Consider the following 288,358-nt stretch of genomic DNA (forward strand, 5'->3'; position numbering starts at 1 on the left):
ATATAGAAGCTACTCATTTCCATAGCACTTAAAAGTTTATAAAGCACTAAGTCTGTACAGGGTGTCCCTAAGGTCTTTAGTGCAGTTTTAAGCTACTCAAACTTCAAACTACACTAGGACTTCTGGGACATCTAGTCTTGGTATCTCCATTTTGTAGAGGGAAAACAACAAAGCAACAATTGAGGCTCAGATAGTTGAAGAGACTTGGCCAACACTACAAAGTTAATAATTGTCAGAGCATGGATTTGAACCTAAGTCTCTCTAACAAGTCCGTAACTTTTCCCACTAGAGCATCCTTCCTTTCATGGGGACATTTGTAAGTCTAGTGGAAAAATCTGAAACGGGTTCTCTGAAAAGTCAATGGAAGTCCATAAGCCATGGACTCAATGGGATGGCAAGTTTTAAAGAGTGGTATGACCGCAAAGGTGAGCAAGATAGAACAGTGTGTGTTGGAGCAGTGTGTGTATATCAGAATGCAGTAGGGAGGTGGGCGAAGGGCATCTTTCAATGCTTAATTGGAGGTTTGCAGACCAATTCAAAGAAGAAAGTTGCAAGCTTTATGGGAAAATTGTGGGTAAGCATTATTTGGAAAACTATCAGAAGGGAATTACCAACGGGAATCAAGAGATTATTAGAAAACAAATAATTACTTTCAGAGCACGTTTATCCCTCAGGGATCCTCCTCACCCTCCCCACCCTTGGCCCATATAAAAATCAGAAACAAAAGGATAGACCCAGCAATAATCTGTAACGAGAAAGCAATTTTCTCAGGCTGATGTACAGTATATCAGCCAAAGCTCTGCATTCCATGACTCGCCTGACCTTTCCTCTGATGTTACTAGGTAATTTCATTGGTCAAGATTTTACAGACTGTGAAATAGCAAGTGGCCACTGAGAAGCCAGAATACTAATAACTTATCTCCTGAGCCTGGTATACCACTGTGGTTTTTATAATGCTTACAATTTGCCATTTGCAGAAAGAAATGAAGTTGTACTTTTTATGGTAGCAAAAAACTGGAAGGAGAATAAACACCCATTGATTGGGGCATGGCTGAACAAATTCTAGCACATGAATACTATGGGAAGAATGTGAAAAAATGAAGAATATGCAGGATTCTGAGAAGCAGAGGAAGACTTGTAGGAACTGATGCAAAGTGAAGAAAACAGAACCAAAACAATAGGAGTGAAAATAATACTGAAAGTGCTAGAGTTCTGACTGATGACCAGTCTTGCAGATGTTAAAGCTAATTTCCTCACTATCTTTAGAAAGGTGGAGGGTGAGAATGGCAGGATATTGCATATGCTACCAGAGACAGTCACTATTTTGGCTAGTTTTACTTGCTCATTTTAGGTATTGTTACATAATGAACAGAGCACTTGACTTAGAGCCAAGAAGACCTGAATTTTTATCCCACTGTGTTATCCTGGGCAAGTGTCTCAAACTTCTCCTAGTCTCAGATTCCTCATTTGTAAAATGGGGGTGATAATAATAGGGTTGTGAGGCACTAGCTGTTTGGCCTCAGGCAAGTCATTTGCCTTTCTTGGTCTTTGTTGCTCATCTGTAAAGTGGAGAAACTAAAAACATCTATCTTACAAAGTTGTTTTAAGGATCCAATTAGACAATAAATACAAATATGTATAAAATATAGTATACAAATATACACTATATAAAGTATATATAATAGAAATATATAATATAAATTTTCATCATCATCATCATCAACATTATGGGAAAATATAAATGAATGTAAAGATTTATCATTGTTAAAGTTGATTTTTTTCTGGTAACCAAATATACAAACAATAAAATATTGTACAACTGTCATCTAGTTCTCATAATTAATATAGAACAATAGTTCTAAAATCAAGGGAGACCTCAGAATGGAGAAAGTAAATCAGGAAATGACTGTGATATAAGAACAGAAGTCATCAATAAAATCTAAAAAAAAAAAGGAAGGCAGTTGGACCTAATAACAGATGTACTCCCCACTTCACCCCCACCACCTCCTCCTCCCAATTCTAATAAAGCTCCCTTCTAGAGTGATCCTCCTGATAATTTTAGCATTATTTGCACTGCTTTTGTTGTTACCAAAGTCTGAGATATATAGGACAGAGAAGATCCTATTTCTCTAAACCCTACTGTGATTTGGCTCAGACCTGTATTACCTTATTTCAAGACAACAGCATGAAATAGATGGCTGCCTCTCCCTGTGAATCCACAATGAGCCCAAACTTTGTTGGGAGCTGCACAGAGGACAACAAAGCCTGCTCTAGTATTTTCCAAGTTTGCTGAGTGACCAATCAGTGGCAGAGACCACAGCAATTGTCCAGATGCACTCATTACATGCTGGGTGCACAGAGATGGGGAGCTATGATATGCCAAGGCGGGCTGAGACTCTTGTCAATTCACCAAACAGGATGTTGTCCATGCAGTAAACAGGCTTGCACACTGTTGGCAACTGAAGTCCTGGCTGCCAGGGTCCAGGCCAGCCACATCATGGGCACTGCCCCAAAGGTTCAGGCAGTGTTTTATATTCCAAACCACACTGCAGATACTTCAGCAAGGCTCTCTGAGGAAGCCCTCATCTCCTGGATTGGTATACACTGTTGTTTGGGAACACACAACCCTTTTTGTTCAGAAATGTTGCAAGCGATCCAGAGAAAGAAGCCTTCTTCACCCTTCTGTCTCAGACATTGGGAAGAAAGGCCTGGCAGAAAAGCTGTGGGTCAGAGGGCTCGCCTTGCTAAAAGCCAGTCAGAAGAGGCAGAAATGACTAAACCCATGAAGAGCCTCAAGCTGAATTGTTCTGTCCTTCCAATTAGTTATTTTCCCCCAAACTCTCTCAGACAGACCATGGAGAGGAGGAAGAGAGGAGGGGGTGGAAAAGAAGGCTTTAAAATAGGGCCACTCTCAGCAGGACCTGGTCATTAAACAGGGGGAAAGTAGGTGTGCTGGGGAAAGCTCTGTAAACACTGACACTTGGGTCTGTACTTTTCAAATGACAAGGAGGTCCTCCCTTTGTGAAAAAGGCTGAAAAGTCAAGATGGATTCCTTCTGAAGTACAGGGCACAGAGTAATTACCCTGCTGGCTCTTTGTGGCTGTTCAGTAAGCTCTGAAATCAGCTCTTCTCCAGCCCAGGCACACTCAGAACTCCAAGGCAAGGCAGGGATGTCTCTTATGACCTCCAGCTGTCTGAGTGACTTCCTTCCCAGGAAGATAATAGGCAGCCTGTGGATCAAATCTAGCCTTAACCTTTTCCTTTTTGACCAATGATCACCTCCTTCACCATCAAATAAAACCAATGACCTCCATTTTGACTGAGGGAAGGATTCATTGCAGGTCCTCTATGCCAATGGAGTTGTCCTAAAAAATAAACCTTTATCTTCTTAGAGTAATCATTCAAATAGTGTTGTTGCTCAGTCGTGGTTGACTCTTTGTGACTCTATTTGGAGTTTTCCTGACAAAGATACTGGAGTGGTTTGCCATTTCCCCTCCAGATCTTACAGAGGAGGAAATTGAGGCAAACAGGGTTAAGTGACTTGCCCAGAGTCACACAGCTAGCAAGTGTCTGAGGCCAGATTTGAACTTAGAAAGATGAATCTTCCTTACTCTAAGCCCAGCATTCTATCCATTGCACCATCTAGCTGGCATTTCATTTACTACTGTCTGATTTTGACTTAAGTCTCCCTCCCCCATTTCCTCATCTGGAACATAAAGCGGTTGGGCTATATAATATCTAGAGTTCCTTCCAGCCCTAAAGGGCTAGGTATATGATTTCAACATATCTGCCTTCAGAAATAGGTAACCAAAGGAGTAGTATTGGATTTTTTTCCAAATGGTGAGTAGGACAAACCCTTTTTCCCCAAAAAGGATAGAGTATATAATATTTATTCACTGAACAAATATATACTAGGTGCTTATCATGGGCATAGCTCTGCTTGGACTTCTAGGGGTTACCAAAAATATGACCCCCGCCCCATGAAGCTTAAGTCCTGATGCCGTGGGAAATCATCTGACAGCTTTGAGGTGACATTCCTCTTGCTGGTAACCAGCCCACTGTTAGGCTGGTAATCAGTCTGTAGTTAGTTTTGTGTGAATGGGATTAGAGACGATCCTTTCCTATGACTTCGTTTTCCCCAAACTGGGACAAATTATGTGGGACACAGGCATATGTTTCTTAGAAATCACATAACTGCAGACATTTTTGGTTTTACCCCTAATATCAGCCACCTATGTTGTATTCCTACCATACATGTGTATAGAGTGTAGACAGGTGTGCTGAAGCATTTGGCCCATGCTCTATGAACACCTGTAAGTCCTTCAGTGAAGCTTCCAACAAGCAGGGAAGTTCAATTCAACATGCATTTGTTAACATATCCAATGCACTGATTCCTCTAAGACTGTCTCTGTCCCAGTATGGCAACTATACTTAAGGCTGGTGCCAAACTGAGGTGGAATCAAGCCTATGGTTGTCCAGTTCCTTTTTTCTACTCTCCTCTTCTCTCTTCCCTTCCCTTCCCTTCCCTTCCTTTCCCTTCCCTTCCCTTCCCTTCCCTTCCCTTCCCTTCCCTTCCCTTCCCTTCCCTTCCCTTCCCTTCCCTTCCCTTCCCTTCCCTTCCCTTCCTTCCCTTCCCTTCCCTTCCCTTCCCTTCCCTTCCCTTCCCTTCCCTTCCCTTCCCTTCCCTTCCCTTCCCTTTCTTTCCCTTCCCTTCCCTTCCTTTCCCTTCCCTTCCCTCACCTCCTCTCTCCTCTTTTCTTCCTTCCTTCCTTCCTCCCTCCCTCCCTCCCCCCCCCCTCTCTCTCTTTCTTTGTTTTTTGGTAGCCCCTCTCTAGAATAGGTAAAAATGTCTTTGAAGTATACTCTCTAACATTTTCCTTCCTATATCTTCCCCTTTTTTTCCTTGTCTTCCATTTCCTTTCCCTCTGTTAACTAGCTCTCCCAATCACCAATCATAAGAAGCGGAACATAGGAATGTGTAGCACATTTCATTAGGAAGTTTGTACAGGAATTTATTTTTTAAAAACATGAACACTTATTGATATGGGACATTATTTATATTCATCAAATAAAATAAAGTAAATAAAACTTATGCATGTTGTAGTGGGGATCCCTTTAATTTGTGAGTTGTATTAGATGACGATGATGACGATGATGATGACAATGATGATGATGGTGATGACTAGCATTTATATAGCACTTTTAGGTTTTCAGGGCAATTTGCATGTTATCATTTGACCCTTACAATAACTCTGTAGGATAAATGTTATTATTTTCCCCATTTTACAGGTGAGGAAACTGAGACTGACAGAGATTAAATAAATTGTCCAGGTCCCTGAGATCCCTTTCAACTATCAAATCCTGTGATTCTATAAGTTTAACTGTACAAAATGAGCAGCTAAGTTTCACTCTAAAAATACAAACTGAAAAAATGAGACACAAAATACCAAATTTTTGCTGTAACAGTAACCACAGTTTTCATGATGTTTATCTTTAACCTGATAATGAGCTAACCCAAATTAACCAAAATAGGTTAAAGTTTCTTTAATTTCCTGTCCTAGAAGATGAGACAAGGTACGACAGAATTAAATTCTTCAATTATATCCTTGTAATTAAAGCCAATTTTTTATACATGACTGTGTATCTTCAGGACATTGTACTTAGTTGTTTTTTTTCATGTTCTAGTTCCAAAAGGGTTATTTCTCATGAGCAACTTGTAAGAGCTAAGCCTACAAAGCACTGAGTTGATTTGTGAAAGGCCTGGTATGTGGAAGATTGAACTGATCCCTTTAGCCAATCAAGCTACTCTCTGGTGGTATTTGTAGCATTCATCAAGTATCCTGATGAACAGATCTCTCACGACCCCAAAGCAATCTGATTTCAGCCTACAACTCATCCAAGGATACTCTAAATTTATTTGCAATGATTTTTCTATCATCCTTGCCAATACCTAAGCTTATCAGTTTTTCTATTACAGTCACAACTTTACAAGTATCTTGTTCAAATTTCTGGTTAATGTCAGTAATCACTAGGTCTAGGAGTGGATAAGATGGAACTTTTCTCTTCTGTTCCTCTCTCATATCAAAATCCAATGAGGTTATCACACATGTCATCAATACAAGTGGACATTTTCCCTTTTTAACTGGGAGAATTGATAGATCATTCTCTCTGTACATTTTCACCCTGCCATTGAGAATAGAATGAAAATATTCTTGGCCACTTCTTATCACTGAGAGTCACAGAAGCTTTTCTACCCTTATAGTTGTGGTAAATAAATTGAGATCAGAAACTTGACTGGTCTTACTTTTACCATCATCTGAAGAAGAAGAAGCATTATATGAAGGGCAAAGATGACTTTGAAAAAAATCTAGTTCATGGATAAGGCTCTTGGGTTTTATTTTAGCAAAAGCCAACTGAGTTATTCTGGTAACTTCTTGTGAAGCTTCTAAAATAGTAAAGTAGTTATGTTTTCCAGTAGCTATTGCTTACACTCCATATTCTCAACTTGTATTTGACAGTGACTAAGTTTTCAATCTACTCTTGAAATCTTTTCCATTACTGTATGCTGAACAGGGCTTCTCTCCAATTAACCAATCAACAAACATTTATGAGACTACAATGTGCCTAACTCTGTACTGGGTGTAATATACTCTCTTTTTATGGTTTGTTGCTGACCTAAGCCTACATAGTTCTGAGAGAGATGGTTAATGAAGCAGTTACTCTCTGACTCAGAGTTCTGAGAAAAGCATCAGATGCTGCTGAGTTTTGAATGGGACAAGATGCAATAAACTTGAGGAATTAGAGACAATCAGAATTTTTGTGTGGATTTAGGGGGCAAAATGTAATTTATCTGATTTTAGACAAAAGTTTAGAATTTGATGACTAATCAAACACTAACATGGGATCATTTACAGAAAAATAGTAGAGTCTTCACCCAGAAAGATAAAAGAAGAGGACAGATTTCAAAACCGCATCAAATAAACTTGTAGCCAGAACTGATAGATACTACAAAAGGAACTGGGGAGTAAACAACTGAATAGAGGAGAGGTTTGGAAGCAGAGAGCATCAGAAAAGTCATCCAGGAGGTCAACAAGTTTGGCTGAGATATTGTGCACAGTGAAATGTTAGTCAGGGACCCCATGGATCAACTCAACTTAGTAGTTATTCAAAACAAAAGCTTTATTTATAGAGGAAGGACTGTTCCTGAGAAAGAAAGAAGACATTGAATTTTAGAGGTTTTTTTAGAGCTGTGAGTTTTGAGCACATGTCTTTTCATCACCCCTGTTCCTCCTTGTCAATTTCTGTAAGAAAAGTGTGATCATTATCCGCTGCCAATACTGAGTGTATTGGCAAGAGAATGTGACCCAGGTTTATAAATGGATTGTAATGTATTTTTATTATCCATACATTTTATATGACATGTGAATAGTGGCGATATTATTATTTCTTTTGTTTTATTGCTAGGTAAATGGTATATTACAGTATAGAGTACAGTCAGTACAAAAGCACTAAGGTAGAATATGGAATGCCATGTGTGAAGAACAGAGAGAAGAAGAGTTTGGTTAAGCTATACAGAAGAGAGTAATATATAATGAGAATTGAGAAATAGGCTATAGTCAAGATGCGAGGTCTCTAAAAGCCAAATGAAAGAGTTTACATTTTTCCTAGGAACAATAGGGAGCCACTGGAGTTTATTGAATGTAGAAGTGACAGGGTCAGATCTGTGCTTAAAATCCCTTGGGCAGTAGGGAGAAAGAGGGGTCAAGGAAACTAATTAGGACTTTATTACAATAATCCAGGGGAGAGGAGATGAAAGACAGAACTAAAATAATAGCTGTGTGAATAGAAATGCAAGAAAGAAGTAGAAATGCAAGAATAGGATGTAAAAAATGTGGAGGTAGAAAAGTCCAGATTTGGCAGATTATTCAATAAATATACATAGAGAGAAAGTGAGTGGCTGAGGATGACTCTAAGATTGCAAACCTGAGAAAATGGAAGAATGATGGTGTCTGATGAAAACAGAAGTTTGGTAGATAGGTAAGTTGAGAGGGGAGGGAATATAATGAGTTCTATTTTGGATGTATTGAGTTTAAGATGTGTCCAGGTCATACAGTTTGAAACATCCAATGCAATTGGTGAGCTCAGGAGGGTGGCTTGGGATGGATGTATACATATGTGAATCTTTTGTACAGAGATGAATATTGAACTCATGGAAGCTGATGATGTCATCAAGAGAAAAAGTATAGAGAGAGAAGAGAAGGGGACAAGGGCAGAGCATTGAAAAATACTTAGGGGGCATGATATGAATGATGGGCCAGCAAAGAAGTCTGAGAAGGAATGGCCAGATAGGTAGGAGAAAAACCAATAGAGAGAAGTATTATGAAAACCTGGAGCAGAAAGACTATCTAGGAGGAGAGGTGGTCAACAGAGAGATCAATAAGGCTGACGACTGAGAAAAGATCTTCAGATTTGACAAATCTGAGGTCAATGGTCATTTTAGGGAAAGAAGTTTCAAGTGAGTGATGAGGATAGAACATAGAGTGCAAAGAGTTGAGGAGTAAGTGAAAGGAAAGGAAATACAGGCAATGAGTAAAGACAATTTTTTTTCTAGCAATCTGAGTGAGAATAAAAGAGGAGCTATTGAACAATATCTTGAGGAGATGGCATAAAAATCTGAACAATACGAGCAAGAAAAGGTCAATGATAATTTATTTTGTTGATCTGACATGCATCTTCTAGGATGAAGTTCTAACAATGTGCATAGCCATTCGGTTTTGAACTCGAGCCCTAGGACTCTGTTTCTTCACCTTAGACATCTTTTGCCATGCTACTATACACACATGCCTCCTCTTGCCCCCATTCCACCTTTTGCCACAGGAACTATAATCAAATCAATACTGTCATTACAACTGGAAGAATCATGTCAATCAACTGCACATCATTTGACTCACAACTGGAAACTTGGAGTGCCCCTTTGGAATGCTGGGCTCTGAAAGCTGAAATTTCACCTTTCCTTGCCTGGATATAGGCTTCCACACCACTTTCCACCATGCTACCTCCACTCAGGTCAATATCCCTATTTTTCTCCCATCAGAGTGGGAAAAAAGTCCCTGGGTTGCCAGGCTCTTATATGAGGACATTTGCATTGGTCCTGGAGAAGGAGTCAGAACATTCCTTGCTCCCCACTGTCACCTTCAGACTCTTTCTCTACCTCCTTTACTTGAAAATCTTTCCTCCTTTGAAGTCAACTCAATCAAAATTTTCTACCCACTACAAATTACTAGCCTGAAGAATACCAAACCATGCCATTATCCCTCCTTTCTCAAGGAAATCAATACCTGATTCACCATTTTCTTCTTCCCTCCAATTCCTGTCCTTAATACTAGGGTTCCCTAATTACCATATAGATGCTCCCTTGAACTCCCTACCTTCCCAGTCCTTCAGCCTCCATGTCCTTCATGTAACTCAGCCACATATAGGGATGGTCACACCATCAATCTCACTATCACCCACAATTTTTCCCTAACTGGAAACTCTGACGTTTCAAATTGGTTGTCTCAGAGATATCTCAAATCCCACATATTCAAACTAGAACTCGTACTCTTTCTCCTGAAACACTCCCCTCTTTCAGATTCCCCTATTTTGCTTGAAAGTAACACTGTCCTTCCTGTTTCTCAAGTCCTTAATTTTGCTGTTGTCCTCGACTCCTCACTCTCTCCCACCCCATGAATCCAATAGCTTTCTAGCTTTCTTACAACATCTCTCATATCTGACCACTTCTGTTCATTAACCCAACTACCACTTTAATCCGAGCCTTCATTACCACTCATCTAGGTTATCGCAACAGTCTACTACTTGGTCTTCTGCCTCCAGTCTTTCCCTACTGCACTCCTTTTCTGCCCCTCTCCTGACAGGAACCTCACCACCATTTCTCATCTGCCTTCCTGGCTCAGTTCCTGACTCTGGACTTTACCATCATGCCTCTATCCATCATGCTTTTCCCTCAACTTCTCACTCCCTACTTTTCAAATCCCTGAATAAGTAAATTAATCAAGGGAGTACTGTGATTTTTTATTACATTGGCTGAACCTATCCATGAGCAATTAATCCAATTATTTAGGTCTGTCTTAATTTCTACAAAGAGTATTTTGTAGTTGGATCATAGGATGGTGGATCTTGGTAAATACATTCCCAAATATTTTATAACTTCTATATTTATTTTAGTTGGGATTTCTCTTTCTAGCTCTACTTGCTAGATTTTGTTGGTCATTTACGGGAATGTTAATGATTTCCATGGATTTATTTTATATGTCACAACTTTGCTGAAGTTACTATTTCAATTAATTTTAATTGACTCATTAGAGCTGTCTAACTATACCATCATATCATCTACAAAAAAATGATCATTTTGTTTCTTCTTTTCCTATGCTTAGTCTCTCAATTTCTCTTTCTGTCTTATGTTAAATAGTAGTGATGATGGTGGACATTCCTGCTTTTCCCCTGATCTTACTGAAAAGGCCTCCAACTTTTCCCCATTTGTAACAGGAGGGCAGAGTTTATAATCTCAAAGAGGATCATAAACATGTCTGAAAGGTTCGGAACCGCCGGATATAAGAAACTCTCAAAGTAGAAGGCAGAAGAATCAAAACATTTATTTAGGCTCCACAGTAACCAACCCATGAACCAGCAACCCCATTTTGATATATTGATCAAAAGCTTCCAGGCCCAATAAGTACGCCTTGAAAGAGTAACCAGGAGGCTACAGAGAAGCATGATTGCGTAAAGCAAAATCATGTTTCCCCCTCTATGGTAATAAGATTACCCACTGGCCTGAAGTCTTTGTTCAGCTTTCTCCCGTAGGTCAGCTCTGCTACTGGCATCTCCTGCTTCAGCTGTGTCTGTGGCTGTGGCTGTAACTGACGTAACTGTCGTAACTGCCTCTGTAACTGCCTCTGGCTCCAACTGTCGCTGTAACTGTTGCTGTAATGGCCTGAAGTCTTTGTTCAGCTTTCTCCCGTAGGTTAGCTCTGCTACTGGCAGCTCCTGCTTCAGCTGTGTCTGTGGCTGTGGCTGTAACTGACGTAACTGTCGTAACTGTCGCTGGCTCCAACCGGAAAAGGAAAAAAGAAGTCTTCAAGCTGTCCTCTCCCCTCTTATAGGGTTTTTGACATCATCAAGCACCGCCTGAATGACCAGGGCTGATTGGTTCTTGAGTTGGCCCCTCCCCCTAGGGTAGAGGTTAACACCTCCCCTCAGCCAGCCCCATGACTCATCACACAGGAAGTTGTCTGCTTCCCGGCATGCTCCCCGGGCCTCCTGCCCCGGAAGAGCAAGCCACAGTGTCCAGAGGCTCAATGAGGTAAGCTGAGTCATTCAAAGAAAACAAAGGCCATTCTGGTTACACCATTACATATGACATTTGCTCTTGGACCTAGATACATATCATTCACCATGTTAAGGAAAAGCCCATTTATTCCTATGATTTCAAGAATTTTTAATAGAAATGAGTGTTGGATTTTTAAAGCCTTTTTTAAAGCATCTATTGATATGGTAAGCACGCAATAAATGATCTTTCTGTCTAGCTAGATAGCTAACAGTGTCCCAGCTAGCTAGCTGTCACTAAGGGAGAGTTAGTATAGTGTGGTAAAATGGAGTGTTGGACTTAAAATCAGGGAGAACAGGGTATAGATCCTACCTCAGATTTGAGGTGTCACTTAACCTCTCTGGGACTCCATTTCCTCATTTATTAAATTAGAGGGTTGGACTCAATAACTTCTAAGATCCTTTCCAGCTCTAAGTCTATGATATTGTAACCTTATGACCAACCCTATGACTCCCCAGACCAGAATATCTTTCCCTGTGTTTCAACAATCTGGCTAGCAGTTGCTGTGGGGATGTAAGATCCACCAACAACCAGCACCCAGAAAGCTGCCAATATAGGTTCTTTGATCTGCTTTACCAAGGAAAGTAACTTTAAGGGGTTAACAATCTCAGTTTAATCAAACATACAAATATCATTCACAGTTCAGGGGGAAAAGATCAGCCCCCTGAACTTCAAGGCAAATACAAACAGAAATTACAAACATCAACAGACAGACCTTGTCTTATCTAAATCACAATACATAGTTACCAGTGCCAACATCTGGGTTGCAAAGCTGGGGGGCAGTTTGCAGCTTGCTCAGAGTCTCAACACTCCTTCCATGAGTGTGCCCCAAAAATCAAATGCCAAGCTCTCCTCAATTATATCCAGTTTGGAGCCCTGAGGGCTCTGACCTTACCCAGGTTGGGTCTGGGAAAGTTCTCCATCCCCAGGATCACATCATATACAAATCAATGATTCCCAATTGTCTCAGTGCTAAGAAATATTCCAAGACAAAAAGATCCCACTTTATCTGGCCCATTCAAACAAAGGCCAGAATCACTAAAGGCACTTAAGAGAAGAAAAGCAAAATGTTCCACCTTAATTATTATTATACCTGGCCACTATCCATTTATGTATGCTTTCCACTCCCACCCGCATTATCATACTTGAATTTGTATAGGCAACACTTAACATTGCCTGCCACTTATTAAGTGCTTAATACATATTTTTATTTATGCAGTGTACACAGAACAATTAACTACTATTCTATATAGTTTCTTCTTTTTAAAAATGTTATTGATTTTATTCTGAACTTAAGAAATAAAACAAGCATTTCCATAATAGAGTACAATAGGAAAAAGTGATTGTGTACGAAACTGCAACTCTATTGTGTACAACTTGCTATTCCTTTTAAATATATCATGTAACTTTCTTTTTTCCCTTTTTTCTTCCCTCCCCTTGCACCCACCCTAGAGATGGCTACCATTAGACACAAATATGTATACATGTATAAAACTATTCCATACATACTTATATTTATCAGTTCTTTCTCTGGATACAGACAGCATTTTCCTTTATAGGTCCCTTGGAGTTAATTTGGGTATTTATAATAGTCAAAATAACTTAGTCACTCTTAAAGTAATATTGTTGCTACTGTATACAACATTCTCTTGGTTCTGCTCATTTCACTCTTTGTTATTTTACAAGGCTGCAATTATTCTATATTTTTTTATATTTCTCACTTGAACTCTTGAAACATATCCAGACATAGTAGTAGATGCACCATCAAAACAGACAGACATTACTGATGACCAGATTTAAGAATGCTGAGAATGTCATTTAAGTGGCCAAAAATAGACCGAACATTAATTGTTAATGGTCTCTGAAAAGACACATGTTCAACTGGGCTATGCTTTTCATTGTCAAAATATAGTACCAAAATGAATATCCTTTCAGAGTGTCCACAATGAGTAGTGTCATCAATTATTGAAACCATTTTTCTACTTAATAATGACACAGACATAATGTGTCTCTTTGTTGCACAGCAAATATGTCTCTTTGGTTGCACAGCATTGTGTAGGGACACAAATCATTTTGGATATGATTGCTCAGGCAAAATTTCAAGGAGATTATAGCTCATGCTTTGCCATTGTGGAATCCTTTTGTGCAGCATATTGACAAGATTTAGAAGCAATTTTTTTCAAAACCATCAGCTTTTTTAACTGTAACCCCTGAATGGTCTCTCATCTTTCTCCAAACCTAGACCAATGTCACATTATCCCTCTATTATATACCTTGGTTATGGTACTGTTTTTACTTACACAGGTAAGCCTGCTTGCCCTCATTAAGCAATACTTCAGTAGATTTCTTTTCATTAAAATCTGATGAAGAAGGATATTTCACCATATGAGATTATGACAGTTGGTGGTTTTGGGGAGAAACATTTTTTAAGCCTATGTCAGTTTCTAATTCCCTTATCAATAAATATTGGATCAAGTGACCTTTGCTGAATCATTAGAGGAAGAAATGGTAGTAAAATCAAATCTCCTCTGTATTGTAACCATCTCTACTTTTTATACCAACCACACTAGAAATTGCTTTGTTTATTCCTTATTTTACTTCTAGGAAATATTCTTAATCTCTTGGCTGCTAAGGAGCTCTATATAACTGAAACTGGAAGTATACTTTTTGAAACATCACAGAGCAGGTCATCAGATTGAATGTTTGATGACTGAATAGGAACTACACTGAGCTGAATGAAGAAACAAAGTCTGTGTGTGTTGGTGTTCCTCATGATTTTATGTACGCCAATACCTCTTAACCCAGGAGTTCATGGTATTTGCACTATCATCAGTATGGTCATTATGATTCAATCTGTGCACTCCTTTTCTTATCATAAGAATGAACTGACCTACATGTTAAATTAAAAGGGGGGATCATGACTGAATTAAAAATGGAAAGCCATGGACTTTTTATGATATTTCAAAAGTATACACAAGACAAAGATAATAAACACTGTAGACATTACAGTAGGAATGCCTGATTTGTCCCCTGCTTTTATTAGAATGGTAATCAGAGACAAAGAGGAGGACCAAAGATAATGTAGCACCAGAGTCATGGGGATACATGTTGCAAGAAATCTCTGGTTTTCTATACAATTCTAATATATCTATAGATATATAGATATCAGACTTATATATGCCTATATAGATAGATAACAGAATTTGATGCTAAATGCCAAATGCATCAATCTGCACTTTGAAACTACAAGAAAATATCATGTGATTAAACTGAAACTCGAAGCTGCTTTTTTGGAGACATTAGGGCATCCCGGGATATTTTGTATACATGGCTGTGAGGGAGAGCTGGAAGACATCCTAAGACATTATCTGGTACAGGGCTGTCCAACCTTAGGTTTTTATTGAAACAATAGACAATATATTTTGATTTGCCATTTTAGTGAGAGCTCTGAGGTAGCTTGGCTTCCTTTACTAAAGCATTTATGTAAATTTCTATTCTTGTAGATGGGCCGCATAAATCACACTGCAGGCCCATGGGGCACATTTTGGACAGCTCTGATCTAATTCAATAGTCTCATTTTACAAATGAGTAAACTGAGACTCAGAAAAATGAAAAATATCTGAGCTCACACAGTGGTCGAGCCAAGATTATAAACCAAGTTACACTACACCAGACATACTATAGTCCTTAAGATTATTGATCTCCATCTGGAAGGGACCTCAGAGGTCAGAGGTCCTCACCTAATCTAACCTAATGCCTCTCATTTTAGAGATGAAGAAATTGAGGCCCAGAGATATTGAGTCATTTGCCAATAGTCACTCCTGAAGCAATAGATATATTGGGAAACCTGGTAAAATTTGGTAAAAGGAAAAGTATAGTCAAGGTTTGTTTGAATAGCAAACCATCCCACTTCCTCTGTTCCATAGCTATTATCTTCATTCACTGAATAAGCACTAATTCAGCATTTATTATGTGCCAAGTACAGTGCTAAGCACCAGGGATGCAAAGACAGAAACAGTCTGCTCCCAAGAAATTTACATTCTACAGAGGATCCTACATTGCAATGGCACCCAGGACATCTGTTTTCATTTAGGAGATCTGTCTCTGCATCATCTCCAATTCCAAAGGACCACCAAGCATCATTGAGGGGGATGTTAGGTCATCAATATCTAGTTGGGGCAGATCACACATAAATGTCATTGAGTTTCACTTTTTCTTATACTGGGTTTCCCCATCTTGCTCAGGCTAGAAAGAAGAAGGAACCCATCCCACTACTGGCTGTCATGGGAACTTTGACCTGCTCCATTTCTTACCTAGGCTGGTTCATCCTCCTTAGGAAACCTTGTGGCCCCCTGCTCCCAGGGGCTCACCACCATATGAATGCTGAACTTAGTATACATGCCAGATTGTCATAGCCCACTCCAACTCAGAATTTCCAAGCTCTTGATCCGCCAGCCTCAGTCTCCCTGGTGCTGAGATGACAGGTGTGTGCCAACATGTCTAGCAAGCTTTCTATTTTTTAAAAAATTGTATTGATATATTTTGCTTTTATAGCACCCAAATTTCCCCCACACACCTCTCCTTTCTCCCCTCCCCCACAAAAAACCCTATCTTATATAAAAAAGAATGAGCCTCCTAGTTTTGTGCTCAGACAATTGGATATTAAGGAGACTGTTCAATGAGCTGTATTAATAGTGGGGATTTGTATGTGTCTAGATGAGACATTTTTAAGGCTTGTGTTTTGGAACCTAGGAAAAACTGACCTACTGGTGTTGCTCAAACACATTATGTCTCTGGTGCCTTTCTCTTCTGTGAGCAAGGAAGATGGAACAGAGCTTAGGTGAGATTTTTGATTTTGGCAGACTGAAATTGCTTTCCACAGACCACGGATTTATGGGCGCCCAATGCTATATTTCATGCTGATCTGGTCCCTCCTGAATTACTTGAGGTCACATAACAAAACACATAGCAACAACAACAACATTGCTCACATACACATATGACCTAATAGTGCAATTTGGTTCCATTCGAAAAGCAATTATTAAGCACCTACTATATGCCAGACAACAGGCTAGATGCTGAGGATACAGAGACAACAGTGAAAAAAGTCCTTGTCCTCAAAGAACTTTCATTCTACTAGGAGGAAGCAAATGCATACAGATAAGTAAAATCAAAATATGTACAAAGTAAGGGATAAGGACTGTACCTATGATTTCATTGATATAAGGAATTTCAAGGTGAGGAAATTCCCTCTACCAGTTCAGATGGCACTTTCTCTGCAGCTAATAGTTTCAGAGGGTTGCCTAGAGCACTGGGGAGTTAATAACCTGCTCAGGTTCACACAGTTGGCGCCAATCGGGCAAAATTTGACCCAGGTCTTCCTGGCTCTAAGGCAAGCTCTCCTCATCGCTACACTAAAAAGCTGAAGGGGTCCAAGAAAAGTTCTGGGGAAGAGCCTGTGCTTGGAGCCTCAGGTGGAGGACTGAAAATTCTTTCTTCATAACAATGCTGTGAGGCCAAATGTTATCATCCCAATTTTATGGATGAGGGAACTGAGCATTGGAGAGACTAATAAATTTTCAGACAGTCACTCAGTCAGGAAATGGCCCTACTCCATAAACTCCAGTGGCTCCCTATCCCCTCCTGAATCAAATTGAAGATCCTCTGTTTGACATTTAGAGTCTTCATAATCTACCCACCATCTTTCCGGGCTACTTATACCTCAGCCAACCCGTGGTGGAGCCTTCTGAACGTGTGTTGATCTGATCTGCCAGTCGGACACACTGAACCTTGACCCCGACATAGTGATGTCATTCTGGTCCTTTTCAAGATAACAGCCAACCAGCCTCATACCTCACTGTGTACTCTATGATCCAGTGACACTAGCCTCCTTGAGGCTTCTTGAATAAGACTCTTCATAGGCCAAATCCAGATATGTTCAGTGACTGTCTGCCATACCTAGAATGTTCTCCCTCCTCATCTTTACCTGCTGGCTTCTCTGGCTTCCTTTCAACTAAAATCCCTCCTTCTACCAGAAGCTTTTCCCAGTTCACTTTAATTCTAGTCTTCTCTGTTGGGTATTTCCAATTTATCCTATGTTGAGTTTGTTTGTACATATTTGTTCGCACATTGTATCTCCCCACCCCATCAGACTGTGAGTTTCTTGAGAGCAGAGATTGTCTTTCACCTTTCTTTGTATCTCCAGTGTTTCAAGCAGTGGCTGGCACAGAGTAGGCACTTAATATTTATTGACTGACTTAAATGGGAATAAGCAGCTTGATGCAATAAAGAGATTGCTAGGTCTGGAAAATCAGAGGAACTGATTTTCACTTTAGCTCTGGAACTCATACCAGCAGAGTATCCTCTGCCTTTGGAGGGTCCTTACTCTGATTGGAGGGCTCCTCCAAAACTTTCATTTAAAGAAGGGACCCAGGATAGCCATTTCTTTTTGTTGTTATTATTGTTCTAACACATTTTAATTCTGTTGATGGCTTTGATTTTTAGGTGTATTTCTTTTTTGAAAAAAAAAATATTTATTTTTAGTTTAAACATTCAGTTCCAGAAGCTTTTGAGTTTTAAATTTTTCTCTCCCTTCCTCCTTTTCCCTCTCCCCAAGAGGGCATGCAATCTGATATAGGCTCTACATACACATTCATATTAAACATATTTTCACATTAGTCATGTTGTAAAGAAGCATTATAACCAATGGAACGAACCCCAAGAGAGAAGAAACAAAACAAAACAGAGAGAACAAATAGTATACTTCGATCTGCATTCAGACTCCATAATTCTTTCTCTGGATATGGATGGCATTTTCCATCATGAACCTTTTGGAGTTGTCTTAGAACCTTACCTTGCTGGGCGGAGCCAAGATGGCGGCTGGAAAGCACGGACCAGCGTGAGCTCCCTTCCGAGTCCCTCCAAAAACCTATAAAAAATGGCTCTGAACCAATTCTAGAACTGCAGAACCCACAAAACAGCAGAGGGAAGCAGGGCTCCAGCCCAGGACAGCCTGGATGGTCTCTGGGTGAGGTCTATCCCACACGGAGCTGGGAGCTGGGAGCGGAGCGGAGCAGAGCCCAGTGCGAGCAGCATGGACCAACCAGACCAGGAGCCGGGCAGAGCGGGCCCTAGCAGCCCTGAATCAGTGACCTGCAGCAGTTACCAGACTTCTCAACCCACAAACACCAAAGACAGCGGAGAAGTTTAGTGGGAAAAGCTGCGGGAGTGGAAGGAGTTTGCGGTTTGGCTTCCAGCCCCAGGGGCCGTGGAGGTGGGGCAGCTACAGCTGCTGCTGCTTCTGGCCCCAGGCCCACCTGGTGGGAGGAATTAAGTGGCGGATCAGAGCAGGAGTGCACAGCCTGTTGAAGATCTAAGCCCAGTCCGGATTGGGGGTTCTTGGGGAAGGAGTAGTGCTGGTGTGACAGAGCTGGCACCTCCCCCCCAAACGTGGAACATAGAACTCTTTAGTCTACAAGCAGTCATACTCCACTGAAAAACTCAAAGGTCAAGTTAGTTGGTTGGAAATATGGCCAGGCAGCGAAAACGCGCCCAGATTCAGTCTTTGCATTCTTTCTTTGGTGACAAAGAAGACCAAAACATACAGACAGAAGAAGTTAATAAAGTCAAACAGCCTACAACGGAAACCTCCAAGAAAAACATGAACTGGTCCCAGGTCATGGAAGAGCTCAAAAAGGATTTGGAAAAGCAAGTTAGAGAAGTAGAGGAAAAATTGGGAAGAGAAATGAGAAGGATGCGAGAAAACCATGAAAAACAAGTCAATGACTTGCTAAAGGAGACCCAAAAAAATACTGAAAAATAAACTGAAGAAAACAACACCTTAAAAAATAGACTAACTCAAATGGCAAAAGAGCTCCAAAAAGCCAATGAGGAGAGGAATGCCTTGAAAGGCAGAATTAGCCAAATGGAAAAGGAGGTCCAAAAGACCACTGAAGAAAATACTACCTTAAAAATTAGATTGAGCAAGTGGAGGCTAGTGACTTTATAAGAAATCAAGATATTATAAAACAGATCCTAAGGAATAAAAAAATGGAAGACAATGTGAAATATCTCATTGGAAAAACAACTGACCTGGAAAATAGATCCAGGAGAGATAATTTAAAAATTATTGGACTACCTGAAAACCATGATCAAAAAAAAGAGCCTAGATATCATCTTTCAAGAAATTATTAAGGAAAACTGCTCTGATATTCTAGAGCCAGAGGGCAAAATAGAAATTGAAAGAATCCATTGATCACCTCCTCAAATAGATCCCAAAAAGAAATCTCCTGGGAATATTGTCACCAAATTCCAGAGCTCCCAGATCAAGGAGAAAATACTACAAGCAGCCAGAAAGAAACAATTTCAGTATTGTGGAAACCCAATCAGAATAACCCAAGATCTGGCAGCTTCTACATTAAGAGATCGAAGGGCTTGGAATATGATATTCCAGAGGTCAGTGGAGCTAGGATTAAAACCTAGAATCACCTACCCAGCAAAACTGAGTATCATGCTCCAAGGCAAAATATGGATTTTCAATAAAATAGAGGACTTTCAAGCTTTCTCAGTGAAAAGACCAGAGCTGAATAGAAAATTTGACTTTCAAACACAAGAATCAAGAGAAGCATGAAAAGGTAATCAAGAAACAGAAATTGCAAGGGACTTACTAAAGTTGAACTGTTTTGTTTACATTCCTACATGGAAAGGTGACATGTATGATTCATGAGACCTCATTATTAGGGTAGCTGAAGGGAATATACATATATATATATATATATATATACATGTTTATATATATATATATGTGAGTGTGTACGTATGTATATATCTATGTGTGTGTGTGTGTATATATATATATATATATAAATTTAAATATATATAAATTAAATTATAAATTTAAATTAAAAAAAAAGAACCTTACCTTGCTGAGAAGAGCCATGTCTATCAAAGTTAGTCATTGCACAATGTAGTAGTTACTGAGTACAATGTTCTCCTGGTTCTGCTCACTTCACTCAGCACCAGTTCATATGTCTTTCCAGGTTTTTCTGAAAATCTGCCTGCTCATCATTTCTTTTTTTTTTTTGAGGCAGCTCAGACAAGAGAATTTATTCTGGGGTTGTGGAGGTGGATGGATCTGTACATTCTCTGCTTCTTTTTTTTATTTTTATTTATTTATTTAATATATTTAGTTTTCAGCATTGATTTTCCCAAGAGTTTGAATTACAAATTTTTTCCCCATTTCTACCCTCCCCCCCACTCCAAGATGGCATATATTCTGGTTGCCCTGTTCCCCAGTCAGCCCTCCCTTCTGTCACCCCACTCCCCTCCCATCCCCTTTTCCCTTCCTTTCTTGTAGGGCAAGATAAATTTCTACGCCCCATTGCCTGTGTATCTTATTTTCTAGTTGCATGCAAAAAATTTTTTTTTTGTTTTTGAACATCTGTTTTTAAAACTTTGAGTTCCAAATTCTTTCCCCTCTTCCCTTCCCACCCACCCTCCCTAAGAAGTCAAGCAATTCAACATAGGCCACATGTGTATCATTATGTATAACCCTTCCACAATACTCATGTTGTGAAAGACTAACTATATTTTGCTCCTTCCCAATCCATTCCCCTTTATTGAATTTTCTCCCTTGACCCTGTCCCCTTTTGAAAGTGTTTGGTTTTGATTACCTCCACCCCTATCTGCCCTCCCCTCCATCATCCCTCACCCCCTTTTTTTATCTTCTTCCCTCTTCTTTCCTGTGGGGTAAGATACCCAATTGAGTATGTATGGTATTCCCTCATCAGGCCAAATCTGATGAGAGCAAGGTTCACTCATTCCCCCCTCACCTGCCCTCTCCTGTCCTCCCACAGCACTGCTTCCTCTTGCCACCTTTATGCGAGATAATTCACCCCATTCTATCTTTCCCTATCTCCCTCTCTCAATATATTCCTCTCTCATCCCTTAATTTGATTTTATTTCTTTTAGAAATCTTCCCTTCATCTTCAACTCAACCTGTGCCTGCTCTCTCTCTCTCTCTCTCTCTCTCTCTCTGTATATATGTATATATATATATATATATATGTACCCATACATATGTACATACATACACATTCACATATATATATATACCTAAACATATATATATATATATATATATATATATATATATATATATATATATATATGTATGTATATCCGTATTCCCTGCAGCTACCCTAATACTGAGGTCTCATGAATCAGACACATCATCTTTCTATGTAGGAATGTCAACAAAACAGTTCAACTTTAGTAAGTCCCTCGCAATTTCCGTTTCTTGTTCTTTTTCTTGATTACCTTTTCATGCTTCTCTTGATTCTTGTGTTTGAAAGTCAAATTTTCTATTCAGCTCTGGTCTTTTCACTGAGAAAGCTTGAAAGTCCTCTATTTTATTGAAAGTCCATATTTTGCCTTAGAGCTCATCGTTTCTTATAGCACAATAGTATTCCATTACATCCGTATACCATAACTTGTTCAGCCATTCCCCAATTGACAGGCATCCCCTCAATTTCCAATTCTTTGCCACTATAAAAAGAGCTGCTATAAATATACATGTGGGCAGGGTAGTCATTTCTTCATTTCCTACCAGCTTGCATTCCTCTGAGGGGCAGCTAAGTAGCCCAGCCCTGGAGTCCAGAGGTCCTGAGTTCAAATTTGGCCTCAGACACTTCCTGGGTGTGTGACCCTGGGCAAGTCACTTAACCCTGTTTGCTTCAGTTTTTCATCTGCAAAATGAGCTGGAGAAAGAAATGGCAAACCACTCCGGTATCTTTGCCACAAAAACCCCAAATGGGGTCATGAAGAGTCAGACATGACTGAAAAGAATTGAACACCATAACACATTCCTTTGTCTTTCTCCATCACACTGCTGAGGGGGGTTATCTTCTCCTCCCTCTACACTCAATTTTTACAGCTTCTTTTTATGTGTCACCTTCCCCTTTAGAGTCTAAGCTCCTTGCAGGCAGGAGCTTTTCTTTTCTTCTGTAGAAGCTGCCTACTGACCCTTAGTAAGTGCTGAATAAATGCTTGTTGACTGACCAACTACACTAGACTAAAATCTTGGCTGGGCCACTTACAGCGACCTTGAGCATATCCCTTCAACTCCATGGGCCTCAGTTTTCCTAATCTCTAAAATGAGAGGGTTGGATTAAATGGCCTCTGAGGTCATTTCCAACTCAACATCTATCATCCCAAGTACAAGAGCTGAGGCTTGGATTTAGCTCTTATGCCTCCTGGTCGAGTGTCCTCACCTGTGGCCACCGTGCTGTCCCTTCTTAGAACAAGAATAATAAAACAAATACCCCAAGAACAATTTTTCCTTAATACCAATCATGCAGCTTTATTTCCCGAAGGAGGAAGGGATGGGGGCAGCTCTTTGTCAGCATTTCTAGGCTGTGAACATCTCTTTCCAGAGCCTGCCTCCGAATTGGCTCTTGTCTGCCAGCACACGTAGCCGGCCTTTGCAGGTACTCAGATAGCCCTCTGGTGATGTTTGAGTGCATACGTGAAGAGACAAGAAGAGACCCACAGGCAACATCTATCATCTGTGTTTGCTGGCTCACCACGTCAGCCCCATTAATAGGATAATAAGCTGCTGTTGACACAGCACCATCTTTTAAAAATCAAATAAAGGCAAACAGCAGCGAGAGAAACATTGCAGATGAAAAGTCCATTTTCCAGACTGCTTAAGAGCCCCACAGTCTATTTCCCTTAAATCCTTTCATTGATTATACTGTCTTAAGAAGGTTAGCCTCTGCAGAGGCTAAACTGTACCTGCTAGATGCTCAGTGCTCATTCCATCCCCCACCCTCTCCCCTCCTCCCCAGCCCCTAATAACACACAAGCTTTCAGATTTGAAGACGATTAGAAGACCTCTTCTTGGGACTAGTCCCAATCTGTACACAGAACTAATTGCCGTGGCTCCTCTTCTGGGTCTGCAACCCACTTAGGTCCCTATGCTTGAAGCCTGCTTCAAAAGTGAATTGAGGTAGCTGGATGGCCCAGTGGATAGAGCGCTGGGTCTGGAGTCAGGGAGACCCGAATTCAAATCCAACCTCAGATACTTAGAAGCTGTGTGACCCTGGGCAATTCACTTAACCTCTGTTTGCCTCAGTTTCTTTAACTTTAAATGGAAATAATCATAGCACCTCCCTCCTCAGGTTGTTGTGGGGATCAAATGAGATAATATTTATAAAGGGCTTAGCACAGTGTCTGCCATATAGTAGTAATATTTAAATGCTAAGCTGTTATTGTTGTTATGCCATGATCTTTACATAGTTGATAACAAAATATTTCTGTATATTCATGCAAGATCAGGGTCTTCTGCAAAGGTGAACTGTCTGAGTTGTATGATTTCAGGGATGCAGGAAGAACTACTTATCCTTGCCCCCTCCAAATATACCATTATCATAAAATCACATTATTTTAAATACTGAGGTATAGAGGACTAACTGGTCATGGGAGGGGTAGATGAGAAGAAATCTGTGATTTTATTGATAATGGGAGCTCCTGATAAGGAGACTCCCTTGACCAATGTAGATCAATAGCCGTTCTACAACTTATGGTCTTAGAAAGTTTCCTGGGGCACTAGGAGGGTAAATGACTTGGATAAGATCACATATGTCAGTGTCAGGACTTGAACCTAGGCCTTCCTGACTACCAGGCCAGGACTTGATCTACTGCTCCATGCCGCCTCTCAGACTAATTCCTTTTTAAAAACAGTATAAATATTTATATATTCTAAATTGCATTTATTTATTTATTTTGAACATTCATTTAAAACATTTTTTGAGTTCCAATTTTTTTCTTTCCCTCCTGCCCCTCCCCCATCCATTGAGAAAGGAAGCAATATGATATCAATTATGTTCACATAGTTATTTAAGATTTTCAAAGTACTTTGCCTACGTTGTCAACAAGCATTTATTAAACACCTTCGATGTGCCAGGCACTGTGCTACAATAAATGGCAGAATAGAGAGTAGAGCCCAGGACCTGTTATAGAATTTAGTCTTGTCTCATTCTTGAACAGCATTCTGAGAGCAGGTTTTGGTAGAGGTAGGTAGCGTTTGGTTCTGGGCCAAATCCACTGTCAAATGACAGTGTCTTTTTAAAAGGCACACTTACATACATACATACATACATATATATATATATATATATCTTTTTAAGATAAGATAATGATGGAAAAACTCTAAGGGTTGACCATGTATTGCATATCATAGTTGGTACAAAAGACATTCTTCAACCACTTGGTTTTTTCTGTGTGGATTGTCAGGTCAAACTCTTTTGAGTGATAATGAATCTTACTTAAGAGTCTCTACTATGTTCCAGAACTTAATGCAATCAGTATAATGTCGTTAGATGGAAGAACATCGGAGGATATAAGAGCTCACAATCTATAGAGAATCCTACTTCCATGTGGATTCCATCCTTGACAGTAGCAAACGCTTTTGACAAGCATATGTTTCCCTGCCTTATGCCTCTCTGGATACTGATGATCAGAGGACCATCAAATATAATTGTTTCAATGATCCTTGCATAATTGAGTGAAGAGCAGCTTGTTGTAAGATAGCCTATAAGATGCTGTTTTGTTTTACCATATCAATGTTTTTTAAAGTAATCAACAAGCAATTGGTATGGTGTGATCCTGTATTCTTGACATCTTTCAGTCAATTGTATGGTACTAATATGTTGTCTAATGTGGAATATTTTTCTTTTACAAAATCTTGCCCATTCCTTTCTAGTGTTCTCGTCAAGGATGTTCTCCAAAGTAAATTTATGAAATGATATAAGCAGCTTACCACTGTCCTGGCAGAATAGAATGAATTAGCAGTCACTCATCTAGGAGGTGCAGTGAGTGCCAGCCCTGGAATCAGGAGGATCTGAGGTCAAATCTGGCCTCAGATACTTGCAAAATGTGTGACCCTAGGCAAGTCTCTTAACCGTATTTGCCTCTGTTTCCTCATCTATAAAATGAGCTGGAGGAGCAAATGACAAGTCACTCCAGTATCTTTGCCAGAAAAACCCCAAATGTTGTCATGGAGAGTCGGACATAACCTAACAACAGCAACCTTAGCAGTTACTCTTTCAGCCCAGTTTTTCTGTCTGTCTCTCTGTCTCTGTCTGTCTGCCTCTCTGCTTCTCTGTCTGTCTCTGTCTCTCTGCCTCTGTCTGTCTGTCTCTGCCTCTCTGTCTGTCTGTCTCTGTCTCTCTGTCTCTGTCTCTGTCTGTCTCTGTCTCTGTCTGTCTCTGTCTCTCTCTCTCTCTCTCTCTCTCTCTCTCTCTGTCTCTCTCTCTCTCTCTCTCTCTCTCTCTCTCTCTCTCTCTCTCTCTCGTATTATTAGCTTAAGTAACTGGATTCGTTTAGAATGTAGGAGTTGGACTATAATCCTGCAAGTTCTAGGACATCTCATTTCTCCGAAATGGAACCAATGGACACATTGTATGTGCTCAATAATTAGTAATTTTTGCTTTATGTGTAACTGGGCTTTGTACACACCCAGATGACCCAAGATGAAGGCACCCATGGGGGAGACAGCAGGGACACCCTTCTGGGAGAAAACATCTTGCATTCCCCTACTGTTTAAGTGGGAGCAGTCTCTTTTCATTGGCTGGAGAGCCAGAAAAGGCTGTGTCTTTCAAAACTGTCAGACTGGGACTGTCTTTTTTCTGGCAATATCCAGAGGGTGAATGTTCTGTTCACCCAAAGTATGTTTCATATACTGAGCTAGGTGAGGGGAAGGCTATCTTTCCCATCTCGCTTTTAGGTCCCGTTTTGCCAAGAATCCGATTCGAGGCTTTAGTCTGTGTTGTTTGTCCCTTTTCAGTTCAAGGCACAGATGGTGGAGTCTCCATACCTGGAAGACTGAGCCACAGCAGCCTTGGAACCTGGATTCCAGACTGGATGTGGCTGCCAGTTCAGCAGGGAAGCCAGGGTGCCAGAATACAATGGTGAGGGTGTAGGAAAAGGGGTCCTTTAGACCTGGAACTTGGTGGGAAAATACATACATACATACATTCATATACACACATACATATACATATACACACATATGTATGTACATATGTGAATATATATACACACCAAATATATATAAGTCACCAATTTATGAGTGTATATACATGTACATATATGTATGTATGTATTTGTGTATATGTGTGAATGTGTGTTACTGAACTCAATTAAGCTGTAAACCTAATCCTTTTCCTCTCTCTAGAGACTAAAGTGGTTATAAGGGGGAGTGGGGGATTATGCCCCCTCATGTTTTAAGGAGGAATGCTTATATATTTGTACTTGTTATACCTCAAATATTCTTTTGTAAAAGCTAATCTGACTGATAAGTGGTTAAGTGAAGCTAGGGTTCTGGGGACCCTCTAAAATTGGGGGAACATAATCTATGGTGGATTAAGCCAAGCAGAGACTAGATACCTCCAATGCTCCTTCGGGGTACCAAAGAACCCTGGGAGAGAGGTAAAATGTAACCTGCCTGGCTTTCAGATAGTGGGACCCAGCACAGGCACCATCACATATGTATGTCCTTGAAGTGTAGTAGAAAGAGCCTTGGATTTGGATGGGGTCTAAGGATTTGGGTTGAAACTCTATAGTTTGGCTGCTTACTAATTTTACAACCTCAGGCAAGTGAGAGAGTCACCTCCCTGGGGTCAGTTCCTCATCTATAAATTGAGAGTATCAGATTACATCATATCTCAGGTCCCTTCTAGCTTGGAATGTTGCATTTGAGGTTGTCTAGCCCAACCTGACCACTTAATAGATGAAGACACAAAGGCCACAAGAAACGATGGTGACTCATCCACAGTTACACCGGCATCCAGAAGTGTCCAGAACAGAACTCAGGCCTCTTAACTCCCTATGCAGTATTTATCTTTTCTTAATTCTATCTTAATCCTTTAGCCTCTTCTATTTCCTCTCCATTTATTCCATTCTCCCCTCCCCCAAATCCTTTATGTTTAACCCCCTTTCATTCAATCCAACTGGCTTTGGAGCAAAGCTGCTATTTTAGCCAGATACTTGTGTGACTGTTACTGTTGGTCTTAAAAGCAACAAGCCCTGCCATGCCTGGCTTTCCTCATTCCTTTTTCAGAGCTGTGGCATTTGGGTTTGCTCTCTCTGTTCACTGAACAGCTCCATGTTCCCGTTGTTTCTTTTCTGTTAAACTATTGATTACATCTCTTGGCAGCTGATGGGTTGCTTTGATGCAGAGATATGTTGGAGTTTCTAAAGGAGGGAGAGCATCCGTGGGTGGGGGCAGGCACAGCTGTTTGAAGAATTCCTTGGCCCTGACCATGGTCCTGAGCAGAGGAAAGAGAGTGGTGCATTCCCACAGGCCTCTGGTGGATCTTTTGAACTCTGCATCTCTCTGGGAAGGAGAGAGGAAAGAAGGAAGGGCTTCCAAGCAAAGATCTAAGTAATGACATTTGATCTATAGGTGTTTGTTACTGCACTCAAAAGAATTTCCAGATACAAGTAGTATTATAATGAGTGAATCTTGCTCCTTTCCCTAAACCAATGGAAGATACTATATTTTGAGGGCTATTGAGGGCTTTTAAAAATTGCCTTCTTTGTTCCTTGTTCCTGGCACCTGGGGCCTCCCCTAGTCTGTTGCAGGCAACTCAGAGCTGAAGGAAATAGCATTTTCTGGGGACCCTGACTTCTCTAAGTAGCTCTGCAGTGGTACAGCAGAAATCTTAATGTGCAGTGCTGTGTTTTAATAGACTATTAAACTCCCTCATTACATATTAGATTGTGATGGTACAATTGCAAGGAATATCAAAGATATGGTCTCTGGAAAGCACTACTTAGTATAATGGAGAGATGCAGCAATTAAGCAAAAAAATCTGAGCAGCTAGAAACGGGGCAGGGGAGAAGAGGGCAAAGGAGCTTAATGGAAACAAGGTACTTGTTTTGTTTTTCTTGGGCACCTTTAGCCACAATGGTAGGTTCCTATCAGGTCTAACCAACTCAGCCAAAGATTCTGTGTTATTCTCTGGAAGAAATTTTCTCCTTCCTGTCTTCAAATTTCTAGGTCACCTGGCCCTCCAGGAATCTAAGTGGCTGACCCCAAGGTTGAGGTGACCTTGGGGGATGGGACCATTTGTCTCAGTTTCACCGGGCAAGCTCACTGCATTCTATGATCCATGTAGTCTGAGTACATGGTGGGGGAGGTTCTTTTTTGTAGAAGATGGCTCCGTCTGAGGATACTTCTCCCCCTCCAAGTGAGGATATCAAACTGTAGCTTTCAACAATGAGTTAGGAGGCCCAGAAAAGCTGTTCTTGCCCTATCTTTGCCCTGGAGGCTAGAATTCTTCCCAAACCTTCAGAAAAGAAGCTTGAGTCTAATGAGATAGGAGCTAAAAGGCCCCATCCAACCAGATGAAGAGAAAAATTATAGGGCAGGTTTTCAATCTGTATGATTCTTTGGAAGGAATAAAATGCCAATGCCGGAGATGTATATGCAAACCCTATTCTGGATGAAAGCCCTAAACAGCATTTTAAACAATCTATCTAAACTCATGTCCTTCTTCCTGTGCTAAGCTTATTTTAAAAGCAAATAGCAAACTGAAAAGGCCAATACCTGCGCACGCTCCCAAACCACAGGCTCTTAGCACTCCTGAAAATGAGGTCTTGGGTTTGTCAAAAACAGCAGTGGTCAAGGAGTCAGAAAATCTGGGGTCAAGTCCTGAGTCTGACCTTACCAGCTATTTGACTTTGGGCAAGTCATCACACTGAACTGTCCTCATCTACAAGATGGGAATAATAAATAGCATCTGCCCTGACTTCTTTACATGTGAGGTCAGATAAGATAATACATTTGTGGGGAAAAAACTTGGTGAATTGAAAAATAGAAATGCAAGGCCTCATATTATCATCACCATCACCATCACCATCATCATCATCACCATCATCATCATCACCATCAGCAGCAGCAGCACTATCGAGTGCTGGATTTGGATTCCAGAGAGATCTGGGTCCAAATTTCACCTTGGACACTCACTGGTTACATGACTATAAGCAAGTCACTTAACCTTTCTAAAGTGTTTCAGTTTCCCCACCTATAAAACTGTGCTATTAATACCTGTTGTGTCACTATCTGAGAGGTGTAATGATAACCAAATGAGATTATATATATATATATATATATATACACACACACACACAGATATACATATGTGTATATATACTTTATATATACATACATATTTACATATACTTTAAGGCTAAAAACCATTATATTTGCATATGTAGTGGTTTTTAACCAAAGGTACCATATAAATGAGATATTAGTAATATAATCATTTTCCCTAATAATTATTCAAAATATTCTTGCCACTAATATTGACTTCTAATGATAGGGTAATAATAATGAATAACAATGTTAGCAGTTGCAACAATGACATAATTATTGTTTAATAACATCTTGTATATCTCAAGGCAGCAATCTGCTTAGCAAACAGGATGTGAAGGGTGGGCACCCTGTTAGTTGAGGTTTAATGTTAGGACAGAATGATGCACTCATGGATCAATGAATAGTTAATAAAAGGGTGTTTACTGAGCCCTGACATAGCAAGGACACTCAATAAGGGTACAGTAGCAGTTAACTTTGGGTACATGTGAGTCTACCAGAGACAATCTGGTCATCCGGGCAGACTTGCGGCAATGGTCTCAGGCTGTGCATCAAGGTGGAAGGACACAGATCCCATAAGGTTGGAATTTTCATGTCTTTAAGTTAGAATTTGCTTGAACTGGCTTGTTAGATTTTCAGTATGAGCATTTATACCTCAGAAATGACAAGCACTCTCAGTGAGGGCTTGATTTATTACTTTGTTGATTGTCTAGATTTAAGAAAATGATAGAGAATATTTTAATAATTCAGATCAAACTTTAAAGTATGCCCTGCTCCATTTTTTTCTGGAGAACCAATTGTTAAACACTTACCAGCACAATCCTGCCCTTAGATGCCCAGTAAGTCATAATGATACAGCCAGAGGGCATCAGGAAGCTCATACCAGAGCCAATCAAGTTCCAGATTTGCCTTCTTTTAGGGAATATCTAGCCTAACCCCTGTTCCCCCTTCCCCCTCACAACAGGGGTTAGGCCAGATATCCCCTAAAAGAGGGCAAATCTGGAACTTGATTGCAAGGTATGTATATATAAAACAAAACATGTGTATGAATAATATGTATATAATATGTATAATGTTATATGCATTAATGATATATTGTGTACACATGCACATATGTAAAATACTATCGATTATCCATCTCACTCAGCCTAATACAAAGCAGATTTTTTTTGAGGTAGAAGGAAAGAAGCCTTACCTATGGTGGAACTAATGTAGCTACATCCTTTGTCCCCCTGAAATGAAATTATACACACATAGTGATGTAGTATTAATAAAAGCTGGCATTTATATAGTGCTTTAAGGTTTACAAAGTGCTTTCCATGTGTTATTGCATTATGAGTCTCAAAATAATTGCATGAAGTGGATGTTATTATTATGATTCCTATTTTATAATTGAGGGGACTAATGATGAGTAGTTAAGTGACTTGTCTAGGGTCATACTTCTTTCCTTCTACCTCAAAAAAATCTGCTTTGTATTAATCTGAGTGAGATGGATAATCGATAGTATTTTACATATGTGCATGTATACACAATATATCACTAATGCATATAACATTATATATATTATATACATATTATTCATACACATGTTTTGTTTTATATATACATACCATACGCATGTTTTATTTTATATATACAAACATATACATGCATGCATGCATATGAATATTATGTATACATACATACATACACATGTTCCTTTCAACAAGATAGCATTCATTTTCATGACCCTATAATATTATGGTAAAAGGTTGAGATCATTTTTTAAAAACACAGGATCCTTGTGAATAAATTGATCAGGAAGTTACAGACATTCCTATACACTGTGAGTTGAGGATGCCCCAGAAAGGGCCCTTTGCCCCCATGTACCAGGTCCACCTCCTGCCATCTTGCCATTTTAACTTTAGGTTAAGGGGACACTGAGACTTTTCCTTCATTAGGATTTCTCTTTTTAAAATGCAGAAACCCTTTGGAAATCTCTTGACTTAAGGCTTATCAGCTAAATCATTAGATAACACATTAAGTATCAGCTATTAGCTTGGAAATTCCAGCTAGCTAAGAACAAAGACTGAAGGATGACCATGAGCAGGAGGGGCAACAGAGACAAACATACTTTGCAGCATAATGTAAGATTTCATAGTATATTAAGGTGGAAAGAATGTTGGATTTGGAGTCAGAGTTATCTCTGCCACAGTATGTGTGACCTTGGGCAAGTCACATGACTTCCTTAGCCTTTGGTTTTCTCACCTATAGAATGGGGAGGCTGTACTGGAAGCCCTTTAACATCCCTTTCAACTGTAAATCTACGACCCCATGCTTCTGTATGGTGATGAGATGAAAAGAATGCTGGATTTGGAGTGAAAGGACCCAGGTTCAAACCCAACTTCTGCTGCTTCTACCTGTGTGACCTATGAGCCTGAAAGGGCCAGGGTCTCCCATTGCATCCTGGGCCATCTCCAGTAGTCCTGGTGAATATCAGGCCACTGGACCCAGATGGCTCTGGAGGAGAAAGTGAGGCTGGTGACTTTGCACAGCCATCCCTCCCTGAAATCAGAGTCAACTGCAAGTCATGTCATCATTTTCCTGTTGTCATGGTCCTCTTCAAGAACAAAGGACAAACACAACAACAACAGCAACAACACAACCTGTGTGACCTTAATCAAATCACTTAATTCCTCTGGGCCTCAGTTTCCTCATCTCTAAAATGAAGGAGTTGGATTACATGATCTCCAATGTCCTTTTCTCTTCTTGCTCCTCTGATTGTCTCTACGCCTCCTATTATCATGCTGACTGTGGTGTCAGGGTACAACCCTCATGTTGATGCTCAGAGCCCTTTCCACTGAAGTTAGGGAAACCCAGTACTTAAAGTTGACCATATCCTGTTCTTGCTTAAGTGTTAGGAAATAGAGCCAACTAGGATGGAGTAAATGGGACCTTGTCCCAGGTACTGAATTTAGAGGGTACTTTCTATGCTTTTAGTCCTCTTGTAGAGCTTAGCACCCAGTCAGCAAGAATAATTAAGTAAAATAGGGAACAATCAGATCTCTTGTTGGGTAAGTTCTGTCTCTCTGACCTGCATGAAACAAGTGTCTTCACCCGTCCATTGAAGGTGTGGCTTGTGATCCTTGGTGCATAAATTCCTAGTTATGACTCTGGTGGGAACTTTGCTACTGCCAGAACTTAGGAAACACAGATTCAACCCAAAGAGGACTAATGTGTTGTCAACATAAAGATTCTTCTGAAACAAACAACCCAAAGAAGCCCACATTTTAATTCGGTGATATCATTCTTGCCTTGCAATTAAACCAAACTCTGTTTATAAGTGTTTAGCATCATTCTAGAGATTGCAGTTTTGAAATTATGTGAGCAGGGAGAAAAGTCAGCCCACACAGTGATTTCTCACCAGCAAGTGACTGCTGCTTGCATCTGCAACATCTTATTTCTTAGGAAATGATGATGTTAAAGGATTCTAAAGGAAGTACCCTTGGTCACCTCCAAAAGGTCTGTCTAGCACCTACTGTCAAGAGGCTTACGTACTGTGTATTACCGAACTTTCCTTGTCCTTCCTCCTTTTACTCATGCATAATTAGCTTACAGATACACTTTGAAGAGGGGAATAGGGGACAAAGGAAGAGATTCTGGGTGCCCAGGGTTTATCCAGAAGGGAGAGAACATTCCACTGCAAAATGAAAAGGTCTCCAGTTCATGATGCAGTGCTAGGCGCCAGGGGTACAAAGACCAAAATAAAACAGTCCTCAGGTTTCTTGCAGTCAATTGGGGGAATGATATTGCACAAATAAGTAAATACAAAATATATTCAAAGCTAATATCTTCTGAAAGACAGAGAGAGAGAGAGAGAGAGAGAGAGAGAGAGAGAGAGAGAGAGAGAGAGAGAGAGAATCTGAGAACTAGAGGAATCCTGAAAGGCCTCCCATGTAGGAGATACCACATGTGGTGAGTCTTGAAAAAAAGATAGTTCTCAGGGGCCAGCTTGAAGAAAAAGTGCATTCCAGGCATGCAAAAGCATGGAGGCAGAGATGGAATGCTATGTTTGAAGAATGGCAAGCAGACCAGTTTGGCTAGAAAAGTGTGCGAAGAGGAGTGGTATGAACAGGCATAGAAAGATAGCTTTTGTTAAACTCAATTTTATTTTTATTTTCCTTCTAAATTTTCTCCTTCCCTCTACCCCTCCCCCATCCACCGAGAAGGCAAGAAATATAATTCTCTCTCTCTCTCTCATATATGTATGTGCGTTTGTGTGTGTGTGTGTGTGTATATACACATACATAAAGTCATGAAAAAATATATTAACCATGTTCTACAAAAAAGACAAGAAAAAGAAATAAAGAGAGGGAAAAGGCACTTCAGTCTGCCCTCTGAGTCCATCAGTTCTCTGGAGGTGGATAGCATTTTTCATCATGTGTCCTTAGGAACTGCAGTGGGTCATTGTATTGATTAGCATTACTAAGTCTAGAAAGAGAATTTGTAGCCACCTCCTGAAGGGCTTGAAATGCCAAACAGATATGTTTCTATTTTATCCTAGGGGTAAGGAGAAATCCCCAAAGGTTTTTGGCCAGGGGATTACATGGTCAGACTCATGCTTTAGGGACATTATTTTGGCTCTGAGTAGATGACGGATGCAATGCCATTATTGAGGGTCCCTCAAACAGTTTCTGTTTCTTTTTTTCCTGATCCTTTGCTAGTCATAGTTCATAGGAATCATAGAACTCGAGAGCTAGAGGGGATCTCAGAGGTCAACTAGTCCAACCTCATTTTACAGAGGAGGAAATCGAGACACAGACGGGGAAATGACTGCCCAGTAAGGGGAAGTGACTTCCTATTAGTCCAACTAGTAACTGTCACTGGGGAAGTGGTGATGTACGCCACTTGCTTGTCCAAAAAAAAAAAAAACCTGAACCATTCTCTACCCTTGGTACTACCATCTCTAAACATGGCCTGAGTTTTACTGACCATTTAGCCTTTGGTTCCTTGAAATCCCCTTAGTTCTTCCTCCTTTGCCTTCTAGGTGTCTCCCCTTTAAAGACCAATTTTAAAGGCCACCTCTTCCAGGAAGTCTTTTCTAACACTTTTCCCATTCTTCTTCACATATATAGACTTTCCCTCTCACATTTTATGGGGTTCTCTGCTGTGTAATTTTCAGATATTTACCATGCACCAATATGTATAAGAGTTACCTGTGTTGGTATTTTCTGCCACACTTTTAAGCTCCTTGAGGACATAGGGAATGGCGAAACAAGTTGTGGTATATGATTGTGATAGAATACTACTAAGCTATAAGAAATAATGAGCTCAATGATCTTAGAAAAGCTTTCAAAAAGTTGCACAAAATAATGAAGAGAGAAATGAGCAGAAGCAAGGGAATATTGTATACATTAAGAGCAATATTGTTTCAAGAATGACACTGAGCAAACAAGTCAATCTGACTGCTATAAATACCCAAATTAACCATAAAGTACATATGAAGAAAGACGCTATCTGCCTCCAGAGAAAGAATTGATAAATGAAAGTATGTATAGAACCATTTTACATACATATATACATATATGCATATACGTATGTATATATACACATATATACACACATATATGTATCTGTGTATACATATACACAAATACACACACACACACACACACACACACATATATATATATATACACACACACACACACATACATACACCTATTTGCGTCTAATGGTGACCATCTCTAGGGCAGGGGGTGGGGAGAAGAACAAAAAAAAGGGAAAAAAATTACATGCTAACTTTGTTGCATATTTAAAAGGAATGGCAAGCTGGGCATAGTAGATTTGCAGTTTCATGTGCAATCATCTTTTTTATTATACTATGTTATAGAAATGCTTGTTTTATTCCATTAATTAAAAATAAAATAAATTTAAAGGGGAAAAAAGGATCTAGGCTGTGCCTTATCTCAACTCTGCCTCATCCATGGTCAACTGCAGCTCAAACTGAGGTCCCGACCAGTTCTGAGATTCTGTGGTGGCGAGGGTATTGTTATTAGAGTAGAAAAAGTCAGCGTGTCCTTCCAAAGCACTTTGCTTTATAACACTTTATAATTCTCAGACCACAACTTTATTGATGTCTATTTCTAATAAGAATAGCAGCTAATGTAGTGTAATGGAAAGGACTCTCTCTCTGAAAATATCCCTGCTAGACCACCAAGTCCAAGGTGGGTAGTGTTGCCCCTTAGGGACCTACTATATATTTTGACTGGCTGAAGGTACAAAGTTAAACAGATGGAATTCTCTTGGTAGCCATCAGCAAACATTGGCTTGTATCATTCCTTATTGGGTGCCCATTGTTTTCCAGTGAAGCTCAAGGTTCAGGAACAGGACAGATGAGATTTGATTAGAAAGAAGGGGATGGTCTTGGTGAAGTGCTGCTTTGTCTACCAGAGGGCATTGGTGAGGGTACTAAGCATTGGAGAGGGTGGGGTATTCTGGAGGACTGAAACCAAAAAGAGTATCAGGGAGTTACTACAGCCAATCTTTCCATCCTTCAGAGTTTGGCCTAGAGTAAGCCCTGACTACTTTTAAACAAAGGGACAAACCAAAGCATAGTGTAAAGCATTTTCCTCGACAAATTTATCCTCTTCAAATCCAACTTTGGTTCCTTATTCTCTTCCTGGATTTCACCTTCTTCATCTTTACCACAAAGAGTTGGCACAAATATTAGGATCATAGAGCTAGAGTTGGAAGTGAGGTCATATGGTCCAACCCCTTCATTTTACAAATGAGGAAGCTGGGACCAAAGGGAGGGTAAGTGATTCACCGACGGTGCCACAGGTAGTAAGCTGAAGAGGTCAGATTTAAGCCGAAGTCCTCTGACTCGTGAGATAACACTCTGTACTGAGGACCTTTCAACTACAGATCCTATGAAATTTAGGACCAACTGACTTAGACGGTGCAATAGACAGACTGTTGAATTTGGAGTCAGTAAGAACTGAATTTAAATCCTGCCTCACACATCTGTTAGTTCTGTGACCATCGAGCATCCTGACTGTCGTCAATTTGAAATGGGGAAAATAATAGCACCTGACTCACAGAGTTGTTGTGAGGGTCAAATGAGATAATATATAAAGCATTTTGAAAGCCTTAAAGGACTGTGTGCGAGCTATATGATTATTGGTCTGCAATGGCATCTATACCTCCCTCCCCATAGTTAACCAGGATGCTTAGAAATCAGAGAAGCTTAATGGGTGGCCAGATCCCCTGCCTTGATTAGTGACTTTGCAGTCAGCAAAATTCATGAAGCAGTTATAACTGGCCCTTTTGTTTCTCTCAAGTCATTTTTTTTTCAGTGCTCCTCTCATCCAAGAATTCACCACAAGTTTAAGTACTCCTGGTCACTGGTCCCCTTCGAAAACGAAGGATAGACAAGACTCCTAATTATAGCTCTAATGGGAACCTCCCTTTTGTCTCACAGGCAGCCTCTTAATTGACACCCTTCTATAAATAAGTTTCTTATATCTTTAGACATCATCTAAATACCTTGCAGCTAGGTCACACCGTAGTGCACAGAGTACCTGGCCTGGAGTCAGGAAGACTCATCTTCATGAGTTCAAAGCTGGACTCAGACACTAGCTATGTGACCCTGGGCAAGTCACTTAACTCTACTTGCCTCAGTTTTCTCATCTGTAAAATGAGCTGGAGAAGGAAATGGCAAACCACTCCAGTATGTCTGCCAAGAAAACCCCAAATGGGGTCACAGAGAGTTAAAAATGACTGAAAAACGACTCAACAACAACAAGGACAACAAAAATACACTGCATGATATTTAATGTTACCTCAGATACTAGACTGTCAGGGGGGATGGAAAGATCCTAGAATAAAAGGGCTGCGGTCAATGCGGGCTTTGCCGTGCTACAGAGCATACTTTGATGGTGAATCAGTTAGCAACAGAATATGGATTAAAACTCACTTCTCTTGGTTTCTAGCTTACGGTTTATCTCTGAAAACTCAGCAGATTCTTGAGCTCCCCTTACTATTTGAAATCTTTCTCCTATTCCCTGAAAGTAGAGAAATAAACAAACAGCATTCAAGTGAAGAATGAAAAAAAAACTTATGGCTAAGTCTGGGGTTGGCCTGCATTCCTCCAGGGAGTGGGTGGTTGATTCTCCATATTCCTCTAAGAAATATGTCACCTTGGTTAATTACCGGCCTGTGGGAGGATTAAGAAGAGGATTAGTTATGTTTAAAGGCATAAATATCCAAACAATAATTTTTTAGCCACATATTAACACCCATAAGAAAATCAAGGTTTTTTTTGGGTGGGGGGGAACATGGCTGAGTGGGGATAAGAGATGGGTTTTGGAGTTTCGAGTCCTATATCCCGGGGCCCAATTTGCTGACCCTTATGCTCAGAACTGATCCTACTGGTGACCAAAGGCCTGTGGAAAATGATCAGAACCATTTAAACTGACATTTTGCAAGCTGAGAACAGCCCCTTGGAGTTCCTGTTAGACTATCGATTGGATTCTTCCAAGGAAGTTTTCTAACAGATATATATATATATATATATATATAACTACCTGGGAGGTCTAGGTTTATTTTGACTTTTTGGACATGCATGGATTGGAGGTTCCCTCAGTGGAACCCTTTCTTCCCACACACTCTGCTAAGGTCCAGTGTTCAGCCAAGGCCCTCTAATTTTCCACGGCAGTGACAAGAGTCCCTTGATTTTCCCAACAGAGGCAAGGAAAGGATTCCCTGAGCCCCCAAGCTACTTAAAACTCTCCTCCAAAAATCTCCCACAGGACTTTGCTTGACAAATGTATTGAACCTAATTATGGCCTTGCTGAGGATGGTGAGATTTGAATCTGTTTGGATACCCTCCTGAAGCCTGGACCATTCTCCCTCACTTCAGAGGGAACAGTCTCGACTGCATTCACCTTGCTAGACCTGGGCTGAGCTCAGATTCACAGCTGGAGCGCTAGCAATCAGAGTGATTCAAGAGGAACCTATAAATACTGAGGAGGCCGATTCAACTCAAAAGGACTAGTATATTACATCTGATGGGTTGTGTGTGTGACTCACCATTTCATAAGTAGGTCCATGATAACTATGAGAATTACCAATGGGTTGGAGGAATTCCAGTTCAACAAAAATTGTATTTAGCCCCAACTGTTTACAAGATTCATACTAAGCACCAGGACACAAAGATTTTTTTAAAAATCTCCCCAAAAAACATTATATAAAAAGGTTTTTCTTCTTAAGGAACCACCATTTTACGAGGGGTAGAAGGGAGAGGTATCACATACATGTGGATAAGTACGATAGAAAGCAGGATGTGGTGGGGGCAAAGGAGAAATCTGGGCTAAAAACAGGATTTGAGACAGCAAGGACACATGTCTTCAAGCAAGTACAGAAGGGAAGGTTTCATAGAGGAGGTAAGACCTGAGTTGAGCCTTGACGGAAGAAAAGATGTTGGGGTACAGTGGAAATAAGGGACCGAGAGCTTGAGCTGCATCCCAGCTCTCCCAGTTACCACCTGAGAGACCTTGGGCAAGTCATTTATCTCTGAGCTTTAGTTTCTTCATATATAAAATCAGAGGACTAGATGGTCTCTCAGGTCAGGTCTATAATCCTATAATACTAAAGGAAGTGCTTCCTGAAACAGCTCTCCAAGTTGTTCCTTAATTCCTCAGCTGTCACTGGGCCTTCTTCCTCTGCCTCTATCAATCAATCAACTCTGATTAAGCAGCTGGGTGTCAACAGTGGCTAGAACCAGGAAGACCTGAATAAAGATCCAGATTTACGAGCTTTTTGACCCTCGGCAAGTCACGGAACCTTTGTTTGCCTCAGTATCCTCAACTGTCAAATGGGTATGATAATAGTAGCATCTACTTCCAGGGTTTGTTGTGGGGACCAAATGGGATAATGGCCATAAAGCACTTAGCATGGTGCCTAGCACATAGTAGGTGCTATATAAAGGCTAGCTATGATCATCATTATTATTGTTGTTTTGTTATCAACTCTGCCTCCTATCAGCTGTTTCAATTCCACTTTCACTGCTGTCGCTGATAATTACCCTTTCTACTTCTGTCAAAAAAAAAAGCCATATTCCTTCCATTAGGCTCTAAAGTTCTGCCTTCATATTCCTTTCCCAATTCAGCCATCACTTAACTCCTCCTACACTGCTGCTTGCTTACTATTTGGTGAAGCTCAGGTAAGTGGTCCTTTAGTTTCAGATCTCCCAGACTGCCTGGGGGTTATTTGTCATATTCGGTAGCATATCTTTCACTCGCCTCACAGTTCTAAGGAGGAGGCACCCACAAAGACCTAGCATGCAGTTGCTATGAAGTCTGGTTTCCACTCCCCCCCAGAGAAAGTCTCTAGCCTTGTTTCCTAACTGGATTAGGGTGAGTGATTTTCTTTTCCCTGTTCTCTGTCTCAGAAGCTTTGTATGGGGGCTTCCCTACCCAAGCGATGCAAGCCTTTCAAGTTATTTTGCTGAGACTAGAGATAAACATACATGTTCGTCTTTATTCATCTTTTCATCTCCCATAATGCCTGGCTATGTAAATATCCTTGAAGTTGAAAATCCTGACAAAGGTGCCAAAAGTCTCTCTGAGGAAGGCACTCAGAGTCTTCTGAGCACATTTCTGCTGTTACAGCAAAACAAAACCCTTGTCCCCTTTACATAAGGAAGAGATAAATTCTTCATCCACCTCACCTTGTGGCCACTTCTCCATTTCTACTTACCATGGTTACAGCTTGGAATCTTGCTCCCAGAACAGAGCTCGATCCTTGGAGAAGGCTGAGCAGAATTCCATGCCATGAGGTCATGAGGGTCACTCTGAGGACCCAAAGATGCTCTTCTCTCCCACTTCTCCTATACTCACAAATATGTGCTAATTTGGAGACATCTCCACTCCAAATGTTCATATTGGCTATTTGTGCTAGATCTGTTGTAAAGCCTTCCAAGTTTGTATTGGTCTGATCAGCCACTGTTGGAGATACTGTACATTGACCCTGACATAGTGATGTCATTTTGGTCCTCTTCAAGAACGAAGGACAACAACCACCCAACATTCACTCCTACCTGACTCCCCTCTGCCACTTACTCATTCCCCCTCCCATGAACACATTCTCCCCAAAACCAGTATCTTCCTTTTCCAAGAAAGGGTCATAAGCAGCAACAGCATTCATTGACTGAGTACTAACTATGTGCCCTCTAGTAAAGTCTTCCTCTAATGCCTCAAGACATGGATGAGACCCTGGCTACTGGAAGGCCATACCAGGAGGACACAAGCTCTGACAGGCCCTACCAAGATGGAAAGGCTTTATATATCAGTGCAATGATGGAATATATTTCTTTTCAAGACTTGCCTACCTAAGGAGGCTTATCACATTCTTAGCCACAGTAACACTTGAAGACCATCAGTCAAGTCATAGAGGGTTGTGATCTGTGCTGGTTCAAGAAGCAGTTACAATGACCAAGTGAACTGAATTATTAAAACACTATATGTCTAGTCTTGTCCTAAACACTTTGAATGTTCAGAGATACAGGGTGTGTTTCCAGCCTCCAAGAAGCTTATGTCTGGTTGTGAGAATATCCCAAACATAAATAATAATATTAGATTAACAGATAACACCATGAGATTAAGAGTTGGACAAGATCTTAAAGATGCCTTTCCTACTAGAGTCATGACTCTGGAAGAGTAAGTGTGTTGTTGTTGTTGGTTGTTGTGTTTGTCCTTTGTTTTGGAAAAGGACCATGACATTAGGGAGATGATGACATGACTTGCAGTTGACTTTGATTTGACTGAGGGAGGGCTATGCAAGGTCACCAGCCTCACTTTCTCTTCCAGAGCCTTCTGGGTCCAGTGGCCTGATATTCAACAGGATGACTAGAGATGTCCAAGGAGGCAATGGGAGACCCTGGCCCTTTCAGGCTAAAGTCTTTTCAGGTACTAACTTAGAGTGAGGTAAGGCCCATTCAGTGAATAGGCCTCTTTAAGGAGTGAGTCAAAGGATGGCCCCTTTAACTAGAAAAAAAAGAAGGAAAAAAATAAGCTGGGAGGGGAAGCCCCTTAGGGTTGCTGTTCCAAAGAGAAACAGTTAGGGCAGGAGGGCCCAAAATACAGCCATTAAGTGGAGCCTGGGCAGGGACCTATTGTGGTCCAATCTCTGAGCTTCAGAGTAAATTGGGTTTAAGGTTTTGTGAAAGAAGAAAAAAAAGAAAAGAAGGAAGGAAGGAAGGAAGGAGGGAGGGAAGGAAGGAGGGAAGGAGGGAGGGAAGGAGGAAAGGAAGGAAGGAAGGAAGGAAGGAAGGAAGGAAGGAAGGAAGGAGGAAGGAAGGAAGGAAGGAAGGAAGGAAGAAAGGAAGGAAGGAAGGAAGAGGAAGGAAGGAAGGAAGGAAGGAGGGAAGGAAGGAAGGGAAGGAAGGAGGGAAGGAAGGAAGGAAGGAAGGAGGGAAGGAAGGAGGGAAGGAAGGGGGGAAGGAAGGAGGGAAGGAAGGGGGGAAGGAAGGAGGGAAGGAGGGGGGAAGGAAGGAGGGAAGGAAGGGGGAAGGAAGGAGGAAGGAAGGGGGGAAGGAGGGAAGGAGGGAAGGGAGGAAGGGAGGAAGGAAGGAGGGAGGGAGGGAAGGAGGAAAGGAGGAAAGGAGGGAAGGGGGAAGGAAGGATGGAAGGAAGAAGTAGATTAGAGCACAGGATCTGGCCTAGGAGGATTTGAGTTCAAGTCCTGCTTTCAATATTTATTGGGAGGGATAAATCACTTAACCACTCTGACTCCACTTCCTTATCTATAAAATGGGAACAATAAGTCCTTTAGAACCAGCCTTACAAGATCTAATGGGATCATGTATGTAGAACACTTTGGGGGAGCTAGATGGCAAAGTGGATAGAGCACTGGGCTTGGAATTGGGAAGACTCATCTTCCTGAGTTCAAATCCTGCCTCAGACACTTACCAGCTTTGTGACCCTGGGCAAGTCACTTAACCCTATTTACTTCAGTTTCCTCATGTGGAAAACGAAATGGCAAGCCACTCCAGTATCTTTGCCAAAAAAAAAAAAAAAAAAACCCAAAATGGAGTCACAAAGAAGTTAGACACAACTCGACAATGTGGAACATTTCACATTCTATAAAGTGCCATATGAATGTCAGATTTTTAAAAATCTGTTCCCTACCTTGATCCATTTTCCTCACAGCTACCAAAATGATCTTTCTAAAGCACAAGTATGATAATTCGATTCTCCTGTTCAAGAAGCTTTAATAGCTCCCTATGACCTCTAAGATAAAATAGAAACACCTCAGAGTGGTCTTTAAAATCCTTTGTGGTCTGTCTCCAGACTACCTTTCCAAACATATTTCATGACACTTCCCTTTGTACCATCTCAAGGGTGTCACCTTCAATCCTGCGTTCTCTCTCACCCCTGTCCCCCATAGACAATCTGTTGCCAAGTCCAGTCAATTTTTACCTTCCTAAAATCTCTTTCGTAAGCTCCCTTCTTTCCTCTAACACTGCCACCACCCTAGTATAGACCTTCCTTCATCACCTTGTAGCCTGCTGCTTGGTCTTCCAACCTCACGTGTCCCCCTCCTTCTAGTCCCCCCTCCATTCAGCTGTCATATTGATCTTCTTAAAATACGGATCAGACAATGTCATACCTCTCCCCCTCCCCCATTCCACATCCTCCAGAGGCTTCCTCTCACTTTGAGGATCAAATATAAAATCTTCTGTTTGGTATTCAAAGCCCTTCGCAAGCTGGCCCCTTTTTGCCTTTCCATTCTTCTGATACTTTCACATATTTTTTGATCCAGTGACATTGGCTTCTTTGCTGTTCCTTACACAAGACAGTCCATCTCCAGAACCTGAGAATTTTCATTGGCTGTTTCCCTCATCCTCCACCTCTCCATCTCTGCCTCCTGGCTTCCCTGACTTCCTCTACGTCCCAGATAAAACTCCACTTCCACAAGGAATCTTTCCCAATCCCCCTAAATGCCAGTGCCTTCCCTGTTGCTTATCTCTTATCTGTCCTGTAGATATCCCGTTGGTACATGGTTGTTTTCACGTTCTCTCTCCCTATTAGCCTGAGTCCTTTAATAATCATAATCGTAATAGTTAAAATTGACATAATGCCTCTTATGTGCCAGACACTCTGAGAAGCGCTTTATAAACATTATCTCATTTGATCCTCTGGGAAGCAAGCGCTATCATTACCTCCATCTTACAGATCAGGAAACCAAAACAAAGAGAGGTTCAGCAACTTGCCCAGGGTCACACAGTGGGTAAATGTCTTGGGCCAAATTTGAACTCCGGTCTCCCTGATTCCATGCCAGTGCTCTATTTTGCCACCTGAAAATTGAGAATATAATCCTCCTTGAGAGCAAGGACTGTGTTTTAGCTTTCACGTTTTTAGCTGATATGTTTTTAGCGAACACATAGCACAGTGCCTGGCACATAGTAGGTGCTTAATAAATTCTTGTTAGGGGCAGCTAGATGGTGTAGTGAGTAGAGCACCAGCCCTGGAGTTAGGAGGACCTGAGTTCAAATGTGACCTCAGACACTTGACACACTTACTAGCTGTGTGACCCTGGGCAAGTCACTTAGCCCAATTGCCCTGCCTTCCCCTCTCCAAAAAAACAAAAAAACAAAACCAATAAATTCTTGTTGATGGTTTGACTGTACGTTCCAGCAAAACTGTCCTACAAAGTGTTCCCTGAACTGGGCATCCCATCTCCTTTCTCTGTGCTTTTGAATGACCATGCCTGAAACACACTTCTTCACATTCATTTCTCAAGATCCTTAGCTTCCTTCCTTAAAAGCTTAACTCAGGTTGACCTTCCACAAGAAGTCTTTCCTTAACCCCTTGGTTGTTAGTACTCCTTTCTTCCTCAAATGATTCTGTATTACTTATCTGTATAAACATTATACCTACTTCTTTGAGAGCAGAGACTAGTTTTTTGTTTTGTTTTCATCTTTTCTTTTCCTCAGCACTTGGCACAGTGTCTAACATACAGGAGGTGCTTAATTAATGATCCTGTAGTACCTGGGGCATCCTCTTCTGCACTTGGAGCTCCCAGAACAGCTGCCCCAGGTTCAAGATGTTTATGGGTCCACAGACATCCAAGACCATTGCTCAAGCACCCCACTAATATGTTTACTTCATCTCTACTCAGCCAGAGGACATAATTCATTCGGAGCAAAAGAATTTTAATGAATTCTCATAGTAAGAAAAAGCAACAGAATACTTCCCATAATCCTCAGACACACTCTCCCACAAATACACAGATGACCAGTGAAAAGAGAGTACACATAGTGTTTATACAGGAAGGGCACATACGTAGGTAATAAATGTGGTTGGAGCATATGTGGGGAGGGGGACACACATGTAGAGAATATGTGAAATCAGGATGTGTGCATGGAGATGTGACTCACATCACTGATGTTTTAAGATTAATAATATCTTCTAGTGATGTTTTCTGACTGCTATCAATGGATCTGTTATCTTCAGGGTGTGGTATCTCTGCTAGGTCCATTGTTACATTGGTCTTTGTTTGTTGGGTGGTGACTACTGGGTACAGAAACTCAGCTGGGCCATGCTCTACTGTAGTCCAGTGGTCTTGGGGGTGAGTGCTGGCCGTCATAATCTCTGCAGTCTTAAATGGTGTAGTGGCGTCTGGGTCCACCCTCTCTCCTGCACATTGCTCCTTACAACCATTTTCTGGGCTATGTCTGTTTGAGGACACCTATTAGCTGCTCTCAATCTCTCCCTCATAAGACTAGCTGACAGCTCCAGTCATAACCACCACATACTAACCAACTAACTAACAAAAGCCTGGTATCCTGCACCCATGCTACAATTCAGTCTTTTATTTTCAATCTTGAGGTCATTGCTCTCCAGCTCAGACAAATGTCTGATTTAGGGCTAGAAATGTGCAAGATCCTCTATGACAGCATGCAAATAAGCGTGAGCCAGGAGTAAGGTCATTGTCCAACTCTCATTCCAAACCTAGTTGTTTTGTTGTTATATTTTAGCCAGGGGGAAAATTTGGCTCAACATTCGCATCAAATTGAATTTGTAGTCATAACAATTGCATCTCCTCGTTTTCCACATGGATCCAGAGAAAAACTTCAGGGAGTAGGTGGGCATCTACTACACACATATACACACAAATATACACTCCATGCCTAATGAAAGCTATTACATAAGACAACTTTCAGTGCCACTAACCTATTAGAGGAATTGACACAAGACTAGCAAATCTTAGAGATTTATAGTTAATTCTTTTAGCTGTCTGCATCACCTGGCTCCCCCACTCAGTTTTGGGGATTTCCCAATGTGGAATGGAGTATAGCCAGCAATCATAAATCTTCGTTGACTGTATTCACTGGTGTTAATGTCAGAGTTAAGACCATGGGCACTGACCTTCTGCTGGTGCTGAGCAGGGCACAGATATGTAAAAGGAAGCTGGGAATAGGCTGACAACAGTGATCTGTATTCAGAGATGGATCAGCCAACAAGCAGGTAGTCAGAAGCCCAGAAGTATATAAGATCAAGTGTCAGGGTGAAGGACACTCAGAAACCAGGTTGACAAGAAAAAGTCATGGGTAGTGAAGGTAGGAGCAGATGGTGGGTCAGAATACAAGCAGATAGTGACCATGTGTTGCCAGAGGAAGGACCAACATATATTATTAATTAGGGAATTCATAGGGAATAGGGCAGAAGGAAGAGATAATCTTGGTCAGTGATTAGAGATGTGGCTGAAGATGGGAAGCAGTAGGGAGTAATCTAAGTCAGTTTTGTCCATTACCAGAGTAACTATGGGCTGCCATTATTCAAAAGCTAAGACGCTGTAGGGAATGGTTTGCTTCAGGTCAAAATTCAAAGCTGAGGGAATCTGGCAGATAATAAAGCAAACATATAATAAGTAAGGGGAAGTAAATACTTTGTAAAACTTCTTGGAAGCTTAGGTCTTTTATGCCAGAAGCTTGCATGCCCTGCCCACCAAGGAAAGAAAGTGGTCCAGGACAAGTCTTCTACTGGCCTTCTACTGATTCAGCCACCACTATTGAGTGTCTGCCCAAAACTATTAGTTGAGACCAGGAGGACATAATATTATTTAAGGGTAGGGCTGGTAGAGGGTCAAAAGAGAAGCGTGGCTGTTAGGGACTAACTTATGTATAGGAACTAAAGGAACAAGGCAAACAGGCAAGAAATAAATGATAGGTATAAGAACTAAGGAGACTATTTTGTTCTAAGCCAAATCTTATCTCAGCTGGAAGTTTACTATATTTTTTTATGGGTCCAAAATGCATCCCAGGAGCTGGGACTCCTGAGATCTGTTAGCTGATAACAAGAAAAAAGGCTGTACTTGGTTTAGGGAAGGAGCAGAATCATAGATTTTGAGCTATAAGGGGTCTCAGAATTTATCTGGTCTAATTCCCTCCATTTTACAGATGAGGACACCATGAGATCCTGAATTATTTACCAAGAAGTAACACAAGTGCTCAACGAATGATGTCAAACAGTTTTATTATCACAGGTGTGCAAGTGTGTAGCTCCTCACCTCTTCAGTCACATCATCTTGAGCAGAAGTGTCTGGCTGGATAGTGGGATACAAATCCTTGTACAGAGTCCAGCACTCGGCATTTCTGCCCCTATCTGATTCTTATTGCCGGCCAGATCCACGGGGTTTAAGTGGGAGGCAGACTTTAAGGACAGTCAATAAGTGAGTGACCCAGATTGCCACCCCTTTATCAATCACAAGGGCACTGTGACCAGAAATGTTTGCAAACTTTGCATGCCTGAATCAACTAAATGGGAAAGGTTTGTATTCATTGCCTAAATGAAGAAGACTAAATCAGTTATTGAGTCCTTAGGAACTCCCCAGTACATGGTTGGGCCAATCAGTGATCAAACATTGCTGTCAGCTAGGGCCAATCTTCACAGAAACTAAAAGGAAGAGAGATGAAATGACTTCCCCAAAGGTCATAGATATATTAAGATAGTAGATCCAGGATTCAAACTCAGGTCCTCAGACTTGGAATCCAGAGTTTTTTCTATTGTATCATACATAGTTCCTTGGACTCTGTGCTGAACTTGAACCTAATCTTTTATAATTGAACCTCCTTCCAAGCCCATGCCTCATAGGGTTTCTGGCTACAACAAACCTTAAAGATCCTTTTCCCTTGAACTAGTTTTGTCTTGATGACAACTCACACTCTTGATCTGGATCCTGCCCCCCTGCCCCCTGCTTTCTGCATCTATCCTTCTGCTCGGCATTCCATGTCTCTAATGAATAACCAATCAATCAGTGTGTGTTAAGAACCTACTATGTGCCAGGCATTGTGATAGATACTGAAAATATTAACTCACAAATGAGATGGTCCCTACCTTCAAGGCGCTTACAGAACATTTTCATAGGCAATTAGGTATAGGGTATTTGCAAAGTGAACACACACTGACTTAGGTTTAGGTGGGCATGCAAACATCTAATTAAACTAATAAAAGCCTCTTGAAGGAGGCATCTCTTGAGCTGAGACTAGAAAAGAGTGAGAGGTTTCAAGAGGAGGGGGTGAAGAGACAATGCATTCCAGGTATGGGAGATAATCGATGCAAAGGTACAGAATGCCACGTACAGGGAACAGCAATTAGGCCAGTTGGACTGAAGCGTAGTGTAAATGAGGGTTGGTAGCCGTAGACAGCCCAGAAAGATATGCTGAGCCACACTGTGAAGGGCTTTATATGCCAAGCAGAGGAGCTCATATCATATTTTTAATGGAAATGGGGAGCCATTGAAGCTTTTTGGTCAGAACTTCACTTTAGGAGTATCAGTTTGGTCAGCTATGTGAAAACTCGAACGGAGAAGGGAGAGGCTGGGTGCAGGGAGGCCACTCAGGAAGTCACTGCAGCAGGTGACAGGCGATAACAGAAGATGGGAGCCTAGACTGGAGAGGTTTTGATTCTAGAAGAGAAGATTTGAGACATTCGGAGGATGTGATGCCAATAAGACTTAGCAACTGAGTGGATATGGGGAGAGAGGAAAGTGCGGAGTGAGAGTGAAGAGTCAGGGATGATTCATTTTTCCAACTTGGATGACAAGTGGTACCCTTGACAGAAATAGGGAATTAGGAAGAGGGATAAGTTCAGGGGAAAGTTATTGAGTTTTGTTTTAGACATATTGAGTGGGCTATGCTATCCAGGTAGAGATGTTCCACAGGCAGTGGAGAGGCAGGCCTGGAGCTCAGGAGAAGGCTAGCCATGTGAATTTTGGAGGCAGTTGGATAAAGATGCCAGCTGAAGCCATGAGAGCTGATGTTGGTGAGATTCACTAAGAGAGTAGAAACCAAAGATGAAAGAATTCAGAACAGAACCATTAACCATCTTCTGCACCAACATAGCTTTTGGTTCCACCAAATAGGTAACTTCTAGTCAAAACCCTTACCATTTCCCTGACTTGGAGAATATTTATGGCAAGCCTTCAATCCCAGCCCTCAACAGGTCCCGTTGCTCCCTCTGCCCCTGTTGTGAGTCCAATTTAATGCAAAAGACATCTATTATGTAACAACTATGTGCCATGCACTTTTAGGTAATGGGGATGCAAAGACAAAAGTAAATTTTTTTCTCCCCCGGAGGCGCTTACATTCTACTGGAAGGAGGACAGTAATGCATATAAGTAAATATAAAGTATACATTAGGAAATACATTGTAATTTTAAGAGACAGAGAACATTAACAACTAGGAACCACAAAAAACAGACTATGTAAGAGAAAGGGAATTAGGGATTTTATAAGGCAAGGATGAGGAGGGAGTGCATTCTAGACATGCCATTTAAAGGGTTCCCCATTTCCATTAAAAACATGATATGAGCTCCTCTGCTTGGCATATAAAGCCCTTCACAGTGTGGCTCAGCATATCTTTCCAGGCTGACTATGGGCTACTACCCCTCATTTACACTGTGCTTCAGTCAAACTGGCCTAATTGCTGTTCCTGTACATGATATTCCATACCTTGGCATAGATTGTCTCCCATTCCTGGAATGCATTATTTCCTCACCTCCTCCTCTTGAAACCTCTCACTCTTTCCTAGTCTCAGCTCAAGAGATACCTCCTTCAAGAGGTAGTAGGACAGGAACCACAGTCCATTCTCTACCAGACCATCTGTTCCCCAGAGCCCTTCTTACTTTCTCACCTTTTTCCCCATCCCTCTTACCATTTGGGAATATACAAATAATATTTAAATAAAAAGTCATTCTAAATCTCTATCGGGGGCAGGGGCAGCCAAATCTGCCCATGCGAATTCCTCTCGTTGGCTCATTTTTGAGAACCTCAAGTAATTTCCATTATTGGCAGTCACAGTGTTTCCTTGTAACATTGCCACTTTCATACAACCGAAATTTGTACACAAGAAAAATGCAACTGTTCTTTTATGTAACTTCACAGTCAGGAAACTAGCTGTGGAATACTGCACACTTCCTTATCACTGTTTGCTTGCTGGGACCTCTATTCGTTTTATGCATTGTGTCTTGGAATTTTCCAGGGTTTGATTGAGAGCCGTGTTGCTAGCTTTCAGAATTATGCAAAAAGCCATTCTTTTCCCCTGAGCAAGAAACCATAGGCCCTCCAGAGCCCTTTCAACTGAGGTAGAGTCATGAGGTAGGCTCTCCACAAAAGGAATAGGCAACAGATTGATGTTGACTCCCATGAATATCATTCTCCAAAGCCGCTGACATGGGCCAACGTTGAAATCCATTGGGAGGTAGTGTGCTTTTACAAACATAGATTGGCCCCTCCTGGCTCCTTTAATTCTGGGGTGCCATTATGTATTGGCCAAGGAATCTGCATTCATTAGTTCCCTTTTTCAATTAAAATAATTAACCAAATGTAGTGTGTGTCTGAGGACTAGAATTGGCAGCATGGGAAAGCAGTGTCCTCTGTTCATCAAAGCTATATGGGCCCAGAAGACTCTCAACAGGATAAGCATATCAAGACTCCTCCCAAGAGCTATGGGAAGATAGTCATATTATAGCACTATTGGTGGGGCTGTGAATTGATCCAACATTTTGGGAAAAGTGTTTGAAATTATGTTAAAAGAAAAGTCACTAACTTGTCTATATCCTCTGACCTAGAGTGATACCATTACTAGGATGTCAGAGACAGAGGGAAGAGTCCCATTTCTATATACAAATATTTATGATAGCACTTTTGATAGGTGCAGAGAACTGGAAGGAAAGTGGGTTCCCATCAATTGGGCAATAGCTAAACAAATTGGGGCATATGAATAGAAGAGAATCTTTTTATGGCATAAGACATGATGAATATAAAGAATCCAGAGGAATTTGGAAAGGTTTGTACAAACGGATGCAGAGTGAGAACAATTTCCATGATAACTGCAGTAAATGGAAAGGAAAACAACCTTGAAAGGCTTTGCAACTCTGATCAATGTGATAACTGATTGGGACTTCAGAGTTCTGATGGTGAAGCATGTCTTTTCCCCTTAGCAAAGAGGTGGTGAATTGTAGGTGGAATGAGGTGTCCATTATCAGGTATCATCTATGCGTAGACTTAGTTTTTTGGTTGTACTTCATTTTAAGACAAGGTTCTATGGTTGGGGCAGTTATTGGCAAGTGACAGCAATATATAGTAAAAATAACATTAACAAGTATTTTATTTTATTTTTAATTTATGGGATAAAACAAGAATTTTTATGACACAGTACAATAAAAAAGATGATTGCACATGAAACTGTGAATCTGCTATGCACAAATTGCTATTCCTTTCAAATATACAGCAAAATTATTATGTAAATTGCTTTTTTTCTTTTTGTCTTCCCTCCCACCACCTCCCCTCAGAGATAGCTATCATTAGACACAAATAGGTGTGTGTGTGTGTGTGTGTGTGTGTGTGTGTGTGTGTGTAAAATTGTTCTATACATCTATTTATCAGTTCTTTCTCTGGATGCAGATAGCATCTTCCTTTATAGTTAATTTGGGTCATTAATAATTTTCTAAAAGATTATTCTCAAATCAAGTTATAGCCAGAGTCCATATTTGCCCTGGTATAGAAGCAAGAGATGGTCCTTGGCCTTCCTTGCTTAAAGATGAATAGATTATCATTGTCCCCATTACTGGGTAGGGAAATGACAGGGGAATGGGCAGGAAAAAGAATGTAGGATGAAACATAATGGTTCTTTTTCTTCCTCAAGGTCATATCCATGACCTGGTCACAGGATCCTGGGATCTTAAATGGAACTGGAAAGGATCACAGGGGCCATCCAGCCTAATTCCCTTATCATACAAATAGAGAATCTGATACCCACAAGGTCTTATAGACAATATGTGATAGAACCAGGATTTGAACCCATCTCCTCTGACTTCAACTTCATTGCTCTTTCAACTATACCAATGCCTCTACTTATATGTAATGTCTATACACATATGCATATACTATATATAATGTTACTCTTGTGTTTGTAATTATTTTATAATTTGTTCATGTTTCATCTATTCAGTTAGCATTGCTTAAGGGTAGGGGTTACCATTTTCCCATATTTTTGCATCCTTTTAGGAAGGAGGTTTCTCAAAGAGTGCCCCAGGGATCTGTTCTTGGTCCTGTGTTGTTTAAAATTTTATCAATGATATGGATAGAAAAATAGATGGAGTTTTCATTTATCACATAAACCAAAGATAGAAATCTGGAAGAGACAACAGTCAACTGACTGAATAGTGTCATACAATCTTGCTAGCTCCCCTTTGACCAAGAGCCCCTCCATGAGCATCATACCAAAGCTTCTAGTAGCTTTTGGGTATCAAAGCTTATCCTGTTAGTCTGAATAAGTTCTGCCCATTTGGGTTCTAAAAAAGCACCCAGGATTTTAGAGAGGAACAGCAAGCAGAGTCATCAGATTTAAAGCTGGAAGGAATGTTAGAAATCATCAAATCAACCCATTTCATTTTACAAATGTGAGAACTGAAGCATAGAGAGGAAAATTACATGCTTAATATCATAGAAATGGTAAGTAATACCATCAGAATTTGAACCCAAACCCTTTGACTCCACAACCAACACTTTGGAGAGTATGGGCCCTGAGGAGACTTGGGAAGAGGAGTTCCTATGATGAATCTTAGGAACAAAGGAAGGACCCCATCTACTGGGATCACATTCCATTGCCATCATTCATGGGATCAGAGATTTTTCTCCAAAGATATTCCCCAGCATCCTCTGCTTTTCAGGGCCCTTCCAGTCATAGCAGTTAGATACAAAATTGACTTTCCTAGACTGTGTATAGATTTTCTGTTCAAATTATCTCAATACAGATCATTACAACTTAATCTGGTTATTCATTTTAGCTTATTTGTTAACGTCATCCAGATGGAGGGGGGGAAGGAAGTGGGAAGGAGAGGAAAGAAATGCTTATTGATTGAAAAAAATAGTTTAAAAACACCTAATTCATGTTTTGATAGTCATTACAGTTTCCACTTCCTGCTTTCTTTTCTTTTTGTTTTAAAAATACATTTTACTGCTTTTATTTTTGTGTAGCCAATTTTCCCCTGCATCCCGGAGATCCTGCTTTATTTTCGCCCACAGCCCCAACCAGAACAGTTTGAAGAACCCAGGTCTTTTCTGACCAGGCCCTGTCAGACAGTAGTCCTTCAGGTCCAGTTTGGAACTGCTCTCTCTGCAGCTGTCCAGGCCTTACCACTGCTGTGGGTGTGGAAGAGGGTGGGGCACAACCAACAGGCCTGAGCCCTCTGAAACCTGTACACAAATGGCACCCTGAGCAGAAATAGAAGCAGAAGCCTAACCTCAGGCCTGTAGAGAGATTTGAGACAGAGAGAGAGAGAGAGAGAGAGAGAGAGAGAGAGAGAGAGAGAGAGAGAGAGAGAGAGAGAAAGAGAGAGAGAAACAGAGACAGAGACAGAGAAACAGAGACAGAGACAGAGAGAAACAGAGACAGAGAAACACAGAGACAGACAGAGATAGAGATACAGACACAGGGACAGAGAAACAGAGAGAGGGACAGAGAAACAGAGAGGGAGACAGAGACACTAACAGAGAGAAAGAGAAAGGTGGTGGGGGGAAAGGGGAGAGAACTATATTTCAAAATAATTGGTTTCCTATGTATTTTATGTATTAAAGAAAATTATTCTGAAATAGGTTCCTCCAGACTTTCAAAGAGATATATCATGCAAAAAATAAAGGTTAAGAACCCCTGGATTAGATGATCTCCTAAATCCCTGTTCTCAAGGAGTTTACAGTCTAATAGGGGAAGGCAACACAACAAAGGAACCTGAAAGGGGTGGTGAAGGGCAGGGCATAATGATGTAGAATCCAAAGTATCTGTGCAGCTGGTGGGGAAATGAAGGGATGGCTTCCAGGTCTGGATTTTCTGATCCTAGCTGTAATCACTCTACACTAGCAAGCTGGGCCCCGAGGGCCAGGGTTCCCCTGGTTATACCTCTAACCAAACTTGGCACTGAGTCCACAACAAAGGGCCCCAAAGGGTCCATCTGTCTCCCCTGATCTGCTTCACTAAAAGCCCCTCATGTGCTCCTGTGCTTTCTGAACCATGATCTCCTTAAGACAACTCCTCCATTCCCTTTAGATCATTCATTGCCTCTCAGCTTGGTTTAACCACCCTTCTCATGCCATTCCCCCCCCCACCCCCAGGATAAGCGCATCCTTTCAGATACTTTGGTATCTGGGTACATCTGTACCTTAGGAGACTCTGTCTCTCTGATTAGAAGGCTGGAGGGTGGAACAAAAACTCCTCCTTAAATCTCCTGTTAAAGAGGACCCAGTAACTCAGCCATCTCTCCATTTCCCAGAAGCTGTGCTGCCTGGTTTCAATGCCACTCCCCAGCTACGTATCCTCTGCTCCCCTCCCCTTTTCAGTTTCTTTACTGCTTTGTTTCATTAGATTGTAAACCCCTTGAGGGCAGGCATTATCTTTTTTCTTATTTGTATCTCTAGCCCTTAGCACAGTACCTGGCACATAGTAAGCACTTAATAAAGTATATTATATCATGTTGTATTGTATTGTGCTGTGTTATGTTGTGTTGCGTTACGTTTGTCCTGTCCAGTCTTGTTACAAAATATCGTATTATTAATTTCTCTATTCCAAGAGTCCTCCTATGGGGCTTCCAGTCTCCCATTCTCTATCACTGTCACCTTATGCCATTTCCTGGCCTATTGACTCTTCTAAACAACCATTTTAGGATGAACACATGCAAAGCTTAATTGCTTAAGTATTAGCCCAATCCCAAATGGACTGGGCTTAGTCTTCATTCACAGGGGCTTTGGGGGTCTGGGTTGCTCTACTCCAGGGAGTCTTCAAAAAGGAATTACTTCTATTGGAATCATACTCCATTTTCCTTCTCTATTAACACTACCACTAAGATTCAGTTTCTTATTAAATCATAATATTTTAGGGGAAGCTGAAAGGGACCTTAGAGATTACCTGGTCCACCCCCTGGTTAGTGTCAATGTTTATAATGTAAAAACCAAAATACGATCAATAAAACTTTTAATTGTCTCATGGCTGTGGTAGGAGGGCTAGTTAAGGTTGTGGATGGAATTCTGGCTACCTTCTTCCTCCTCACCCTCTCCTATGACTTAAGCAGTTATGGGATTCTGGAGATGCTTGTCCTCCCTCCAGCCCTACTCTTTGTGGGTGGCCAACAGAATGATGCATTGGAAAGAACCCTGAAATGGCTTCAGGTGACTCAGTTTGGGCTCTTAGCTCTACTATTAATTTCCTGTGTGACTTGGAGTGATTGGCTCTAGTCACATTAAGAGGGGGGACTTGGATTTGGTCAGGGCTTCTTAATCTGGGGTCTGTGAACTTGCTTTTAAAATATTTTGATAATTATTTCAATATAATGTGTTTCCTTGGTAATCTTGTGTGCTTTGTTTTGTGCATTATTCTGAAAGTGGGCCACAAGCTTCATCACAAAAAGGTTAAGAACTCCTGCCTTAAAGGATCTCTAGACCAGTCTTCTCAGCATGTATTATTCTAGAATTCTAAGTTACAAATGAGAGAGTGAGCCTGAAGCCCCAAAAGCCCAGCTGTGGCAATAAAAATGGTATGAGAGTAGAGAGTAGATCCCAAAAAGGTTCCAGAAGGCCAAAAAAAAAATCAGAGCCAGTGATCTGGTATGAAACTCAAACAGAAACAGGATCACTAATAAGGAGCCCTGTGGGCCGCATATTGGCTTAGAAAATCACATTTTACCGTTATCCATCTTCTAATGTATTTTTATTTATTTTGTTAGAGATTTCCCAATTACATTTTCATCTGGTTTGGGCCATTCAGAGTCAATAGGTCTTCTTTTTGACACCTCTCTTCTAGAGTAATGGTACCATAAAGTTCTGCCACTCAGAGAACTGGAAAGAATCAGGTAATTGGGCCAAAATTGGAAGATCGAAAGGTTAGAGTAAACTACTGGTCTAGAATCAATAACAAGGGGTTAGAAACCCAGATAAGGAGATTGTGGACAATAAGCTATGAATCTAAAGCCAAGGGACTGAGTGTAAGAGGGGTCAGAATGTGGGCGAGGAGGTCTGAGCAGGAGGAATGGGCCACTGGTACTAAGGAAAAACCCAGATCTAAGACCACAAAGATGTTTCCCTCATTTAAAGGAAAGCATTCATTCAAAGTTGCTACCCTTTAGTACATTCTTCCTTCCCTGGAGACAATACTGATCTCTGATTTATACCCTTAAAACCTTATACCCTTAGAATGTATTTCAAAAGGGCAGGCCTTGGCTTCAGGCAGAAGTGTGGGTCAGTAAAGATTTTCAATTTCCCAATAATGACAGCTCACTTTTATATAGTACAATCCAGCCCAATTATACACATAAGTAAGTAAATGCCATATACCTATAAAGCAATAAAGGGAAAATAATCACTGGTTGATTAGACACAGAAGGGTACTTGGAGATTATCTTATCCAATTCCCTCAATCTGCAGATGAGGAAAGTGATAAGGAAAGAGGTCTAAGAGAGTCAGCTGGTAAGCAACAGAAACAGGACAAGGACTCGGGTCTTCTCAACAGGACATATTAACTATACATTCGGTACCATTACCACCCTGTACTTTGCTTGTGGATAGTAGAACTGCCTTGTGGGCAACAGGACTCACAGCTGAATCCCATGTCAGCAAACAAACAGCCATCCAGTGATCCTAACCTGGAGCCTCTGCCAGTTTGGGTGTCTGGCTTCTACCCACTAGGCGCCAAGTGACAGTTATTCATCTTTAATTTAAATGTGAATGATGAAGTGTGTAATTTATGGGATCCATGATGATAATGATTAGTTAATATGTACTGAGCATCAGCAGTGCAGGCAATAGAACAAAGTTGAAGGCAGCGGTCCCTCCCCAGTGGGCTCACAATCTAAATTAAACAGACAGGCGAGGCTGGAGCAAGAGAGAAAGTCTGGGAAGGGAAAGGAATCTGGGCTGGATTAAGACCTCAGAAATGCCAGATGCAGAAATGCTTGGATTGCTTTCTGCACAGTGGCTGCAATCTCCTGAGCAGGGCGGGCTGAGTCCAAGAAGCTATTGTCCCCCGTGTCTGCATCCCGGGAAGACTATTCTGGTTCATCTTCTGACATTCCAGACATATCTGCCCAAGGCCAGCAGGACTGCTGAGCATGGCAGCCCTGGGATTCTCACCTTGGCCATAAAAGGTAATGGGTATCATGAATTTCAGAGCTGCAAGGGACCTCAGAGGTCAGTCAACAAGTCCAACCTTCTCGTTTTCCAGGTAAAGAAACTGAGGCCCAGAGAGATTAAGGTGCCACCCCCCACAGGAGACCTTTCCCAGTCTCCTCAGTTTAATAACTGAGTCCTGTCCCCTCACTTTATTTTTTGCAATTACATATATGTTTATGTCATCCCCACCCGGACCCAGCATATAAAATCCTTGAAGGCAGAGACTGAATTACTTTCTCTTTCTATTCCCAGCACAGTAGCAGAATTCCTTGTACATAATGTTGAATTGAATGGAATTGAACTGACCTGGATTAGATTGGATTGGACTGGATGGGATGTGACTTTCCCAAGGTCACACAAGTAGAACCTCTCAGAGCCAGGATTCCAATCCAGATCCTCTGGCACTTAGGTTCTGGAAGCTGCTTCTCCTGCTTATCAGGAGGTAGCACCTTAGCAATGACTCACATTTATTTTTGTTTTATCATTTCAAAGGCTTTCTTTCATCTAGATTATCAGAGAAAGGGTGGTAGGGTCATCTTTTACTCTTAAAGGCCCTGGTTTCAAATCCAGCCTCTGCTCCTTACCACCCAAGTGACCTCAGTCAGGTCTCAACTTCTCTGGGTTAAAATGAGGAGACTGGGCTCAATTACCATGGGGTCCCTTTCAGCACTAAATCTATCACCTTGTGAGTCCCACAACAACCTTTCAAGCTAGCTACTACAGTTTTTATTGTTCAGTCATTTTAATCATGTCTGACTCTTTGTGACCCCATTTGGGGTTTTCTTGGCAAAGATGCCAGATTGGTTTGCCATTTCCTTCTCCAGCTCACTTCACAGAGGAGGAAACTGAGGCAGACAAGGTAAAGTGACTTAACCAGGGTCATACAGCTAGTAAGTATCTGAGGCCAGATTTTAATTCAGGTCCTCCTGACCCCAGGGCTAATGTTCTATCCACTGCCCCACCTAGTCGCCACCAGCTACTACAGTGTTATTATTCTGTTCCATACATGAAGATCCTGAGGCTCCATGAGATTAAATGACTAGCCCAAGGTCACACAATTATTAAGTAGAACTCTGGTTCCGGATAGTGTGAGTAACTTTGGGTACCACATATGGGGAAGGATTTTATGAACTTGGAGAATGTACTGAGGACAACCAAGATGGCAAAGAATCTTGGGTTTCATGCCCCACATCGATCAATGGAAAGGGAATAAGGGCAATAAAGTAGCTTTTTAATTATTTGGAGGACTTACACTGAAGGATTTGATGTATTCTGTTTGGCTCCAGGGAGCAGAACTAGGAGACTTGCGTAGAAATTGTAGAGGGGAAAATTTAGGCTTAATGTGATGGAAAAGTTCCTAGCAATTAAGAGATGCCCAAAGAGAGAATGGACTGCCTCTGGAGGTAGGAAAATCCCCACCATTGGGGGTCTTCAAACAAAGGCTGGATAACCACATGTTGGGACTAACTGTAGAAGAGATTCTTTTACAAGTACTCTTTGAACTACATGGCTTTTGAGGTCCCATCCAACTCCGAAATTCCATGCAACTCACCACACCACTACCTTGGACTGCCTATAATAGAATCATTCTAAAATTTGAAAGGGATGTGCCTAAACTCACGGTCTAATAATAAGACCACTGCTGGGCCCAAGGGACTGGAGCTGTCCCTGTCTCCACTTCACTAAGAGGCTCCTCTCAGCTCTGTACCCAACCACAAATTGACTGGGTTTAGTCCTGGGGGAGCTTGTCCACCTAAAAGAAAAGGTTAAGCTCCCTTTCTCATAGTCTTTCTGTTGCTATACTCCATCTTGGCATCCTGGGGAAAAATTACTTAAAGCTTAAGTCTAGAGTCCTTACAAAGGGAAAGTAGAGAGGTACTCAATGTATAATATGAATCAGATATGGGGTAGCTATTTATTTCCTACAGATAAGAGAAACATTGAAGACAAAAATTCACAAGTACACATTGACAAGACTTAAGGACTCAGCAATTTATAACTGCTGTTATCCTTTTGAGATTTAAACATCAGAACATGAAGCATTTTGCAGGGCTGCTAAGTCAGCATTTCACATTTCACTTCAGCTCTGTATTGTCTCCCTCAGAGTAGATGTCTTCTACCAAGCTAGGCCAGAGTTTAAGCTCATTGTCCTGCCAGTGGTCATCTTCTCAGAGAACAATAGAGTAGTTTCCAGGGACTACTCCCAAAGTGCAGTAGATAACCCCAAATCTCCAGATCTCCCAAATTCAGAGTTACCTCCAAGCCTGGACATGTTCATCTTGATATCAAAATTCAATCACCTCTGATCCAGCAAGGAAACAAAGAGGCCAGGGTGAAGGTGACCCAGCTGAACACTCCTGCTCACTGGGAGCAGTCAACAGACTCCCAGGGTGGGGAGAAGGCCATTAGCTCCACTCCCAACCCTCTCTAGAGAAATTCAAAGAGAACTCCTGGAGTCAACTGACAGAAAGAAAGCATGGCCATGGGAAGGCCACTCCCTTTTTAAATGTCCACTGAATCTTCGGGCTAAGTGGCCCTCAAGGGCAACACTTAGTCATCTCTGAGACTTTCAGGATTGAATCATATACAGTCTGCCGGAAGCAGCCCATGGCTTTATGACATCCCGCCCCCCCCCCCCCCCCGCACCAAGCACTCAAGCACCATGCTAGCTCTTCTGGTCTGCTAGAGGCAAGCTAGCTAGGCATGCCCTCACACAACAAAATCTCGGGATTGAAAGGATGTCAAAGGTCACTTGGTATAAATGTAATTAAACTGAAATCTCCTCTAAAATATCCTTAACAAAACATCTTTGGTCAGTCTCCATCTAAATACTAGTGAGGAAACAAAAAACATGAAATAGTCCATTCCAGCTTTGGACAGCTCAAATTGTAAAAGAACATTTCCTCGTGTTGAGATAAAAGTTTCCCCTCTTCAGCTTTCACCCATTACTTCTACTTCTGCCCTTTGAGACCAAGCAGAATAAGTGTTCCATAGGTTGATCCTTGAAGAAAGCTACTATGTGCCCCATAAGTTTCTTCTCTAGACTTAAATTCGTTCACAGAATCATAAGATCATAGATACTGAGCTGGAAGGACCTTGAAAGCTCATCTAGTCTAGGAGCTCCTAATCTTTTGTTTGTGTCATGGACCCCTTTGACAGTCGGGTGAAGACTATGGCCCCCTTCTCTGAATCAAGTTTTTAATTTATAAAATACATATAATTACAAAGGAAACCAATTAAAACAATTAAAATACAGTCATCCATAAACATACTATATATATATATACATACATGCATACACACACACACATACACACACACATATATATATTCACTGGCCCCAGACTAAGAACTCCATGACCTCATCTAATCCCTTCATCTTACATATACTAGAATAAGGATGCCGTAATCTGAAATCGCACCCAAGTCTGTCTTGCATACACCAGCACTACTTCCTCCAAATATCATTTTGCCTCTATAACCAATCTACCCACAAAGTGGTCTGTCTCTAGGACCATCCATTTCTGATGGCTTCCCACCTTCTGATGTCCTCCTTAATACAATACTGCAGACGTGCTCTGACCAGTGGTGTTGTAAGTTCCTTCGTCCTCGCCCTGTGTCTCTGCAAAGGGACTAACTAGATAGAAAGAACCACCCTTCCACATGACAGTGTCATGCTCTGTCCAAACTCTCTCTTCCAGGCTCAGGCCTGCTGCAGGCTGGAATCCTTCCAAGAGGCCCACCTACTTTCCCTACAAGGACAACTGCATGAAGGGAGAGATCTGAGCCTTTCTTGTCTACACACTCCCTTTCACTGGTTCTTATTTTTATGTTTTCAATATGTAAATTAATTACCAATGGAAGCCGTTGGGCTCTGCTCCAGCAGGGCTGGTAACTGTGAAGACAGCAGCCTCTGCGGCCCCACTAGCTCCAGGCCTGGACTGGGGGACAACTTGGATGTGCACATTAGCAGGCTTCAGTGGATAACACAGCTCTGAACCTAAGTAGGAAGGGTTTTTTCAAGGCTATTTTACAACCATCCAGTATCTTCAAGCTCATTCTAAAACAGCTGCCCACATTAGGGTCCCCCCTTTCCCTCATTGTTATGCAAATGACCGGCCGGGAGGAGACTAAAAAGTACTACACTGAGGATCAGAGAGCATCTTCAACAGCCAAGTCAAGGAGCAGGGCGGGTGGCCCCTCGATTAAGTGGGATGCTAGGCAAAATATGCAACAGCCCCTGGCAACTCAGAACTTGCTGACAGCAAATTCTCTTCTGAACACCCTCCAGAAATGAGACAAACTCCTTTCTGCCACTTTTGTAAAATTATTTTTTTTTCTTGGTGTGTTTTGCCCTTCCCCTCTCCCATGTGGAGGGAAAGGAAGTGGGAGGGAAGAGGTGGGCATGGGAAGGAGTTACAAATCTTTCACCCTAATTAGAAGAGTGCTGTGGGGGTATTACGGTATTACGAGCAGTTTTCTGTCTGTTGTTGGAGCAGGTCGGGCCTGGTACACTTGATAATCACAGCCTAACCAGTTTCCACCCTCCAGATATGTGATGGGGAGATGGCATGAATAATTCAATGAGCTGGAGGTCCTGAACCCACATCTTTTTTCTTCTAAAGAGGGAAGCCTTGGGCCTCAGGTACCAAGTTTCCAGTCTATCAGGGTGTAATCTCTCTCTTTCAGAGCTTTGTTACTAAGTGCTGTGTAGGTGGGAAAATCCTTATTACCATGTAATTTGGCTGGAAGCAGACTTCCCAGTACCTGCTTTACTTTGTATTCGAACACACACACACACACACACACACACACACACACACACACAAAAAGATCAAAATCCATTTTATTTTCTAACAATAGCCAATTTGGCTCTAATTATTGTCAAATCCAGAACTTGAAGAAGGAGGACCCAAGTGACTCCCCCACCTTGGGCCTCTCCCTCTTCCCCCCTCCCCAACCTGACTGTCTTATTAGTTATTGCAGTTTCCATAATGAACTTGGAGATAAACAACCGAAAAAAAGTAATTTGTTTTTTGACAATGCTGAACCTTTGAATAGAGGAAAATCACACAGTTGAACACAGAGTGCAGTCCTGTGTGGTAAGTGGTATCCATAGCAACCCATAGATTTTATGCTAAGTCTGGCCTTTAAAAACATTTCACGTTTACCACTGAGAAAAAGATGGCCTTGATTTAAAAATGATACAACAAGTGCCTCCTTGCCAGGGCCTGCTTGCAGCTCTGTGTGGCTGCAAATACAATGAACAGGCAGCTTCTTAGTACTCAGATTCTTGGCTGGTGACTGCATGGCGTCATTGACGGAGATCCAGGGGCCAGCTTTAAAATAAAGAAAAAAGTCAGGGGCTCTACCTGCTGCTTCAGGAGGTGGGGCCCTGCTGGGGTTTGGGAGCAGGAGCTAAAACAGGGGGCAAAAAATAGAATATTAGGCTCATATCTTTGGCAGCGATCATGGTGACAAGGAAAATATTATTGCCCCGCTTATCTTTCCCAGCTCCAATCAGGCGGGCTTTTTATAACTTGCAATAATGAATGGTGAAATAGTTACCATTCCTGCCTGAGACCAAGGGCCCAGAATTAGTTTCTGCTCACATTTAGAAAGTTGGGTCTCCAAAATGGAATGCAGTTGTTGCCAGGAAGAGATTCTCATCTTAATGATATACTTGAGTAAAAGGAAAGAAATGTTCCTTCTTCTCTTGAAGAGAGAGGAAAAGAGAAAGATGGGAGAGACAGAGGGAGGGAGGGAGAGAGAGATAGAGAGAGAGAGACAGAGACAAAGACAGAAAGAGAGAGAGACAGAGAGAGAGAAAAGGGGGAGAGAGAAAGAGGAGGGAAGGAAGAGAGAAAGAGAAAGGAGGGACTGATTGATGATACATCAAAGGAGAAAATGTGAATTGTGTATCTATATATAATATATTGATTTAAAGGTGAAAAGTACTTTAAAGACTAGTTCAACCCCTGCATTTTGTACCTGAGGAAGCACAGGCCCAAGGGGGAAATTAAGTAACTTATCCTAGGTACCTCAAATAAGTGACAGAGGTGAGATGTAAACTGAGATCCTTTCACACCAAAGTCAGTTCTCCTTCATAAGTACCTTGCTGATAGGTATCTATATCTAGTTTTATACACACATATATATACACACATACATATATACATACATATGTAATTATACACAAAATTTTTCTATAAAATGAATATAGAATATATGTTATAGTTATCTATACATATATTTACATATTTAAATAATGTGTATATATATGCATACATACATACATAACACATATGTATTTGGCCAAGCTAGTTACAAATCCCTTAAGGTATCCACTTTTTTTCATATTTTGATTTTCCAAGAGGAAGCCTTTCTCTTATTGGTTTAGAGGGGGATGCCTTTTCCATACCTGGTCTGTTTGGCAAGTAACAGAAGCAAAGAAAGGTGAGATTTGGAGATCTAGAAATCCCTGCTGCTCTCCCTCTGAAGGTATTTTCAGCTGGAGTACATTTGTAATGAGAGAAAAAAAAGCCCCTTTAAAGAAAGAGCAGATCCTCACACAGGATGTTTTGGGACATGATAAAAAATATTCAGCTGCTCTATCTTCTAGGATGTTTTTTCAGCAAAAGTTTTTTCCTGGATTTTTTTTCCCCTCTCAGTTCTTAAATGTCTCTCCTTCCTCTCTCCTTCAGCCCATCCACATCTATAATAAACAAAGATCAGCTAAGTGACTGGTTATTGACTTGATTTGTGTAAAACTTGGGAAGGATACCTTTTGAATTTCTGCCTTTATCTCTTTAAATGCATAGACTCTACAGACTAGCAATGCCAACTTTATACCCCTAACCAAGGATGGTGTTATGGAAAGAGGACTAGGCTAGGAGTCAAGATTCCTACTTTCCAGTCCCAACTTGGCCACTAACTAGTTATGTGGTCTTAGGCAAATCACTTCAGCTTTCTGGGCCTCAGTTGTCCTCAGGTACAAGACAAGGGCATTGGACTAGGCCAGGGGTTTTTAATCTGGAGTCCATGGACAAATACATCTTTATATTCATTAACTTCTGACTGAGATTTAGCATTTCTTTCAATTATGAATACAGGCAGCCAATGTTATTCTGAGAAGGGGTCCACAGGCTTCACCAGACTCCCACACAAGGTTAAGAAGCCCTGCCCTACCCAGGTGATCTCTAAAGTCTTTGCATTTGTAACAAATTCTAAAACCTCAGGAATGTGCTTTGATGGGAAAGGTCTGCAAGAGAAGGAATGGGAATCAAACTCTCTCTCTCTCTCTCTCTCTCTCTCTCTCTCTGTCTCTCTCTCTCTCTCTCTGTGTGTGTGTGTGTGTGTGTGTGTGTGTGTGTGTGCGTATTGAATTTCCATGGTTCAACACATGCATAAGCATTTGCATGAAGCATAGGTTTGAGACCTCAAACTACAAAGAGGCTCTCTTCTCAAAAGCTTAAGGAATCCTCTTCTGTGGTCATTTTCTCTCAGCAGCACACAGAGAGTTCAGGGCTCTCCTTGGCTGCTCAGTAAGAATGTTGACGGTTTCTCACAATGAAACATAAATCACCCAGTCCTAGGTCTTGTTAACTTTTACTTATAAACTGTTCTAATGTAGGGCTGTCAGGATCCCATGAAAATAATGGGCAGTGACAGGTTTAGGATTAAAATCTTCTCAGGTAGTTAGGATGGTGAGTTAGGTTGTAAATTGCTTTTAAAGAGCTGAGGCATGGACTATGGGCTTTCATATATGCCTGCTACAAACTGACACTGAGGAGGCAGCTGGGACAAGTATATGCTAGTAATTCATCTTAATTATTTGTCAGCAAAGCCATCTTAATAAGAAGTGTCTTTCATTTTGATTAAAATGACCCTCAGTAATCTCTGAAAGGGCCCCTCTGAAAGGCACCATTGAAAAAGGGAAGTCGAGTCTTTCGGCTCTGAGAGTTTAGTGCCTGGAGACAAGAGCTAAATCAGAAAAATGTATTGCCTGACATATAAGAATAGCTGGGACTTTGTGTGCTGTTTATACATGTGGCTATGGAGCACAGTGTAGCCTACAGATCCTTGAATTTGTGGTTCCAGGATCTGGGTGTAAGCTTAGCTAAGTCATTTAGGTTGACTTGAGCTTCAGGTTTTGACATTAGGTTCAATTAAATTCAGTAAGCATTTATTAAGCCCCTACTATGTAGGAGGCACCATGCTAGATGCCAGAGATTACAAACAAACAACAAACCCAACCCTTAAGAACATTACATTCTCTGGAGGAGTACAAAATCCCAACATAAGTAAGCACAAAAAAATGTACAAAGTCTTTTTGGATGGTGGGGGGGGGCCCTCTAAAGAGGTGAATGGGGCAGGAGTTGTGGAGGGGTGGGGCTCAGGAAAAGTCCTATATAGGAGGTGGCTCAGAGGTTGAGCCTTGAAGGGATGGGGTATCCTAAGAGGAGATGAAGAGAGAGAACATTGCAGGTATGAGAGATGCCCTTCCCCAAAGCACAGAGATGGGAGATGGAATGTTATGTACAAGGAACAGCAGGGTGGCTGCTTTGGTTGGAACAGGAAGTAAATAAGGGGAAGTAACATAAAACCAGCTCAGAAAGAGGAGTTTAAATGTCAAGTATCAGAATTTGTATTTTATCCTAGAGATAATAGGGAACCACTGAAACCTCTTGAGCAGGGGAATAACAAAGCCAGGACTTTGCCAAATATTGATTTGGTGGATGCATGAAGGATGAATTGGAGAACTGAGACTGAAAGTAGGTAAAATGGGAGGGAGGGAGGGAAGGAGAGAGGGGACAGAGAGACAGAGACAGAGACAGACAGAGACAAGAAAGAGAGAGGAGGGAAGGGAAGAGGAAGGGAGAGAAGCAGAAGGGAGGAGAAGAGAGGAGAGGGGAGGGGAGAGGGGAGAAGGAAAGAGTGACAGAGGCAGAGACAGAGATAGACAGAGACAGGAAAGAGAGAGGAGGGAAGGGAAGAGTAAAGGAGAGGAGCAGAAGGGAGGGGAGAAGAGAGGAGAGGGGAGGAGAGAAGAGAGGAGGGGAAGGGAGGGGAGAGAGGAGAGGAGGGGAGGGGACAGGAAAGGAGGAGAGGGGAGGAGAAGGGACAGGAGGAGAGGGAGAGAAGGGGAGGGAGAGGAGAGGAGAGAAGAGGGGAGGTGAGGAGAGCAGAGAGGAGAGGGAGAATCACCTTCCTTCTCTTGCATACTTTTTCCATGAAAGCCTATTCATAAGATTTCACAATTTGTTATAAACACAAAGGACTTTAGAGATCATCTAGCCAGGGCTTCTTAACCTTTAGAGTCATGGACCCCATTGTTCCAGTTCCAAATTTTATGATCTTATGATTCTCCCTCAGTCGATATCACTTGCCTCAATGGACTCCTAATTTCTTTTCAGACCATAAACAACACAACCTTGCATTGGCTGCCGTCATGCTTTTGCCTCAATTTCAAGCCCCTCCATAGGGGCTCCCTTCTGTATCTTGGAATACCTAAAGTTCAAAAACAATTTGTGCTAGCAGTTGGGGTTCTGTGTATGTTTTCCCCCAATGTAACAATTTTACAATGCTTCTGAGTACCATCTGCTAGGCTTTCATTTAGTAAAAAGGACCTAAAGAAGGTCTGTGAAGATCAAATGATCCTGTGAGGTCACATTCAGGCTTGTCCAACCCGCCATATTAGCAAGTTTTGACACTATTCAATAGCCTCAATGCACATTAGCATTCATTTTGGGGATAATACATCTCCCAGGTCTTAGCACTTGACTGACTTAGTTCATAAACAAGACTGACACAGACTAATATGATGCAGAATTTACTCATATGATGCACTTCACACAATGGTAAAGTGATTTGAAAAGTCATAGGGATTTTTGCAGTTGTGATTCAATGAAATGAACAGTGGATTGGAGTCTGAAGACCGGAATTCATAGCCGGGGTCTACCTCTTACTAACCATGTGACCTTGGGAAATTTTCTTTCCTTTTTCTGGGGTTCAGATTCCTCATCCAGGAACTGTTGGGACTAGATGACCTCTGTGTTCTCTTTTAGCTCTGAATCAATGATTCTATGCCTTTGTCTCCATTCCTCCCCACCTTAAAATGTTTGCAAGTTAGAGGATCGTTTATCTAGAGCTGAAAAATGCCTAGAGAGAGCCATGGCCAATTGGTAAGTGGCAAAGCCAGGATTCCAACCCAGGTTATAGGATCATCGATTTCAAGCTAGAAAGGACTTTAGAAAACTTCATGTAACCTCCCCAAGCACGTGAAGACTCCCTACCCCACCCCCCATCATAGAATGCACACATGAGAACAATTTGTTCCAAAAGCCATGAAGGGGCTGAAGCAGGTGCTATGGAGCGCTTAGAGCTTGGTCAGACATTGAAGACACCAAGGTCATCCACTGCATCCTAGGCCATCGCCAGTCATCTTAACTTTTGTCACTGAACTTTGGTGACTGGAAGAGAGAGTGAGGCTGATGACTTTGTGCAACTCTGCCTCACCTAAATCCAATTCATGAACAAGTCAAGACATCATCCTGTGATGTCATTGGCCCTCTTCTAAAAAGAAATGCAAACAATATCAAGTCTAACCTTATTTTACGGATTAGGAAATTGAGGCCCTATGAGTGGAAGTGACTTGCCATAGAGATAGTAATCACCAAAGGATGGGTTTGACCCCAAGGCCTCTGATTCTAAATCAGGGGCTATTTCAAACTGTACATCATAAAGTTATTCCTAGGCCCTGGGATTCAACCTCTGGATGAATAGAATAGGTATCTAAGGACCTTAGAGAAATCTATAGGTAATTAAAGATCAGTAGCAAGAAAATAGATCATGTTGGAGAGTGAGAGAAGCTGACTGGGGATGGGGTGACAGGCAGATAATAACATGAACAAAAATAACAAAAGAACAATACCATATATGCCTTTATATTCATGAAGGTAGTATTCAACCCACCAAGATGTCCTTTGAGTCATAGTTCCAATACTGGTGACAGAGCTCTCTTGACCCAGCCTCTCATCCAAACATTTTGTGAACCAAGGGCACATATTTGTAAGACAAGGAAGGTTAGACCAGTGAAAAGGAAAGAAGCTCACTGACTCCTGTAGGGATTAAATCCATGACAACAGCTAGGAATAAGACTAGAATTAACAGTGGAAATGTGGAATGAGTTAAGAAGTTAAAAGCCAAAAGATTGGATGGGCTGTGTCTTTTCAGCTTTGAAGTGTTGTGACCTAGCCAAAATGAACTGCTAATGATTACCAAAATTATGCTGTGCTCAGACACCCCCAGTACCTAGAATGAGCTCCTTTCTCATCTCTGCCTGCTAAAATCCTTCTCTTTCTTCAAGGCTCAAATCAGGTGCCACCTCTTCCACGAAGGTTTCCCTGATTCTCAGCAGTTGAAAGCGATCTTTCTCACTTCAGTTATTCCTAGAACACTTTTCATAGATTCCTCTTTTGCCTTTATGCACATTCTACTTCATTTTTTTTCATCAGGATGAGTTATGTATGTGCCATACCCACTCATGTGCATAGGTTGTAAGCTCCATTGAGGGCAAGTAGTGTTGTTTTCCTTTTTGTACATGCTTGAGAAGCAGCTGTGGAATAGTGGATGGAGAGCAGAGCTTGGAGTGAGTCAGATGTGGGTTCAAATCCTGCCACTGACATTTGTTGAGTGTGTGACCCTGGAAAAGTCATTTAACCTCTTAATGACCTTGAGCAACTCTCTGAGACTATAAATTGAAAAGGAAGAAGTGTTCTGTATCAGTGACTTCTCTCACCTAGAATCTCATACGTGGATAAAATCACAGATATGGTCCTTCCTCCATAAAAGAAAAACAAATAATCCCTAATACTTTACATGTAATGGACAATTAATGTCTTCGAGGGAGGATAGTGATGAAAACAGTTTTGAAACCATTACTCTATGGTACCTAACTTAGGGCATATACATAGGCAGCATTCTCCCTCCCTAATTTTTTAGTTGAAAGCCTTTTTGATTAGATTTGTAAGAAAAAAAAGGCAAATATATTCTTACCTTCCCTTGTTAGGTTGTATTTCACATTTCGCCAGAAATCTATCAACTCTATGCTTTAAGCCAGAGTCCAGGAATTCATATTCCATTCTAGATACTTCAGGCTAGATATTCAATATGTTAAGATTCTCATTTCATTTTTGTTCATTTTTTCTTCCTGGCTTTTGGCTCTTGAAGAAATAGTCATTTCTTGAGTAGATGTCCAGGACACCTTTTCCTTTAGTGCTTGCATAAGTTATCGTACTAATCAGTCTTCTCTGTGATGAGCATGGGAATTTACTGAGTTTGGGAATGAAGAAGAAAAGGGCTCCTAAGATGGGAGAGCACTTGAAGCCCTTTTAAATGCTACTCTTTGATTATATAGCCAAATTTTAAAAATCAAACTTGCCACTCAGTGTCAAGAGAACTGGAGTGCCTATGCTTTTTCATCTTTGAGAAAAGAAAACATACACAGAAACGTGGGGAGACTTGTATGACTAGTCACAGAGAGAAGAAAGTGGAGCCGAAAGGACAGTGTAGACAATGATTGCAATCATGTAACAGAAGACAACACTGAAAATAACAGAACTCAGAACAAAGGCAATAATCAATACGGGCTCAAATTTGCTGATCTGAGAACACACCTTCTGCTCAGTCGATAACTGGGTACTATGGGTATAGAATGTTATATTCTCTGCTAGTCTTGGTCGATTCACTGTTTTTATAACTATAATGAAAGAATTAAATATTACTATCACAGAAAGGACAATAGATAGGTACGCAGTACGGGTGAGCAGGCTACAACATGACAGCTTTGTAAGAGTTAAAGATGTCATTGGGGAAATGCTAGGCTGTTCATATGGCAAGAGCAAAGGGTAACATGGATAGCCAGATGACCCCATGGGTGCCCTTTCAATGTTGGAAGAGGATGAGGAAAGCCTCCAGCATATTGTGTGGACCCTTGTGCTGAACTTCTGAGAAGAGATGAATAAGAGTTGCACTGGGTGGGCAAGCACGATTGGGGTGCAATCTGCATTGGAGGGAATGTCCAAATTGATGAGATCACAGATTGACTGAAATATAAGAGAGAGTGCTCTGGGAGGAATTATCAGAAAGATATTGTGACAAGAATACATTCATAAAACAGAAAGAAAGAAGGAAAGAAGGAAAGAGAGAGAGAGAAAAGAAAGGAAAGGAAAAAGAAAGGAGAGGAAGAAGGAAAGAGAGAAAGAAAGAAAGAAAGAAAGAAAGAAAGAAAGAAAGAAAGAAAGAAAGAAGGAAAGAAAAAGAAAGAAAGAAAGAAAGAAAGAAAGAAAGGAAGAAAGAAAGAATGGAAGAAAGAAAGGAAGAAAGAAAGAATGGAAGAAAGAAAGGAAGGAAGGAAGGAAGGAAGGTAGGAAGGAAGGAAGGAAGGAAGGAAGGGAGGGAGGAAGGGAGGGAGGAAGGAAGGTAGAGAAAGGAAGGAAGGAAGGGAGAAAAAGAAAGAAAGGAGAGAGAGAGAGAGAGAGAGAGAGAGAGAGAGAGAGAGAGAGAGAGAGAGAGGGATCAGACAGCTAGCTGTCCAATCTTTCTTATAGTTCTACTCTAAACACCAAGCAATTGCCACCATTTTCAGTATTTCTGTAATGCAGTGGGTACTTTTCCAGCTGCCATGATTTGCTTTCAGCATAAAATTCTTTATGCAGTTGATGCTTCTGTTGAGGATGTGAGAGGAAGCAGTTTGAAAAGGTGGCAGGAGAATCACTTCTCTGGACTTCATTTTGGGCTCCGTCAGCACCGTGATTTGTAGTGCAGGACAAAACACTTAACCTCTGTGTCTCCAAAAGGGAATGATGAATTCTGTTCCATTTTCTCAGCCTAGTTGACAGATGGGAGACACACACCATTAACTGCTCCGTGCCTCAGTTTCTTTGTTGCTGAGATGATGCTAGCTACCCTGTAGCCAAGGTGACAGGTTGTACAATATTTGCACAGGCTCAATACAGGTAACAATGAAATATGATTGACATGTTACCCGAGCCAAACAAGAGAGAACTGTGGAAGTCCTGTCTAGCTTAAGGGGCTAGATGGAGCCCCTGGAAAGGAAAGATTATGGCACTGAGAGGCACTGAAAGAGACCTTCAAAGGGAAATGACAACGATGATGATGATGATGATGATGATGATGATGATGATGATGATGATGATTTCCTTTATCAGCTAAGTGACAACAGGCAAATACTTAACCTCCCTGAGCTTGAATCCTAATCTGTAATATAGAGATGCGGAGTAAATCTGTGATTTCCCTGATTTAGGGAATTCTATTGATGAAACTCCCTGTACCAATGCAGGTCAGCACCTTCTTGGCAGCTTAGAGTCTTAGGGAGTTGACCAGGATACTAAGAAGTTAAGTGACTTGCCCAGGGTCACACAGAGGTAAGACTTGAACTCAGATCTTCCTGGCTTCACCATCAGCTTTCCATCTCCCATGTCACACTGTTCCTCATTCTTAACATGTAAAGTAGGGGTAGTACCACCTCCAAATCCTAAAGTTGTTATGAAACTCAAACGAGATAATGAACATAAAGTGCTTTGCAAACATCAAACCTATTAATTGTTGTGCTTTGTTATTTGAATTATTGTTGAATTCTAGTCAATTCTTCCTCCTATAGCTTGATTTACAATACCCTTTACAATGCCCTCTTCTGGACATACTTGTCAAAATTTTCTAAAATGATCATGCCCCAAACTGAATGCTGTGATATCCCAGCTAAGGTCTGACCCAAGATTGACATATTCCTCCTCCTGGACACTTCTTCCCCCTCTTAACATGCCCCAGGAGGACACCAGTCCTTTTGGCTTATGTGTCAAGCAGCTGTTTCATTTTGAGCTCACAATCCACTCAAGCCCCTAGATTCAATGGAGCATTTGAACTGTTATCTAAGTATGTGTTTTCTTCCTTCCCCCTTTCTGTACTTATGAAGTTATTTTTTTAAGCCCAGTTTAAAATTTCACGTATGTATATCTTGGTCACATTTTCTCTGAACCAGGATAGTTATATCACCCCTCGGGCTTCCATAGGTTCCCTGAGGGACTTGTGAGTGAATCTGCCACTAGCTTAAGCCCCTATTGGTAATGTTTCCCCCATTTTAGGGAGCCAGTAACTAGCATGCAGTTCATTAACACTGGGTTGGCTTGGGGGGTGGAGCCTAGATGGTGGCTGGAAAGCAGGGACTTGCATGAGCTCCCTGCCAGGTCGCTTCAAAAACCTATAAAAAATGGCTCTGAACAAATTCTAGAACTGCAGAACCCACAAAATAGCAGAGGGAAGCAGGGATCCAGCCCAGGACAGCCTGGATGGTCACTGGGTGAGGTCTATCATGCATGGAGCTGGGAGCAGAGCCCAGAGCAGAGCCCAGCGTGGGACCAACCAGACTCGGAGCCAGGTGGAACAGGCCCTAGCTCCCTGAATCAGTGAGCTGTGGCAGTTACCAGACTTCTCAACCCCCAAACACCAAAGACAACAGAGAAGGTTAGTGGGAAAAGCTGCGGGGGACAGAGTGAAAAGAGTTCGTGGCTCAGCCCCGCCTCGGGACAGCGGAGTGGTACAGCTACAGAACTACAGTTGCGGTTGCTTCCAGCCCCAGGCCCACCTGGTGGGAGGAATTAAGTGATGGATCAGAGCAGGAGTGCACAGCCTGCTTAAGATTTGCATCAAGTCCTGGTTGGTGGTTCTTGGGGAAGGAGGAGTGCTGGTGTGGCAGAGCTGGCTGTATAGAAATAGCTCTGAAATCAACAGCACATCCCCTCAAGCTTGGAACAAAGTACTCTTTACTCTATAAGCAGTCATACGCCCACAAAAAACTCAAGGGTCAAGTAAGTCGGCTGGGAACATGGCCAGGCAGTGAAAACGGACTCAGATTCAGTCTCAGACTTTGGAATCTTTCTTTGGTGACAAAGAAGAACAAAACATACAGCCAGAAGAAGACAACAAAGTCAAAGAGCCTACATCAAAAGCCTCCGAGAAAAACATGAACTGGTCTCAGGCCATGGAAAAGGATTTGGAAAAGCAAGTTAGAGAAGTAAAGGAAAAATTGGTATGAGAAATGAGAATGATGCGAGAAAACTATGAAAAACAAGTCAATGACTTGCTAAAGGAGACCCAAAAAAATACTGAAAAATACACTAAAGAAAACAACACCTTAAAAAGTAGACTAACTCAAATGGCAAAAGAGCTCCAAAAAGCCAATGAGGAGAAGAATGCCTTGAAAGGCAGAATTAACCAAATGGAAAAGGAGGTCCAACGGACCACTGAAGAAAATACTACCTTAAAAATTAGATTGGAGCAAGTAGAAGCTAGTGACTTTATGAGAAATCAAGATATTATAAAATAGAACCAAAGGAATGAAAAAATGGAAGACAATGTGAAATATCTCATTGGAAAAACCGCTGACCTGGAAAATAGATCCAGGAGAGAGAATGTAAAGATTATTGGACTACCTGAAAGCCATGATCAAAAAAAGAGCCTAGATACCATCTTTCAAGAAATTATCAAGGAGAACTGCCCTGATATTCTAGAGCCACAGGGCAAAATAGAAATTGAAAGAATCCATTGATCGCCTCCTCAAATAGATCTCAAAGAGAAATCTCCTAGGAATATTGTCGCCAAACTCCAGAGCTCCCAGATCAAGGAGAAAATACTGCAAGCAGCCAGAAAGAAACCATTTGAGTATTATGGAAACACAATCAGAATAACCCAAGATCTAGCAGCTTCTACATTAAGAGATCGAAGGGCTTGAAAAATGATATTCCGGAGGTCAATGGAGCTAGGATTAAAACCAAGAATCACCTACCCAGCGAAGCTGAGTATCACGCTCCAAGGCAAAATATGGATTTTCAATAAAATAGAGGACTGTCAAGCTTTCTCAGTGAAAAGACCAGAGCTGAATAAAAAATTTGACTTTCAAACACAAGAATCAAGAGAAGCATGAAAAGGTAATCAAGAAAAAGAACAAGAAAAAGAAATTGCAAGGGACTTACTAAAGTTGAACTGTTTTGTTTACATTCCTACACGGAAACATGACGTGTCTGATTCATGAGACCTCAGTATTAGGGTAGCTGAAGGGAATACGGATATACATATATATGTTTATATATATATATATAGATATAGATATAGATATACATACATATATATGTGTGAATGTGTATGTATGTATATATGTATGGGTATGTATATATATATATATATATATATATATATATATATATATATATATATACATATAGAGTGAGAGAGAGAGACAGAGAGAGAGAGAGAGAGAGAGCGAACACAGGGTGAGTTGAAGATGAAGGGAAGATACCTAAAGGAAATAAAATCAAATTAAGGGATGAGAGAGGAATATATTGAGAGAGCAAGATAGAGAGAGATAGAATGGGGTGAATTATCTCGCATAAAAGTGGGAAGAGGAAGCAGTTATGGGGGAGGAAGGGAGAGAGCAGGTGAGGGGGGAATGAGTAAATCTTGCTCTCATCAGATTTGGCCTAAGGAGGGAATACCATACATACTCAATTGGGTATCTTATCCCACAGGAAAGAAGAGAGAAGAAGATAAAAAAGGGGGGGCTGATGAAGGGGAGGGCAGATGGGGGTGGAGGCAATCAAAAAGAAACACTTTTGAAAGGGGACAGGGTCAAGGGAGAAAATTCAATAAAGGGGGATGGGTTGGGAAGGAGCAAAATATAGTGAGTCTTTCACAACATGAGTATTGTGGAAGGGTTATACATAATGATACACATGTGGCCTGTGTTGAATTGCTTGACTTCTTAGGGAGGGTGGGTGGGAAGGGAAGAGGGGAGAGAATGTGGAACTCAAAGTTTTAAAAACAGATGTTCAAAAACAACAACAAAAAAGTTTTTGCATGCAACTAGAAAATAAGATACACAGGCAATGGGGCATAGAAATTTATATTGCCCTACAAGAAAGGAAGGGAAAAGGGGATGAGAGGGGAGTGGGGTGACAGAAGGGAGGACCAACTGGGGAACAGGGCAACAAGAATATATGCCATCTTGGAGTAGGGGGGAGGGTAGAAATGGGGAGAAAATTTGTAATTCAAACTCTTGGGAAAACCAATGCTGAAAACTAAATATGTTAAATAAATAAATTTCAAATTTCCAAAATTAAAAAAAAATTAAAAAAAAATTTAAAAAATTAGATTGGAGCAAGTGGAAGCTAGTGACTTTATGAGAAATCAAGATATTATAAAACAGAACCAAAGGAATGAAAAAATGGAAGACAATGTGAAATATCTCATTGGAAAAACCACTGACCTGGAAAATAGATCCAGGAGAGAGAATTTAAAAATTATTGGACTACCTGAAAGCCATGATCAAAAAAAGAGCCTAGATATCATCTTTCAAGAAATTATCAAGGAGAACTGCCCTGATATTCTAGAGCCAGAGGGTAAAATACAAATTGAAAGAATCCACAGATCATCTCCTCAAAAAGATCCCAAAAAGAAAACTCCTAGGAATATTGTCACCAAATTCCAGAGCTCCCAGGTCAAGGAGAAAATACTGCAAGCAGCCAGAAAGAAACCATTTGAGTATTGGGGAAAAATAATCAAGATAATACAGGATCTAGCAGCTTCCACATTAAGGGACCGAAGGGCTTGAAATATGATATACTGGAGGTCAATGGAGCTAGGATTAAAACCAAGAATCACCTACCCAGCAAAACTGAGTATCACGCTCCAAGGCAAAATATGGATTTTCAATAAAATAGAGTACTTTCAAGCTTTCTCAGTGAAAAGACCAAAGCTGAATAGAAAATTTGACTTTCAAACACAAGAATCAAGAGAAGCATGAAAAGGTAAACAAGAAAGAGAAATCATAAGGGACTTACTAAAGTTGAACTGTTCTGTTTACATTCCTACATGGAAAGATGATGTGTATGATTCATGAGACCTCAGTATTAGGGTAGCTGAAGGGAATATGCATATATATATGTGTGTGTGTGTATGTATATATATGCATGTATGTGTGTCTATGTATGTATATATATATGTGTGTGTGTGTGTGTATAGACAGAAGGCACAGGGTGAGTTGAATATGAAGGGATGATATCTAAAAAAATAAAATCAAATTATGGGATAAGAGAGGAATATATTGAGAGAGGGAGAAAGGGAGAGATAGAATGGGGTAAATTATCTCACATAAAAGTGGCAAGAAAAAGCGGTTCTGTAGGAAAGGAAGAGGGGGCAGGTGAGGGGGAATGAGTAAATCTTGGCCTCATCAGATTTGACCTGAGGAGGGAATACCATACACACTCAATTGCATATCTTACCCCACAGGAAAGAAGGAGGAAGAAGATAAAACAGGGGGGACAACAGAAGGGAGGGCAGACAGGGGGAGGAGGTAATCAAAAACAAACACTTTTGAAAAGGGACAGGGTCAAGGCAGAAAATTCAGTAAAGGGGGATAGGTTAGGAAGGAGCAAAACATTGTTAATCTTTCACAACATGAGTATTGTGGAAGGGTTTTACATAATGATATGCATGTGGCCTATGTTGAATTGCTTGCCTTCTTAGGGAGGGTAGGCGGGGAGAGAAGAGGGGAGAGAATTTGGAACTCAAAGTTTTAAAAACAGACGTTTGAAAACAAAAAAAAAAGTTTTTGCATGCAACTAGGAAATCTTGCCCTACAACAGAAGAAGGGAAAGGGGGATGGGAGGGGAGTGGGATGACAGAAGGGAGGGCTGACTGGGGAACAGGGCAACCAGAATATGTGCCATCCTGGAGTGGCCGGGAGGGTAGAAATGGGGAGAAAATTCGTAATTCAAACTCTTGTGAAAATCAATGCTGAAAACTAAATATATTAAATAAATTAAAAAAAATTAAAAAAAAAACATTGGGTTGGCTTTTACCAAAGGGTATTTACTTCAAATACATACCAAGAACAAATATACATTTTCCCCTCCTAACATAATGGGGACATAGTCTCCCCTATGCCACCTTGTCTCTAGTAAAATAGACTCTATATTTAGCTCAGGTCCTACAAAGCTTTGGTCCCACCACATTCATGCCCAGATACAGTACAACTGCCAGATGGGATTCCAAAGGTCACTCTTTTTTTTTTTTTTAAGACTAGGTCTCCTTACTTTACCCAGTCTGGAAGTGAGATGAAAAGCTTTAACCTGTTCTGTTTTGGCAGTCTGGGACTACAGGCATGCACCACTATGCATGGCCCAAAGCTCATTCCCCAAAGGTCTTAGCTCCCCAGAGTATCAATACTATGCTGGTTGTGAAACCCAGACTAAGGAATGATGGGATGTAGCAACAATCTTGCTAGCAGCTACTGTGGCTTTGAAAAAACCAACAACAACGAGCACACAGAGGGCTGCTAACACAGGTTCTTTGATCTGCTTTTCTAAGGAAAGCAACTTTAAGGGCTTAACAATCTCAGTTTAACCCAACATGCATATATCATTCACTTAGTTCAGGGAGAAAAGATCAGCCCCCTGAACTTCAAGGCAAATACAAACAGAAATTACAAACAATAACAGACGGACCTTGTCTGATTCAAAGAACAATTCATAGTTACCAAAGAACCAATGAGTCTGGGGTAGCAAAGCCGGGGGGCAGTAACAACGGCTTGCCCAGAATCTCAACACTCCTTCCATGAGTGAGCCCCAAAAATCAAACACCAAGCTCACCTCAGTTATATCCGGTTTGGAGCCCTGGGGGCTCTGACCTCACCCATGCTGGGTGTGTGAAAGTTCCCCATCTCCAGTATCATATCATATACAATTCAATGCCTCTCGATTGTCTTATGCAGAGAAACACTCCAAGGCAAAAGATCCCACAGTACCAGTCTCACTCAAACAAAGAACAGTGAAAAGTCCCATTTTGCTTGTGGTTACATTTGAAAGGCAAGAATCATTAAAGGCACCTAAGAGAAGAACAGCAAAAAAAAGCATAGCCCTGATTACCACTATGTGGGACTCTTAGAATGAAGGGACTCTGAAATGAGAGGACACCAAGCACTACTTTTAATTAACATGGGTTGTAGGTTCTACTCGCTTTACCAAGTGCAAAGTTTTCCCAAGAGATCTTAGGCAAAAGAGGCAAAGAATAAAGCTGATGGGCCTTTTTATTTTTTTAAATAGTATTTTCCCCCAGTTACATATCAAGAAAATTTTTAGCATTCATTTTTACAAGATTTTGAGTTCCAAGTTTTTCTCCCTCCCTCCTTCCTGTCCTGTCTTCTGAAAATGGTAGACAATTTGATATAGTTTATACATGTGCCATCATATAAAAGTATTTCCATATTAGTCACAATCATGAAAGAAGAAACAAATCAAAGGGAAAAAATACAAGAAAGAATGAAGTTAAAAAATATGCTTCAATCTGTATTCAGAGTTCATCAGTTCTTTATATGGACATGGATAGCATTTTATTTCATGAGTACTGTATACTTGTCTTGGATCACTGTGTTGCTGAGAAGAGCTGAGTCATTCATAGTTGATCATCACATGATGTTGCTGATACTGTGTACAATGTTTTCCTGATTCTGACCATTTCACTTCGCATCAGTTCATACAAGTTTTTCCAGGTTTTCCTGAAATCTGCCTGTTGATCATTTCTTATTGCACAACAGTATTCCATTACATTCTTATACCACAGCTTGTTCAACCATTTCTCAATTGATGGGCATCTCCTCAGTTTCCAATATTTTGCCACCATGAAAAGAGGTGCTATAAATATTTTGACAGGCCTTTTTAAACAACTGACTATGCATCTAGTCAGAGTCCCTTTTTCATCACATTGCTAACTGCAACCAGTTACAGAACATTGATGCATGCTCCACAGTCTATTTTCCCCTATATGTCAACATGAATCTCTGGGAATTAACTCCCTAGCATCCTCCATTTGGAGATCCCATCTACGGCACACTGGGCATGCTAATGTTCCAGATGCCCACACATACATATTTGCCCATTATGTGCTTATCATTATTAAATTTCATCTTATTAGATCCAGTCCATTATTCTAGTCCTATTTAAAACTTTGTTTGGATCTCGAGTACATAGGAAGTCACCATCATAAGGTTGGCTACCAGGTGATGACTTCCCTTCCCCCTCCCCCACATCCAGGGATGTGCTGCAGCCAATTCAAACTGCAACTGATTGTTCAATTTTCAGCATGAGCATTAAACCTTGGAATTAGCAAATAAAAATCGGGGACCAATTTCCTGTTTTGTTGACTGTCTAGACTTCAAAAAGTGACAGAAGAAAATGTAAATAATGCAGGTCAAACTTAAAAGAACATCTGCTTAAACATCTGCTTTTTCAGAAAGCCAGTTGTTAAACATTTACTGGCACACCCCTAGCCACAGCTATGTATTAAATGGTGGCAGAACGGGGTGTATCTACAACAAGTCTGATACATTGGAAAGGACAATAAATCTGGATTTAAATCCTGGATCTAATACTTATAAGCTTGTGACCTTAGGTACGTAACTTTATTCTTCTGAATCATGATTTCCTCATCCATAAAATATGAAATAATTATATTGCTATTATCTACCTCTCAAGGTAGTTGTCAGAAAAGTGCTTTAATGCCTTAAGACACTTTAAAATCTTAACATTCCATAGAACTATGGGTTATTATTATTATTTCTGGGAGAAAAGGATAGAATCGACAGAGAAAGTGACAAGAGAGATTTTCCTCACTTCACAATTCTCCTTTGGGCTACCAATGGCAATTACAGGTTCATTGGATTTGGAGTTGCAAGTTATCGAACCTTTTTTCAGGTCCTGGACCACATTGACAGTCTCATGAAATCTATGGACCTCTTTTCAGAATAATATTTTAAAACACATCAAATGAAATATATAGGATTACAAAAGAAACCAATTGCATTAAAATAGTTATGATTCTTTTAAAAAATGAAGTTCACAGACCCTGTGAAAGAGATGGGGATGGGGGGTGGGGAGAGTCATATATATCATGAAGCAACACAACACCATTCTATTTGTGGGACTGGCTCCAATTCCCCTCCTTAACTTTGACCTCTGGTGGTCAGTGGCGAGTTAGCACTCTCCCATGTATCTTAGGTATTTCCATACCAAAGCAAAGGAATATTTCAGGGCCTTTCTGAACTCAAGAGAAAAACTGTTCTATCCCTTGTGTGATGTCACTGATATTTCTGGCTGGTGAATTTCTATTCTTTAAGTGAATAGATCTCTCTGATTCACAACTGGTTACAGGTACAGATAATTTGTTGGTATTGTTCTGTCCCAGAACTACCCAGTTATGCAGCCCCCACAGGACTTCCTGCTATGATGCTCATCTTTAATGTATAATAGATTCAGTGAATCATTAGAGGTAGAAAGGATCTGTTATAGTCCAGGGGGAAAAAAGCTATTTTTTTCTGGATTTATTCTGTCTCAAAAAGATGCTGTCTCTACCCACATGATCCTCCCTCTCCCCCCTTCTTCTGCTTGCCACCCCCTCCCTTTTTAGAGTCTACTAGGAACTCTCCATTCTAGAAGCCTTTCAGATCTATGCAAACTTTTATTAATTGAAGCTTTCTCTGATCATGACCTCAGACGTGGGAAGCCAATCACATAAACCTGAAGAAGACTTGTAACACCCTCTATAAAACACTTGGTCAATTTGGCTGCCCTGGTCCATGGAAAGAAGATGGACACATTCTTCTCAGCAATGCAAGGATCTAAGACAACTCCAAAAGACTCATGATAGAAAATGCTATCCACATCCAGAGAAAGAACCATGGAGTCTGAATGAAGATTGAAGTATATATTATCTCTCTCTCTCTCTCTCTCTCTCTCTCTCTCTCTCTCTCTGTCTCTTTCTTCTTTCCCATGGTTTTTCCCTTTGGTTCTAATTCTTCTCTACAACATGACTAATGTGGAAATACGTTTAATATGACCATACATATATAGTCTATATCAGATTGCATGCCGTCTTTGAGAGGGGGGAGGGGAGGGAGGAGGAGAAAATTTAAAACTCAAAATCTCGTGGAAGTGAATGTTGAAAACTATATATCTATATATAAAAAAGACAGACAGGAGTAAGACCCATTAAAACCCAAGAGCTTGATGTAGGACAGGCCAAGTCCAGGGATCATCCTCTTTCAGATCCATTATGGACTCTGTCCTCTTACCATGACCAGGAAACAGAAAAAGAAGGAAGCTGCTACATGTACAGACCATTGGACCTCAAGTCATGTTGATGCTCTTCGTTGTATTCCTTCCCTATCTTTCCTCTGTTTAGATGGTGTCAGCTGCTGCCATTGCTAAATGGGGGTGCTGCTCTCATTTTGGAGGTGTCAAGGACGTTACCATGTCCTCCTCTTGGTGTTCCTACCCTGCTCTCTATGCTCCCAACCATGTGTAGCCTTCCCTGCAATATGCCAGATGAAAGGACCTGTTCTTTTCAGCATTGATTGGCTAGTCTATTTTTTCTGTAATCCCCTTTTATGTATCAGACCACATCAGGAACTTAAAGATCATCTAATCCAACTTCTTTATTTTATAGATGAGGAAACTGAGGCCCAGAGGAAGGAATCAACTTGGCCAAGGTCACATGGTGATCAAGCTGAGATTAGAACCCTGGTCTATCTTCTTCTGAGTTCAGTTCTCTTTTCTACTGCCACACAGAACAGAATTTTACCCAGTCTTCATGGCAGTGACTAAATATTGCCAATTCACATCATGATTATAGGATGAAAGACAGGATAAAAAGCCCTATGGGGGAAACTCCTGTGTTTACCTATTATTGGGTCAAGTTCTTTGGGGATCCAGGGGAAGCAAACTACCTTCTGGAACTAATGTGCTGCCTCCCAGCTCAGTTCACATGGGTGAACAGCTTCTCTCAGGGAGTAGCTTTGGATTCAGTGTAGGGTTAGGGGATGAAAAAATAGAATAAAGTCACATCTGCTTCATATGCTGTAGTGCTTTTAGAAAGTGAAGACCTGAAAATAGGAAAATTGAAGAGGGGATAGGAAAGACCATCAGGAAACAGAAAAAGAAGGAAGCTGCCACATGGACAGACTCCAAATTTTCTGAGTATTCTCATAGGGGGAAACAAAAACACTTTTGTCCAGTGAAAAGTCCTATTTTTTTTTCATCCTGAGTTATAAACCTTAGGTCTTACAAGGAACAGGAATGGATTTGTGGAGCAGATGAAGGATGCTCAGAGTTGTATAAGGACAGAGCTATAACTAGGGCAGGGTGATAGGGACTTTGCCCCAGGGTGCTGAATTTAGAGGGTGTTTATAGTACTTGAAAGCCCTTTAATAGTGTTGAAATAACAGAGCATGGCAATGACCTAGAATAATTAGATGAAATAGGAAAAGCCAGATGGCAATGTGGTGTGGGAACCTCCCCTATACCACCCTGCTGCTTCCATCTTCAACTTTGGGATTATATCATTCCACTTGCCACAGGCACAGTTTGTGGTACTTGCCCCATATGCAAACATTCCCAGTTAAGGTACCGTGTCTGGGAAAGGGTACTTTTAGCTCTTTCTGGATTTTCTTTTTTCCTTTTGGTTCAGGATATTCAAAAACTGTTTGGATGCTGGCAACCATCTTCACTGCCATCAATCATACAGAGACTGGGGTGCCTTAAATCAATAGTTCCCAACTCTTCAGAAAGAAAGAGGGAGTTTATGCAATCCTGCAGGGTGAAGGCAAAACCACTGGCTGGCTGCCTTGTTTGTCCAAAATAGGATTCATGTTTGTAAGCCTCATTACTCTCTGGAGTGGGGTTTGTTCAGGTGGCAAGGGGAGGCAAAGCTGAGAGCTGTAGTCTGCTGGAACCTAATTCCCCCATATTATCTGTCTCAGGCCATAGTTCACCTGAAATGGGGATTGATCAAGGATGATACTGATGGGCTTGGGTATTATATCATTGCTTACAGTTTCTTTCCTCCAGGAAGAGTGGGAAGAGGTGAGAGTTGTAAAAGGCCAGACATTTATCATCTGAGACAATTTCCCACCCAACGTGATATTGATACCCATTTGGAGAAAGGAAGGTTTTCTTCCAAAGCCTTAGCTTTGACACCTCTGGGTCCTTAAACAGAAGAATATCCAGGCAGAAACACTATGTGTTATAGCCCCCATTAAGCATCTCTCTCCTGTTTATGGTCTTGCCTGAGGGAGAGAAGGAAGTTCTTGGTATCAGAAAATTTCAGCCTCCTTTTGCTTTTCAGTGAGGTAAAAATGGCTCATTTCTTTTCATCATAGCTAAGTTGGGGAGGGGCAGGAAGCCACTCTCCTGGGTTCGTGCTTTATAATTTTAATAACCCCAGAACCATGGTCCACTGGTCCAGTCCCACACATTTCAACAGGGAGAGATATCAAACCTGCCCTTCATGGACCAGGGATAGTTAAGTGGAAGAGAGATAAAAAGATACGATATAAATGATCAAGGTAATAAAAGGAGATGCTCAATTAGTTCCATGGTGATGCAGATGGGGGAGGGACTTGGTAGTTAAAGAGTATGCACCTGTTTCTGATGCCAGGGTCAAGTTCACTTGCCTATGTCACCCCAACCCTCTGGGCTCCGATCCAGAATTCAGGCTGGGAAATTAACTTTACAGAAGGTTCACACCCACCCTCTCTTTCAAAGAAAGGATGTTTATTCTCATATTGCAAATCTCAGCTCATATTTTGGCTAGAGGCAATAGGATTGCAGATGCTCTAAACAATGCTGGTAATCTAGCTTCTGCCTTCATTTTCCAGGTGACCATAAGCTACCCTGAAAGGCAGTCCATTAAAGACTCATTAACAATTTGATGGATAAATGCATGCAGTCATGGTGCTCCTATGAAGCCTACTGACTTCCCTGGCTTCCTTCATAGCTCAAATCCCACCTTCTACAAGAGACCTTTACCATTCCTCCATCACTTGTAGTCCCTTCCCTCTAAGCTTTCCCCCAACTTACTCCAGTGTATCTTGTATTTACATGATTGTTTATATGCTGTCTCTCCCATTAGAATGGGAGCTCTTTGAAGGCAAGGACTATTTTTGACTTGCTGTTCATCCAGCACAGTGCCTGGCACGTAGCAAGTACTTCATAAACAATTGCTGACTCAGCTCACTGACTTAAGTAAAGCTGAATCACAGAATCCAAGAATGGAAAGGCATCTCAGCAGTCATCTAGTCTAACTCATACCATTACAGCATATTGGAAACATGCTCCTTCAATCTTAGCTGGAAGATCTCCAACGAGGGAAAACATTTGGAGGCAATGCCATTTAGAGGCAATGATTTCACTTTTGAGTAATCCTGATTGTCAGGAAGCTTTCCCCCCCACCTTGAATAAAGTACAGATTTGCCTGCTTTGCCACATCGACCCATTATTTCTAGTCCATCCCTCTGGGGCCAAATGGAACAAATTTAATCCCTTTTCCACAAGACAAGTCACTTTCCTGCATTGCTCCCAGTGTGATCCTGAAGCGTGTGCCATCAATATAGAGCCCAGGCTCATCTAGATGTGCCCTTAGAAGATCCCATTTGTCATCCAGAAAAGGCAAGCCATATTTGGTAATCCTGGTATGGGTCTAGTGGCCCATCCTAAATGTGTACAGCCTAAATTAGCTGAATGTTTTCTAAAACTTCTCTGCCTAATGGAAAGAAGTTTTTCTAACTCAAATTAGATTACATGAGTATTTACTCATTGCAAATGGTACAACTGGCCTTGGAGGAAAATGAAAAGAAGTGCAAGTCATGGTCCCTGCACTCAGGAAGGGCAACCTAACTGGGGAGCTGAAATCTGCACATGGAAAGGACTTAAGTAAAAATAGGCTATAGTGAGTAGTGAAGAGACTGTAAGGGTGGGGCTTATATAAACTGAGCAAGGAAAGGCCCTTTAGGTAGAATACAAGCTCAGAAGGAATCAATTTTGTGATCAGGGAGCCAAAAATTTCAATACAACCTGAGGCTGCCTTGAGAGATGTAATTTCTAGGAATAAGCAGTTAAGAGATCCATTATACTCAGCCCAGATGTCAGATCACATCTGGAATATTGGATTCAGTTCTAGACATCACAGGATAGGAAGAAAATTGGTATATCTGGAAGACTAGTAAAGGGTCTGGAGTGAATGCCACATGATAATGAGACTTGAAGGGTGGGCTGGTACAGACAGAGAGAGGGAAGGCCCCTTTAGGTGGACTGCGGGTTCAACATGAATTAACTTTGTGATCTGGTAGCCAAAAAAGTCACTATAACCTCAGCAGGCTGCATTATAATTAGTTGAAGGAGTTGGGGGTGTTTAGCCTGAAGAAAAGAAGGCTGGTAGTAGTAGAGGAAGTATGTGAAAGGTGTCTTCAAGAATATGAAAAGCTGTCACGTGAACGACAGATCCGCTTCATCATGTTTGAACCGTGAGGGCAGAACTAGGAGCAATGGGGAGAAGCAGCAAAAAGATAGAATTAGGCTTGATTTAGTGAGTAACCTTCTAGCTTTTTCTGGAATCTCAGAAGGTACAGGGTCTTTAAAGGTCTTTGATCAAAGGCTGACTGGATGACCGTTTCTTTGGTTAGTTGTGATGGGGGTGCTTTTCAGAGTGTAGGTTGGATTAGAATTAGAAGGTTTCTGAGGTCCCTGCCTACTCTGAAATTCTAAGATTCTGTGACTCAAGGTTGAATGGACAAAGGCAAAGGAAGAGAAATGAGGTGAACGTATGGGTGGAACAGGGAGAAAACCCTTTAGACTGGAGGATTCATCTTGAGGCTTAATTGGAGATAACATCACTAAAATCTTGTACCAACACCGCATTGGAGTTCAGAGATCACCATGGGCTCTGGAAGGCTCTGCCAGCAGAGAATATGCTCTGGCAGATCCAAACAAGCTGGAAAAGCTTTGAAGAAAGGCTAATAATAGTCCATTTTTTGTTGTGGGGACCAAATTAGCTAAATTTGGAAAAGCTCGTCACCAAATTTTTCAGCCAGAGAAAGTATAGAAGACTATCTACTAAGTGAAAAAGGGTTTTCAGTCTGTATTTGTACAGCTACTCTAGGAAAAAAATTGATCCTTGATGTATTGAAATAAATAAGAATTGAGTGGGAGAGATAGGAAGGTGTCAGATTATTGAAAGCCAACATAAGGAGTTTGAACTTTATCTTGAAGGCAATGGGGAAAACCTCGAAGGCACTTGGGGAGAGAAGTGACATGATAAATTCAATGATTTAAAAAGATTGCTCTTTCACCATGGCATAATGTGGTCTGGTTGGATTTGGAGTCAAGAAGACCCACCTGAGTTCAAATTCTCCCTCAGACATTTATTGGCTATTTGACCCAGGGCAAGTTATCTAAATCCCCTCAACCTTAGTTCCCTCATCTGGTGGGGGGCACAATAATAGCAGTCTCAGAGGTTTTTGTGAGGCTCAAACGAGATAACATGTAAAATTTAAAGCATGATATAAATACAAGTATAACCTAAGGCCCAACACCATTGGTATGAGACTCTTTTCTCATTGGTAGAGATCAATGCCCTGGACCCGGTGAGGGGTGAGATGCTGAAAATGAAAGACCTCCAGTCTTTTCAGGCTCTGGAGTCTTCTTTGAGCTTTCTTTGAGTCTCTTCAGTTGCTTCTAGCCTCTTCAAGTTTTGAAGTTGTTTGGGAGCATTTCTGGCTTCCAGCTTTGAGAGAGACAATGGATGATGCCAAGCCCACTTCAGTTTGCTGAAGGAAGACTCTAGGAAGAAGAAAACATAAAAGAAGTTGACATTCTCTGTCATGTCCCTACCTCTAGCTACCTTGGAGAATTTCCCCTTGGGTAAGATCTGGGACGCTCTCTTGGTTGAGCTGATTTAACTATTTCCCAAATAGGAGAACTCCTTCACTCTGTATTGTCAGGTATATAGTCATACACACATACATATGTATATGCATATATACATACATGTATATATATATATATATATACACACTCTGACTTCTACTTTTGCTATTGACTTGGATATATGGATTTCTTAAAATCCTGCTATGTACTCACAATGGAAAGCGCTATTCATATCCAGAGAAAGTACTCTGGAGTCTGAATGCAGATGGAAGCATACCATTTCCTCTCCTTTTCTTTTGTTGTTTTGTTTTGTTTCTTCTTTCTCACAATTCCTCTCATTAGTTCTAATTCTTCTTTACATTGTGACTAATGTGAAAATGTGTTTAATGTAAATGTACATGTAGAGCCTATGTGAGATTGCATGCCATCTTGGGGAGGGGGGAGAAAATTTGAAACTCAAAATCTTATGGAAGTGAACATTGAAAACTAAAAATAAATTAGTAAAAAAAAATCCTACTATGTATGTTTATTGTGAAACTGGTATTTGAAGGGAAAGGAGTCTAGTTTGAATATAAAGCTTAGGGCTCTGCTTCACTCTGATTAATAAAACAGTGATCAGAAATTAGATGGAACCTAAAAACCATGTCCCTTAGAATAATAATATTTAAGGGAGCAGATAGATATAACCGGGCCACATCCTCTTCTCTCTTTGAGAAGAGCAGAGTGGCCAAACTTCTGGCCTCAACTTCCTGCTTCTCTACTCAGCAGAAAATAAAGTCTCTGTTGGAAAAGAGTGGGGGGAGAAGCTAGAGTGGTCTATTCTGCCTCTCTTTGAGCTACACAATGTCACCCCTATGAAACACTGGACCCTTACTTGTAGAAGCTATGGTAGTTTTGTAGCAGTAGTTAGAGGGTTGGACTTTCTCCTCTGACACTGACTGTCTGATTAACCCTGGGCAAGTCATTTATTCTCTTAATACCCGGGGAAACTGAGACCACAAGTCATCAATGAATTGCTGATCTATATCGGTGGAGGAAATTTCCTCACTTTGAATTCTCACATCAGTGAAATCACAGCTCTACCACAAAAGTCTTTGCTGAGGTGAGACTGGTGAGATGATTGGTGAGGAGGCTTTTTGAAATTGTCCATGTGTGATGTGAAGAGATCCTGGACTAGGGTAATGTCAGTGGAACTGAAAGGAAAGGACAAAATGGAGAGACATCATTAAGGAATAGTTCATTGGAGTTGGGGACATTGATGAAGAAGGGTTAGAGGAGAAGAAGAAAGCAAAAATGGCACCAAAAAACTGGTGATACTATTGACAGAAACTGGGGAATTAAGAGAGGCTTATTTTGAAAGGGCAACATGATAAAGATGATCTTAGCTTTGTTTGAATTGGCAATGGAAGATGCAAGCAGAAATGTCTAGGAATGGGGGCAGAGCCAAGATGGTAAATTGAAAACAGGGACTCGCTTGAGCTCTTCCCCAAACCTCTCCAAATACTTGTATGAATGATTCTAAACAAATTCTAGAGCAGCAGAACCCAAAAATGACAGAGTAAAACAAATTTCCCGTCCAAGACAAACTGGAAGATTGACAGGAAAGGTCTGTTGCACCAGGCTGGGAGAGGAGCACAGATCAATGCTGGCTGTGCCAGCATAGACCAGGCAGGGCCAACCTGGAACAGGCCTCAGGTGGCTGAATTACTGGCAGCTGTGATGGTTTCCAGATTTCTCAACCCACAAAAACCAAAGACACCTTAGAGGTCAGTGGGAAAGTTCTGTTGGACCTGGGTGAGAGACAGTGTGGTGCAACCCCAGCCCTGGAGTGGTGGTGGTGGCAGCAGCAGTGGCTGCTTCCAGAGCTCTCAGCCCATAAATGGTGGAGGATCAAGCAGCTGATCAGAGGGGGAATTGCAGGAATCTCTTTGCTGGCACTGAGGCAGGATTCTCTTGCTTTGGCGGTGCTTGGATCTGGGTCGCAGTCCTGACCAGTGGTGCTGAGGTGAGGAGGAGCCCTGGCCTGGCAGAGCTTGTGGTGGCAGTGGAAAGGGAATCCTTCTCAAAATTTCAAGGCAGAAAACAGTGCTTGTGGTTACTTACAGACCAGAGTACAGTCCAGGAGAGGAGTAAACACTTTTCCTTTGATCATACCACCTTGGAAAAAACTGAAAATTTACAGGTCCCTAGAAGTATCTATGAAAACAGCTGTACAAAACACCTGAAACTTGGAACAGTACACCCTCCACACTGGAAGCAGAGTCCAAGTAATTGGATAGAAAAATGAGCAAACAGCAGGAAAAAAATCAGATGATAAAATCTTACTTCGGTGACAAAGAAGATCAAAACATATAACCAGAAGATGACAAAGTTAAAGCTCCTACATCCAAAGCCTCCAAGAAAAATATGAATTGGTTGCAGGCCATGGGAGAGCTCAAAAAGGATTTTGAAAATCAAATAGGAGAACTAGAGGAAAAATTGGGAAGAAAAGTGAGAGTGATGCAAGAAAATCATGAAAAATGAGTCAACAGGTTGCTAAAGGAGACCCAAAAATACTGAAGGATATAACACTTTAAAAATTAACTAACCCAAATGGCAAAAGAAGTCCAAAAAGTCAATGAGGAGAAGAATGCCTTAAAAAGCAGAACTGCACAAATGGAAAAGGAGATCCCAAAGCTCACTGAAGAAAATAATTCCTTAAAAATTAGAATGGCGCAAATGAAAGCTAATAACTTTATGAGAGATCAAGAAATTATAAAACAAAACCAAAAGAATGAAAAAATAGAAGATAACGTGAAAAATATCTCATTGGAAAAACAACTGATCTGGAAAACAAATCCAGGTGAGAGAATTTTTAAAAATTATTGGACTAACTGAAAGCCATGATCAAAAAAAGATCCTAAACATCATCTTTCAAGAAATTATCAAGGAAAACTGCCCTGATATTCTAGAACCAGAGGGGAAAATAGACATGGAAAGAATACACCAATAACCTCCTGAAGAAGATCTGAAAAAGTAAAACTCCTAGGAATATTTTAGCCAAATTCCAGAGTTCCCAGGTCAAGGAGAAAATATTATAAGCAGCCAGAGAGAAACAATTCAAATATTGTGGAAACACAATCAGGATAACACAAGATATAGCAGCTTCTACATTAAGGGATCGAAGGGCTTATAATATGATATTCCACAGGTCAAAGGAGTTACGATTAAAACCAAAAATTACCTATTCACCAAAATTGCATATAATCCTTCAGGGGGAAAAATGGACATTCAATTAAATAGAGCACTTCCAAGCATTCTTGATGAAAAGATGAGGGCTGAAGAGAAAATTTGACTTTCAAATATAAGACTCAAAAGAAGCGTGAAAAGGTAAACAGGAAAGAGAAACCATAAGGAACTTACTAATGCTGAACCCTTCTGTTTACATTCCTACATGGAAAGATGATATTTGTAACTCAGGAGACCTTTCTCAGTATTGGGGTAGTTGGAGGGAATATAGACAGAGGGTACAGGGGGAGGTGAATATGAAGGGATGATATCTAAAAAATAAAATTAAGGGGTGAAAGAGGGATGTACTAGGAGAAGGAGAAAGAGAGGGGTAGAATCAGGTAAGTTATCTCACATAAAAGCAGCAAGAAAAAGGTTTTACAGTAGAGGGGAAGAGGGGGGAGGTGAGAAGGAATGAATGAACCTTACTCTCATTGGATTTGGGTTAAGTAGGGAATAACTTTCTCACTCAATTGGGTATGCAAATCTATCTTACCCTACAGGTAAGTGGGGGGGGGAGGGATAAGGGGGGATGATAGAAGGGAAGGCACATGGGAGGGGAAGGTAATCAGAATAAAACACTTTTGAAGATGGACAGGGTCAAAGGAGAAAATTGAATAAATGGGGGACAGGATAAGATGGAGGGAAATATAGTTAATCTTTTACAACATGACTATTATGGAAGTGTTTTGCATGACTCTGCATGTATAACTTATATTGAATTGTTCACTTTCTCAATGAAGGTGGGTGAGGAAGGAGGAAGAGAGAGAATGTTGAACTCAAAAGTTTTCAAAATGAATGTTAAAAATTGTTTTTACATGCAACTGGGAAATAAGATATACAGGCAATGGTGTATAGAAATCTATCTTGCCTTACAGAAAAAAAGAAGGGAAGGGGGTAAGAAAAGGAGGTGGGGGTAATAGAAAGGAGGGCAGATTGGGGGAAGGAATAATCAGAATGCTTGCTATTTTAGGGTGGGGAGGGGAGATATGGGGAGAAAATTTGGAACTCAAAATCTTGTGGAAGTGAATGTTGAAGACTAAAAATAAATTAATTTTAAAAAAGAAAAAGAAATGTCTAGGAACTATGGGCTTAGAACTCAAGTGAAAGGTTAGGGCTAGAAATAAAGATTTGAGAATTAACACAGAACATCAAGGTGAGAGTTGAAGGCATGAGAATGAATGAGTTCTTCAAAGAAGAGAATATGAAAAGAAAAGAAATGAGGTCCAAAGTCCTCAGAGCTAAGGAGCAGAAAAGCGAAGAAGAACTGAAGAAGACAGAGAAGGAGTAGTTGGAGAGGGAGTAGAACCAAAATAAAGTTCTGTCATGGAATATATGGAAAGACAGAATTTCCTGGAGAGTGTACCCTCTCTGGGATGTCACAAGCAGCACAAAGGTCAATGAGAAAGAATGAGAAAAAACATTTAGGTTAAGCAAAAAGGAGGCTACTGACTTTTGAATGTTCAATTTGGTAGAGTAGTAGGTACTGAAGGCAGAATGCAGAGGGTTAAGGAGAGAATGGACAACCAAAATAAATAACTAAATGAACAAAGTCAGCAAACATTAATCAACCCTTCAAAAAAATTGATAGGGAAAGCAACATGAGAAATAGGACTATAACTAAAGGAGCTAATAGGTTCAAACCTACTTTTTTCAAGAAAGAACTAAGTAGATTTGAAAATAGCAGGGAATTAACGATGTTAAACAGTGGAAGATAGTTGTGATGCAAAGTTTCTCAAGTCAAGAAGGAATAGGATTTAGGGACAGAGGGTAAAGAGGTCAGTATTGATGTGTTGAGTTGAATATGGGAGTAATTGAAGGACCTTATGTAGTGTAGTCTTACCTTCTTTATTTTAAACTAATCAGCATAGCAACTGTGTCTGGCAGTATATGCACCCTTCCATACCCATGGCTCCCCCCACCTCTCTACCAAGAGGAGAGAAGCATATCGCATTGACTTTTTTTCTGGGACAAGATTGGTCATAACAAATAATCAGAGTTTGGCTACTTTTTAGAGTCACCTTTGTTTACATTACTATAGTTACATTATTCTTCTGGTTCTGCTCATTTGGTTCCAATGCAAATATTCAAGCCTTCCCACATTCCTCTGAATGCCTCATATTCTTACGGCTCAGTAGTAATGGTAGTTATAGTAATAATAATAATAATAGCTAGCATTTAAATAGTGCTTTAAAGTTTGCAAAGCACTTTACAAATATTATCTCATTTAATCCTCACAAAAACCCTGGGAAGAAAGTGCTTTATTATCCCCATTTTACACATGAGGTACACAGAGGTTAAATGCTTTGCCCAGAGTCACAGTCAGTATACATCAGAGGCTGGACTTAAACTCAGATCTTCCTGACTCTGGGTCTAACACTTTATCCATTACATCTTCTGGTATTCCATTATCTTCATGAACCATCATATTTTCATTAATTCCTCAATCAAGGCATACCTAACTCACTCACAGGTTTTTGTTACTACAAAAAGTGCTGATCTGAATATTTTGTTATATATAGGGGTGCTTGTTAGTGCTCAGCGCCTCCCCCTCCAAAATTGTTTTCATTTACTTTGCATATATTTTTATTTCTTCCCTTTGTACATTAAAATCTGAGCTCCTTTAAGGCAGGGGCTGTTTTCATAGTTGGCACTTAATAAATGCATATTGAATTTAAATGAAATGAAATGAAATGTATTTCCATCCTGGACCTCTTTAGGTAATATGCTATTGTAAGAAATGGGGGGAACAGTTTTGTTTCCACAAAATTCAAAGTATCCCTCTTCTCCCCCCTCCCCACAGCTTTAGCAGAATGTAAGTCAGCTGTGATCTAGCAGAGACCAGGCTTCTGGTGGGGTGAAGGTTAGAAGCTTGTACACATGCTTAAAGGAGCCATTTGAGGAGGGCAGGATGTAGGCAGTCAGCGGGTCGCATCTGGCCAATGAAGAGCCTGGCTGGAGATTCGAAGTGGGAGTCAATAAAGGACTGGCATCAGTCTGAGTCCTTGTACTCTCCTGTACTCTGTTCAGGAGACGTACCCATTTATTCAGACCAAATAAATGTAAAATATATAAAATGTTCCTGGCTTCCCAACAAGTATTGTTTATTCCTAGACAATGTAAGTATGTTTCTAACACTATGCAGTAGCATTGTTGGGTCAAAGAATATGAACGCTTCACAGATTTCTTTCACATAATTCTGAATGGATCTCCAGAATGGTCCCGCCAATTCACAGATCCACCAGTGGCATATTAGTGGTCTTGGTCTTAATTTCCTCAGTGAAGTTGGAGATGAGACAATATGCTGAGGTAGGGAATAAGATGAGGGTGACTTAAGGAGAGAACAAAAGGACTGGCATAACTGTGGTAGGGAGTATGCCAGGAAATCAATAAGAGATTAATAAAAGGATTGCTGATTGTGAATCCAGCTGAAGTTGAATTTCTCTTCAAAAAAGACATAAAGACTTGGAAAAGGTTCAGGGAAGAGAAACCAAGATGATCAAGGGGAAAGATGTGATTTCTGCATAAAGAAGATAAAAAAGGTTAAGACTTTTCAGACTGGAAATAAAAAAAGCTGAGAAGGAATGTGATCAAAGTGTATAAAAACATGAAGGATATGGAGAGGGTGAACACAGATGTGATCAACAAATCTTGTAAAACTAGAATCACAAACAGCCCTGGAAGATTGAAAGAAGTACTTTTAGGATAAATGAAAGGAAGCCTGGCACTACTTTATATATGCCAGGGAGGAAAGTTATGCAAAGTTTTAACCTGAGAAGTAATAGACACTTTATATTCAGCAGGCCTTTATTCATTGCCTACCATGTGCAAAGCACTGGGAAGGGTAAGGAAGGGACGAAAACCAGCATCTATTAAGTGCCTACGCTGTGCTAAGAGTTTTACAAATATTATGTCATTTGATCCCTCACAACAACCCTGGGAGGGTGGGTAGAGTAATACACAAATGAAATAGTTCCTGCCTTCCAAAGGTTTACATTTTACTGAGATGGGTATTACATGTACATAAATAAAATAAATAAATACATAAATGATGGAGGGATCAATCAGGGGACTCCACATTAATCTATCCCTGCTCCAGCGCAATTGATAAAATCTCAGAAGACACAGGTAACTGAGAAAATGAAATATTAAAGTCTTAAAAGAAGTGTGAAATATGGGTGTATGGATGGTGGGGAAAAGCTAGGATGAAAATTGCTGGCCTAAAAGGACAGGTAGCCATTCCCTGGCAAAGGATAGACCACACCCTTGGTGACCCTTTAAAATGCAAGACCTACTCCTCTGAAGAAAGTTGAGGCAGAAGATAGCTTTGAGAAGTGTGACCTTGGCAGCTAAGAAGAAAGCCAGCCATGGACAAGCCCAGCTCTCTAAAAGGAATCGATCTTTGCCTTTACTAGACTGTGAAGGGGAGGGGATTCCTCTCCCCTTCCTATAATCAGCATGGTAGCTTGCCCAGTAAGAGACTCTAAAAGAAAGAGGCACCAGAGTCAAAAAAGGACACAACTCGGATGAGCGCAACCTTTGTGAGTGGAGAAGAGATTTGACCCTGACTGTTGGGAGTTGAGTTGTGGAAAACAGGCCCAGGGGCCAAAGTGAGTGACTTCCCTGTGCCTGGAGAGGGGAGCTTGAGGACACCACAAGGAAGGAAAGAACATGGCTCCCCGCCTTGCCAGAGGTGTGAGTTATCTTGCTCACGTGTTCCTTCTATGTACTCCTCTGTAATAGTGTATTCTGTATTTGTGACTTCTCTTTCCACTGATGCCATACATACTTGTGAGAGGGTATACTCCAGGTTTTTTGTGGGGGAGGATGTTTTGTTACTATTAAATGCCATCTTAGTAAATGCCTTTGCTTGAACTAATCCTGTACTAGTCCTGTATACTACTTGACTATTAAAGGTAAATACCCTGAGGTTGGTGGGAATGGGACTGAAAGAAATGATTATTAAATAACCAATTGTTAATATTGGGGAGATCCAGGAATTTTTCCCTTCCTATTTCCTCATTTGGAGATTAGGTCAGGCTTAGTTCTCTGAAGGGCAGGGCTGATGATAAGATGAAATCTTGGGTGAGACTTACCGAACTGGGAAAGCTTAGATCTGATCAAAAGGGAAAGAGATTCTACTCTAGGTGAATTCCAGCCCATTATATTCTAGTCAGACAGGTCTGAGTGGAGGTGGACCCCTTTGTCTAGATTTGGGGGGGGGGGTTGGATGGATCTGATTAGAGTTAAGTCTCTTTGTTCAAGACTTGGCCCCTAGCCCCTCATTAGAATCAGCCCACCTGTTATTATAATATTCATTCTCTCATTAATTGTTAATCAGTCAGAGTTGATTGCCACCTGTTGGGAACATCCACTCTTCCAAGGGCATATTAATATCAAGAAGCCTCCCAGAGGGGTCTTTGGTTTACAAGAGAAGGCCAAATGACCATCTTTTTTGTTAATTATTCTCTATTCATAGTTAACAAAATGATTAATTACCCAGAAACTATGTCTCTCAAAGTTTTAATATGTCACAGGGACAAATGGAAGGTTATTAACTATAGTTTTAAGAGCACAGACCCACAGAGAACCTTTGACCTGAGGTACCTCTTTCCTGAAGAACTCAACCAGTTAGTGTAAATGGTGAGGGACAGGTGACCCAGAAGGGAAGCCACATGAAATAACACAAGATAATTTTCAGAGAAAGAGAATGCTAATAATTAGAGGCAACAAGTAGAGCCCTTTAGGAAATGTTACATTTAAAAATAGCATTAGTGAGTCCATTTTGCCTTTATCCACCATTTTGTGAAGCTAAGTTCCAGTTGCTTGTAAGCCACCTAATTTTGGAGGAGTCACAAGATTACTCCCCCTCACTTAAGGAATGTCATAAAACTACCCCTCTCTCTCTCTCTCACCTCTCCCAATCTCCTCCAGCAACCAGAAACCCGGTGTCTCAATCCCTATAATCCTGTTTTTCTTGTTTTTCACATACAATTCCTTCCAAATTGTATATTAATTGCATAGAAATCAATGGTCATTGGCCCTTGTTTACCAAGAGCATTGGTTCTAGTTTGTTCTAGCATTCATTGCTAAATAAATTATCTGGATGTAACTACTTTATTTCTTTATTTCACTATAATAGAAGCGATACCTGTTAAAGAAAAAAAATCTTCAGAAAAATTTCCTGGAAGTTGGAGGCATGGATTTTCCATTCATTCACTTCCAAAATCTTCCCTCTTCAAAACTTTATTACTACCACTTCCTGGTGCTCCTGGTCACCCAGCCTCATAACCCAGGTATCATCCTCAGTCCTCACTCCTACCCACCCCACATATCCAATCACTGCCAAATCTTCTTGTTTCTACCTTCCCCACATTTCTTGTGTATGCCCCCTTCTCTCTGCTCACACACTATCACCCTGGGTCCAATCCTCATCTCCTCTCACCTAGACTGTTGCAATAGCTTCGTAATCGGCCTCCCAGCCTCAAGGCTTTCCCCATTCCAATCAATCATTTGCTTAGCTGTTAAAGTTACTTTTTTCTAAAGCATAGGCCTTACCATGTCATCCCAGCCCCTTCAATAAGCTCCAAGATCAAATGAAAACACGTCTGGCATTTATAGCTGGCTCCTTCCTATAGATCCAGTTTTTGGACACTTTTATTGCCCTCTACACAACCTACGATTCAGCATCACTGGAATCCTGTTCCCTGCCCTTGTACTGGTTATTCCCCCACGCCTGGAATGTGGACCTCCCTCACTTCAGCCTCTCAGCTTCCCTGATTTTCTTTGAGGTTTAGCTCAAATCTTATCTTCTGTAGGAGGGTTTCTCTGGTATTCCCCCTTTGTCTCTATAAGCTGCTAGTACCTTTCCCTCTGAGACTGTATTTCATCTATTCTGTATAGTTAGTTGGTTACTTATATGTTGTTTCCCCCACTAGGGGCAGCTAGGTGGTACAGTGGATAGAGTGCCAGGTCTGGAGTCAGGAGGACCTGAGTTCAAATTCTCCCTTGGATGCTTACTAACTGTATGACCTTGGGCAAGTCACTTAACCCTGTTTGCCTCAGTTTCTTCATTTATAAAATGAGCTAGAGAAGAAAATGGCCAACCACTCCAGTATCTTTGCCAAGAAAACCCCAAATGGAGTCATAAAGAGTCAGACACAACTGAAAATGACTAAACAACAAAACCTCCCATTAGAACGTAAGTGCCTTCGAGGCAGAGACTGCTTTGTCTTCCTTTACATCCCCAATGCTTAGTGCAATACCTGTCATAGATTGAGAACTTAATAAATGTTTACTGACTGACTGAGCAACCACCATAAGCAAGAACTGTACTAGACACTTGATGCTGCCACTGACATTCTGGGTGACCACTAGAAAATTTCTCTCCCCAATTCCAGGTCTCAGTTTCCTTTTCTGTAAAGTGAGAGGATCACACTAGATTGTACATTAGGTCCCTTCCACTCTATGGGCTATAATATATACACATACATACATATACACACATGTATATACATGTGCATATATAATGAGTTAAGTGCCTAGCACAATGTCTGACCCTTGATAAATTCTTATTGATTGATTAATTGTGTATTTGGGGGAGGCAAGCTATTGAAGGAAAGTCATGTAGGATGACAGTGTATAACCTCAAAAACATGCCACTATACAGTCAAAAAAAAATGAGGCTGGATGGACCATTAATTAGTCTGACCCACTAGAGTTATTTTTATATTCTTAAGGAGATTCTAAGCTTCTATTGTTACTGAAATTAGCCTAGCTCCTTGAGGTCTGGCCTGTTTGTTGTTCCCCACATGCATCAGTATGCTGTCTTCCACGTCCAGTACCTAGCACAATGGCTGGCACAAAGTAAGTAGATGCTTACTTGTTGAAGTGGTTTAGATTGGATTAAGTTGAAATGAATTCAATTGAAGGTAGGGCTTTGCAGCTTACTCGGGATCACACAGATAGTAAGGTATGTAAGCCAAAAATTAAACCCAGGTATTTTGACTCCAAATCCAAGGCTCTTTGTACCTTCACTCATTCTTTTGTCCATGGCATGACTTTCAAGGCATGTGTTCCACACTTGTGATGATCTTCGAAATGTGTTTGCGCATTCTGTTTTCCTTGGACTAAACATAATGGAATTATGTCTCCTTTTGCTGGAATATGTTTGCCTCTACTTAAGTGCAAAGAATAGAAAAATGTTAGTGATTAAGGCTGGTACTTGAAATTACAGGAAAAAAAGTAACTAAGGTTCATTGTGTTAGAATTTCAGATATAAGAAATTCTGTTGTTCAGGCATTTTTCACTCATGTCTGACTCTTTGTGACCCCATTTGGGGTATCCTTGGCAGACATACTGGATTGGTTTGCCATTTCCTTCTTCAGCTCATTTTACAGGTGAGAAAATTGAGGCAAACAAGGTTAAGTGACTTGCCCAAAGAGTCTGAGGCCAGATTTGAACTCAGGAAGATGAGTTTTCCTGATTCCAGGTCTGGCACTCTATCCACTGTGCCACCTAGATAACAGTTTTAACCATAAGCTGGTATTGATCTCCAATCTCCTGGTCCTATTTAGTGAGATAGATCAGAAGCTTGTGCATGTCCCACTGGACAGAAGTGCTAAGTAAATGAAAAGCTCTCTGTGATTCTCAGAGAGTCAGTAACTTTCTATCAACCTCTCTCCATAGGGCAGCCCCAACTTGTCCAGAAATATGTGGATTTGTGGATTTACCTAATCAGAATTCAGTTCTTGAGCCTCCACTCACTGGCAAACCCACCTCTTTTTGGAACTTGTTACAGTGAGCCCTAGTTACATGGTTTTAGTATGGTGCAGTTGGCTCTCCACAGAAGCAGACAAATATGCTTGACTATTGCATACATTATTTACTCTTAATGTGTAATCAATAAGCAAAGAAACAAAACATAACAACCAGCACACAGTACTTAATAGAACAGTAAGTCATCTGCCAAGGTCCATGAGCTCTCCTTTTAGAGAGGAGGAGAATTCATTTATGAATTCTAGAAGCCTCCGCACAGATAGCCCACATGGTCTAGAATTTGAACAGTTAGAATTTATTTCTTTTCCTACAATGTAGGGAACCAGTCCTAGGGGACTACAGATGTGCCCATTCACCCCCAACTTATTTGTTTAGCAGAGCTGGTCTTTCATGAAGATCCAGAAACTCTAGACCTGGTAGTCAAGGCACAGGGAATGGACTCAGTACTCAGGAGGACTTGAGAGAACAGAAGACTGAAACTCTCCCAGAGGGTGATTTTCTCAATCTTAGCAAAGATCTCCAAATTCATACTGCAGCCATCCTATCTTAGAAGAGGCACTCAGCAGTGGGTTCCAGCAAGAACTAGTCTGTTGCTGATTTTGTTCTGGCATCCTGGGTGGCACGGTGAATAGCGCAACAGGCCTGGAGTTAGGAAGCCCTAAATTCTAATCCAGACTCAGTGTAACAACAATGCTGCATGCAGCTGCTGTGGTGGGGTGAAAGGCCAACAATACCAGCACATAGGAGGGCAGCTAGCACAGATTCTTTGATCTGCTTTTCTAAGGAAAGCAACTTTAAGGGGTTAATGATCTCACTTTAATTAAACATACATATATCATCCACTTAGTTCAGGGAGAAAAGCCAGCACCCTGAACCTTAGAGAGAATACAAACAGAAATTACAAGCATATATTATATAAACAGAGCAAATAATACACAGAGATCAACAGACAGGCCTCTATCTGAGTGACCAAAGAATTATATAGTTGCCAGAGAGAGGCACCAACATCTGGGTTTTCAAAGCTGGGGAGCTCCAGAGTCTTGCCTGGTAAAATCACAAGACACTCTTCCAGTGAATAAGAGCTCCAAACAAAATGCTAACCTCTGAGTTTATATACCCTGTTCAGGGTCAAAGGGCATCACAACTATGGCACTCAAAACCATGTGATGCTTCTTCAGGCGTCACAAGTGCGGGACTCAAACCTATGTGAACTAGGTTTTCTTGTTTCTTAAGCAGGTCATCAAAGGCTCCCCTTCATCAAAGAAACAAAAGCCAGACTCATCAAAGTCACTTGATTACCTCAGTGCTCCAAAAGAGAAAACAATAAAAAAAAAAAGCGCTGCCTTAATTACTTTAACTTTCAGTTACTCACTAGCTGGGCAAGTCACTTAACCTCTGTTGGTCTCAGTTTTCTCAGCCATAAAATGGGGAAAATAACAGCCCAAACCTCTCAGAGTTGTTGCAAAGATTAAATGAGATAATAATTGTTAAGTGCTTAACAGAGTGCTCGCCATAGGGTAGGTGCTATATAAATGTTGGTATTACTATCCCTTTCTCCAACTTTAGAAGTAGCGACCCTCTACTCTTGTAGTTGTGTCTCTAGTCACAGCTTGGTACCATTCCCCAAAGAAATCTCTCCCACTCCACACAAGAGTGTGAAAGAGGGGCAGTGATAGGGATACCGCATAACAATAACTGAAGTCACTTGATTCTGTTTCCCTCAGTTCCTCATATGTAACTGAAGAAGGATATAGCAAACCACTCCAGCATCTTTGCCGAGAAAACCTGAAATGGGGTCAGGAAGAGTCGGACACGACTGAAAAAACAACCAGACAACAACAAATACAATATGTTACTTATATTGTCTCGATTGTCCTTCCTAATAGTCTGTGAGGCAGGTACTATTGGTGTTATCCACGTTCTTAGATGAGAATATTGAGGTTCAGAGAGACCCAAGTGACTCATCCATAGTCACTCAGCTAGGAAGAAGTAGCGAGAGGATTTGAGCCCAGTTCAGGTACGGCATTCTATCCATCGTGCCATAACAGTCCTTTTCAGCAAGCTTGCTAAATTGTAGCAGGAGCGATGCTGGGAGATGGGGAAAGTATCCTTCTTGTTCCATCCCAGAGAGTGCACAGAGGTTCCATGTGCTCAGGATGAGTCCATAATCGAGCTTTCCTTCTGGCATTCGATATGAAATACAAAGGGTGTTTGGACATCTCGATGCTATCTTCTGGATTTTTCTGCTGCTCTCTCCATACTCTTGGCAACAGGACCTTTATTTCTTGAGAGTTAATTTCCTTCAGCTGCTTATTCTCTCCCTGAAGTCCCAATCCTCTTTGGGAAAGCAATTGGTTATTGTGCAGAGGATTTTGAAGTCATATACTGGGGATTATAACTTTATTTGTTGAATGAGTAGCAGTGTCAGGAGAACTCTTAAGCACCAAATACCCAGTTTGGAAATAAAATGTTCTTAGTGGAGACAAGTAGGAGAAATAACAGAAAAATCTATGCAGCTGTAGTTAGACAGAATTACTGCTAAGTATATTTTATCATAGATTTAAAGCCAAAAGGGACCTTAAAGGTTGTCTTGCCTAACATCTCCATTTCATAGGTGAGAACACTGAATCCAAGAGAAGCTAAGTGGCTTGTTCAAGGTCATGTTATTTCTAAGTTCCAGAGCTGGGCAATAAATCCAGGTTCTCTGTTACCAAGTCTTTTATATCATGCTTCATCCCTTACTCAAAATCAGACTACTGTTCATTAGTTGGGGCTTATTGACTGCTTACTGCTGTGCCCTTGGCATGAATGAATTTGGCCCTATTTATTATGCTCCTTCCTTCATGGATAGAGTGCCAGGCCTGGAGTCAGGAAAACTCATCTTTCTGAGTCCAAACCTGGCCGTGTGACCCTGTGCAAGTCACATAACCTGTTTGGCTCAGTTTCTTCATCTGTAAAATGAGCTGGAGAAGGGAATGGCAAACCACTCCAGTATCTTTGCCAAGAAAGCCCCAATGAAGTCTCAAAGAGTTGGACATGACTGAATAACAAAATTATGTTATTTCCTGCATCACAGGCTTTTTTCCTCTGTGTATGAGGGGGCAGTGTATAGAGTGCCAGGCCTGGAGTTAAGAAGACGCATTTTCCTGACTTCAAATCCAGCCTCGACATTTACTAGCTATGTGATTCTGGGCAAGTCGTTTGCAAACCCTGTTTTCCTCAGTTTCCTCACCTGTAAAATAGGCTGGAGAAGGAAATGGCGAACGACTCCAGTATCTTTGCCAAGAAAACCCCAAATGGGGTCATAAAGAGTTGTACATGACTGAATAACAAAATGTTCCTGTATCACAGGCTTTTTTCTCTATATATTTAGTGACTAGTCAACTTTTTTTTTGTTTCAGTTCTGAAAACTCATAAAACTGTGACAAAATGACCCCCCTTTTAATGTTATTGGGAAAGTGCACATTCTTACTGAATTCTGTAATATTTTCTGCAGTGTAATTATAATTTGGGGTCACCATAGCAAAACAAAAGTCATCTAGCGCCAACCTGCTGCTAAGTTTTTCCACACTTGGTCCAACAACCATTAGTTAAGCTCTTACTGTGTGCTACAAGGAGAGATTTTAGCTGGGCTGGTCCTCTGACAGGAAACAATAGTCCATCACCAGGTTCATACTCAAAGACTTTCTAGTTTGATAGAACCCAGCTTTGTGGTTTATGCCCCAGGCCTCCTCTCACGGCCTTGAGAGCCCCAGATCATCCCCATACTACCACAGCAACAGCGGCAATGATAACTAACATCTAAACACTTTAAGGTTTGTAAAACGACTTACATGTGAAATCTCATTTGATCTTTCCTCACAATAACTCTGTCAGGGAGGTGAGGAAGATGAGGCAGACAAAGATTAACTGTCTTGCCAAGGTCACACAGCTGGTATGTGTCTGGGCTATCATTTGAACTCAAGTCTTCCCACTCCAAATCCAGCATTCTAGCCATTCCTTGGAGGGGACAGATGGTGGGGGCTTGGGACCAAGAGGTGAGCTGAAGAAACAGGAAGAAGTGTTAGGAAAATTTGAAGAGGAGAGACCACTTTCATCTGGGAGAAGGGAGAAGGGGATGAGAAAAGCTTCTTGAAGAGGGCAATAGCTATCTGAACCTGAAAGGAAGAGAAAGATTTCAATAGGGGGACATGAGAAGGAAGTGCCTTCTGGGGCAGGAGGAATGGCCTTGAGCAATGGTGGGATGTTATTAGGAAACAGCTATCCTAGGAGTCCAGCAGCTTGTATGTGCAAAGAGCAGTAACGTAAAATAAGGTAGAGAACTGGAGCTACGTGATGGGGAGGGCCTTTAAAGCCAAATAGAAGAGTAGGCATTTTCTGGGTTTCCACCCAGGGCATCTCCACCAGGGTAGCTGGGTGGTACAGTGGCTAGTAGCTGGCATCAGGAAGACTCATCTTCCTGAGTTCAAATCTGGTCTCAGGCACTTACTAAATCTGTAACCCTGGACAAGTCTCTTAACCCTATTTGCCTCAGTTTCCTTACCTGTAAAATAAGCTGGAGAAGGAAATGGCAAACCACTCCAGTATCTTTGCTGAAGATACTGCAAGAAAACCCCAAATAGATTCAGACACACCTGAAAACAGCTAAACAACAAGAGGGGGTGTTTCTTTAAGCAGAGAGCAGAAGTTATTAATCTAGGGTTTCGCAGACCTCTGTGGATAGATGTCAAGGGGTCTGTGAACTTGGATGGGAAAACAATCATATCTTCATTAACCTTTAACTGAAATTTAGCATTTCCTTCAATTATAATTTTTTAAAAATTATTCTAAGAAGTCCATAGGCTTCACCAGATTGTCAAAGGGATCCATGACACAAAAGACTAGGAAGATTATTTTGGCTAACAATTCCTATATATTTTTAAGACTTCTTGCAACTTTATAACATCTCCCTTTTGTTTGTTATTTTAAACTCATGTTTCCCTCTCTCTGCTACTAATAAAAACCCTTAGAAAACTCACAGAAGAGTTTTAAATTTATTACAGAGACAGGAAGGTAAGGGAGAACTTGGAAGCCTGTGTCCTTTTCTGCAGGAGAGCTGGATAAAAAAGCCCAGAAAAGAAGGGAAGGGGTGATGGCAATGATATTGAAAGGAAAACCCACAAGCAGCCTTGATGGGAGACAAGGTGGGGCATGGGAAATTGTCCTAGGATTGAGAAGTGTCTCTGGGAGTTCAAAGTTAAAGTGGGGAGTGGAGTGGGGAGTGTGGAAGAAGTCTAGCACTTAGCAATGCCTGTAGCATAATAAGCACTTAATAAATGCTTGATTGATTAATTGGTTGATAGAATGAATACAGGAGCCCCATCTACCCTCCAGGGGTACCACACATACATGCCTCATCCATGTTTTAGGACACTAAAATCTAACTAGTCCTTTGGTATGACATGCATATAAAATAGGATATTAAATCTAATTTTTATCAGCACTTAATTTTATCATTCAATAACTTTTATTTATTAAATAAAATTATCTTTAAGTCATAGTCTTAAAAATTAGTCATATCCCAATATACTCTTCTTCCCCACCCCCCTTCTTTCATTTAACTTCTCCTTGTAACAAAGGAAAATTTAATCAAAACCCCACCAGCAGTTTCACTACTGACATTATATTCCAAGGGAGTCATAGATAGATAAAAAGACAAACATACCAAAATATTAATGTCAGCACTTTCTTGCAGTCACAAACAATTGGAAACTAAGTGTTTCAAGTTTATTGTGGAATGACTTTTTTAAAATGATATATGAATGTAATAGAATATTATTGTGCCATAAGAAATTACAAACCTGAAGACTTCAGAAAAGCATTGGAAAATCTACATGCACTGATTCACAGCAAAAATAAACAGAACCAGAAAAATAATTTACAAAATGACTACGACACTGTAAATACAAAGATCACTGAAAGAAAGACAGACTTAGAGTAACTAAAAAACCAATAGTGGTCTTGGAGAACAGATAATGAAACTTAGCTCCTATCATCCTAGAAGCAGGGGACTCTAGGAAGAGTATGTTGCATGTGTTGTCAGACACAGTCCATATATTAGTTATTTTTGTTTAACTACTTCCCTTGGTTACAAGGGATGGTTCAGTTCTAGCTTAGTGGGGATATCCAAAAATGATTAAGATATAAACACACCAAAAAAGCATCAATAAAAGGCATAATTTAAAATAGCACCCCTACTCCTCCCAAAACCCAACCAACAAATTGATTGCATCAGCCAACCAATAAATCAAGTATTTATTGTGTCCACTATATACCAGGCTCCATGCTAAGTGCTGGGGTTACAAATACAATGAATTAAACAATTCTTACTCAGGAGTTTACGTTATGAGGGGGAAGTGTGTGAGAGACAAGTATATACATGGCATATCAAGAATACACTTTGTTTTTGTTGTTCCGTCATTGCAGTCATGTCTGATTCTTTGTGACCCCATTTGAGGCTTTCTTGGTAAAGAAAATTTCCTTCTTTACTTCATTTTACATAGGAGGAAACTAAGGCAAATAGGGTTACGTGACTTGCTCAGGATCACACAGCTAGTAAATGCAAAGTGGTTAAATACAAGGAGGTTTAAGAGGGAAGCCACAAACAGGTGAGGGGAAAGTGATACTTGAGCCATGTTTTGAAGGAAGAGGGTAATTCTATGGGGAAGGAGTGAAGAGGGAATTTATTGCAGATATGGGGAGCAGCCAGTAAAAGACATGGAGATAGGACATGGACTGTTTGTGAGAAGCAGAGAAGTCAAGTTTAGCTAGATCACAGATCATGGGATAGGAGGCCATGTACAATGAGGGTAAAAAGACAGGTCGAAGCCAGTTTACAAAAGGCTTAAAAAGCTGAACAGAGAAATTTACATTTGATCCTAAAGGCAATAGGGAACCAATGGAGTTTATTGAATAGGAGAGTGACTGTGGTAAGATCTCCACTCACTTAAACACTCTAGTAGGAGAGTGGAGGATGGACTGGAGAGAGGAAAGACTTTAGGCAGAGAGATCAAATAAGAGGCCATTGCAATAATATAGGCTAGAGTTAATGAGGGCTAGAGCTAAGGTAGTAGCTGTGTAAGTAGAGAAAAGGGGTTGAATAATGTTGCGGAGGCAGAAATAGCAAAACTAGGCAGGTACATCTGATAGCATACAAATCATTCCATCCCATATTCCCCACCTCTCTAGCAAAAGAAAACAGGTATGCTTACTTCTCTTTTCTCTAAGAGCAAGAGTAGTCATTATAATTCATCTGTCTGGCAGTATTTTAGTGGGGATTTTTTGTTTGTTTGCATTATCATAGCCATTGTATATATCGTTCTTTTAGTTCTGCTAACTTCACTCTGTATCATAGAAATCTTCATATGTTTCTCTAAGATCCTCATATTCACCATTTCTTATAGCACAATAATATTCCATTATATTCATATGCCATAGTTTGTTCTTTCATTGCCCATCTTGGCAATCTTGGAAGTCTATCTAATGGACTTCCATTGATAAGTACTCACTTGTTTTTTACACTCTAAGCTGTCAACTCCTTGAAAAAAGGAATAAATTTTATTCATCTTTGTATTTCCCCAACACTTAGCCTAATGCTTTGTGTATAGTAAGTACTTAATAAAATGTGTGTTGAATGAATGAATTATAATTCTTGTGTCAGAGTTTCTCAGGACAAAAAGGCTTCGGTTCACGTTGGAGAACTGGCTCATAATCTCTGCTCAGAAAATCTAGGAGGATCTCTACCTGACACCATCCAATGTGCTAACATCACCTCGTATGCTAATATCAGCTCCTCTTGCAAGAACACAGTTCACAAAATTTGCAAAGTAAATTTTTACTAAAAAGTGCTTTAAAAAATGGATATCCCAGAAAATAAAGACATTCTTTGACGTACATCATTCTCCTGAATATCAATATCATACCTCCTTAACCGCAAGTCAGGGGTCCTAATGGGCAGTTCCTGCTGTAGCTGGTCAGCTGTTCCAAGGCTGTTAAGCATTATTCCCCTTTGCGGGTGTTCCTGCAATTTTGCACAGCTCCTAGTAAATGGGGGTAGACATCAATCACCCACTGCTCTGCCAGAGGAACCACTATAGAGTAAGGAAGAGACTTCCCTTGTCTGGCAGGAGGCATAGTTCTCCCAGCATGGCAACTGTAACCCTACACTCAGGACACCAGCTCAACGAGTTCTCTTTGCTAACATTTCTAACAATCTCTGATCTTACAAAGGCTTGTTCAAGGAGCAAGAACACTGCCGTTCTCTGTCTCCAAGAAATTTCCACTGATCAATATGCTATATAATAACAGCATGCTGGATCTGGGCTCAAAACCTGGCTTTACTGCTTAACTACCTGTATGACTTTACATCAAGTCACTTTATATCTCTATGACTCAGTTTAACATTTATAAAACAAGGAGGTTTGATTAGGCATTCTCTAAGGTCCCTTTCAGCTCCATGATATCAGCCTCGGATAAGGTGATTATAAACTGCACTGTCCTTGTTTCTTGTATCAGGAAGCCTGTCCCCTGCTCAACTGAGAATTCCTCATTTCTTCAGGAGCTGACAAAGCACCCGAGTTTCTCTTTAATTATCTCACTTAAGGCCTAAAAACTCTCTCAAGGCAACTGAGTGGGATTATTCATTTCACTTTCAACTGTCACCAGCCACATCTGGTAGATGGACTAATTGGTAGATTCTCCTGGGTCTCCATTATCCATTCCTTCAGGGCACATCACTCCTTGGGGGTGGGGAGGGGAAGTGCTAGAAGGGACCATATAGACCAATACTCTACTTTCATAGATGAGGAAACTGAGGTGCAAAAAGATGAAGTCACTTACCCAAGGTCATACAATTAGTAAAGAGCAGAAAGCACTCTGTACTGGCTATAGAATGAATGAATGTGAATTTGTGTATCACTCGCAAACATGATACTCATGAAATGCTAATGAGGCAAGGAGGTGGAAAAACTAGATTTACAAAATGTTGATTTGCCTACAGTTCATGAGTTCTAGACAACATCTTTAAGTAGCTTTTCCTTTCTTAGTACTTAGGTGAGAAATAATATGGTCTAGTAGATAGAAAGCCAGCCTTCCTGGGTGTTCAAGTCCCATCTATGATACATACCGGCTGTGTGCCTCTGGGCAAATCATTTAACCTCTAAGTGCACAACAGGCAATTCTCTAAGACTATAAGTCACAGAATGGCAGCAATGGATAGAGCACCAGGTCTGGGGTCAGGAAGACTCATCCTCCTGAGTTCAAATCTAGCCTCAGACACTGACTAGCTGTGTGACCCTGGGCAAGTCACTTAACCTGTCTGCCTCAGTTTCCTTATTGTATGACCCAAATGGGGTCACAAAATCAGACACTACTGAAATGACTACACAAAAACAAATAAATTACAGATCAGGAGCTTCCTAATGGGGAATTCCTTATATTAATGAATTGTAAATAGAGAGATCCCTATACCAATAAAATCACAGATCTATATAGCAACAACAACAAAACATATATAGAGAGAAATCTATGATTTCATTGGTGTAGGGAACTGTCATAAGGAAATTCCCATTCTGCAATATACAGACTTAGAGTACATGTGCCTCCATTAATAAATGAATGAATGAATGAATGAATGAAAAAAGCATTATTTAAGTACTTACTATGTGCCAACTAGTGGCCATCTCCAGTCATCCTGAGCTACATCTTGCCACTGAACCGGGATGGCTTTGGAGGAAAGAGTGAGGCTGGTAACTTTGCACAGCCCTCCCTCACTTAAACCTAATTAACTTGCAAATTATGACATCACCTTCCTGATGTCATGGTCCTCTTAGAGAATGAAGGACAAACAACAATCTGTGAGTAGTAGTAGCTGCCCCACTGGGGACCCAACTGGCCAGTTCCAGTTGGACAACACAGCTACTTCCTTCCTTCCTCTTCCTTCCCTTCCTTTCCTTACTCCTTCCCTTCCTTCCTTCCTTCCTTCCCTCCTTCCTTCCTTCCTTCCTTCCTTCTTTCCTTCCCTCCTTCCTTCCTTCCTTCCTTCCCTCCTTCCTTCCTTCTTTCCTTCCTTTCTTCATCCCTCCCTCCTTTCTTTCTGTCCACATAGGGAATTATACCTTTACCTTCAGGTACTCTGCCTAAAGGAATATAAATTTTGATTGCTGAAATCCCACAAGATAGCTTGTAGTTTACAGACTAGATTTCTTTTTCTAAGGACCATGCCTTAAACCCAAATCACTCTGGCTCTCCTTGATTGACCAACAATAGGTCCCAGCCCAAGCTTCACTTAGTCATTGTTTGGGCTCTGACAGCTCAGACTGAATGTAAAATAGCAATTGTTTCTGTTTTGGCCAAAAACTCTGAGGGTCTTCCCCTCCCAGCTGGACTTTTTCTTTAACTAGGTAAGAGGCTATTCTTTGTCTCATTTCTTACCTAGCCTTAATCACTGAACGGGTGTTGCCTCAGTCAAACCTAGACCTGGGAAAGACCTTAGCTTATAAAGGTCAATGTCTTCCATTGCTTTGGGGCCATCTCCAGTCATCCTGATCTATATCTTGCCAATGAACCCAGATGGCTCCACTGGGGGAAAATGAAGCTGATGACTTTGCACAGCCCTCTCTCCCTTAAATCCAATTCACCTGCAAGTTATGACATCACCTTCCTGATGTTTTCCTCCTCTTTGAGACTGAAGAACAAACAAAGAAGGAACAAAAGATGTGCCAAATACACTGAGCTAAGAGCTGAGGATATAGATATAAGCAAGTAAGAGAGTCTTTGCTGTCAGTGAACTTATATTCTAATAGGACAAGACCATACGTATAGGAGAGAGCTGGGGTAGGGTTGGATGGGGAAGTCAGAAGGAATGGCAATTGACTGAGATGTCACTTATGTGAATGGTAGTGTTGGACTGATTATTATTCTTAGAGCTAGAGTGGGAAAAGATACGGGATACTCTCCCAGGATGTCCAGGAATGGGGCAAGGTCTCCACAAGATAAAATTTTACTTTACATCAGACTAATGTGTTTTTTCACTTCACTGATACAAATTACAGCCCACCCATGCCTACCTTCTCATTCTATGTGACTCTTGTTCCTATCCACCACAGGAAGTCCCACCCGGACACATACTGGCAGTGTGATCCTAGCACTTAACCACTCAGTGCTCCCAAGGCAATTCTTTAAGACTATAATTTACAAAGGAGGAATTTCTTCATGGGGAGTTGGCTACATATAAAGGGGCCTTTTCCAGTTCTCTTGGCATTATGTGAATCTCAATGGAGCATATAGGCTATCCATCAGTTATCCCTCCCTGTAGCCATATGACCAACCCACCTGCCCACCTTCTTTTCCAGTCCCCTGTGTCTCTGAAGACATCCTTTATGCAGCTTCTCTTGAACCATTGCTTGTTCATGTGTTGCAGCCTACTCACACTTAGAGACTAGAAGACCTGAGTTCAAATTATCCTCAGACTAGTTATGTGACCCTGGCCAAGTCATAACTTCTGTCTGCTCAGCTTCATCATCTATAAAGTGTTAATAATAATAGAACCTAGCCCCCAGAGTTGTTGTGAGGATAAAATGAGAGAATATCTTTAAAGTGCTTAGCACAATGTCTGTTACATAATAGGCTCTTGATAAATGCTTGTTGAAATTAAAATTAAATTAAAAATCATAAACACCCTCATTGTAAATGTGGTATAATGAAAATCAGATGGGATTTGGAGCCTGAGATTGGAACCTGGATTCAAACTTTGGTTCTACCGCACTACCTGTGTACCCTCAGGTACCTGTCTGAACCTCGGATGAGATTCCTCATCTATAAAGCAAAAAGGCTCAGGCCAGGTGACCTACCAGGTTCCTTTCAGCTCTGGATCCTACATCCCTAATTGTTACAGTCTAAGCATGTGAACCTAAAACCAGGAGCATTAACTGTAAGCATCCCATGAGTTCTAAGAATTAGTATTTATGATGTCAGTGTCCATTGCATAACCTTATCCCGGAGTGACTCCTAGGAAAGAAAAAATTGGGGAGCTTAACACTCACTCAAGTGGAGCAAACAAGACTGCCCAAGGTCCCATATAGTTCTCTGAAAGACTTAATTTACTACGCAGCAATGAATGTCATCGTCCCAGAAAATTTCTTGTCTATATTTCTTAGTGCCAAGCTCAGGCAAAAGTTGTTTTATTTCTCTTGCTTTGGTTTTAAAAGATGCTGTGGAAAATAAAGACAGCTTTACCTTGGAATCATGTGACTTTAATAGAATCCCACAATTGCACATCTGATAACTAAAGGATGGATGCAGAAGCCCTTAGGAATATATAACTCCTACTGATGCCCATTTACTCAAGAAGATAATAGTATTTTCATGTGAATAACAGCTGTGAGATTGTACTCAGTAAAAGGTTTATATTTCATCTACATTAAAGCAAATTTCTAACAATTTTCAGCTCTTAGTAGTTATAGTGTATCATTTTACAAAATTGGTAGTTAACACCCAGACATCCAGAATCCAAACAACCAGAATGCATAAATAGCTGCACGATTTTTCCAGCACTCGATGCTGAACAATGGTGATTGGTGCTCAGAACAATGCCCCCTACACCCTGCGAGTTCTCCCAGGACACCATTTAGTTCTCTGATCTAAGACTATATTTAGTATGATTTTACAGAGAAGTGTATGTTATTCAGTTGAAATTCTTAGCAAATTGGTGATTTGGGTGTGGTATTCTGGAAATCCTCTGGGTCGTTGTTGTTTTGTTTTCTGATGGGGGGAGGAGATCCTCTTTGAAATCTATAAGTTTCACATGCTTCTTCTACTCAACAGACACCTCCTCCTGCTACCCAACACTTCATTTCTCTTTTCTGGAATTTTGTGTTTCTGAGAATTTACATATAAAAATTTCCATTCCTCATGTTTGACAGAGAGAGTTGTCCTCTGGTCATTCCCCACCATTTGCCTTCCTTTAAAACCAATAAGGTACATGAGTGAGATGTCATCTCTCCCCATAAAATCTATGGCTTATACCTGTGTCAACGCTGTCCCAGGAAATGTCCTACCTGAGTGTGTAGGTTACTCTAATGCACTGAGTACCCCCATTGCATGAGGGCTAGAACCTAGGCATCCCCACTCCAAATTGGGAAAAGTGTGAGAGGTTCAAGCAATCTGGTGGTACCAGGTCCAGAGGATATCCTCTAACAAGGTCATCAATTCCTTTCCCCTACAGAGAACATAGTAGCTCTAATTATTAGGAAGTTCTTCCACATGTGACCAGAATCTGTCCCCCAGTCTTTCTTCCAATATATACCCTCCCTACAGCATAGCATCCCTTCTACATGACATTTGTTTCTTTATAGAAAGACTGGCATTAAAGTTTAATAATTAGGTGTTCAACCTCAAACCTCTGTTCCAGTTGTGATCTCCCTATATAGATGTTAGGATCACAGGCAGTATAGAGGTGGAGACTTTCAAAAATAAATCTATAGTGCCCTCTCTGGGAGCTCTTCTGTTCTGTCATTCATTCTGGCAGTGGGTGCTTCAGAGGGAAGCTACCAACAGGGTTCAAGGAGAATTTATTCTGTGGATCCATACTCTTAAAACTATAGCCAAGAGCCCTTACCAGTGAGTTTCTCTTTTGTAGTAAGCCAGTAGATACAATTAGCTCAAAGCAAAGGCATTTTCTAAGATGAAACGGTAAAAAGAATAGCTAAAACATTCTTCCCATTCACCCCATATACCCAGGGTGTTGTTATTGTTCATTCATTTCTTCATGACCTCATTCTGTGTTTTGTTGGCAAAGATTCTGGAGTGGTTTGCCATTTTCTTCTCCAGCTCATTTTATAGATGAGGAAACTGAGGCAAACAGGGTAAAGTGATTTGCCCAGGATCACACAGCTAATAAGCATCTGCAGCTGGATTTGAACTCAGGTTTTTCTGACTCCAGGTCCAGCATTTTATCCACCGCGCCATCTAGCATACCTAGGATTCTCCTACAGATACACAAGAGGTGCTCAGACTCAGAGTACAATATCAACGAGGGACACATGTGAGTATCACATATGGTCAAGGTAACATGCAGGGCCTCAGTGTTCTATATATCAGTGAGTCCTCATTTTCTCCTCATGGAGTCCTCACACTATTCTCCCTTGGGTGCAATGTTTGTTGCATGGGTGAAGCTCCCAAGGTCTGCTCCTCTTTGAAGCTCAACTCTCAACTGCCAGAGATAGTTTTCTCTTAAATCCATAATTAGCTCTCTTCTATGCTGCCAAAGGTCTTACCCCTTATTAATGTTTTTTGTCTTGAATGCTACTCCTCTCTGTCTATGTACCTTTGTATCTCTGTTGCTAAATGAATAAATATCAGCTTTGAACTCTCTTAATGGGCAAACTTAAACTGACAAACTGTAAAATTCTTTGACTGTCTTTTAAGGGTCACCCAGCGTATGGGCAATCTGTTCCCCAGTAATTCAATTAAGCAACTTTTTTGTAATTCCTAAAGGGATTCAGAGTGAATACATACTTTTATACCTAAATTAATATTTTGCTATCTGCCTCCTACTTTCTGTGATATATCACAGAAAGAAGGGGGTGGGATTGTTCAGGAATTAACTCACTCCCTCTGTATTTTTCTACACACACATATATACACATGCTTGATTTAGTAAACAGGAATAAAGAGAGGTACACACTCAATCACAACACACTCCACTCAACTTCCAGGAGCCAAGACCTCAAATACTTCCTTTCTCTGTGGTGAATGTAGACATCAGCTATTGTGACCCTTAAAACTTTGTGGTCACATCAAAGCTTAAGATTATCATGGTACACTTTGCAGTCAAATGGTCAGTGACTAATTCTGGCATCAAGAAGTCATGGGTTCAGATCACACTTCTGATGCTAAATACCTGTGAGACCTTTGACAATTCACTTGAACTCCTTGGGCCTCAATTTTCTCATCTGTGTAATGAAGGAGTCAGAACATATGTTCTCTGTGGTCTATTCTAGCCATCCATCCATGATCCTATGACCCTTTCTCTCTATAATTCAACTTCCCTTTATCTCTGAGCAATAGCTATTGCTCGTAATTGTCCCCTCTTTCTTTCTTCTCCTTTTCCCAGTCTATCCCATCACTGAAATATCCATGAATCAGTGCTTTGATTATTGCTACATTTCCTACCACGCCAAGGTTGAGGAGAAACTAAAAGAATAATCTTCCCATCTTCCCTTAGGTCACTGGGTACATGATCAGGACTCTATAAACTTAGACCTTAAATGATTTTTGCCTAGGCATCAAAACCCAACTGTCAAATTCCTTAATCATCATAACATAAAATGTTAGATTTTTTTTTTTCAGCATGAGAAACAGCGAAACATGCAATACTTTCGAAGTCAAAAGTCCACTTAGGATCATAAAAAGATGGTGTCATAGATTTGAAGCCAAAGGGGACTCAGAGTTCATCCAGTCCTATTTCCTCATTTTCTAGAAATGGAAACCGAGGCTCAAGGAGGTGATTTGCCCAAGGTCACATAGGTAGCAAGCCTCAGAATTGGGATTTAGATCTGCATCTTCTCATTCCACAGTCAATGCTCTATGCACTTCTTTAAAACCAATATTCTGCTAGTGATTCTGAATGCCTTCAAACCATGAAATACCACAGTATCAGGTGAATTTAAATTACAAATAACCCAAAGGACAATTGAAAGACATATGGTAAGCATAAGCAGGCTGTAGCATGTTGCTAGTGATAACTTGCTTGTGAGAATTGGTATTAAAGACATCAACAAGGGTAAATATGACAAGGAAAGGAAGTGGGCTGCTCATGTACTGAGAATGAGACAACAGATAGGCACCCTGGCTGGTAGGCTGGTGCCCCCATGATGATAAACGAACCAGTGTAAAGCCTCTAGTGCAATGGGTATTGGGAATTTACGGGAAAACATAAATGAGAATGAGCAATGTTGGAGGGGCTATGTTCTGCATCGGTGGTGGGTATATCTGTTCTGATGGAATCACTGACCCACTAAGGCGCCAAGTTAGTGAGATTATAGACCATGCCTAGAAAAAAAGCACTCATGGCCATTAATTATTCAAATTGGAGGGGTTTGTTATAGTGAGATAAAAACACTTATCACCGTGAGCCAAGAGCTGTGGCCTACAACAATTTTCTTTATACAACTGGGTTCTGCTTGAGTAAAACCCAATATAGCAAAATACCAACATAGAAGAGGGTGATTATCAATGCTGGACTTTTTGCTTGACAGAAGGATTCACTGAAGGGCTACTTCAATTTTATTTATAAGAATTTGATTTGTACCCAAATTCAGCTGTAAAAGTGCAGCCTACCGATAACTGAATTTCTGATTATCATGGAATCAGAGCTCTAGGGTTGAAAGGGAACTTGGAAATTATCTAGTCCAATTCCCTCATTTTACAGAGGAAACTGAAGCCCAAAGAGAAGAAATGGTTTGCATGAGATAGACAATGATGGTTTTTGAACCCAGGCCCCATGATTCCCAATCCATCACTCTGCCAGAGGTGCGACACAGAATTGGCTTGATATTGCATAATGATGTGTGGAAAAAGAATTGAAAAGATTCTAAGTAACAGACTTAGTGAAAAGCTGTGAAGATTTCAATATCAGACTTCCATTGTACCTATCTCATCTTGATTTGACGGCATCTGTCAAGTGCACCATTATATCTCTTTAGCTTAAACAGAGCAGTGTTTAGCGATTAAGGTAATGGGGTCCAGAGTCAGGCTTGCTGTTTTCACTTTCCATTTATGCTATTGTTAGAATATGGCCTCCTGAGGTCTTCACTCCAAGTATTCGTTTTTTACCATTTGCAAGATATTTTTACTTCCCCTGGAAAGGAGGGTAGGGAGCATCAGAAAACCTAATGCATATTTTCTGGGCACTTTGAGCTCTTCAGATGAAAAGCATGCCTTACAGCATATATCAAATATAACCATACATCAGGGTCAATGGTGGATTGGGTTGGGTTGGGGGTGTTCTAGTTTATTTAACTTTTTGGTTAATGGAGAATTTTTTGGAGAAAGTCATTCGAAGTTTAGTATTTATTGTTAAAAATCTTTCCAAAATGTAAAATTTTCTTTTCCAGATTTTCTATGTGGAATAAATGGGACACAAATGCTTCTTCTTTGAACATGAATACTTCTTGTTTTCTGCTGCCACCAAAGGACTTAAGTCTGGTTTCTAGCACTGCCACTTACTACCTGTATTTGAACTTGGGCATTTACCTCTCTGGGACTCACTTGCCTCATCATTTAATGAGTTACAAAGTCCTGTTAATTCTACCTCCATAATATTTCTTGCCTCTTTCCCCTTCTCCTCCATCTTTCCCACCCCTGCTCTATGAATCCACTCACAATCACTGGCAACTCCACAGACTCAAAGTCTCTTACCTGTTCACCATTCCCCTTCTCTATGCTATCTCCCCCTCTAATACTATAAACTCCTTGAGGATAGGGAATATAATTTTTCTAATTATATCCTTAGTGCTTAACATAGTGACTAGCATATAGTAGGTGCTTAATAAATGATTTTTCATTCATTTATTTATGCTTTCTTCCCATTCATATGGCCGCCATCTTAGTCCAGGCCTCCATCAATGGTTGCCTGGACTACTATGGTAGCCTTCTGATTAGTCTCCCTTTCTCCAGACTAACCCTCCTTGAGTCCATCCTCTACACAGCTGCCAAAATAATATGCCAAATGCACAGGTTTGGAGATGTCACTCCCTGTGTGATGCGAGGTTTCACTGATTCCCCATTTCTGATAGCATCAGAAAGAAAGCCCTCAAGCCACACCCTTCATGACTTGGCTCCACCCTTTCTTCCCTGAGTTCACATTACTCCCCCTCATACATTTTACATTCCAGACAAACTGGACTTCTGGTGGTTCCTCATTTCCCATCTTACCATTTCCCACCCTTGTGCATTTGCCCTATGTGCCTGGAATGAGCTCCCTCACTATGTATAGCAGTTAAAAATCCTTCTCTTCCTTTAAAGCCTAGCTCTGGTACTGGTTCTTCCATGAAGTCTTCCTCAATCTTCCCTATTTCCCACTTGAAAGTAAACTCCCCTTCCTTAAATTTTCTTATATCACTTTGTCTGCTTCTCTCCTTTGCACCAACCCCTCCCCACCGAGTCTAACACTTACTTGTGTCCATGTTGTATCCTCCCCTGATCCTAGACTATAGGATATACACCATAGGAGCATGCCTCTTGAAAGTAGATTATGTCCCACCCTCCCATTCCTGGTGCTTAGCACTGTAGGTACTTAATGATTTTTTTTTAATTAAACTGAATTAAATCCATGGATGACTGAGGATCTTAGAGAGGCTCAGAGAGGGTGGCACCATAATGGATTGAGAAAAGAACTGGTTTTAGATTTCAAGGAATGGTGTTCAAATCCTACTTATTACCTACCTTACTATCAAATAACTCTGTCTTCCTCATTTCCCAAGTGAGATCTTGAGAAAGGTACTTCTCTGGGCCTGTTTGTTCATCTCTAAGAGGTGGGGGTTGGACTAAGCAACCCCAAAGTCCTTTCTGTTTCTAAGTCTGTGCTCTTTTTAAACACTAATTATGTTTGCTTGTGCAATGCATATGCATGTCAGAGATCATGCTTATTTGGGAGAAGTCTTACCCCCGCTTTAGCTTGCTAGCTCCTTGAAGGCTAAGACTATATTATTTGTCCATCTTTGTGTCCCCCTGGTGGGTGAGCACAGAGCAGGCCCCTCATAAGTGTTTGTTGAATTGAGTAGGGCTGAATTTTCAGTGTCCCCAAGACATATCCTGGAAGCTTGTAGAAGATGAATGAGAACCTGAAATTGCCACATTGGGTAAGACCCAGGATCCATCTAAGCTCTGACAAGAGACAAAAGCTCATCTTCTCCTGATTTGCTTTACTCCTCAAAGTGGAATAGAATCCAAATCATCAAGTTTGGTGAAGATTCAAGTTAGTCAGATTTCATATTTTACTCCTTCATCCATTAAGTTTTGCCATTGTCTTGCTTTGACTCTTCTAGAATCCCATTTTTCAAATGATTTACTTACTTTGATTAAATAAAAGATCATGGTCCTTGCTTTTTTACCCCGGTTGCTATCCAAAGGATCTTTACCCTCTCTTACATTAATCTTCTAGAGCTATCATCTTGTGCTTTCCCTTAAATGTCATTTCTTTAGCCTAAAATAATGGCAATTCTCTTCAATTCTCCTCATAAGTCAAATATTCTAGCCACACTACCAACTTGGTGGCCCTTCTGCAAAACCCTCCAAAGAATCCCAGCATCTTTGAAAAACTGAAGCTATCGAACCTGCATAAAATGCCAGGTTGTGGAATGGCAATATGGAGTCTATTGGTTAATCAGGACTGTGGCTTCTATACTTCTCTCAAGGGACAATTTTTAATTTTATTTTCAAATACTCAAGGTCCTAGCCCATTTAGAGGCAGGATGGTGCAGTGAAAGCATGCTGGATTCAGAGGCAGAGGATCTGGGTTTGAATCAGCTGTTTATTAGTTGTGTAACCTTAGGCAAGTCATTTAACTCCTCTGGGCCTTGATTTCCTCATTTTGTAAGGGATGGGTTCTCACCCTCCAGTAACGCTCCAGCAAAAGTTGAACATCTACAGAAGCTAAAAGACAGATATCAAAAGATAAAAGGGAAAGCCTTCAGATGGAACATGGACATTCCTTACCCTAGAAAGGCAGAAATTGTGAATATATTAATTTAATGTGAAGAGGCCAGCAAGACATTTAATATGTCTATAGGTCAAAGACTTCATTCATAGCTTTGCTCCCAGACCAACACCTGCATAAGATCCCCAAAAAAAGTACGAAAGAGAGGTGAAAATAACTAGTTATCCTAAGGCTATGGAAGGCTTATGGAAGGAAGGGCCTTGAGAACAGGAAGAATTTGTCTTGAAGCTGGTCTTTGGCTTAGATGGCACTCCAGCTTAGGGGAGAATAGCGCCCCCTCCCCCAGCAAGTGGCTGAAGGTAGACGAAAGACTGAAACTACCCACTGAGGGGTGAAATTGGGGAACCAATAGATTGCTCTGTTCAGCAAATTCACTCTAGCTTGAGAGGAACACAGTGGCTGAGCAGTCTGCCTTGCCAAATATGGCAGCACCAGCTGAGTGGCCTATTCCATCTAGCCTAACAATAGTTTGGTTCTTCCATCATCTCACCTCAGAAGCCCAGCTGAGCTGTTTTTTGTTGTTCAGTCATATTCAGTCATGTCTGACTCTCCTTGACCCCATTCAGGGTTTTCTTGGCAAAGATGCTGGAGTGGTTTGCCATTTCCTTCTGCAGCTTGCTTTACAGATGAGGAAACTGAGGCAAGCAAGGTGAAGTGACTTGCCCAGGCTCACACAGCTAGTAAGTATGAACTGGCTAGTTTGGTAGAAAGAAAAAATGTGCCCTGCTGTAATGCCAGTCCTATGAAGACTCAGCCTAGCTAAATAGCAGAACAACACCTAGTGAACTTTGCAAGGATTCTCTAGAGAGAAATTGGATCCCGAACCCATGCAATACCGGAACTGTGTGTTGCCTTGTCTGATTATGTTCCCTATATGTGTGCCTCATTACATTATGTTTCAAGTAAATTCCTATTCTTATTACTGTTGGGTCTGGAGCTATCATGTCTCTGATATTGGGGAAAACATTTTGTAACTACTATCTCTGAGATGCCACTTGAGAAAAATGTCTTTTGCTAAAGAATTGAATCAACTGAACGATTAAAGAGAAGTACGCTGATGGGGACCTGTGAGCTATTTTTAGGAGAATGGTCACCTTCAAGGTTAGCCCTAAAACCGTGGCATTAGCAATAGCCACCTTCTGGGAATCCAACCTGCTAGGGGTGGAGTAAGATGCAAGTAAGTCTCAAGTTGTTACATCTATATAATGAATGGGGTTGGATTAGGTGATTTGTAAGGTACCTTCTAGCTCTAAATCTATGACACTTTCTTTTGACATCAATTTAAATGAATAATTGGGCACCTTTGTTTCCTTCCCTGGAATCTTTCCTGGGTAATTTCGGTCACTGCTAAAGTGTCTCTCTGTAAAAATCGTGAGCTAATTTTAAGTGTTCTAGATCTATTACACTACCCAGTCTTCTAACTCCTATAGCCGACTCAGCATTCCTGTTTCCTGAATAGGTAAACATGTCAGACAATTATGAGAATCATCCAGCTTTTAGAGACATTTTTCAGTAACCCCAGCATTTTCAGCCTCAAACCTTTCAATGTTTATTGTCAGGAAATTCTCCCCAAATCCCTCATATCACAGTTTACCCCACCTTCTCTTTCTTTCTATCCTCTCTGGATAGAAATTCTGGCCTGAGAATCACTGGCCATTGAAGAAGGCATAATCTACATACATATAAGAGCCCTTCATCTATTCAGCCTTTTCTTCCCCTAATAGTCAGAATTCTAACTCTTACAACCTTTCCTCTTATATCCTTCCATTTGCTATCTCTGTCATACTCTCTAGGCTACCCCACCCTACCCCCAACCCTCTCCTTTGCCAGCCTTACTTTGGTGGCTGATTATGATTGTGGCTTCCTCGGAATTCTCCAAGTCTCTGTTCTTGATTGCCTTGATTAATGCATGATCTCAAAGGTGAATTGAAGCACTGGGGTATCTTAGTCTGTCACTGAAGTTTGAGGACTTTGGTTTTCACAAAAAAATCAGACCAGTAATGCCAATTATGCCAATAATGCTTCAAGCAAAGGCTTTCATTATGGTGCATTTTAACTCACACAAAGAAAGGCTTAAGGCCTAAGGTGGGGCACTTGGTTGGGGGAAGGGAAGAGGAAGAAAGGCAACCAGGGATATAACCAGGAAAGTAACCTGAAGCTCTGATGAGGTGGACTTCAGGCCCTGGCTGGGAAAAAGGCGACCCTCAGACATATGACATCCAAGTTCTCATCACCACTTCTTCTCAGCCAAGAGCAGGACAAGCAGGTCCTTCCCTACAACCAGAACAGGGTAGCACCAACACAAAGAGGAAGGCCATGGGCAGGGAGCTGATTCTTGCCCAGTTTCCTCTAACTGGTTTCCCAATTCAGGTTGTAAGGGTATAAAAAGGATCAGCATGGAGTATGGGAGCTTCCAGAGAAGGGAAGGAAGGCAGGATGTTAAACAAGAAGTCTAGAGCAGAAACAGAATTGTTACAGCTTCTCAGAGAAGCCCCTCAAAACAGAAGGGATTTTTTTTGGACTCACATGAGGTAGGATAAAATGTTTTAGAAAGCAATGAAAGAAGAGGGTTGATACAAAATGCTTAAAACACACTAAGATAAAAAAAAAAGAAAAACATATGTCACCAATTTAAACTTTTCTCCCTATGGGGATGGGAATGGGAACCATAGAATACTTCAGAAATTATGCTTAAACCCCGCCCCCCCCCCACACATACACACAACCCACTCTGAAGCTAGGAAGCCAGTATGGCAAACAGGATAGCTCATCTCAGCATCTCTTGGTATGTTTTCTGTAACTCAGTTAGATACCAGCTGCTATATTCATCCTGGGCCACAAAGCCAAAGCTTGCTGATAAACCCAGAAGGACAAAAAGTAAGCCAAAAAGGGAAAGCTAAGGGCTTCACCCAGTATTCTGCGTGCCCCACAAATAGTTGCGAGATACAAACCTCCCCTGTCTCTCAGGACCTCAGAAATCAGAGATGCGCAGAGGCCAGAATGACACGGCTGTCTCCTCTGTGACAAACTCAGTCAGGGTGGTGTCCCAGTTGTCTTCATGCCTGACTGAAATAGGAGCCTGGATTAAATATAGCTGGCTGAAATTCTCCTCTCAGAATTGTTCGCAAATACAGCTGGGCTTAAGGAAGGATTTTGGAAGAAGTGGCTAGAGTTGCCATCCCTCTCTCTTTTTTTAATTATTAAATTAAATTAAAAATTTTAATTAAAAAATCTATTTTCTTTCTTTTCTACCTCTATTCATCACCCCCTGCCCCCAATGAAAATCAAAATAAAACCCTTGTAACCAATATTCATAGTCAAGGAAAATAAATTTCCATATTGACCATGTCCAAAGAAACATATGTTTCATTCTGCACCCTGAGGCCATCACCTCTCTATTAGGTGACTAGGTCTGTCTCTAATAGGTAAGTATGTTTCATCAATTGCTCCCTGGAATCACAGTTGGCCTTTGTGCTATGTCATTCAAAATTGCTTATAATGTCACATTGTATACATTATTCTCCTGGTTCAGCTTGTTTTACCTGCATCAATTCATACAAGTCTTTCCAGGATTCCCTGAAACCATACCTTACATCATTTCTTACAGCACATTAGTACTCCTCATATACCATAACTTGTTCAACCATTCCCCAATTGATGAGTATTGTCCTTGGTATCTTTTCATGATACCATGAAAAGAGCAATTATAAATATTTTTTCTATGTTTGGGTCTTTTCTTCTTTCTCTGATTTCTTTAGGGTATAGGTTTAATGATGCTATTGCTGGATCAAAGGGTATGCATAGTTTAGTAACTTTTTGGACATAATTCCCAATTGTTCTCCAGAATGACTAGACCAGTTCTACCAACAATGCATTAATTTGTCTGGTTTTACGTAGCTCTTGCAATATTTCTCATTTTTTGTCATCTTTTTCAACCTGATGGGTATAAGATAGAATCTCAGAGTTGCTTTAATTTGCATTTCTCTAATTATTAGTGATTTAGAGCATTACAGTTGTTAATAGCTTGCATTTATTTCTTTGAGAACTGCCTGTTCATATCTTTTGACCATTTGTCAATTGGGGAATGGCTTTTAGTCTTATAAATTTGAATCACTTCTTTATATATCTTGGTAATGAGACATTTATCAGGGAAACTTATTGCAAAGATTTTTTCCCTGGGTTACCTGCTTCCTAGAGGTACCATTTCAATCAGGACTAGAGGAAGTTAGAAAATAAGAAAAGGAAGCCTTGGAGGGCTGGAATTGTAGACCTGAATGAGAATGCAGCCCCCACCCCACCCCCCACTTAAGCTCAAATACATTTTTTAGCTAAAAGATATCCACAGATAGCCCTGGATACCAATGGCAGGCCTAACACATATGCAGGCAAAGGTGAAAGAAAAAAGACCAACAAGTAGCAGAGGAGGAAGGGAAAAGAAAGGAGGAAAAAAAGAAAGAGGCATATGTGAGCCATTGTCCCTATGACCCCAGGATAAAAGGTCCCTACCCCTACAGCCTAACAGTGAAGGAGGGAAGGAAAGGTTGGAATGCTGACACAGAGTGTTCTCTGGTCATCAGAAACAAGCCACCTGAAAGTCAAATACTTTGATGTAGTGGTCAATAATATACCCGCACATGAGTAGTTACTAATAGTTGACATTTATCTGACATTTTAAGATTTGCTATGTACTTTATACCAATGTTATCTCATTTAATGTTCACAACTACCTTTCAAGAAGGGAACTACATGTATTATCATTCTCCGCATTTTTACAACTGGAAACTGAGGTTCAGAGAATTTAAGAAACTTGGCCAGGGTCACACAATTGTTAATTGTCTGAAGTGGGATTTGAATCTAGGTCTTTCTGTCCCCAAGTCCAGCTCAACACCAGAAATGTCAAACTTGAGTCCCCTGTGGTCAGCAAAACTCCCAAATGCCTGGAACTAAACTAAAATGTAATTAGGAAATGTTTTGCAAAATAAAAATGCAATTCAACTATAGCATTAATTGGTAGTTTGCTAAATCAATATGTATCAGGCAGGGATCCCTTTATATTTGGGTTGGCAACACTGTAACACCTTTTCCATTACACGTGTTGGGAAAATCCATCTACAAGCGTTTATGTGTCCACACAATGTCAGGTGCTAGAGATAAAAAAAAAATGAAATTGTCCTCACCTTCAAGACATATATGTGCATCTATACCTATATACAAAATAAATACAAGATAATTGGGGAGGGAGGGTATTATCAGCTGGGGGGAATAAGGAAAGTCTTCACAAAGAGCAGGGGCTATTAACCTTTTTGGGATCATGGATCCCTTTGGCAGTCTGGTTCAATCCAATCCAATTAAATATTTATTAAGTACCTACTATGTGCCAGTACTGTGTTAAGCACTGAGGATGTAACTAATAAAAAGAAAGTGTCTGCCTCCAAAAGGTTACAATTGACATACAAAAGGAGGTATGGGCACCAGGGGGTATCTTGTTCCATGGAGTTCCATGGAGTTGAAACCAGGCAGAGTGGCAGATGTAAAGTGGAGTGATCTGAGAGTCTATATTCTGCCCTCTACAAAGGAAGGCATTGGAGGATTTGGTACTTTGCCCTCCAGCTCTCCAATCAGGCTGAGGAAGGTGGTATCAGTCAAGGCTTGAGTTAGCAGCATGGTAATGAGTATAGAATCGAAGAGCTTATCCTGGAAAGGGCATCTTGTTCCCTTAAGTTGAAACTAGGCAGGGCAGCAGATGCAAAATGGAGTGATGAAGTAAATCAACCCTTTCTCAGAATAATGGCTTTTTTAAAAATCAAAATAGAAGGAAATGTTAAATTTCAGTTAGAGGTTATTGAAAACAGAGATGTAATTTTTCTTCCCTGAGTTCACGGGCCCTCTGAAATTTAACCCCTTTAGGATCTGTGGACCCCAGGTTAACAACTTCTGCTATAGAGGGTGGCTCCTGAGCTGAATATTAAAAGAAACTAAAAATTCTAAAAGGTGAAGGTGAAGGCATGGCAGATTCCTGAGCCAGACCCATGGTCACAGGCCATGAAGATATCTAACAGCTTGGTTGTAGAACAGCCTGGACTCAGGGAGTTTTTAAATTAACTCCACTTAGACCAGAGTCCGTGGTGTTGAGGGAGATGATGCAGCTTGGTGGCACTGACCTGGAGAAGTACAACTAAATCTGAAGTTGTCTTCAGGCTGATTTTTTGCTCAAGCTAATTTGCATGATTGGTTGATGGCAAGAGAAAAGATTCTTCCTTCCCCTTGGAATTGCCTCATGTTAAAATATCGCCCCTCTCAAAATGTTCAAATAGAACTGTGCTGAATAATGAGGCAGATGGAAAATTGAAAGGAGAGAGTGAGTTCAGAATGCCTCCACTTACCTGCTTGGCATGCAAATCAATGGGATCATACTTTCCATTTTCTATCCAGTTTGCCAATCTGTAATTTGGAGGCAACTGCCCCCCATGGAACTTCTTCTTAGAGGACCAGGGAGAGATGGGGTCCAGCTATCTCAAGAACTAGATAAGCCTCTATATGAATCACAGTATTGCAAAATGTCAGAGCCAGAAGGGAACTCAGAGGCCAACTAGATTGTTGTTTTGCCTAAGAGTAGCCCCATGCCTATTTTTGTGACCAGGATGGCCGTCCTTCCCTAAGCAGAAAGTCAAGATCAAAGGAAGGAGAGGTAGTTGGGAGGACCTTCGATGACTTCCAGGTTGTAGAGTGAAATGCCAAGCCCAGGGGTCTGACCTGTGTCTCTCTCCCTATACATCCTCCAATACCCCATCCAGCCCCTTTCCCCAAGGCCAGCTGGATTGTAAACTCCTTGAGAGCAATAATTGTTTTTCGTTTGTTTTTGTCTATGTCTTCATAATACTTAGTGCAATGTCTTGCATAGTCAGCCCTTAATAAATTCTGGTACTTGAACTACAACATCCTCCATACCAGAGGTGTCAACCATGTGGCCTGAGGTCCAGCGCTGCTGAGTACTACCGTAATCAGATTAAAATGGAATTGGGAAATACTTAACAAAACAAATAAAAATACAATAAAACATAGATAACGTTCCATTTTAAAATGAAGTCATTATACTGACAGATCTCACATGTGGCTTAGGGCTTCCCTTTCCCACCCCCACCCCCACCCCCATTCTCTTTGAGTTTGACATAACTGCTCTCCAATATCCCAGCAAGGGATCATCCAATCTCTACTTGAAGACCCCTAGGAAAGAGGAGCCTACTCTTACACAGAGGCAACTCCATTCAAAGGGCCGGTAGATGTCAGCTGTCTGCCCTCAAGCTTGAGGTGCCAGGAAATAAGAACAAGGCCCTCTCGAGGTAGGATCCACACCCCAGAAGTTTGCTGCATCCAGACATCTCCCTGGAACCTCCCTCAGTTCCAGGAGTGGAAGGTGTTTGGAATGGTCACCGAAGGTGGAAGACTTACTTAAGGAAGCAGTGTGGGACCATGACATGCCCACGGCAGGAGTTAGAGGACCTGGTTTCAAATCCTATCTTTGATGTTTACCAGCTGTGTGACTTTGGACAAACCAATGAATCTCCCCAAACTTCAGTTTCCTCAAGTGTTGAATGAGCGGGATAGATCAAGGGGCCTCTGGAGCCCCACTCCCAGCTCTAGGTCTATGAACCTCTCTGAGCAGATGAAACCTGGCAGCAGTCACCACAAAACCTTGTTCACTTCCTCCCAAGGACACCAGGTAGGATAGCGGATGGAGTTCTGGACTTGACATCGGGAAGATTTGAGTTGAATCCTGCTTGTGACATTCACTCTGTGACCCTGGGCAAGTCATTCATCCTCTCTGAAGCTGAATTTTGGCGATGTAAATATGAGTCCGAGCGCCTGTTTGATTGATTTTGCTAATTACTAATTCAAAGAAGCAGTTAAGCTCACTCATGGTATATGTACCTACCTCCTCTCCACTCTGCCTCTCCAAGTCTTTCTCATCATTCGAGGCCCATTTAAAATCTCCCTTCTTGCTGATTTCTCATTTTTTGGTGTGGTACCCAGTCCTGAGTTACTCAAGTTAGCACATATCTGAACTCAGGGCTAGAATTTCCATGCTGCATCTGGGGTTTGTCCCCAGCATGTGAACATAGGGGTGGAGAGAGCATCTTTCCTGGGGGATGGTGGCTCTTATTCCAAACCCTTACTGTTGTGTGATGCAATTTCCTCCAGCCTACCTACCACCTTTGGGCTCCTGTCACCAGGCACTCCTCCCCCAGGTCTCCTCCCCGCCCTATCAAAGGCAGGGCCTGACTCACTGGAGGACTATTTTTCTTGGCCTTTCTTTATATCCCCAACACTTAGCACAATAGCTTCCACATACAGTTGATATCCTAGTTGACTGATCGGTCGATTGTGGTGGCTGACCACTCTATGGTACCTGTATACCACATATGTCCTCTTTGCCTTTGTCACCTTTCTCCCTCCCCTCCCCCACATCTCCAACTGCTAATCAACTGATTTTGGTTCAGGTACAAGGATTTCTAGTTGAGCTCTGTACTCACTGGCATTTTTTTGTTACAATTATTCATCTTTCTAAGTGAACTGACTTTAACCATCTTTTATCTTTTATTTTATTTTATATATTTAATAATAATTATACTAATATATAACATATTGTATTAATAATAATTTATTATAATTTATTATAATCAATTCACATAATTCTCACAATTATATATAATATATTATATATAATATGTAATATATTATGTATATATAATGTATACTGCATAATATATTTTATATATAATATATAATGTATATTATGCAATATACGTTACATACAATTTATACATTTGTATATATACACATATATACAATATATCTATGCATATATACAAGTATACATATATACAATTTTATACATTATATACAATATGGTATACAATATACATTATATCATATATAATGTATATATCATATATAATGTAATAATGTATAATAAAACTATTCCATGCAATTATACAATAGTGCATTACTATATTACTATATAATATTAATATATGCTATATTATATATTTAATAATTATTATATATCTAGTTTATATCATACTTTTATATTTCTATCCACAATACTATCTCAGTGCTGGGCAGGCAGCTGATGCTTACTAAATCATTATTGATTCTTTTGTGAAGATATGGTTAGGAATTTTGATCTGTAAAGGCATCATTTTATTGATGAGAAAACTGAGTTTTGAGAAGGTGAAATTGGTCCAATGCCAAACACATAGCAAGTTACAAAATTTGGATTCAAATCCAGATCCTATTGAACCACAAATCTACTGTTCTTTCTTTTTTTTTCTTTTTAAAGATTAGGAGATAGGATGGGGGTGCATCTAATCACTCAATCTGACAGCATTTATTAAGCACCTACTATGTGCCAGGGACTATACTAGGTTCTGGGAATTCCAATACAAAGAATGAGACGGCATGGTAGTCACCGACTATAGCAATCTATTCTTTGATAAACCCAAAATATCCAGTTTCTGGGCTAAGAATTCACTATTACACAAAAACTGCTGGGAAAATTGGAAAATTGCATGGCAGAAACTGGGCATAGACCAATATCTTATACCATATACCAAAATAAAATCAAAATGGGTTCATGATTTAGGAATAAAGGCTGATACTATAAGCAATTTGGGAGACCAAGGAATAATTTACCTGTCAGATTTATGGGAAAGGGAAGAATTCAAGACCCAACAAGAGATAGAGAGCATTACAAAATGCAAAATGGATAATTTTGATTATGTTAAATTGAAAAGTTTTTATATAAACAACAAGGATTAGGAGGAAAGCAGAAAATTGGGAGAAAATCTTTACAAACCAGTGTTTCTGATAAAGGCCTCATCCCTAAAATATACAGGGAACTGAGCCAAATTTATAGGAATACAAGTCATTCCCCAATTGAGAAATGGTCAAAGAATATGAACAGGCAGTTTTCAGAGGAAGAAATTAAAGATATCTATAGGCATATGAAAAAATGCTCTAAATCACTATTGATTAGAGAAATGCACATTAAAACAACTCTTAGGTACCACATCTCTCCTATCAGATTGGCTAACATGACAAAACAGGAAAATGACAAATCCTGGAGAGGATGTGTGAAAATTGGAACACTGTTACATTGTCGGTGGAGTTGTGAACTGATCCAGCCATTCTGGAGAGCAATTTGGAACTACGCCCAAAGGGCTAGGAAAATGTGCATACCCTTTGACCCAGCAATACCACTTCTAGGGCTATATCCCAAAGAGATCACAGAAGTAGGAAAGGGAACAGTATATATAAAAGTGTTTATAGCAGCTCTTTTTGTGGTAGCATAGAATTGGAAATCAAGGGGATGCCCATCAATTGGGGAATGGCTGAACAAGTTGTGGTATATGAATGTAATGGAATACTATTGTGCTATAAGAAATGGGGAAGATATGGACTTCATAATAACCTGGATCTGATGCTGAGTGAGGGGAGCAGAACCAGGAGAACACTGTACACAACCAGTCATATTGCTTCTGTGATGACTAACTTTGATAGACTTGGCTCTTCTCAACAATACAAGGTTCAAAGACAGCTCCAAAGGACTCATGAGAGAAAGAGCTATCTACATCCAGAGAAAGAACTACAGAGTCTGAATGCAGATTGAGGCAAACTATTTGCTTTCTTTTTATCTCTCTCTTTTTTTTTTTTTTGGTTTTGTTTCTTCTTTCTCTTGATTCATTCCATTGGTCATAATTCTTCTTTGCAACTTGACTATTATGTAAATACATTTAATGCAAAGGTATATGTAGAACTTATATCAGATTCCATACTGTCTGGGGGGTGGGGAAGGGGAGGGAGGGGAGGAAAATTTGAAACTCAAAAACTTGTGGAACTGAGTGCTGTAAACTAAAAATAATAAATCTAATTAAAATACAAAAAAACCCAAAGAATGAGACCATCTCTACACTTAAGGAGCTCAGCTAGCTGTAAGAGATCTCAGAGATCATCTAATCCAGTACTATCATTTTGCAGATGAAGAAACCGAGACCTACAGAGGTTAAGTAATTTGCCCAAGGTCGCACAACTGGTAAATATCACAGGCAGGATTTGAATTAAGGACCTCTGATTCCAGAATCCAATATGCTTTCTATTGTACTGATAAGTATATATTGAATAAATCAATTCTCTTGGAAGAAGTGACATCTTTGTCTTCCTAAGTACAGCTGTCTGTGCTTTATACAGGCTGAAGCCTATTATGACCTTTATCAATAGTAATTGCTAGTGCATATATAGCACTTTAAGTTTCTCAAATACTTTACCTGTGTTATCTCATTTGGTCTCCACAACAATCCTTTGAGGCAGGTGCTGTTGTTATCCCCATGTTATAGATGAGGAAACAAGCTGAGACGGGATGGTAAGAAACCTCAGAACCATGCCAGTGGAAGATCTTTTGAAGGAAATGGGAATACATAGACTGCAGAAGTCTTAGGGGATCGCATAATGAATTTTTTAAGACTTAAATGACAAAAGTCATGTGGAAGAGAAGTAAGTCTGTGTGGTTCTGGAGGGGGAAAATAGAATCAACAGGAGAGGCTCTAAGCATTCAGATTTCAGCCCAGTTTAAGAAAGAGCCAAATGATTAGGATTGTTAAGAAGTAGAATGGACTGCCTCATGAGATAGTGAGCTCTCTGTTTCCAGAAATGTTCACATGGAAGCTGGATGACCACTTATCAAAGCTATTGTAGATGGTCTCCTTGACGTGAGCAGCAGGCTTGAACTGGATAGATTATTTTAAAAGTACCTTCTAACTCTGAGTCTATGATCCTATGAAATTAATTCAACTACTTTTGCATACATTTGAGCTGTGTTTCCCACACTATTCTCCTGGCTACCCTTAGACCCGAGTAAGCAGCAGGAAAAGAGGAGCAGGCTGCATCAATGCTAGCAACAGTAACTGTGGTCATCTATTGACTGAACACAACTGCCAGCTTTTGCCTTATTGTATCCTGTCTCCACTGCAATCCATTTGCTGAGTCCAGGGCAAAACTGCTTCCAGCAAAAAATAATGCATAGCCAAGGCAGAGCTTGGCACAAAGCATCCCTCGGTCCATATGCAAACAAGAGCCAGAGATGGAGAGAAAGATAAAATAGTTTTATGATTAGAATGCTGCTGGCATCTGGCCGGCAACCCCATCACAATGTACAGTCCTAAATCTGCAGGTGTGGGAGAGAATGATCGCCACTGAAAGCCAGGGGGAAGAGAGGAGAAATTGGCCACCTGAAAAGAAACTAAAGAAAAGGGACTGAACTGGCAAATCTTCAAGATAAAGCACCTTTGGGGCCAGTTGACAAAGGCATATGTGGCAGGCTTATCAAATTTTCATGTGGCCCCAAACTAGAAGGGATGGCTAACAGTCAGTCATCAAAATGATCTTAGTGGGGACATTGAATAAGATGGAAGTAAAATGTTCAGATTTGATCTGATTTTGGTGTATAGGGAACTCCCATGGAGAAAACTCCCTCTATTCTGTGCCAACACCTACTTACAGTCTTTGAGAATCGCCTAGAGCACTGACACATTTAATGACTTGCCTACAGTTCATAAAGGGGGCAGTTAGCTGGTGCAATGCATAGAATGCTAGGCCTGGAGTCAGGAAGACTCATCTTTCTGAGTTCAAATCCAACCTCAGATATTTAACAGCTGTGTGACCCTGAGCAAGTCACTTAGTTTCCTCATCTGTAAAATGAGCTGGAGAAGGAAAAGGCAAAGTATTCCACTATTTTTGTCAAGAAAACCCCAAATAGGGTCATGAAGAGTCAGACACGACTGAACAACAAATAATATAATAGTCATATAGACAGTGTGAGTCAGAGGTAGCCATGCTATCTTTCAAGATGAGACTTAGTAGGAATAGATGTAAAGTCCTACATATGGGTCCAAAAAATCAACTTCACAAGGATAAGATGGAGCAAAGTATAACTAAGTAACCCTTCATTTGAGAAAGATCTGAGGATTTTGGTGCACCTCGAGCTCAAGATGAGACATAACTACCAAGAAAACTAATGTAATCTTTGGTTGCCTTAAGAGAAGTGGAGCCTGGAGGAATAAGAAAATGGTATCATTCAACAGATTTTTATTAAGTACCTACTGTGCTCTGGGCACTGTGCTACTTGTATCAGGCGCTATAAGTACAAAGAATAAGATAATATCTACTCATGAGGGGCTGATATCCTACATCTGGAGTGCTGTGTTCAGTTCTGAGCACTACATTTTAGGAAAGACATTGAGAAGCCTGAAAGTGTTCAGAATAGGGTATTCCAAATAATGGAATTGAGTTCACACTAAATGTGGATCAACTGCAGGAACTTGGGATGTTAGTCAACTGAAGAGAAGATTTAGGAGGGACATGACAATGCTGTTCAAGTAATTGTACAGGATGGATTAGACTGGTCTACTTTGCCCCAGATGGCAGAAGTAGGAGCAAGTAGAGGTTGCAAAGAGGAGGATTTAGGCTTGATGGCAGGAAATACTTGCTAAAATTTTTGTTGTTTGTTTCAGTCATGCCAGATCTGTCGTGACCCTGTGTGGGATTTGTTTGGCAGAGATACTGGAGTGGTTTGCTATTTCCTTCTCCCACTCATTTGATAGATGAGGTAACTGAGGCAAGTAAGGTTAAGTGACTTGACCAGGGTCACACAGCTAGAAAGTGCCTGAGGCCAGATTTGAACTTAGGAAGAAGAATCTTCCTGACTCCAAACCCAACACACTCTATCCACTGCACCATCTAGCTGCCCAGCTGCTAACAATTCAAGTTATCCCAAAGCAGAGTGAGCTGTCTGGTATGGCAGCGGGTTCTCCTTATTGGGGGAGGGAAGGTATATCTAAGCAAAGGTCTGCTTGCTTGTTAAGTATCTAATGAAGTTGGTTCTTCTTCAGGTATGGGTTGGACTGGATAACCTCAGAGATCTCTTCCAAATCTAAAATTCTGTGATGCTAACAAAGCAAGGTTTCTGTACATTTATGAACTGAATATCATACTTTTTCAAACTGAAATATGAGAAACATTGGGAAGCACAGGACAAGAAGAGCCAGCTCTTCCAACTGGTTCCTGGTTTTCAGCTTGCCTCCCTAAAGGCTTAGGAGCATTTGCCCTTGGGTGGGATGAGGGGATTCCCTAGGTTAAGCTGAGATATATTACTTCCAATGGTAGAGCTCATTCATCCTGTGTATCATCTGTATATTCTAATCTGACAAACTTCTCTGATTTCTGTTTGCTGTCTATCTACTTGTAAAGAGGCACTGTTTGTGGTCTTTTTTGTGTCACTAGGATTTGGTGGGAAGGAATGAAGTCTTCCTATGTAAACTTGGGGTATGAGTTCCCCTTTAAGGAAAATGACCCGGAAAGCAGCTTGAAACAAAGAACAAATCATTTCCCCTAGAATGGCAATATTTACAGGAGCAGATAGATATTCTAGTCTGCTACATTCTCTGAGGAAAGCAGAACAGCCAGCCTTGTGGTCCCATCTCTGGAAGAAATCAAAGTCTCTCTTGTCGAGGAGTGGGAGAGAGTAAGAGATATGTATCCCCGCCTCCCCATAAGTCACAGTTAGACACACCCATGTAGACATATGCATAACCCACATGGGCAGTATGCACTCCCTAATACAGACTCTTGGACTAGGAAAATACAAATGTATATAAGTGCCAAGAATATACAAAGTAATTTCAAGAGGGAGAAGAGCAGCAACAAGGGGGATGAGAAAAGACCTCTTCTAGGAGAGGTTGCATGTACTGGGCTGGGCTTTAAAGGAAGCTGGGGATTCTGTCACCTTTCCTGAGGTCAGTTAGAGGATCACTGTTATAATTAGAGCCAGGAGAAAGTTGGATTTGAGACAAGAGGGAAAAGCAAGACCAGTTGACTAAATACGTGTGCCCTATTTACCACAGTGACATCAGAGCTTTCAGCCTCCTCATTAGTCCAGAGGTTGACCCTTTAAAATGAGACAGGTGGTGGAGGGATAAGAGTGCTCTATTTCCAAATGCATCTTCTCCTTTGCTTACCTTGGCTAATGAACGCCCTGCTGTTAAGGGTGAATCTCCTGTTGTCTGGAATTTTCCCCCTCCCTCTCCTCAAATCAGTTTTCCTCTTGCAGGCTAACGGTAAAATCCTGAAATACCCACCAGCTGAGCTGCCAGCTGTTTGAGGTGTGTAGCATCCTTGTCATGTGGGGATTAACGAGCCTAAAATATGGGCAAAGTGGAGAGCAAACGATCCAGTAACAACTATGCCCAGCCCTATGGCACAACTGCTCAAAACTCTCTTCCTTTTTTAAGAAAGTCAGGAGCCTCGGGGCATTAAATAAGAAATGCTGAATTACTTCTGTACTGTATGCCTAAATTTGCCTTTGTAATGATGTCTGGGTGCATTCTCATATATCATAGTTTCTTAAATCATTACTTTACCCACACTGGCTTCCTCTGCCTGTGACCTAAAAAAAAAAGTCAATTTATCAGACTATGGGTTTAGAAACGGAAAGAGCTTTGGCAATCATCGGGCCCAACACCCCTTGCCCCCAATTTATAGTTGAGGAAACTGAGGCCCAGATAGGTCATGTGACTTGTTTATGGTCATGAAGGAAGATGCCAAGATTTAAACCCAAGTCCTCTGGCTCAGAATCTTGTATACTTTCCTCTTTTCCACAAGTTGCTGCCAATAAGGATTTATGGCAAAGGAAAGTGATGTAGGCCAGCAGTCCATACCATGCTTTGTATGGAACTTAAAACTGTTCTTCAGTGACTTCCAGCATAAGAACAAAGCTAATCTATTAGCCAAAATACTTCTCCCACTCCCTGGACACAAACAGATCTCACCAGGGAATAACAGGCTTATAAAGAAAGGCTCTACAGTACAAGGCTTTCCCTCCCTTTTTGGCCTTCTTTTTATTTTTAAGTGTCTATTGTTTATTTTTAAATTATTTTTAAGTTTAATTTTGTTACATTTTAAATTCTGAACTGTTTCCCTCCTTCCCTCCCACCCCACACTAGAGAAGGTCATCATTTGACATATATGTGCATATATGTAATGTATATGCACACACATATGTGTATGCATGTACATATATAATATAGGTATATATACACATATGTCCATATAATATATGCATGTGTATGTACATATATAATATATTCATGTATACATATATAATGCACACACATGTGTATATACATATATGTGCTTATATGATACATGCACATATGGATATATAATATATGCACGTGTGTGTATACATATGTATGTAAAACCATACTATGCATACTTCCATTTATCAGTTCTTTCTCCAGAGGTAGCATCTTCCTTCATGGTCCTTTGTAGTTCATTTGAATATGTCTAATACCCAGAATACCTTAGTCACTCACAGTTATTCTTTGAACAATATTGCTGTTACTGTATACCACGCTGCACCATTATTCTTCCCATGGTATCTCAAGGTTCTGAGACATTCGTCACCCGTCTTTGAAGAACTGAGATTAAGGATCTCCTAAAGGATAAAGGAGGGGCTGGTGCTAGGCATCGCCAGGTCACACCACATGACGAAAGAGAAACCATCAGACAAATGTGTGCGCAGGTCAGGCAGGGAGACGCGTTCACTTAGGGCCAGTTGCAGTCTCCGTCGGATCTGGGGATCATAGATGAAGAGTGGGAAGATAACTATGGGCCCCGTGGCTAGAGTCCATAGTGTAATCCTCTTGTTTTACCAAAGAAGAAACTACAGGACGGGGAGCGCAGAATGCCTTGCCCTGCCCTAGGTCACACAGCCATGAGGTGTTTAATGTGAGATTTGAACCTCAGTCTTCCTGATGCTAAGCATCAATAAACATATGGTCAGGTAGTCAGTACAATTCAAGAAAGGCTGCCTCCTCCATACGCACATGGGGTGGGCTTCCTGTGGTTAGTTTATAACAATAAAAATAGTTAAAATTTACACGGCACTTTAAGGTTTGCAAAACACTCTCCATATGTTATTTCATTTGAGCCTCACAACAACGTTGTAAGGAAGGTGTTATTATTGTCCCCATTTTACTGACGAGGAGATGTGACTTGTCTAGGGTTACACAGTGACTGGGGGAGGATTCAAACTCAGATCTCAGCGTTCTCATCATTATACCACATTGCCTTTTGGTGAGGTATCCTCTGAAGGTCAAGAGAACTCAACAATGGCCCTCAGTACACAGGGTGGCTCCCTGGAATTAATTTGTGGGAGGACATGGACAAGCGCACGGGCAGGCAAGGATGAACTGTAACCTTCAGAAAAAAGGAAAAAGCGTGGGATTCTGGGCCAAAGGACTTTGGTTCAAATCCTGGTGCTATCACCATCTGTGTGACTTTGGATAAATCATATAACCTCTCTCAGCCTCAGTTTACTCGTCTATGGAATGGTACCACATACGGACAATGGCACACATTCACCAAAAGATTGGAATATTGGAGTCCCTGCCTTCCTCTATCCTCCCTTCTAAGCTAGTGCAAGGTGATCAGGAGTCAGCGCCCTATTCAAATGCAGTCCTATTGAGGTCACTTCCTTGGATACCACTCACCTGAGCTATCATTTGGCAAGTGATCCAGGTGCCCTGAGGATATCTGGGCAAAGACTCTAGGCATCTAGGCACACTGGGGACTTCAGACTTGGCCCATCTCTGCCATCAAATCCTGTATTTGGTTTCAGGTTTCAGGCCAACAGCTGTACTTAACTGTACAAAGGTCACAGGGATAAAAAGATGACACATCTCTCCTGAAAAGTGGCAGAGAAGGTTTTGTCTCCTTTCTTTCTTTTCCTTCCTTCCTTTTTCCTTTCTTTGTTTCTTCTTTCCTTCCTTTCTTTTTTCTTCCTTTTCTTCCTTCCTCCTCTCTTTCCTCCTGTCACTCTCTATCTCTTTTTTGTCTCTGCCTCTTTCTATCTCTTTCTTCCTGCTTCCCTCTATTCCTTCCTTTCTTCCTTCCTTCCTTTCTTCCTTCCTTCCCTCCTTTCTTCCTTCCCTCCTTCCTTCCTTCCCTCCTGCCCTCCTTCCTTTCTTCCTTCCTCCCTCCCTTTATTCATGCAAATATTACTGCATCATAGAGTGGCTTTTCAGTCCTTTGCATTTGCCTTAAAGGGAAGTTTGCTTTAAGAGGGTTCCTGTGGAACTTTCAATCATATTCCTATTCATAGGCAGGGAGTGAGTAGGAACTAAAAATATTACCATTTGATTTTGCTCTCTGAAGCTCTTTGAAGAGAAGGCATGGAGTCGTCTGAGGGAGCCCTCCCTGTCTTGTTCACCTGTACAAACATTGATTTCTTCCTCTGAATTGGATGGCATCATTCACTGGGTTCTAAGCAGGTCTGTAAATCCCCAAATAATGGGCTATGAAGGCTTCCAGGCCACCTTCCTCCACATATAAAATGGAGTTCCCTGAATTCAAGTTACACTCTTAACAGACAAGACAGTTTGGCTACTGAGAAATCTCAGATCAGGCTGGGCGTACTGGGTATTAAAAGCCAAATTAACTGACAAGTACCATCTCCCCTCCGTGTGCAGCCCGACATCAAGCAGTTCTCCAAGTTATTAGTGCTATGTTGTGGCAAGAAAGAGCAACACACCGCTTTCATGCCCACTTTCATTATTCATTGGCTCATTCTACGCCCTTGCAGGGCTGTAATGTACGCTAAGTGTGGACAAGTCAAATGAGAAGAAGGCTGGAAAATATTTGACTTCAAAGGGAATTCAGACAGAGCTGCAGATTTACAAGTGTTGGACTTTATCTGAGTCACTAGTTTGTCTGAGTGTTTGAGTTTGTTTTTTTTTTTCTTTTAAGATGAAAGATTCCTTTAAAGAAAAGGGGAATAAAAATTCCCCAGAAATCTGTCTGTATTTGGCTAGATCTGTCTATTGGTATAGGATTTAAATTAAGATGTGAAGAGATGGTCTTCCGTGGCCTCATTAAAATGGAGGTACCCCAGGACTAGAAGAAACAGATACCAAGAAACTACTTGAAAAGTTGACGCCAGCTCCTGGTGGCCCGAGGATAGTGCTGTCAACTTGTCTGGAATTTCTGGGCATTGAAGGCCGGCATGCTTTTTCCATCCCTGCCCCATTCCCTGATACCAGGGCACAGTTGTGATTGACAGATGGAGGCAACATTCTGGAACCAAGATAATCACTTAGTTTGACCATATCGACTAACAAAGTTAAACCTTTTCATAAAAGGCAATTAACAGAGAGCTTTAATGATCTCATTATCTCTCCTGCGGTATGAAAACAATAAGGCTCATTTAGGGGCTACCCCTCTGATGCCGTTTTATTTTCCATCGAAGGAAAGCAAAACAAAAATGTTTAGGAAACTTTAGAGGACAAAAGAAGATCATTGAAAAGAGTCAGAAGCAGTACAATGTCTACCTCAGGGTGGTTTCCTGAGCAATGAAGAATGGATGGCATTTTCAGGTGCCACCAGATGCCATTCAGATGGCATTTTATAAGGCAGTGCTTGATATTTGCCATCCAGATGCAGCTGCTGAATCCTTTGTTCCTCCATCTCATTCATTTAGGGTCTGATGGAAAGCAAAGCTAACTAAATCCAGGGTGTAGTGAAAAGAAGAGTGGTTCTGAAGTCAAAAGACCTGAGTTCAAATCCAGCATCTGATGTTTGCTGTCTAGATAGCTTTAAGTAAGTCATATTTGTGGTTATTGACTTTTATATTTTCCCCTTACTCCCCAACATGTACTCTTAAATCCAGTGACACTGGCCTCCTGGCTGTTCCACAAACAACATGTTCCATCTCTCAACTTGGGCATTTTCTCTGACTGTCCCCATACTTGGAATGCTCGCCTTCTTTTGCTCTGACCACTGATCTCTCTGGCTTCCTTTTGGTCCCAACTAAAACCCCACCTTCTACAGGAAATCTTTCCTAATCTCACTTAATTCCAGTGCCTTTTCCTCTGTGAATTATTTCCTATTTATCTTGTATGTCATTCACTTTGTGTATACATATGTGTATGTGTGTGTGTGTGTGTGTGTGTGTGTTGTCTTCCCCATTAGATTGTAAGCTCCTTGAGGGTATGGATTGTCTTTTGCCTCTTTTGGTATCCTCAGGGCTTAGTATAGTGTCTGGCACACAGTAGGTGCTTAATAAATCTTTACTGACTATTAATTATTCACATATTTATATGTGTATTCATGCTTCCCCCATTGGAATGTATGCTTTTTGGAAATAGAGATTGTTTCATTTTTTTTACTCACATCCCTTGCAAAGAGTAGGCAAGGGCTCATTCACTTATGAGTTAACCAACCTGGGCCTCAGTTTCCTCATCAATATAGTGGGGTGATTGGACTACATGATCTTTGTTGTCCTTGCCAGTTCTTGATTTGTGATGTGATATCAATGCGCCTTTGCCTCAGCCACCACGTCAGGGATGTACCCTCCCTACCTCTGCTTCTTAAAATCCCTAACTTTCCTTTGCAAATTCTTTTCAGTTAACATAAATTTATTTTCTTTCCTTACCACTTTCCCCTACATTAAAAATTCTTTTAACCTGTAAAAATACGAATGTGCTGCATCCAAAAATATGTATCTCACTTTGCACCTTGAGTCCATTGCTTTTCTATGAGGAGATACTTAGTTTCCTTCAAGGGTCAGGTCAAATATCCACCTTGAATTAGAAGCCTTCTCTGATCCCCCTAGCTGTAGTGCTCCTCCTTTCTCAAATTATACTTGTCTGTATATATATCTATGTCTATGTCTATGTCTATGTAATGTATACTTGTATTCCATACTAGGATATAAGCTCTTTGAGGACAAAGATCTTTTTTTTATTTAATTATTATATCCCTAGGCCTTGGACATCTATATATTTGTTCACTTGAATTGTGTTTAAATGAAGTTTGCTTCTGGAATTTATAATCACAGATCCTGAGGCCACAACAATAGTCCTACTGGCTGCTCCTCTTGTGCTTCCCACTTCTGAAACTACAGTCAGCTGACCAATAAAAAAAGCATCATAATCTTAGACCCTCTTCCTGGTTCTCTATAGAGGCACTTACAATTCAAAACTTGGACTTAAACCCAAAGATTTTGTGTTGTGATCTTTGAGTCTTACATATTCAATAAACATGAATCCAACTAAGGGTTGGAACAAAGACCAAAAATACAAGATTTCAGTAATAATGATGTCTTTGATTTATAAAGCATTTATCTTCTAATGAAATAAAAGCTTAGAGTTAAAATAGTTGGAAGATGACACAATTATCTCTATCTTCCTCCACCAAGGTCCTTTTCTGATGTCTCTTCCAAGCATAGAAGTAACCCTGATTTGTAGGATTATAGATTTGGAGTTGGAAGGGACCAGAGAGGCTTCTAGGCCAACTCTCTCAATGACTTTTAAGGAAGCTGGGGTCCATAAAGGTTAAGTGACTTACCCACAGTCTCATAGCTGGGATTTAAACCTGGGATTTAAAGCTGGGATGGGCAAAGCTGGGATTTAAACCTAGATCCAAGACCAAGGATATCTCCAATAAACCATTATAATGCATCCTAGAAAAAATCAAATTGAAGCACCATTACAATATCACTACATGTCAAGGTCTGACCAGATCCCAATAAAGCATACTGGGATAATCTGGACCATCAGCAGAGGGAAAGGAGTACTTTTTACTGGGCTTCAGAAGGTTGAGATTTCTCTCAGGTTATAAGGAATCCTGAAGATCTTGGGAAAATTGAATTGGCTCTCCAAATATTTGGGTTGTTCTATGACAATCTCTGAGTTTGATTTAGTCAGATTCATTCAGATTTTATCATATACTACTCTGCTCAAACATCATCAATGGTTTTCTAATACTATCCAATAAGGTTCAAACTCCTTTGTCTGGCATTCAAGGTTTCTTCAGTAGGATACCACCCGACCTATTCAATCTCATCTCCCAAGTACTCCTATGTTGCTACAAAACTGACTCACTCTTTGTTCCTGAACACACCCTAGGCCTTCCCACCTCTATACCTTTGCTCCCAATTTCATTGTTCCTGGATTGACCTCTCTCCTCTTCATCTAACGAATTCCTAGTCAGTCTTTAAAGAGCCCAGATCAAGGGTCAACTCTTCTAGGAAGTCTTCCATAATCTCTTCAATCAGTAACAATCTTTCTTCTCTGATCTCCTGTATCATTTTGTTTCACATCTCTCTAATACGTTTGTCATATAATACATTAATGTTATTATATTCATCTATATTTGGGTCTTACCTGTCACTAGACTGTAAGTTCCATAAAGATAAGGATAATGACATCAAACTTTGTATCTTTCTCAGTATCTAGCATAGGTGTTCTATATCCAACTGGTGCTTAATTAATGTTATTAAATTAATGAATGGATAGACGGATAAACAAACAGATAAATGAATAAATTAAGGAAAGGAGGAAGGAAGGAAGGAAAGAGAAAGAAAAAGAAAGAAAGAAAGAAAGAAAGAAAGAAAGAAAGAAAGAAAGAAAGAAAGAAAGAAAGAAAGAAAGAAAGACGGAAGGAAAACACACACCTTGAGACTAGGAATAACTTGCACAGGTCATCATTATTACTCTTCTGCCTCGTTTTATTTTTTCCTGCTTCATTTTAATATGTATGGATTCAAATTTGCGATATATTAGATTCCACTCATAGGGTCATAAGACTAGATAAAGATGAGACTTTAGGATCATTTAGTTGAACCTTGTCATTTAAAGAGGAGAAAATGAATCTTTTATGAGGTTAAGTGACTTCTCTAAGGTCAAACAGTCAGTAGAATGTTTATTTGAACCCAGGGCCTCTGGCTCCCAATCTGGCACATATTCCACTCTATTGTCTCTTACATACTTTTCTTTGCCTGCATCATTGGGGTGTTTTTTAAAGCCACTTTCTTTTCCACTACTAGATTCTGAGTCCCTTGAGATGTTTTGTCAAGGTTTTTGTTTTGTTTTGAGGTTGTTTGTTGTTGTTGGATTTTTTTTTGGCTATGTCTCCAAAATATCTAATACAGTAGATGGTTAGAATAGATAAATAATATTAAATATAGTTGATTTGAGTAGGAATCTCAAAATATCACTAAATCATTCTGAATCCAAGTCTGTTTGGTTCATTCAAGAAACATGCTGGAAAGCCTATACCAAGTCAGGGGCTAGGGTGTATCCAACACATTCTCAGTGACACTCTGATGATTTCTCTTGCATCCTAAGATCAAGATGGAGACAGCTTGGAGGGCTCTGGAAAGAATTATTAAATTTTCATTGGGAACATTTACATCTCAGAAATCTAAACACTACAAATCAGGGCTTATTTTATTGTTTTGTTGATGGCTTAGACTTAAGAAAATGATGAAGAAAATATTGATGATGCAGATTAAACTTAAAAGTGTGTCCTGAGAGATGTTGTTAAACATTTACTTGTACACCACTGCCTAAGATCCTAGGACAATGCTTATCCTCATGTTTATTATTATTTGTTTGCCTTGAGATGAGATTTGTGATGTCATTGGTATAAACTAGATTCTCTATCAGAATTATAACCTAATTGTCTATGAGGAATGGAAGGGAGGGAGGATTTAGATTCTTGGAGAGCATTCATCATCAGAGACACTCTGAGCTTTATCCCCTGAGTGTATGTATTATGGAGTCCCTGTGCTGAAAGACCGTGCTGTCTCTGCTAACTCGACAGGTCAGCATGCTCAGGAGTTTGTTGTATAGCACCCTACTGACCTGGATCTACACCCACTTGACAATTTAGTCTTAGAGAGTTTGGGGGTTGAATGAGGAAAAAAAGTTTAAGTGACTTGCCCATGGTCACTCAGTCATCATGTGTCAGAGACAAGTCTTGTACACAGATCTTCCTTTTCTCCATCGCTATTTTACTATTCTTTACAGTCGCATTGGATAAGTGGATAGAACTTAAAGACAGGTAGATTTTAGCTTCTTAAAATCTGAGCTAAGGAAAGGTGGAAAGGGCTTCCTTAGGAGGTAGTGGCTACTCATTAGAAGTCTTCAAGCACTTTCCTGGTATAAAGATATGTGACACTTGGCTAACACTACACAGACATTCTATGATTTGAGCCTAGCAACAAGCCTGTGAGGCAGCTGCTACAGGTATCATTATCTTATTTCTACAGATGAAAAATCTGAAGTCTACTTTCCCATGCTCACCTAGCCAGCAAGTGTCTTCAGAGGCAGGATCTGAACCCAGGCCTTGCTGAATCCATAACCAGCATTCCTGCCACTTTACTGTATTGTGCTTCCTCCTCTGCTACTGTACCTAGTAGAGGGGTCCTCATTCAGGTAGAGTTTGGACCAGTTCCCTGCCAGCTCTGAGATTCCAGGATTCTGAGAGTCTATGATTATGTCATTCTGCTACAGAGGGAAGATCTGGAAGTCAAGTTGACTGAATGGCTTAAGTATTCTCTGATGCTCCATCTTAGGGGGGATTTACAATCAGAGGCACTCTGAGCTTCATCGCCTGAGTGTGTTACGGAATCTCTTGTGCTCAAAGATCTTGCTGTCTCTGCTAACAGGTCAACATGTTCAGGGGCTCCTTGGACAGCAGCAGGAAGGAGCAACAGGAAAAGCCAGAAAGATATCTACACAAGAACATTGATTAGGTACACAGTTTTCAATATGTACCTAGTTTCTTGTTCTTCTCCACAATGTTAATTTACTGGGTTACAGCTTGGTCTATCACTGGAAGATTTGACAGTCTTTTATAAAAGCTAGGTAATCGTTCCAGCTCCCTGTGTGAATAATGTCTTACATTTACATAGTGATTGTCAACAGCCCTTGTAAGAAGGGAAGGCAGGTTTATTATCTACCTTTTTTATACAAACATACAGGATCAGTGAGATTGAGTCAGACTCAGAGCCAGAGAATTAGTAAATGGAAGAGTCTGACCAAGCATCTCTATAGAATATAAAACCCCTGAGACTGGGGACTATTATATCTATATTCTGTCATTGTATTCCTAGTATCTAGCACAAGGTGGGTGTTTAATAAATGTTTATTGGATTGACTGAACTTAAGTCAAGTTAATTATATTTTCCTTATACCACAGCTAGGTGGCTCAGCCACCTAGGGTGCCAGCCCTGGAGCCAAGAGGACCTGAGTTCAAATCTGATCTCAGACACTTACTAGCTGCGTGACCCTGGGTAAGTCACTTAACTATGTTTGCCTCAGTTACTCATCTGTAAAATGAGCTGGAGAAGGAAATGGTAAACCACTCCAGTATCTTTGCCAAGAAAACCCCAAATGGGGTCATGAAGAGTTGGACACAACTGAAATGACTCAACAATAATAACATACCACTGGAGGATCATAGGACTCAGAAGAGGAAGGGCCTTGAGAGATCATGCAGTCCACCCCATCCCCTGCCAAAGCCATGAGAAGTGAAACTTGCCCAAGGTAACAGCTAGTAAATTAGAGCCACGATTCAAGCCTAGATCTTCTAATCCACAATCCAGTGCTCTTTTTACTATACCACACTGCAGTATTGAGTTGTAGTTCATTCCTTATTTTTGAGAAGGACCAGTGACATCAAGGGGTGATGTCCTGACTTGCGTATGAATTGTTTTTAAGTGAGACAGAGTTGAGCAGAGGTATCAGCCTCACTCTCTCTTCCAGAGTCATGAAGCAAGTAAAATCCTAAAGAGCCCCACCCCACTTCTTTTTCCCTGTTCTGCTTCCCCTCTTGTCTTTTAAACACATAGGACATGAAGTGGAGAAATATGTCCAACGAGATTTGGGTTGAATGTCTTTCTCTGTAAGGTAGTGGGTCCAAGGCAGATCCAAGACCAGTGTTTGAATATGGCATGATTCCCCAGGGGGTGACTGAAGGAACTGCACAGTGAAACAGAATCTCTGGGCATAGGCACACTTAGGTAGAGGCTATCCTTTGGTTTGCGACAGCAGTCACTATTTGCAGAGCCTGGTGCTGCTTCCAACTCTGTCTCTGCTGTATAGTTGGCCCAGTGTCTCTAATCAAAAGAAATAGCCCTTCTCTGATTACAGCTTTCAAGGTGGATCCCTCTGCTGCTGTCATTTCCCAGTTGTCCTCACAGTGGGGTCTCATCATCTAAAGTTGTGGTTCAATATGTCTGAAGAGTTTTCTCTGCTGGGTTCCACCTCGTAGTTACCCCACTTCAACTCAGGATATGCCACTTGCTTGAGAATCCTACTGTCAGCAACTCAGATTTGTTGTGGCTGACAACAGGGAAATGCCTTGGGGTTCCAGAACACCGGCTCCTATTAAGAGGTAAACAAACCCAAATGTGCTTAGCTAAAGCCACATCTCCCATGCAATTAAAGTAAGCTGAACTGCCTGCCACTGTGGAGGGGTAAAGAGAGGTGAGGGCATACAGTAGAGAGAGCAGCAGCCCCTACTGGAAGCAGTTAACCTAATGTCTACCAGTACCAAGGATTCGTCATGCTGGTGATCTGATGAGCAATCTGAGAAAGGTTACTGAAGAATAGGAACCCTGGAAATTTCTTCACTGAGGCACTTATATGGGATCTTGTGCTCCTGGGAATTTCTCTCTTACCTTGTCTGGGAATTACTCTACTGATCTGTGGTGTGAGTTTATATATATATATCCCTCTGGGTGATCCTATTCAGGATTCCATTTATTTTGCATGCTAAAACCTAATTATGTAGGTTTCATAGCTGCATAACAAGTGACAGGTAACCCCCATATCTCTCTCTGGGTCTTCATCTTATCTAGAAGTAGGATTCATTCTACCTCTAACTCAATCTCCACATACTTGCTGTACATTTTCTTTCTTCTCATGTTCCTTCATTTAGCCACCTTCATTCAGATCATACTTTGAAGTACAGTTTAATTAGATTAGGATATGCAGAGGCATTAATTAATTACATATAACATAGATGACACGTTCCATTCACTCTCTGGATTCAGCTTCTCCCAAGACAGAAATGCCTTTTAGGGTAGAGTCCATTTCCCCTCTCCTCCATTTATCAGCTACAGAATGAGATCATGTTGGGGAGGGAGGGAAGAGACAGACCGAGAGAGAGAAAGAGAGAGAGACACAGAGAGAGAGAGAGAGAGAGAGAGAGAGAGAGAGAGAGAGAGAGAGAGAGAGAGAGAGAATCCAGAAAAAGGGAGTGAAAATGGTAGCTGGACACAAGGCAGAAAACACCAGTCCACCAATAGTGTAAAGGATTGTGGAAACTTTCAGTGATTTTCAAGGTCACTGCTATATGCGTAAACTGGATGAGCGAGTACCATCTCTAGGGTCCCAGGATATCTTCTCTGAAGGATCTGGAACACTTTTGTATGATTTGTCACTGAAACTCTCAGTATTGAAATGGTGCATTGCTCAAATGCCCCAAAGGCACCCCCAGGTGCCACTGGACTATTACAAATCTATCATTGACAATGAAGTCATAGATGCTAACCACTAGTTCTCTCTCAGTTTCTATCTTTTCCCATATTCCAATATCCTGGCCAATTTTGTATCTGCCAATACTTCTCTCCTTTTTCCTTCACTGCCAACCCTCTCCCCCTTGCTATGTATTTTGGGAGGCCAAAGGACCAGACAAAATCATATTAGGATCAAAGAGTCTTGGCAAGGGGCTAATGCCCTTACAATTCCATACAAGAAAATGGTGATTAACCAGAACTGGAGCCCTCAGTTCTCCAGATCTTCATGTTCTGTTGCACTTTTAGGAAAAAGTAAATTCTGCCAGGAAGCTAATGGCAGGGAGGAAGAATTCAGTCTCGCTGCTCTTGGGTATGGATCCAGGGGAGAGTTTTCTCTATTCATTTCCCCACTTTGGGATCAGTTGATTATAGTGAGGAGAATTGCCTCAGCATTCCTCTGAGGTCCCCAGTGGAGACAGATTGTAAGAAGGAAACTAGTATAAGGACGCAGAGAATATTCGTTATTAAGTGGTGCAGAATGACACAGCAAATTTATTAGTGGTATTCTTTTGGGGCAGAGTGGTATTGATGATCTCATCAAGTAAGAGTAATCCAGTGAGACGCAGGGAAAGAAGAGCAATGCCGTTGTTCAGGAGGGTTTGATCTAAATTTGTTTTGGGGTACCCATCTTTGATTTTATCAGTGTAGGGAACTCCCAGTTCTCCCCACCCAGGCAGATCAGCAGCTTAACCTGTAACTTAGAAAACTGTCTGGGAGCAATTAGAGGTGAAGTGGCAAACACAGAGTCACATAGCTGGTGTGTCTTTGGGACAACACTTGAACCTAGATCTTTCTGCCTTTGGTTTGAGGCTTTATCCATTATGTTCACCCTGACTTTGCATCCTAATATGACTGGCCTATTAATTATGAATACAGATCTTGGGAACCTTTTGCTTTAGCGTTTATACTGCTTCCATGGCACCTTTTTGTGGCTTAGCAGACACCTAATATATATTTATTGAACTGAATTAGGATCCAGGAAGCTCATCTCTTTGGAGAGGCTCAAATCCCCAAGGCCCTTCACTTTGAATCCAGACTAGCTTGATTAGTAACTCTCAGTGTGTTTATGCTGGCTATCCCCCAGGCCTGGAATGCTCTCTCCACTCATCTCCACCTCCTGGCTCCCCTGACTTCCTTCAGCTCTGCTCTGAAATCCCACTTTCTACAAGAAGCCTTACCTGATCCTCCTTAATGCTAGTGCCTTCCCTCTGTTGATTAGCTCAATTTTATCCCTATATAGCTTGTTTGTACATAATTGTTTGCCTGTTATCTCCTCTATTATCATGTGAGCTCCTTGAGAGCAGAGAATGTGTTTTGCCTTTCTTTGTATCCCCAACACTTAACATAGCCTATGGCACATAGTAGGCAAATAAACGCTTAGTAACTTGACTACTTCTGCATATGGTGTCAAATACTTCAGTCGGGTTGATGAATCTATTATCCTTCCCCCCAAAAGGGAAAAAAGTTTAAATTAGGAGAGAGAGTGCTAGATTTTCCTCCTACTTGCATACCAGCTGAAGATGTATTTTTTAAATTTCACCACCTCCTTCCCACACCCCACACCTACCCTCCTTCTAGGGCTGGGGAGAAAAAAGCTCCCAATCTGAGCTCTGAAATTTATACCCAGTCCTGATGGATTTAAGGCCCTGTCACTATCCCTGAGGAATGTGCCTCTAACTGGAATTCTTGATAACTTTTATTTTCCCTTGGCACAGTCTTCTATGAGCCTGCCAGCAAAGGGTGAATGATTCAATAAAGAAGGAAGACAGTAGAAGGGGATATGACTGTCTTGTTTTTCTTTCTCCTCTATTCCTGTTACTTAGACTTGGGCATCTGAGTTCTCAAGAGGAGTTGACATAGATGGTATATTCCCTCTTAGCTTTTCTGGAAATTCAGTGGTTCTCAGGTAGCAGTCAGCAGGAAAGATACAGATAAAGAGATCCATCCCAAACTCTATTTGAGAAAACCTGAGAAGAGCCGCAGACTATGCAAATGAGGAATTAGTAGGAATCTAGATTATTATTTGATAACATTCTCTCTTTTTCTAGAGACTATGTTATTTCTTCATTGTCCTCTAAAATGAAAAGGCTTTTTTGGAAGGGGAATTGTTTGGGTAATGTTCTTTTTGGGTGAGTCACCTTGATGAGAGGTAGCATGGGGAGGTGAAATTACATTGAGTTCTACAAGCCCACCAAACTAGCCTGTTTTCTATTCCCTGTATGTAACAGTTTGCTCCTATCTCCATGACTTTAAACTCCATGATTGAAATGCTCTGCCTTGTTACCTCACAGACTCCCTTTTGTTATTGTTCACTTAATTTCAGATTCTTTATGGCCCTATTTGGGGTTTTCTTGGCAAAGATCCTGGAGTGGTTTGCCGTTTCCTTCTGCAGCTCATTTTGCAGATGCAGAAACTGAAGCAAATAGGATTAAGTGACTTGTCTAGGGTCACACAGCTAGGAAGTGTCTGAGGCCAGATTTGAACTCAGGAAGATGAGTCTTCTTGACTCCAGTCCTGGCACTGTTTCCACTGCGCAAGACTTCCTAGCTTCTGTAAAGTCACAGCTTGAAGGATACCTCACACAAAAGACCTTTCCTGATTCCACTGTTTGTGCTCTCCCCATCCCTAAACTACTTTATATTTATTCTGCATATTTTGTATTTCCAGAGCAGCAGACTGGTCTTGTAGTCAGGACAACTTGGGTTCAAAGCCTTCCTCGGATATATACCGACTGTGTGATCCTGGCCACATCACTCACCCTTCTGCTGCTGTTCACCAGACTTACTTACCCTTCCACTGCCCCAGGATACATTCTGAGACTTTGAACTATGGAAGAGTTGCCTATGTGCATTGGCAGAGGGCTTCTGTTCATGGGGAGTTCCCTGGACCAGTGAATAGATTTGTACCCAAAGAATTTTATTTAATATATACTTTTCTGTATGCATATTGTTTCCTCTCAGAAGAATAGAAGCACCTTGAGGACTAGGATTATTCCATCTTCTTGTTGCATCCTAGAGCGTAGCACAATACCCACCTGGCACACAGAATTATAGACTCAGAGCTAAGACAGACCTTAGAGGTCATCAAATGCAACCTCCTCATTTTGCAGTTGAGGCAAAATAACCCATAACCATGAACTGCCTTGCAGGACCAGGATTTGAACCCAGATTCTGAGTCAAAATCCTACACTCTTCCCAGAGTGCCAAGTTGCCTCCCTAGTAGTCATGCAATAGATACCTTTTTGAATTGAATTGAATTGAAGCCAGGAGATTTGAATTTAATTCCCATATCCAACACCTCCTAGATGTATGACCATATGTAAGTCATTTGCCTTTTCTGAGGTTCAATGTCCTCATCTATGAAATGGGAAGAAAAGAAGAACGCTTTGTTGACTTTGAGGTGCTATTTTGAGTGTGAGACATTATTGTAAATGTTTGTGATTATAAAGGAGAATATTTGGTTGCAGGAAAGGGAAAAAAAGCTGGGCAGGTTTTATCTTGCTATAAAAAAAGAAAACAGCAACAAAAAACTCAAGTGGCAACCAGAGTGTTTGTTGGTAAAGGAAGCTCTGGTCTCCAAGATGCCAGTGCCTGTATTAGAAGTTAACAGCTCTTGGTTTTTCTTAGGTAGGCTATGGGCTGTTTATTTTTAGGAGTGTTGGGTTAGGATGGAATGAATTGTTAAAAATGGTTCTAGGATATTTGGAAGGGAGAGTTAATAAATAAAAAATAAATATAGCCCTGAATCTTCCCTGGAGTCTTTTTTTCTCAAGGATTCCAGAGCCTCAAAATTCCATCCTGACTCCACAAATACAGAGAAAGGGAAATGAGAAAGTGAGAAAAAAGGGAAAAGAGAACAAGTGAGAGAGAAATCAGAGTCACCTAGAACTTGGCCAAGCCTCTCTGGATTATCTAGCCAGCAGGACTTCTCCTCCTCTCTCCCTTTGGCGGTCTGACGGTCTGATCTTGGGGTTAATGTGAAAACATGTTATTATGAGGACTCCAATACACTATAAAAGACAAGGAAATGAGAAAACCCTCTGTGGGTCAGGGTTTGTTTGTCTTGATAATGGTGGCTGTGTAAAATCTGGCCAAGGGGTAATGAAAGAGGGGAACTGTAATGGGTTAACAAAGCTGAAGTGAGTTTTTTGGCTTAAGTGATAGGATGTGATGATAATAGGAATGGAGCTCTATATGAATATCTGGGGAGAGAGGGAGGGAAGGGAAGTTGCTAGGCAACTACCCTGGGGCAGAGAGGAAAAATCTAGTGGGAGGAGGCTGTTTTCAAAGCTGGTGTTTCTTTTTCTCTTTTTCTTTTTCTTTTTTTTTCCTTTTTTTCTTGCTGTGGGAGACCATCATCTCCCGACCCCCGACCCCCATCCCAGGCCAGAATAAACAAATCTCAAGTGGCTGATCACACTTATCTGCAACTGATCTTGCATCTTAAGAAGCTTTTTAGAGTGATTAACCCTGCAGGAAGAGTCAAAAACTCATGGCCTCCATAGCGATCTGGCAAGTCTGACCAAAAATGCCAAGGGGTACTCTCTCCAGTGATGCAGATAGCAACCCATCCCTCTTGCCTGTCCTCGGTAACTCTTGTCCATGTCCTCCCATCAGGTGTCCCCAGGAGGTCCATCCAATGTGCTGAGGTCTTCCCCCTGATTTTCTCAGTATCTCAAGGATTCCAATGGAAACATGGGATGTTGACCCTCACCCTTGTTAGGGGACTGGCCCAGCTTTTCTTTGCCTGGTCATACGCTTGTTCTAGGTTTTTCCCAGCTGCGCTCGTGTGACTACTTATTTGTTTGAGTCTGCATCTGTGCTTTAATCCAAGTGGGGAACTCTTGGCCTCTAATCTCCCTACCCAACAAAGATTCTCAGCTCATCCATAACTGATAGATGAGTATTGCCTGGGATGCCTAGAAGATAATGAACCTGAACCCTGCCTTTGCTAGTAGAGTTGCCTGATTTACCAGAACCCTGGAATACTTCAGGGCTAGTCCTAATTTTTCCTCTCAGTTGTCTGTCGCACTAACCTCTCATCAAAAGTACAGAACCAAAATAAAAATCTTAAAATGGTATTAAAAAAAGAAAAAAAAAGTAAGGAAGAATGGAAGGAAGGAAGGAAGGAAGGATGGAAGGAAAAGGAAGGTTTTAAACCTAGGTCTTCCTACCTCCAAGGTCAGCATTCTTCCCATTAGGCCATGTTGCTTTTGGTAAGCATATTTTAAAAAAACAAACAGAATTAAGTGATTTCATTAGAAGGAATTCCTTTTACCAATGCACATTCAGAACTGCTTTACAAGTTTTAAGAGTCTTAGAAAGTTAGGGCAGCTAGGTGGTATAGTGGCTAGAGCATGAGTCCTGGAGTCAGGAGGACCTGAGTTCAAATCCAACCTTAGACACCTACTAGTGTGTGACCCTAGATAAGTCACTTAACCCCAATTATGGAGGGGGAGGGGGGAGAAAGAGAGAGAGAGAGAGAGAGTGCTATGTGGGGGCACTGAGAGATTAAGTCACTTACTTACCCTGCATTGGGGTCACACAGCCTGTACATCAAAGAAAGGCTGGACTTTCTCATTCCAAGGCAGACTTACTATTTCCCACTCCATTCTGCCTTTGCCTGTATGATCTCATTAATTGCACCACCCCATTTTCACACACAAACTTATACATAACCAAGTTAGATTAGGTCTGAGAGGACCAAAACTTCTTGAATTTTCATTGAGTATCTCCATAATGCTGTAACCAGTCTTATGCCATTACCCACAATGGAAGCAATGCCTTTCAGATTGAACTTTCAAATAAGAGAAGTTAGAATCAGTTCAAAAGAGGCTGGCTTTATGTGTATTTCCTCTGCTTCTCCTTTCCTGTCATCCGAAATGAAGAGGAACAGAAGCCCATCACCATGTATTTCTTTTGCTATCATTTTTTGGCTCTGCTCTAGTTCACCAATCCACACCTGGCCTGCTTCCCTATGTTTTCCATCTTACCTCCAACTGATAGACATAATGTATGTGTCTGTCTTTCTAGAGAAGATCCACCTGATTAGTGTAAACGGTGTTTGTCTATGTGTTTGCTGATGAGCCATCAGAAACCTCATGTTTGGTGTTTCAGACCTTTCTGGATGAAGGAGGCTGGTTCAGTTTAGTGAGTGGATTATTTTTAGATCAGGGACCAGGCACATGATGTTCTTCACAGTTCCAGGCCTGGCCCCACTGCAAGGGCATGTGTGTAAGTCTCATCCCGGATGGATTCAGGGCCAGATACTATCTGTGGACAGAGATGGCTACAGGATGTCAGCTGCAAGATGAAGGCGCATATTTATGGCACTGGTGCTGGTCACAGAGAAAAGTGAGGGACGTGAATACTATAAAAGAGTTAGAGGAAGAGGCCTGAGGAAGGGAATGAAGGATTCTGTCCAAGGCATAGGATGTGTCCCCACCATGGTACCACCCACACAGTCATCAGGGGCAGGACACTCAAAAGTCCAAATTGTCTAGGACTGCACAAACACCACACACTCACTTCTACCTGCAGGATTTCCCAATGAAAATTCAACCAGCTATAGAAGGATCCAAAGGAACCTTTATGGACTACTCTGGGATTTAGACTTTTGTTGATTGTATTTCAGACCTGAGGGAATCAGAATAAAGATGTAGAATCATGGAACTACAGAATGTCACAGCTGGAAGGTGACATAGTCCAACCTCCCTGTTTTACAAATAAGGAAGCCAAGGCCTACAGAAATCAAATGACTAAACCTGTGAAACCTCTCCTTAGACACCATCTACTCCAACCCACACATTTTATAGATGTGGGAACTGGGATCCTGAGAAGGAAGTTGCCTTAAGGTTCATTGATAGCAAATAGCAGAACCAGGGTTTGAACCTGGGTCCTTGGACTCCAAATTTGGTATTCTTTTTACTTTACCACATTGTCTCTTTTATGTATGTGTGTATATTATACATATGAATATTTGTACATACATATATATCCACATACATATGCACACATATCCCTATGGAGGCATGGTAGAGTAGAGGATGGAGTCAGAAAGACCTAGGTTTAATGCCATCTCTTGCACTTACTATCTGTGTGACTCAAGGCAAATTAATCAACCTCTCAATCCCTCAGGAACTACTCTGGGATTTGTATTATTAAAGTCATACATAAATTTTTATCTGTATTGGTGGAGGGAGATCCCAAACCAAAGGATTCCCTACATTTGAGAAAATCACAGATTCTTGGTATATTCATGCATATTTAAAGCTGTCCATTTTTATAAGTACTTATATTTTTAAAAAATCCTAAAACTCAAAGAACTTGAGTACTTAAAACTTAAGTACTTACTTTAAGTACTTAAAACTTTAGATTTTAAAATAAATGGGGCAGTAAAAACTATTACCATCCTTCCTTTCTCATGGCCTTTCTTAGTTTCTACACATAAACTTTTGGCTGTCTCTACTTTTTGCCATCTGTTAAACTGACTGGAGGCCCAATCACAAGTTGGTTTGACTTTTGCCCTCAGGCATACATCCAAGGCAACCATAGTCTGAGATGGACACTCTGAGTCATACTGGAGATGCCATCTGTCCTACAGGAAGACCATCTTCTGTGTCAGTCCGAAAACATTGGCTCCCTATTTGAATCACAGCTGGTGACAGATATTTGCCAAGAGGAGAGATACCTGAGCAGCAAGGGGAAAAGAGGACACAAAATTTGCTGACATCTCTCTCTCTGACTGAAAGAAAGAAAGCCCATATTGTGTTTGGGGGTAATTTCCTACAGATGATTTCTAAACATGCTAAGGGTGTAAGTCAAACCATCGCCGCCCTCAAAATAAAATTTAATTTAGCAAATCACTCACAGATTCACAGACAGTTATAGCCGTGAAGGACCCTCTCCATAAAGCAAAGGAGTTTGAATATCTGCTCTCTAAGATTTCTTCCAGTTCAACCCCGAGCTTGGTATACAGCAGGTATTTAATACATGCTAGTTGATCGATTGATTCATCATGTTCTATGATCCTAGGACCATAGAGTAGTTTCTTAGAGGTCATCTCTTCCAATTCGCTCTTCTCAAACACAAGTATCATAGAATGGTCATGTTTCCTCAAGAGTATGGAAAAGTTCAAAGTTTCCAAGTTTCTAAGACCTGGGGAATAAACTTGCAGTTTATTTGGGCCTGTCCAGAAGACTAAACTAGTAATAACAGGATGGAAACTAAAGAGAAGAAAATCGATGCTTAATATGAAGGGAAATGATTAGAGCAGCCCCAAGTGGAATGGGTTTGAGAGCATTGGACCAGACAGTCAGCCTCTGAGGTTCCTTCCAGCTCTAAATCCAAGCTCTTGTGGCCTGAGAAGGGAGTGCAGCCCCTCATTGGAGCTAAGTAAAGGCTACATAACCATTTATCAGGTATATGGCAGTGAGGATTCTTTTCCAGGTATGAGGCAGACTAAATGTCTTCTTAAGCCCCTTCCAGGTCTCAAAATCTATGATTCTGTGGATGGGGTTAAAATTTGCATAGGCTCTTGCTCTTGAAGTCAACTTGGTCCATCATTTTAATTTCTATCTCCCAAACCACTTGCTTATTTCTCTTCTACCTGGGAATTATCATGGGTTCCTTCAGACTGAAGTTGGGACTCTGCCCCTAAGATCTTGGATTCTGATGGGTGAACTTTCAACTAATCCTGCCTGGAGCCAGGCTATCCGACTAATTCCCTGCACTCTGGCCATCATCCTCATCCCCCTCCCAACAGAACTTGGAGTCTGTCTCTGGGGCTATGGGCTCTGATGACTGAGCTTTTGTCTTATCTTGCACAGAAACAGGCCACCATATCGCTTCCAGGCCATTTCCAGACCATGTCGCAGTGTACATACCCACCCTCCAAACTCCCTCAGGTGCTTATTCATGCTTCCTTCTACCAATAGATTGTAAACTCTTTGAGGGCAAAGACTATTTTGCTTGTTTGTATTTCTAACCCCAGTGCCTGGCACAGTCCATTAACTCCTTAGCCAACAATCTCCAGGTATGAGGAATGATAAAATGATTTATGAAATGAGAAGATGCAATTTCAGGATTCAATTTCAATAGGTGACTACTAAGCATGCTGGGGGTAGTGGTCACTGAAGGGAGACCAATTTTTCAGGCAGTTTTAGTATCCCTCCCTCACTAAACAAGATGCTGTTTGTCCTTCATTTTCAAAGAGAACTAATGGCATCATGAGTGATGTCTTGACTCGTAAGTGAATTGGATTTAAGTGAGGCAGAATTGCACAAAGTTGTCAGCTTCACTCTCTCTTCCAGAATCATAGAAGTCCAGTGGTAAGACAAAAGTCAGGACGACTGACAATGGCCTGGGATGCCAACAAACAAATCATTGAACCCTGATTTAATCTGACTAGATACTCTGGGAGCACAGATGCTAACTACTTCCCAGTATCCCCTAAGTCCCAGGAGAACCTCTTCCCCAAAATAGAGAGTTTCCTTTTTTCTAAAGATCTGCTGGGGGAGAGGAGCAGCAATTAATGAAAGGGCTGCTCCGAGGAAAGTTCGGAGTCTCCAATTTAAATTTATGTCATCTACTGAAAAGAAATGAACCAATGAAAGTAAACAAATTGAAAGTGATGAAGCTAAGCCGCAGGATTCTCCCTGAGTACTTTAAAGGGAAGTGTGGGAAGGGAATCATTCTGTGTTTTTGAGTTGGGGGTGGAGGCGGTGGGCCAGGGAATAAAACTCATATTTACTCCAATCAATCCACAGGCATTGTTAATCACCTGCTTTGTGTCAGGCACTGTACTTGCTCATGAACTTTGGCAGAAGAGGTCCAAGGAGACCAAGGGATGTATTTTGTTGTTGAATCACCATAGGTATGGGGATGAGAGCTGGAAAGAACTATAGCTACTATTGGATTTTTTTTTTAAATCTCAAGTGGAACCTTTATTGAGCCTGGTGGCTTGAACTGTCTTTTACTATCACCCAGAAAAGCCCTTTTTATGAGAAGAAAATGCTAAATCCTTTAAAAATTGTTCTGCACATTCAAGCCTGAGAGAAATGAATCCCGACTGGAGGGATTCTGTTCAGCCCAGTTTTAGTCTTTGTAGGATGAGCAGGAGTTACCCTGCCTTTCCACGTACCCTAGAGGCCAAACAGAGGTATCTTTCTGATCAGCCTTGGAAATCAATCAGGGAAAGAGGATTTTGCTGCAGCAACTCAACCTGGCATTTAAAGCTCTCCATCTCACATTTAAAGTCCTATCTAGTTTTCCAAACAGATTTTACCTCACTCCTTTCTATGCACTGAAGGTTGTGCTGATAAATGTTTAACAATCAGCTCCCTGAGTAGGTGGGTAAGGAACAGGTACATACTAACAGGCTTTCAAGCTTAATCTGTTTATCAAATTTTTCTCTTAAGTCTAGAGTCTAGAGGTGTCAAAGATGCCACTGCAGTCCACAAAACTCCAGAGTGAGGCCCAAACCTGATTAAAATGTCATCAGAAAATGTTTGACAAAATTTTTAAAAATACAATACAATATAGATGATGTTAATTTGTGGTTTTCTAAATCAACATGCAGCCTGTAGAGATCAGTTTCTATTTGAGTTTGACTACACTGGCAAATAAACAACTCAACAATAAATCACCCGGATTTGTAATGCTACCCTATTTCTGAGATGTAAATGCTTACCGGGAGAATTTCACAATTGACTCTTGTGAACCAGTTCAAGTTAGCTCCAGCACACCCCTGCAGGTACTCTACGTTTGGCCTCAGTTTTCTCACCTAAAATAGAAATCATAATGGCACCTACCTCTCAGGGTTGTTATGAGGATAAAATGCGATAATATTTATAAAGCTCGAAGTGTGATATAAATGCTATCACTACCACCACCACCACCATCATCATCATCATTTAATTGGCCTATTGTCTATATTCCAGGGACTTGGCACACTATTGTCCACATCTGTACCTCCATATAGGTTGTCCCTCATGCCTCTTCATCTCTTAACACTCAGAATTTTCAACTTTTTTAAGGAGCTACCTCCTCCATGCTGCTTTAGATGAAGTGCTAGTATCGGAGCTGGGAAGATCTATGTTCAAATCCTGCCTCCAATGCTGCCTAGCTTTGTGATTCCGAACAAGTCGCTTAATTTCTTGGCGCCTCCGTTTTCTCATCTGTAAAATGAGGTAGTCGAACTCAGTGGTCTCTAAGGTCGCTTCCAACTCTAAATCTATGATTTTCTGATTCTCTTAGTCCTCTGACTCCCTAAATCACCTTGTATTTACCTGGCTGTGTACATGTTATTTTGACACACACACACACACACACACACACACACACACACACACACACACACACACTACTGTAGCAGAATATAAGCTCCTTGAGGACAGAGGACAAAGTCTGTTTTCTTCTTTTTTTTTATCCTCATGCCTAACTCAACGCCTGGCCTAAGTAGTGTTTAATTAACAGTTTGTTGAACTGAAGCAGCTTGCTAAGACACTGATGAAGAAATATGTAAAGCAATTTGTGCCAACAGGAATGAAGAATAATATAAATTAGGGAAGCATCGATTGTGATGTCCAGCCACCAAACCCTTGCCCTGCAGTAGGGTGCTCTGCATCAGGAGAAGGAAGAACCAGAGGTAGAATTTTTACAGCATCAAAAGAAAGGAAAAATTCTGTCCTGGACTCCCCAGATCATTTAAATATTCTGTTGTATCTAGACAGGGCTTATGATCCAGACTTCAGGGAAAAGCAGCAGAAAGGTTGAGAAACCAAAGACTGGCTCCAGCCCAATGTCCCATGTGGTAGGACTGCCTCATCACAATACGGTGACTAATGGCTGACATTTATACAGCCCTTTCAAGTTTTTCAAAGTGCTTCAGGATCTCATTTGGGCCTCTAAGGAAGAAAGGAGAGAGGCAGGGAAGGAAGGAGGGAGGGAGGGAGAGAGAGAACTAGGGAAGGAACAAAAGAAGAAGGGAGAAAGGAAGGGAGGGAGGGAGGAAGGAAGGAAGGAAGGAAGGAAGGAAGGAAGGAAGGAAGGAAGGAAGGAAGGAAGGAAGGAAGGAAGGAAAGAAGGAAGGACGGAAGGAAGGAAGGAAAGAAAGAAAAGAGGAAGGAAGGAAGAAAAGGAGAATAGGAGGGAGGGAAAAAAAATAAAAACTTATCAAGCAACTACTATGTTCCAGAGTGGCAGCTAGGTGCCTAAGTGGGTACAGCACCAGGCCTGAAGTCAGGAAGACTCATCTTCCTGATTTCATATCTGGCCTCAGACACTTACTAGCTGTGTGACCCTGGGCAAGTCACCGAACTCTGTTTGCCTCAGTTTCCTCAGCTGTAAAATGAGCTGAAGAAGGAAATGGCAAACCACTCTGGTATCTTTAAAACCCCAAATGGGGTCACTAAGAACCAGATGCAACTCAACAACAACCATGTTCCAGGCACTCTACTAAGCATTTTACAAATATGTCATTGAATCCTCACAACAACCCTAAGAGATGGGTGCTATTTCTATTCCATCATACAGTTAAAGAAACTGAGGCAGGCATAGGTTAAGTGACTTGCCCAGCGTCACACAGCTAGTCAGTGTCTGAGATCAGATTTGAATTCAGGTCTTCCTTATTTCACTATCTACTCCGACACCTTCTTAAAAACATTGAGATATCAGCAGTATAAATAATTTTAAAGGTGAGGGAATCAAGACCAAACAAGATGAGGTGATGCGTCCATAGTCACCCAGCTGGTAAGTGGCAGAGTAGGGATTTGAACCCAGGCCTTCTGACTCTTTATCCAGTGTTCTTTCTTTAACATCATGACGCCTAGAGAGAATTCGGAGAATCATTGCGTTAAAATTAGGAGGGACTTTAGAAGTTGGAAACTGAGGCCCTGATAGGTTAAGGGTCAAACAGGTAAGCTGAAGTCAAACAAGTAGTTAGTGGCAAAGTGGGATTTGAATCCAGGACCTGTGACTCCAGACCCAGGAGTCAACATACTGTCTAGAGACAAGACTAAAACCCAGATCTCCTGACTGATCATTTACAATTTTATAATTGCCATATTATGTGTGTGTGTGTGTGTGTGTGTGTGTGTGTATATTTATACGATATGATGTATATTCAGATAAGAGGCAGCCTAGCGCGGTGGACAGATCTCTGGGCTTAGAGTCAAGAAGATACACTTTCAAATCTCAACTTTAACACTAATTAAGAGATGATCATGTCACTTAAATAATATGTGCTTGTGGAAGCTCCCCGGGACATATCTGTTAAGTCATAGATGTGTTGTGTGAGCTTTCTTTTTGGAAGGATTTTCCACACCTGAGGAAGCTCAGTAGTGCAACAGATAGAGCTCTGGGCCCAGAGTCAGAAGACCTCAATTCAAATTTGGCTTCAGATACTTAGTAGCTGTGTGATCCTGGGTAAATCACTTGACATCTATCTGTCTCCATTTCTTCAACGGTAAAATAAGGATAATAATAGTGCCTATTTCCCAGAGTTATTGTGAGGGTCAAATGAGATGATAGTCATGAAGCACTTAGCACAGTGCCAGGAACAGGAGTGGGGAACCTGCAGCCTTGAAGCCACATGTGGCCTTCTAGGTCCTTGGGTGCAGCATTTTGACTGAGTCCAAGTTTTACAGAACAAATCCTTTTATTGAGAGGATTTGTTCTGTGAAGTTTAGATTCAGTCCAAGGGCTGCACTTGAGGACCTAGAAGGCCACATGTGGCTTTGAGGTCTCAGGTTCTCCACCCCCAGCTTGGAACATAGTAGGAGCTTAATAAATGCTTGTTTCCTTCACTCTTTTCCTCCTTTCATTCCATCCTTCCTCCCCTCCTTCTTTCCCTCCCTCCCTCTCTCCTTTCTTCCTTCCTTCCTCCTTTTCTTCCTTCTTTCCTTCCTTCACTACAGGTATGAAACTAGAATACTTTCCAGTATTTGCAGCAGGTCAACAGATTAATAAACTGAATCTCCTAAAGCTTTCTGTATCATTCAGGAACCTGGTAGCTATCCACAAGCCTATGGGAACATATGGTTATAGAACTACACAAAGGGAAAAAACTTAACCATCAGGGTCTCTTGGCTCTACACACTGTCAGCATGATAAGAGCAGCTAGCCATTTGGATTTTGACTTTTCAAGGTTTCTTCCTATAAAGGATTCCTGGCTGTGAATGGTCACATATAGAACAAAAGCTCTTGTCCTCCCTGAGAAGCACAAAGAAACCAACACCTCCTTTCAAGCCCCTCATGGATGATAGACCTCATCTTTAAATGGGTGGAAGTCAGGGCCAAGACATGCCAGCACCGGAAAGGAGTAGCTGCTGATGCCATAACTCACCATGGTGGCTGGGGCTGAGGGAGAGATAATATGCTTACTCTCTTACACATCCTTCCCCTCTTACTCAGAAGCCTTGCATTCAACAGTAGGTGTGCCGAGTATGTTAGGTTGTATCTGCTCCTCATTTCCAGGGTTCTTGGTCATTTACATCTTCAGAATGTTGGGCTGTTACTCAAACATCTCTACAGTAAGGGAGTCACTGAAAGCTCCCATCCCCAGAGAGCTCTAAAAATAGCAAAGCTAACCAGCATCAGTCACTAGTTGACTCAGTGATGAGATTAAAGAAGGAGGGCTGGACAAGGTGACCACTTGAGGTTCCTGCCAGGATGAGGATTTCTGTCATTGTCAAAAGAGACTACATCTGGAGTCAGAATACCTGGATCCAAATACTGGCTCAACCACTTACTAGCTGTGTATGACATTGGGCAAACTACTTGGACTCTTCAGATTTTAATTGCAAGGAGGTTAGATTCTGAGGCCCCTATCACACATCCTATCTAGAAAAGGAGGGTTTATTTTCATCCAAAAGAATGCAGGATGGAGAGGCAGAAAGAGCCCTGGCATCTAGTCTAAGTTTGGTCATCAATTTGCTGTGTGATCACCTTTCTGGGCTTCTGTGTCCTCATCAAGAAAATGGGACAGTACCAAGATAAGGTCAAAAAGGATACACAACTAAATGTAAAGGGAGCTATTACAAGAAAATTTGAAGAACATGGAACATATTACCTATGAGACTTATAGATAGGTGAACAATTTATCAATAAACGAGAGAGAGAGCATTAGGAGGTGTAAAATGGTTAATTTTGATTACATTAAATTAAAAAGCTTTTTTACAAATAAAACCAATGTCGCCAAGATCAGAAGGAAAGTAGAATATTAGGAGGGAGGGATTTTATAGACAGCTTCTCAGATATATATCTCAAATATATAAAGAATTTTGTCAAATCTATAACAATATAAGTCATTCCCCAAATGATAAATGGTCAAAGGATATGAACAAGCAGTTTGCTGATGAATAAATCAAAACAATTTATAGTCATATAAAATGCTCTAAATCATTATTGATTAGAAAAATGCAAATTAAAAGAACCCTAAGATATCATTTTACACCTATCAGATTTACTGAAATCATAGGAGGTGAAAGTGACAAATATTGGAGGGAATGTGGAAAAATTTCCAACCATTTGGAGAGCAAACTGGAATTATGCACAAAAGGCTATGAAATTGTGCATACCTTTGATCCAGCAATACCACTACTAGGTCTATTTCTCAAGATGATGAGGAAAAAAAGGAAAAGAATCTCTGTGTTCTAAAATGTTCATAGCAGCTCTCTTTGCGGAAGCAAAGAACTGAAATGGGGATGCTCGCCAACTGGAGAATTATGGTATACGATTGTGATGGAATACTACTGTTCTATAAGAAATGAAGATCTCAATGATCTTAGAAAAACATGGAAAGACTCACATGAAATGATGATGAGCAAAATAGGCAGAACCAAGGGAATATTTTATACAGTAACAGCAATATTGTTTTAAGAACAGCTTAGGGTAACCAAGTCATTTTGACTATTATAACTCAAATTAACGACAAAGGACCTACGAAAGAAGATGCTATCTGTACCCAGAGAAAGAACTGATAAATAGAAGTATGTATAGCATGGTTTTACATTTTTATACATATTTGTGTCGTGGGGGTTGGGGATGAAGGAGGGAAAAAAAGTTACATGATAATTTTTTATATATTTAAAAGGAAATGCAAGTTGTACATAATAGATTTGTAGTTTCCTGTGCAATCCTTTTTTTTTCTATTCTACTTTGTTATGGAAATGCTTATTTTATTTCTTAAGTTCAGAACACAGATAGCTTTCTTTACAAAGAAAATGAGAGGGATGGCCTCTAAAATTCTTCCCAGTTCTAAATTCTCAAACTCTTCCGTTTGGCAATCTCTCATTTGTCAAAAGTCATGTGAAACGCCAGGCTGGCCCAATTGAGAGTTGGGATTAAAGTTGCCTGGAGAAATATTAATAATCTCAGGTATGCAGATGTTACCATTCTGATGGCAGAAGGTGAAGAAGAATTAGGAAGCCTCTTGATGAGGATGAAAGAGGAGAGCGTAAAAACTGGCTTGAAGTTTAACATTAAAAAAGTTAAGATCTTGGCAACTGTTCCCAATCACTTCCTAGCAAATAGAGGAAGAAGAAATGGAAGGAGTGTCAGATTTTAAATACTTTGGCCTCAAAGATCACTGCAGATGGCGACTGCAGCCACGAAATTAAGACACTTGCTCCTTAGAAGGAAAGCTACAGCAAATGCGGACAGCATACTAAAAAGCAGAGACTCTACTTTGCAGACAAAGGTCTGTATAGGCAAAGCTATGGTTTTTCCAGCAGTAACGTATGGCTGTGAGAGTTGGACTATGAGGAAAGCCAAGCACCACAGAATCGATGCTTTTGAATTGTGGTGTAGGGGAAGACTTTTGAGACTCCCTTGGACAACAGGGACGTCAAATCAGTCAATACTTAAAGAAATTAATTTGACTATTCATTGGAAGGACAAATACAGAAGCTGAAGCTTAAATACTTTGGCCACATAATGAGAAGACAGGAATCACTACAAAATACCCTGACATTAGGAAAGATGGAAGGCAAAAGGAGAAAAAAATGGCAGAGGATGAGATGGATAGATAGTACCATGGAAGCAATGAACATGAGCTTGGACAGACTTCAGGAGATAGTGGAGGATAGAAGGTCTAGGCATTCTACGGGCCATGGGATCACAAAGAGTCAGACATGACTGACTGGATGAACAGCAATTTGCTCAACTCAAAGGTATAAAAAGGAAGAAAATCTCATTAACAAAGGTAAAACCTTTCAGCTCTGAGTGACCTCTGCACCTCAAAATGCCAGAGCACCTTAAGGTTCAAAGGTAAACTAGATTTTTGCCTCCAAGTAAGGATTCGTAGCTTCTATTACCAGTGAAGGCCATTCTCTCCTGTAGACAACACTCACTTCCCCAGAATCTTGAAGGAAACCAGGTCAGCAGGTCAAAAGATTAACAGACTGAGCCCCGAGAAATTGTCTCATTTATTCAGCACCCTGGGTAGCTATCTTTTTCTGGCCCAGCTAAGGATACTTCTAATCAGAATCTACAACATCTAACTTAGGCAAATATGTTTCTCCTTCCAGATATTAAGTTACATATTAGAGATAAACATACAAACTTGAAAACCTTACTCCTTTTTGTTTGCCGGCAGTTACTAACCAGTACACTTTGAGGTCAAGACCTCCTTGTTTGGGAGCATTGTCATTTCTGTAGTATTTAAACCCCAGCATGCATCAATCAGTAGGGAGGTATTTGCAAATTAGTGAAGGGAAATAATTATGGAATCTTCTTTCTTTGATTTTCTTTTTTAATTATCTTTTTAAAAATATGTTTATGTCTTTAGTTTTTTATATCCTCTTCACTTCTAAATATCTTCCTCCACCCTCTCCTACCCAGAGAGGCATACCTTAATAACAAAGAATAATAAAAAAGAGGGGGAAAAACAGTTCAGCAAAATTAAGCAGCATACCACCATCTCTTTGAGGCAGGGAGGGAGATAGATATATTTTTACATATCTTTCTTAGGAACAAACCTGATGATTATAATTTATAATTATATATAATATATTAATATAATTATAGTGGGTGGCTAGGTGGCATAGTGGGTAGGGCAATGAACTTAGAAAGAGGAAGACTTACCTTCTTGAGTTCAAATCTGGCCTCAGACTGTGTGACTCCGAGCACATCACTTAACTCTATTTGCCCCAATTCCTCATTTGTAAAATGAGCTAGAGAAAGAAATGAGAAACCATTCCAATATTCTTGCCAAGGAAACCCCAAAATGGGGTCACAGAGATCCCATTACTAGCTGTACAACCCCGGGGCAAATTTTGCCTCAGTTTCTTCCTCTGTAAAAGGAGCTGGAGAAAGAAATGGCAAATCATGCCAATATCTTTGCCAAGAAAATCCCAAAGTGGCTTCACAGAGAGTTAGACACAACTGAAGAACAATGGTAACAACATAGTTTATAATGAAACAGCATCCAATCCAATTTGGGGGTTTTGGTGGGAGGGGTTTCGTTGCTCTTGTTCTTTCCATCTCATTGCTGTGGTCACTGTAGGAGTTGTAGGTTTTAAAGAAATTTCATTAAGCTCTTATTTTATTACATTTTCCCCCATTCTCTTTTTGGTATCTGTAGCCAGAAAGGACTTTGTTTTCTTTGAATGACTCAGCTTGCCTCGTTGAGCTTCTCTGGACGCTGGGGCTTGCTCTTCCGGGGCAGGAGGCCCAGCGACCATGCCAGGGATCGGAGAGCTTCCTGTGTGATGAGTCGTGGGGCTGGCTGAGGGGAGGTGTATTAACGTGGTCTACGCTAGGGGGAGGGGACAAGTCAAGAACCAATCGGCCCTGGTCGTTCAGGCGGCGCTTGATGATGTCAAAAACTCTATAAGAGGGGAGAGGACAGCTTGAAGATCCTCCTTTCCTTTTCTGGTTGGAGCCAGAGACGCCTACAGCCGAAGCTGAGCTGCCGGTAGCAGAGCTGACTAGAGGCTAGTGGGTAATCTTCTTACCGTAGAGGGGAAGCATGTATACGATTTTGCCTTATACCATCTCGCTTCTTTGTGGCCTCCTGGTTACCCTTGTAAGGCGGACTTATTGGGCCTGGAAGCTTTTGATGAAAATATCAAAATGGGAACGCTGGTTTGTGGGCTTGTTATTGTGGAGTGTAAATACATGCTTTAGTTCTCCTGCCTTCTGCCTAGAGAATTCCTTATATCCTGCGGTTCCGGACCTTTTAGGCACATATGAGATTCTCTTTGAAATCATAAATTCTGCCTTCCTAATATAGTATCCTCTTGAGTTTTTCAGGGGGTGGGGTGGGGGAAAGGTGAGTGAAAGAAGAGCTTGGCTTCCTTCACTCCTCTCACTATCACATCTTGGATCATTCTCAAATACAGAATCTTTCACCCATTTTGCTGATGTGCCAGTCCTTAAGTGAGTGAACAACAAGAGCGAAGCAGACATCTCTCTTCACTTATGTTCTAAAGGGAGAGAGGCCCGTCCCAACATCATAGGAACATGGATTTAGAGACAAAAGGGGCCTTAGAAACCATCTAGCCTGACTTCTTTATTTTGCAGGTGAACAAACTGGCACACAGAGAAAAAGTGATTTGACTAAGGTCACACATATAGAAAGCCACAGAGATGGGATCTGAACCCAGGTCCTCTGACTCCAGCTCCGTCCACTGTACTATAGTGCCCTCCATGACAGTGAAGTGGAAAACATTCTGGGCTGGCCATCAAGATTTAGGTTCTAGCTCCAGATTTTCTACTTATGTGACCTTGACTAACTCGGTCCATTTTGGGGTTCCCTCCTGTATGATATGAAGGTCTTGGGCTAGATATCTTCTGAAGTTCACTCTAGCTCTAACAATCTGTGGGACCGTGGGAAATCTTTATTCCTGAACAGCACTGAACTACTGATTTTAAAATCCATAGATACAGTTCTCATTATTTAAAAGTCCTTTCTTTTTAAAAAATTTTAATTGCTATCTTTCATTTTTAAATCACCTTCATTTCCAACTATCCCCCTTCCATCCCTTCCCTTGTAACAAAGACCAAGAGACACAGAGACAGTCAGAAACAAAGACAGCATTGGAGACAGAGAAGTTGAACAAAACTAACCAGCACATCAGCCAAGTCTGACATGGTATCTGTATGACATTGGGCAAATCATTTTTAACCATTCTGTGCCTCAGTTTCTTCATTTGTAAAATGAGGTTGGATTAGATGGTTCCCAAGGTCCCTTCCAGCTCTAAATGGTCTGAGAGGCAATGTTCTACACCAGTATTTCCCCACCTTTGCAAAGAAGGGAGGAAGGTGCATTTTGTCAGGGGCCCTTGCTGCTCCTGAGGCTGGCCATGTTTTGTGACCAGAAAAGGTGGGGAGGAATAAGGTCTTGATTATAGGATTTCAACTGAAATAAAGATAGGATCCACTTGGAGGGCTCAGTCCTGTAGTTCTTGGAATCAATGTCTTCTTTAATAAATAGGACTAAGAAAACTATCTGGAACAATGAACTTTTCCCAAGGTTTTCCATACCACATGCTTGTCCAGATGTTCATACGGACTATTTATGCTTGACTTGCGGTAGAGTCTTCCAAGCTGTCTTGGGCTGAACAGCAATATTTGGACATACTGTACCCTGACTCCAACATAGTGGTGTCATTTTGGTCCTCTTCGAGAAAGGACAACCACCAAACCAACCAACCAACCAACAACAGGAGTCTGCATGGCCATTCCCTAACATCTTGCCTGTGACATTTGGGAGATGAGAACTCAGTTAAGCATACTTGTCAACAGCACCCCAGTCAAAGCACACATGCACATGCATGCACACACACACACACACACTTTGCCATGACATAAAAGCTATCTCACTCAAGGTCATGTGACCTCCTTGGTTATATTCTTCCCTTATTGTCCCTACATCCCTAGTCTTCTACCCCACAGTGTCTCAAGATAGACCTTAAGCTTTTCGTTGTTTTCAAAATATATTGTAATAAAAGCCATTGTTTTAAGCATTACTGGCCTATCAGACTGCTTTTGGGAACACCTCCTTTAAGCCCCCAAACCCTGGGAACAGACAAGACAGTACCCATACTGGGCACATACTGATGGTATTTTTACTGCTTGGCACTTTGGGGAACTACCTAGACTGTTCTGGCAGGGAAATGACATATAAATAACATTTAGTATTATTATTATTGGGCTAGGGTCTCATCCTTGGAAACTCTGGGAATTTAAATGCTCAAATGTATTCATTAGCAATGTTCTACTATTCACCTTCCTCCAAGAACCTCCTCCACAAAGTGGAAGAGGGGCCACATGAAAAGGAAAGGCAAAGAAAGGGATCTATTTTTAAATTTGTTGATAGCATAAACAGTTGGAAAATAAATTTGCACGCCTTAAGATAGGTTATAATGAATAACGTATGAAAGGAAGCCATATAGGGAACCATGTTTTCTATGTTTCATTTATTTTTTTCATTCTCTTGTGAAGGAGGTAAGTATGCATAGGAATGTGGTGGTAGATATTTAACAATGAGCTCTCCAAAAAAAAAATACACATCTCATTTTTATGTTTAATCTGAATAACATCACTTTCTCTATCCTTTTCTTGAGTCTAAATAATCAAAAAAATAATAAATCAAACCCTAGTTTGTAGCTTCCTGGGCTTAAAATCCTCAGACTGATAATTTAACAATCAGCTCTCCAGAGCCAATTCAAGTTATCTCCAGAACATCCCTGGATTATAGAGGTCATACTTGTTTTTTCTTTATTAACTGATCAAGTTGTCTCAGTGATTTGCCTGAGGTCCAACAAGTACAGAGATTGAGAAGCATTGACCTAAGAGTCAAGTTCCTTGGGTTTGAGCCCAGACCTTGCCACTAACTTTGGGCAAGTCACTTGACCACTCCAGGTTTCCTCGTCTATACAATGAGGTTAATAATGCTTTCACAATATACTTCACAAGGTTGCTTCGAAGGTTTTCTTTTTCATTAGTTGAAAAGCAACGTGGTACAATAGAAAGAGCCCTGGCTATGGGCTCGGTCAGAGGATCTGGATTCAAATTCCAGCTCTGTTGTTAACTAACTACCTGTGTGACACTAAGTGAGTTACTTAACCACTTTAGGCATCAGTTTCTTTAACTGCAAAAGGAGGGAGCTGGCTTCGGAGGCGCCTTATAACTTTACATCCTATGTTCCTATTTCAACTAATTGTAGTAGCAGTGGTAGTAGTCTCATCCTAAGGGCATTAGAAGGTTATCTGAGCCTGGAAGATGAAAGAGTCAGTGACAGCAAATTCTTTTGGTTTACAACAGTAAGATAAGATCTAGAGGAAACGGGTAGTTTCATTCTAAGAGAAGGAACAATAAACCAACTCCTGGGGAGTTATTTCGTCAAATTTTTATTTACTTATATGTATGCATATAACACCCTCTCTGGGCTACTCCCCTACCTTGGTACTCATACTTGAGGGTCAGGAACCTAGAGGGTAATTGCCACCTAGAGGTTCTAAGGGTAGTCTATGGGGCCACCCTCCAAAAACTATAAAAACTTAAAAGCCCCCACCAGTGTGCTTCTCGTTAATAGCCCATAGATACGATGAGCTCTTAGCAGAGATATTTACTATAATGGCATAATGAAAACACTAACTACAAAACATTTCCCACATAAACCTGGGGTGTATTCTCTCACAAATAAACATAGACCCCATGGGAAGAGTGTGCACAAACTTGGAGTCCAATGGTACTGAGACAAACATATAGCAAGGAGGTGGCCAAGGTAACTCAGAACTGCAATACTGCAAGGCACCGTTATCCTTTCTTTTTTCCTAGAATCCTCATGTAGATGTGCTTAGGAAGAGCACCTCTGCTGACAGGATTGGCCAGCTGGGTTCCCAGAGTCTGCTGCTCTTTACAATTCAACTCTTACTCACCTGGGCTGTTTCTCTCTTGAGTTCAGAGCTGGCTCTCTTCTCTGCTTATAGAGGCCATACTCTTTGTAACTCCTCCCTCCCTGGGGTGAATATTTCTCTATATCCATTTTTGCCTGAAGTATATGTCTCTGTTCCCTCCACTGTGCTTAAATCATTCTCAAGTCAACAAGCTCTCGAACCACTTGATGGAGTTGCTACCTCTGGGTGAGCTGCTGCTAGATGCCATGGCCAATGTGGGAAAAGAGGGAGAGAAATCCCATCACTATCTTTGCAGAGGTCTCATACCAACACTGCCTTGACTCCCTAGAACTAAACTGCCAAGTCCCAAATATTTAAAACTCTACAAAGGCACATCTAGTTTTTGCTCATCTAATGAAGCTTCTGCTTTTAGTCCCATCAGAGAAAGGTGCTCACACATCATGAAGGGATCAGGGAGTAGATTGTGTCTAACGTATAACTCATTAACATCTTGTGATTACACAACTGAATTGAGTATAACTAAAATTATAGGTGATCCAAGGGGCAACAGAACAAGGCATGACAGGTGTAAGTCAGCTGCCTAATAACACCAGTGATGACTGGTTCTGTCTTCTGGACTTGGTAAAAGATCAGCTCTTCAGCATTTACATGTTGTTTCCCCTAATCAAAAATAAACTTGAGAGCAGAGGCCATTTTGATTTTGTCTTTACATACCCAGTTTTGGGCATAATATCTGGCACATACTAGGTTCTTATTATTATTAAAAATAATCATTAGCATTTACATAGTGCTTTAAGGTTTGCAAAGTGCTTCCCATGTGTTATCTAGGAATCATAGAGTTAGAAATGGAAGGAACTTCAGAGGTCCTCAGTCCAACTTCTTCATTTTATACAGATGAAAAAAAACTGAGGCTGAGAGAGTCAAAGAATTTTCCCAAGGTCACACACTTAATAAATGTTTGTTGAATGGAATGAAATGGAATTCAATTGAGTTAGGAGTCTCACTAGAGCCAACATATAAGAGGGTTTGTACTACACTGCTCCTAAGGTCCTCAGACTCTATGATTCTAAATCACAGCAACATAGATTTGTAGAGCTAGAAAGGCACTGCAGAAGTTCCTGCCTCAACGCAGGGACAAAATATAAATTGCCCCAAGTTGATGGATGTCTTCGTTTCCTAGACTGTAAAATGTTTGTGGATGATGTTGTGCTGGTTGCATTGAACCCCAGAAGTCTACTTCTTCCTCAGTGAGATGTATGGTTATTCTAAATTGATCTGCCTAGGACCTCTTGAGTTCTGGAGTTCTAAGCTATGCAGGTTGGATGGCCACAATAAATTCAGCCCCCAGGAGTGGGATACCACCAGATTGCCTGAGGAGGAATGAGCTGGCCCAAGCTAAAAACAAAGCAGGTCAAAACTCCCATAATGTGGTCAGTAGTAGGATCAGACCCATGAATAGTCCCTGTACTGCCAATCTAGGTGAGATATGGAGACCCAATCTTTTAAAAAAAATAGATCTGCCTAATAATTCACACAGGAAAAACCAAGTGGATGAAGAATTCCTATTGCCTAGATTGTGATATGCATCAGATGGGCAACCATTGAATTTGTTCACCACCACATTTATCTGGGACAAGTATGACAGATGGTCAATGAGACAGGCCCAGAATTGGATAGGAAGAGAAGATCTGGCTGGACCACATTTGGGAAATCAAGCTGTTCACTGCCGCAAAAGCCCAACTCTTAAAATAGTTATATTGATGAGAATTACAGAATGCCACATCTTCTGGAGAACTAAAAATTACAGGTAACCCAAACATTGATAGAAAGTTACACAGAGGGTCTAAATCAGCCTCAGCATATTAGCAGTGATAACTGGTGCCATAGTGGTGGCACATATTGACATATATGACTAAGAAAATCATCACATGGGTTCATCATGTAGGAAGAACAAAGGAAACAGTTCATCAGTTGCACTGATATCCATGAAATAATGATTTAAAAAAGCACAGGATTTGGAGTCAGAAAACCTGGGTTCAAATCCTGTCTCTGCCTCTTACAACCCATATGGCCTTAGTAAAATCATTTAACCTCTCTGGGCCTCATCAGTAAAATTGGGGAATTGGACTAGATGGCCTCTAAGGTTCCTTATGTCTCTTAGCTCTGATCCAATGAACCAGTGGAGATTTTATGGAAAGACATAGATGAGAATTGCACACAATGACAGGTCCTATGGTGGGTACAGTGAGAAAGAATACTGGATTTGTAATCAGAGAACCTAGTTTTGTGGCAGCTCTACCATTTTATAACTTTGTGATCTTAGACAAATTGCTTAATTTCTCTGGTATAACTCATTAACTTCTTGTGATTATTGAATATAACTGAAATTACCAATGACCCACGGGCAATGGAACAAGGCATGACAATGGGGGATTGCACTGGATGACTTCAAATTTTTTATGCTTTAGTTTTTGTTGCTTCCACCCATTGAGCTCCAACTAATAACTGCTACTGACCTGTATTCTTTCTTTGCTTCCTACTCCATCCTTAGTACAGTCTAAATGTCTACTTCTTACCTCTTGTCTTAGAGGTCTATGCAACTAGAGAATCTATGTAACTATGGATGAAAAGACGGGATTGCATTTGTACCACTGGAGGGAAGGAGTGCCCACACTGATGAGTTAACAAGTCCATCAAAGTATCCAAGTACTGTCAGCTGATTATGAATCTTCCCGGAAGGGTATTCCTTATTCTCACCTTCTTGCCTCCTACTACAGGTGAATCTCATTTCATTTTGTTTGAGGTTGAGAGAACTATCCAGTCACCCCTCCGCCTAATGCTACCCCTGTCTAGTTTGTTCAATTCTGATTCAGCTTCTTAATTAGAATCAAAATAACAGATTTCTAAAAGAATAATAGCTTGCATTTAAATAGAACATTGATTTTGTTAAGCTTCTTAATTAGAATAAAAATATCACAGATTACTATTAATAATAACACATTTAAATAGAGTGTTAAAATTCTCAGAAGGCTTCCCTCACTACATGCCCGAGAAATAGGTAGCACAAGCATTAATATCCTGTTTTACAGATGAGTAAACTGAGACTGTGGGAGGTTTAGGAGCAGAATTCAACCCCAAGACTTCTGAGTGTTTTCCACTGCATCACACTGCCTTCCTGTAAGAATCCTCTGCTGTTTCCGCATAGAGATTTGTTTAAATTACCCCTAGTCCAACTGGAGAACTGAGGATCTTGGATTTGGGTTTTTTTTCCCCAACAGCATCTATTCTGAATAAAAGTGCTTCTCCCTAAACATTCTTGCCTCCTCCCTTCTGCCCCAATGTCCTTTTCCCTCTCCTTCTCTGAATGAGATTTAAAATTAAGCTATAAGAACTAATGTAGCATCTATCTATCTGTCAGATAAAGATCAACTAAGGATAGTTAGTTCTGTGCCCCAGGCAAAGATGATAATACAGTCTGTCTTCTAAAGGCTTGATTGGAGGATTTTATTGTTATTATAAGGATGCATTTCTTTTAAAAGTTTAGAGCTATTTTTTTTAAATTGTGGGTTGTGTTTCACTGAGATACATTTTCTGTAAATAGTCTAGTATATGGGAAATAGGGAAGCCTCTGAAAGTAACAGTGTCACATCCTTCTGTAACTGTCCTTCTAGAAAAACCACACGCTTTTGAGCTATTATGCCTATTAGCAATCTGTGTAGGTCATGGTTATTCCTGGAAACCACTTCCACTCTTGAACCCGGCTTTAAAAAAACAGAAGGGTATCCTCAGAACAACCTGCTCTTTTCAGAATACAGAGAAAGGGAAGAACAGATGATATGACCTTCTGACTCTTTAAATAGGACTTTTTAAGTTTTAAAATCAGATAATAATAGCTTCTTGTTGTTGTTGGCATATATTTTCTTACTTGAGTCTTACAATAGCCCTGAAGGTTATTATCCCCATTTTCAGTTAAGGAAACTGAGTCCAAGAGAAGATTAGTTATTTGCTCAAGGTCACACAGCTATCTGTTAAGTACGTAAAGCAGATACGAGCTGAGGTACGCCTGAATCCACTCCTCATTCACCAATAGGAAGCTAGGTGGTCCAGTGGCTAGAGAGCCAGGCCAGAGTCAGGAAGACCTGAGTTCAAATTAGCAATACTGTTTTAAGAACAACTTTAAGCGAATAACTCATTTTGACAATTATAAATACCCAAAGGACATATGAAGAAAGATACTATCTGCATCCAGAGAAAGAACTGATAAATAGAAGTATGTATAGAATAATTTTGCATATATATGTATATATAATATACACATATATTTTATATACATATAATATACACATATATTTTATATATGTGTATATATGTGTGTGCACATGTGTATATTTTATATATGTGTGTGTGTGTGTGTGTGTGTGTGTGTGTGTGTATATATACCTATTTGTGTCTAATGGTAGCCATCTTAGGGCAGAGGGAGAGGGAGGGAACAAAAAATTATTAATTATTTAAAAGGAATAAGCAAGTTGTATATAATAGATTTGCAATTTCATGTGTAATCACTTTTTTATTATACTACATTATGGAAATGCTTGCTTTATCCCATAAATTAAAAATAAAATAAATTAAAAATTAAAACAAATTAAGTCTCAGAAATGTGCTAGCTATATGACCCTGGACTAGACATTTAACTCTGTCTGCCTCAGTCTCCTCAACTAGGAAGTGGGAATGATAATAGCCTCCTAGCTCTCTGGGTTGTTGGGAGGACTGAATGAAGTAATATTTGTGAAGTGCTTAGCATAGTGCCGGTTGTATACAGAAGGTGCTTAATAAATGCTTATCCTTCTCACCCAACACATGCATCCTCTGAGTTATTTTTAAAGCACATGACTTTGTTTTAAGATCAAGTGAATTTTCCTGCATAAGAATTGCTTTGAAAAGCATCACGGTATTTATTATTACTAGAATCCATTCAGATTTTTTATCCTGCAGTTTTTACTGCTTCCATCCATTGAGCTCCAGCTAATAACCACCACTGACCTGTATTCTTTCCTTGCTTCTTACTCCATCCTTAGTACAGTCTTAATATCTATTCCTTGCCTCTAACAACCTGTGACCCTGAGGCTACCTAGACAACCCCTTGGGCCCAGAGAGCCATTTCAGGAAAGTCTTTAAGGGCCTGGTGGAAATTGCTACACTTTCCACCCTCATTAAATAGCTTCTACCATGGCAAGGTCTTGGAAAGGGTACACAGATCCCAAACAATTCATTCTAGAATAGCTCGAGTGATACCAAGTACATTTCTATAGCCTATCGCTAGACCAAAGATTCATAACCTAGGGTCCACACATCTCCACGGCATCTGTGGAAGGATTTCAGGGGGCCCTGGAACTTGGACAATGACAAAAAATGCATCTTTATTTTCACTAACTGCTAACTGACATTTAGAATTTCCTTCGATTATGAATGCTGTTGTTCAGTTGTTTCAGTCGTGTCTGACTCTTCGTGACCCTGTTCAGGGTTTTCTTGTCAAAGATACTGGAGTGGTCTGCCATTTCCTTCACCAGCTCATTTTACAGATGAGGAAACTGAGGCAAACAGGGTTATATGACTTGCCCAGGATCACAGTAAGTGTCTGAAGTCAGATTTGAACTTGAGAAGATAAGTATTCCTGACTCCAGGCCTGGCACTCTATCCATTACACCACCAAGCAGCCCAATTAATTAATGAATGCAAGCAACAAATATTATTCTAAGAATCCATAAGCTTTACCAGAGTACCAAAGGGGCCAATGGTACAAAAAAGCAAGCCAATTTAGAGTTATTTACATTAAAGAAGAGCCCATTAGAGTATTTTATGCCAAGCAAACAGTAGTTTCACCAAGTTCTTTTCATATTTCTGCTCTTCTTATTGTTATGATCCTCCACTGATGGCCTCGTCTGATACCTCACTGCAGTATCAAGGGAGGCAAGCCTGGGCTTTCAAAGGCTCTGCTGGCAGAGTCTTTGCCAGGACTTACTGGAGTGATGATGTAGACTTGGAGTCAGAGTTCTTGGATTCAGATCCCAGCCGTGTGTGACCTTGGGCAAGTCACTTAACTGTTAGCCTCTGTTGCCTTATCTGTTGTTGTTTATCCTTTATTCTCAAAGAGGACCATGACAGCAGGAAGGTGATACTATGTCTTGCAAGTGAATTGAATTTAAGTGAGGCAGGGCTGTGCAAAGTCACCAGACTAACTTTCTCCTCTGGAGCCATCTGGGTCCAGTAGCAAGACATAGATCAGGATGACTGGAGATGACCATTCTCATCTGCAAAATGGAAGGGCCAGATGACCTTCTAAAGTCCTTTATTCTTCTAAATCTAGGAACCTATGGTGGGGGGGCGGGGTGTAACAACAATGTTGCTAGCAGGTGTTGTTGGAGTGAAAGGCCAATAACACCCACACATAGGAGGGCTGCTAGCACAGGTTCTTTGATCTGCTTTTCTAAGGAAAGCAATTTTAAGGGGTTAACAATCTTACTTTAATTAAACATACATATACCATTCACTTAGTTCAGGAGGAAAAGCCAGCACCCTGAACCTCAGAGCAAATACAAACAAAAATTACAAACAGAGACAATATAAACATATCAACATTTCTGTCTAACCAAATCGCAATGCATAGTTACCAGAGAAGCACCAACATCTGGGTTTTCAAAGCCAGGGGGGCTGCTTCAACGGTTTACGCAGAGTCTTGTCACCAACATTCTTCCAATGAGTGTGCCCCCAAAGGCAAAAAACACAAACCTCAGAGTTCTTATACCCTGTTCAGGTCCCTGAAGGCTCAGAGCCTACTTCACAAAAAAGTGTGGGGCCTGGAGCCTCACACCTAGTTAGTGAAAGGGTGTGGGCCTGCCTCTAATCAGGCCTCCCTTTGTTGGCCCCACCTAAGCGCTATTCAATGGGCAGGAAAGATCTTGCACTTATAGATTGGCCTTATAGGGGGACATTTCCTTACTTACAAATGATTATTAAAAAAAAAAAACAAATTCTGTGAACTCACTAGGATTTCCTGCTATGCCATAAAATGGGTATGATCATTGTCATTGAATCAGAGCTGGAAGCAGCCTTTGGAGCCATCTAGTACAACCCCCTAATTTGGAAGGACTCACTGAAAGTTAAATGACCTGCCCAAAGTCTCATACCTATCTCTTAGGACTTTCACAGCCAGATTTCTTTCCATTCTAACTGGCTGCCCCAGCAAGTGTCAGTGGAGAGAGGTCAATGAAGCAAGAGGCAGTGTGGCTTAGTGGAAGGAGCCCTGGTGTAGGAGCAAGCCAGGAGCAAGTCTCAGCTCTGTCACTAACTAGCTGGATCACCTTTGGGGAGTTACTTCTCACCTCTAGGTTGCCACTTCTGTAAAACCTACAAAAGGAAGTTGAATTGGATGATGTCTATTGCTCCTTCCCAGCTCTAGTAATCTGTAACTTTTCAGAAGTTCTGAAGAAATATAGCCAAGGTACTCAGGCACCTACTGGCTGTGTCACTCTGGACAAGTCATTTAACCCCTGTTTGCCTCAGTTCCTCATCTGTAGAATGGGGACACGCTGGAGAAGGAAATGGCAAACCACTCTAATCTTTGCCAAGAAAACCCCAAATGGGGTCATGAAGAGTCAGATATGCCTCAACAACAACAAAACTATCTCCAAAGACTTTGAAATTGCATCTCCCTGATGGGCACATCTCTTTAGCCCATGGCACCATCAAAATGAGGAAGATGAGCAGTGTGAGAACAATGGTCCAACCAGGAGCCCTCATGCAGAATGGGTTGTCGTTGTTTGTCCTTCATTCTCCAAAGGCAAAAGGGAAGGCAAGGGAGGGAAGCTTGTGATAAGAAAGCAAAAAGTAGAACCCGATAAAATGCAAAAGCAGTTGGGAAGACACTAGGTTTAAGTGTAAGGTCATTGTGCTAGGGTATCATTCTCCCTGGGGATTGTGAAAGGTGCTAGATGGTCAAGGTCAAGATAAATTGAGTTTTTAATTTCCAATCCTGCCACTAACTAGCTGAGAAACCTTGGACAATAATTTAAATCTTTTTTTAAAAAAGCACTGACATCTGTAAACATGAGAGGTTTTTATAAAGATACCTCATAGGAAAGGGTGCCAATAGAATAACCAGGGGATGGGAGAAGATACCAATCCAACAGGCATTTATTAAGCACCTACTATGTGCAGGGCACCGTGCTTCTTTCTGGGAATACAAAGACAAAAAACAAACAGTCCCTGTGCCCAAGAAGGTTATAGATCCACAACGTGATACAACATGTCAAGAGAAGCTGGGGCAATGAGGAAAGATTTCCCATAAGAAGCAGCTCATGAGCCAAGCCTTGAGTGAAGCTAGCAATTCTAAGAAATGAAGATAAGAAGGCAATGAATTCCAAGCACCAGGAACAGTCTGTTCAAGGGCACGAAGACAGGAGAGAAATGCCAAGCTCAAAGAACAGCAGATCGTCTGGCTAGAACATAGTGTGAGAAGGAGAATAATGAGAAATGTCTGGAACAGGTAGGCTGCAGCCAGATTGTGTTTTAAACATTAGGCTGGGGAATTTGTATTTTATCCTAGAGGCAACAGGGAACCAGTGGATTTTCTTGAGCTGAGGAAGGACGTGGTCAGTCTAGTACTTGAGGAAGAGTATGCCACTGCGAACTATACCGCCCTTCTACCTGGTGATAATTCTCTTCTATTGCTTTAAGGCATCTTCACGATAATTCGATGAAGTAGGGAGTTCATGTATCATTAGTCTCATATTAGAGATTACAACTGTGCCTGAGATTTTACAGGTCTTTAACATTTACAATGCATTCTCAGGAAGTGCCTATATTACGGTCTCCATTTAACAGATGAGGAAACTGAGGCCCAGAGAAGGGAAAGGATTCATCCATGCTTACCTAGCCAGGAAGCACAGGTGCCAAGATTTGAACCTAGGTCTCCAGACACAAGTCCAGTGCTCTTTTCACTGTACCACAGGAATCCCTAAAACTCCATAGGCAAAGGGAGTGGGGAATGGTGAGGGTGGCCTCTGGGACATACTGGGTGCGACCATACTGGGTGATGCAATTAGTGAGCAAAGCAGAATGCAAGCCAGTGGGGTGGGTTGTCAGGAGCATCACCATCTTACCTCGGCACAGCTCCTCCCCCACGGAGATATTCCAACCATCCAAGAGTTCTTGTCAATCCAAACTACTTTCTGCCTCATTGGCTCCCTATCCAATCTCAGTTCCCAGCTGAAAACAATTTTTTCCTTCCTTCTTTCCTTATAATGACAGCTCACATTTCTATAGTGCTTTATAGATTCTGAAACCTTATCCTCACAACAACCCTGGGATTTCAGCTCCTTAACACAGTGTTTGAAACACAGTAGGTATTTATTGACTCAATGACTGACTGAGGTGGATAGCTGAGGTATCGTCATCATGATCTTCATTTTCCAGATGAGGGAACTAAAGCACAGAGAAGCTACATGACTCGCCCAAGGTCTCACAACCTCATCAATAGCACAGCTGGAATTTGAACCCAGGTCTTTGGACTCCAGTGCTCTCTCCATAGCTAGTAGGTCTACATTTCTTTTCTGCCCTCCTTCCTATAATTGCATTGCTAAATGTTGAGGGGGCAGTCTTGGCCTGGTAGGCTAAATTAAAAGTGAGATTTATAAAGTCATACCATCACCCAAATCTATGACATAGGCCTTCCTAAAAACTAACAGGGAGGATAATGGTGAACAGTGGCAGTCTTAGTATAGACCAACTGCTCCATTGTCTTAGTAGAACCTGACAGGTATGGGAGGGCTTATGGGTAACCCCACCCCACCACAGTCTTCCTCACCCAGGATCCACATTACCCACAGTTCTACCAATAGAACTTTTGTCTTTGTAAATTAAACACTGCCTTCTCAAAAAAAATGCAAATACTCCTAGGATGTGAGTGGAGGTTGAAATAAGGATGTTAGCATCTGTGACAAATTCAGCTTAGGAGGAAGAATGGCGGGGAGAGAGAGAATGACAGTCACCCCAGAAGATAATGCAATCTACCCTCCAGAGAGTCTGGCCTGAACTCCCCCCTTGCCCCAGTATGACTGATAATCCTCACCTCCCCAACTGTGGAGAGGAGAATGGGGGAGAAACAGAAGGCAGGGGACAGGGGTTAGGAAGATAGGGGAAGACAAGGAGAAGCCAATGCAAAGATGGCAGCCTGGGTCCTGGAAGAGGAAGTAGGGCCAGGCCCACCCCCCGTGCAGTAAGGCACCAAGAGAGGTCCATAGGGGGTGAGGGTGAGTAAGATGGAGAGCTTTAAATGTCAAACAAGATGTTACTTTTGAGCCTAGAGGCACTAGAATTTAGTGAGTAGGGGGCTGCCATGGAAAGGTTAGCAAAACCACTTTGGCATCTAAGTGGAGGACTGGAATGGGAAGAGACTTAAGACGAGGAAACCAATTAGAATAATTGGAATAATCCAGGTATGAGGAGACAAAGGCCTGTACCACTTTGGTTTGATGTTCAGTCATTTCATCTGTGTCTGACTCTTCATGACCCCATTTGGGGTTTTCTTGGCAAAGATACTGGAGTTGTTTGCCATTTCCTTCTCCAGCTCATTTTACAGATGAAGAAACAGGCAAACAGGGGTTAAGTGACTTGTCTAGGGTTACACAGCTAATAAATGTCTGAGGCTGCATCTGAACTCGGGTCTTCCTGACTCCAGGCCCAGCACTCTATCTACTTTGCCACCTAGCTGGTCTGCACAAGGTTGGTGGTAGGACAAATCTTAGAGATGTTGTCAAGGCAGAAATGTGACTTGGTAACAAATTAGCCAACTGGTCCATCGTCATACAGCTGGCAGGTGTTGGAGCATGACAATACATCCATAGCTATCAATATAGCAGGAGAAATGTCTTTGAGAAAAGACAAGGAAGCAGGGCCTTCCCTGCAATTCACCCAAAAATGGGCTTGTTGCAAGGTGTGAGAGTTTGGCCTGTGGAAGCTACCATTGGCCTGAACGTGCAGAATTTGGAGCAAACTTGCCAGTCTAAAATACAAGGCCTTAGCTAACGAAAGGAACCTGGGAGGAAGTGTTATCTGATATAGAGAAGGGACTGGCAAACAGCCCCACTTCCCACTCACCTCCATGTCAAATGGGCAAGCCGGTTCTGAGGATAGGAGTGCGGGCAGCCCAAGTCTCTTCTCCTCTCCCCTGGGCTTCTGCAAGAGGTCAGTCTTGCTGTGAGCACAGCCCCTTGGACTGGGCCAGGGTGGTGCTCTAAGGTCTGGGGACTTCTCTCCCTTCTCTGAAAGTGATCTGGGTTTTGATCACAGAAGGTTAGAGCTGAACCTGAAAAGGACTTTAAAAGGATTTGACCTAAAATAGCCCTAACCCAGGGGTGGCTAGGTGGCACAGTGGATAGAGTGCCATCCTGGAGGAGTGAGGAAGACTCAGCTTCCTGAGTTCAAATCTGGCCTGATCACCACTTACTAGTGTGTGACCCTGGGCAAGTCACTTTACCCTGTTTGTCTCAGTTTCGTCATCTGTCAAATGAACTGGAGAAGGAAATGGCAAACCACTCCAGTATCTCTGCCAAGAAAACCCCAAATGGGGTCATGAAGAGTCGGACATGACCAAAATGAGTCATCATCATCATCATCATCGTCGTCATCATCGTCAACAACAAAAATAAAGCATGGGACTAGTCAGAGGACCTGGGTTTGAACTCCAGCTTTGCTACCTACAAACTAGGTGATCCCAAGGCAGGCCTTCAGCTTCCTTATCTATAAAATGGGAGGGGCCAGACTTGATCACCACTAAAATCCTTTAAACCCTAAAATGATGATTCTAAGTGGAAGCTTCCATACTTTGACCACATGATGAGAAGCTGGGACTCACTGGAAGAGACCCTGATATTGGGAAAGATGGAAGGCAAAAGAATAGAGGGTGGCAGAAGACAAGGTAGATGGAGGGTGTCGTGGAAACGACCAACATGAGCTTGGGCAGACATTGAGGATGGAAGGGCCTGGTACACTATGGTCCGTGGGGTCAGGAAGAGCTGGACACAACTGAGCGGCTGAACAACAACAGATGAGCTCAGTGTCCCTTCTTCTACTGTGACCTATTTTATAGATGAAAAACCTGAAACTGGGAGAAAGGGAATAGTCTGTCCAATGTTATATAGCGAGCTAACAGCAGAATCAGAACTAAAACCCAGGATTTGGGACTCCTGGTACAATGTTGTTTCTACTAACCCATTCCATCCCATTCTAATAATTGCTAATATTAATAATTTATTAATAATTAATATTAATGATTAATAATAAAAATTGGGGTACATGGGGTGTTCAGAAAGGACTATACCTCTGGTGTGAGAGCTTGCCAAGGCCTTTTCAGGGCTGCTCATCTACCTTTGGTGTCTACCTGGCACTCAACTCTCACCTGTGGCTCCAAGATGCCATAGCATGGGTAACAGCCACACCCTGATAAAACCATCTTGGCAGATGGAATAAACCAAGTTGAGGGTAACCTACAGGCTTTAAACCCTTTACTGAATTAGGGGATGCCGACCTTCAGCACATGACAACTTCCCCCCAGGAGAAGGGCAGATGTGAACAATTTGTTCCGATGGCCATGAAGGCAGCTGAGGCAGGCACTGTGGAGCGCTTAGAGCTTGGTCAGACATCAAAGACACCAAGGTCATCCACTGCTTCTTGGGACATCACCAGTTATCTTGATTTTTGTCTTGTTACTGGACTTTGATGACTCAGGAAGAGAGAGTGAAGCTGACAACTTTGTGCAACCCTGCCTCACTTAAACCCAATTCATGCACAAGTCAAAACATCACCCCATCATGTCACTGGCCCTCCTCGAAAACGAAGGACAATTAAAACTACCTAATTCCATTCCATTCTATATAGTAGTAGTAGTAGTGGTGGTGGTGGTGGTGGTGGTGGTAGTAGTGGTAGTAGTGGTGGTAGTGGTGGTAGTTTAAGGTTTAGCAAAAAAAAAAGTTGTAAATATTAATTCATTTTATTCTCACAACAACCCCAGAAGGGTATGCTATTATTACCCATTTTACAGATGAGAAAACTGAGGCAGACAGTAGTTAAATGATTTGAGTCACACAGCCAATAAGTGACATCTGAGGCTGGACTTGAATCAGATCTTCTTTACTCAAAGTTCAGTACTCCGGACACTTTACCACCTAGCTGCCTCTTTATAAGCATTTATTAAGTGCCTTCTATGCATCAGGCACTGAGGACACCAAACCAAAAGAAAAAAAACTGCCCTCAAAAAGCTTTTATTTTACTGGTTTTTACAACTGATTAGCATTTACTCAACATGCATTTATTAAGCGATTGCTATGGGCACACACTCTACTAGGCTCTGGAGATACAAAGACAGAAATGAAACAGTCATTGCCTCCAATGAGCTGACACTCAGCCCCCGATGCCTCTCATTCCCTGGGACACAGCCTTCCATCTTCTGCTTTTCCTCTTTCACACGGGCATTCCTATGCCCCAGATGCCATCCCTCCTCATCTCCATCTCTTGAATCCGGGGCTTTCTTCAAGGTCTAGTTCAAGGTTTACATCTTAAACAGTCTTTCCTCACTATCTCTCCAGCTGCTAGTACCCCTTCCCCCATGACACTGTATTTGTACACTATGCATTAGCATACTTGCGCCCCTCCCCCCATAAAATATGTACTGGTGGAGAACAGAGGTATGCTATTTTTGTCTTTGTACCCTCAACGCCCAGCATGGTGCCTGGTCCAGAGTAGCATCTTAATAAACGTGTTTGTTTGATCAACTGACTGATTAGAGATTATATAAATGAGAAGACAATATCTCAAAAAAAAAACTTCCAGGCTCCGGGTAAACCCTAGCCATAGCTCTATGACCTAAACTCTAACAGTTTCACGAGATTCTCAAAATAACAGGAAGAGATTAATTCATTCAACAAATATTTATTGGCATTTTACTATTCATAAAGCACTGTGCTAGACCCTATGGGGGATACAAGGAGCAATAACACACTTTCCCAGAGTTTACAGGAGAGATTGCATGCATACCCAAATTAATGTAATATAAGGCAGAAGGATTCTAAACGTGTAGTCACACTGAACAGTGAGGGGCCAGCACAAGACCGGGAGGTCCAGTACTGCTGGGATAGAAATAAAACATAATGCAGAATAATGGAAGGAACTGGAGTTTAGCCTACAGAAGACAGTCGCCATGCTATCCTATGTATTTTGTCCAAATACTGGCACACCTCACCTGATGTCATTAATTGGCACTGCCAAAACAAAATATTAGGTGAAATAATATTCTGCAGGCAGTCAATTCCGGAGGAACAAAAGTGATGTGCTCTAAGCAGATGTCTGGGGAAAACAACCTTACACAAGGATTTCAAAACTCCATGGTAGAGTTTGGTTACAATATATTAACAATGCCATTGCAAAATGACCTTACATGGGGTATGTATGACCAGGGTTATGCTGGAGCTGGCTTGTGCTGGCTCACTTTACGCCTCAGAAATTAGCAAATACTACATATCAGGGCTTGATGTATTGTTCGGTTCATTGTTGACTTAAGAAAGTGATGGAGAAAATACTAATGATACAGATCAAACACTTTTTTCAGAGAGGTGATAGTTAAACATTTACCAGTATATCTCTGGGTATGTCTATATTTGAAAGATTGATGTGGAAGAGGTCGCTATCAAGAATACAAGTCAGAGACACACTGTTGGTTTTGATTTTATGTAAGGAAGAACTTGTTAACAATCATAGTTATTCAAAAATGGAATTAGCTCCTTCATCAAATAGTGAGTTACCTGTCACTGGTTATGCTCCAGCAAGCTGAATAACAATTAACCAGGGATGCTATACATCTATTAAGTGCTTAATATATGACAGGTACTATGTCAAATACTAGGGACACAAAAAGAGGCAGAAGACAGTGCCTGCCCTCAAAGAGCTGACAGTCTAATGCAAGAGACAACATGCAAACAAATACATGCAAAGCGAACTACATACAGGATAAATAAGGAGTAAATAACAGAGGGAAAGGTGTTGGAATCAATAAGGGTTGGGGAAGGCTTCCTGTGGAAGATGAGGTTTTAGTTGGGACTTAAAGGAAGACAAAGAGGTTAGTAGTCAGAACAAAAGAGGGGCAGCATTCCAGACATGGGGGACACCTAGAGAAAATGCCGGAAGCCAAGAGATAGAGCATCTTGTTGGCAGAACAGCCAGTAGGCCAGCATCACTGGATTGAGAAGAACATCTTGAGGTACGATGTCTAAGAAGAAGTTATAGGGGACTTTGAACAAAGTAGAGCATTTTTTATTTGTTACTAAGGGCAACAGGGAGCCATTAAAGTTTATTGAGCAGAGGAGTGACATGATTAGACCTACACTTTAGCAAAATCACTTTAGTGGCTGAATGAAGGATGGAATAGAGAGGGGAGAGACTTGAGGCAGCTATTACAATAGTCCAAGCATGAGATGATGAGGACTTATACCAGGGTGGTAGCAATGTCAGAGGAGAGAAGCGGGTATATTTGAGAGATGTTGCCAAAAGTGAAACCGACAGACCTTGGCAACAGTTTGGTTGTGGGGGGTGAGATATAGTGAGGAGTCCAGGATGTTCTAGGTTGTGAGCCTGAGGGATTGGGAGGAGGGTGGTGTCCTCTACAATAACAGGAAAGGTAGAAGGAGGTGAAAGTTTAAGCAAAAAGATAATGAGTTCTATTTTGGACATATTTTGTTTAAGATATCTACTGGACACCCAGTCTGAGATATCTGAAAGGCAGCTGGAGATGGGAGATTAGAAGTCAGTGGAGATAATTGGTGTAGGAAAAAGTAGAATTGAGAATCATCAGCATAGAGATGATAATTAAATCCATGGGAGCTGATGAGATCCCCAAGTGAAGTCGTATAAAGAGAAGTGAAGCGAAGCGAAGCAAAGAGAAGTGAAGGGAAGGGAAGAGAAGAGAAGAGGGGAGGGGAGGGGAGGGGAGGGGAGGGGAGGGAAGGGAAGGGAAGGGAAGGGAAGGGAAGGGAAGGGAAAGGAAGGAAGGGAAAGGAAAGGGAGGGGAGGGATAGGGAGGGGAAGGGAAGGGAAGGGGCGGGAAGGGAAGGGGCGGGAAGGGAAGGGAAGGGAAGGGGAGGGGAGGGGAGGGGAGGGGAGGGGAGGGGAGGGGAGGGGAGGGAAGGGAAGGGGAGGGAAGGGAAGGGAAGGGAGCCCAGGACAGAACCCTGAGGGACATAGGGACATCTATAATTAAAGGAATGATCTGGAGGAAGATCCAGCAAAGGAGACAGAAAAGAAGTGGTCTCATAGGCAGGAGAATAACTAGGAGAGGGTGCCTGTTTCACTCTGCATCAGTTCATACAAATCTTCCCATATTTCTGAATTCCTTATTTTGTTATTTCTTTTTGTCATTGTTTGGTTATTTCAATTGTATCTGACTCTTCATGAACCCATTTGGGATTTTCTTGGCAAAGATACTGGAGTGATCTGCCATTTCCTTCTTTAGCTAATTTTATAGATGAGGAAACTGAAGCAAATAAAGTTAAATGACTTGTCCATGGTCACACAACTAGTAAATGTCTGAGGTCATATTATTTGGACTCAGGTCTTCCTAACTCCAGGTCTGGTACTCAATCCCTTGTGCCACCTTATTAATTGATGGGCATGTAATTTTTTTTCAGTTCTTTGCTACCACAAAGAATGCTGCTATGAATATTTTGGTATTCATTTAAACTTTGTTTCTGTCTTTGACCTCCTTGGGATATATGTCCAATAGTAAACTTGCTTGGTCAAAAAATAATGGACAATTTAGTCACTTTTCTCACATAATTCTGAATTGATATTCAGAACAGTTGGACCCATTTATATCTCCACAAATATTGGATTACTGTGCCTGTTTTCCCACAGCCCCATCAACATCTACTTTTCCTGTGTTTTGTTATCTTTGCCAATTTGTAGGGTGTGTGTGTAAAATTTGAGAGCTGTTTTAATTTGCAATTTTCTTACTATTGATTATTTGGAGCATTTTTTTCAAATGGTTGTTTTTGGTTTGCACTGCTTCGTTTAAAAGCTGTTCATGTAATTGGACCACTTCACTATTGGGGAATGGTTCCTAGTGTTATATATTTGTGTCAATGTTCTATGTATTTTAGAGATGAGACTTAATCCGTGATTTTTAAAGCAGTTATTTTTCCCAGTTGAATTTCTTTGCCATTTTCATTGGTTTTGTTTGCACAAGATATTTTAAACATTTTTGCATAATTAAAGTTGTCTATTTTGTCTTTTATGTACTCCTCTATAATTTTGAGGGGTAAGAATTCTTCCCCTAGTCATAGTTATAAATGGCACCTTCTCCCCTTTTCCACTAATGTTTTTATGATGTGAGCTTTTATATTCTGATTGTTTATCCATTGGGAGCTTATTGTGGTATAGCTAATGCATTTTAAGATTTATGAATGGATTATGTCTTATCATTTGTTCCTAGGTTTTGCTGGTTCTTTGTACAAATGCTGATGATTTTTGTGAATTTATTTTCTATCTTTTCTACTTTATTGAAGTCACTAATTATCACAATTAATTCCTTCATTTATTCTTTGGAGTTTTTCAAGTATACTACCATGTAATATGCAAATAGAGAAAAAATGCTCTCCTCCATCTATATTTATGATTTTAGTTCTCTTCAATCTTCTTATTGCTGTAGCATTTCTAGAATTACATCAAGTAATAGTTGGGAATGGGAGCACTCTTGCTTTGCCACTGTTTGTTCTAGGAAAGGGCAGTTAAATGGAACAGTGGATAGAGTACAGAGCCTGGAGTCAGGAAGATTCATCTTCCTAAATTCAAATCTGGCCTCAGACACTTACTAGCTGTGTGACCCTAGGCAAATCACTTAACCCTGTTTACCTTAATTTTCTCATCTGTAAAATGAGCCTGAGAAAGAAATGGCAAACCACTCCATTATCTTTGCCAAGAAAAATCCAAATGGAGTCACAGAGTCAGACACAACTGAACAACTCTACTAGGAAAACTAATGTTTCTCCATTGCAAATAATGCTAGCTCTTAATTTTAGATTTATGGGTTTTTTTATCATATTAAAGAAGGTACCCATGTTTATGCATTTTAGGTTTTTTAACATAAATGAGTCATATTTTGTCAAAGGCTTTTTCTGCATATATTGAAATAATCATTTTGTTTTTTGTTTATATTATGATGTATATGGCTGGTTTTCCTAATGTTCAACCATCCTTCCATCCATGGTAAAAACTAATGTATCTATATTACCATAATATCCTTGCAAAGATTTTATTTTAAATTTTTGCATCAGTATTCATTACTGAAATTGATCTATAGTTCTCTTTGTATGCTTAGTCTCTCCCTTCTTTGAGTATAAAATCCATATTTGGCTCATAAAAGGAGTCTGGAAAAGTGCTTTCTATTTCCATTTTTGAGTATAATTTTTGTAGGATAGGTATTAGTTACTCTATCAATGTTTGATAGAATTCATTTTAAAAATCCACCTGGCCCAATTATTGGGATTTTTTCAACAGTTCATTTATGACTTTCTTGGTCCCCTTCCCCCCCGGGATTGGGTTATTTAAGACTTCCATTTCTTGTCTTGTTAATGTGGGCATTTTATATTTTTGTAGACACTAATTCCCTTTGAATTCTCAGGTTTTCTGACATGATCATCCACAGTAGTTTCTAATAATCCTCTTTATTTCCTCTCTACTTTTCATGAATTCACATAGTTCATTTTTGGGAGGTGGTTTTATTTTTATTTCTCCTTTTCTTTATCAGGCTAACTAACAGCTGATTGATTTTGTCAGTCTTCTTAATAAACCAGTTCTTGGTTTTCTTTATCAATTTAAGTCTTTTTTTATTTTCAAGTTTCTTTATCTCCCCTCTAACTTTCAAGATTTCTTCTTTTGTACTTTCAAGTACAAAAGAAGTACTTATTTATTTATTATTCTAGTCTTTTTAATTTCATGCTCAGTTCACCAATCCTGTGTTTTTCAATTTTGTTAAGTTTTCAGAGATAGAAGTTTTCCTCTGAGGACTGCTTTGGCTCTGTCCCAGAAGTTTTGATATATTGCCTCATTGTTATCATTAGCTTTAACATAATTACTTATTGTTTTTATTATTTGTTCTTTGACCCTCATTATTCAAACTCAATATACTCAAAATAGAACTCATTACCTTTCTCTCCAAATCCACACCCCTTCTGAACTTCTATATATTTTTTTCCAGAGTACTACTATCATCCCTGTCATCCAGGTTCAAAACCTTGGTGTCCTCACTCTCACCCCACATATCTAGCAGGCAATTGTTAAATCTTGTCATTTCTGCCTTCACAACATTTCTCACATCTGACTCTTCTCCACTTCACTTGGCAGCAACCCTATTTCAGACCCTCATCACTTCTCATCCAGACATCTAGAGTAGCCTTCAGCCCCAAGTCTTTGCCCTCCCCAATCCACCTTCCACACAGCTGCCAGAGTGTGATTTCCCTAAAGCACAGGTTTGACCATGCCATTCCCTGCTAAACAAATGCCAGCAGCTGCCTGTTACTTTTAGGTTCAATACTAGTTTCTCTGTTGATCATTTACAACCTAGCCCCAACCTACCTCTCCAGCATCATTCCATGTTCCACTTCTCATGTTCTACAATCTAGCAAGATTGACAGTTTTGGTTATTCCTCACATCTGACACTTCACCCTAAAACTCACTTCCATGCCTTCCCACTGGTTTCCCTCCAACTTTTGATTCTTTCTCTCTCTTTCTCCCTCCATCCCTCCCTTCCTCCCTCCCTCCCTACTTTCCTTCCTTCCTTCCATCCTTCCTTCCCTCCTTCTCCCTCTCTGTCTCTCTCTATATCTTGGTCTCTGTGTGTCTCTGTCTCTGTGTGCGTGTGTGTGCGTGTGTGTGTGTGTGTGTGTGTGTGTGTGTGTGTATGCTATCTAGCTGCCCAACATCAGATTCATTATCTCTAATATCTTAGAATCATAGAATAATAGACCATTAGAATGACTTTAGAAGCTATGTACACTCCCTCTCTGTCTCTATATCTTGGTCTCTGTGTGTCTGTGTGTGTGTGTGTGTGTGTGTGTGTGTGTCTCCCCACCCCCCACCTTGGCTCTTTGGAATTCCTTGGTGACCTTCAAGAACCAATTCAAGCATCACTTCCTACATGAAACCATTCCTGCTACCTCCGGACATGTATGCCCTCTACCCAAAAAAATTACCTTTATATTGTATGTATTCTGTACCTACTTCTATATGAATATGTCCTTTCTGAAGGATAGAACATAACCTCCTTGAGGGCAGGAACCGTTTGACTTTTATCTTTGTACCCCCAGTGCTTAACACAATGGCTAGTACATATTGTTCAGTCATTTTTCAGTACTGTCCAACTCTCCCTGAGTTTGGGGTTTTCTTGGCAAAGACACTGAAGTGGTTTGCCATTTCCTTCTCCAGCTCATTTTTACAGTGAGGCAAACAGGCTTAAGTGACTTGCCCAGGTTCACACAGCTAGTAAGTGTCTGAGGCGGGATTTGAACTCAGGAAGATGAGTCGTCCTGATTCCAACCCCAGTGCACTATCCACTGTGCCATTTAGCTGTCCAATGTCAGATATATTATCTCTAATATCTTAGAATCATAGAATAACACACCATTAGAATGACTTTAGAGGCTATGTCTAAACACCTCATTTTATAGATGAGGATACTGAAGTCCAGAGAAATTAAGTGACTTCAATCTCTTTTTCCCCCAAAGATATTGTTTTTCCCTATCTTTCATCCCACTCAGGTATCTCCTCTTAAAAACAAAAGAACAATAACAAAAAGCCCTTTGAGCCAAGACACTGCCCCAAGCATGTGGTACTATGGGAAGAAGTCAGAGGAGCTGGTTCAAATCCCATTTCTAATGTTTACCATCTGTGTAACGCAACTTGCCTAGGGCCTCAGTTTCCTCCACTGTAAAAATAAGAGGATTTGACTAGATGGCTTTTGAGGCCCCTTTCAGATCTAGCCTATATGCTCTACAACCTAATCAAACTCCTGGAACGCGCCTTCACTTACCATCATCCCATTTGTTCTTAACCTATCCCATCCTCCACTCGTTAAAACTGGATTCTGCCCCTGGCTCTCTATTGAGCCTCCTGTTATCTTAAAACTTACTAGTGCCTTCCTTTAGGCCAAATCCAATTCCTTTTCCTCAGGCTTCCTTCCTCCTAGCCATTCTCTTCACAGAATTTGACACTGTTGGTTATTCCTTATTTCTTCAATTCAGTTCCATCTGCTTTAATTCAATTCAGTTCAGTTTAATTAATCAAAAATGAATATGCAATGAAAAAAGTACCATACTTGGGAGTCAAAAGACCTAAGTTTAGACCCTATGTTCAGAGCAAGTCATGTAACTATGCTGGGCCTCATCTATAAAATAAGAGGGTTAGACTAGATTTCAAGAGAGAGAAAAGGACAGGGAGAGAAAGAGAGAGAAGAGAGACAGAGACAGAGAGAGACAGAGAGACAGAGAGAGACAGAGACAGAGAGAGACAGAGACAGAAAGAGAGAGACAGAGACAGAGAGAGACAGAGACAGAGAGAGGGACAGAGACAGAGAGAGACAGAGAGACAAAGACAGAGACAGAGAGACAGAGACAGAGAGAGACACAGAGACAGAGAGAGACAGAGAGATCTTAGATGTTTAAAACCAAATTTATAATCTGCTTACCCAAACTAGTCGACTAGTTCCTCTCCCCAACTTCCCAAGTTTAATCCTTTCTTTCCTCTCCCTTTGCCACCAACCTAGCTAAGACTCTAATCATCTCTTACGAATGCTAAGTGACAAACCTCCCACCCAAGAGTCACAAGTTTTACTTGATAAGTCTCCAACATGGTACTAGTAGCTACCACCACCATGCTACCATTACTAATCCCAACTGAAGTTTGCTGGGGTTCCCAGTAGGGAGAAAATCAAAGCCAGCTCTGTTCAAGGTCATGGTTAAAATCATAGATTTAGAACTAGAACCATTTTTTATTCTTTCTCTCTCCTCTCTTTCCTGACTTCCTTCTTCCTTCTCTCTCTCTCTCTCTCTCTCTCTCTCTCTCTCTCTCTCTCTCTCTCTCTCTCTCCCCCCCCTTCTCTTCTCTTCTCTTCTCTTCTCTTCTCTTCTCTTCTCTTCTCTTCTCTTCTCTTCTCTTCCGGGTGAGCAATGAGTCACCTTAGGTCTGGCAGAGATCCTGAAATTGCCCTAGGCTAAACTGATCAGATCTCTATCCCCCCTTTTAAAGGAAAGCAGCTTATTGACCATAAATGAAGTGCCATGCATATTAAAGCACATTATAAAGGAATTTATCAGCCACCACGAGAGCTGCCATCCTCTGGGGCCTCCCTCTGAGGAGGTATTTTATCTTTTTAATGAATAAAAAGATATACTGTGGCATAGAATTCATAAAGTACAGCCATAATGGATGACTTAGTCATGCTTCCTCAGACCTCTTTCTCTCTCCCTAGGAACAGTAGCCTGTAGTTGCATATCCCTCACTTTTGTTTGCCAGGGATGGCCTCTATACCCTAGAGCACTGATCCATTCTTCCCTAGCCTAATAGCTCACCTATGCACCTAGCTTAGATGGGAAGTCTTCTAGATAGTACCCATCCCATTCTAGCCATCCATAAGCACTTGGTATGGAACCATGACCTGGCACTGTATAAACACTGCAGAAGAGAGATGTCAGACACACGTACCACAATACTCCCAAGTGCTGCCCAAACCAGATTAACATATAATTGGGAAATATTTAATAAAATCCATAAAAATACAAAACATAGGTAGATGGTGTCAATGTATGGTTCGGGGGACCAGGAAAGGCTTCATGTAAATGGTAATGAGGAAGGAAACAGGAGACCCTAAGAATCAGAAGCAGGAAGAGAAATGGCATTCCTGGTATGGTAGAAACTAGTGCAAAGGCATGAAGACAGTTGATGGAGGGCTATGTGTGAAGAACAGTAAGAAAGCCTGTTTGGCTCCACTATAATCTGCATGAAAGGGGATAATGTATATTATCATTGGAAAGGTAGGATAAAGTCAGGTTGTAAAGGGCTTTAAATGTCACAGTGAAATATATATTTGATGCTAGAGGTAATGGGCTGCCACTAGAATTTATTGAGTAGGGAAGTGACGGGGCCTAATTTGTTCTGTAGAAAAGTCACTGGTGGCTGTGTGGAGGACAGTTTGAAGTAGGGAGAGACTTGAGGCTGGGACACCAATGAGAAGGATACTGCAATAGCCTAGGTGAGGTGGCAAGGGCTTGAACTAGGGCTATAGCAGGTGAAGAGAAAGGGATGAATGGGAAAGATGTGATGGGAGAGATATAGCAAGATTTGACTGAATATATGGGTTGGTCAATAATAAAGAGTAAAAGGTGATACTGAGGTTAGAAAGCCAGGTGACCAGAACAACGAGGATGCCCTTGGCAGAAATAAGTAAAACTGGAAGAGGGGTAGGTTGGGGGTGGGTAGGTTGGGTAGAGATGTGTACTATTTTGGACAAGTTGAGTTTGAGATGCCTAGGGCATTTGGTTTAAAATGTCCAGTGTTGGAGATGTATTACTGGAACTCAGAAAAAAAGACTAGGGATAGGGAAAGACAGAGACACAGAGAGAGAGACAGACAGAGACAGAGAGATGCAGACACGCAGAGACAGAGATAGAGACAAAGAAAGAGAAAGAAAAGGACAGAGAGAGAGACAGAGACACACAGAGAAATAGACAGAGACAGAGACAGAGAGGGAGGGTATTGTATATATGTAAAGGCATAAAAATGATAGTTAAACCCATGTGAACTGATGAGGTCACCAAGCAAGAAGTACAGAAAACAGTACTCAGGCAGAACGTTGGAGGACACCCACAGTTGAGAGATGGGATTTGGATAATAATCCAGCAATGTAGCCTGAAGAGTGGTCAGATAGGAGAGAACCAAAAGAAAAGCGGGTCACAAAAACCCGAAAAAGAGATTATGGAGGAAGATAAGATAATCAACAGTGTCAAAAGCTGCAGAGATGTCGAGGGATGAATATCTTAAATATTGGCTGAATCAGGGACAATAGTAATGTCCTTCCTCAGGGAATCAGTTCATGAGGCTCCAGATATGACTTGTTCAGTGCTGATCCATTCGGAGGGAAAGTCATAAAGGAGAAGAACCCGGCAGAACAATATTCAGAAACTGAAGACACTACATTTTACCTGTGGGTCCTTGGTCAAGTCATTTAACCATTTTTAACCCTCTTTCCCTGATACAATTCACTGAATTATTATTAAGCTTCTCTGCATCATCTTTAAGTTGGAGAGCGGAGAGGGTGATCAGTCAGATCCTTCCCCGATCAAAGATCCTACAGTCAGTTCTTCTGGGGATGGGTTGCTGCTTAGTAGGAAGCACTGATTTATAAGGCAGCTAGGGGTTACGGTGCATGGCAGAGAGACATGAATTCTAATTCTAACTCAGTCTTTTAACTAGCTGAAACCTCCCAGGCAGTTTCCTAATCTGTAAAATGGGACTAGTGATAGCACATACCTAGTTGTTGCTAGAACCAAGTGAGATAATAAATGTAACACACTTTGCAAATCTTAAGGCTTCATATAAATGCTAGCTGCTGTAGTTGTTGTTATAACAGGAGAATCACTCCCAGAATTTAGGAGTCACTTCAGCCATAGTCATCAAGATGAGCCCTCCCTACCCACTTCCAAAACTTAAAGACCCAGAAAGGTATTTCATTTGATCCAGCTTTAAATAAGGTCAGAGAACCTTCTCTGTACTCTCTCTGTGCTCTCCCCTCCTTCTCCTTTGATGAATGGAGCCGTGGGACAGAAGAGAGAAGGTGCCCCTCACCCTTTTTAATGACTGGCCAGAGAATCCAGACACCAAAATAAATAGCCGTCTTGGTGACAACATGCAGATTAATGAGGTAAGCAATAATCTCTGGAAACCATGATGCTCTGCGTTCTCTAACAAGGCTGAAAATGATTTGCACTGGGTGTTTATGGCTCCTGGTAAGGGTCCCCGGGTCCTGCAAGCACTGAATTAAAAACTTTTTGATTAACTTCCTCTGTGAGACAACTTTTTGTTTGTTTCTGCCAAGTGAATAAATAGGGAACCCACAACTTTGCGCAGAGAGAGCAGCCCTGGTAAATCACTGTGCAGCCCTCCCAGAAGCTCACATGGAACCTGCAGCCAGCCTGGGCATCATTCTCAGGCTTGACATCACCTGTGAGACTCAAGATTTGTCTGATTCATAAAAAGTCCATCATACAGGTGTGTAGATGGATCCTTTCCCATTTATTTAAAGGACATTTTAGCTGTCAGGGGGTGGGATTTCTTGGGTTTGGGATTTTTTATGGGGAAGCAATATTTTTCACTATTTGATGTTGAGAGGCGAGTGTATAGAGAGGGACACATACCGAGTTTGGACTGAAGTCATAATAAATTTATACGCTATTTACACATGGTTTTAAATCAGTTCACTAAAGGAAAGTGTGCAGTCGAGCTAGAAATTTAACTACTCTTTCAGCTGCATAAATTGGTCACTGCTTTTATAAGGAAAATGGAAGCGAAGGACAAGAGGGAGGGAGGAGGTTCTCCAGGAATAGGAAAATCATGAATGCCCTTGACCCTTTTACTTAGAGTCAGCCATGGCTTAGGGGAGACACTCCCCCAATGGAAGTCTGAAAGACTTGGGTTCAAAGGTAGCCTCTGATATTGACCATGATTATGGCCAAGGCAACTGACTGTTCTGTGCCTCACTTTCCTCATCTGTGAATGAGAACGGTTAGTGCCAGTAGTACCTAGCTTGCAGGGCTATTATAAGGCTCGAGTGACATAGTATATTTAAAAAGTTTTGGAAACTTTAAAGCACTTGATTAATATTAGTTTTCATTATTATCTACCATAGGACAACACAACGTGCTCAGGGGAGTGCCAGAGAAAGACTCTGAAGGCAAGCATTTATACCTCCAAAATCCAGCTGCAAATCAGAGCTTGCTTTGTTGTTTTGTTGATTGTCTGGTGCTCTAGACTTAAGAAAATGCTGGCGAAAATGTTAATGAGGCAGATTAAAGTTAAATTTAAATTAATTAATTAAATTTAAAAGTGTGTCCTGTGAGGGATAGCTAGGTGACAAAGTGGATAGATCACGGACTCTAAGGTCAGGAGGACCTGAGTTTAAATCTGACCTCAGATACTTACTAGCTGTGTGACCTTGGGCAAGCCACTTAACCCTGACGACCTCCAAAAAAAGATTATGTCCTGTGGACATGTTATTTCAGAGAGCTGGTTGTTAAACACCTGTGCTCCACCATTTATTAGCAACCTTGAACAAATGGCTTCACTTTTCCAAGCCTCAGGTTTGTCGTCTTTCAAACTAAGAGGGTCCTAACTCTGCATATCTTGGAGAGTATTTGTAAGGTGCAAATGTGGACAGTTGGGTACAGAAGAGAGCAGTGGACTTGAAGTCAGAGGACCTGAGTGCGAATCCTAGCTCTGGCACTTACTCCCAAGCAAGTCACCTGACCTCTCTGGATCTCAGTTTCCTTACCTGTAAAATAAGAAAGGCAGACTAGGTGATCTCAAAGGTCCTGCAAACTTTAGATCTACAATCTTATGATATCCTCTAGTGAAGAATTGGCCCTCAGCTTTACCACTTCCTTTCTGCATGACTTGGAAGAAATCACTCAACCTTTGGGTTCCTCATCTGAAAAATTAGGGGCTGAATTGAGGGGTCCTCAACCTCCTTATGTCACAGACCCCTTCAGCACTCTGATGAAGCCTATGGTACCCTCCTTAGAATGCTGTTTTAAAGTCATAGGATAAAACGCAGAGGATTATGAAAGAAACCAATTATATTGAAATACGGTTATCCATTTAAAAGAAAAAAACCCCAAGTTCCCTGGACCCCATAGGTAGATGATCTCTGGGGTCCCTTCTAGCTCCAAATCCTAGGATAAAATAATTTAGATAGGGCACTCTACAACACTGTTGCAACACCTTGCAACAAAATATTAATCTGAGCTTATTATTATATGAAATGTTTCCATAGAATCTCCTATTTCCTGAGCTTCATACAGTCATTGAAATGTTATACACAATCAGAGATACAGGACTGAATGAGTATGTCTAGTTTTACTAGATTATGTCGCATCAGTATATCCCTTAGCCCCACAAGCCCCTCCTGGCCACTACTTTAATAGTACTGGAGCTAAGGATATTAACACACAGTGCCTCCCAGGGGAATCTGACCCATAGCGATGGCAATCCTTGACACACCCTCTGCAGGGCTGACTTTAGAATATTCTGCCAATGCTGCTGGCCCTTTGGTCTATAAATGAACATGGAGTAGGAAGCGATGGCAATCCTTGACACACCCTCTGCAGGGCTGACTTTAGAATATTCTGCCAATGCTGCTGGCCCTTTGGTCTATAAATGAACATGGAGTAGGAAAAACAGCTTCCTCTCCCATGTTTCTGTTGCTGGGACTATGGGATGCAAAAAAGGAAAATGGAGAGGGCAAATGTCTTTTTGCCCCCTGCCTTTATTCTAGGCCCTGTGACCCAGAGCACTTCAAAATGAGCTCCTAGAACAGGGATGGTAAGAGAGCTATATTGGGTATTGAGATGTACTTTATCCATTTATTTATTTATTCATTCCTTCAACAAGTATTTATTGAGTTGGCTTTGGAGTAAGAGAATCTAAGTTTGAATCCTGTCTCTGCTATTAAAAATCTATTTAAGATCTTGGGAAAGTCAATTAACTTCTCTGGGCCTTGGTTTTCCCTTCTTTAAAAATAAGGGAGGAGGGGGTAGACTAGACTATATCTAAGGCCCTTCTGGCTCTAAATTTATAATCCTATGATCCAGTGCTCAAAACATTTCCATGTGAATACCCTAAGGGTGGCCCAGCCTTTCCAGGGCAGACCTCAGTATCTATGGCAATAACAGAATGGACCCTGGGTCCTTTGGAACAGTCATTTCCAGGGCCTAGGATGAGACCTGTAATCTTCACAAAGGAGACTCTGACCTTCAAGACTGCAAACCCACACAGGTTTTTGTTTTGTTTTTGTTTTGCTGGATGGAAACCTGGAATATCAGAAGAAACTGGACTCTGTATGCTTCATTCTCTCTATTGCTGTGCTTCCTGTTGGGAAAACCTTTGGTCCTAGAGCCATCAACTTATTAAAAAATTTGCATTTCTTTTTTATTCCAGACTTAGCAAACACCAAATAAAATGACCAATTTCATATTAAAAGTAGAACAAATAAAGAAGATTGTACATTAAAATCATGAATCTGTATTACAGGCAGATTGCTTTTCCTTTTACATATATAATAATCTCAACACGAGTTTTCAAAGCTGACCTCATTGTCTGGGATTCCTTCTGGCCTTCCTTCTGTTTTCTCCTATACGTTTTTTAATAAAATGTTTTTCTCTGGCAGTCCTATCTTTAGTCCTGCTCTCCCTCCCAACGCCTCAACCCTTTTTCAAAAGGAAAAAAACAAAACTCTGGTAACAAATATGCATAACCAAATAAAACAAATTTCCACATTGGCTGTTTCTGAAAATATCTTTCTCATAGATCGAGTCTATCACCGCTCTCTCTCTGGAGGGAGGTAGTATGCTTCACCTTCTGACCTATGGAATTATGGTTGATCATTGAATTAATTAGAGTTCTTCAGTCTTTTAAAGTCACTTGTCTTTATAATGTTTTTGTTGTATAAATTGCTCTCTAGCTTCTAATCACCTCATTCTACATCAGTTTATCTAAGTTTCAGGTTTCTCTCAAAACAACCCTTTTATCATTTCATACAGCAAAATAATATTCCATTACATTCATATACCATAATTAATTCAGCCATTCTCTAATTGATTGGCTTTCCCTTAGTTTCTAGTTCTTTATTTTTCAGTCATTCCAGTCGTGCTCAATTCTTTGTGACTTCATTTAGGGTTTTCTTGGCAAAGATACTAGAATGGTTTACTATTTCCTTCTCCAGCTCTTGTTACAAATGAGGAAACTGAGGCAAACAGGGTGAAGTGACTTGTCCAGGGTCACACAGCTATTAAGTGTCTGAGGCTGGATTTGAACTCAGGCCTTCCTGACTCCAGGCCCAGCACTCTGTTCACTTCATCATCTATCTGCCCTTTCTAAATGTTTGCTATAATAACAGTTAATATAAACATTATTATACATATGAGTCCCTTTCCTCTCTCTTTGATCTCTCTGGCATATAGGCCTAGTAATAGCATTGCTGGGTCAAAGGGTATGCACAATTTGACTTTTAAGGCATAGTTCCAAATTTCATGCCAAGAATGGCTGGACCTAATGACAGTTCCACTAATAGTATATTAATGTGCCTTTTTTTTCTACGGTCCCTCCAATAATTGTCATTTTTCTTCTTTCATCATCTTCGCTGATCTGGTAGGTAGGGGGTAGAACTTTGGAGCCATTTTAATAGGCATTTCTCTAATTATTAGTGTTCTGGGAGCATTTTTTTTAAAAATATAGCCATTGTTGGCTTGGATTTCTTTTAGAAATGCCTGTTCATATCCTTTGATCATTTACCAGTTGGAAAATTAAAACTTTTTTAATTTTATGTAATCAAAATTATTCATTTTACCTTGTACAATCCTCTCTAACATTTTTTTTAGTCATTAATTCTTCCCTAATCCACAGTTTTGAAAGGTATTTCTGCCCTATGATATGACCTTTTATATCTAAGTCATGTGCCCATTTGGAGCTTGTCAAGACAAGCATATGCTAAAGAGGTGTTGGTTTAGACCTAATTTTTCCCAGACTATTGCTAGTTTTCCTTGCAGATTTGGTAAATAGTGAGCCCTCCAATAGCCGGAGTCTTAGGGCTTATCAAACACAATGCTACTATTTTTGTATGCTTCTGTATGTTGTGTACCTCATCTGTTCCACTAGTCAACTTTTCTATTTTATAACTAGTGTCAACATGTTTTGATGGTTACTGCTCTGTAGTATAGTTTGAGATATGGGGCTACTGTGCCCCATTCCTTCTCTCTTTTTTTTCCAATTATTGCTCTTGAGATTCTTAACCTTTTATCTCTCCAAATGAATTTTTAAATTACTTTTTTCCTATAAAGCCACCACTTATACTCAGGGATGAGGGTAACTCTTTCTGAAGTCCCCCAAGAGTTCTATACCATTGAGTGCTACCAAGGCCATCAATATTTCTGCTTCTATTTTTGTTTTGGTGCACATGTCTTGTTTAAGATAGGCCCAAGGAGAGCAGATGATTGTTAGATGTTTTTTGTTAAAAATGTATATACCCTTCTCCTGGCTCTGTACCTAGTTTGAAGGTGCAAGATTATCCAGCAGCTCCTCTGGGAACCGAAAAGATTAGTCCTTCTTACTCAAATACTCAAATCAAGATGCACTCTTCATTCCCTCCAATGATGCAGATCACTACCTATTCATACCTGCCCCTTTTAGGAGGCTTTTGTTCCATGTTTTCCCAAAAGTTCACCACCAAGGTCCAAACAATATGCTAGAAGTTTTCTTCACTTTCTCCCAGTAGTCCAAGAGTGTTAGTAGAGCTCTGTGGTTGTCCACCTCTCATCCATCCCTCACTTTTGCCACATGACCAGCCCATCTCTTCTTCCCATCAGACAAGACCTTTGCTCCCATTTTTCTTCATAGTTTCTCATTGGTTACAAGTAGCTGCCTGACCATATCTACCATGAACCTCCCAACTGCTTTCTGTGTGATACTCATTGTGTTTTTCAGTGGCATTCCACATTTGCCTGACACAGCAACACTGATAAAGTGTTAATATTGAAAATGTGGGCTTTTATTTTCATGGGAACCTTGAAGTCAGTGAAAGCTTTGCAATTTCCTGAAAGCAATCCATCTTGTTCTCCACCTCCTGCTCAACAGTGGGCTCAGGTTGTTGCACACTGTTGCACACTGTTGCACAGGCTCCATATGGTGTCCATCCAAATTCATGTCGAAATCTAGTAAATAGATATTTTTCATCCACTTGGTTTTTCCTGTATGGATAGAGTCCAAACTCTTTTGAGTGATTATAGATATGTTCCAGGAGGCTTCACAGCATTCTAGGGCTTAATCCAATCAATCAGTGCAATATCTTTTGAAAACAGGAGCACCTGAAGGACCTCACTATTCATGGGAAATGCCTCTTATTTTTGCAGTCAACACACACCCACAATAGGATCTTGCTGTATATTCTCGATGTCTTCGAGGTAATTGTGAAATGGTAAAGATGTGGTCCATTATTGAAAGTTACTTGTAAAAATAATAACAAAATTCATCTGGAAGAACAAAAGTTTGAGGATATCAAGGAAAATGATGGAAAAAATGTGAAAGAAGGTGGTCTAGCCACTCCAGATCTCAACCGTATCATAGAGCAATAATTATCAAAACAATCTGGTACTGGCTAAGAAATAGAATGGTGGATCAGAGGAATAGATTAGGTACAAATTACACTATACTAAGTGACCATAGTAATCTAGTATATGCTAAACCCAAAGATCCAAGCTTTTGGAACAAAAATTCATTATTTGAAAAAAAAACTACTGGGAAAATAGTATGGCAGAAACTAAGTATAAACCAGCATTTCATACTGTATACCAAGATAAGGTCAAAATTTATACATGATATATACATAAAGAATGATACATAAACAAATTAAGAGAGCATAGAATAGTTTATCTGTTAGATTTATGGATAAGGGAAGAATTTAGGACCAAAGAACATATGGAGAGAATTACAAGATGTAAATAGATAATTTTGATTATATAAAATTAAAAAGATTTTATACAAACAAAACCAATGCAATCAAAATTATAAGGAAAGTAGAAAACTAGGGCAAAATTTTTGTAACAAGTATCTCTGATGAAGGTCTCATTTCTCAAATATATAGAGAACCAAGTCAAGTTTATAAAAATACAAGTTACACCCTAATTGTTAAATGGCAAAGGACATGAACAGGCAGTTTTCAGACAAAGAAATCAAAACTATCTATAGTCATATGAAAAAATGCTCTAAATCACTATTGATCAGAGAAATGCAAATTAAAACAACCCTGAGGTACCACCTCACACCTATCAGAGTGGCTAATATGACAAAAAGCGGAAAATGTTGGATGTTGGAGGGGATGTGGGAAAACTGGAACGCTAATACACTGTTGGTGGAGTTGCGAATTGATCCAACCTTATGCCCAAAGGACTATAACTTGTGCATACCCTTTGATTCAGCAATACCACTGCTAGGTCTATATCCCAAAGACATTCAAAAAAAGGAAAAAGGACCTATTTGTACAAAAACATTTATAGCAGCTCTTTTTATGGTGTCTAAGAACTGGACATCAAAGGGATACCCATCATTTGGGGAATGGCTAAACAAGCTGTGGTATATGACTGTAATAGAACATTATTGTGCTTTAAGAAATGGCAAGCAGGATGATCTCAGAAAAACCTGGAAAGATTTACATGAAGTGATTCACCATGAAGGGAACAGAACCAGGAGAACATTGTACACAGTAACAGCAATATTGTTTGATGAAGAACTGCGAATGACTTAGCTCTTCTCAGCAGTACAACAATCCAAGACAATCCCAAGGGGCTAATGATAAAGCATACTATCCACCTCCCGAGAAAAGTACTGATATTGATTGAATACAGACTGAAGCATGCTATTTTTCATTTTCTTTCTTTCATTGTTTTCTTTTATTAGAGTCTTCTTATACAAAATTACTAATATGGAAATGTTTTACATAATTGCACATGTATAACCTATATCTGATTGCTTACCATCCCTGGTGGGGGTAGGGGGTGAAGGGAGGGAAGGACAGAATTTGGAACTCAAAATTTTAAAAATGTTAAAAATCGGGAAAAAAAAGAAACTCACTTGTAAAAGTTTACTCACTCCCTACTAATATTCTCATTGAGGATGCCATCCATGTGTGTATAGATGACTTATAAAGATTTTATACAGAGGGAAAAGTAAATTTATAGGTTATAGGTTGGTAATTACTAATGTTCTCTTGATCACATTTTTTTCTTCATTTTCAATAATAGCGAAGTTTTTTCACAACTTTGATATGTTTCCCTCTTTCAGATAACTCCGAAATTATTATTAGTTCCCCAATATCTTCACAATTGTGGTGCCTCCAGTACAAACCACTTCTTCATCTCCTTGGTCAGATGTGGATGCTTCACCCACCTTTGTTCTTTTAGTGTTGTTTTATTTCTTGCATAAGGGCATCCAGGACTGTGATGTCCTGATGTCCAAATGTGGCAGTTTTTTTAATTCTTAATGGAAAAAGTCGCTTGTTAAGATATTTTTTGTTTGTTTGTTTTACAAATCTTTCCCATTTTTCTTCTATTTGTAAACCTCCCTGAATTTTCATCATTGAATACTCTTGGAGTGATTTACTAAGTTTGCTTAGTAGTCTTTCTTAAAGAGGGAAAAATACCATCCAAGGCAAGACTCATGAGAGTAAATGGTCTTTGTTCAGAGAATTCAGAATACCTGACAAAGAATAAAGACGTAAAAGAAGTAAGGGAAGAGTCCTTTCCTCCATGGGCAGCTATGAAGGATTTAATCTTGGTGCTTCATTGATTCACAGCTGACTCAAGGCAAAATAGCAGAAGATTCAAAACAAGATCAGGCAACCAAGGTGATTAGATTGGCTTATAATCACCATCCTTATTTATTACAGCTACATCCTTGATCATTGGGGCATCTCTGGAATTTAATATGGTGAACGAAGTGAATTCCTTACCTGGGTAGCTAACCTCATGCAGAATCATGTTGTTGGATGAGCTGACTGAAAAAAAAAACTTCAAAATGGTACATTTCTGGTCAATACAAGCTACTGTTTTTTCTCTTCCTTCTCTGCAAAGGAATCAGATGACCCAAAGCCGGAAGGAATAGCTAAAACACTAGCTGACAGAGCGGGGCTCCAATATGATCTCAGTAGGCAGGAGCACTGGACATTCAGCCCAAGATAAAATTTAATCATGATAGACATAAAGTCTTACATGAGCCCAGAAATTAATTCCACAAGTGCAAGACAGGGAAGGTATGACTAGAAAAGAGCTTATCTAAACAAATCTGGTATTTTTAGTGAATTATCAGCTCAACATGAATAAACAACATGTCAGCCAAGAAAGTTAATATGACCTTAGCATTCATTAAGAGTCAGTCATTAAGTGCCTACTGTGTTCCAGGCACTGTTCTAAGTTCTGGGTATACAAACAGGAAGAAAAGGACATCCTTGCCCTCAAGGAATTTACTATCTAATGGAGAAAGACAAGACATAAAAGGACCTGAAACACAGAGGCAGGAGGGAGAGCATGGGGAAGGTAACTGCCATGGGGGCATGGTGGAAAATCAGAGGAGTCCCAAAGTAGTGCAGACAGGTAAGAAATGAAGAGATGCTCTGAGCTGCGCTCCCTCCTTAAATGGAGTTCCTGGCTGCACCCTCCAATCAGAGAGATAGAAGGTGGTGATGAGGTGGAATCCCAAGGCTGATGGGATCCTGAAAGATGATGAGGTTTTCCCAATAACACACTTCCTGGGGCATGATGGAAAAGTCATAGACGTCCCAAAGTAGTGCATCCAGGTGAGGAAACTATTATGACCTTAGGATACATTGAGAGAAGTTTAGAGTCCAGGACAAGGAAAGTGGTCAGACCACATCTGAAGAATTGTGTTCACCTTTGGGGACCACTATTAGGAAAGACATTGATGAAATGTACAACTTCCAAAGCTCAGATTATGTGAGGATCATTTGAAGAAGGTGAAGATGTTTTTAATCGGAAAAGAGTGACTCAAGGGGAACTTCAGGGCTGTTTTCAAATATTAGAAAGACTGTCATGTAGAAAGTGGATTGGATTTGTTCTGCTTGTCTTCAGAGGTCAGAATTAGGAGCAATGACTGGAAGCTACAGATATCGGCCCCATATAAGGAAAATCTAACAAACAGAACTGTCCCAAAGTGAAATGGGTTCCGCTTCGCTAAAGGATTTCAAGCAACGCTGTTTGACCTCTAATCTACCATGTTAAAGAGTATGTGTTGGACCAGAAGAGCCCTACCAGCTCTGAGATTCTGTGATTGTGAATCAATGATTCTTCCAAGAGCCACTCACAGCAGGCTACAATATAGAGCCAGAAAAGGCAGGATTCCATAACATCTTCCTTCAGGGGGTGTTTGGGCTTCAAGATATCATCCTAAGAAACATACAATGAACACCCTTTCTTATGGGGGAAGTCTGAAAGACCAGATATTTCAGAGACAGGGATAATACCCAAAACATGACCAAAGAGAGCAGATTGCAGTTCTTCCCCAAATCAAATAATACAGCAAGTAGGAAAAAAATACCCAGGTGGTAGTCCAGCAATTTCAATATAAGGCTATGGAGTAGGCCCGAGGGGTACAGGTCCAAAGAACATAATATGTGAGTGATTCCTGTAGGAATTTCTCCATAGTGCCAATTATCTTTTTAATCCAAAATCAGTGTGTTCCACTGGCATCCTAGTGATACCACAAGAAAACAAAGAGAGCCAACATGTTTGGTGGATCCCTTGTGGATGACTGATGGTAGAACACAGAAAAAGTGCCACGCAGGGTGGCCAGGCATAGATAGATTGCCATCTGTGTTGTTGAAGGGAACACCCACATTGATAAGATCACAGATCTAACTGTGAGTGAATATCCACCTTCAGTGACATACAGTCCAGAGATCAGCAAGGAACAGCCCAAGGGCCAGACATGGCCCATTGCCTGGTTCTGTATGGCCTGCATCCTAAGAATAGTTTTTTTTACATTTTAAGATATGATAAAACCTTACTTATAAACATAAAAATCATTCTTAGCTCATGGGTCATACAAAACTAGCCAATCTGTCAGATTTGGCCCACAGGTCATAGTTTGTCAACCCCTGAGATAGTTTCAATCCCAAATTCAAAGCAAGAGATGCTCAGATGCTTCTGTGAAAAAGGAGGATTACAATTACGAGCAGGACCAATCACCCTGATTACCTGCTGTTATCTTCAGTCTCCTGCTGTTAGTGTCCTGATCCAGCTGTGAACTGATGAAGGGAGAGCCAGCTCCTCAAAGACTTACCCAGAACGCCATTTGCAATCCAGTTGGGCACCTAGCATCTAGCACGGGGTACCTTGTTCAGAGTGGCTCCCTGATGTCTGTTCACATGGCAGAAGGCATGTCGCGATTTTAGTTTGGCCCACTTGGCCAGTCTGGTGATGGGAGGTTAGCAGGTAGTAATAGATGCACCAAAAAGCATCAATAAAACATTTTTTTAATTTTAATTTAATATTTTATTTTTTCCCAAATTACATGTAAAAACAATTTTAACATTCTTTTTTTAATAGTCTGAGCTCAAAGTTTCTCTCCCTCCCCACCCCTCCCATTGAGAAGGCAATCCATTTTACATAGTAATATTTCCATATTACTCATGTCAGGAAAGAAAACACAGACCAAAAAATAAAAGTAAAAAATAAAGAAAGTTTAAAGAAAAAGAAGTATGCTTCGATCTGCACTCAGACTCCATCAGTTCTTTCTCTGGAGGTGGACAGCATTTTTCATCAGAAGTCCTTAGGGATTGTCTTGGATCGTTGTATCGCTGAGAATAGCTAAGTCATTCGCAGCTGATCGTCGTACAATACTGCTGTTACTGTGTATGTTGTTCTCCTAGCTCTGCTCACTTCACTTTGCATAAATAATGAAACATTTTTAAGTGCACAGGAGGAAACAAAAAGGTTCCAGAGGGGGATACATATGTGTGTACATGTGTGTATATACATACATGGGATGAGAGGTAAATGTACACACATACATATAACAGTCTATGTGTATAGCTGTGTGTGCGTCTCAGTGATTGCTCTGCCTCTACAGCCAAAAGGCCAGCTATGTTACATTTCACCCTATCCCCAGGGTTCTCTGGTAACTTTAATGGGGTTTAGGGGTGTCTAGTTTTTGCCACTGACTCAAACCTCCACTGACTGTGTGTGTTCTCTCAATTTTGAAAGGATCCCCAGCACCCTGGTTCCATTTAACCACTGAACAGATTAGCTTTTATAAAATATTGTTTCAAAGATAACAAAAACAAACATGCAAACATTCCCCCCCAAACCCAACACCTGTGTTGCATAATTCCCCCCATACACCTTCAGGCTCTAAAGAGTGGAGGGGGATTGGATTCACGGCTTAATTCAGTTCCTATGTAGAGGAGTCTTACCAAGCTCCAAGTCCAAAGCACCCCTGGGCTAGAATCCTAGCACCCTGGCTTCTCAGGGCTTCCCACCTGGGCTGGAAAAAACATCCAGCCTGGAATCCTGGCTCCAAGATTGCCAGAGCTTGATTTACTGGGTCCAAGGACAACATTGCCTGTGCCCAAAACTGAAAAAGACAAATGACACAGACCAAAACCCTGAGGCTTAGGACTACAGGGCATAAAGGGAGGGAGAGAGAGAGATGGACCTCCCCCCATACACACACGCAGCTTACTGTACAATAGCCATGCTGGAAATGGATGAGACCTTCACACACACACACACACACACACACACACACACACACACACACACACTCCCCCCTCCCCCACCAGATGCTACTAAAGAGAGAGAACAAGTCTGGTAGTTTTAAGGACACAACCTGCTCTAGCTATGCAGCCAATGGAAAGAGGCTGTTCTTGCCCATGAGGTAAGGAAACACAATATGTCTTCTTCCAGAAGGAGGTCCCTGCTGTCTTTTACATGGATGCCGCTATCTTAGATGATCTGGGTATGCATGCACAAAGTCTAGTTACATGCACACATACACATGTGTGTGTAAATATGTGGGTACATATATTAGCATATTCAAATACATTTGTACATATCATGTTATATGAGTATATATAAATATATTATTACATGCAAATATATAGTATGTATACAAATATACACATATATACACATATACATGCACATACATATATACATGTGCATATACATATATGTATATATGTGTGCATGTGTGTATATATGTACACACACATATATCTCAAAGAGGCATAATGGATGAAGAGCTATCCCTGGAGCCAGAAAGACTTGGGTCTAAGTCCTACCTAGGACACAATGGCTCTGGGACCCTGGGCAAATCACTTAACCTCTCAGGGCTCTTGGTAAATCTCTAGAATGTCCTCACTGGAAGCACCCTATACCAATGAAATCAGAAGTTTGATCCCTATCTATCATCTATCTGTATATATATATGTATGTCTGTATAATTTCAATAATTTAACAAGGTAGTAGTTAAAAGCCTCGCCATTTCTTATGCTCATGTATTAATGCAATCATTCTCAGCTTAGCTGTCCAGGACCAATTTTGAAATGACAGATAACTTAGGGGTAAGTTGTTCATTGGTAAGCCACCCTACCTTGCCCAGATCTCCTTGGGGATCTTACTCTAAGATGGACACACCATAGCCAAGTGTTTTACTTCCTGTGCTTGTTGGTGCTTTCCAATATAATCCCTCATCATGGAGCAAGCATCGCTTTCTTACAAGACATGAGCCAGACTATAAGCTATTAGAGTTGTTCCTTAGAGATCATTTAGTCTCTCCCTTTCATTTTACAGTAAAGTGATTAATGGACTTGTCCAAGACCACAGAGGTGACAAGTAGAGCCAGAGTGTGTCCCCAGTTTGCAGATTCCATATCCAATGGGCTTTCTAGGACACAGCACCAAAGAGAGTGGGGCACCCTAAAGGCAGGCAGATGACAATGGAAGAACAAAGATAGGAGCTAACAGCCAGAAAATCAAGGAATCTGTCAAAGATGTAGCAAACTCAGGTGCAACCTGTTAGCCATACCTCTCTGTGTCTTCCTTTTTCTACTGGGTTGGCATGAGTTAGCCAAACCTCCCCCTGCTTTTTTTTTCAAAGGAATAGCTCCCTTGGGAGAATGGAACTGGAAAGCAATGGTTGTCTTGGTTTCGTTTTAAATTTCACCCTTTCACCCATCCTTAGGCTCCAACGCTCACAGTGTTCCTATAATCAGAAGAGCAGAACAACTGATGTGGGGAAACAACAAACAGTCGCTGCCGACGATGGCTCTGGAGATGGCACCATTATTTTTCCCACTCTAAAGCTGACTTTGGGCAGCACTTAAAAGCAGGAAGAGCTAGAGTTCCCAAATTGGCTATTATACTGTTGCTATCGCACTTAGTCTGTTGAAAGGAGACAGAGGAAGGGAATCGGAGAGATTCACAGGCTCATAGATTTAGTATTAGAAAGGACCTTCGAATTCACCTTTTCCAACCCCCTCATTATATGGTTGAGGAAAGTGAGGCCCAGAGAGGTGATGTTACTTGCCTGGGGTCACACGGCTAGTAGGTAGCAGAAGCATAATTTGAATGTAAGTACTGTGCCTCTGGGGTTACTGATTTTTCCACCACACCATGCTATGGCAGAATAAGAAGGCTCTCAGCAGCCAAATGACATGTGGGGCTTTCACTGGATGCTCCTGTTTACACCTACCCATCCCTCACCCCGACTCCCATAGTGAATATGTTTCTGGAAATGTTTCATATATTGAGCTGTGCCGCAAACTGCCTGAGGTCTTAGGCTTGGGTTACATGGTGAAGATGCCTCGTTGAGCTCCTGGCAACACTCTGTGAGTCTTCTGTTATTCTCTTGGGCATGCCTGTGTCTGGAATAACAGGACCTTGGTGGTTACCACTGCTGAGATGCTGGCTGGTTGGTTGTTTTCCTTCAAGCTTGAAGAGGACCAAAATGACTTCACTCTGTCGGGGTCAGAGTATAGCATGTCGGACTTGAGGCTGATCGTGGTGAAGAATAAAGGAAGGTGTGGGCCCATCTCTTGTGTTTCAGAGATGTATTCCTTTCCTCATCTGTCCTACTAGTGAGGTCTGCCAACTGTTTATTGCAATAGTGGCAGAATCTAAGTGCACATACATTCAATATTCTGCTCACACCTCAAGACAAAAATTGCCTACAAAATGTTCCTCTTACTACTTTTTTGGCCCTTTGTCTCCTGCAACAGTTGATATTTCTAGAGGAGAGCAGGGACTTTTCTTCTTCCCAAAAGGTGTCAGGGCTTGTGTCCCCTTCTCTCCTCCCCCATCATACACATCCAAGGGTTGGCTTTTGTAGACAACAGCATGTGCAGCATGCCTTGTCGATCTTGAAAAGGCTACAAAGTAATAGACTGCCTATCTAGACATTTAAAAGGCATTTTTAAAATGCCAAATGTCTGTTCTCTGACTGATCGAGTGATCCCCTGAGCTTCATTGCTACTCTCACTCCATAAGAAGGGGTGCTCTGGAAGGCACCAACATGCGCAGGAAATGAAATACTTGGTTGTAACATGTCCATCTCATAGTAAGAGCCCCAAAGGAGATCTGGGCTAGGGTGTCTTACCAATTAACAACCTGTCCCTAATTTATCTGCCCTTTAAAAGCTGGTCCTGAGGAGCAAGGCGGAGAACATTATTACATGTGCCTGGGAAGCAGTGGGAAACATAGCAGAGGTAGACGGGCATGAATCCCAGGTGTCCCTAGGGAGATCTGCAGGGGCAAGGGGGAAGGCAGTCATCTGCAGAGGGAGAGATTCTCATTTCACATTTGCCAAGCAGTACAGAATTTCCTTATTTGTTTTTGATAATGTGTTTATTTTGTTCTATTATCCCAACATTTGGCAAACTGTTTCAGAGTCCAAACATTTACTGTTATTGTCTGCTAGGTGAACGTGAAGCTATAAGCCAGCTCCAGGCTCGATTCATAAAACTAGTTATGAGGGTATTCTGTAATTTTGTCATGGATCTTTTATACAGCAGTCAAGCTGTACAGTGAATGCTTGATTCACTAAGAGAAACCACTGCATTGTGTGGCTAGGCTGAGAGATGCCTGCAGCACCCTGCCCAAGGTTAAAAATACGGTTTAAGAAAAAGATTACCCAAACTCCTATGACACTCTGCTAGTCCTGTTCTTCCCAGGCTACCCTAATTTAGACCGAAGTCTAAGTCGTGCCCTACAAATGGAATATTTAATAATATAGAGAGACTAACCACCAGTGAAGATGGTAACTTAGGAGAACAGCTAGCTATGCATCATAATGTTTTTAGGAGATGGAAAGATACACACAAACATCCCTGAAGGACCAGTCATCCTTATGTTGTCAATTATTCTGTCAACAAATATTTATCTAGCAAATATTGTGTGTTAGGCACTGTGCTAGGCACTATAAGGCACAAAAAGGTTCAAGCCAGGTCACTTCCTTTCAAGGATTTTACTATACAATTGGGAAATAAATGAATGGAAAGCATTTTAGCATTTACTATGTACCAGGTACTATGCACTGGGGATAGAAACGCAAAAGCAAGACAACCTCTGTTCTCAAGGAGCTTACAACAGAGTGATACAACACACTGAGAAAAGTGGATGTTTTGGTCTGGGAAGTCCCAGGGATAGTGAAGGGAGACCTAGGGCAGTTGATTGACATGCCCTGGCCAAAAACAATGCTAATGGTCACCTGATCGCTGTTCCTACAGTAAGAAATCAGAAAGGTGAGAGGGAGACAGAGAAGCGATTACTCGCTGGGAGGCTGAATGGAGGGCAAAAAGACTACTAGAGTGAAGGATGGGGGGTCTGAGACTCTTGCTAATTAGGACAACTTGGCTGCAAAGGAGGATCACCAAAGGGAGTGAGTTTACTCCCCTAGAGTATGGTCTCTGGAAGTTCAGTTTATACGGTACACTGGGCAGGGCAGATGGAAAGAAAATGGCAGGGGGTGAAGCATGGCCGAGAGATTAAACTTGCACACCTGAAAGGATGACCAACAATATGTCAATAAATGATACAGGCAATAAATGTTACAGGAATTCAGAGAAGAAAGAAATCACTGTACGCTAGACTGGTCTCTCAGGAAGTATTATAAGGCTCCTTTAAGGACAGGCAGCATTTGGACAAGTAGAAAAAGGGGAAAAGGAAAAGTATGTGAGGTAGAGAAAATAGTCCAGTTAAGGTTCAGAAGAAGGAAAGTTCGAGATGTGGTCCAAAGATAGTAAATAATCCTTTCAGTTCATCCATTTATTCATTCAATAAATTTTTTCAGTAGCTATTATACATAAGGCCCTATGATGGACATAAACCATGTTTAGTTCAGGGCACCTCATTTTAGAAAGGACCTTGAAAAACTGAAGTGGCTGGCATGCTACGTGAAAATCAGTTGAAGGAACTGGTATTGTTTCAACTGAGAAGAAAAGACTTGAAGCTATCTTGTACAAAAAGCACTGTCTTGCTTGATCCCAGAGCTTAAAACTAGAAGCAACGGATAAAAGTTTCAGAGGCAAATTTAGGTTGCATTCTAAGGGAAAACTTCTTAACAGTCAGAACTACCCAAATGTGGAGATAGGAGGTTCTCTATCACTAAAAGTCTTTGAAGGAAGATTAGATGGTCACTCAACAGAAAAGATGTAGAAGAGATCCTGGGATGTATCTCTTAGGTATGGGTTAAGCAGACAGCCTCCAAGGTCTTGAAGTCCGTGAGCCTCTGAAATAAACTTAGGACATGATTCCTGCCCTGTGGGAGTTCATGCTCATTTGAGAGCTATAACTTGTACAAATAAAGACAATGCAAGGTACCATGTGATAAGATCAGTTTAAGCCTTAGGTCAGAGATAAGGCTGGGAAATTAGGGATGGAAAGTCTCAATCTCCATTCCAGTTTTTTGTTTGTTTGTTTTGTTTTGGAGGGAGGAAGGCAGGGCAATTGGGGTTAAGCGACTTGCCCAAAGTCATACAGCTAGTAAGGGTGTCAAGTGTCTGAGGTCGCATTTGCACTCAGGTCCTCCTGACTCCAGGGCCAGTGCTCTATTCACTGCGCCACCTAGCTGCCCGTGAGGAGTTTTTAAAGATTCATACACAAAACCAGGATATGGGCTTTCAGAAGGCTTTGGAGGGAATATACATTATATTCATACTATATAAATGTCACTGAACTTAAGAGTGCTGAACATGGGGTTTGAATTCAAAACCTAGCTCTGTTGTTTACCTTCTGTATGACCACGGGCAAATTGCTTTGCCTCTTCTGGTGAAGCATTTCTTCATCTTCATCCATAAAATGAGAGGTAGTGTAGCGTAGTTGATAGGACACTGGGTCATAAAGTCAGAAGGACATGGATTCAAATCTCACCTCAGACAGTTACTAATAGCTTGGTGATCTTAGACTAGTAAGTCATCACTTGTCTGTGTGCCTCAGTTTCCTCATCTGTAAAATGAGGGGGCTGGATTTGATGATCCTGTAAATTAATATGGTAGCATCAAGGTGGGAAAGCTGTGAAATAAGGAGACTAGTTGGGAAGTTTTAGAAGTAGTACAATCATGAGGTCCTGAACAAGAATTTGTGATGGAAAAAGCCAAATGATAAAGAAAAAGCACCACATGATATGGTGGCTGGTTGGTGATCTTGCAGCATGAGGTTTTGGAGACAGATGGGTTCAAATTCTAGCTTTGCTACGTGTGTGACCATGGGAAAGTCACCTAATCTCTCTGGGCCCCAATTTCTTCACTTATAAAATAGATGGGTTGCTTTACAGCTATGATCTCTCTCCCAGTTATAAATCTATTATTCTTTGGAGGAAGGCCCAGAAAAGAAGTGAATGCAACTCAAAGGTTTCAAGTCTTGGTGACTAGGAAAATGGTGGTGCCATTATCTCAAATGGGGAAGTCAGTTAGGAGGGATTCCCTTTAACAATTGTAGTGACTGAAATTTAACAAACTAGGGCAACTCTCTGAGTGAGTTATCACTTATTAGCTAGGGCATGCAGCCTAGTAATAAATGGGTCTATGGCTAGCTCCATTTGCACCAAAAGACCCAGAGAAAGGGGCAACGGTATCTTTTATACCTAAGTATGTCTTCGTTCTGATTGGCCTGACAGTACATCATTTGGACCTTCCCTGGACATTTTAATGAGGAGGTTTTGAGTTCCTCCCTGGTACTTCATTGTTAGGGGGCAGGACTAATCCTTAGGATCAATCTGCAGCTAGGAAAAGGGGTTGGCTTTCAGATGTCACTGATCACACCCCTCTCTGACACCCAAGGAATGCCAGTTGCTCCATGAGAGACAGCTGCCTCCAGCAATCTTGGTTAGAAAAACATAAACCATCTTGATCAGGCATTTACTGGCTTGGTCTCCCTTTTTTTAGACCAGGTCACCCCAAACTTTGAAGAGGAGAAAAGCAAAACAAAGGAACATGTCAGTGGGGGAGACCACAGCTCAGGCTGCCTTCTGCTTACAGTGTTTTGTTTATCCTTCCTTTGGAAGAGGAACCAAAGGCATCCGGGGATGGTGTCTTGATTTGTGCATGAATTAGGTTTAAGTGAGGCAGATTAGCACAAAGTTGTCAGCCTTACTCTCCCTTCCAGAGTCACTCAAGTCCAGTGGCAAGAAAAAAGTTGAGATGATTGGCGAAGGCCCAGGACACAGTGGATGACCTTGGTGTCACTGATGGCTAACCAAGCTCTAAGCATTCCATGGTGTCTGCTTCAGCAAAATTCATGACCATTGGAATAAATTGCTCTCATCTATCCATTGCATCAGGGAAAGTCTGCACATGCTTGAGGTAGACATCCCCCTAACTCATTGATAGGTTTGAGCCCTGCTGGTTACCCTCAACCTGATCTAGTCCATCTGCTAAGACAGTTTATGGGGTATGGCCACTGTGCATCCTACAGCTTCTTGGAGCTTCTTGGAGCCACAAGGGAGAGTTGGGTGAGAGGTGGACATCAAAAGGGGATGAAGAACTCTGAAAAGGGCTCAGAAGCCCTTTCACCCCTGTAAACAAAAGCCTGGGTCCCTGCCCAGGTAGATGCCTTGGGGGCTGGGAGTAATTTTCTTACTCTTGATTATCTTACTCAATTATACCCTTCAGAAACTGCCTGACCTCCAGAGGTTAGGAGTCTGAGGAAATGGATAGATTCACATAGAAATATTAGTACTAACTAATATAATCCTACATTAATTTCCCTCATAATAAACACTTATTAAGAACCTATTATGTGCAGGATACTTTGCTAGACACTGGTGACAGCTTGGTAGGAAAAAAAGTTTGACTTTATGAATTTGAAATACCTGGCAGAATATCCAGGGAGAATAGTCCAGCAAGCATTTAGAGATATTGGACTAGAGCTTGAGAGAGGTCAGGACTCCCTCCTACATGAGGCCTTTCCCAGGGTTAATCTGATAGCAAAAGTATGTTAGAATGTGGTTAAGCAGGTACCTTAAGTGAAGTGTGAAGGATTCTCTACCCTCTACTGCACTGTAAAATTCAATGCTTAACTTAACCTCCTCCAACCCCAACCCTGCTTCATCAAAAATAGTCATTAAGATTCTAATAACAGGCCTAGCTATCAGTTCCTGTGACCTTGGACATATCATTTCACTGAGCTCCAGTATCTTCATATGTAAAAGCAAGTGATTCCACCATTCCACCATTTCATCTCTAAATCCCTGACCTTGATATTGGTTCCTTTAACCACACTCTAGTCCATTCCAATCTCATCTGAGCCCAAGAACTGACAAAGATATACCATAATGTAGATAAGAACATATATGCCCTTCCCATTGGATTAGATGACATCTAAGGTTCCTTCCAGTGTTAAAAGTCTGATTCTGGCAATGAACTGGAAACTAAGGGGATGCACATTAATTGAAGTATGGCTGAAAAAATTATAGTACACGAATGTAATGGAATACTATTGTGCTGTAAGAAATTAAGATTGTTTCAGAAAATTCTGGGAAGACTTGTATGAACTGATGCAGAGTGAAGTGAACAGAATAAGGACAATATATAGTATGACACCATCACTGCAAAAATGAACAGGGATTTTTTTTGTTACCCCACTTATTTTTATTTTTAAACAGTTTTTTACTTCTCAAATTACATGTAAAGATAGTTTTCAACATTCATTTTCTATAAGATTTCGAGTTCCAAATTTCTTCTCTCCCCTCTTCCCCTCTCCTCTCTCCCTTCTCCTTCCCCCTCCCGAAGATGACAAGCAATAGGATATAGGTTATACATGTGCAATCATGCTAAACATATTTCCACACTAGTCATGGTGTGAAAGAAGAAACAGAACAAAGGGAGAAAAAACACCAAAAAAAACCCCAAAAATGAAAATAGTATTTTTCAATCTGCATTCAGACTCCATAGTTCTTTGGATGTGGATAGCATTTTCCATCAGGGGTCTTTTGGAATCATCTTGGATTATTGTATTGCTGAGAAGAGCTAAGTCTATCACAGTTGATCATTGGAAAATGTTGCTGTGTACAATGTTCTCCTACTTCTGCTCACTTCACGCAGACCATCAGTTCATCTAAGTCTTTCCAAGTTTTTCTGAAATTCACCTGTTCACCATTTCTTATATATAGTATTATTCAATTACATTCATATACCACAACTTGTTCAGCCATTCCCCAATTGATAGGCATTCCCTCAATTTCCAATTCTTTGTTACCACAAAAAGAGCTGCTATAAATAAACAAATGAACAGTTTAAAAAAAACTTAAGTCTGATTAGTGCAATGATCATAAATTTGCAGAATGAGACACACAGTTCAGGACATAGTCAATATGGGAATTTTTCTTATGCTTAACTATACTTAGTTATTACATGGGTCTTCCTTCCTTTCTTTCTCTCTCCTCCCTTCCTTCTTCCTTCCTTTCCTTCTTTCCTTCCTCCCTCCCCTCCTCTCTCCCTTCCTTTGCTTCTTCCCTCTCTTCCTCTTTCTCTTTTCCTTCCTCCTTTTTTCTCCCATCCTTTCTTCTGTCATTCTTTTTTGCAGATGGTAGTGGAAGTGGGATGGGAAAAAATGCTTAGCAATAGGAAAAATAAAAAACATTACAAATATTAGGATTCTAAGTTGAACCTATGAACAATTTGTACATTCTAATGTACAATAGAATTGTACATTCTATTCTATTTGGCCCTGCCTCTTACTTTCCATGTCCTCTTATTCTCTTCTGGCTCAGGAAGAAGAGCCCAGGAGCCTTCAAGTTGCCATAGGCTTCTCATGCAACTAGATACCTCTGATTGGACAAAATGACCTTTCTCTTAAAGAACCAGAGTTCTGGTTTTGAGGTAATAGTACCCTCTTTGTACCTTACCTATTCTAGGTTTCATAATGTTACTTAGTTATCCCCTTCATGACCTTTCTATTCCAGTCAAACCAGCCTTATTTCCTATATACAACATTCCATTGTCCAGGGCCATGTCTCTGTTCACATGTTTCTTCATATCTGAAATGTACTCAGTCCTCATTTCTGCCCTTAGAATTCCTTGGAGCTCCCTTCAAAACACACCTTCAGGTTCTTAATACACTCTCTCAAAATTATTTTGTAGGTTATTCTCAAGTATATGCATATTGCCTTACTCTAATACAGAGGATCTGAACCTTTTTTTGTGTGGGTCATAGATCCCTTTGGCGATCTGGTAAAGCCTATAGAATGCTTCTTAGAATAATACTTTGTTACTGACATTCATAACAGAAGGAAATACTCAATTTCAATTTGAGGTTGGTGAAAATAAAGTTGTAATGTTTTCCAATTCAAGTTGACATACTCCCTGAAATCTATGCATAAAACCCTTAGATCCCAGGTTAAGAACACTGCTCTAGTAGAATGCAGGCTTCTTGAAAACAAGGGCTGTTTCTTTCTTTTTTTTTGTCTTTGTGTCTGCAGTATATAGCTTAGTACCTTGGCCATGGTAGGCCCTTATTAAATAGTCATTAAATTTATTTGGATTCTTTCATTTCCAGTGTCTCATTGAAATAACATTTTAATATGAATTGCCTGCTGAATTTTCTTGCCCTATTAAAATAAACTCTGAGGTAATCTCTCATCCCTCACATATTTTAAGGTTCAAAGCTTCAGGAACTTCCTAGTATGAACACAATGAATTAGCCCCAGTGCTAAGAACAAAATAAAAACTCAGACAAGCTGTACCTCTAACCCCTAGAGCATATTCTCTCTCAGATGGGAGGAACTCTAATTAAAAAGAGGAGTGATCAGGTCACTGAATGATATGCCTACAGTTTACTGTCAAAGGTATCTAGAAATGGGGCTTTGAAAGTCACTTTGCTTCTGACTTGTTCATACGTCTAAAGACTAATTAACGATGACAGGCTGACCATTAGAAAAAAAAATTTTCATACCAATGACAAGATGACGGATGATTCCATGCTGTTACAATGTCATCCTTAAAAAAGATGTGACAAGTCTAAGTTCCAATTAATTAGATGAGCTTTACAATACAGTCGTCCCTTTCAAGCTACTGAACCCATTGCTAGAGGCTGACAGTGTGTCACCTTTTCTATTTTTAAGGGCTGTATTTATGGGCCAACAACATAGGGAACCATTCACGCTGAACCTTCATCTCCTTGTCTGGTAACTGGAGCTAGACCTCACAATATAAGCTGTTGCTTCAAGAGTCTGTGTCCTAGACGTGAAGCTTGCACAGCTCAAAAATTACTTCTATAACAGCTCTTTCCCATTTCCTTCAGTGAGCCTAGTTAAGTAGGAGTTACATTTTTTTTAATTTTAAAGAATACAAAGAAAATGTTCTAATATCAAGGGAAAAGAAGTCACCATGAAACAGCCTTGTTTCACAGATCAAAAATCTTTTGCGTTTCTACAGAGACATATTTGGGGAAAAAAAATAACTTGCCTATACTATTGAGAACAGAATTTGGGAACTCAACCAAGCAGGAAAGACATTAAACCAACAAAACTGTAGGGGTCTCCTGCTAGTTTTATTGACAATGACATTTCTTCAGGCAGAGTTCCCTCGGTGGCAGAAGAGAAAATCTCATTCTAAAGAAGATTGAAAATAAGAATTCCTGAATTCTACCACTGAGGAAGCCAACACAACTCCTGACCTTGGACAGCTCCCTGAAATACTGCTGTCCTACAAGTCCCCATCCGTAAAGACAAGAATAGAGAGCTGGGCCTGAAGTCAGGAAGACCTATGCCTCAGATACTTCCTAGATGCATGACCCTGAGCAAGTCACTTAATCTCTGCCTCCACTTCCTCAGCTATAAAATGGGGGTGATAATAACAACACCTAATTCCCAGTGTTGTTATGAGGATCAAGTGAAATATTATTGGTAAAGTGCTTAGCATAGTACATGGCACATAGTAGGTACTTAATAAATGTGTGCTCCCTTCTTTTCTCTTTTCTATTGTATCAAAGATTTGGAGAAAGACTATTGGTAAGAGGCATGGGCTCGAATATTAGCTCTTAGAGTTCATTACACAGTGGCTTCAATTTATCTTTCTAGACTAATTTCACATCACTTCTTTCCTCACCTTGGCATACAGTAAATGACATACAGTAAGTACTTAATAAATGCTTGTTTGCACACACATTCCAACCAGTCTCAACTATTTCCTGCTCCCCATACATGTATACATGACATACGTACACATTTACTGTATACATAATTTGTATTTAGTTATCTCTGTGCATGTTGCCCCCTCCCTTAGGGGAGTGTTAGGTCCTTAAAGGAAGAGATTGCTTCCATTTTGGTCTTTGTACCCCCAACACTAATATGGTTCCTGGTATACATTGTGTATTTTTAAAATGCTTGTTCATTTGACTTGAATTCATACCTATTAGCTGTGTGACTATGAGCAAGTCACTTCACCTGTTGACCTCACTTTCCTCATCTGTAAGATGAGGGGTTAGACTAGACAACCTCTAAGTTTCCTTCCAACTACAAAGTGATGATCCTATATTCTGGTGGGTCATTTTGGTTTTGGACAGTTGTTGACTGACTATTGCAGTATATTTATGATTCAATGTTCTCTGAGCCTCATTTTCTTCACATGTAAAACTGGGGATAATAATTTTCACAATCTCTACCTCAAAGGGGTGTTGTGAATAAAATGCTCCACAGATGTGAACTTTTATTAAGAGTCAATGACTATAGGCTATCAGCAAAAGAAGATCTGGACATGCCTTTTATTCAAGTTTTGCAATCCTGAATTTTACAATGAGAAAATTGTACCTTTCGTTTCATAGCATAAATTTAAAGGGTTTAAGGTTAAGCAAAATTTCCCTATTTCTCTCTCTCTCTCTCTCTCTCTCTCTCTCTCTCTCTCTCTCTGACCTTTAGTATTTTATGTCTTCTCCAGGGATGTCTCTAATATACATGCATGCACACAAAGCCACAGCTAGCCCTATTTAATACCTGGGGCAGCACAAACTAACAGCATACCATGAGAAGCATCTTCAGATAATCTTTTTAACACGAGTAGAGACCGTAGGAAATTATAAAGCAACAAAAGTAGGAACCTGGCTGAGGAGGTTTTTACCTGGGGGTACTATCTACTAGATTCCTCTTTTAACTAATTCCTTTTGTTAACTAGGTGCTAAACTCTGTTGTTTCTATGCTGCTGGAGGACTGCAGATACTTTCAAAACCTTTCCAAGTCAAGTGCCTTGGGAAAAAGCCCAGCCCTCACCCTAGTTACAGTTCTGTACCTTCATGTGCATCCACGTGTGTGCTTGCACACACACAACACACACGTAACACATACACAACACATACACACACACACACACTGCAGTTTTAATGTCAGTCTATTACACTAAACTTCAGGAACAGTATTTCATTCAAGAGGATTCATAGGCACAGAGGCAATACATATAAATGCACACATGAACTACTTCCAATCAGAAATAAGTGGCATTGCTAAAATCAGTTTTAGTAAATGAACATGAAGCAGTTCTTGGGCTTTGAGCCTCATTGCTCTCAACCCTTTAAAACCTTTAGGATGATAAGTCATAATCCAAGACAATATGATAATTCATGCCACTAATAAAATGCCTACTTTATTTCCTTTTGATTTTGCAATGTACTTCTTAAACCTTGATTCTAATGTGCCAGGAAAATAGGAGGAAACTCCAGAAGGAATGGCAGTACATATAGCTCTTAGGATTTAGACCTGGAAGGTCATCTGATCCAAATGCTCTCCATTTGGAGATGAGGAAGTTGAGACCCAGAAAAGGTGACTTGCCCAAGGTCATACATATGGTATGTAGCAGGGCCAAGGTTCAAACTCAGGCTTCCTCAGCTCATAGTTGGGGCTCCCACCATGATACTATGCAACAGTAGGCAACCTAAGCCTTCTCTTCTCCGGGCTGACAATTCCTGGCATGGCCTCCAGTTGCCCTCCCCATCCTCATCATCTATTTTAATTGCTCCATAGCAAAGAAAGATTGGCCATTTTATCATTTCACATATAAGTTTTCTTGGCCTTTTTTCTCCTCGCTTTTCCTGTTTTGGAATGACTCTGAAATCTGACTTCCTCAATCCCTCCCAATCTGAAGACTGGTCCAGCTTCCAACTTAACCATATCGGAGTTGGTCTAGACCCAGATCTAAGAGTCTGCTTTTGACTTATAGCAGCCTCAGGATTTCAGGCTAGGTCCTGGGTCTTCCCACCTCTGAGGACTCTGGTAAACATGGTCAGTTGTGGGACTGATTCCATGCTACCACCCAGCAGAAAATCCAGGGCTTCTATCACCTGACCACTCAGCTTGGTCAGCTTGCAGTCCCAACATCCAAGATATCAGGTGAGACAAGACAGAACACGCTGCATTTGGGACTTTGACAGAAAGAGTAGTTAGAACAACCTCATTTACTAGGGGTGTTGTGTGAGAGAGCAATGCTGTTCACTCCAGCCTCCAATCCTACCCCCACTCTTAACACAAGAGCATAGATCGATATAGGTTCACCTACCTTGGAGTTAGAGGAGAGCTATTCCAACCTAGGCAGCTTGGTGGTGCAGTGGATAGAGCGTCTGGCCTAGAATCAGGAAGACTTATCTTCCTGAGTTGAAATCTGGCCTCAGACACTAGCTGTGCAACCTTGGGCAAGTCATTTAACCCTGTTTGTCTCAGTTTCCTAATATGTAAAATGAGCTGGAGAAGAAAATGGCAAACCACTCCAGTATCTGTGCCAATTTCCGAAATGGGGTCATGAAGAGTCGGACATGACTGAAACAACTGAACAACAACAAACTTCCCTTCCAGCTTCAAAGCTGTTATCCTATGATCTCCCTGTATCATTCTTTAGTATGGTTCTATGAGCTGCCTTCCTTTGGAAAAAAGCCTCCTGATAATTCAGTCAGGTATTAGAGATGATTGCCTTACATCCATATCCAACCCCTGGCAAAAAGAAAAAAGACGAAATTGAAAAGAAGATCTTATGTGGTTTACAGTTTGGTGGGATTTCTTTTCCAAACCTTTAGTTGTTTCCCCCCGTGTAGCTGAACACCAGGAAGGCTGAGGAGAAAGATGGGCTTATCAGAGCTCTGAAATGCCAGGCAGCATAATAAATCTAGTTTTAGGTCAAGATTAGAATTGTCTGAAGACATAGCCTCTTGGCCTAATCTATAGTCAAAGGGGTAACCTAGACATCTTTTAATGTTTGCTGCTGCTACTGCTGTTGTTCTAAAAATGTAACAGAGGTATGGCAGGGAAGCTCTAAAGCTGGAATTGCTGAGCTTTATAATCTGAAAAGCACCTTTCCCCACGGCCTGGAAAACAAACATTTACATGAACAGGCTACGCAGGGTCCCCAGACAGTCCAGCACTCTCCTCTCTTTACCAGCAGGAAGACGTAACTGAGGGTGGGGGAGGGCAGGAATCAATACTTAGACCCAGCACACCAACGTCTGTTTTGGGAGGGGCGCCACACAGATAGTGCCTCTTTATAATTATCCGTGAAAGCATATCGAGTACTACCAAGTTGATTTTCCTGGAAGATTCCATCTTAGGACTGATAAATCCTTTTTGGGGGGGAGAATATATGGCTTGTAACTAAAAATAGTTTTTCTAATGATCTAATGATCTAATGATAGAAATTGAGAGCCAGAAGGGACTTAGGAGATTACATAATACAACTTGTCATTTTACAGATAAGAGAACTGGGGCTCATGGAGACTAAGCAATCTGACCAACATCCTACAGGTTAAAAGAGGCAGGGGTGAAACACTGACTTGAGTCTTCAGGGTACCAGTCTATCTTCTATCCACTGGACCAGTGGTTCTTAATCTGGGATCCATGGATAAATTTCAGGGAATTTGTAAACTTGGATGGGGCTCTCAGTCTTGGAGGAGTGTTGATGTGGAGACTCTGGGAAGCTGTAGTTAAGAGCCCTCCAGTTTGTAAACCCGGATGTTGAGACTTTGTTAAACCCTGGTAATTATGCATTGAGATTTGAATCAGACAAAGTCTGTCTGTTGATGTTTGTAATTTGTTTGTATTTCCTCTGAAGTTCAGGGTGCTGGCTTTTTCCCCTGAACTAAGTGAATGACATTTGTATGTTGGATTGAAATAAGATTGTTAACCCCCTAACGTTACTTTCCTTAGTAAAGCAGATCAAAAGAATCTGTGCTGGCAGCATTCTTGTTGTTGGGCTTGTGTTGGTCTTTCACCCCCACAGCAGCTACTAGTTGAATTGTTGCAACAGAGGGAACATTATATCTTTATTTTCACTAACCTCTAACGGAAACTTATTTAGTATTCCCATCAATCATGAGTGTAGGCATAAGCCATAATAGTATTTGTACCAAAGGGGTCCATGGCACAAAAATGTTTGAGAATTGCACCAAATTACAACCAAACCTGTTTGTCTGTTGGACTAAGTATCATTCTTATCCAAGAAACCCTTTGGATCATCATCATGGTGTTTGTGAAATATTTAAAAATCCATTAGGCTGAAATTCCAGTGTATACCTCCAAAGTGCTTTGTTACTTTAAAGTGCCATACAAACATGAGCTTCTTCAATAGCCTGGGATCCTGCCATGTAAGTTCTCTATGACGTCATTGTTGTTGTTCAGTCATGTCCAACTTTCATGAACCCATTTGGGGTTATCATGGCAAAGATACCATTTGTCAATTCCTTCTCCAGCTCATTTTACAGATGAGGAAACTAAGGCAAACAGAGTTGTACAAGGTCACACAGCTAGTGTCTGAGGCCAGATTTGAACTCAAGAGAGATGAGTTTTCCTAACTCTAGACCTGGCACTCTATCCACTGTGCCACCTAGCTACCCTGTCCACAATGAGGCAGGTTGCCAATCTGCAATAACTTCAAGAGTTTTCAAGAGTTGCTTTTGCTTTCATCAATCAGGAATGTCTAGATAATTGTGGCACATGAATGTAATATAAACATGAAGAATTCAGAGAAACATAGGAAGACTGATATGAACTGATGCAGAGTAAAATAGACAAGACAAAGGAAAACAAATATGCAACGTAAAGAAAACAAAAACAAATACAATGACCCATGATGGTACCAGGAAAGATTTGAGAAAATGTTGCTCCCTCTCTTCTTTGCAAAGGTTGCGGACTATTGGTATGGCACATCACGTATACTGCCAGATTCAGTTTATAGTTTGGTTAGTTTTACTAAACTGTTTCCCCTCTTTCTTGTTTATTTTTTGTTATGAGAAATGGGTCACATATAGAGAAGATAAGAGGCATATATTTGGAAATGGAGAGTACATAAAAACAAAAAACACCAATGAAAGCTTAAATTTTTTGAAAAAGAATGGCCAAAAAAAAAATGTTATCATGACCAAACAAATTCTTTTTCTGTGGCCATCCTAATGATGAGCCTCTCCAAACTTAACAAGATAGTCGTCAGACATACATGCAGTCCATTCCCTAAGGCCATGCTTGAAGCCTTTCCAGCTCATCATGCCCTGCTAGAGCTTGAGTGCCACTGCCATAGCTTTAGTGAAAATAGGATTATTCTCTACCATGGTGAAGCATCGGAGGAAGAGATAAGTGGAGAAAAGGAGACATTACTATTATTATTATCATAGGATCACAGACACATTTATAGCTGGAACAAATGTCAGAAATCATGAAGTCCAACTACTTAATTTTACAAACAAAGAAATTAAAGCCCTAGATAGGTTTCAAGTGATTTGTCCAGGACTCCATACAAGTAGGACATATCAGAGACAAAATTTAAATCTCTGGCTCCAAATCCAATACTCTTTCTGCTGCATCTTGCTTCTCTTCAATGTTATTATTATTGTCTCTGTCATTATGTTTTCCCACAAACCCTTCCCTCTTCCAAACTTCCCAGTTACTGTGGAGGGCACTAGCATCCTCCCAGTTACCTAGGCTCTTCATTCTTATTCATCTCATAAAGGCCATCTGTTGCCAAGTCTTGTCACGTCTACCTTTATGACAACTCTTTTCTATGTTCCCTTTCTCTCCTCTGACACCCTGATGCAGTGCCGCATCACTTCATACCAGGATTGTTGCAATAGCTTTCTGGTTGCTCTCCCTCACTCAAATATCTCTCCATCCCAGTTTATCCCCTACTCAGCTACCAAAGTGATCTTCCTAAAGCACAGGTCTAATGATTTCACTCTATTCCCACTCAGAAAACTCCAGTGGTTACCTATTAACTGTAGAAAGAAAAGTCCTCTGGTTGGTTTTTTTTTAAGTTCTTCAAAACTTGGCCCCTTCTTATCTTTCTAGCCTTTTTTCACTTTACTCCTCTTCATGCATTGTACAATCCAGTGACACTAGCCTTCTTGCTGTTTCTCAAAAATGTCACTCCCTCCCACACCCACATCCCACACTTTATGACTTTTCTCAGTACTTGGAATGTTCTTGTTCCACATCTCTACTCCCTGGATTCCTCCAAAATTCAGCTTAAATCCTTCCTTCTTCAAGAAGCCTTCCCTGCCTTCCACTCCAAATGCTGGTGCCTCCCCTCTGAGATTCCCTCCAATTTCATTCATACACACACACACACACATACATACACATATATGTGTATGTGTGTGTATATACATTGTTATTTGCACATTATCTCTCCCATTTAAATATCAGTCCATTAACTATTATACAACTAGTATTTATTAATCTCCTACTATGTGTCAGGCATGATATTAAGTTCTAAGGATACAAAAAAGGTTAATTAAACCCCCCAAAATAAAAAAAAACAGTCCCTGCTTTCAAGGAGCTCACAGTCTTGAGGGCGGTGTTTTTGCCTTTCTTTGTAACCCTAGAGCTTAGCACAGTGCCTGGAAATGGTAAGCACTGAACAAATGCTTATTGACTTGATTTGACTTTTTTTGAACCAAACCCGTGATTTCATTGGGGTAGAGAACTCTCAATGAGAAAAGTCACTCTACAGATGCAGTCCAGCACCTTCTCTGCAGCACGCAGTCTTGGAGGGTTCTCTGGGAGCATTGAGAGGTTAAGCGATTTGCCCAAAGTTACCCAGTATTGACAGAGGCAAGATTTCAACCCACATCTTCCTGACTTAAGAGCCAACTCTCTATCTAGTTCATCACACTGCCTCCCACTGCTTTTTTTATTATCTTACAAAAATAGAACTACTAAAGAATTTGTTCTCCTTCTATAAAGACCCATTTCGTTCATTTTGACGTCTGCCATTAACAATCTCTTTTCTTTTTTTTGTCAGTCAGATTAATTTAAAATGACCGCTTAAGGTGCCATTGTTTTAATCAAATCTCAGGCAGAGTCCGAAGGATCTCTCCTACCAGACCACCCAAGTCAGGGCTAACACGCCATTCAGAGGTCAAGCCGGTGGTGGGCTAATTAAATCTGCTTTTATTTTGAACTCGTCTTTCTTTTTAGAATCTTGATAAATTACTTCTTTATTTTCTGCGGAGGGATTTTCCACAACCTCATTTTTATTTTTTTAGAGCTGAGCTTGGCTTCTTCGGTTTTCTCCATGCCCTTTCAAGTAAAAAGAACTTTGATGAATACTATTTCTTCATTGGAAGGGCCTGAGATGTTGAATAGGGTCTTATTGAAAAATTCGGGGTGATACGCTGGGAGAGCATTTCCTTAGATTTAAACTTTTCTATATGAGTCAGAAGCCCATTATCTCAGAATTCAACAGACATTGATAATTTTTCATCCATTCTGCACTGATAAAAGGGAAGACATTTGAAAAGTGAGCGACAAATGACAAAAAAAGAAATCTCTTTCCCAAGGCTAAGTTCCTTTTATACATCTTTCTGCTGCATTCATTTGCTATTCATCTTTCTTAATTTAGGACTGATCAGGAGATCCGACTGCGTTTTAATGAAATCATTTTTATTCCGTTGCTTACCGAGTTACTCAGGGAAAGAGTCTGAGCTCTTTGAGAATTCAGAATACCAGAGGGATACTCGGTAGCCCCGAAGCGCCATTTAGCACAGGATCTCAAGGCGCCTTGTAAATCTCCGTTCATTTTTTTTTAACAACCTTCCAGAGATAGGTGCCTCAGAGGCAGGTCACCATCATTAGCTCCATCTCCCAGGGAAGGAAACCAACCGCTGAGACTAGTAATTACTTCTCATAAGTCACTGAATTGCTATAGTAGAAAAAGCAGGAGTGAAGCTTTCTTTATTTACCAAGTATGACTTCCTGCGATCACGCAGATCCCCAAAAGCACTATAGCCGAAGGACTAAGGGCAGCCCCTGGCGTCCCTTGGACTTAGGTACCAAAAGTGGAGCGCATTCACCCATTCCCTCATTCATCAGCCGTCCTTCCATTCATTCATTTACCCATCCATGTGACGAGTATTTATTCATCAACTATTCAACACCCAGCATCATGCAGGACATTGAGGGAACAGAAAAGAATCAAACATGTTTTTGCCCTCATGGCACTTGAAGTCTACTAATAGATACCTAATAAGATATTAATACTAACTTATGTTGCCGTACAGACTAGGATAACATAAGAGAAATGCAAATGAATATATTAGGTCAAAAGGAAGAGACGTTACTTCCAGCCAGTCAGTGGTATTTGAGGTAGGCCTGGAAGTATAGGCAGGAAATGGACGGGTGATTCTGCGGTCAGGAGGGAGGAGAGGGGCATTCCACGTATAAGTAATAGCATAAGGAAAGACATGGAATCAGGAAATCATGGGACTCATTTGGACAACAACAAATACTACAATTTGACCAGCCTCCGTTCCTATCATGGCCCTCTTCTGACTTTGTGAACTTCAAAATCATCCCTCTGTGGCTGTCTTATCCTGGAGCTTGCCTCAATACCTTGTGCCTCCTTGCCTTGGCACCCAAGCTATGGTCTTTTCACCCTAGAAATTCCCTCTGCAATGCCTGCCCTCTTCTCCCACAGCTAAGTTTCTCCTGAAGCCTACATTTTGTGGAGGATCCTAAGCTGACCAGCCTTCCTTGCCCAACTATCCCCATCACTGACTTTCTGGGCTTCAAAACTTTGTGCCTGCACCAAGTACCTTCTTCCTCCCCTTTTTTTCGTATCTCTTCAGGGAGTTGTTTTCCTCCATTACAGTGGAAGCTCCTTGAGGGCAAAAACTGTTCTTTTTGCTTGTACTTGTAATTCCAGCCCTTCATACAGTACCAAGAACATAGTAAGTGCTTAATAAATGTCTTCCTTCCTTCCTTCTTTCTTTTCTTCCCTCCTTCAGTGGAGGAGGTATGTCACCCTTCCCCCTTTTGCCCCCCAACACCATTTGACTATCCTCTGTACCCCTTTCCTCTCTTCCATATACACATTGGATTGCTGGTCCACGAAGAATAATGGGAGAATAAGTATGGAAACGTAGATTGAGGCCAAAATGTGGAGATCCTGAAAGCCAAATGAAGAAGTTTAGAGTTAATCTGATAGATGATAAGGAATCAATCATTCAAGGTTTTGAACAAAGAGTCAATGTGGGATCATATGACCATAGATTTAAAGCTCAGGGATGATTATACTCTAATCCCCTCATTTTACTTGATGAGAAACTGAGGTGCCTAGATCTGAAGTGACTTTCCCAAGGCCATACAAGTGGTGAGCAGCAGAATCACAATTCAAACTTAAGTCTTCTGGCTCTAAATCCAGTACTTTTTTCATCATACCATGACTCTCCGTGAAGGTCTGTAGAGCAAGTCCAGGCTGTTATGGCAAATCTTAGAGCAGATGTATAAGACAGGTATGTACCTGAGAGCAACTTCACATTGGCCCCAGATGCTTCAAGCAGCATTCAGAGTGTCCTAGCAGCATTGTAACTGGGCAAGGTGACTGCTGCTTTGTTCCAGGGGACCAACATCTGGAGGCAGGGAGGGCATGGAACCATGGAATACTCCCTGGAGTCCCTATCACATGGCATGACCCCACTCCCTCACTTTGTCATAGGATTATATTATCATTGGATTACAGGTTTGGTATCAGAAAGGACTTCAGAGATCTGGTCCACGTCCCTTATATAGATTAGGAAACTGAAGTCCATATAAACCCCTAGTGTCCTAAGTTCATGGTGTCACTCTCCTATGTCACAATTCCTCCAATCCCAATGGAGATGTGGGCTAAGTTGTCTGCTGGACAAGCCTCCCCATCTCCAAGCACTGGCTATCAGCAGACTCAAAGCTGTCTCCCTTCTACCCCCATCCCCCCATTTAACTTCCCTCAACACTCTTACCCTCTCTTCCACAAGAATATCATGTTGTCTGTTGCTCCCACCACTCAACTGTCCTCTGTGCCACAGCCTTCCCTCCCAACCCCTAGACTATCCTCAGAAATGCCACCCTTACCTTCCATCCCCACTACAATTTCGGACGCTTCACCCTCCAGCCTGAGGACTCCCACCCCTCAGCACCAGCCCAACTGTTTTGTTTGCCCCAGATGAAATCATTTTTGGCTCTGCAGCAAGGAAACAACCTCTTGCACGCAGAAGCATCATGAGCCATCTTTCAGTGCTGGTTCTGAAAATGCAGCCCCTCCCTTTCAGTTGCCTGGAGACTGTTACAAAGCCACAACTCTGGGAAATAAAGCGCTAGGGAAATTCAAGATTTGATATAACAAGATGAAACCTTGCTTTGTAGCAGCTGGTAACCGGGTCTCCTTTACCCCTGGGTTATCATTCTCTGTGTTCCCTTCTGGCCAGTGTGTGGGGATTCTGGTACAGCGAAGAAGATGGGTCTGATCCTTCATGTTCCCACAAGAATGGAGTTCCTTTGGGGGTGACTGCCTTCCTCAGAGGGGCTGCGGGGAGCTGGTGAATGGGAAGCAGATCCTGAATGGACTAGGGTCAGAGGTTGCTGATTAGGGTTGATCTCAGGCTCACAGGATCATACAGCCAGAGCTGGAAAGGACCTCTGTTGTCTTATCTGACTCTTCATGATGCTGTGGACCATAGGATGCCAATACTGCCCATGGGGTTTTCTTGGCAAAGGATATTGGGATGGTTTGCCATTTCCTTCTCCATCGGATTAAGGCAAACTTAAGTGACTTGCCCCAGGCTGCGCAGCTAATGAGTTGCTGAGGCTGGATTTGAACTCAGGTCTTCTTGACTCCAGGCCCAGCTCTCTATCTACTGAACCACCCAGCTATCTCTAAATGGCCTTAGGAGTCATCTAATCCAACCCTCTTATTTTATAAATGAAGAAACTGAGGCATGGAGACATTAAAGAATTTCCCCAAGGTCCCCCAGGTGGTCAGGGATTTGACCAGGCCCCCAGGGCCAGGATTTTAATGGAGCATTCCATCGTACTCTCCATTGTACTTCCACTGTGCTCTCTCCATCCACAGATTTGGGAGCTGAGAGCATGCTGGGGCTTTGCTTGACTAGCACTTCTGTAAATTGGAGGTGTCAAAAACAGTCCCCCCAACACTGCTGAGTGGAGCCTGAACCAGATTAAGATGTGATTGAGAAATATTCAACAAAATAAATAAAAATACAATAGACAAAGGTCATGTCAAGATGTGCCCACATGAATCCTTACGTACAGTTTAGTGGCCCCTGTTTCTCCTTGAGTTTGACGCTACTACTGTAGATGAATTCAACCTGGCAAACATTGAGTAAGTGCCTATTATGCATGAGGCACTGTACAGTTACTGGGGATACAGAGAGAAAAATAAGACAGTCCCTGCCCACCAGGAGCTGACACTTGAGGGATGGAGAGGGATGGGGCAGAAATATATATACACATGTATGCATGTATACATATGCATACATACATGTATATATGTATATGTATATATATGTATACACACATGTGTGTATAATATAAAGACTACATATACCAAATCATTTCAGGACGGAAGTATTAATGAATGGAGGATGAGGAAAGGGCTCATGTAGAAGAGGGCATCTGAGCTATGCTTTGAAGAACTCAAAGGATTTATCAGGGGAAATGATAAGTTAGGGAAGCTGGAGCAGCAGCAGCAGCAGAGGGTGACCCTGCAGGCCCAAGGAATGACCCCTAGATCGGTGTCGAATGGATCCTGATCAACTTTGAACGCAGGCCCAGTCCAACTCCTGGATCACTGGTACCTATGCCCTTCTTCACATTACAGAATTGAAAAGTAGAGTATGCTGCAAATTGATCCCCACTCTTGTCTTGTATTATGCATTAACCACGCATGCTGGCCCTTGTGTCTCTGTGGGTAATGCCTATTGGTAACGCTACTGGCTTTCATAAAGAGGTGCTTCTGCATCTCAGCTTCATAGGATGAAATGTGTTCTTTCTTTCGTTTCTAAAAAAAAAAAAACCAAAACCCTGAGCTGATTCGCAAATACCCTATCACTGTTATAAGCTGGCACTGTATTTCAGAGTAGATTTTATGGTTATTCACAGTGGAGAGAGCCCCTCAGCTCTGTTCATTCCCATCCCCCAATGAGCTAGGCTTGATGAAGTAATTCTGAATTCTAACCAGGCGAAAGAACATCAGGGGTTCAGATATAATACAATAAAAGCCTTCAACTTATTTTCTCGCTGGTTGCCTTGTAGCTAAGTGTTAATGGTGTCTTCTGTTGAATTGATTGAGTGTTGGCTAGGTTTCTAATACCCCATGATATTCAATAATCATATCACACCTGCTGCTCTAGGCACTTTCAGGCTCTTTATCCAATCATGCTTTAGCGTGTTCACTCTAGAGCAGAGACGTCTATCCACTCTTCAATGGGATAGATAAAGAAACTGAGGCACAGGGTCAGAGAGCAAGTTTCTGTGGAGCAGATTAGTAATGTCCGACTCTTCATGATCCCATTTGGAGTTTTCTCGGCCAAGATACTGGACTGGTTTGCCCTTTCCTTCTCCAGCTCATTTACAGAAGAGGAAACTGAGGCAAGCAGGGTTAAGTGACTTGCCCAGTGTCACAGAGCTAGTAAGTGTCTGCGGATGGAGGGTTTAAACTCAGGAAAATGAGTCTTCCTGACTCCAGACCTGGTGCTCTATCCATAGTGCCACCCAGCTGCCTAGAAGAGTACTAAATTTAAAAGGTTGAATTCAGTGTCACTGGACTTGAGTTCAGATCTGATCTCTGCTACCTACTATTTATGTGACCTTGGATAGTTCACTTAACCTCAAAGGATTTCAGTTCCTTATTTGTAGAAATGAGAGGATTGGACTAGATGACCTCTAAGATGCCTTCCAGCTCTAGCTTGATGATTCAATGACTCTATGAACAAAATCCCTAAGACTGCTTACACTATAATGACCTATCACTACCCCCTAAGTATGGATAGGTAGGTTGGTTGGTTTGGTTTTTCTATAAAAATGTACCTATATTTTGTTTACTAATACAACGAAGGTCATAACTGGCAATTGTAAACAGAACAAACATCACAAAATGCGTCACCTTGCTTTTGAGAGGAAGAGATGAAGAAACCTAAGACATTGTGCCTGAGAATAGCTACCCAGACATTGAGGGGAGGGAAGTGGGTAGCTCTATCTTTTAGATAATCCTTCTTGCTAACTAGGTTGGAAACTCAGGTGAAGGAGTATTAGTGTTGTCAATGCCCTCTACATTTTTGTACCCTACACAAAGTCACAGTCACCCCATCCTAGATGCAGCCTTACTAAAGCACACCTTAACTATTATGCATCTTGCATCTATCTAGTTTCCACAGAAGTGGCATTAGCACATGACCATGACGAGAAAAAGTACACATTTTAATCAGAAGGCATAGCCTACATGGTGTTGCAGACGCAACCAGCCCGCCTGAATTGTATCTTCTGATTGACACATGCCATGATGGGTCCTTTTTCCACAGAGAGGGTGTCAGGCCTCATCTTGAAGATTGGGTGCTGAGTGCTGTTAGCACTGCAGGGTCTAACACCACTGCCAAGGGCACCATGGGTATAAGAACAACGCCTTTAGCATTGCTGGAGGAGAGGAGCTAGGAGCCACCCAGGAGGTCTTCAGCCAGGGTCAGCCTTCCACATAGGAAAGTAGGCAGCCTGAAATCACTAATCACTGTTAGTGTAGTCCTTAGGGACCTTCTGGAAATACCCATATTTTAACTGGGCTAAATTATTATGTTTATCTGGAAGGTCAAAGGTAGCTAACAACACATTTACAAAGACTGGGTAATGAAATTTCACCTTGTCTTCAGGGAAGGGGCATGGGGCAAAGGAGAAAAGGAGAGGTGAGAAGGCAAGTGGAGGGGAGGGGAAAGGAGAGGAGAAGAGAGAAGAGAAGGGGAGAAGAAGAGGACAGGACAAGAAAGGACAGGAGAGAAGAGAACAAGAGAGGAGAGGAAGATGGAAAAAGAAAGAAGAAAAGGGGAAAGGATGAGGAGAGGAGAGATGGGACTGGGGGGAAAGGAGGCAAAGAGAGAAGATGGGAGAGGAGAAAGAAAGAAGGGAAAAGGAGAGCTGGGGATGGAAGAAGGGGAGGAAGATGAGAAGAAGAGAAGAAAAAGTGAAGGGAAGGGGAGAAGAAAGGGAAGAGGAAAGAAAAGATAAAGAGCATGATGTGCTGTCCAGTCTAGTGGGGGCCTGTATTGGTAATCATCGCACACTATGGTCAGTGCTAGACAGGACCTTAGTGGTCACTTAATCCAAATCCCTCATTTTACAGATAGAGAAACAGGGGCCCAGGAAGGTGAGGAGATTCACCCTAGGACACACAAATACTTAGTGGAGAAGCCTGGATTTTTGGACCTAGGTCCTCTGACTCCAAATCCAGTGGGGAATCCCTGGACATATGGCCAGTCTCATCCCACTCCCAGGACACTGGGAGCCAAGTGAGGGTCACGCCATGGGAGGCTAAGAAGCTAATGAGAGGAAGGAGAGTTAGCACAAGGGCATTAGACTCCACAGCCTCTAAGATGCCTTCCTGTTTAAAGTCTTTGATCTTGGGACAGCTAGATAGAGCAGGGGATAGAGCTCTGGCCCTGGAGTCAAAAGGACCTGAGTTCAAATGTGACCTCAGATGCTTACTAACTGTGTGACCCTGGGCAAGTCACTTAACCCTGGTTGCCTCTAAAAATAAATAAATAAATAAAGTCTGTGATCCTGTGAAATCATGTCAGACAGAAAACATGGGCTCAAATCCCAGCTCTGCTCCTAATTTCCTGTATGAACAGCAGTCGGCTCGGATGATCTCCAAAGTCTTGGGACAGCTTCCACAGCCCCAGTCTCCTCCTCAAGGCCAACGTTACCTATATAGTACCCCTTAAAATGACCTCCATCAGCTCATATGCTACACAGATGAACCAAGGACTAAGCTCGAAGCACCTTTCATCCTGGGAATGACGCCTCCAGTACCAGGATCATAGTGCCCCTGAAAGTGAGCAGCCTTTGCACAGCAATTATAGCGCATTACTGTATACAGAAGGAGCTAATGGATATGACGGTGGAGTGATAAGAAGGAAGCTCGGGGTTCCAATCCTGCTCTTGACATTTATTAGCTGTGCAAAGCTGGCAAAGTCATTTATTCTCTGTGAGCCTCAGTGTCGTCATTTATAAAATGGGTGTAATCATGCCTGTAGCACTTAACTGTGCTGTGAGGCTCAAGTAAGTTAAAAGATATAAAGTATTTGGCATATTTTAAAATGCTCCCTAAATGCCAGTTATTGTTATTAGCTCTTGTTAACTTTACCTCTTCATACGATTACACAATGATAAGCTCCCATTGCACTTTACCAAAAGCTTCACATCTGTTATCTGGTTTTAGCTTCGAATGAGCCCCATGAAGTTCATGTGACCCCATGTCTAGATCCGGAACAGATCTCAGAGACAATCTGGGCCAGCCCTCCTCATTTTACAGGTCTGCAACGGTGAAGTGACCTGCCCCAGGTCACACAGATAGTAAGGCTGGAGGCAGGATTCAGACCCAGGGCCCTTGATTCCAGAACCTGTGCTCTACTCCCAAGGTAGGACGACTATGTTGCTGTTGATGTTAGGGGTGTTGCTGTTGTTTCAGTCACGTCCAATTCCGCGTGACCCTGCTGGGGTTTTCTTAGCAGAGATAATGGAGTGGTTTGCCCTTTCCTTCTCCAGCTCATTTTACAGAGGAGGAAACTGAGACAAACAGGGTGAAGTGACTTGCCCAGGGTCACACAGCTAGCGTCTAAGGGTGGATTTGAACTCAGAAAGATGAATCTTCCTGACTCCAGGCCCAGCCCTTTATCCACTGCGCCACTTAGCTGCCCCAGAACAAATGTAATGGTCTCCATTTTATGGATGACGAAAGCAGCCTGAGAGTGTCCAAGTCACTTGCCCAAGTCCATGCAACTAGTAGGCAGCCCAGCCAAAACCCAGAACCAGGTCCTCTGACTGTCTCCTTCCCCTTCCCCTCCTCGCCGTGCCCTCCCCCCACACTACTGCATCCTCTTAGGTCAGTGCCCAACACAACTGGAATCCCCAGATGTATCTCCAATGAGGAGCAAGAAGACGGCTATCTCAGTGCTGCCATTAATTTCTTCCAGGTGCCAATCCCTTGAAGATGCTTGGGGTTTGGAGAGGTTGTCTAAGACTATTGCTTTTTCAATTCAGTGCTTTAGCAACTATTACTGGTATTTAAAAAAGAAAAGAAAAGCGGGGCCACACATCTTGCTGATATAGCAGAAGGGAGCTCTCTCCTGGCACAGAGTATATTGGCCAGCATCCACAAGAACACAACAGCTTTTGAGCCCAGTCAGCAGCCCAACAAGTCGGCTGATGGCAGCCGAGCTTGGACCTAGGTGAAGAGTCTTTGGAGCCCTCAGCCTCACCACACCAACTGCTCACTCCTAGAAATCATACCACTAGAGCTAGAAGGGACTTAAGAGGCAACCCAGACGTCCCCCCTCATTTTTCAAATGAGGAAACTGAGTCACCGGAAAAGCGACTTACCCATGGTCACAGAGGTAAGATTTGAACCTAGGTTGTCTCTCTCAGCAACAAAGCATGAACAAATTCATTCTGCTGGCTGCTTCCCACCTCACACCCCCCCCCTCCAGGTTTTAGTGCTACCCCAAGGGAAGTTTTTGCATTTTTAAAAAGGAGTCAGCCATCCCACTACTGGGCATTCATCTCAAGGAGGTCAAAAGCAGAAAGACCCCATATATACCAAAAGATGCTTAGTAGCACTTCTGGGGAAAGAAAAAAATGAAAACAAAGTTGACTGGGGATTTGGGTTGAGTCAAAGATAGAGACTATACCTGTGATTTTATTAGTGGAGGGAACTCCAAGGTAAGGAAACTCTCTCCACCAGTGCAGAATGGCACCTCCTCTTCAATTCAGAGCCTTAAAGAATTACCTAAAGGAGTAACAAAGTCAGATGATGTGCTCAGGTTCATATAACCATGATTTGTCAGAAACAGAACTTCAATCCAGGTTGTACTGTATTCAAGGTCAATTCTCTAGAGAAAACAACCATGATAATTATGCATGTAGAAAGAGAAATCTTGCATACCTCCAAGCAGGCCAGGAGGCTGCCTGACGGACACCTATAGTTTTATCCCAATATGAATCACCTTAAAAGTCTGGGTGTGAAAATGCTGTGTACATCCTCCTGGGGTATCTCTTCTACATGCACACATGTACACAGATCGTTACCTAGCTAATGATCTCAGCTTGTGATTTTTTTTCAAAGCACCTAGGAGATTATCACAGAACGTGTGCTTTCACTCTAAAAAAAATGCTGACAGTTCTGAATCAGATTTGAACACCAAATGCCAATTTTAAAGTATATGTGTGCGTATCTTTGGTGTATTTAATGCTCGTGGAAATTCTGGATTGACAGCCCTGAAATGTCTGCCTGTCAATCTGACAGCCTACCCACCTTGGTATCTCTATCTCTGAAGCTCCAGTTGCACAGGCGATCTGGGTGCTGAGAGTGAAAGGCTTCCTCTTATCTGTGAAAGGCCCACAAGAAGAGCTTTGCCAAGGTAGTTATCCTACCACCACCTGGAAGAATGTGAGGCACTTGTGGCATCATATCAATAATTTCAGGTTGGGAGTTGGAAGACCAGGGTTCAAGTCTAGGTGCCACCACTTCTTGGTTTTTGTTCAGTCATGCCCAACTCTTTGTGAGTCTGTGGACTACAGCATACCAATACCGTCTATGGGGTTTTCTTGGCAAAGATAGTGGAGTGGTTTGCCATTTCCTTCTCCAATGGATTAAGGCAGGTGACTTGCCCAGGGTCATACTTCTACGAAGAGGCCAGATTTGAACTTGGGTCTTCTTGATTCCAAGACCAGTCTTCTATCCACTGAGCCACCTAGCTGCCTCCAAGGCAAAGACAGGGCTAAGTGAATTGCCCAGGGTCTGAGGCTGGATTTGAACTCAGGTCTCCCTGTCTCTAGGCCCAGCGCTCTATCCACTGAGCTAACTAGCTTCTCTACCACTTACTAGCCCTTTGAGCAAGTCATTTAATTTTTTTCAACAGTAAAAGGAACATATCAATATTTTTAATGTATAAATATATATGTATACACACACACACACACATATGTTTGTGAGGTTTCTTTTGGTAGGGAGAAATGCAATTTTTAAAAATGTGGTTAAAGAGCTTCCTATGCAAAAGAATCCAGGAGAAAATTTGCTTACTAAAAAAACAACAACTCCTTTGTTAAAAAAAAAAATACAGGGTTGAGGCCACTGCTACAGAAGGCATATACTAGGTCCTTCCATAATTCTTGCATAGTTGCCAATGTTAGAGACAGAATGAAGAGCAAGTCATGTATTGTTTCAGGTTCAATTTCCTTGTAAAATGAGCTGCATTGAATTCACTGATATCTATAGTCACTTTCATCCCTCAAATGCTATAATTCTAGGCTAAACCAAGCGCTCTGGCTCTTGAAATTACCTTGAATATTCTTTGTATTTGAAAGAACGTATTTGGTATATGACTTTATACCATCTTAGTGAGTCGTCCAGTGGACTGAGAAGTGAGGTGACTTATCCATGATCACACAACCTACTTGTCAGAGACAGGCCTTGAGCCTTTCCTTGTCTTTCCAGCTCCAGGGCCAGCTCTCTGTCCACTATTCCATGGCTGCCTACTTAGATATTTATTGATCCCAATGTCAAGAACTGACACCAGCATGGTAGGAAATGACGAGGGTCAGCTCTGCCAAAGTCAAGTGGATGAGCCCCTAGAAAGCCCACTTTTCTAATCCTGGTATCTCTCCAGAGAGGGAGCTTTTTCTGGTTACAAAACAAAACAAACAACAAAAAAAAACACCCAACCTTGGAAACAGCAGAGACCTGGGTCTGAAACCCACCTCTGATACTTTTTAGCTGTGGGAGCATATTACTTCAAGCCTCTAACCTCAGCTTCCTCATCTGGAAAATGGGATTATGTAATACCTGTATCACCGATGTAATACTTGGATATGCTCAGATTTTTTTCAGGGAACCCCCTAACTTTATCCTCTCTGCCCCAACACTTGCAAAGACCAACTCTCCTGGGGTCAGTATAGGCAGTGGATTGGATAATCATTAAGCCCATCTCAGTTTGTCCCCACAGCAGGATAAATAGAGGCAAATATATGCAGGGCCTAGGCTTTGAGGACCTATGCAATACAAGAGTCTCTCCAAGGCCTTGCAACTCTACCTTTAGGGTAACCAGTGGTCCTTTATTAATGTCATTGCAGCCCTGGAAGAAAAGGCTGTGTTCAGGGAAAAGATGCGAATAGTGGGGAAGAGGGGAGAGGGGAACTGTGGGAAAAGGATAACTAAGAGCTCACGTTTATATGGTCCTTTAATTCCTTCATTTGAACCTCAATACAACCCTACGAGGGGCGGGGAGCTTTTATTATTCCTGTTTTATTGATAAGGAAACTGAAACTAAGAGAATTTTCCAAAATTAATCAACAAGCCTGTATTAAGTACTTACTATATACCAGGCAGGCTCACACAGCCAGGAAGATTCCGAAGCAGCCCTTGAACCCAAGACTTCTTGATTCCAAGCCCAGGTTTCCATCCATTAACCAAACGACCTCTCTAGCAGACCCCTTACTTCCTCCACATCCATTTCCAAACACACATACGGATCAAATTCCTTCCATTAAATGGACAGCCAGGGACAGAGAGAGAGAAAAAAAAAACCCAAGGGAGTTTTGCTCTTTATTATAAAAAGCTTGGCTGAGAGGGAAGCTTGAAGCAAATGGTTATAACAAGAAAGTTCGAGAATTTGACCCTGCTTAAGGCCCATAGTGCAAATATCCCCAGCCTGGGTTCACCACCTTCACCAAGCTCGGGCTTCTCAGGAAGCCAGACTGCACGCTAGACAAACGCTCTGGGGGCCACTGGCCTTGGGATCTCCTTTCCAAGAGTTGGGCACCAAGCAAAGGACTAGGTTGGCAGCTACTAGTCACAATGGCTGCCCCTCTGTCCTCTGGAAATGAGCTAAAATCCCATGCCACTAAGCAAACACAGGCTAATTCTCTGAGGCAGCCTGACCTTGGTACAGTTAGTGATTAATTTTTGAAGGGCCAAGAAATGGAAACTTTCTCCGTTTTCTTCTTTGGGGGCTGTGAGTGTTTTGCACTCAAATGTTTCATTTGTTTCTCTCATAACAAGACTCAGTATAGGAAAACTTTTTCTGTATCATTCAACTTCAAAACCCCACTCTCATAAATCACTGTGAGAAGGTTTGGCCCATGAAGCTCTCTCCTGGACCTGCTCCTTTATTACCTGGCTTCCTGGCAACACTGGCTACCCCTGTTGTCATTACATGGCCCCGAGTGCCTCATTTCCTTCCCGTGCCTTCTACTATTATCTGTTCCATCCTGCAAAGTACCCACCTCCCCCACAGCCACAAGGGATCTCGAGGCAGAGCCCACATGCATGGGGATGGCAGGTGGGAGGGCGGGAGTGGGATGGTGCTTCATCAGAAAAGTAGAGAAGCCAGTTACAGTCATTATCCTTAGCTAATTGTTAAGGTTCATCAATCTCCCATTTCTACAAATGAGCTGGCCAGGCAGAAGCAACAGAAGAACTGATCTGGGAAACAAACAGACCAATGAAAAAGGAACAGTTGGGCAGTTGTGTAGTGCTCTACGTTGCTTGGGCTGTTTCTAAAAATGGAAAAGAAAAATTCTATCATCCTTGAGTTCCTGGGATACAGAGAAAGGAGAGAGAGAGAGAGAGAGAGAGAGAGAGAGGAGAGAGACAGAGACAGAGACAGACAGAGATAGACAGAGAGAGAGAGAGACAGAGAGAGAGAGAGAAATACAGAGAGATAGAGAAAGGAGAGAGAGGGAGGGAGAGAGAGAGAGAGAGAGACAGAGAGAGAGAGAGAGAGAGAGAGAGAGAGAGAGAGAGAGAGAGAGAGAGAGAATCCATCCAGCATCCTGAAAGAGTCATCCACATGGCATCTTTGACCCAACCTTGGCATTTGTAGCAGACCCAATATCTGCCCAGGTTAACAATCCAAGCTGCAGAGGATTAATGTGGGGGTGGGGGAGGTATACTTGTTTTTCTAAGAAACAGACTTGTCAAACTGGGTGCCTCAAGTGATTTTGGATTCACACCCACTGTCTCCAGAACAGCTTGGTGCTGACGAGATTAGCTCATCGAAACACACTGGGATTCGCGCAGACACTGCCCACACAGAAGAGGCTGGCACTGTAGCAGAGCTCAAACAGACTGAGGGTTTTTGAGGAGCAGCTCCTTCATGGTTGTTTTCCCCAAGGCTGACTTTTGGGTTGGTGTGGCAGGTCTTTGGCCCCAGGCTCAGGATACCCAAGTTCCTTTCTGTTCCTCACCCCCAGCAATCCTACAAAGTCAATACCTTGGCCCCTTTTGCCAGAACCTTAGAAGCAAACTCAAGTCCCTGTTCTTTTGACATAATGCTATTTATATTTCTAAGCATCTGAAGAGGCTGTTTTTCCTTCACACCCCCACCAGATCTCTTCTGCCTTGCTTGATAACCTGCTCATGTTGGCAGAGAGTTTCCTGTGACACAGATGCCTCCCCTCCCTACAATGCTGACTTTCCAGCTCTGCTAGAGATGCAGGGGCAGAATGGTAATGCTGAACTGTAGCCTATGAGGACCTGGATTAACATCAGTACCTTGAGACCACAGGAGACACAGGGTATAAAAGGAAGCCAAAATCACACTCAGAAACCATTAGAGGAGAATGGAAAGAGGCTACTTTCACTTCTATAGCTAGGAGGGGGAGAATTCTTGACCAGCTAGAGAAGGCCATCTTACATTTTCTTTTGTCTTGGAATCCTTTAGTGGTCCTGTGGAACCTATGGATTCATTTTCAGAATTGTGTTTTTAAATAAATAAAGTGTAATACACAGGATTGCAAAGGAAACTAATTACATTGAAATAAATTTATCAAAATATTTTTAAAAACATTCACAGATACCAGGTTAAGAATGGATGAACTAGAGATAGAGGTGATCGTGGAAGGCAAAATAGATTAGTTCCATTCCATAAAGTTAAATAGTTTTTGCACTAATGAAATCAATGCAGACCAAATAAGAAGATAAATGTATTGAGTGAGAAAAAAATTTCATATCAAATATTACTGTTAAAAGATCTGAAATAGCAAGGTTTATAGGAAATTGATAGAAATATATTAGAAGACCCTTCTCCTAATATGTAAGTGGTCAAGGGATAAAAACAGTTTTCAAGAGCTGCCAACTATGAATGGCTATGTAAAAACATTCCAAATCACTAACAGTAAGAGGAAATTAAATTAAAATAATTTTTAAGGTATCATCTCATACCCTGCAAATCGGCAAAGCTGACAAAAAAATAGGAACAGTCAATGATAGAAGGTATGGGAAAATAGGTATACTGAATCACTCTTCATAGAGCTGTGACTTGGTCCAACTATCCTGTGTATCAACATAGAATTATTCAAGAAACCAACTAAACTCTTCATACACTTTAATTCTGTGATCCCGCTGCTAGGCACATATCCCAAAGAGGCCAAAGGTCAGAACAGTGACCTTGGCCCCAATACCTATCAAAGTATTCAGAGCCAAATCTTAAAAGCAAAATGATTATCCAACTATTGGTGGAGTAGGTGAAATAACTGTAGTATATAAATTTAATGACATATTATTGTGTTAATGAATAAAAGAATTTGGAGAAAGATGGAAAATTGTTCATGAATTGTTGCAGAGTCATCCTGTAATCACTGATGCAGGAATAAGTGGAGCCCAAAGAAAAATACACAAAATAACTATACCAACATTTATGGAGAGATCGCTAAGAGGAGATTAAACTGGAAAAAAAACTGAAGTAACTGAAAAACCAATAATGGTCCCTAAGAAAGAACAATGAAACACACCTTCCTTTTCTAGGCAAAGAGATGGGCACATGCTGGGGCAGATTATTTTATATATATATATATATATATATATATATATATATATATATATATATATATATATATATACACACACACATATACATACACACACACACACACACACACACACACACACACACAATCAAGTGCGGTCATTGTTTTTGCCTAACTGGGTTTTTTTTTTCTTTGTTAGAAGGGCAGGTTCAATTCTGGGCGTTCATCGTCAAGGAAGGGGAGAAAACGAAGAGATAACCAGAAATGGCTGTGATACAAAAACAAGAAACATCGATAAAAGTTTTTGGTTTGTTGTTTTTTTTTATAGAGCACCAAAGTAATACCCTAAGTCCCAAGCACCCCTGCCTCTCCTACCTACAGTCAGTGACTACATAAGTGATTGTCACATAATTGTCATTGAATCTCTTCCTGGAGATTTCAACTGGCTCCAAATTGTTTTGGCTAATAAAAACTAAGGAGATTTGCAAGTAACTCCAGATGCATTTGAACACTTCGGGGGATTGTGAAGCCTGAAAGCAGATGAAACTTAACTCAAATAAACATAAGGTAATACACATTGGCAAAAGGGAGCTAAACTGTTAGTGTACATCTGTGAGATAAGAATTTGTAGATGCCCCTGAGGAAAAAGACCCATGAGTAACTTGTCAAGTCTGAGTGGACCAAGCAGGTGGAACATGACCCAGAGTAGTAGCCCGTTGATAGGATGACCTGAACCAAAATTAACATAGAGTCCGTGGATAACCCTAAATGGGACTTATGGCCTAGAACTGTCCCTCAATACACACCACCCTTCCACAAATTTCACATTTACAGAGTTTTAACTAGGGTAGGGCAATAGGAGCTTTGCCCCAGGGTGCTGAAATTTAGAAGAGACTTGTACTACTTGTATTCCATCAGCAGGTAGAAACAACTGAGTTTAGCATCTAGTTAGCAAGAATTACAAGTTATAACAAGAAGCTACCAGATGGCACATTTCTTCTTCCATCAGCTTCATTCCAGCTAAGTTTCTCCCCATAGTCTTGTTCCCTCTCATGTATGTAGTCTCCTCAGAAGCATTCTCCTAGTGTCTGGGGCCTCTCCCTTCCCGCAAAGAGATACTATCCTGGGAACTGTTCCCACCCACCCACCACCAGAGTCTTGTGTTCTGAGGTTCAAGTTCTCTCCCCAAGGTCTCTTCCTGCCCTACCTCCAACTCAACTAACTTTGTCTTAAAGGAATCTTAGTGATCGTCTAGCCCAATGGTTCCCAATCTTTTCAAGTATGAGGACCTCTTTTTGATGTAAAAATTCTACAGGATTCCTTCAAAGGTGCAGTTGCACACAATGATACAGAATGTTGTTGTGGCTGTTTAAACTACGATGAATTCAGAAAATTTTAAAATGAATTTGTATTTTTCACAGTAGCACTTACATATATTTAATATATGTACTAACATATATTGTAAGATTTTGTTTTTTCAGCCTACCTTAGATATGTTTGCTAAAGAGCATTAAAAAGTTCGGTGTACACATAATTCTATGCCATGCTAAGGGTCTTCCACCAATGGACTAGAAACCAATAATCTAGTCTAACCTGTTTATGTTGCTAGTTCCCTCTCCAGCCTGTAACTGTGAGGCCAAGATAGGGGTCAGGCGCAGGCAATGGTAGTGTTTATGTTTCTATTACTTGTGTTTAAGGGTAAATAGGAGGAAAGAAAGCTTGATTGCACTTGGGAAATTGTGCAGTATCTTTAATAACCTCAAGATTCTCCCTAAAGCAAAGGCCCATCCTTTTTTTTAAAAAAAAAAACACTAATATTCTCTTGGTGAAGCAATTTGTCTACGAAGAATAGAATACTACACTAGCCAAAGAATTAAAGTGAGGGGTTACACCAAAGGGCAGTGGAGAATTACATGGAAGAGAGAAGGAGAGAGTGTAACATACGACCAACAAAGACTCATGCTGGGAAGGGGGAAAGAGAGATGCCAACAAGGAGGTGGGCGACAACAAAGAGGAAAAGCAGTCATATAGTCATGTAGCAAAAGTGAGGGATAAATCAAGGGCCCATCAATCAATTAATAAGCTTTTATTAAGGACCTACTATGCGCCGAGCACTGCTAGGTGCTAGACAGCCCGTGTGTTCTGTGTGCTGACCCCTATGCGATGCCAAGAGTTCTAGAAGAAAGCCTCCAGCATATTGATTGGACCCTCCATGGAGCATTTTCTGGAGGAGATGGACAAAAATGGCATAGGATGGAAAGACAGGAATGGATTGCTATCTGTACTGTTGGAGCCAACAACATGGATGAAATCACAGATACATGGAAGTATGAATTGATGTTGTACGTTTCATACATCATCTCCCTTGAACCTAGCAACAACCCTGTTTTAATCATGGTTGTTGTTCAGCTGTTTCAGTCATGTCGGACTCTTCATGACCCCATCTGGGGTTTCCCTGACAAAGATACTGGAGTGGTTTGCCATTTCCTTCCAGGGTCACATAGTTATTAAGCATCTGAGGCTAGAGTTGAATTCGGGTCTCCCTAACTCCAGGCCCAGCATTCTATCCACTGCACTACCCAGCTACCTCAGTGTTTTAATTAGACAGGTATTATTATCCTCATTTTAAACCTAAGAAAAATGGAGGCTCAACTGAGACTCAAAAAAATAAGCGACTCAACCATGGTCACACAGCTGGGTGATGATGATGGTGATGATGATGGTGGTGATAAATTATACAGGACTTAAAGCTTTGGAAAGTGCTTTATATGCTAGCTCATTTGATCCTCAAAACAACCTCAAAGGTAAATACTATCACTATCTCATTTTACAGATGAGGAAACTGAGGCTGAGAGAGGTTAAGTGACTTGCCAAGGGTCATCCAGCTAGCAAGTTTCTGAGGTAGGATCTGAACTCACATCTTCCTGACTCCAAGTCCAGCACTCTGTCTACCACGATGCCCCATCCCTGGATGGAGGCATCTAAGAATTTATCTTTGGATGTATTTATTTGTGTTCACTATACTTTCACCTTTGGTCTATAAAGCCCTTGAGAACAGAGACAAAGGTATCTGTATCTTTCCATAACTCCCCTCAATGCTTGATATTCTACTCTGCCCATCATGGGTGGTTCTTCGGGGCTGTTAGTTTATTGGCTCGCCATGCAATCTGGAACCACAACTCACCAGGAATAATAAAAAAATAATAAAATACATAATGTAATAAATGCTAATGATAATAATAACTAGCACTTATAGAGTGCTTTAAAGTTTGCAAAGCACTCAAGAATATTATTTCATTTTGATCTTCAAAACAATCCGGAGAGGGGGATAGAAGCTATTACTATCTCAATTTTACAGAGGTTCAGTGACTTGCCCAAGGTCATGTAACTAGTAAGTGTCTGGGGCAGCACTGGAACTAAGGTCTTCCTCACTCCTTACTCCTAGTCCAGGACTCTATCCACCATGCCAATCCCCCTGAGCTTCTGAGGACAATGGTGTGAAAGCCGGACTACTCAATTCTTAGTTTGCTTCTTTGCCAATTAGGCAGCTGTGTGGCACAGTGGATACAGCACTGGCCCTGGAGTCAGGAGGACCTGAGTTCAAATCCGACCTCAGATACTTGACATTTACTAGCTGTGCGACCCTGAGCAAGTCATTTGACCCCATTGCCTATTCACCGAATGGGCCTTACCTCACTCAAAGTGAGAACCTGGAAAGACCTTACCCTGGAAGGACCAGGGTCTCCCATTGCATCCTGGGCCATCTGCAGTCACCCTGGTGAATATCAGGCCACTGGACCCAGATGGTCCTGGAGGAGAAAGTGAAGCTGGTGTCATTGCACAGCCCTCCCTCACTCAAATCAGAGTCAACTGCAAGTCATGTCATCATTTCCCTGTTGTCATGGTCCTCTTCAAGAATGAAGGACAAACACACACACACACACCCTCTTTGTCAATTCCAAGGAGAATGAATTTTTAACACAGAAAAAAAGAACAATGTTTAATAGAGAATTAAAACCTTGATACATTGAGAGATGAAAAAAAAGCACCTAGCCACCACCCATGAGTTCTAGTCTCCACGCGCAGACAAACTACATTGTAGAGCAAGGAAAGAACTGAAAAAGATGTTATCGCTAAACTAGAACCAGCTGATGCTTAGAAAGAACACTAGATCTGGAGTGAGGAAGACCTGAGTTCAAATCCTGCCTCAGACACTTACTAATTGTGTGGCCCTAGGCAAGTCACTTCACCTACAGTTTCTACAACTGTAAAATGGGGTGATAATAATAGTAGGGTTATTCCTAGGGTTATTGTTAAGATCAAATGAGGTCATATTTTTGAGGTGTTTAACACAGTACCTCACAGATAGTAGGAGCTTAATAAATGTGTGTTTCTATATCTGTTCCATCGTAAGGGATCTTTGTAAGAGCAAGCGAAATGACTGGTGCCAGAGAGCTACATGTTGGCAGGTGTTATCCCAGTTTTCTAAAGAAAGACTTACGGCAGAACCCACAAAACAGCAGAGGGAAGCAGGGCTCCAGCCAGGACAGGCTGGATGGTCTCTGGGTGAGGTCTATCCCACACAGAGCTGGGAGCTGGGAGTGCAGTGGAGCAGAGCCCAGCGTGAGGGGCGTGGACCAACCAGACCAGGAAGCCCGGCAGGAGTGGGCCCTAGTGCCCTGAATCAGTGAGCTGCGGCAGTTACCAGACTTCTCAACCCACAAACACCAAAGACAGCAGAGAAGGTTAGTGGGAAAAGCTGCGGGAGTGGAAGGAATTCGAGGTTCGACCACCTTCCCGGGGCAGCGGAGGTGTGGCAGCTACAGCTGCAGTTGCTTCTGGCTCCAGGCCCACCTGGTGGGAGGAATTAAGTGGCAGATCAGAGCAGGAGTGCCCAGCCTGCTGAAGATCTAAGCCCAGTCCGGGTTGGGGGTTCTTAGGGAAGGAGGAGTGCTGGTATGGCAGAGCTGGTGCACCCCCTCCAAACGTGGAACATAGAACTCTTTAGTCTACAAGCAGTCACACCCTGCTGAAAAACTCAAGGGTCAAGTCAGTCGGTTTGGAATATGGCCAGGCAGCGAAAACAGATCCAAATTCAGTCTCAGACTTTGGATTCTTTCTTTGGTGACAAAGAAGACCAAAACATACAGCCTAAAGAAGTCAACAAAGTGCAAGAGCCTACACCAAAAGCCTCCAAGAAAAACATGAACTGGTCCCAGGCCATGGAAGAGCTCAAAAAGGATTTGGAAAAGCAAGTTAGAGAAGTAGAGGAAAAATTGGGAAGAGAATTGAGAAGGATGTGAGAAAACCATGAAAAACAAGTCAATGACTTGCTAAAGGAGACCCAAAAAAATACTGAAAAATACACTGAAGAAAACAACACCTTAAAAAATAGACTAAACTCAAATGGCAAAAGAGCTCCAAAAAGCCAATGAGGAGAAGAATGCCTTGAAAGGCAGAATTAGCCAAATGGAAAAGGAGGTCCAAAAGACCACTGAAGAAAATACTACTTTAAAAATTAGACTGGAGCAAGTGGAAGCTAGTGACTTTATGAGAAATCAAGATATTATAAAACAGATCCAAAGGAATGAAAAAAATGGAAGACAATGTGAAATATCTCATTGGAAAAACCACTGACCTGGAAAATAGATCCAGGAGAGAGAATTTTAAAATTATTGGACTACCTGAAAGCCATGATCAAAAAAAGAGCCTAGATATCATCTTTCAAGAAGTTATCAAGGAGAACTGCCCTGATATTCTAGAGCCACAGGGCAAAATAGAAGTTGAAAGAATCCATCGATTGCCTCCTCAAATAGATCCCAAAAAGAAATCTCCTAGGAATATTGTCACCAAATTCCAGAACTCCCAGATCAAGGAGAAAATACTGAAAGCAGCCAGAAAGAAACAATTTGAGTATTGTGGAAACCCAATCAGAATAACCCAAGATCTGGCAGCTTCTACATTAAGACATCAAAGGGCTTGGAATACAATATTCCGGAGGTCAATGGAACTAGGATTAAAACCAAGAATCACCTACCCAGCAAAACTGAGTATCATGCTCCAAGGCAAAATATGGACTTTCAATTAAATAGAGGACTTTCAAGCTTTCTCAATGAAAAGACCAGAGCTGAATAGAAAATTTGACTTTCAAACACAAGAATCAAGAGAAGCATGAAAAAGTAATCAAGAAAAAGAACAAGAAAAAGAAATTGCAAGGGACTTACTAAAGTTGAACTGTTCTGTTTACATTCCTACATGGAAAGATGACGTGTATGACTCATGAGACCTCAGTATTAGGGTAGCTGAAGGAAATATGCATATATATATATACATATATATATATATTTTTATGTATATATATATATATAAGTGAATGTGTATGTAAGTACGTATATATGTATGTGTATATATATATAGATATAGATATAGATATAGATATATATAGATATAGATATAGATATATATAAAGAGAGAGAGAGAGAGAGAGAGGGAGCAGACACAGGGTGAGTTGAAGATGAAGGGAAGATATCTAAAAGAAATAAAATCAAATTAAGGGATGAGAGAGGAATATATTGAGAGAGGGAGATAGGGAGAGGTAGAATGGGGTGGATTATCTCGCATAAAGGTGGCAAGAGGAGGCAGTTCTGTGGGAGGAGGGGAGAGTGCAGGGGAGGGGGGAATGACTGAATCTTGCTCTCATCAAATTTGGCCTGAGGAGGGAATACCATACATACTCAATTGGGTATCTTACCCCACAGGAAAGAAGAGGGAAGAAGATAAAAAAAGGGTATGATGATGGAGGAGAGGGCAGATGGGGGTGGAGGTAATCAAAAACAAACACTTTGGAAAGGGGACAGGGTCAAGGGAGAAAATTCAATAAAGGGGGATGTGATGGGAAGGAGCAAAATATAGTTAGTCTTTCACAAAATGAGTATTGTGGAAGGGTAATACATAATCATACACATGTGGCCTATGTTGAATTACTTGACTTCTTAGGGAGGGTGGGTGGGAAGGGAAGAGGGGAGAGAATTTGGAACTCAAAGTTTTAAACACAGATGTTCAAAAAAAAAATTTTGCATGCAACTAGAAAATAAGATACACAGGCAATGGGGCGTAGAAATTTATCTTACCCTACAAGAAAGGAAGGGAAAAGGGGATGGGAGGGGAGTGGGGTGACAGAAGGGAGGGCTGACTGGGGAACAGGGCAACCAGAATATATGCCATCCTGGAGTGGGGGGAGGGTAGAAATGGGGAGAAAATTTGTAATTCAAACTCTTGTGAAATTCAATGCTGAAAACTAAATATGTTAAATAAATAAATTTAAAATAAAGACTTACACAAACTGATGCAAAGTGAAGTGAGCAGAACCAGGAGAACATTGTACACAATAACAATAGCATGGCAGGATGATCAACTATGAAAGACTTAGCTATTCTGTGCAACACAATGATCTAAGACAATTCCAAAGGACTTATGATGGACAAATGCCATCCACATCCAGAGAAAGAACTGATGGAGTCAGAATGCAGATTGAAGCATACTATTTTCACTTTCCTTACTTTTTCATGTTTTTTCTTATTTTGCAAACTGTAATTTTTTGCAAATTATTTCTTCTTTCATAGCATAACTAATATGGAAATAGGTTTTACATGATTGCACATAAGTAACTTATATCAATTTGCTTACCATCTTAGGGAGAGATGAGAGAAGGAAGGGAGGGAGAAAATCTGAAACTCAAAATTTCATTTAAAAAATGAATATCAAAAATTGCCTTTTCATGTAACTGGAAAAAATAAAACATTATTTTTAAAATTTTTAAAAATAAAAAAAGACTATAGGCAAATGAACTCAAATTCGACTTCAGGAAAAATATTCTAACATTATGAAAGGGATGGTTTTTTAAATCTTAGAAAGGGAAGAAGTGATCATTAAAAGCCAACATGGATTCGTTGAGTACAAGATACAGCAAAATAAATTCATTTCTTTTTGTTTGTTTGTTTTAATTTAATTTTATTTATGTAATATTTTTAGTTTTCAGCACTGATTTTCACAAGAGTTTGAATTACCAATTTTCTCCCAATTTTACCCTACCCCCCACTCCAAGATGACATATATTCTGGTTACCCCATTCCCCAGTCAGCCCTCCCTTCTGTCACCCCACTCCCCACCCTATCCCCTTTTCCCTTACTTTCTTGCAGGGCAAGATAAATTTCTGTGACCCATTGCCTGTATATCTTATTTCGTGGTTGCATGCAAAAACTTTTGTTTTGAACATCTTTTAAAACTTTGAGTTCCAGATTCTCTCCCCTTTTCCCTCCCCACCCACCTTCCCTAAGAAGGCAACAATTCAACATAGGCCACATGTGTATGATTATGCAAAACCCTTCCACAATACTCATGTTGTGAATGACTAACTATATTTTGCTCCTTCCTATCCTATCCCCCTTTATCCAATTTTCTCCCTTGACCCCGTCCCTTTTCAAAAGTGTTTCCTTTTGATTACCTCCTCCCCCATCTGTCCTCCCTTCTATCGTTCCCCCTTTTTAATCTCCTTCCTCCTTCTTTCCTGTGGGGTAAGATACCCATTTGAGTGTGTATGTTATTCCCTCCTCAGGTCAAATCCAATGAGAGCAAGATTCACTCATTCCCCCTCACCTGCCCCCTCTTCCCTCCCAACAGAACTGCTATTTCTTGCCACTTTTATGTGAGATAATTTACCCCATTCTATCTCTTCCTTTCTCCCCCTCTCAATATATTCCTCTCTTATTCCTTAATTTGATTTTATTTTTTTAGATATCATCCCTTCATATGCAACTCACCCTGTGCCCTCTGTGTATGTATGTGTGGGTATATATATATATATATATATATATATATATATGTATGTATGTATGTATGTATGTACATTCCCTTCAGCTACCCTAATATTGAGGTCTCATGAATTATACACATCATCTTTCCATGTAGGAATGTAAACAAAACAGTTCAACTTTAGTAAGTCCCATGTGATTTCTCTTTCTTGTTTACCTTTTCATGCTTCTCTTGATTCTTGTGTTTGAAAGTCAAATTTTCTATTCAGTTCCGGTCTTTTCACTGAGAAAGCTTGAAAGTCCTCTATTTTATTGAAAATCCATATTTTGCCTTGGAGCATGATACTCAGTTTTGCTGGGTAGGTGATTCTAGGTTTTAATCCTAGATCCATTGACCTCCAGAATATCATATTTCAAGCCCTTAGATCTCTTACTGTAGAAGCTGCTAGATCTTGGATTATTCTGATTATTTTTTCCCAATACTCAAATTGTTTCTTTCTGGCTGCCTGCAGTATTTTCTCCTTGATCTGGGAGTTCTGGAATTTGGTGACAATATTCCTAGGAGTTTTCTTTTGGGGATCTTTTTGAGGAGGTGATTGGTAGATTCTTTCAATTTCTATTTTACCCTCTGGCTCTAGAATATCAGGGCAGTTCTCCTTGATAATTTCTTGAAAGATGATATCTAGGCTCTTTTTTTGATCATGGATTTAAGTTGGTCCAATAATTTTTAAATTATCTCTCCTGGATCTATTTTCCAGGTCAGTGGTTTTTCCAATGAAATATTTCACATTGTCTTCCATTTTTTCATTCCTTTGGATCTGTTTTATAATATCTTGATTTCTCACAAAGTCACTAGCTTCTACTTGCTCCAGTCTAATTTTTAAGGCAGTATTTTCTTCAGTGGTCTTTTGGACCTCCTTTTCCATTTGGCTAATTCTGCCTTTCAAGGCATTCTTTTGCCATTTGAGTTAGTCTATTTTTTAAGGTGGTATTTTCTTCAGTATTTTTTTGGGTCTCCTTTAGCAAGTCATTGACTTGTTTTTCATGGTTTTCTCGCATCCTTCTCATTTCTCTTCCCAATTTTTCCTCTACTTCTCTAACTTGCTTTTCCAAATCCTTTTTGAGCTCTTCCATGGCCTGAGACCAGTTCATGTTTTTCTTGGAGGCTTTTGATGTAGGCTCTTGCACTTTGTTGACTTCTTTAGGCTGTATGTTTTGGTCTTCTTTGTCACCAAAGAAAGATTCCAAAGTCGGAGTCTGAATCTGAGTCTGTTTTTGCTGCCTGGCCATGTTCCCAGCCAACTACCTGACCCTTGAGTTTTTCATGAGGGTATGACTGCTTGTAGAGTAGAGAGTACTTTGTTCCAAGCTTGAGGGGATGCACTGTTGTTTTCAGAGCTATTTCTCACAGCAAGCTTTGCCACACCAGCGCTCCTCCTCCCCCAAGAACTGCCAACCCGGACCTGACTCAGATCTTAATCAGGCTCTGCACTCCTGCTCTGATCCGCCACTTCATTCCTCCCACCAGGTGGGCCTGGGGCCAGAAGCAACTGCAGCTGAAGTTCAGTAGCTGCACCACCCCCCAGGGAAGTCACCGAACTGCGACCTCCTTTCACTCAGTCCCAGCAGCTTTTCCCACTAACCTTCTCTGTTGTCTTTGGTGTTTGTGGGTTGAGAAGTCTGGTAAGTGCCACAGCTCACTAATTCAGGGTGCTAGGGCCTGTTCTGCCCAGCTCCCAGTCTGGTTGGTCCAGGCGCAGCCCACGCTGAGCTCTGCTCCTCTCCGCTCCCAGTTCCATGTGCTATAGACCTTACCCCACAACCATCTAGGCTGTCCTGGGCTGGAGCCCTGCTTCGCTCTGCTATTCCGTGGGTTCTACAGTTCTACAGTTTGTTCAGAGCCATTTTTATAGGTGTTTAGAGGGACCTGGGAGGGGAGCTCATGCAAGTCCCTCCATTCCAGCCGCCATCTTGGCTCCATCCTAATACATTCATTTCTATTAGACTGGTAGGTCAGAGGAATACTAGAAACACAGTTAACTCAAATTTACAGCAAAGTATTTGCCAAAGTCATTCATTCTAACCTTGAAAGAAGATGAAAGCTAGATGACAATACATTTGGAAGACTCAAAAGCTTGTTGAATGAACAAACCTGAAGAACTATTAATGGATTTCTCTCAACTTGGAGGAAATTTTCAAGTAGAGAGCTCCATGAATATGCCCTTGGTCCTGTGCCATTAAATATTCTTAGTCATGATTTCATCTTGATAAATCCACAGAAGGCATGCTTATCAAATTCTGCAAAAATGACACAAAACTGCAAAGCATAAGTAAGATATATGATGCTAGAGTCAGAATCGGGGGAAAAAAAACACCACAATTTCCATAGGCTAAAATGATGGTTCAAATTAAATAAGACAAAAATTCATAAAGATAAATGTCAAGTTCTACCTTTAAATTTTAGAAATCTGCTTCAGAAGAACAGTATGGCGTATGCCTGGCTAGACAATAGCGACTGTGAAAAAACATCTTGGAGTTTTAGTGGACAACAAACCCCCACGAGTCAGCAGTGTGAGGTGGCAACCAAAAGAGCAAACACTATCGCAGACTGCGTTAAGAGAGGAAGGATGGCCTGCTTCTCCTGCACTCTGCTTGGGCCAGAACACGTCTGAAGTATTGTGGCCAGCTCTGAGTGCCCCATTTTAGGAAGGACATTAACAAAATGGAGTATATCCAGATGAAAATAACCAGGACAGAGGACTGAAGATCATGCCATAGAAGGCTCAATTAAAGTAACTGGGAATGTTTAGCATGGAGAAGAAAAGGCTCAGGGGAGCCAGGATAGCCCACGTCAAATATGTGGAAGGCTGTCAGGTTCAAGAAGAATCAGATTTGGGGGCAGCTCAGTGGCACAGAGATTCTCATTCAAATACAGGTGGGACAAGATAGCTACTTGTGATGCTTGCTTCTTTTCTCTGGAGAATACAGGGATCCTTTCCAGGTGTTGATATAGAAGCACTTCATCTTTCTGGAGGAAGATGTGTCCCATACCTCTTGTTAATCCTCCAGAGCACTGGGTTTAGGAAGTGTTAATAATCTACCACGGCTTGCAGCTTCAGACAATGCAGCTCCTACCTCTCCTGGGGCCATGTGATTCTCTTCTCCACTGAGTTCATCTCTGGGACAGAGAAATTATGCCAGTGACTCCTTCCAGCTGGGAGCATGACCTCTTGCCATCCACCCCACTACTGCACCCAATTTCTGCCAACACTTGGGCTGGGATGCTCTGCTACTGTCTCTCTATGGGTGCCATGTGTGTGGCTAGAGGGCATGTAGGTGGTCCCCAGGGGCATGTGATGATGTGCAGGTTTCATCTCTGTCTTCCAGGCCACACTCCTCTTCCCATCAGCCCTCTTAGTCATGACAGACATGGAGAGGCATTGACAATGCATCTCAGCTCAAGAAATTGCCAAAGTTGGATGGGTGGTAAAGTAATAAGATTCTTGAATCCCCAAATAAGACACATACCACCTCCACTAGACCAAAGGGCATTCTCAGGCCTCTAATCTGAAGTCTGCATTCTCACATTCATTCTCTCTCTCTCTCTCTCTTCCCCTCCCTCCTCCCCTTTTCTTCCAATCTTTCTTTCCTCCTCCTTCTTTCCTCCCATGCTCCTTCTATCTCTTTGACTAGCAAATCTGTCTGGCTCCTTTTATAGGACAAAATCTAGAGGTGCAGCCCAGATCTAAAATAGCCTGACCCAATTAAGGGGACAGAGATTGAACTTGTGATTTCATTGGTATAGGGTATTTTCGAGAGAAGATTTTCTCTGTACAGATGCAAATTAGTACTTTCAATTCAATAAACATTTATTAAACTTCCACTATGTGCCAGGCATTATGTTAAGTGCTGGGGATACAAATGAAAAAAAAGAAAGAAAGATAATCCCTGCACCCCAGGAGCTTACAATCTAATGGAGAAAATAACATCCAAAAAGAAGCTAGAAAGTTAGAGGGGTCACAGAAACTAGGGAGTCTTGATGCAGGGGCATATTGCTCTATGGAGTTGAAACCAAGCAGAGCTGCAGATGGAAAGTGGAATGACCTGAATGTCTGAATCCCTGCCCCCCCACCCCATCTATAAAGGAAATCTCTGCAATTTAGAATCTTAGAGTTGTCTAGGGGGCACTGAGATGAAGTGATTCCTCAGCCAGTATGTGTCAGAAGTAAAACTTGAATCCAGGCCTTTTGGACCCTGGGGTCAATTCTCTATCCACTCTGCCATACTGATTCTCAACCTAATCAAATCACCTTTAAATTCCAGGATACAATCAACCAATCAATCACAAGGGATATTTGCAAGTATCAAGGAGGCATAATTAAAACCTCAAACAACAGTCTCTTTAGCTTCAATCAAGGCTTTCCTGTCTATACTTATTATTGATAATCCTAGTGACTAAAAAGCGGTGTGAAGCTGGGCTCAGTGGAAGGGATACCTGGATTCCACTTCTGCCTCTAATACATATGGGCAGGTCATTTAACCTCTCAGTGCCCCCAGACAACTCTCCAAGGCTATACAGAGAATGCACTGATCTACATTGGTAAAGGGAGTTTCCTCATCTGGGAATTCCCTACACTGGTGAAATCCTATGATACAAGATATCAGTGACAAATTGGGCAGTACTCATGGTAAGCGCTATCAGAAAAATGGGGAACCATTGGATTTTCTTCAACAGAGAAGTGACATGGGTCAGATCTGTTATTTAGGATGGGCAGCAACATGGTGGATGTCTTAAAAATGCAAGAGACTTAGGGCATGAAAACCAATGAGGAGGCAAGTGCGCATAGCCCATGCAAAAGGGGACAAAGCACTGAACTGGAATCATAACCATGAGAATGGAGAAAAATACATAGATGTGAGAATTTTTGAAGGTAGAATTGGCAAGACTCAGTAACTAATTGGATATGTGGAATGAAGAAGAACAAGAAATTGAGTTAGATTATGAGATTGTAAGTGTAAGTAACTGAATAGAAATAAGGAAGTTCAGAAGAAAGGTGGGTTTGGAGCACAAAAATCAGTTCTGTTTTAGATATGTTGAGTTTGAGATGTCTACGGGTCATCTAGCCTGAAATATCCAACAGGCAGTTGGTGATTCAAGACAGGAGCATAGGAAAGATACAACTGAATATATAGATTTGAGAGTCATCAGCATAGTGATAATTTTTTGAACCATAAAAGCTAATGAAAACACCAAGAAAAAGTATATGGGAAGAGAAAAGGAGAGGCCTGGGACAAAGCCTTGGTGAACCACTATAGTTGGGGAGATAATCTCTAGTCTTGATGATAACTTCATCCTTCAAGAGGCAGAGGAACTGGTCAAGGAGAAATTCTATACTGAATCTCGTTCTTATTAAAAGGGAGGAAATGGTTGCTAGAGGAAAATAGTGGGAAATTTGGAAGTAACCATTTCCTCTCCGAGTTTGTAATAAAAATGGAGAGAAAATCTGAGCATAGGCTGATATGCATCTTAGATTTTAAGAGAATAAATTACATATGGTTCAGAGGAAAATAAGATCCCATAGACAAAATTTCTTTAAGAGATTGCTAAGTGGTGTAGTGGCATGTTGGACCTGGAGTCAGGAGGATTTGAGTTTAAATATAGTCTCGGGTACTTAACAGCTGTGCAACCCTAGGCAAGTCACTTAACCTCTATTTGCCTCAGTTTCTTCAATGGTAAAATGAGGATAATAATAGCACCTACCTCCCAGGGCTCTTGTGAGGATCAACTCAAATAATATTTGTAAAATGCTTTGCAAACCTTGAAGCACTGTATAAAGTTAGCCTAGGAGGGGTGGGAAATTCAAGACTAGAATTATGAAGAGAATATCAATAAGGCAGAAAAAGTTATCTGAAGAGAATGGTGTAGACATACAGGGAATTCTCTAACCAACTTGGATTTTTAAAAAATAAGTAGATTGTCTGTAACAGGGGTTTGGTTTTCTTTCTTTCTCATGGCATGTATATGGGGGAGGAAGAGTGGGAAGGAAAGAACACAAAATTTCATTGATTGAAATAAAATTTAATTTAAAAAAAAGTTATATAGAAAAGACAGAATCAAGGGAGGTAAGAAAAGATCAATATTACAGTACAGCATGGTTCTATAAAATATATCAGGAGTGCCAAAGCTCAGAATGAGCTGTAGCTGGCAAGAAAAACAAAGGGTACCCAGAACAGGACGGGTTGTGGTTTTTGAATTATTGGGGGGAAAGAGGAGAAGCAAAGAAGGAATTGAACCATTTGGAGAGATTAGGATGATGAAGACTAACAATGAGAGAGGATAGAAATGTTTTTTTCTTTTCTTTTCTTTTTTTACTTTTACTTTATATGACAAGTTTTGGAATGATCTTTGCCCTGGAAATTCAAATCAACAATGGCTAGCATCAACAGGGGGGTGATAACCAAAATAAGTAAGGAGATAATAAGAGGGACCTTAGTTGCATTGGATGATCTCCTTTATCTTTGAGAATTGGTAGCTCACTTGGGGGCGGAGCCAAGATGGCCGCATGAAGGCAGCCTCTTACCGGAGCTCTCTCACAAGGTCTGTCAGATTCCCATAAAAAAGTGAATTTGAGCAGATTTGAGAGAGTCAGAAACCGCGAGCAGTCTGCGTGGGGCAAATTTCCGAGCCGGGAGAGTTTGAAAGGCCGGGGGAACGAACCTGCAGGCTCGGAGAGTGCTCGGTGCGGAGCTGCTCCAGACCAAGGCGGAAGCGGCTGGCCGGGAAATCCACGTGGGAGACGGGCTGGGAGAAAGCTGGGCGCCCGAAACCGGCAGAGATCCCCAGGCTTCCCAACACAGGAAGGCAGTCTCTGGGAGCGACGAGAGGCAGCGCAACGCCACCAGCCGGGAAAACACCCAGCCCTGACGCTTGCAAAACCCAGGAACTCGGCTTCTTGAACTTCCGGAAGACTCAATGGCCAGGTAACCGGCTCTAACCCCTCCCCCCCTCACCCAGAGAATTCCTCGGGAAAAAAAAAAAAAGAGAACTGAAACAGAGGAGAGAGTAGCGGGGCTTCACAGGACAAATACTAGAAGCTCATTAGTCCCAGAGGGGAAGAGTCGGCAGGGGGCCAAGCCAGGAGCCCAGACGTAATCTTGCTCCCCCAGGGGAAGCGCCAGTCATCAGCTCAAACAACAAACAGCTGAGACCATTGCTGAAAAGCAAGTGCTGGAGAGCACCCACAGGGAGTGAGATGCCAGGGAGCCAGACCCCTCCCCCACACCTCAGGAAACTGAAGGTTATAATTCTAGACTCACAACCCCCAGAATAAGAAAGCTGGGACAGAAAGCCCTGAGATCCACGGATAGAAATTCGTTGTAAAGCCAGCAAAAGGCAAACCAACATGAAGAAGAACACAAAAAAAACCGAGGACAATAGATTCTTTTTATGGAGACAGGCAGGATCAAAATATCGACATAGAAGAAGATAGCAATGACACGGTAGATACATCAGATACCTCAAAAGCTAATATGATCTGGTCTCCAGCCCAAAAAGCACTGCTGGAAGAGCTAAAAGAGGATTTTAAAAACCAAATTAGGGAGGTAAAAGAAAACATGGAAAAAATGGAAAAGTCCCTAAAGAATAAGATTGGCGAAATGGCTATGGAGATTCAGAATCTAGAAAGAGAAAAGGACACCCTGAGAGGTGAAATCAACCAATTGAAAATGGAGGCTCAAAAGCAAAATGTAAACACTAACTCATTTAAAATTAGACTTGAGCAAGTAGAAGCTAATGAATCTATGAGGCATCAAGAAGTAATAAAACAAAACGTAAAGAATGAAAAAATAGAAAAAAATGTGAAATATCTGATTGGCAAAACTACTGACCTGGAAAATAGATCCAGGAGAGACAATTTGAGAGTTATTGGTCTACCGGAAATCCACGATGAAAAAAGGAGCCTTGACAGTATCTTCGAAGAAATTATCAAAGACAACTGCCCAGAGGTCCTAGAACCAGAGGGCAAAATAGTCATTGAAAGAATTCACCGATCACCCCCTGAAAGAGATCCCAAACTGAAAACACCAAGAAATATTATAGCCAAATTTCAGAGCTATAAACTCAAGGAGAAAATACTGCAAGCAGCCAAAAAGAAGCAATTCAAATATCGTGGAACTACAGTCAGGATCACGCAGGATCTCTCAGCTTCCACATTAAAAGACAGGAGAAATTGGAATATGATATTCCGAAGGGCAAAGGAGCTGGGACTACAACCAAGGATCAACTACCCAGCAAAACTAAGCATAATTTTCCAGGCAAGGCGATGGACATTCAATGAAATAGGGGAATTCCAGACCTTCCTGATGAAAAGGCCAGAACTCAATGGAAAATTTGATATCTTTGAGAATTGAAAGAACAAGCAGTTGTGAGTGCTAAACTACTGTCTTATATTTGAAAGATGGTGGTAGACAGGAATTGGAGGTACCACTGGAATAGACAAAGTTAAATATCCCATTTTCCTAAAATGGAAGAGAATTAGAGTACATCAACTACAAGCCAGTGAAACTTACTTTGATTCCCAGGAAAATTCTAGAAGATACCAATAAAGAAACACTTAATGAATGCCTGGAAAAGGAAGTAGTGATTACAAAGAGCCAACATGACTTTGTTAAAAACAAATCACAGCAGAATAATCTTATTGTTGACAGGGGCTGTTAAACTGTTAGATTAAGGGAAGATTATAGACATAAGTTATCTAGTTTTCAGCCAAGCAGTTTATAAAGTATCTCATGCTATCCTCATGGGAAATATGGAGGTAAAGAGATTAGACAATCAGAAAACTAGATAGATTCCAAGCTGATCAAATGGTTGGACTCAAAGAATAGTTTTTAATGGTTCGATGTCACCCTAAGCAGGAGATGTACAGTGAAGTACTACAGGGAGAGAAGCTTGGCTCTTTGTTGTTTAACATTTTACCTATAAAAGGCACGTTTATCACATCTGTGGATGACACGTTATCTAGGAAAGATAGTTAACCCATGGGATTATAGCATTAGGATCCAAAAAGATCTCATCAGGCTAGGCTGGTTTTTTATTCTGTTATCTCTGAACTCTTTTTAAAAAACATTTTGATAACTGTGTTTTAATATAATCAATTTCCTTTGTCATATATACCATGTCATATCTTATGCATTTAAAAACACCAATCTGAGGAAGTATTCATAGGCTTTACCAGACTGCCAAAGGGGTCCATAATACAAAGATAGTTAAGAACACCTGGACTACAGCATTAAAAAGGATTAAATTTAATAGCAATAAATTATGTTTGGATTATGCCTGGATTAAAAAAAAATCAACTTCACAAGTATAAGATGGGGGTTAGACAAGCTTGTCTGAAAAAGATCTGAGGGTTTTAGTAGCCTGACTCAATATGAATCAGCATTGTAATGGGGCAGCCAAGATGAGCTAATGTGATCATGAGTGGGCGTAGTCTTCAGGTACAAGGAGATGACAGTCTTGCTCCATCTGGAGTATTATGTCCGCTTCTGGGCACCACAGTTTAAGAAGGACATGAGGAACATGCAGAGCAGCCAGGAGAGGCAACCAGGCTGCTAAAGGGTCTATATAAAAATTGTTTGAAGGAAATGGTGATGACTAGCCTGGAAAAGAGAAGACTCAGTGAAGAGTAACAACTGTAATCAAGTAGCTAAAGGAACAAGCTGAAGAGATGTTCGATATTAGGTTTGGCCTCAGAAGGCAGAACCAAGAACAGTGGATCAAAAGGATAAGGAGGTAAACTTGGGCTTAATGCAAGGAATTATAGCAAGCCAAAAGGGAAACGGCTATTGTGGGAGCTCCTGGCTTCCCCCTCACTGAAGATCTTGATGCAGAGGCAGAATGACAACTTGTTGGATATGTTATAATAGGGTTTCCTCTGCAGCTATCTACTCAATTTAATGGCTAGTGAAGTTCCTTCTAACGTTGAAGTTTTGTGACAAAGGCAGGGCTGGAGTATAGGACGTATATGGAGGGGGGATTCGGGGAGATAAATTTGAACGGGTGAGGGGAGAAGGATTAAGGAACGTCTGGAGATGCAGGAAAGAAGTCTAGAAATTTGTAAGTTGGGGAAGTTCATGATGAAAACAGTATTAAAGGAAGATCAGTCCGGTATCCATGGGCAGAGTGGATAGGAAAAAGAGGGAGGCTAATTTTAAAGCTTGAACTAACATGGTGGCAGCAGGATTTGCCACTGAAACTCATTCTAGAATCATCCTAAAAGCTAGGGATACCAACAGTCCCTGCTCTCAAAGAGCTTACATTCTAACAGAAAGACAGTATACAAATAACTCAGCGAAAAGATGTTATATACAGAGTAGATGGAAGGCGACCGTAGAGGGGAAGGCACTTGCAGCTTGGGATAGGGAGAAGAAAGCAATTAGAAGAGGCAGTATTAGAGCCCAGAAAGAATAAAGGAAATGAGATGCCACCCCCCTTAGAAGACTTGGAATGGTGTCCTTTTTCCAACCCACTTCAAGTATCCAATTCAACAAAAAGCTATTAACCCTGTGCCCTAGGGTTCTATGCTAGGTGATAGCAGCGACACAAAGATTCAGCATACTGTGTATTAAATATTGTCAGTCATCTTTGGTAATAGGATAAAAAAGGTGCGCTTAAAGACTGCTCTTTGGAAAATGTGGTGGAAAAGTGATGAAATGTAACTAACCCTTCAAATGGTTTCATTTTGGTCTGTGGAGCTGTAGGCAAGGGTCCTATTGTTGGTATTTAAGCAGAGGCTGGGTGGCCATCTGTCAGGGATACATTAGAAGTGGTTCTTGCCAATCCTAAAATTCCATCATCCTGTTGGAAGGGTTCTCCATATTCCCAGCAGGGAAATTCTATGGTCAGTCTGTCAGTCGGCCAACACGTTTTACAGGACACCTGCTATGTGTAGCAATGTGCTAAGCGCCCCACAGAGAGGTTCAACATCCAACAAGGGACGCAGGACACCAAAAACTGGATATAAACATAAACAACAAGATGTATATATATATACATATATATATGTATATATATGTATATATGTATATGTGCACATATATCCACACATATAGTATGTATGTATATACTTATATACACATTTGTGTATACACACGGAGTTATGTTTGTGTCTTTTCCCCCACAAGACTGTTACAAGGACTATTACTTTATAACTCACCCAGGACCTATCCCAGAACTCTGCATTCAGAAGGGGCTTAATAAACATAAATCAAATTGTTGAGTGATTAGGATCAGGCAAACAAGTCTAATAAAAATTTGATAAAGGAGAAGATTCCCTGAAAAAAATTTGAAAGGCGGGTTGGAAGTGAGGGAACCAAGTGCTTTAAAAATACCTCAGACACTGAGCAGAAAGATTAAAAAAATACAATAGGCAAAAGGAAAGTTCAAAATAACAATTGAAATGTATATATACCCTCTAGTTTGGAAAATGTCTTAGATGCCCTGCTTTCATTTAAGCCTCACAACAACTCCGTGAGGGAGATAATACCATCTTACAGACAGGAAAGGGAGACTCAGAGAGACCCAGTGACTTGCCCAAGGTCACAGTTAGTAAGTGTAGGAGGCAGGATTGCAAACCCAAGTCTTCCTGATTCCAAACCCAATATACGCTTGAATACACTTTGGTGCCTCTCTGATGTTCGCTGGAAAAGCTAAGATGCAATTCTTGAAGAAAAGGGATGGGCCAAGAAATAGAAAGCTAGTTAAACTGAGAGCAAGGAAATCCATAACAAAATGGCAGGTCAGTGGCATCTCCACAATTTCTCATTGGTCCCTGCGTTCTTCCCCATAACATCCATTTTGACCCCAGACTAGTCATCCTTCGTTCATCAGACTTCACCAGCAAGCCTCAGGAGGCTGACTGCTCTGTGCAACTCTGCCTCACTTAAATCTGATGCACTTGAAAGTCATCACCTGTGATGTTGCTGGTCCTCTCTGAAAACAAAGGATGAACAACACCCCACTCCTACTTCTCAGCTCCTCTTTTATGTGTTATCTTTCTACATCAGAAGGTAAGCTCTTTGAGGACAAGATCTGTGTCTTTCAGCTTGTACTTGTATCCCCAGCACTCAGCACAGTACCTGGCACACAAGAAGTGCTTAATAAATGCTTGTTCATGGATTGACTAATTGATTGACCAAAGAAGAACTTCAGAAGCACCTTTCAAAGGACTTAAAAGCCTGGATGGTAATTAGAAGTTTCTTATGTATATGAAAAGCTGGAAATCACTTAAACACTTTACTAGGTACATTATCTATTTGTATACACGTTTTTCCCCTCAGTAGAAGATACTGTCCTTGAGAGGACTGTTTCATTTTTGTCTTAGATCCTCAGTGCCTTGTATAGTATCTGGCACACACAGTTAGACACTTAATTAGTGCTTGATGAATAAAAGAATCAATGAATGACTATTTGATAATCATGGTGCTACTAAAAGGGCACTAAATGATAAAGGAATGAAACAATGAAATATCTATGGTGGTCTTTATTGAGGAAGGGTTTGGAGAAATCCCCAATCCCAAATTGGGCCATGAAACATAAAGCTTAGTAATATCAGATTAGATAGCAGCAAATGCATGGGATGTTCTGGACCCAACTGACCCACAAAATGTACACAAATCACCAGAACCAGATGGCCTCCATAGGATGATTTTGAATGAATGAAGAGTGGCATGACAGAACTGTTGGCCAAGACAGGTAACCTGATGTTCCAAATGGCAACTGTGCTGAAGTACTGGCAGGATGCCAGGGTGACACCCCCCTCTTCTGCCCCCCACTCACTGGAAGGATTCCAGAGGGAACCCTGGTAAACCACAGAGTAGTGAGCCTCATTTCCATACTGGGCAAGCAGGTAGATTCTATTATTCCATGTAAAAGAATCACTGAACACATGAGCACATGGCCCATATGGATTTTCTAAGAGGAAATCCTACACAAGGAATTAACTAGAGCTCCTTGGAAGTAAACGCATTAGGAAAAGGAGGACCAATCTTTGTAATTTCTTCAAACTTTCGAAAAAGACATTAACAAAATTCCATATCTAAGGCAATTTTTAAATGGCTCAATGTCGGTGTGAGTTATTGTTTTGTTATAGATGGGAAGCAGGCCAAGAAAAAACAAAGGGGACCAATAAATGGCAATTATGGAAAATAGCAAAGAGTGTTATTCCCCAGAGGATCTGGCTTCAACATTGTTATAAATGATTTGAAGGCAGAAGTACACTACTGGAAGTGCTAGGCTTAGCATCAGGAAGGCCCAAGTTCCAATCCAGCCTCAGATACTCACTAGCTGCTTAACCCTGGGCTATCACTGAACTTTTGTTCGCCTCAATTTCCTCATCTGTTAAACAGAGATAATAATAAATCTACATCCCAGAGTTGTTGTGGAGCTAAAAATGAGATGATATTGGAAAACCATTTAGCAGAGGACCTGGCACATGGTCGACTCTATATATAAACGCTAGCCAGGATGATGATGATGATGATGATGACGAAGATGACGATGATGACAAAACATCCAGGTTTACAGATGACACTAAACTCTTCCTGGTAGTAAAATGCCAAGTCAATGACTCACTAGAGAAAGACGCTTCACCTTCTGAAGCTTTATAGAGGAAAGTTTAAGACAAAGGATAGAAGGCAATAATTTTATGGAACCCATTACCATTGAGAGACCAAAAATATACTTTAGATGATTTTGATAAATTTTTCATGGATTTTCACTCCATCATGGGATTAAAGGGAAACAAGGATTTTATCAGAAGATCTCTAACCTTGAAGAAGACGACTATTTCCCTTCTAATACAAGTCCCTAGGTGTACTGTCAGAGGCAGAACACAAGTAGAATAGACAGAGGGTACAGTCTAACAATTTTTTATTCTTGGACTCTGAAGTCAAAGTCACAGAATAGAGATAGAAGGAGACTTTGAGCTCATCTAATCCAACCCCTTCATTTTACAAATGAAGAAACTGAGATCTAGAGAGGTCACCCAAGGTCCGCAGGGAACAAGTACAGCCCTAGGATATGAACTCATTTTCCACGACTCCAGATCCAGCATCCTTCCACCACTTAGAGTTGGCTGCTTTCTGGAAAAGGACCATGAGTAGTAGCCAGTAAGAGTTATCCAGATGTAACTAATTCAGAGGAAACTGGAAGGACTTTTGAATTCATGGGGCAAGGCATTTTTTAAAAAATGCATTTGGGGCAGCTAGGTGTAGTGAATAGAGCACTGGCCCTGGAGTCAGAAGGACCTGAGTTCAAATCTAGCTTTAGACACATGATACTAGCTTTGTGACCTTGGGCAAGTCACTTAACCCCAATTGCCTTGCCTTCTCCCTCCAAAACAAACAAAAAAAATGCATTCACATGCCAAAAACTCCATGTAGCAAATTTTAGAAACTCGGTGGAAGTCAGCACCTTGTTATCATAGTTATCAAACTTTGGGGTCTGACCAGGAACAAACAATCCCTGATTTCAAAGGGCATGGTAGACAAAGTCTTGTGAAGATGAGTCGGCCGGGCAACTTAGTGAGGAATGAAGACATAGTTGGCCAGGGCCTCCTTCTTAAAATGGAGGTTCTGTTAGATGCAGTGGGCCAGGTGAAGAAGTTTGTATGTCACAGTAAAGGAAGTCCTGTGGAGATGAATCAGTACAGTCTGGACCCTCCATCCCTTGCTAGTGGCTCCAGCCTCAGACAACTAGCCTGCAATAGTCAAAAAACCCTCGCTGGTTTTCTGGGCCTAGACTCTTTTGCAGCAGGTTGCCTCTGTCCTGGCCATCTTCACCCCCACAACTGTCTAGCCCCTTTCTAGAAACTTCTAGAATATTTGATTCCCAGAAACATGCATGCCAGATACATGGATGTCCTAGGCATATATAGCCCAGGACTAAACAGCTAACCCCCAATGTCTCTGTGTCTGTGAGTTCAGAGATGGGAGGCTAAGTGAACACTATCTGAAGTTTCTCATACCTTCTGGAATGGGAACCTCCCAGCCTCAGCTTTTCCAGGTTCTCATACTGTATCTTGGAATTTCCTTAGATCCAATCCATGAGTATCCTAGGATGGGCCTAGAAGAAATGATTGGGAGGGAGGAGGGGTCCATGAAGTTTTAGCTGAAGCAGATAATCTGAGCCAGAATGTGGCAAGAAATGTAATCCAAGCAAACGACTTTGAAAGAGTTCCAAAACTTAGGTCAATGTAACAAGTAACCCAAATTCCAGAAGCAGCATTACCCACTTCCTGCCAGAGAGATGATAGACTCAGGGTGCAGAATTACACATACATTTTTGGACATGGCTAATATGGGAATTTGTTTTTCTTGACTTATGCATATTTGTTAAAGGGCCTTTGTTTTTCTCTTTTTTTTCCCGGGGGTGGGGGTGGGGGGGTGCTGGTGGAAAGGTGTGTGTGTGTGTGTGTGTGTGTATGAGAGAGAATAAATACTTGTTCATTAAAAAATTTTTACATATTTAAAAGAAATGAAAATCAAAGAATAGATCCTTTAATACAGGCTCCTAAAACTAGTTCAGTCCAGTTAGGGGGGTCTGCTGCCTGGGAGTACTAGACAGGTCACTCAGGTCTGAGTCATCCTGAAGTGTGTCTTGAGTCCCCAACTGTGAATCTCAGAAGAATATCTCAAAGTGGCCACATTTAACCTCAGCCATCTTTCCCCCCTTTCTTTCCTCCCTGCAATCCTCTAAACCTCATTATTCATAACACTGGGCACATCCTCCTGAAAAAGCTCTTTAAAAAGATTATTTGTAGATTGTACCTCCTCCTGAAAGGGCTGTTTAAAAAGATTATTTGCAGATTGCCCTCAGGAAATGAATGGATAAGTGCCTTCCTGTCCCTTCAATTAGCTGATTGGTTTATTATGTGTGCAGAGGAGTGTTTACTGGTCTGTGTCATGTCACAGCATCTGTGGAGATTCCTTGGCAAAGGAGGCCTCTGACTCATCTGACTCATGTTAGGGCTTTGTCCCTCGACTCTGAGCATTTGCACCTGCTGTATAGACAAAGGACCCTGTTTCAGAGAGGCTGTGAACAAAGGTGGATGGGAGCCCCAGCACTGCGGAGCTTATTCAGGACTTGCTGGTCCTGATCAGGTCTAGCCAGGCTTCTAGTCAGTCAGTTCAGATTGTCAAAGGAGGTGCAAGAAGATGAGGTAGGCGGGATAATGGAGCTAGAAAGGGAACCCCCACCTCCCCACAATGCTCATACTAGCCATTACTTTTAATCTGTAAGGTTCCAGAAGTTGTTAGGACTCAAATTACACATAGAAAAGGAATTTTTAAACTTTCTTTGTGTAATGGACCCATTTGGAAGTCTAATGAAGCCTTTGGATTCCATCTCAGAAAAATGTTTTTAGATGCAAAAAATAAAATACATAGGATTACCAAGGAAACCAGTTGTGTTGAAATAAAATTCTCAAAATATTTCTTAAGAAAAAAACCACAAATTTATTCACCTCAGGTTAAGACACATATGCTAGAAGGATTCCTGTGTGGTAGGGGCCAATGATAGTACACAGCCAAAGAAATTAACACCAAACTTTCAAAAGATCATCTACATGGTATCTGCTTTCTGAGTCTTCCTTAAAGTTCTTGCTGAATCAAGTTATCAGAAGTAGTAGAGATATGAAAACATCGACAGTAGATTAAGAGTCAGAAGACATGTGAGCTGGCCACTTACCAGCAGTGTAACCTTGGACAGCGAACCAAGTACAGGTTGTTCCTAAAGTCTGGACAAATAGGCAAAAATGCATATTTTCAAGAAATGAAATGAAAGAAATCTTCAACAACATTTTACTTAACTGGAATGTTAACAAATAACATGTTCAATATAATTTCCATCATTTGTGATGCAAAGGTTGATGAATCTTAATTCACATGAACTCAATGCAATAACTCCACATTGCTGTCAATTTTAGCACATTCACTCTTTATATGGTCAACTAAGTGTGTTGCATCTGTGATTTTCATTGAGTACACCTCCTTTAGCATACCCCTGAAAAAGAAGTCAAGGGGGCTAAGGCTGGTTAATATTCCAAATATTTCAAAATATGTATCTTTGCCTATGTGTCCAGACTTCAGGGACGCACTGTACATCACCTCTCTACCTTGATTTTCTTATTTCTGAAATGAGCAGATTAGACTAGATGTCTTGTAAAGCCCCTTCCAGCTTTAAATCCTATGATCTGGATTTCTCTGTATGCGTCAAATGTTGCTTTCTCCATTAGCTCTCATTGTCTAGATCCAGTTGAGATGGGGATCTTGAGGTTTTTTCAAGGCACATGGCAACTTTAATGATTTTTAGTTTGTGGGGGAACCAGAAGAGACTACTCTGAACAATTCATTTGCCTAAAAGGTGCTGGTGTAATCAGTGAAGTTAATCTTTTCTACTGAAACTAAGAATTGAGGGTGTGGACAGCAGGCCTGTCTCCATTAACTACCCATGAAAGTCCTATGTGCATACTTTGAGTTTCTTTTTTCCACTTAAGTATCTGTTTACCAGGAATCAGCTTCTCTTGACCTCTAGAGCCACTTCCCAAAAATAAGGCAAGCCTTGTCCCTCATGTCCTTTTCCCCTAGCTCCCCAGCTCCCACTGATGTACTTTATGCAAAACTGACCAAAGAGATGTCATGAGGACATTGCCAGTATTTTCTATCCCTCCTCTGGTATAGAAAACATCTGCTATCTAAGAGGTAGACACTCAGCTCTTGGGGTAGGGGTCCCACCTGCTGCCACACGTTCCTAGCTCTTTATTGATGAGTCCTACAATATACCCAGGAGTTGAGGATCGTGCCTCCCAGATGACCCATAACAGAGTCACCAGGACTTTCTGTGGCAGCATGGCATAGCTACAAGGCTGCTCACTGACCTCTGTTCCCATGGCTTCTTACAAGAATCCTCAATCCATTCAATAATAGTAAGTTCCCAACATATTCACTTTCTGCTTCTCTTAAAGCAAACCTGAGCACTGATTAACTTATCCATCAAGCCAAGAAGCCCCTCCTTTTACACATGAGGAAATGAAGTTCAGAGATGGTGCTGGGCCAGTCACTTAACACTATCCTTTTCTAACTCATGTTCTTCTCAACTCTGGATTCTCACAGAATATTGGTTTCAATGTGGGATATTTGGAAAAATAAGCATATATCAGTTGACTTGGGCCCATTTCCCAAGCTAGTTGGGAATCTCCGAAATCATCCAAACTCCTTTTGTACCTAACTAGTACACTAGACAAGGAACATGCATTTTAAAGTAAGGTATTTGGGGGCGGATTGAGAAAATTAGCAAAGGAGTAGGAATATACATCTCAAAATCCATTCTTGAAAAAAGCACAAACTCATTCCCACTTCTCTTCAAAATATCCTGGAAAACAGTTTCTCTCAAATTGATACCTGTAAAATGGGAAAAAGTCTTCCTCTGTCTCCCTCTCTGTTTCTCTGTCTCTATCTCTGACTCTGTCTTGTGTGTCTGTCTCTCTCCTCTCTCTCTGATTCTCTCCCTCTTTTTCTCTCCTCTTTTCCTTCTCCCTTTTGTCTCTTTCTTTCTTCATTTTCCCTCTTTTCCCCTTTCTCTTCTTTCCTCTTTCTCTCTTCTTTTTCTCTCCCTTTCTCCCCTTCTTCCTTCTCCTCTATTTCTTTCTGTCCCCTTTTCACTTCCTTTCTCTTTCAAATTTCTCTTCTCTTGCCTTTCCCCTACCTCTCTTGTATCTCTTTCTTCTCTGTCCTATTTATTGCCTGAATCTCACTATTCCCTCATCTTCCCACCTCTCTGCAGCAAGAGGTATCTCTTCTCCTTTCTCCATGGAGTCTCAGTCCATTTTGAGTAGCCATCAAGTTGGCTCCTTTGTGGTTATCTCTTTCCTATACCAGAGACAGCTATGATTGCCTCCACATATTAGGGAACTAATTACCTTCTTCCTCTAACCTAGAGGTCTCCCCTGCTGTCCCCCAGCCCCGACATAATCCCCCCCTTACATCCCTGCATCTCTTCATGACGACATTGATCAATGCCATAAGCACACAGTCTCCTGAGAAATGCAGACTTAATCATGTCTAGGTTGTACCTGATGTTCAGTATACTAGGAAATTCAGGACTGCCCTTGATTAATCCCTTGCTACATATAAAACAGGAATGTTGGACGTGATGATTATTAAGACCCTTCCTAGCTATTTGCAGTTTGAATCTGTGAAATGACTTGCCCAGCATCATAAAACTTTTAAGTAGAAAACCCAACTCTTCTTACTCCTAGTCCAATGTTTTCTGTATCGTACCATCCTTCAAATAGGTCCCTCCACCACCCCCATCCATTTACCTAAAGGAATGGTCCCTACTATACCCAGTGTAAGTACTACCCCCAGCTTAGGGCCATAACAAAATATTATTGCATCATACCACAAGACTATGTTCCCAAACTTTCCCCTGCTTTTCTTTTTATATTCAGAATTTTCTGAAAGACAAACATTTTCCCCCTTCGGGTACCTACCTGGCTAGGCTCATCAGCACACTGCATCAGAGATTTCTAGAAGGAAAAGAAGAAACAAAACAGAGATGAGACATGAAAGCCAAAGTGGAGACAGTCTCTAAAAGATCAATTCTATAACTGGTTTTAGTAGGTTATAAAGTAATGCCCTATGGTCCCTTGCCAAAAGGCAAATCACCTCATCTCCTGCTTCACGACTTGGATTTGGCTTTCAGTCCAGAAACCGTGATTGTCTGGTGCTTTTGCATTCACAAAGAAATGCCATGTGCTTTATGGCTAAATATAAGGAGGAAAATGCCATTTGAGAACTGTCCCAAAGTAGCACACTTCTGCATGCAAAATGCGGGTGCCTCTTTGGACCACTTATTCCCATTTGTTCTCTGGCCAGGTTCTGATTGGCACAGAATAATAATCAAGTCCTTCTCTCCCTCACTCCCAGATCGCTATTTAAGGGCACTTGTCAAACTGATTCAACTCTGTGCAGCACGTGTGCCTTTGTGAGCTGAGCCACAAGGAAATAAGGGTCTCTTTTTCTTAAATCACCCAACCTGCATAGCTCATGGTGGAAAAAAGGGTGGAAAAAGGGAAAAAAGAGTGCATTTCTTATTTTGACAAGTCTATTATTATTGACCATGATACCTGCAAAAAGGAATGACCTCCATATTTTTGGATAACAACTGTTTTAAGAATAACTAAGGTTGACGTGCAGAACGAAGCTAAACTTTGCAAGGATGAGAAATTACATGAAGATTATTAGCACAAAAAAAAAAAACATTACAAGCTGTCAGCCCTGAAAGCAACCCCTACGTAAAGTCTCTTTTTGGTGACCCCAACAACCTTCTCTCCTTGTCTGAGGCTTCTTTAGTTTCTCTATTCCATGATAAAGACAAAAATGAAAGGAGTCAAGGAACGGGGAGCCAGTGCCCACCCCCCATTCCACCCTCATCTTGTTTCTTTGCATTTCATAATGTCTCTGGTTAGTTTAGAGTATGGAAAGCCTCACATTATGCATTTGAGTCTTATGTGAACAAATTAGCTCAGTTCTAGACCGTGGCTACAGATTACATCCCTTCCCCCAACCAGCTGCCTCACAAATGCACGTGCTTGGTTGAAAAAGGGATCATAGGAAAGCATGTGGATGGCTCAGTTGCACATCTATCACCACTCTGGCATTCATGGAAAAACAAATCAAAGCTCACACCCTAATTGTGTTGGGTCAATAGTGTCACCTTTGCACTCACTCAAATGGATATGTGATCTCATCTCTGTGGGTATTTCCTTCCACTATGCAGATCTCAACCCATCCCTTCCTGCCCATCCTCTTGGACTCTTGTCCACATCCTCCCATGTGTTCACCACAGTGAGTGTGCTAGGGACATTCCTCACTTTCTCTTGACATGGAGATGATATTAATGGAGTGTGAGTGATATCTCTCGGTTATCTCCTGCTCTTGCCATATGACCCATACGTTTAATTAATGACATCTTTGTTTCCAGTTCTCCTAAATAATTTCTATTTGTGATGTGTTACAATCTATTCACATTCACCATGGGCCTCTCCATTGCCCACAATACTCATTTTCAGTCTTTTGTAAAGTCTAGTGTTCTATAACTTTAAGCCACACTCCATAGCCAAAAAGCAATGGATCTGAAACCAGAGAGCCCAAGTCTGAATCCCAGCTCTGCCACTTACTAGCTGTATGACTTTGGGCAAAAGACTTAATCTTTCTGGGCCTCAGTTTCCTCATCTGTAAAAACAAGGTTAGAATAAATGAATTCTAAGGTACCTTCTATCTCTAAATCAATGATCCTTTGAACCTACATTGGAACTTAAAACATAAGCCTTTATTTCAGAGAGGGGCATGGAATCATTCAAAGAACTCTATAACTTCCCAAAGTCAATATGATCCATTTTCTTCCACCTATTTGATTCTGTGTCCACTTCATCATCCACTTGTAGTGTCTCCCAAGACAGGATCAGACACTCAGTGTGAACAATCAGTCATCTGCCCAGAAACCTAAAGGAAAATCTGCCTTATTTTTTTTCCAGGATGGTAGAAACAAGAAGCAACAAGGATCAGCCAACCATAAAGATTTTATCTATTGACTTGACATTGTAAGTGGCAACATGGTGTAACGGATAGGGTGATGGACTCAGAATCAGAAAGACCAAGGTTCCTGTCTCAGATACTTACCAGCTGTGTTTCTCTGTGCCTCAGTTTCCTTTAAATTGGGGCATTGGATCTGATAGTCTCTAAAGTCTCTTCTAGTTCTAAATCTATGTTCCTATGATCTGCCCAGGCTATATGGAGGAAGTCACACAACACAGCCCTTGTTTTTCATTATGGATGAAGACTTTTGCCTTCACTAACATCCTCCTTCATGCCTCAGTGTGGTGTGAAGGTGACTCTAGGCCTTGAAAGCCACACCAGCAAAGACGAGCCTTCAGGTCTTTCTGGAAAACCATCAAGGCTGGGTCGCATAATAGACTGTATTTCTGTTCTCCAAGGACCAGCATAATTGAGTTTCAAGACAGTTAAAACCAGAGGGCTGGCTTACCATTAAGTAATGAATTTATTCACCCCCACCACCTCCCAAAGAATTTTTGCTGAGGCAAAGAAGGGTTGAGATCTTGGCAGCTGGATGGAGTATCCATACCCAATGAGACCTTGACAATCCCGAGAGAGGCAATCAATCAATCAAAGAACAAGCATTTGTAAACACCTACTATGCACCAAGCACACTACTGGGTGCTGGCCTTGGAGTCAGGAGGACCTAGGTTCAAATCCTGCCTCTAATCTACTCTTTCTGTGTGAGCTAGAGCAAGACATTTAACTTTTCATTGCTTCTCTTTGAAACTGTAGGTGACCAATGAATTGCACATCAGCATCAGTCTGGAGTGCACACCAAGTACAGACCCTCCCTCCCCACATACAGGAGTGTACACACACACACACACACACACACACACACACACACACAATTTCCTGGGTACTCTACATCTCTCATTTAACAGAAGGATGAATCTGGCAGCTACAGGCCTTGCTTCCCATGTCTTGTCTCTGCCTTTTAGGGCTGGTCCAGCTAATGTGAACTGGCTTGATTTAGGCAGCCTGATACTTCCATCTTCTCCCCTCTGGCCATGACCCAGATTTATAGCCAATCCTCTAAAATGCAAAGTCCAGGGAGCCCATCGCAAAGTCAGGAAGGCCTGGCCCTCCTTCAACAACTGCAACTTCTCCCAAGAGCTCAGATGGGAAGTGTTTCTCTGGCCCCTCACCAGGAAGGAGAATATATCATCAGGGTGTTGGAAGCTCCAGGCCTGGGAGGCCTACTCTGATCCCTGCCATTAGTTTGCTGGTAATATGTGTGACCTCAAGGGTCATGCCTTCCTGCATCTATAATTCTGGATGCCAAGGCCATTGCTACCAGAATACAGTAGCAGCCAGGTTGCCACCAACCACCTCTAAGGTATACAGGTAAATCATGCTGTCTGCCACCCCTGTCCCTGACATTGTTATTCCAGGGAAACCAGGCACTAATGAACAGAAAGAGCAGCCTCAAAGGGGTTGGGGGAAGCCCTCAAAAAAAGTCAGCCTGTAGCCTAAAGGAAGGGGCACCACCCCTTTGCCTTCGTGATTGGGGGAGGGGCTGGGAAGGGGGACCCTGGGGCTGACTGTGTGACACGTTCAGTTCTTTTTCTGCACCAGCTGGCAGAAACCCTGCCTTCCTTCCCACAGGCTACCTTCCTGTGTCCCTGTCCAGAAGCATGTACCGGACCCAAGGGCAGCTTTGCCCAGAATCATTCGGATATCTTGATAGAGTCTTACATTTGTGGCTCCTGGTAGCAGAAAGTGAGAGAAAGCCTCTCAATTAAACAGGGAGACATTAGCAGCACTGAATCTCTCTGACTTGGGATCACAGGATCATTTACCAATACTGTGGCTTAATTTTCTCCAGCCAGTTTATCCTTATTTATTGTACGCCTTGAGCTTAGAGGAACATTTAGACTTGGAATAATAACAACCCACATTGCCAGAGCTCTTTGAGGCTTACTTAGGGATTAGATAGCAAGGCTCAATGGATAGTGTTGATTTGGAATTAGTGAGACCAGGGTTCAAGTGTTGCCTTTGACCCTTGTTAGCTGTATAAACGTAGACAAATGAGTTTCTTCATCTGTAAGATGGGGATAACACCAAAAATATCTGCCTCCCTGTGCTGTTAGGAAACTCAAATGAGAAAACACATGTAAAGTATTTTGCAAATTGTAAAGTGTCTCGTGTGTGTGTGTGTGTGTGTGTGTGTGTGTGTGTGTCTATTTATGTATTTATCCACACCTGCTGCGATAAGGAGATACAGAGGAAAGAGCCTGGTTTTTAGTCATAGGACCTGGGTTCAAATCCTAGTTCAGCCACTGACTAGAGAAGTCATTTAATTTCTCTGTAAAATGAGGAGGTTGGACCAGAAGGCCTCTAAGGTCCTTTCATTCTCTCAATCTATGATTTTGTGATTTTATCCATGTAGAGAACTCCTGAATGAATGAATGAAAAAGCATTTATTAAGTGCCAAAGATACAAATATAAGCCAGACGATCCCTGCCAGATGATCTATAATTTGGAAAAATGTCTTACATGATTGCACATACATAACCTATATCAAATTGCTTACCATCTTAGGGAAGGGGTGGTGAGGGAGGGAGATAATTTGGAACTCAAAAAAAATGTTAAATGAATGTTAAAAATTGTGTTTATATGTAATTGGAAAAAAATAAAACACTATGAAAAAAACAAATATAAAAAGTAAACATTGTAATAGAGATAATGCAGAGAGGGGAGCAAGAGTTGGAAAGAAGGCTGGGGGACAGCTGATGATACACATACGGCAAAATGCCTTGTAAACTGGTAGAAAGTCATGCTGTTGACCTGTAACTGAGCAATAGAACGTGGAAACTCACCAATCAGAGCCCAGGGTCCCCAGGGCATGAGTCTGAGTTCTGTTTGGAGGTTTTGGAGATGACCAGGATGTGGCAAATGGCAACTCATCTGTAATTGATATAGCTATATATTACCTATATGTATATTATTTATGTATATATATATATTATACATTACATATGTATATGTATATTATATATGTATATGTATATTATACATTATCTTATTTGAACCTTGGAACAGCCCTGTGCGGTAGCTACTACACGTATTTCCATTTCACAAATATGGAAACAGGCCCAGGAAGAATCCAAGTTACAAAGATGGTCTGAATAAGTAGCAAAGCTAAGATTCAAACTGAAGTCTCCAACCCTATATCTTTACATGACATCATACTACTTTCTGAAAACAAAGAAAAATCTAAAAGCTAATGAGATTACATGGTAAGCCTGGCCTCATGAGCAAAGTAGATGGGAAAAGGGAAGGCCAGAAAGGCTCTCTGTTCTATCTCCCCTTTTGCCAAGAGAAGCAACATGGCAGATCTGAGGAAGAAGTGGAGTTGAGGTCAGAAAAACTGAGCCCCAAGGCCTGGCTTGCCAATGACTAGCTCTCTGACTTTGGGCAATAATTTAACTTGTCTGACCCTCGGTTTGCTCATATATAAAATGCAAGTTGTTCTTCCCAATACAAAAGAGATTAACCTACCTACAAGGTAAAAAAATGAAGTGAATTTCCCAGATTATGACATGCAACTGGATAGGCATGCCATTGAGTTGGTCCATCAGTGTCTTAGGCAAGTGCTACAGGTGGACAATGAGCTAGGGCCAGAACTGAACAGGAGGAGAATGGGGTGGCTTTCAGGTGGGAAGCTGCAGAGGGTTTTCAGTGCTGCTCTCTGCCATCTTTTCAGTACCAATGGCCTTCCCATCAAATAATCATGATCCGTGGTGTCAAACTCAAATAGAAATGGCCCATGAAACAATTCGTAAGGATCCCTGTTTGCTGCATATCAACTTAGAAAATGATATATTAACATTATCTATATTATTCTGTATTTTTATTTATTTTGCTAAATATTTCCCAATTACATTTTCAGTAGTTAGTTCAGGCTATTCTGGGGAGTATTGCAGAATGGCCTGTGAGTTGTGTGTTTGACATTCCTAATCACAATTATAACTGCCATTTATATTGCATCTTAGGATTTATGAAACATTTTATCTACAGTATCTCATTTGAGCTTCAGAACAACCCTATGAGATAAGTACTGTTTTTATCCTTACATTTTCCAAGGAGGAAACTGAGGTTCATAGAGGTTAAGTGGTTTGCCCAGGGTCATTCAGTTAGTAAGTACCTTGTGCAGGATTTAAACCCAGGTCTTTATGACTTGAGGTTGAACTTTCTATCCACTATAACATCCATCCGACCAGTCAGTCAGTCAGCATGTAGGTTTTGAGTGTTCCCTATGTGGCAGAAACTGTGCTAAGAACTGAGGCTACAGAGAAAGAAAGGAACAAAATCCTACATACCAGAAGAATCTCAATGGCAGGTGGCCCAAACGGCAGTGGAACTGCTACACATTAACAGTAGTATTTGTGCATGCGAAGTGACACAAGAGATCCTCAAAGGTATGTTTGATATGGAAGGGAGATGGGCTGGTCATGTCCTGTGAGTGAGGAACTGTGTATTATAGTTACTATTTGGGTTTTTTTAGTTATGCCCGATTCTTCATGACCCCATTTGGGGTTTTCTTGGCAAAGATCCTGGAGTGGGTTGCTATTTCCTTCTCTAGTTCTTTTTACAGATGAGGAAACTGAGACAGAGAGGGTTAAATGATTTGTCCGCAATCACACAGCTGGTAAGTGTCTTGAGGCCAGATTTTAACTCGGGTCTTCCTTACTCTAAGCCTGGCACTCTTATCTACTGTGCCACCAAGCTGCCCATGTATTATACTGGAATCTATCAAATATCTTAAGTACCAAAAGATGACCTCCATCACATAGGTTAGAACATTTATATAGAATTTGTGAAAAGGCAGAGACAAGATGATATAGAATGGGAGGTCAGAGATTACACTGAGACCTTCAAAGACAGAGAAAGCACCCACACCCATGAGATCATAGATTCATCAAGAACTGAGTGATGCTACTGTTCCAGGCACAATTCTACATCTGGTACAAGGGACCACTCAAAGAGGGTTAAGGTATATAATTTTAAAAGATAAAACAAATTCAGTAACTCTCCAGGTAAAACCAGTCCACAAGGAAACTCCCAGGGGTCTAAGGAGTTCTTGACCAGCATCCTAGAGCTGTCTTTAAATGTTACTTGCTGGAAGGGCCCACTGTTGGGTCCAAAGTCAATCTACCTGCAGGTAAACTTAACCTAAACTGCTCCAGGTCCTCTCTATAGCATCTTGGCTCACAGCAGCTCTGGTTCGTGGTGTGAGAGTGTATGGGTTAAGGTAAGCCAACCAGTTTCACTGGGCCTACAACTATCTATTTGCCTACACTACCTACATTATGGGGTTCAATTCCAGAAACATTTCTTAAAACTATTCTTAAAATAGGAAGCAGCATATTATAGTGGAAAGGTCATGGGGTCTGGAGTTGGAGAACCTGGGTTCAAATCTTCTCTCTGACATTTACTAAACAGATGGCTTTGACGTGGGTTTGAATCTTGGTTTTGCTACTCACTGCTGAGTGACCTCAGGCTGGTCATGAGTCATCTCTGGGCCTCAGCTTCCTCATCTCTAAAGTGAGGGATTTGTGCTAGGTTGCCTTTGAGACTCCTTCTAGATCTCTGTTGTGTGGGTATCCTTGGATAGGCCTTACAAGCATAAAATGCTGCTCAGTTCTTGCCATCATGGAGTTCAGGGGTTTTTAACCTGGGGCCTATGGATAGATTGCAAAAGGTACATAAACCTGGGAGGGGGCATTACATCTTTATTTTCATTAACCTCTAACTGAGAATTAAGCATTTCCTTCAATTATAGATGTAAGTAACAAAGCATTATTCTGGGAAGGGGTCCATAGGCTTCAAAAGGAGTCCATGGCACAAAAAACTTTAAGAACTCTTGTTCTAATAGAATTGCAGATTTAAAGCTTAATATCTCTTAGAGACCATCTAGTCCAACTGTATCATTCTAGAAAAGACACAGAGAAATTAAGTGATTTATCCAAGATCAGCCAGGCTCTAAATGTTAGGGCCATTACTTGAAGCCAGGTTAGAGTTGTTACGCCTCCAGCCTATTGAATGCAGCCTCAGTGGAGGATGAATGGAATAAACTCTGACAAGAAGGGCTCAGGATGAAGTCAGGAAGAGGTCACCACTCACACCAATGGAGAGAGTACCACCATCAGACATCAAGATCTCAGATCTATTGAGATACTGAAGCAGGTATGGGGTTGTGAGAGAAACTGAGAACTACTAATGACTTGAGATACTAGTTGTAGGTACAGATAGCTTTTCAGGCTACTAGAATCCCCAATTAAATTGGAAATCTGATGGGGAAGAGGAAGCAGGGAGAGGGAGAGAGGAAGAGCTGGAATGCTCTCAAACTTCTCAGGCAACACCTTGGTCCGGGACGGCAGGTGAGGAGGGGTGTGGAACACCAAAGAGGAGAACAGGGAGGTGGAAATGTGGCAAGGAGCAGCCTCCCCAGTTTCACAATTTTGCCCGACGGATGGTTAGGTAATCCATAAGCTACTATATTAGAGGGGAACTGTATCTCCTCTTTTTAAAAGAAATACTGTGTGAGTCTAATGTGTTAAAAGGAAAAATTCCAATGTGAAGCTCTCGGGATAGAAGCTGCATGTAACACCAGACAGCTGCCAAACATTTGCTTTAAAGAAAGTGACAAAGAAAAACTCTCCCACCAATCAGAGACTGTCACTGGGGCCTCCTCTGTGTGGAATGAGAATCAGGGAAGGAAGAGCCCCATAGGGAAGCAGAAAGGTGGGGGACTACAGAGTTACAACGGTGGCGCTCAGATGATGGTCATTGTGCCTTTTGGTTTTGCTTAAATTTTTTGTTGCTGTTGCTGTTACAAGGGAGGGTTCAGTTGTTGGGCACAGAGTATTAAGTAAAAATTATTGTAGGATAAAAACAAAAGCCATCATTTTAAAATATCCCTATTGGAAAGAGCTCCCTCAGCAGTCAACTTGAGGGTTCTTAACATGGGGTCCATGGACCTCGCCCCCTCCCAAAGTGTCCATGGATAGACTTCATGAGGTCCATGAATTTGGACTAAACAATCACATCTTTATATTCACTAACCTCTCACTAAAATTTAGCATCTCCTTCAATTATTTAAAATTATTATTTTGAGACCAGTCTACAGGCTTCATCAGACTGCCAGAAGGGTTGGTGACAAGCACAAAAGGTAAGGAGCCCTCACTTTAGATCTTATTTTCACAGATGGCAACAGAAACCATAGATTTAGAATGAGGAAGAGGCTTAAAGGTTATTTAGTCCAAACTGCTTTTGTGTTTTGTTCTATTTTGTTCTGTTTTACAGATGAGGCATTTAAGCCCAGAAAGCAGCCATGACCAGCCTGAGGTCACTCTCTGGCCTCCTCTACCTCCCCACCAGCTGCCTAGCTAGGGCATCCTCTGCTCCCCAGTCTCAGCTCCTCTTTATGTGCTCAATTAGAAAAGAAACTCCTCTCCTTTTCTAAGGGGGGAGACACATAACAATCACATAACATGAAAGATATATACAAAGTAAAGGGGAAGAAACCTCAGAGGAAAGACAATAGGAATGAGGCCCTTCTCAGAATCTATTTTCTATGGCGGCAGTTTCCAATCTGGGACCCCTGAACCAAGAAATGACCAAATATAGCTTCAAAGCCAAGCAGACATTCTGTAGACTAAATAAATGCCTTATAAAATACACATATAATTTTTCAAATTTTAGAGATGCTGTTGTGATTAATAAATCCATTTAAAAAGTGAAGAAAAAGAAAGAATCTGAGCTCCTTGAGAGTAGGTGCCTTCTTCTTTTCTTTTCTCTTCTCTTCTTTCTTTTTTTTATATTCCCCAGTGCCTAGGACATAAGTTCTTAACAAATGTTCTCTCTAGCTATATCTCTCATCTACCTCTATCGGCCATTTATCTGTATTTATAATCTATCTCTATCAATCATCTATCTCTATGTACCATCTACTTGTCTACCTGTCTCCATCCTCTCTCTCTCTATCATTTGTCCATTTCTACCTATCGCTATCAATCATTGATCTCTCTCTCTCTCTATCATCTATTTCTCTCTATCATGTATCCATCTCTATATTGATTGGTTATCTCCATCTCTTGTCTATCTCTATCTATTCATCCATCTACTCGTCCGTCATTTATCTGTCAGTCTGTCTCTATCTACCTCTACCATCCCTCTATCTATTTCCCTAGCTAGGAACAATACACTTGGGATACAAAAAGAAAATGGAAAATAGTTCCTGCCCTCGAAGGGCTTACATTCCACTGAGGGGATGCAACATATAAAGAAGTAAATAAAGACACGATCATTTGAGAAGGGAAAGACGCTAACCATTGAGGGGAAACAGAAAGGCTTCTAACCTTTTTTGTGTGTCATGGACTCCTTTGGCATTCTAGTGAAGCCTTATGAACCTCTACTCAGAAAAAATATTTTAAATGAATAAAATAAAATACACAAGAATACAAATGAAGCAAACCATATTGAAATTCTGTTACCAAAGTATGTATTTTTAAAAAATTCATGGACCCCAAGTTAAAAATTCCTGATAGTCCCAACTAAAATCCCATCTTCTACAGGAAGCCTTCCCCTTCTAATTCCAGTGCCTTCTGTCTGTTAATTATTGTCCTATATAATATAGCTTTCTGTATATTTGTTTGCATATTGTCTCCCCTGTTAGACTGTAAGCTCCTTGAGGGCAGGTGCTGTCTTTTGCTTCTTTTTAGATCCATAATGCTTAGTATGGTGCCTGTCATATAGTAGACACTTAATAAATATTGACTTATTGGTAGAAGGTGGAGGATAAGCTGTGCCTTGAAGAAGGCTAGTTCTTGAAGGAAGTATGGTACCTTCCATCCATGCTATAGCCTTTCTGAGGGCAATTCCCCCTGAAACACACTCTCTCACTCCCACTCCTACTCACACCCCCATCCCCATCCTCACTGCCAATCCCCCACCCCACCCCTCCACCCCCACCCACCCCCCCTGCCACACACACACACACACACACACACATACACACTGTGATAGAGTCTTAGATTTAGGAATGGAGTTCCCACCACATCTGGCAGGTGTACCCTCCCACTGTACTGGCCTATCTATACAGGAGAGCAGATGGCAGTTCTGAGGAGGAGGCAGGCAGGATTGGCAGAGCATGTGGCCTTCTCTCCAGCCCCAGTAGGGAGCCATGTGGTTGCTGGCTGGCAAACCCAAGGCCAGACACGTGTTTGGGATTAGGGCTGCTGAGTGTTGGGGAATGTTTGTGGCCCAACACAACCCAGGCTGCCAGGACCTGTTGCTTAGAGCCCTTGCTGCTGCCCCAACTCCAGTCTCTGATGTCCTGGTTGGAAGTACTCTGTTTGCAGGCTGCCAATACCAAATCTCTGTGCTGGAATGTGGATCCTGGAGACCAGAGCACAGACTTCCCTATCCCTGGGCCAGCCCTTGCCAAAATGTGGCCTAGGCAGTCTATCTTCTGTGGTCTCTAGTCCTTTCCCATTGTTTCAGCATCTAGATTCTGTTTAGCTCCAGGACACAAGGAAAAGGATCTGCTCAAACTCATTCACATTGAGGTATTAATAGAGTTAATGTGTTATCCCTCTAAACCAGAAGTTCTTAACTTTTTTGTGTGTCATGGACCCTTCTGGCAGTCTATGGACCTCTTTTCAGAACATTTTTATATGCATAAAATATATCAGATTACACTGGAAACCAAATCTATTGAAATACATTTATCAAAAAAAAAGTTAAGTTCACAGACTCCAGGTTAAGAATCACTGCTCTATTAAAAGAGAATCTGTGGGAGAGGATAATACAAATGAATGAATCTCTAATGGTAGAGTTTTAATTAGAATAGACAGATCCAGAAGAACAGGTATTTTTCAAACTAGGCCAGCTTCTTAGTATTTCTCAAGTCGTATCACATAGGTGACTACTTCTTCTACTTGTACAGAAGACAATCCTGTACCCATTCATTCACTGGGAGGTTAGGCCCAGAGAACAAAGTGGTGAACGTGCAGCTGATCTCCTGGTAGTTTGGGTCCTCTCTGTGCCTGAGCTGAGATTTCTTCCAGGGTTATCAGGATCTACAGTTCCTCACAGTACATGAGCTCCCCGAGGTCAGAGACCACTTTGTTTTTGTCTTTCTATTGACAGTACCTAGCATGATTCCTGGCATGGAAGGAAGAATGGAAGGAAGGAAGGAAGAAAGGAAGGAAAGAAGGAAGGAAGGAAGGGAGAGAGGAAAGAAGGGAGGGAAAGAGGGAAAAGAGCCAAAGGTTGCAGTCAAGTCTAGAGCAAGGGCATTTGAAGAGATAGGTCCAGATTGAAGAGGTATCTTTGGAGGTATGTCTTTCTTGGTTTCCCCACAGGGGAAGCAGCAGAGTACAGTGGAAAGAACAATGAATCTGAAGTCAAAGGAGCTGACTTCAAATCCTGACTCTACCAGTTACCTGGAAAACCTTAGGCAACCTCCTGAACCTCTCTGGTCTCCAGTTTTCCTCATCCGTAAAATGAATGGATTGGGCTGTCTGGCCTCTAAGGTCTCTTCTAGCTCTGAATTTATGATTGTCTCACTTCTTTTCACAGGGTCCCAAATTGAAAGGGGACTTGGGAGGTCATGTAGTCTAACCTATATTTGCACAAGAATCTCCTTAGGCTATTTCCATTAAGAAGTCCCCTGGCTCCTTCTGAAAGGCCTTCATTTCAGTTCAATCCCATTCAACAAGAACTTATGCCCATAACAAGGAAGCCCATCTGGGGACCGCTCTGATAATTACAGGAAGGTTTTGAAGTCTAAATCTTCTTCTCTGTACCTTCCCCTATTTTGTCCTCTAGGGCCAAGTAGGACAAGCTGAATCTTTCTCATTCAAACCTTCAAACTTTTGAAGACTGCCACCATGCCATTTGTCTCCCTTTTTATAGGCTAAACATTCCCTGCTCCTTCAATTATATGATATGGATATACAGTATTCTCATTACCCTCATTACTCTACTCTGTATCTCTTCCATTTTGTTAATGTCTGTCCTAAAATGGGGCACCTAGAACTGAACACAATTACTCCCGGTGTGATCTATACTGGACATGGTACAGAGGTGCTCTCGCTTTTATGGAAAACATTCCCCTAAGACTTTCTCCTTCTCCTTTCATACCATAGGCTACTCAGCAATAAAAAGTCATGTGAATTAAATTGTGGGTTTTGGTTTGGTTTGGTTTTTGGTTGCTTTTTTGCTGAACTTGTTTGTTAAAAGGTCTGATTGACTGATCATGCTTGAAGGGTTTGCTAGGGGAAGTAAAGGAACTGGTGGTGATCAACAAATACTGCTTATTAATTATCTTACAATGCCAAACCAGTTTTAATTAGTGGATGAGGATACAGGGAGAACAGTGGATTAGGTAATAGGAGTCCTGCTCATACCATTGAGAACCAGATTGAACAGAGAGGTGACTGTAATGGGGGCGGCAGAAGGGGATGGCTGATAGGACATTGGTGGATCAAGCAAGTGTGGCATCTTCCTGAGGACCTGGAAAGACTTTTAGGGGAGGAGAGGAGGTATAATGGAGGTGGAGGAGGAATCAGGACATCTGATAAGGGGGAAAAGGAGAGCATGAACAGGAATTAAAATGCAGGAATCCAAACACTGAAGAGTCAGTGTCCCTGGAAATCAGGGAGCTCTGTCAGTGTTTGACAAAGTTAGATGAGGATTGGGGGATTGTGGAATGACAAGATAAAGAACTGAAGCCAAGAAATCAAGAGCTAGAGGAGTCACTCATGGGAAGGTTCTGGGGCAAGGGCTCATTTTGCAGGCTCAGTGTTCCCTTGCCTATGGGTTCTTGGTTGACAGCAATGCCTTCCCCAATCCTTCTCAGCTGCGCTGGCCGTGGTACCTGGACAAGCTAAGATCACTCTAACGTCTGTGCAGAACACCTACCTTCCATCTAGCCCTCCAGCATTTTAATGTCAGGCACCTCAATTCTTGTCTGTTTTCTTCGACTAAGAGAAATAAAAATTCTTAACAGGTCATGCCCTGGTGAAAGTTGTTCACTGGCTCCACAGAAATGCAGTCTTAGGTACAATAATAATTGTAGAGGGCAGTTAGTTTCATAGAAACAATGTTACAAATATTATATCAATTGATACTTCTGTGGGTATGTAACAGCATAGAGAATACTGCAAAATCATGTTTAAGTTGGTCAAGCACCCTAGAAAGCTGTCTATAGAGATCTGGCTCTATGTGCTAATGCATACAATGTTACCTGATAGCAAGCATGGCATAGCAGACAGAGGACTGGCCTTGGAGTCAGAAAAACCTAGGTTCATATCATGCCTTGGTTGACTGCAGATGAACCAGTGAATATCTCATTTCCCCAGGCAACTTATAAAGACTCTTAAGCCACTAATCTGCTTCCAGGGAGGGACATTCCACAGTGGGAGTTACCCGCACCAATGAAATCACTTCTGAACCAAAAAGGCCTTTGGCTATGTCGTCTTCAGTACAGAGTACCTACCCTATAGGGAGCATACGGGAAGTAGCATCTCAGCCATCAGCAACCTTAGAAAACCTACTCCTCCCTCTGGCTTGCAGACATCTAGTTCCTAACCAAACCAGCAAGATCATTCAGTTTTTAAGGATAAGGTCACAAGTGAGCTCAGAGGTGATGCTGATCTACAAGGGGTAATCCCTGAGAGCTGGAAATGGGGTCTTGCTTGTGATAGTGATTTTCTATTCTTTTTTTTCTTGCAGCACTTAAAAAAAAATAACCAACCATTCTCTTTGCCAAAGGGAGTTATTTTTTTGTGCTGGATTTATTGGTTGTATCTAGAATCTATTTTCTCCAAAGGCACTGTTATGGATGCTCAGTCCCATAACCTCTCCTGGGGGGGAAAGCGATCTGAAGCTGACAAGCAGGAGAAGAAATTTAAAACCCAAGAGGGACTTGAGCTGCCCTGTCATAGGGTGCTCTATTTCCAAGTGTCATAACTTCCCTTCTTCCCCAGGTGGGCTATGCCACAGTAAGGTGAAGAATTCCCCAAGTCAAGGTCCCTAATGACCCTATCAAGCAACCTAATGCTGGTTTGTGCTTCTTTTAAAAAAATAAGGGAGAGAGGAAAGAACAAAAAGCAATTCTCTCTCCTCCTTTGATTGAATAAGCCAAGCCTCTGACTTTGCAGTTACTCATTTGTGCAGGGGGAAAAGAACACTGGATTTGGACTCAGAAGAACTAGATTTGAAGCATGGCTCTGAGCCATGTTACCCATGTGACCTTGCACAAGTCATCTTCCCTCCATAGGCCTCAGTTTCCATGTCTGTAAAATGAGGAGTTTGGACTAAATGATTTCTAGGGTTCATTCTAGTTCCAAATCTGGGATGCTCTGTATTTCAGAGGCATTTATTTCAAGGCAGGTTGGCATCCCTCTCCAAGGTCTAGTTCAGTTCTGACCCAGGGGGAACCCGTGGGGACAGAGAAGGTCCAAGAAAGAAAATTGATTCTCATCTTCCTTTAAAGATTCAATTCTCACCCAAGGTGGGGCCCAGCAAGGTTGGACTCTGGTGTCTAATTCCTCCCATGCCCCATTCAGTGAGCAGAATCTCTAAGGGTCAGCTGGTAATCACTCTAAGAAAAAAAGCTCACTAGATATAGTATAATCTCACCAGCTGCCACACAAAATGCAGTAGCTGCTTAGACACAGGAGTGACTTGGATTCTAGAAGAACATACCCAAGAAGAGAGTCAGCTCAGCTTGCTGGGCATGACTAAGGGCTAGCCTCTGCAAGGCTATGCCAGCTTTGTGCTCTTCAAGATCATGGGATCCTAGCAATAAGGCTGGGAGGACCCTTCTGTGCCATCTTCTTCAATCTGGTGCAAGAACTCCATGGCACAAAAAAAGATTAAGGCACCCCTATTTTATTAATGTTAGATTTTTTTTCAATCTCACTGCTTGAGAGGCTGTTTTGCCTTCCTATACTCTTTCTGAGGGAGCAAGGTAATATAGTGGATAGAGTGCTGGACTTGGAGTCAGGAAGACCTGAATTCAAATCCTGCATTTGATAAGTAAGTCACTTGATCTCTCTGAGCCTCAGTTTCCTCATCTGTAAACTGTGTGATGATAATTACTACAGAATCTGACTTGCAAGGTTGTCATAAGGATAGACCCTGGTAATATATGGAATGTGCTGTGTAAATCTGAATGAGCGACTTAAATGTCAGTTATTACTATTTTTCCTTCAACTGAAGTATTAGATTAATTGGCGGAGGTGGTGCGTATAATCTTATTGAGGGCAGGGACTTTCTCATTTTGGTATTTTCACTCCCATGACTTAGCACAGGCCCTGGCAAGAAGCAAGCATTTAAGAAATGCTTCTTGGATGGATTAATTGATCGAAGGAGTGCTTTGGCCATTGCCACATGGTCTCTATTTCAAGATGTGTGCTTTTGCTGAGATCCAGATCACAAACATAAATTTTCCAGACCTTGTTTATACAATGTAATTGTTCATTAAAACTCCTAAGAATAGCAAACATTGAACAATAAAGAGGATTCCCATGGAGCAAGCTTTTGAAAACAATAAACTACTAGGTAGAATTTGGTCACTTCCTCAGCAATCTTTAACTCAAATTCCAGGTTAGATGTGGGTGTTTAAGAGGATCAGGTTCATCTGAGTTCCAATGTTTTCTTTCAGAACAGAGCTTCAGCCCCACTGGAACAGTTGCTGCCAGTTTCGCTACAGTTTTTAAAAAGAGTCAAAGCTAAGCTGATTTGCATATTGTTTGGCATAAATTTGAATATTGATTTCAAGAACAATTACTTCTAAAAATGGAGAATTATATACAGCCGACTGCAATTGTATGCAAACTCATTACTCAGGGCATGACATACATAAAATACCTAAAAGAGTCTTAAACCAACTAATTTGTTCTAGCTGTGTCCCAGGCTATACTCTGTCCTCTCTCTCTCTCCCTCCCTTTCTCTCCCTCCTCCTTCTCCTTCTCCCCACACACATACACGGACATATATAGGCACGCATGCACACATTAAAAAAAAAAACCACACAGATCGGATAACTAACAGTCACGAGGCTCCATACTGAACTTATTTTCTTCAACTCTGCCATTCAGATCTGAAGCTAGAAAAGTGATCCACCAACTCGTGGACCTGGTACCCTGCACATGGACTGTAGAATGGGAAGCATTTGGAGATGGTGCGGTTCTTCCTCAATGTAGGGTTTCAAACAGACATCAGAAAGCAACTGGGAGACACTGTAGAGGGTTTTGGAGAAGGGGTCAAGTACAGATTGTATTACACAGCCCCTGAGGTCCCTTACAACCCTAAGTTGCCTACAATTCTATGGTAGGCTCCTGGGAAGCTTTGGGTAAAGTGAGGAAAGGATCATTCTGCCCCCACTATCACAGGAAAGCACTGCCCATCCATTCCACCTACCAACCCCCCACCCTGGAGAAACAACACCACCACAGTGGCTTCCTGTTACCTCCAGGATCGAATATGAAGTCCTTTGTTATTTAAAGCCCATCACACCCTGGCCCCTTCTACCTTTGCTTCCCATTATTCCCCTCCACACAGTCTAATCCAGCTACACTGGTTTACTTGCTGTTCCCCTCACAAGGGACCCGCCATCTTTGGCTCAGTGTCTTTGTATTGGCTGTCCTTGTGCCTGGAATGTTCTCCCTCCTCATTTCCCTGGCTTCCTTCAAGACTCAGCTCAAATCCTCCCTTCTGCAGCAGGCCCTTCCTGGTCCTCATGCTCCCCAGTGCCTTTGCTCTCAGATTACCTCCCATCCACCCCACGTGTACATCCTCCCCATTTGAGTGTGAGCTCCTTGAGAGCATCTGTATCATTTGTTCAACTGAAAATATGATCCAGTAAGGAGTCTGTGCACAATAACAAGAAAAAAAGATCCAGTTAGCAACAATGCAAGTAAATTAGGTATAAAAACTTAAAACAAATTATCCCTTTGGGATCATCCTGTGGCG

The sequence above is a fragment of the Trichosurus vulpecula genome, chromosome 6, assembly GCF_011100635.1.
Source record: "Trichosurus vulpecula isolate mTriVul1 chromosome 6, mTriVul1.pri, whole genome shotgun sequence".
NCBI classification, from domain to species: domain Eukaryota; kingdom Metazoa; phylum Chordata; class Mammalia; order Diprotodontia; family Phalangeridae; genus Trichosurus; species Trichosurus vulpecula.